At 38.9% G+C, this 288,358-nt stretch overlaps 1 protein-coding gene, 1 non-coding gene and 1 pseudogene across 3 annotated transcripts; 2 read left to right on the top strand and 1 right to left on the bottom strand.

Moving 5' to 3' along the window:
• The first annotated feature begins 4,273 nt into the window (after positions 1-4,273).
• LOC103290828 (60S ribosomal protein L29-like) lies at positions 4,274-4,802 on the top strand (annotated as a pseudogene).
• A 42,026-nt stretch (positions 4,803-46,828) lies between these two features.
• On the bottom strand, positions 46,829-283,861 carry RAPGEF2 (Rap guanine nucleotide exchange factor 2). 2 transcript variants are annotated; one of them, XM_028152315.2, is made up of 31 exons: positions 283,782-283,861; positions 211,689-211,759; positions 206,521-206,577; positions 187,943-188,026; positions 159,087-159,162; positions 156,834-157,001; positions 154,439-154,456; positions 94,866-94,997; positions 86,952-87,129; positions 80,619-80,755; positions 79,603-79,761; positions 75,949-76,101; positions 75,530-75,694; positions 73,274-73,381; positions 72,981-73,184; positions 72,771-72,879; positions 71,816-72,062; positions 67,566-67,723; positions 66,741-66,981; positions 63,936-64,319; positions 61,979-62,190; positions 61,501-61,624; positions 60,870-60,893; positions 59,621-59,844; positions 57,929-58,126; positions 56,147-56,299; positions 55,210-55,284; positions 53,739-53,964; positions 52,618-53,177; positions 49,812-50,117; positions 46,829-48,931 (listed from the first exon to the last, which is right to left on the bottom strand). In XM_028152315.2, exons 1-31 carry the CDS (start codon positions 283,848-283,850, stop codon positions 48,906-48,908), a joined length of 5,046 nt encoding a protein of 1,681 aa, XP_028008116.2. In that variant the 5' UTR covers positions 283,851-283,861; the 3' UTR covers positions 46,829-48,905. The 2 variants fall into 2 exon arrangements, with proteins under 2 accessions (XP_028008116.2, XP_028008118.2); XM_028152317.2 differs by lacking the exon at positions 55,210-55,284.
• Positions 55,470-55,593, top strand: LOC114233454 (small nucleolar RNA SNORA40). Its single transcript, XR_003619594.2, has one exon. It is a non-coding gene; the product is annotated as a small nucleolar RNA SNORA40 (small nucleolar RNA).
• Positions 283,862-288,358: the final 4,497 nt, after the last annotated feature.

The following is a 288,358-nucleotide window of genomic DNA, read 5'->3' as shown; positions in this document are numbered from 1 at the left end:
ATTTCAAAAAGGGATGTGTTGCTCTCACTTGCTTTTGCAATTACTTCAGTCTTAGGGCCAATTCGGCTGTTTTTCCTTGAAAGCGGATGTTCTGAAACATAAATTTGAGCATCTACAACAAGCAACACACAACCCCTCAAAAAATTAAAAATGGACCTGCCTTATGACCCAGCCATTCGCTTCTGGGAACCCGAAGAAAACCAAAACACTAGTTTGAAGGAATAAAGGCTATGTTCACTGCAGCATTATTTACAATAGCCGAGATTTGGAAGCAGCCCAAGGGCCCATCAGTAGGAAAGTGGATAACAATGCTGTGGTAAATTTAGACAATGGAATACTACTTGGCTGTAGAAAAGAAGGAAATCTTACCTTTTGCAACAGCATGGATGGACCTGGAAAGTGTTACGGTAAGTGAAATAAGTCACGCAAAGACAAGTGCCATATGATTTCACTTACGTGTGGAATCTAATGAACAAAATAAACTAACAAAGTGGAGACAGATTTATAGATATAGAAAAGAGATTGACAGCTGTCAGGGGGGAAGGGAGAGGGAGCTGGGTGAAAAAGGTGAAGGGATTAAGGAAAGAACCTAACAGACAACAGTATGGTGATTACCTGAGGGAAAGTGGGATGGGGGAAGGTAGGAGAGGGTAAAGGGAGAATAAATGGTGATGGAAGGAAACTTGACTTGGGGGGGGGTAAACACACAATACAATATACAGATGGTGTGCTATAGAATTGTACCCCTGAGACCTATATAATGTTATTAACCAGTATTGCCCCAATAAAGGCAATAAAATTAAATTTTAAAAAAGAGTTTTGTGCAGTGCCTGGCATGGAGTAAACATCCCATACACAGCACCTGCATGCTCTAGATGCTGTGGGTCCCCACATTCTGCATGCAGAGCTGTACGGGAAGGTGGTGTATTCTGTGGTCAGCTTCTCAGGTGCAGACACCCTCAAATGAGAGGCCACAAGGTAGGTGCCTAACCCCTGCAACCTGGTTATGTCCCAGTAACCTTCCTCTCCACCTGCTGACTCCCCAAGTAGAAATGCCATGTAATGAGTCCTCACCCCCATGTCCCACCCACTCCCTGCTGATCCTGTTCCCACCACCAGTGGAGGCCTCTTTTCACCTCACACCATTAAGCAGCTTCCTGTAGGTTGGAGCCTGCGCAGAGTTCTCTGTTACATGGGTTCCCAACTCCAGAGTCCATGATCCTCCTCTGCCTCTCAAGGACAGTCCTGGAAACTTGGCCTAGAAGATACGAGACCAAGCCACACACCAGCTTTATTGAAGGCAATTCAGGCCCTGCTATGCTGCAGTGGGCAAGGCACTTTCTCCTGTTGAACACTAGAGGGTGCTCTGTGCATGTGTATAGGAAGGCTGAGCCCATACGTTTGAGGTACTCACCTGAAATCACTCAAGTATTTGAGACACAGGCAAAGACATATGCATGTGCATACCTGCATTCGGGTATGGACAAGCACCCACCCATTATGACATACATAACACACACTTCCATAGCTTAGATAGACATACATATACCCACCAGCACAAGTGTACACAAACATACTCATGAGCAGTCACATGTCCATAAAAACTCACACAGACACAGTGAACCTATCTACAGACACAAAAGATACATTCGGATACACACATATAGATCCACATGGATCCACTGACAACAGACACAGGGATGGACAAACACCTGGCCAAAGACACACGCAGCAGACAGCCTACAGATGCCTTCACACCCAGGGCCTCACACTAGGTGGGGATCACATTTACATGTTACAGATGTGGAGCAGAGGCTGAGAGAGTCCCAGTGTTTTACCCGCCATCACACAGTGACAGATGGCAGAGTTGAGATTAGGTTCTAAGTAAGTCCTCCAGCGAAGAGAAGCCTTATTTCAAAAAGAGGTAAGTTGCTCTCCTATTTGTTTTTGCAATTACTTCCGTCTTAGGGCCAATTCAGCTGTTTTTCCTTGAAAGCTGTTGCTCTGAAAGTTCTACCTTTACATACACAGGTCATTGAACCGATCGTCTTTCACCAACTGAAAATAGCTCCTTGCTCCTTTTACTCCGACCGGGAGGGATATGGAGAGCAAACGGTCAAACCATTCTGTCATTGCAACAGCCTCACAACATCCAGGATGAGGGAGTGTAGTCGTGGAAACACGGTTGCTGTCTTGCTCACCAGTCGGAAAAGCCAGGAAGGAGGAGGAAAATGATCTTCGATTCGGTTCTGCCTTTCAAATCTAACACAAGTACATCTAACTCACATCCAGAATGTCAGCCGCATCGTCGTTTGGAGGATGTAGATATTAGCCTCCACTATCCAGCTAGAAGGAGGGCGGAATGACTTTTGAACAAGTTGCTCCATAGCATCTACCATAGCAACTTACTCAAGGTTGCACAGCTAGTAACTAACGGGTGGAGCCAGGATTCAAAGCCAGTGTGGACCCTGAGACCTTCTCTTACTTACTCGGTCATCTTATATGGTCTCAGACAAACGATGTTATAAGATGATCAAATTAATGATGATGGTTTGTTTTTATTTGTTTGCTTTTCAACAGGTGGAAATGAGGAATGTCTTAACGGGGTTCTCCAGAAAGCAGAGCCTGAAGCAGGAAGTCCCTGAGCATGGCCCTACCAGGCTGTGGGCTTTGTCCAGGGCACCACACCTGTGCTGCAGGCACTCAACGGAGCTGCCTTCAGACCAGAAGTGCCTCTCCTCAGGGGTCTGCCCCTGTTCCCCTTCCAGGCTCAGCCCTCCAACCCTGCCATGCTGCCTACCATGATTGTGCTCCTGGCAGAGGCAGGTGTGCAGCTGCTGTCCTACCAGACCTCAGTGGTGTCCGATGGGGAGACCTGGCACATCATGGGCATCTCCTTGCTGCCCAGCCTGGACACCTGGAAGCAGCATGTGACTGAGGCCTTTCAGTTTCATTTCTGACCTTGGAGCTCACCAGGATCAGCCTTGGGGGCTTTGTGATCAACATTGACAGGTCACATTCCTGGGGCTGACACCACTTATGTGGTCTGACCACTGTAATAACCACTTAATAAACAGCCCCCCCTCCCCCCCCCCCCCACCCCGCCAAAAAAAAAAAATCTGGGTCAACTGTGAGGAGCCAATGGCTGCCTAGGAGGTGGAGCTTTTGTTGCTGACTAGCATAGAAACCGACCATTCAGAACCAAATTGGCCAGCAGAGGAGGGCAGTTGGGAGCAAGATCAGGCTGGCAGGGAGGGCCATTGGGGGAGAGATCAGGCCAGCAAGGGAGGGCAGTTAGGGGCAATCAGGCAGGCAGGCAGAGGCAGTAGGGGTGATCAGGCAGTCAGGCAGGTGAGCAGTTAGGAGCCAGCAGTCCCACAGGGATCAGGCCTAAACCGGCAGTCAGACATCCCCCAAGGGGTCCCCTATTGGAAAAGGTGCAATCTGGGCTGAGGGAACCCCCCCACTCTGTGCACAAATTTCGTGCACCAGGCCACTAGTTCCTATATAATAAACCCCAGAATGTCACATTCATAATTCATAAAAATTGCATAATAAACAGTAAATAGTCACTGAATACTCTGACAAGTGCTAGGAACATAAAGATTTTAAAAAATACTGCCTCTGCCCAGCCAGCATGGCTCAGTGGTTGAGCATTGACCTATGAACCAGGAGGTCACGGTTCGATTCCCGGTCAGGACACATGCCCAGATTGCGGGCTCGATCCCTAGTGGGGGGTGAGTAGGAGTCAGCCGATTAATGATTCTCTCTCATCATTGATGTTCTCTCTCTCTCTCTCTTCCTCTCTGAAGTCAATAAAAATATATATTAACAAAATACTGCCCTCAAGAACCTTAAAAGTAGAAAGGGAGATATCTGAATATCATAATTCCTTTCCAGCAGTGGCTTTGAGGCAGTTGGTTTGATCTTGTCATCCCACATGTTTAAAGCTGCCTATCAGTGAACACCGTTCCCCAACCCCCACCCCTGCTTCTTAGGAGGGCAAGTCTGTGTAGTGGTGTGGGGAGATTTGTTTATAGTAACTCTCTCAATGCATGGCCAGAAATTCAAACCAGGAAAGCATGCCCTTGAGCACCACAATAATTGGTGAGGAGTTTAGCATTTTGCCAAGACCTACAAGAACAAAACAAGAACGCCAAAGCACAAGACATTACATTTCAAGCCAGTGGGGACTGGCTTGGAAAATGTTAATGAACACACATTACACATAAAACAAAATCTATATCCTCAGCAGATCATCAAGCCAACAGCAATGTTTCCTGTTCATTTAAAGAGGATGCTTCTGGCTCTTTCTCTTCTGGTCCCAGGCGCTTCGAGAGCTGCAGGCTTCGCTGCAGATATGGCCAAATCCACACCACACATCACCAGCATCAAGAAACCCCGATCACAAAGATACGAATCTCTTAAAGGGGGTAGACGCCAAGTTCCCAAGAAACACGCACTTTGCCAAGAAGCACAAGAAGAAGGGCCTGAAGAAGATGCAGGCCAACAACACCAAGGCCATGAGCGCACACACCGAGGCTATCATGGCCCTCGTGAAGCCCAAGGAGGTCAAGACCAAGATCCTAAAGGATGGAAACTGCAAGCTCTGTCGACTTGCCTACATCGCTCACTCCAAGCTTGGAAAACGTGCTTGTGCCCACATCGCCAAGGATCTCAGGCTCTGCCAGCCAAAGTCCAAGGCCAAGGCTCAAACCAAGCTTCAGGCTGCATCTGTGACTGTGGCTACAGCTCCGGTGCAGGCTCAGGCTCAGGCTCCCAAAGGTGCCGTGCCCCTATGAAGGCTCCATAGTAGAGGTCTCTGTCTGCCAATGTGAGAATGGAAGGACTGGTGTGACCCCTGGGCTGCTGTGTACATGGAGCTGGTGCCCTCCTGTGCTATTTGTACAAATAAATATGAGGCAGGATCTGTAAAAAAAATAATTTAAAAAAATGATTCTGGAACAGATTGTTATGCTGATGAAACAGTTTTCTTAAATTTTTTATTTATTGTGACTTTAACAAAAAAAAAAAAAACTTTTTTAGCCCTAGCCTGTATGGTTCAGTGGACAGAGCGTCAGCCCATGGACCAAATAGTCCCATGTTTGATTCCAGTCAAGGGCATGTACCTCAGTTGCAGTCCTGATCCCAGCCTGTTCAGAGCAGGTGCAGGAGACAACCAATCGATGTGTCTCTCTCACATTGATGTTTTTCTCTCTGTGTCTCCCCACTTCCTTTCCACTGTCTCTAAACATTGATGGAAAAATATCCTCGGGTGATGATTAACAAAACAAAATTTTTTAAATTCAGATATAATTGACATTTAAAAAACTATTTTAATGCTATTTTAATTGTTTCCATGTAACCCTCTATTTTCTAATAGACCTTATTCTTGTCAGATAAAAATTTACTGGAGACTCTTCTTCTTAGAAATACAAGGTCTATACCGGTTAAGAAAAGGTAGCTTACGGTATACTCCCAACCACAATTTTTTAAAATTTTATTGACAATTATATTTTCACTCTCTTGATAAAGAGCCTAGATAAAAAAATTCCTATAGCCAGAACTACCTCAATAATTTAAGACAGAATTTTGAGTGTTCAAATTTATTGTTTTCTTCTTTTTAAAAAATACAAATCATCAGAAACTACTTCATCCTAAAATGATTCTTGTTTACATTTGAGTCAAATACTGTGAATCAAGTGATGCCTCTAAGTACTCGAAATAACCAGAATTATTCCTAATTGAGGAGACTCTATTTTCTGACACTGGCCAACAATATGTCCAAACATAGGCCAAGATAATCTCTGCTGTTACTGAATTAAATCTCCAGAAAGTGTACTGTGCCTTCAAGGATCCTCTGACTTCTTTGGCTCTGGGGCTTTAAGATTGATTCAACTCTTTTTGTGTGTAAAAATAAAAATTCTGAAATAATGAAATGTCAGTACTCAAGCTATAAAAAGCCAGAGACTGTTCAGTGAAGCTTACTTTATGCTTCACATAAATGATCTAAATGGTTACATTATTTGCTCTCAACACATTTATTGATGGTCTGCTATAAGCAAAGAACTATATGTGACAAGTACTATGGAGAATGAAATGATGAAGAGGACACAGACCCAGTTGTTATGATTCAGTTATCGAGAGGGATGTACACAAATATTTAGAATATGCAGCACCCAGAATTTGCATTGCAGCAGAAGAGCAGTGGCATTGGAAATTGGAATGGCCCCAGCTATAGCAGTAACAGTGAACATAATTCAGTGATTCTCTGTAACATAGTCCCCTAACATGTAAAATGAGGTGTTGTATGGGCTGGTCCAGTGGTCTCTAAATATGTTGGATTGTATACATACATCAATAAAATTTGTTATATCACACCTCCAATATTTATTTATAATGATATGCATGTGACTTATTGCATATATTATCTATACTAATAAAAGGGTAATATGCTAATTAGACTGGACATCTTCCAGACAACCTGCTGGACGTCCTTCCAGACAAAGCCATAGTGGCAGGGCCGAGGCAATCAGGTCAGCAGGGGAGAGCAGTTTGGGGGATCAGGCCAGCAGTTAGGGGGATCAGGCTGGCAAGGGAGAGCAGTTAGAGGGATCAGGCTGGCAGGGGAGAGCAGTTAGGGGGATCAGGCTGGCATGGGAGAGCAGTTAGGGGGATCAGGCTGGCAGGGGAGATCAGTTAGGACAATCAGGCAGGCAGGCAGAGGTGGTTAGGGGAGATCAGACTGACAAGCAGAGGTGGTTAGGGGCAATCGGGCAGGTGGGGGAACAGTTAGGGGCATCAGGCAAGCAGGCAGAGTGATTAGGGGTGATCAGGCAGGCAGGCAGGCAGGTGAGCGGTTAGGAGACAGCAGTCCCAGATTGCGAGAGGGATGTCCCTGAAGGATCGGGCCTAAACCAGCAGTTGAACATCCCCAAGGGGTCCTGGATTGGAAAGGGTGCAGGGCGGACTAAGAGACACTGCCTCCCTCGTGCATGAATTTTGTGCACCGGGCCTCTAGTAATACAATAATTAGCTTGAGAGGCTTTTAAAAAATACAAAGGCCAGGATCCCCACCAAACCAATTATATAAAGCTATTTGGGAGAGGCGCATACTCATGGATATATTCTTTTTAATCCTCACCTGAGAATATTTTTCCATTGATATTTAGAAAATGGAAGAGAGAGGGATAGACAGAGAAATATCAGTGTGAGAGAAACACATCAATTGGTTGCCTCCTGCACAAGCCCTGACAAGGGCCTGGGCCAGGGAGAAGCTTGAAACCAAGGTACGTGCCCTTGACTAGAATTGAACCCAGGACCCTTCGATCCACAGGCCGACGCTCTATCCACTGAGCAAAACTGGCTAGGGCCTCATGGATATTTTTTAAAGTACCCAATGCTAGAAGACAACACAGATGAACAAGAAATAAAATTAGTATATACTTTCACATTTGTCATATTTGCTATGGAGAAATTTGATAGAATTACTGAAAATAAAATGGAAATACTTACTTAGATAAAATGGAGGCACTTACTTAGATTACCACAATCAGAGAAGGCTTCTCCAAGAAGGTGACATTTGCTGATGAGGAGCTGAACTGTGTGAGTGGTGGGTATGAAGGGCAAGGGCGTTGGACAGTAAGAATATGCAAAACAGAGAGAAAAGCAGGAGACCTACATTCAGAAAAATAAATGAATGGGATCAAACATGACTGAGTCCAGAGAAACAGTAGCATGCGATGAAGCTAGAGAATTCAACACAGGCTGGTCCTACAGGGCCCTATAATTTGAAGCACAGTTTATTCAAACTATCAAAGAAACAGCCAGTGAGGGTTTCAACAGGTGAGTCATTTGGTCTGATATTCATTTAAAGAAAATACTCTAGCCCTAACCGGTGTGGCTCAGTGGATAGAGTGTCAGCCTGTGCTCTGAAGGGTCCCAGGTTCGATTCCAGTCAAGGGCATGTACCTTGGTTGCGGGCACATCCCCAGTAGGGGGTGTGCAGGAGGCAGCTGATCGATGTTTCTCTCTCATCAATGTTCCTAACTCTCTATCCCTCTCCCTCCCTCTCTGTAAGAAATCAATAAAATATATATAAAAAAGAAAAGAAAAAGAAAATACTCTATATACACTGAGCCTGAATATAAGTATACCTCATAACCCATCAGTTTCACTCCTAGGTATATGACCTTTTTCTCTCTCTATTTTGAGGTACCTGTTGAAAGAAGATTAAAAAAAGGAAAAATCACACAGACCAATGAATATTATATTATGGGCCTGTTGACAAGACTATATTATGGAGATGGACTTTTCAAGTTACCTGGAAATTCCCCCAAGTACTCTTTTAATTAAAAAGAGGCTTCCGCCCTAACTGATTTGGCTCAGTGGATAGAGCGTCAGCCTGCGGACTCAAGGGTCCCATGTTCGATTCCGGTCAAGGGCATGTACCTTGGTTGCGGGCACATACCCTGTAGGGAGTGTGCAGGAGGCAGCTGATCGATGTTTCTAACTTTCTATCCCTCTCCCTTTCTCTCTGTAAAAAAAAAATCAATAAAATATATATTTTTTTAAAAAGAGGCTTCCAAGAATCCAGTTTTAGGAAGGGAACAGACATAGATATTCTGCCATTTCTCCCATTGTGTGTTACATTTCTTTAATGGACAATCTAAATTTATACTTCAGTCTTTGTAATCCAAGTAAATATCAGACTTTCCCTTAGAAAATGTCCTTCTGTGGGCTTGCAAATTAGGATTCTTGAGAGCTTGCTGGAGGTTCTAGCAGGGGAGTGCAGCTATTGGTATGCCTTTGACCAAAGACTGGGCCTCTCCTCTGGGGAGAAGGTGCAGCTTCGGGAGGGACGCACACGGACCAGTGAGGGAGGAGGGGGACACCTGCCTAGGCAGCCATCTTCCCCACCTCCTCCAATCAACCCTGGTGATCAAAGGGGTGGCAGATGTGGCAGCCAGATCACCCGCACATCTGCAAATTAGGATTTTTTTTTTTTTAACAATGAACAAACTTTATTTTTACTTCTTTTTTGTTAACCCTCACCCAAGGATATTTTTCCATTGATTTCAGAGAAAGTGGAAGGGATGGGGAGAGACAGAGAGAGAGAGAAACATTGGGATAAGTTTGCAGCTGAGGTATGTGACCTTGACTGTAATTGAGCCCAGATCCCTTCAGTCCTCGGGCCAAGGCTCTATACACTAAGCCAGTGGTCGGCAAACTCATTAGTCAACAGAGCCAAATATCAACAGTACAACGATGGAAATTTCTTTTGAGAGCCAAATTTTTTAAACTTAAACTTCTTCTAATGCCACTCCTTCAAAATAGACTCGCCCAGGCCGTGGTATTTTGTGGAAGAGCCACACTCAAGGGGCCAAAGAGCCGCATGTGGCTTGCGAACCGCAGTTTGCCGACCACGGCACTAAGCCAAACCAGCTAGGGTGCAAATTAGGATTGTTAATTCACAAGGTAGGGGGAAACTCTGGACTGTGGCGAGTCTACCTTGGTGAACCTATGCTTTCCTCAAATCTAGACATCACTCATTGCAAGGGTGATACCCTTGCTTTAATAATGGGGTGGAGTAGGGGCTGGGAGGATAAGCAGGGGAGAGAAGAAAACACCACCACCACACTGAATGGACCTAGCAACTGTAAGCCATGCCTCGACATCTGCACTATGGAATTATTTTCAAAAGGCCATCTTAGAGTCAGGACCACAAATTCCTTTCAAACTTCTTCCTGTTTCTTTGTCTGATGACCTCCCATTGTTCCGGCTTCCCTTTCACCTGGTGCTGCACACTGATCTCTCTCAGGGTCTCTTCATCTTTTTAAAAGATTAAATGAGACGACTTCCCTGAGCAGTGACCTTTCCACTTGCAATGTTTACGCTGATACACACTCCTTTGGAGTGCCCACAGCTGCAGCTGAATGCTGCTATGGGCATCTACCCCACCCAGAGCTATTCAGGGGCACCGCACACAGCCCCGCAGAGGAAATGCCATGCGGGTCATCTGTAGTTGGAGGGGGAGCAGCAATAATACAAAGACTGGCTAACAAAACCTTACTGCGGCTCTGGCCTCCTGGGAAGCAGGCAAGCAGGCAGACTAACCTGGGTGGAGTCACAAGAAAATGGAACAGCTATTTTTAGCACAAGTGCCTGGCATTAAAGGAACTGCCAACAAAGCCTTAAGGGAAAAAAAAGAAAAAGAAAGAAAGAAAGAAAAGGACTGTGGCTACATTGTGAGCCATGTTAGACAGGTATGCAGTGAGAAAATAACCACTTCCCACATATAGCACTCATACTTAGGGGAGTCAGCTAACGGTTGCCCTATTAAATCAATGCTTTTTAACCACTGCATTGAGATCATAATCCAATTGTTTAGTGATTAGCCAGGATTGCAACTGAGAAAATGCTCAGTTTTCATTGAAGGAGTGGACAGAAAGGCTAGCAAAAGAGACTGCTATGTAGCTTTGCCACAAGGGCAAAATATCACAAACGGTAGAGTGAAAAGTTTCAGATAGTCAAGAGGGTCGAGAACTCTAAAGTAGCACCAAATATGAGTTCTGAGGTATTGAACTTGGAAATTAAGAGATTATTGTTTATAGTAGGAGGCTGGGACTAAGTAAAGAGCGCCAAGGAGAAGTCACTATGAGAGTCCTGGGCAAGGGACATTAGAGAAAAAGAATCTAACATTCTGTTTAAACCACATGCTGTGCTAATCCTTTAGTATGAAGTTACACTCTGCCAGGGTTCCCATATCTCCTTCAGTGAAATGCTAATAAACTCAAGTTCCTTGTATGAAAGGCATATGACAGTCTAGGGTGGAAAGTAATCTTTTTCTCTCTACCCTTTAGTTCTTCGGATTGGGGTGCTATAAATTAGACTGGTCGAGGACAGATTAATGAGAGAGAAACAAGACTCATGGGAGCACTGAAAAATGAGTGGATAGAATTTGGGCTTACATAGCATCTTAACAAAAGAAAAATAACTTTGTTAGGGAAGTGACAAGACAAAGGAAAATGACTTTGAGATTCTTGGGTGACAAATTATGGAGACGTAGGTATATAAACTAATGGAAGACAAGGCTAGTTTTAGACAAGTTTGCTATATAGATTCCTCTGATGCCCATCTCTGGGCTGATAAGGGTCTAGAATCATCTCCAGTGATTAATTAACTTGTGTGCTTCCTGGTGGTGATAGTGGAGGGGAGTGAAGGGGTAGCAACTTGACAAATTTATTTCCTGCTTTTAGGCAAATTGGGGAAAGAAGGAGAGCTTTTCTTAGATCTGCTTCTCTATTGCCTTCAACTCCAAAGAATTCTTATGTCAAAGTGGCATGTTCTGGGTTGGCATATTCTGCTACCCTGCAGGGGGAATAAAATAAAGAGGCTGTTTTTGTGGGTGCGAGAGCTAAGCTGCTCTAACAAAGAATCCAATAGTGCATTGGCTTAAAGCGAACTAAGTTCATTTATTTTCTCATGTAATGGCCCCAATGTGAGCAGTCCAGTTTGGGGAGAATTCTTTAGCGACTTGGTTTTTTCAATCTTGTTGCTCTATCATCCCTTAGGTCACTGTCATCATCTGCATAGTCAAAGCTGAACCAACCTTCAGCTAGATGCCAGCAAATGGCAAAGAGAAACAGAGCATAGAGGAGGTCCTGACCAAAACCGCTCACATTCCTTTGGTCATTGTTAACTGAAAGGAAGGCTGGGAAATGTGATCTAACAGGCCAGCCGTGAGTTCTATCACACCTGTCATTAGCCTGAAAATAAAAAGTCAAGGTGAGAGGATGCAAGCATTTATTTGAAGAGAAAAAAAAAAAAAAAGAATCATAATGCAAGGGCATAGATTCAGACAGAAACCCAAATTATGTCCTGATTATGAGGTGATAGCAAGGGGTTTTCATGAGAAAAGGTCGAGAAGTGATTATACGAATAGAAGAAAGGAATTACTATCAGTGCTAGGTTACTCTTTAGCAATATACAAGGCTGGTTACTGATTCTAAGTAATTTCCATAATCATCAGTATTGTGGTCAGGATGTCAGCTTCCCTGTTAGCTTTACAAATAGTTGTTTGTAAGATAATGTTGGTTTGGCCCAGTCCAAAGGTTATTTGGCCCAGTTCAAACATTTCAAAATTTCAAGGAATAAGACATTCAAGGCAGTTCCTCTGGGATGGCTGCTCCGGCTCTACTTGAAAATGGCTCCACTTAGGTTAACTTTTCACACTATGGAGAAATGGATCATTGATGTTGGCTGACAGATGGTAGTCTCTGACAGAGCTCACCTCCATGTGCAACTTCATTCCAAGAAATAGAACACAGCCTTTTCTCAAAGAAGAAACACAAAGTCCCATCCAGTTACTGAATCCAGCTCAAAGTCATTTTCAACTTAGGAACTATAGGTCATGTTTCTAAGGGACCTTTTTAGTGTAGGTCAGTGATGGGCAACCTTTTGAGCTTGGTGTGTCAAACTTCGCCAAAAAACTGAGCATAACTCGGGTAGTGTGTCACTTTGAGGAAAAAACATTATTTCGCAATATTTATAGTTTAAATAACATAAATGTATAATTGTTATATATAATTGTATTTAATAAACCAAAAACTAAATATTTAACTTACCTGCTTAGTGACTTCTTTGTTCATCCATCATTTGGTTTCTTTTGTTGGTCTTGATATTATTTAGCTTGTGTGGGGTGCCGTGAACTAAGATAAGTGAGGGGGAGGGGGAATTCTTTAACTGACCTGCCTATTAGTGACTTTTTTGTTGCTGAATTTCATTGGCTAAATCTTCACTTGAAGGTTGGTATTTTGTACACTTCAGGCCCAAGCAAGCGCTACTAACTTCATCTGTCAATCTGTTTCTTTTGTTGGTTTTGATATTATTTAATGCTGAGAATGTATGTAGAGGGAAAAATTGTGAGTAAAGCCATTGCTATATTTTTCAGGGTGCTAAAAGTGTCTGGTAGTCAGTTCCAGGCACTCCAAATTTCCTGTTCATAGTGGCACTCCTCTTGATTTTCCAAGCGACACCTTTCCAGATTCTCAAGCTTTGACCTCAAGTTGACAAACACCTGAGCCCAGATACTGTCTTGAAATTCTGCAAGTTGCATCTCCAAATCATCAATTTGCATCCATTGGAAACCATTTAATTCCAAACTACTGTAGACTACTACATCAGAATACTTAATTATTTTCATGATCTGTTCTAGACTTCTAAATTGACTAAATCTATCACTAAACTGGTCAAGTAACGAGTCTAAAACATGCTGGTACTTCATATGCAAGAGTTCCATTTCATTTTGTACAGCTGCACTGGCCTTCTCAAAGTACTTTGTTACTCGAGGAAAATACTTACAAGTTTTAGTTTCTACATCTCGCTTGAAATTTTTAACTTTACTTTCAAAAGCTTTTATGTATCCAAACATAACATCAATACTTTTGCCAAAACCTTGTAACTTTAAGTTCACTTCATTAATATGAACAGAGAGGTCTGTAAAAAACATCAGGGTGTTGACCCACTTATCATCATTAAGCTGAGGAAAGTTTCCCAGATCCTTATCGTCAAGAAATACCTTAATTTCTTCAAAGCACTCCACAAAGCGCTCAAGAACTTTGCCTCGGCTCAGCCATCTTACATTATTGTACATCAGCAGTCCACTGTAGGTGGAATCAACCTCCAGTAAAAGTGCCGAAAATTCTCACTTATGAAGGGGGCGAGCAGCTATTAAATTAACTATTTTTGTAATAACTGACATTAAGTCGTTTAAGTCGGTGAATCCTGCCTTGGCATATAAAGCCTCCTGATGGATAATACAATGAAAAGGCACAATCGGATGTCCAATAGCTTCTGTAAACAATTTGACAAATCCGACTTTTTTCCCCATATTTGGTGCCCCATCTGTCGTCACTGACACAACTTTAGAGATATCAATGCTTAGGTCACGAAATGTTTGTATAACAACCTTACATATTTCGCTTCCTGATTTACTTGTTGACACTGATACTAACTTTATCAACTCTTCTCTCATTGTGAGACCATCAGAATATCGACCAATAATGGCCAACTGAGCATGTGATGTGACATCAGTAGTTTCATCAAGAGAGATCGAAAAATATTTACACTTCCTTATGTCTCTCTTTAATTGATGTTGTACGTTTGTGTTCAGTCTCATTATTCGGTCTTTTATAATATTTCTACTGAGTGGTAACTCAGATATTCTCTTAATAATTGCATCTTTATTCTGCATATCGTGAAATAGAAGTGGTGCACATCTTAGGAGAGTTTCTTTAATAAATTCTCCCTCAGTGAGCTCTTTTCCATGCTGAGCTATAGGGTGAGCAATGCTCACACTTGCAGATGTTAAATTTGTAGAGCCTTTCATAAATTTAAGGATGGAATTAGATTGGCTCTTATAAAGGTATAGCTGCCTGGAAATTTATTCCTTCCTTTCATCCTCACTTTTTTCCAAGAGCTGGGAATGATTAGTTTCAAAATGTCTATTTATATTCCACATTCTGCTTACTACCGTTTCAGTACATAGAATACAAAATGATCTGCCATTTTTTTCTATAAAGCCATACATCTCAGTCCATGTCTCTTGAAAGGGTCAGTCACTGCTACTACCACTTCCTTTACTTAACCTTAGTTTTTTATTTTTTGGGTTCTCCATCAGGGGGGCAATGACAGAAGATAGAATTATAGATAGCTTGTTAGGCCTGCAGGCAATTAGGGGTTAACTAGCCTAACTAACCATAAAATGGTGCATATAACTGTCTTTTAGGAAAGGGCAGGGTTAATAAGCAGAAATAGGGGTTAATAAGGCTGCACAACAGTAATAGTGGTGAAATGGAGTCTGCACTATGGAGCAAGATGGTGTTCCTTATGTGAATTAAAATGGCTGCCGCTATTTCTAATGGCAGGAAACAGCACCCATAGCACGCCACATACCCTCACCTCTCCCAGCCTCCCCATCACTTATCTTAGTAATGATGGATTAGAAATCCATGACACCCCAGAACAGTATATAATGGTTGCTATGGTTAACTGTTATTTGGTTACTGGTAATGGCAGGGCCCCCAGAGATGCGTCCCCCGCTGCGTTCCGCTGCTCCCTGCTCTGCCGGCGGAAGTGAGGGCAAAGACCCCGGCTTAACCGGAAGTCCCAGAACTAGACGCTCTGTGCCGGACTTCTGTTATTTTGGCTTACAGACCTCCGGCACAGAGTGTCTAATAGGGGAGGATGAAACATTTGCGACTAGAGTCTTGGAGTTCCAAGACTCTAGTCGCAAATGTTTCATCCTCAGGAGCAGCAAATGTTTCATCCTCGGCATGCGGCCGCCTCAGCAGCCGCGTGTCATCAGAAATGGCTACGCGTGTCAGTGCTGACACGCGTGTCATAGGTTCGCCATCACTGGTGTAGGTACTCATAAACCAAATATTTTTTTTCAGGGGAGGGGAGTAATAAGCATGTTCTTTTATTATTTTTAATTAAATTATTTATTGTTGAAAGTATTGCGTATGTCTCCTTTTTCCCCTATTGACCTCTCCCAGTCTGCTCCCGCCCTCCAAAAGATTTTTTCAATATGACCAATCTTTCTGACCTACCACTCTTACATCCAATATGAAATGATAAGCAGAAACAAGATAACCATGGTAAAATTCCCACTTGGGAAAAGAAAGAATAGGAAGCACACAGAAGTCACGAGTGCACAGAAATTATCAAATCTTGTTGGGCAGAAAAATCATAAAACCTTACCTTAGTAGTGAAGTAAGTTGTCTAGTTCGCCCAATTTTCTCTCTAGAAATAACTCCAAAGTTCTCCATGGACTCAACTTTGCATTACAGGAGGCTCTTTCTTGTCTGTTACCATAAGAGTTAAATCTGAAGTAGGTGTTAGAAAGTATACCCTACTTAGGAAGTGGTTTGGGGTTGAACAATAACAAGATTTTACAAGCGAGGCATGTCATTTCTGTGGCACTGCAATTCCCTCAAAGTCTTAGTAGGTTTCGGGTGTATTTTTAATAGTGTGTTCCATGTGCCAGTATCCACATCCAACATTCTTCTCCAGACATGTTTCTTTAACCTGCTTTACTTCTTAACCTCTGAGCTCAGCCCTGGCCTCTTTTCTTCATTTTAATGAAGGTGACCCTGAGGCCACCTGAAACAATAGGTTTGGGTAGGAAAGCCACACCCTAATCTAGTCTTTGCCGCAGACTTGCCTACCTTTGTTTTACAGAAAAATATTAATAGGTTTCAAGAAAAACTTTAAGGAGTTCAAAATAAGTTGGCCTTTCTAACTTTAAAAGGCGCCAAATAGATGGACTCTTTCTATTCTTTTACATCTGTGATTACAAACTAGTTCATTCTTGCCTGAACTCATTATTGAGTTTCCAAGAGAATCTAACACATGGATAGAAGAAAGGAATTGCTATCAGTGCTAGGCTACTCTAAAACAGGGGTCCTCAAACTTTTTAAACAGGGGGCCAGTTCACTGTCCCTCAGACCTTTGGAGGGCCGGACTATAGTTTAAAAAAAACTATGAACAAATTCCTATGCACACTGCACATATCTTATTTTGAAGTAAAAAAACAAAATGGCAAAAACACCCACATGTGGCCCACAGGCCATAGTTTGAGGACGCCTGCTCTAAAACATACTCATATTTTGTTATTTCCAACCACTTCCCTTAGAGTAGATAGTGCATCTTCCAGGTAGAAGTTTTAGCAATATTGGGCCAAGATGTAAACAAATACTACATCTTCAGCCTGCACTATCTAGTGTCTCACGATCTCAGTGTTGTCAAACAATGTATAATTAACTGGCATGGAGGCACCATTGTCTTAAGAGAGACCCAAAAGTATGGTGAGCTGAAGAACAATGAACGTTATTTCCCTGCCAGGTAATAGTACCAGTTAAGCAGGGCACCCTCTTCTAGATGGCTACTCATGGGCCCAAGTTCCTTTAATCTTGTTGTTCCGTATGGCTTTGTTGTCACCTGTTTGATCAAAATTGAGTGGTGGCCATAACCTGGTTCCAAAATCTGGTGGGAAGGGGAAATAACAAGCCCAATATCCTAAGACCTATGCCAGCAAGTGTGAAACACAATTTCCACTCATATTCCATCAACAAAACCTTAGTCATATTACAAGCATTTTCTGTTATACACTGAGTGGACAGATTATCATGATCTCTGAACACATAATAACCTGGCCACTCAGTGTATATATATTAGAGGCCCGGTGCGTGAATTCGTGCATGGGTGGGGTCCAGCCAGCCTGGCCAGGGGGAGGGGACATGGGTGGTTGGCCGGCCTGCCTGCTGGTCAAACTCCTGGTTGAGGGGACAATTTGCACATTAGCCTTTTATTATATAGGATATACACTGAGTGGCCAGATTATTGTGCGTTCAGAGATCATAATAATCTGGCCACTCAGTGTATGTGGGTAGAGCAAGAGGTACTGAAAAAATGCAAAATTCTCATTACTTCACAATGCTTTTCCCCAAATTGCAGACCAAATATCTTCTACTCATAAGATTAGGATTGCCCAAATTGATTCCTGCAGCTGGCCTCAGAGAGGGAGTTGGCTTCCAGCAATAGCCCTGTGATGAAGGCAATCAATTTTCACCAATAACACACTTGAACCCCAGCCTCTCAACCATGCCAGCATAGAGCAGGTGTTCCTCCAACCATAAAAGCCAATGTGGCAAATCCTGCTGCAGTCTGATCACATTATACAGTTGTAATTGCAAGTCTTGAACTACAAGGCTCTTGGCCATACCAGAGCAAAGGCTAGTGCCTCCCCAGTCATAAACACTGAGTGCTCGGGATAGGGCTGGCCCTAAGATTCTGGCTCATTAGATTGCTACTATATGAGTGCCCTGGTCACAACAGGGTAGGGGCTGGTGCTTCCCTAATCATGCAGCTTCATAAGCTTGAGTCCAAAGGATGAGGCCCCTTTCCCATCCTGACTTGCTAGATCTCCTTGCATTGCCCTAGATTACAATGAGCAATGATGGACATTGCACTGCTCCTGCCTCCTTGATTCTTGCCCAATGCATGCTGTTCTACCAGCTGACGTGGGTATGCTTCTTCGCTATGTGTCCCCTGTCAAGCTCCCATGTGAGTTTTGTCTCTAGAAGAAGACTCACGATCTTTTTATTTAAGTACTGCAGGAAAAGGTAATTCACAGAAGCTTGGAGGACTAGAGAAACACGGGATGCTGATATTTGTTATTCCAAATATCAAGCACAACTAGGTGATTTTTTCCAAAAACCTAGTGATGAAGAAATTAAACCTTTCATAATAATAAGACACGGCATGCAGTAAAGTTGAAATTACAGTGAGATATCATTACACGTTGCTATTTACCAAAAACAAAAACAACCTGTCATATCTTTCAAATAGCCATTACTAATAACTCTCCCAAATAGACTTCTTGAAATCTGTTAACTCAGATTTGTAAGTTCACGTTCCCCTGGAATGCTAAGTTTCACAAGGCATCTCTTCTACCGATGCATTAAGAGGCCCCTTCACCCTATTGATGACAAGACATTTCTCAGAGTGGGTCTCAGGTTGTACCTGAATATAAAGGAAAGCCCGTCATTTTGATGTGTGAAGAAACTGGGATGTGATGTTCACCCAGCTACTGACTAGCAAGCAACCCTTTCTTTCTTCCCTGCAGTGCAATTCTTAGTAAATGACAAATTCTTATTTTAAATTCTGAATTCATTTTCTTAATTTCTGCCAAACCAGTGATTACTAATTATGTCTCTTTGCAAAGCTTTCTGGCCAATACAGACATAAGACTCCCATAATCCCCTTAGTATTGAATTCTGTGAGCCACCTGAGCTACTTATTCCAGACCATCTGCACAAATTCAGTTCTGGAAACTGAGTAAATGAAAGAAGACTAATGTTTGCTTAGAAGATGGGATATGGATATGGACTTGGCATAGCAATTAAAAACATTTGTTGTAGAGAATGAATGAGAGAAATCACATTAGAAATCTAGAGAATCAGCAGATTAGAAAGTAGGAGAAATGAAAGAGAAGGGGCAGATGTAGTCATGTTTTGCTTGTCTATTGACTTGTACCCCATGTCATTTTAAAAATGATTTTGAACCACAAGTGCATTTCCTGCAAAGAAATTAAGCATTATAAGCTTTGGTTTAACTATGAATAATTAATGAAGTACTGTATATTAATAGCTATATATAACAATGGTTCACTAAAATTATGCTTTTAAAAAAAATCATCAATAACCATAGGCTTCCACCTCATTAGAAATCTCAAGAAATTAGTTAATTGGTTAACAGTTGCTTACAAATTAACACTTTGTATCTAAGTCTCAATAGTCACCTAAATGTTATTAAGATTTAAAAATATAACTAATAGGCAGCCCACCATTATGATCTCTAGATTTGTATTATGTTTAAAAGACTAATAGTAAGAAGGAAGCAAGAATATCACCTTTGATATACCTGATTTAAATAAATATTTTGTAAACTTTACGAAAGCAGGAAACTTGTCTGCTTGCCCCCGCAACCCCCCAAGTCTAGTGCCTTGGCACAAGGTAGACACTCAGTGAGTATTTGTGGATTTGATGAATAAATAATGTCTTAAAATATCAGCCCTTGTCTATTCAGAGCTTTTGCCATCAATTCAATCTCAGCCCAGATCTTCCTGATCAAGACCAAGTTCTTGCCTTTGTGGTTTAGAAATGCATCATGTCTGTGTGCATAGTACTCGGTTTTCATCTGTCATGATCACAGGGACCAGATGTCTACGTCCTCTATAGCACTTGCGTCCCAAAGAAGACAGCATGACAGAATATGAAACTGGCAGCAACAGATATGAGGTCTTCATAGTTCTGCAATGAAGGCCTCCCATTCATTCTTTTTTTTTTTTTTTGAGCATGTGCACTCTAAATATGGCCCATAAGACGAACATTTATATAACCCTAGGACTTTTGAGACAGAGAAAATTCTCCAAATTTCCCATTGGTGTTTAAAGATATCCCCAAAGGGCTATCATTGCTAATGGATACTTAATACACAGTTAAGTATCCATTTCTCTACCCGCGGACACCCCGGCCCATCAAGAAAGGAAGCTTCAGCTCCTGCCTTATTGAAGATGAGAATACAGAGGTAGGCTGTATTTTCCCCACTTGACAAACAGTATGCATGTGCTCAGCTGCAAAAGGAAGTGAGTGAAATGAAGCCAGGGGTATTCAGTGCATGCACGCCATCCACCGCAGCTCATTCAGTAGCAGGTATCTCATCCGTGAACGCAGAAACACTGTGTCGGGAGAGGCAGTTCAAACCTGATTTATTACTGGTGGGTTCAGAATCCCTACCTTCTTGCAAAGGATTGCATCCATTTAGGTCAATCTCAAGACTGGAGACAGAATGTGATTTCAGCATTTTACCATGTCTGTCTCCAAAGTGCACTGGCTGGATCTTTATTTGGTGTGCATCCCCAGACAGGCCCTGTGTGGCCGCTCAGTGTTGCTGTGTGGAGGCTGTGAAGAGCCTTCTGGTTTTTAGATAGTATGTGTGTCTGTGTCCTGTGGGGGTCCACCTTCAGCTCCTTGGTTTTGTTTTTTTTTCCAGTGATGCTGGAAACTGCTGTGACTTGCAGGTAAAACTGAAAAGCCAATTTTACCTCTGCTCAGAGTGAGTCACAATAACTTAGTGATTTGGGGTCCCAGCTACTTTGAACCAAATACAAATTTGAGGTCCTTCTGGAGAGTAACTGTGTGTGTAAGGAAGTTCAGGGGAAGTGACTTACATTTGTCAAAATAACCAGAACAAATTTTTAACAAATGGTGGCTTATGCTCTCTGTCAGTGTGATGGAATACAACAAGCTTACGAAACAAAAGCAAATCAAAGAAAAGAGCCGTAAAATAAACAATGAAGGGTGGGGGAAATGCAGGCTGCATCATGAGATCTTTGCTAATAGTAAAAGCAAACTGAATACAATGATGTAGTCCATTTCTTGAGCCCCTGTAGTGAAATTGAAATTCCAGCACAAACACATTAAGAGCTGTTCATTTTGGTCAAATTAAGTTTTTGTTCTTTTTTCTATTTTGTTTTTCAGTTATTATCTCCATTTAATTATCCATGGGTTTATGATGGATGGATGGATGAACAGACAGAAAGGGATAGACAGTTTTAATGCATTTTAAATCAGTGAAAATTGAGTAAAATGCAAATGAGGATATGTATATGTGTGTCTATATAAATATATACATATATTTGTACATACACATGTATATACATAATCTCTGTTCTGTATCTGTTACTTAGATAATTTACAGGTCTCCTGCAAAATCAGTATTTCCCCTCACCTGAAGTTTAGCTCTGGATCATTTAAAATGGTACTGTAGCCCGAGACAGTTTTGCTCAGTGACTAGAGCATAGGTCCACGGACTGAAGGGTCATGGGTTTGATTCTGGTCAAGGGCACATACCTCGGTTTCAGGCTCAATCCCTGGCCCTGGGTCGAGGCACATGCGGGAAACACCCAATCAAGGTGTCTCTCTTACATAGATGTTTCTCTCTCTGTGTCTCTCCCTCTCCCTTAAAAAAAATACCAATGGGAAAAATATCCTTGTGTGAGGATTAACAGCAACAACAACAAAAATTTAAATGGCACTGTAGAACTGAACAGCAGTGAAAATAGACAAAGAATAAAGGCCTTCAATACAATAGCCCAATGTCTAGCCTTGGTTAATACAACCTGAAATCAGCACAGCCTTCACCTACAGGTCCTTCACCTACAGGGAAATAAAATAAGTATGATTTTATTCATTAGTCATTAAAATAGCTATATTAAGCTCCTTCTTTATTCCAGACACATATTAGTAACAGCAAACATTTCCCCACTGCTTTAAACTTTTTCAAACAATTTTCCCTACAGGTAATGCTAGGCGATTATCCTAATATCCTTGTGAAGTAGATACTATTGTTTATAGATACTATTCCATTTTTAAAGATAAGAAAATGAATCTGAGAGATGATTAGTAACTGGCCGAGGTCATATGGCATTTGAGCAGCAGATCCAAGACTCAGGTCCATGGTCACAATTGGCAGAGCCCATGACTTTCCACAACACAACATGGTGACCAATGATCCAAAGTAAAAATAAGTAAGTTGTTATGAGGAAAACTCTGGGAAATCTTCCTTGAGCACAATTACGTTTTAGGGATGGTAACAGCTCAGAGTTAGAGCCAGGAGGTGAAGGAAATGTTCACAGATAAGATAAAGATAGGTAAGTTACTGGTGACAGACTCTGAGTTCAGAGGGTTGTGGAATGGCTGGAGGGTCAGCAGGGGATGGGAGCACGAGTCACATGAGAGAATGTCTGGAACTTTACGGGAATAAGAGTCAGACTATAAAGGATGACCTTGAAGATGTGGACTGTTGGAAGTGACTGAGGCAAGCAGGAGCAGAAATGGCGGGAAGATTTGTCCCTGTGGTCTCCTGTGGGGATGTGGATAATCAGTTCTCATTATAGCCTCCTTTGGGGATGGTCTCCTAAGCAATCTATCATGAAGACAAAGCAAGGGGGAAGAATGAGGGGAGGAGTGGTGGGTTATGAAGGACCTGTAGGTGAAGGCTGTGCTGATTTCAGGTTGTATTAACCAAGGCTAGACATTGGGCTATTGTATTGAAGGCCTTGGATCATTGTGGTGCTCCCTTAAGTCCTGCTGGCGCTGGGGTCAGGCTGTGGGGTCAGAGACCCTCCACATTCCTGCCCTGGCCTGTTGCCCGCTCTAAAGCGTGAAAACAGAGGCAACATGGCAGTGTCAGGGGACTGAGCAGGATTTGTTCCTTTGAACAAAGCAGTATTTTACCTGAGAAAAACAGCACAGAATAGTAAAATTGATGCCCCTTAACTAAAAAATGTTTCTATCTCTCTTTCTCTCTCTTTCCCCCTTCCTCTCTGAAATCAATAAAAATACATTAAAAATAATAAAAATAAAGGATATGACAATAAAAATTTAAAAAGACAACAATATCAACAGAGCAGACAAAAGAAGGAGTGGGGAGAAGGCAAGACAAGGAAGAGGGTAGGACGGGAAGAGGAGGGTGGAGGGAGTCAGAGGGATGGGTGAGGGACAGGAAGGTTCAGACGCTCCTTGTCCCCTTTGTGTTTACAGACTCTAAATCCACCTGTGCTCTGTGGACTGGGGGCCCCTTCCTGCAGCCCCTTTCACGGTGACTGTCAGACCCCGAGAGCTGAACGCCCCCCAAGTGCTCTGCCGCCCCCAGCACGGTGCCCTGCTCGGCACACACCTATCTGACCCAGTGACCTCTCCTCAGGCTGACACACCAGGCCATTGGTATCCCAGTTGGGTCTCCCTAGCTTTCACCAGAGAATCATGTGCATAAAAGCCTTGTTTCCTGTGTCCTCATATGAGAAAATAAGTCCCCCCACAGCATCACTTTTTCCATTCATGTTCTCTCAAAGGACTGGGCTGCTCCTAGCCTCCAGATAGCACTTGGATAAGTGCTAAGCTAGCTTGTCATCTAAGGGATGACTTGGCTGCCATGCAAAGTCACATCCAGGGTCCTAACAACTCAGTGACACCTCCAAAGGCTTCATTTTACTCCAAGCTATTTTGCAGAAGTTTAGAAGGATAGAGGATCCAGATTCTCAAAGGGAAGGTGAAACCAGTGTCCAGCTCCAGTTCTTCTTCTCCTTTTTTAAAAAAATACATTTTTATTGATTTCAGAGAGGAAGGGAGAGACAAACATCAATGATGAGAGAGAGTCATTGATCAGCTGACTTCTGCGCACCCTACACTGGGGATCGAGCCCACAGCCTGGGCATGTGCCCTGATTGGGAATCTAACCGTGACCTCCTGGTTCACAGGTTGACGCTCAACCACTGAGCCACTCTAGCTGGGCAGCTCCAGTTATGAAGGATATGAGGCCAAGAGGGCGAGCAGTCAGATAGCCACACTCATAGGAACCTCCTCCAGGGCACACATCCCTTGTGCCGAGAACCAATTCCAGCACGTAATAATTACAAGAGTTCCGTCAAAAGGTTGATGGGACTTGGGAGGCTCAACAAGGGTGAGCCACATATGTACTTTACCTGTTGGAAATGGCTAAGGCACTTCCCCCAAACCTGAATAGGATTATTGTTAGCTGCCAGACAGCTCAGGGCATTTTATTGCCTCCTGTTGGCCAAACACCTGAACAGCTGTAGGCTATTCCCCAAACTGATAATGCTTCTGTACTCTACCCTTTGATACCTTGCCCTTTGAAGTGTGTATTTCCACCTTGCCTTAGGATAAATCGTGTGAATAAAAGCAGGGTCCTTGGTCAAGGAAGAGTCTTCAGCTCCCTTAGCTGAAGCTCCTCTGACCCCCAATGCCTCTCAAAAATACCTTTCGTCCTCGGACTCTTTAATCATCTACATGCAGCCCCGTTCTCCAGAATGCTGAACCCTTTGTAAGGTGGGGAAAAGAACCCCGGCATTTGGTGCCCTAACGAGGGACACCAACACCCTTGGGCAGGTCCCCACGCTGTGCAAGAGGCATTCACTCCTTAGGGCAAATCACCCTGTGATTAAAAAAAGAAATCTGGGCCTAACTGGTTTGGCTCAGTGGATAGAGTGTCGGACTACAGACTGAAGGGTCCCAGGTTTGATTCCAGTCAAAGGCTGGATTCCATGTACCTTGGTTGCGGACACATCCCGCAGGGGTTGTGCAGGAGGCAGCTGATTGATGTTTCTAACTCTCTATCCCTCTCCCTTCCTCTCTGTAAAAAATCAATAAAATGTATTTTAAAAAAAAAATCTGCCTCATCCAATCTCCTCTTCATGTGAAACATTGCCTCAATCTTATCTTTTTTAAAGCCTGTGAGAGGGTTTCACTAGTGAGTCTAAGCTCAGAATAGCATTTGACACAGTCCAGAGGGAAAACAACTGACACTTGCCAAATTAATTCAAGTTGGTTTGACTGCAGACAAAACCACAATCCCCAGCCCAGGAAGTCAAACTACCCCCCCTCTGGCAGAAAGGGACCAGAATCTCCTGAGAGTTAGCCTCAGGGACATGTCCCATCTCCAGCATCTTCCCCCTCAGTATCCCCCCAGCACACACTCCCTCACACCTGCGCTGGCAGGACAGACTCCACGTCCAGGGAGCGGGCTGCCCAAGCAGGGGCTGAGTCACCGTGGCCCGCCTCCACCTTTCATTCAAGGAAGCTCATGCCCAGAGAAGGGAATATGTCTCAGCAAGCAGACTGCCTTTTGCTTGGAGGCATCATTATCTGTGTTTGCGTGGCGCCTTTTATTCCTCTCCCATTCTTCTCCTTGTGGCTTGAGAGCCTGAGTGAAATCCTGGTTCCCTGCCCACTGGCTGGGTGCATTTAGATTCCCCATGCATCCAATTTTCCATCTGGGAAGTGGAAAAAACAATAGTATGGAGTTGCTGTGGGGGCTACAATGTGTAAAGCATGACTGTCTCTGCTTCAGAGTAAGCACCCAGGAACTATTCGCTATTTCTATGGAGAAATCTTTATTGTTTGCTGTTTTTTGAGGGTCTAAGAATAGCTTCAAGCTATTCCTGGTTTATTCCTTGCAACTGCTTAGCTTTTCAACTCAGTTCATCTTTCAGTATAAGGTGATCCTCTCTGAACCCTTCATCCCTAGATCTACCATCATTGCCCAACCTTGAGGAACCCAAGTCAGAAAGAAAAAAAAAAAATCTTCCAGTGACACCAGAAAGTTAAATACCTAAAACCATTATGCTCCTCCAATATATTTAATCCATGAATAAAGTTGGTTCACTTGGACTTCCCACCTCCAGGCAAGTATCTGCTCCTTCTGGTGGTTCATAGCTTGTGAGGTTAAGAAAAGAATCTTCCTTTCTTTTTAAAATATATCTTTGTTGATTTCAGAGAGGAAGGGAGAGGGAGAGAGAGATAGAAACATCAATGATGAGAGAGAATCATCGATCGCCTGCCTCCTGCACGCTGCCTGCTGAGGATTGAGCCCACAACCTGAGCGTGTGCCCTGACTGGGAATCAAACTGTGACCCCCCTGGTTCATAGGTTGTTGATGCTCAACCACTGAGCCACGCCGGCCTGGAAAGGAAAGAATCTTGTCTCTAAATTTGATCAAGAGTTATTGTGCTAAGGCTAACTCTAGGTATCAGTTCAGCTAGTCCTTGTCTCTCCAGAAGAGCTTAAATCAAAGAGTAGCCTGCATCAAGGTCGCCAACAGGCCTAAATTCTCATGGTGAGCCCGTCTGGGTCTCCAGCTGTGTATTCAGGATCTGTTTCTTTAAACAAAATGGCACTTAACCAACACAGGACATGGTATCTAAGTTAAAGTTGAGGTGAACGTATATGTTATCCTCTTTGTGGGAAGGTTTCAGGTGAACTCACCCACTACACAAACGTGCAAGAGACACACGGCCTGCCTTGGTGGGAGCACAGGCTGGAGGCGCTCAGCAGTCTCGACTCCCTTCCTCCCTCTCAGAGCTGATCTCAAAGCAGCGATAGGCAACGCTCGCTCCTTGCAGAGGCCACTTGGTACATCTTTAATTGTCCTTAGGTCTGTTTTCCCCAGAGGCAAGTCCAAGAACATTTCAAAAAGTCAAAGTAAATAAACAGAAGAAGTCATTCTCCGTGGCTCACCAGTTGATTTTCCCAAGTTTTTCCCAGCTATAAAAAGATATTTCAACCGACAGGAAATAGTATCCTGCCTGACACACTGTCTCCCGAGGGAAAGTTTAACTTCTTGTCTCCCCACGTTTCAAGTTGGCAGAGAATCACCCCAGCTTCCTTGGGCCTCTCACACGCTCTCTTGGGTAATTCGGTGTTGGAGTCCTGAGCACCGTGATATAATCTGACCCTGATGATCCTTCTAAGTAACCCAATTTACTGGGAAATCCCCATCTTTATCCCTAATTAAAAACTTTCTTTTTTTAATTAGCTCAGAGAATGAGGTCCAGGTATATTAGGCGATCTTTTTCTCTCTTACAGCTGCCAGTAGTTTGAGGCAAAATATTTTTCAATACGTGTGGTCCATTTCAAAAAAAATCCATTTAATTTGTCATGTATATTAGTTCCCTAATGCTGCTGTAACCAATTAAGACAACACAAATTTATTCTATTGATACCAATGTAATAACCTGGTCATTATTTAACAGGAAAGGAGGAAAGGGAAGAGTAGATAACATAGGCATGCTGCTTACACAGCTTTGCCAAAAAGCTGCATTTAACACTCTCCAAGCCTGTTCCCCACTGATAGATGGGGAAAGGGACTGACTGGACAAAGGCACTTTAGACACATGCCCTGTGAGGTCTGAGTAACAGGAAGTTGCCTACCTGTCTGCCAGTTACACCTGGAAACAAATTAGTGGTCAGGATGGGCGTGGCCACTGTAAGCACCCAAAACCACCTGAATATTTAAACTTCCAAACAAAGGAGTCTTTCTGCTCTCTCTCCCTCTCTCTCTCTCTCACTCTCTCACTGGGGTGCAGGGTTCCTGTGTCTCCTGTTAGGGGGGATGCGCTCCCCTGCACCCATGCAGCTCTTGGTCACGTGGGACTCCACACGATGGACTAATGGACTTTTTAAAAATATATATTTTATTGATTTTTTACAGAGAGGAAGGGAGAGGGATAGAGAGTTAGGAACATTGATCAGCCTCCTCCTGCACACCTCCACTGGGGATGTGCCCGCAACCAAGGTACATGCCCTTGACCGGAATCAAACCTGGGACCCTTCAGTCCACTGGCTGACGCTCTATCCACTGAGCCAAACCGGTTAGGGCGGACTAATGAACTTTAACCCGAGTGCTGAACGACACCGGCTGCACACGGAGCGGAAGCTCTGGACACTGGCCTTGCTTTTGTCTCCACTGGAACTCCAGCTGCACCTCTTTCAGGACTGGCTCAAGGCGGGTGGGACTTTGGAGCCCAAAAAATGTAAACTCCACACAAATAAAGCCTTTTTCCACACCTCATTCTCCTGAGTGGGCTTCTGAAAATTCTTATTTCAGCGGCACCCCAGGAACCTCGCTCCTACGAGCGACAGAAGTTTGATTCCCCAGTAACACTGTTACAGGCCGGGAGGTCAGAAGTGTGAAGCCCATCTCACATGGACAGGCTGGCTCCTCGGGAGGGCCCGGGGGGAAATGTGCCCCTTGCCTCTTCCTGCTCCTCGGGGTTGCCTTGGCATTCCTTGGTGCATAGCCATCACTCCACACTCTGCTTCTGTCTTCACATCGTCTTTCTCCTCCTTGGACTTTCTAGTATCCCTCTTATAAGGACCCGTGTGATTACATTTGAACCCATCCAGATAATCCGGTATAATCTCCCCTTCTCAAACTGTTAATGTAATCCCTCTGTGAAGTCCCTTTTGTTATATAAAGTAACATTCACAGGTTCTGGGGGTGAGGGAGTAAATATCTTTTTATTCATTTTTTTAAAAATATGTTTTTATTTTTTAGAGAAAGAGGAAGGGAGAGGGAGAGAGAGATAGAAACACCAATGTTGAGAGAGAATCATTGATTGGCTGCCTCCTGCATGCCCCCTACTTGATCCCACTGGGGATCAAGCCTGAAACCTGGGCATGTGCCCTGACCGGGAATCGAACTGGTGACCTCTTGGTTCATGGGTCGATGCTCAACCACTGAGCCATACCGGCCAGGCTGACTTTTATTCATTTTGAACAATGTAGACCAACCTGCACTATTTTTTTTTAAGAAAAACAGTGTCTTATTTTATACATCACAATATGATTCAATTGAGTTTTCTCTGTCCGGCAGCCTGCACTAATTTAATAGCTAATTTGAAATTCTGACTTTTATTCTGATTTTTTCAGCTACTGTCCTCTAGGACCACAAGACCTCCTAACAACATGTCATTCCTTGTCATGGCCAATAGTTCTAATTCACAGAAAACTAATTGTGATATTCAGAACTCTTTCAGTTGCCAGTGTAACTCAGCTTAAACTAGCTTAAATTTAAATCCTATATAGTAAAACCTTAATATGCAAATTGACCCAATGGTGGAATGCTGGTCCCTGGGGGCAGATGCGCACTGACCAGTCGGAAGCAACTCCTGCATTGAGCATCAGCCCCCCTCCCCCGAGAGGGAGTCAACTGGCAGCGGGCGATTGGGGGGTGGGGCCAGCCAGTGGGCAGCACCAGGCCGCCAGCCAAGGCGGGTGCCAGCGGGGGGCTCCCCCAATCACCCTGCCCACCAGTTGCCCCACAGATGGCCCTGATCGCTGGCCAGGTCTAGGGACCCTACCCTATATATTGGGAACATCTCTTAGATTTAAAAATTAAAACCTGGCAAGGCTACTCTAACACTGAAAAAACAGGATGATGCAGCGATGACATGCATGGACTCTGGCTTGCACATTTTGTGGTCAGCCCTGATTCTGACACTTATAACTGTGTGACAAAGCCAATTACTTAACTTCTCTCTGCTTCAGTTTTTCCACCCATATGATGGGGAAAATGGTACTACTGCCTTAGAAGGATCATGTTACGTACTACTTTTTATAATCAGGGCAAAGAAATGTAGCTGCCCACACAACAGCAAGATGCCTTTCACCTGTATGAAAAGTATGGTCACTGGTGCATGCAGCATCCTGGATTGCAAGAGGGATGTCTGACTGTCAGTTTAGGTCCCATAACCCCCTAGGGGTCCTGGATTGCAAGAGGATGCAAGCCGGGCTGAGAGACCCCCCTTCCTGGTGCATGAATTTTGTGCACCAGGCCTCTAGTAATAATAATAATGTATTGGCTCATATAACTAACAAGGGGGTATGAATGGGCTCAGGCACAGTGGGGCGAGTACTCAATTACATCTTCAGGCATTTTTACTTGCTTCATCTCTTTGATTTGCTTTCTTCTGGGTCAGCTTTTTCTCAGGCAAAAACTAATGCTTCTAAGTATTTGCAAAAACCAAAAAGTGCCCGGCTTCCAATCTATCAAGTTGGCAACTCTTGCCGAAGAAAGCACTGCCTCTTTCCCGAAAGTTCCAGCAAAAGTCTCAGACAGGATTCTCCTTGACCCAAGCGAGGACACGAGTACATCACTGGCCCAGTTCCTGTCACTAATGGGATCTGGTGCTCTGGCCAGGCTGAGTCAGACGCTCTCCTTGAAGCCTAGGGTGAGCCTATGATCCAGGCCACAGAGCAGAGAAGGAGGGACTCCCTCATGCAAATAAAGATGCAATTAATAGACGATGGAGAAATGGATAAGGCCAAACAAAATTAACATGTTCACTACACCTGTGTCGAACCCAAGTAGTGATTTTTACCCGGAGCTTCTAATGGTATATCCAGACAAAGTCTCTAAAGTAAGGTGACCAGACGTCCCGCTTTTGGCGGGACAGTCCCGATTTTTAACAATTTGTCCCGCATCCCACGGCGTTTTAAAAAAGTCCTGATTTTTGGAAAGAATGCACGACAAGCTAGGTAATGGCGGGAGAACGGGAAGGGAATATACGGTTTTCGCGGCCATGTGGCTATTTAGCCAGGATATGAGTTTTATATTATTTTTTTAATTTTATAATGTTAAACTTTAATAATAACAAATAATTTGAGAACTGATTATCGAAAACTGCTTATCAAAGTTCACATTGTTGATCAGTTGTTAGAATTCGGCCACCATTGTTTGGATTTAATGAACAATGGCATTTTTTGGGATTGGCAACGACGAAAACATTTTGTAACTGTCTCTCAGACGATACACATCGTACTGCGTGCTAGTAAGCTAGTTAAACAAGTGATGTCATTACAAATCAGCTATTCAGATAATTTAGGTAAGTAATTTATTTATTTATTTCATAAATACATAAATTTTCTTGAATTTAGCAGACAGTACTCATATTACTTATATTTTATAGTGGCGGCAAAAAGTCTAGTGCCGGCCTTGAAAGTGACACTTACGACTTACATTACGGCAAATTCATGACCTTTTAAACAACGACAGAAATCTACTAAAAAAATTCACTCAAATGAGAAATATGCCAAAGAATAAAATAATACTATACGTAATTTTTTATTTATTATATTTGTAAGTTGTACTTATGTTGAAATTTAAAAAAATATATTACAATACTATTTTTGCATTCTATGAAAATTTTTGTTGCTCCATATAGACCAAATTTTTAATCAAGAACCACCCCCACCCCCCGCCCCTGGTCAATGGTGTCCCGCTTTACCAATGTTAAAATCTGGTCACCTTACTCTAAAGACAAAATTACCATTGCTTTTTTAAAAAATATGTTTTTATTAATTTGAGAGAGAGAGGGAGAGAGAAAGGTTGAACGGCTGCCTCCTGAACACTGAGATGATGCTCAACCAACTGAGCCACACTGGCCAGGGCAAAATTACCATTGCTTTTTAAAAGCTCTGTCCTTGAGCTACAGTGTGAATGGGTTGTTTGTGGAGTCTCAGGTAACACTAGATTCAGGGGAGAAATGATCTTTTCTCGTGCTCAGGGCTGAATCATGAAAGGATTATTTTCCTGTAAAAATGACTAAATATCTAGGATCACAAAAATACCACACCACAAAAATGTGAACCCACAGTCAGATCTGTTACCCCTGTGGAAATTTAAAGGAGACAAGTAATTCAATTGTTCAAAAGGTTAAATGATGACAATAAAAACATGATGTTTAGAGCACTATATTCTCATTTCCAGTAAAACACGGAATGATAAGAGTAACTGAACTAAAGTTTCTTGATTTTCAAAACTAAAAAGAGACCAATAAAGCTTTCAATTTCATAAATTTTAAATCCTTTTAAAGTTTATTTTCACAATCTAGTCCTTGGATGCTTGAAGTAAAAAACTTATTTTTTAGAAAAGGTATTCTTTCTTTATCCAAGAGTATACATATATTCTTAGTTTGATTTTAATTTTTCTTATTTGGATAAGATGACCTAGAACCGTGGTCGGCAAACTACAGCTCATGAGCCACATGCGGCTCTTTGGCCCCTTGAGTGTGGCTCTTCCACAAAATACCACGGCCTGGGCGAGTCTCTTTTGAAGAAGTGGCATTAGAAGAAGTCTAAGTTTAAAAAATTTGGCTCTCAAAAGAAATTTCAATCGTTGTTCTGTTGGTATTTGGCTCTGTTGACTAATGAGTTTGCTGACCACTGACCTAGAGAAATAGGGAATAAATGATTTCATGGATAAAGGAATCTGAAAAATCACAATTTACACGCATTTCAAATTGCTATTTTAATTTATATTTTAAAATTATAATCTTATTTTCTCACTTTCTTTGTAACAAGTGGTATAATCAGTGAAGTATATGCTGAATTAAGGAACCAGCCTGCAGGGGGTACTGCTTACCTGATTTTTCTATATAGAGTGTTGAAATTTCATTGCAACTTTTATTTTTTATTTATTATTATAATTTATATTTTTTCTTATATAAAGGAGAGGAAGGGAGAGGAAGAGAGAGCTAGAAACATCAATGATGAGAGAGAATCATTGATTGACTGCCTCCTGCAAGCCCCACACGGAATCCAGCCCAAAACCTGGCAAGTGCCCTGACCTTGATTTCCTGATTCATAGGCTGACTCTCAACCACTGAGCCATGCCGGCCTGGCTTATTGCGACTTTTAGTAGGGATCCAATTTGCCCAGTGGGAATAATTGTGAGAATAACAAAAGAGGTTATTTAAATCAGGACATTGTTGAACAACTGAAAAGTTAACAAAATTTCTAGACCTACATCATGAGATGCAATTAACTCCACCACATGGGACGAACAATAAATAATAAACTGAGATTTTGATATTACAATTTCTCTGAGGAGCTGGTCAATTCATAACACAATTAAAAGTATTTTACTCTTTTCTGATTAAAGATATTTTCTTTCTTGTTTTGGGGGTTCTTCTGGTTCTTTCTAATTTTAGAAGCCTCTACTTTTTACCTTACACTTGCATCAAGTTGAAATTTTAAATGCAAGGTATTTATTCTGTTTATCATCTAAATTTTTAAAAGTTTTTTTCCTTGAAAACATTCTGTAAAATGTCTGCAACTACTGGTCTGCCTTTGGGGTTGGTTCTTCTCCATCAAAGTGTGTGAAACCATGAACACACAAGGGACCTATGTAGTTCAGAGTTGCATTCACAGACAACCCATCTAGGAAGCAAAATAATTTTTAAAATATATTTTATTGATTTTTTACAGAGAGGAAGGGAGAGGGAGAGAGAGTCAGAAACATTGATGAGAGAGAAACATCGATCAGCTGCCTCCTGCACACCCCCACTGGGGATGTGCCCGCAACCAAGGTACATGCCCTTGACCAGAATGAAACCTGGGACCCTTGAGTCTGCAGGCCGACACTCTATCCACTGAGCCAAACCAGTCAGGGCGAAGCAAAATAATTTTTAAAAGGGATTCCAATTTTTCTGAAGTATATTGAGTAATATTGAAGGATATCCCAGTTTATATTCATAGCCAGAGGGAAGGGGATGGGAGTTGGGGGAGAGAAAAGGGTCCTAATATATGGTGACAGGAGAAGATTTAACTTTGGGTGGTGAGCACACAGTGCAATATACTAGTACAGATCTTGTAACATAGAAACCCACCCCTGAAACCTATATGTTCATGTTGACCAATGTCACCCCAATAAATTTAAAGGAAAAGAAAAAATAAATTCATAGAAACAGCCTGGCCTGTGTAGCTCACTGGTTGAGCTTCGACCCAGGAACCAAGAGGTCGCTGGTTTGATTCCTGGTCAGGGCACATGCCCAGGTTTTGGGCTTGATCCCCAGTGGGGGCATGCAGAAAGCAGCCAATCGATGATGTTTCTCTCACCATTTATGTTTCTATCTATCTTTCTCCTTTCCTCTCTCTCTAAAAAAAATCAATAAAAACGTATTAAAAATATTTTTTTAAAAAGAAACACCTCTCTCTCTCTCTCTCTCTCTCTCTCTCTCTTCTCTCTCTCTCCCCCTAACTTTTCTCCCTCTGTTAACTGCTCAGATCCCCTCCTTCTCCCAGCCTCTGTTTATATGAAGAGGTTTAGCTTCTCTGAATCAGTTGTTACCATTCCTCCTACTGCTCGTCAGTCCAGTTCCACTGACCACAACACTCAAGATGGGGAAACCCAGACAGCCAACTTAAAACAATCCCAAAAGGGTAAGGAATGGCAGAGAAAAACAAAATATTCAGAAGCTTGGGAGAGGTGAGGAAGGGGACAAGGATATTCCACAGCACAGATGCCCATCCCGTTTCTACAACTACCAGCCCTTGTGGTCCAGCCCTCTCTGCTGCTCCCTCTGGGCAAAACCTGTGGGCTCACAGTAGAGGGGGGTTTATAGTCATCTGCTTCTTATAAGGAAAAACAACTTCCAAACTGAGTCTCAACTTTAAGACTTCACTGTTGCCCAGAAATCATGGATGCCAAGGCAATTTCAAGGAAAACCATTCATGTAACCTTCCTGCACACCACAATTCAAGCGCTCACTGTCTAATCATGCCCAGAGCGGTGATTCAGAGCACAGCCTCTGGAGCTGGCCTGGCTGGGTTCACTGTTCAGCTCTGCAGCTTTCTAACTGCAACAGCAGCAAGTGGCTTACCTCCCTGTGCCTCAACTTACTTATCTGAAGAATGCTGAGAATAATATTTTCTACCTTATAGGGTTGGGACAAAACCTATCACTAAATAAGGCATGCTTAGGCCAGTGCCTAGCACACAGAAAAGGCTCAATATACACCCACTCTCATGTAGGCTATGTAGACACATTGATTCTGGATTTAAGATACTGTTTAAATGTACTAAAAGCACTTTTAGTACATTCATGGCGTAGAAAGATTTCTATGGGCTGCAATACACATAATGCTGTGCAGTTCTGGTTGACAAAAGGTGTTATTTAGTTAGACTAGAAAATCAAAGTAACTTTCAGAGTCTACAGCAAGCAAAAGACTGCCTCTGCTGAGAGAGAAACTCCTGTACAATAGATGTTGTGTCCCTAAATCTCCAGGGTGAACTTTTTGTTGTTGTTGTTAATCCTCACCAGAGGATATTTTTGACATTGATTTTTCTAGAGAGAGTGGAAGTAAGGGGGAAAGACAGAGACAGACAGACAGAGAGAGAGAGAGAGAGAGAGAGAGAGAGAGACATCAAAGTGAGACACATCGATTGGTTGCTGCCTGCGTGAGCCCCAACCGGAGGCCAGGGATTGAGCCTGCAGCCCAGGTATGTACCCTTGACCAGAATCGAACCCATGACCCTTCAGTATGCAGGTCAACACTCTAACCACCGAGCAAAAATGGCCAGGGCCAGGGTGAACTTTTTGAGCAAATTTACCATTTGACAGATGGTCTGCTATTTCTAGAGGGAAGCTGTGACAGTCTGGGCTCTGGGCAAATAGGATTTGGTGCCTACGTTCTAGTCTGGCCTGGATCATTCTAGAGCTGTGTTGGGTCAAGAATCAAAGGATCTGCCCAGCCGGAGTGGCTCAGTGGTTGAGCATCGACCCATGCACCAGGAGGTCGCTGGTTCCATTCCTGGTCAGGCACATGCCTGGGTTTTGGGATTGTCCCCCAGTAGGGGGTGGGCAGGAGGCAGCAAATCAATGCTTCTCTTTCACCAATGTTTCAATCTCTCTCCTATTACCTTCCTCTCTATAAAATAAACAAAAACATCCTATATAATAAAGAGGTAATATGCAAATTAACCCTCACACCATCACAAGATGGCTGCGCCCACAGCAGGGGCGGGGTTCCCATAACAAACGACCATCAGGGACCTGAGGCTGCGTGGCACCGGAGAAGAGGACCTCAGGCCGCTCCCCACGCCCGGTGGGGTTTGACGGGGGATCTCAGGCCGCGCCCCTGCCCCAGCGCCAGGCCGGGGGACCTGAGGCTGCGCCAGGGACCTGAGGCTACACTCCCCGCCTGACGTGTGCTGGGGGACCTGAGGCTGCGCCCCCCCCCCCCCCGGCCGCCTGGCGGGGCTTGATGGGGGTGGGGCCAGCCGGGTTTGGATCTTGCCCAATGCGGGTGGGGCCAGCTGGGTCTGGGTCTTGTGCAATTTTGAGGCATATGTGGGTGGACGGGGACTTGACTCTGGGTCCTGCAGCATGCCCCAGACTCTGAGAGGAGGAAGATTTTCATATACATTTTACTAATTTTCTTTCATCTTTGACACTTCTATTATAGAGAAAGGGCAAATAGCAATATTAAAATATTTCCTCTAATTAATTCCCTTTTAATGTGCATGAATTTTGTGCACCAGGCCACTAGTGTTAAAAATAAAAAAAGAATCAAAGGTTCCATGATCATGAGGGCCCAGAATGCCTCCTCAAACTGCTTCATGTTACCAGACTTAGGGCCTCATTCAACTCTTGCCACAGATGCATTTTGTGAACTCCAATTTGCTGGTTCTGAAGCTGGCTATATTTCTGGACTTCAATGCTCTTATTGCTCTTGGAAGCCTCTTTAGTTACTCCCCTTATTTTCTGCTCCTAATTTGGACTTAGCCTTGTCCCTCTGTTCTAAGTCTTTCATCCCAGGTTACAGCCTCATGATTATCTCTTATCTCCAATAGAAAGTAACAGATATGATGATTTAGTGTTCTTAATTTCTATGAGAAATTATAGTTGTAGGAGTCTTGCAGAGGTCCCAGCTCTATTAAAAATTATGGGTAGGTCAGTCCACATTTTGAAATACAGTTTTTTAATTGGATGGGGTAGAATTTGAGGTTCCCACTCGACCTTCATTGACATTGGAGGGGAGGGACTACTCAGCACTGTTAGATGGAATGGGAGTTCCTGCTCGGTGGTCAGCCATCACTGCTACCTCCTGGGCGGGGAGCGGCAGAGGGGCCTTGTTCCAACTTCCCTCATGGCCTCCACTGACATCACGGGGAAGGATTTGTGTCGTCACTGCTGAGCAGGTGTGGAAAGCAACCTGGTCTCCAATGATACTGCCCGGGGGGGACGAAGTCCCAGCTCCCTCCTCAGCTCTCTCTAGCCCAATGGAGATTGTTAACATGAAAAACATTCAAATCTGTAAAAAATTTTTGTGAGTGTATTTGAGCCAAACTGTCAACAATTGCTGGGAAGCAGAACCTCAATGGATTGAGATAATGCTCCGGAGAATGGCGGGTTTTCCTCTATTTTTATACATTGCAATCAAAGGAGGGGATGTAGGTGGGTTACATGAAATCCATTGGTGATAGATTAGAGAGGTGGGAGAAAGCAAAGTGGGGAAACCCCTGGGATTGGATAAAAAGTAAAATGATAGACACATACTTAGGTGGGTGCAGGAACAATGAAGGAATTTGTGGTCTCTGTCCTGGAGCCCAGGCACAATAGGTTGTGCCCTAAGGCAGTGATGGCGAACCTATGACACGTGTGTCAGCACTGACACGTGTAGCCATTTTTGATGCCACGCGGCCGCATGCCGAGGATGAAACATTTGCTGCTCCTGAGGATGAAACATTTGCGAAATAATGTTTTTTTCCTCAAAGTGACACACTACCCGAGTTATGCTCAGTTTTTTGGCGACGTTTGACACACCAAGCTCAAAAGGTTGCCCATCACTGCCCTAAGGGGTCCCGAAAAAGGGAAGTTACAAGTTACTCAGACATTTCAAGGATATGTTATCATAGGTGCAAAAATAAAGGTAGGCTCAGTTAAGGTAAAGGTTGACCTTGTCTGTGAAGATACCAGCCTAGGAGGTGACCACTCACCACAACTGCTTTTAGTTAAAGTTCAATTTCAGACCATCCTTTGTGGTTACTTTAGGTCTCTGAGTTTGCAAGACTGCCATGCAGGCCTCCCCTGAGCTTGTCAGGTGAGCATGTGGCCCCTTTTGTCCACAAGGTTTTTGAGGGGAAGTTGGTGTCACCACCATTACAGCCTGGGAATCTAGGCTTCCCAACGCAGCGTTTGCTGGCCTGGGTAGGCGGTGCTACACCGTTTTCTGGGGTGTTTCACTAGAGCAGAGCAGTTAGTGTCTAACAGTTTCTGTGTTGCTAGCTGCCCATTTCTTGGTTCTCGGCTAGGGAGCAGGTTTGCTTGGCTTGGTCCACATTCCCTGGCATTTCTGGCTTGTCAGCTTTTTTAGCTCCAAGTCTGGGATTTGTGAGGCAAAAACAAAACAAACAAAACCCCCAGGGAACAGCACCTGTAGTCCTGAGGTCCCTAACCAGCCTGCCTTCTCTCTACCTTTCAAAGTCGTCTTGTATTTGTTTTACATGTACTGTCAGGGGTTTTAGTTGTACTTAGAAGAAATACGTGTTTTTTAGATGAAGCTGCAGTAAGCTACTGCAAACACTAGAGGTCTCCTCTAATATATATTTTTTACTTTTTAACTGAAGAAAGTCTAATTTTCAGCATTATCAAACATAATGCTGAAGGATTAACTTGCCTTTTAATTTATTTTCAGTTCCTAAATATCCAAATTTTCTTAAATTGTATCTTTTAAAAAAGCAGCTGTACCTAATTATTTCCTCAAGATTATGCTATTCAATGGGAGAGGCTGTAGGCCTGACTACACGACGGTATTGTTATCATCATCCTCCCGGATCAGTTTACTTTTGACATGTTATATTCATTAAACTGCGTGGGAAATACATCACTGCCTTCGGAAACATTGTGATGTGGAACATTACGAAGTAAAACAAAATAAGGTTTCAGAAATTTGAAATTAGTTTTATCCTGTAGCTTTCATTAAAATTTTTAATTGTTCCCGAAACCTGAAGAAAAGCAGTTTACAATAGAAATCTTTCCCATTTTAACCAATCTTGGTAGCTGGAGTAGGACAGTAGACACATGAACTTTTAAATTTTTGTTGACCAAATGTCAACAAAAATTAGTTAAATATTGCATCTGGAAAAATAAAGAGAATTCTTGGGGCTATTCTAGTTGATTGGCAGCTCCCACTGGCAGTGCTGCCTGCTCATAACCTCTCACCCACATTCTTTCATCTTCTTCCAGAATAGAGTGATCAATCTTTCCAAATGTCACCACAGAAATTCAAATTGGAACCCTTAGTGCCTTTGGAAATGTAGATCACCTTTTCAGCTCAAGTTTAGATAAAGGTCATAAACTGCTTCTCTAACTCTGATCTCTGAAAACCTTGGCCATCTCATAACTTAAAACTAGGTTTTTTTGTTTTGTTTTGTTTTGTTTTACATTCAGATAGAGGCATTCCCATGACCTCTAATTGGACCAACAGGATTTTACTATTAAATCACTTCTGTATTTAGAAATCAAAAATTACCATAACAAAACAGGGATGCTATTTTATACCAAGTTTCCCTAAACTTTTGACCTGGGTGCATTTGTGAGTGAAGAAGGTGAGAAAAAAAAAAATACAACTAACTTTCTTCCAGCAGAAAACTTTTTAGTTGTCTATTATTCAGAATTAGTGGTCCTGACAGCTTAAAAAAAGAAGGGTCAAAAGTCTGCATAGTGAAAGACATCCCCTGCTGTGAACTCTGAAAGTGATGTATATGAAATAAAGGCAAATGTACTTGCTGCAGGACCCCAGGCATCCTTTCTATAGAATACAACCTGAATGGCGCCTGCTGGAGTTTTCCAATGCCTTCTCCTATTTCTACCACCACTGGCTGCTGCCTCTACTCAGTATACTCATCCATAGAAACCAATACCCGCGCCGTATGTACTTCATAAAGATTTTTGAGGAACAAATGATAAGAAATACGGGCAGAATATTGAAAGTCCAAACTTGTATTTGTTATCTTTGTGAACAAAATTTAGTCATTTTATTCTATAAGCTTTTTTTCTTTTCCCAAAAGTGAAATTACTGAAGCTTCACAGTAGGTTAGAGTTTGTTGGCAGCATGGGGGAAGGATTTTGGAAAAAATAGAACAACGTATAAAATAATTCACAGCTGTCTAAAATAATTCAGAGCATTGAAAAAAAAAAAAAAAAGACAAATAGCCTGGCCAGTGTGGCTCAGTGGTTGAGCATGGACCCATTAACCAAAAGGTCATTGTTTCGATTCCCAGTCAAGGGCACATGTCTGGGTTGCGGGCTCAATCCCTAGTAGGGCACGAGGCAGCCGATTGATGTTTTTCTCTCATCAATGTTTCCATCTTTCTATCCCTCTTTCTTCCTCTCTCTCTAAAATCAATAAAAACATGTTTAAAAAAGAAAAAAAAAAGACAAATAGTGTTTGTGTAGACAGAGTAAGAGGAGAGATTGAAGAAACAGACAAGATTAAGATCTTGAGCATGGTACCAGACCAAAGAGGTCCGTTTGCCTGCGTGTATGAAAACCCAATCAAACAAGAACAGGAGTTTGCAGCCAAGAAAGTAGAGGTTTATTAATTGAGAAAATGGTGTCAAGCCTGAAGTCATTAGGTGAGCTAATGCTCAAAGACCTGGCTCCCCAATGGCTTCCAGGGGATGGGTTAGTTATATAGGGGAAAATATTATTCACGATGGCTAAAGGAGTTGGGGTATGGGCTCCCTGATTGCTTGGAGCCAGGGGATGGAGTAGTTGATCATTGTATCAGGTTCTGATGTCAGCCATGGCATTGTTCTGTCTGGTTTCATGAGGGTGTGGTCTATAGGGTTCTTCAGCTTTATTGGGTCTGGGACTGAAGCAAGATGTTATCTTTAGCTTGACTGAAACTCTGTTTCTGTGATCAACAGATCTGAGGCTTTCCTTTCCTTTCCTTTTATTTTATTTTATTTATTGGTTTGTTTATTAAATATGTTTTCATTGAATTTTTTAGAGAGACAGGGAGAGGGATAGATAGAAACATCAGTGAGAGAACATTGATCGGCTGCCTCCTGCATGCACCTAGTGGAATGGAGCCCACAATCTGGGCATGTGCCCTGACTAGGAATTCATCTGGTGACTTCCTGGTTCATGGGTCAATACTCAACCATTGAGCCACATTGGCCAGGCCAGCTCCATTTCTTTTTCTTTTTTTTTTTTAAATATTTTATTGATTTTTTACAGAGAGGAAGGGAGAGGGATAGAGAGTTAGAAACATCGATGAGAGAGAAACATCGATCAGCTGCCTCCTGCACACCCCCTACTGGGGATGTGCCCGCAACCAAGGTACATGCCCTGGACCGGAATCGAACCCGGGACCCTTCAGTCCACAGGCCAACGCTCTATCCACTGAGCCAAACCGGTTTCGGCCCAGCTCCATTTCTTTAAGTGACCCTTTGTCCTTTCAGTCTTCTTGACTCATACTGGCCTTGTCCAGTCTACTGGCACCATGATTCACTTGCCTCCTTTCTTTCCTTCACCTTTGAAGCCCTTAGGACAAGCATGTCAAACTCAAAGGCTAACACGGGCCAAATAAATGAGGCATGAGGCCTATGGGCCACGAGTTTGACATGCTTGCCTTAAGACATCAGGTTCTGGTCAGCATCAAACTTACTTAAAAAAAAAAAAAGCCTTAGATCTGTTGATCAAAGGATCAGAATTTTGGTCAAATTAATGATAACATCTTGACTTCAGTTGTGTTTCAGCCCCAGGCCCATGAAGCAGAAGGACCCTACAGACCACACCCTCATGAAACTGCCAGAAGCTAATTCCAGCATGTCATAATTGCAAGAGTTTCATCAAAAGGTTGATGGAACTTGGGGACTCAATAAGGGCTGAGTCACATATGTTGTCACCTGTTGGAATGGCTAAAGGCATTTGCCCCAAACCTGAATAAGATGATTGTTTGCTGCCAGACAGCTCAGGGCATCTTAATCTACATGTTTTTGCCTCCTACTGGCCAAACACCTGAACAGCCATAGGCTATTCCCCAATCTGACAATGCTTCTGTATGAAACCCTACCCTTTGAAGTGTATCTCCACCTTGCCTTAGGACAATTTGTGTTAATAAAAAGCAAGGGTGCTGAGACAAGAAGAACTTCGCTCCTTCAGCCAGGCTCCTCTGACCCCCAATGCCTTTCAAAATTATCTTTCATCTTTGGACTCCTACTTAATCTATGCACAGCCTTTCTCCAGATTGCTGAACCCTTCTTAATGCTGGAACAAGAACCCCGGCATGAAACTAGATAGAATGATGCCATGGCTGACATCAGTGGCATAGCATAGGAAATCCATGAACAAGTGGAGTAGGGAAGGCAATGGTGAAAAGAAGGAACTATTTTACAGTAGAAATAAATTAATAAAATATTCAAAGGAGGGGAAAAAAACTCCACAATTGATATTATTGATTTCTATCCTAATTTGTCCCCCAAACACATTTAAAATGTGGTGGTTTGAAAATCACTCAAAGTTCATGGAAGTTTGGAAGCTTCAAGCTTTACACTCACCAAATGCCTTCGTGTGGCTGTCACCACGGGTGGAGTCTTCCTGTCTGGGTGGACCAAGCTTGATTTATAGACACAGCCAAGCCTTCCCAGCATTTAGAGGCTGGAGGGCAGTGGCATTCCACAGTGATGAGAGAATTAGTTCCTCAAAGAATCAGCTGCTCTAACGTGACCTCCAACTGGAGTCCTTGATCACTGTAAAGAGGGAAAAGGGCCAGCTTCCGGTAGCGCCACAAGGAAGGAAGGGGAGTCTCAGAGTAACTGGTCAGATTAAATCAAAAGTTCAAGGCGGATACTGTGTAAGGCTGATAAATTCTGGGTCCCTTTCTGGGTCTAGAGAAGAAGAAGAAAAAATTAAGCATTTATTAATATTTTATCTCTTAATAGAGATATTTATGTAAATCCATGGGTAATTTGTTTCCCCCTGAACAAAGGAAATTTCAAGTGAAGTGAGCTTGTTGAACTTATTCCACTATTCCAATAAAGATCCTCTCATTTGGCAGAACTCTGAGGATCTCATACGCTATGGGAGTAAAAGAAAACATTTCAATTTCTTAGGTACAATCATACTTGACTGACCTTAAAAGACACTTGAAATCAAAGAGGTAAACCACTCTGAGCACAAACCAGATAAACTCTGGATTCAGCTATCATGTGCAAAATTATGTACTTTAATCTTCAAAAATTATGTACTTATTGTTAAATAAGCTTATCTGGTAACTACCAAAATCAGAGAAAAGAGACAATCTTTTGCTGTTATCATAAGTATTCAATACATGGGACACATTATCTGTTATGAATGGGAAAAATCTCAATGCCATTCCTACAATTCCAAAGGAGTGGGGTTTTTCTGTTTCCCAAGGGCTCTGTTCTAACCATATATGTCAGCATTTTAATTTAAAAAAAAAATGTTTGCCATATACTCAAATCTGAATAATCATAGTTATTCTTTTAGCAAAAAAAAAAAAAAAAGTGAATATAATAGAGTCCTTTTTATTTTTTTCTACTAAATGCCAGGAAATATAACAAAAAGACATTTCTTTTATTGATTTTTCTCTTATTATAGTGATAATTATATTGTCAATAAAGCTAATGAAGTCTCACCAGTACTGGGCAGTTATAGATGTCCTTCAACAAATGCATGTTGGCTGATTTTGATTGTCCAATTTATCTTGTAATTTGGGCCCTCTAGGGTACTTGATAAGCTATTCATTTATGTAAACCTTTATAATATTCCAGGCACTGTTCCAGGTGCTGAGAACAGAGTGGTTATCAAGAGAGAATACACAAAGAACAGAAATGGCTCTCCATCCTGGTTTCAAGAAGAATAAGAAGAGTTCACAGTGAGTTGTTCTGAGACAATTCATTCAAGTACAATAAGGACATCTCATTTGGTTGCTCCCCAAGAAATAGGTGTCTGTTCCACTCAGATTTGAACACTACTCCTACTTTTGATCAATCATTTTCTTGACTTCACAGACCCATGAGTATGCAGAAGTTATGTTCATAACTTCTGCATACTCATGACTTCTACATACTTCATTGAGTACTGCTTCCACTCTTTGCATTTGCACAGAAAATCCCCAGAGGATATGATGAGCTCAATCTATGCACAGCCTTTCTCCAGATTGCTGAACCCTTCTTAATGTTCAATCAAGTTGGTTGAACTTCTCCTAATGCCTCCGTGCTCAGTCTAGGACCCTCTTATAGATTGCTGGCAGGCCTACATTGGCTACTCTTGGGCCAGGCATCTCCTTTGATCCAGCTGTAACCAAGGCTGCTGGATAAGATATATCATCTTAGGGCCACTCAGTAAGTTTTCCCTACATGAGATACTCTGCCAAAAGAAGACTGTAATTTGAAGTTACCTCAGTTCACTTGAGGGTAATCTGTAAATATCCAGCATCTAGAAAAGTGCTTATTCATAGTAAGTGCACAATATGAACGAAATTAGTTATTAAACTACATCTGGAAGTATTAGACATATTTTCATCATAATGTTACACTTGACACTGTCTTGTGCCTAAATCAATTTTTGTAGTTTTATTTGAAATGTTCCAACCTACGTAAATTTAAACTCAAATATTCTGATATACTGTTACTTCTTTTCTGTTGAATACCCTGGACTAAATTTATTTCATTTTTATCTCTCTTGTATAAAATTGGTGATTTGATTCTAAAATTTACTTCTGATATTATATTCCATGCTTAGGTGATTTCCCCCATAATGAAAATTGTTATGACCTTATTGGTTGCCCATGAAATAAAGCCTTTTCTAAGATTCTTTAACCTTGCATGCAATGTTTTGATCACCTCTATAAATTTTCCTGTTATGTAGCCATGACATTGTAAAAACTAACTGGGTGAGAAGTATAATTTCAAACATAGGCAGACATTTTACTGTGCTTGCCTGCCTTGTATTTGGCTAAAATGTGAATGTTGAAAGAAGTGCACTAACATTATTTTTCAGTTCCATTGAATGTTTGCTCTCACTCTAAACTGGGTAAATTCTCATTCACTTTATGGTCCTTAAAAGTGTCATGTCGCCTCTGTTGCACTCTGCCCTACTCATTTCCATTAAATTATTGCCCTTTTCCAACCTCTGCTTGTTGACATTCTTAGTGAATATTCACAAAATCATTTGCCTCTCTAATCTACAACTTGACTCTTCAGCGGCTGCACTTCCTTTATTCTTTGAATGAACTATTTTTTTAAAGTGTATTTTTATTGATTTCAGAGAGGGAGATAGAAACATCAATGATGAGAATCATTGATTGGCTGCCTCCTGTATGCCCCACACTGGGGATGGAGCCCACAACCTGGGCATGTGGCCTGCGCAACTGGGAATCCAACTGTGACCTCCTGGTTCATAGGTTGACACTCAACCACTGAGCCACACCAGCCGGGCCTGAATAATATTATGGACTCAAGGACTCAGAGAGCTGCCTATGTTTCTTTGGCACATATAAAAGTGTAATAATGCACTGAGAAATACACTAGTACACAGACCTAACAAGTGTGCTAATACACACATTTTCAACAGCTTGCATCATCCAAGAATATTTTGAAAGATATCAGTGAACTGGAGATGAATTATATTAAAGCATAGATGAGCATAAACTCTATACATCTTTATAGAGGGAAAAGGATCACAGTTAAGGAAATATTTGAAGGCCTTTAAACTGTATGTATGAAAACAGACATGGTTTGGTTGGCCTTCTTGATTAAGGAGGAAGCCTCAGATGTTTGCCAATACTTTATACAACATTCCAAAAAAACTTGGCAAAGTTCTGCTATTAACATGACATAGATTAAACTCTGTCACTGCTATTGATTACATCTGATGAGCACATATTTCTTGAAACCCTGAAACAAGACAAGTCCTTTGCTACTTAAAGGTAATCTAAAACCTCAAAGGGGAATTGTAGTAACCATCCCAATTTGTCATTTTCCTGTTTTCAGCACAGAATACAAAAAGTGATGGCAAAGAGGTTATTGTTCAGAACATCAGATTCTTAGTATTTTTCCAAACAGACTTGAGAAAATTAAGCTTTTTGAACAGCAGAAACTTGAATAGGGCATTGCATTCAAGAGCATAGGTTCTTGCTTTGTTAGGCGTGTTCCTGGGTAATGGCTTTTAAGTTGAAAAGATGATAGAGGAGAGCACACAACACATACATACACACAGTACCTGCATTTACACAAAGGTACGGTTGAAGCCACTGGTTTTAATCCTCTAATTGTCTTGATGGCCAGATTTTCAAAATTTACTCACCAAGTCAGCTAGCACAAATGCCTCAGAACGATTTTTAGGTTTGGCCAAGTGGCCACATTAGCATCAGGAGCCAATTCCTGACCCCTTTTTAGACTTCCACCCATTTTCTCCTGTTTGGTGCCTGTGCTCCCGTATGTTCCACTCCGACCTCAGGGGCTTCCCACTGAATGACGGATAGTCCTTTCATTTAGGTCTGCTCGAGGCTAAAAAACGAGTCCTTGACTTCAAAGTGTATTTCAATAGGTTGCTGCTTAACAAACTTTCACTTTTTTAAATATAGGTGCCCTTCTGATAGACTGAAATAGTATTCATACTTACCACCCCTGAGAACTCAGACGGAACAATATTTTATGTGCCCATTAGAAGTCCCAAGTCATTAGCTAAATTGTAGTGTTGGTGGTTATGATCTTGAACTCCTGTTTAAGTTTTCTGAGGTCCTTTCTTAGTATGTATACTGGGGACAAAATATTAGGTCCCACAGCTATTTTTACTGGAAAAGGTAGAGAAGAGACAAATGCTCTGTAGATATATATAGTGATACCATCTGCATTTTTCACTGAATCTCAAGAAAAACTGTAAATTCTAAATATGGCTTGGCCTGTGTTAACATTAATGATATTAATTTCTTTTCTTTTCTAAGAGAACAGGCTATTGGACAGTTTGGGGCTACACAGGCCAGGTCTCCTCAGCTTCCCAAGGATTTGCCCCTACTGTGAGACCCAAGGGCTTTCTTGCACTTTGACAATAAAAAGCATGCACGATTCATTAAGAATATAGACAAGGCTTTATGTTATATTTATTTATTTTCCAGCTTATACAAACTGGATGTAGAAGCATAAACATAGTACATTTCTACCATCTTCAACAAAAATATAACCAATATGTACAATTATTGTATTAAAAATACAAAAGGGATACAGACTCCACCAATGTCTTTCTAAAAGACATACAGGTACAAGTAGTATCAAAAGTATGAGGAAATCACCAGTTAATTGTACATTCTGCACGTGACATCACAGAGCGAACTGAGATTAGCAGTCCTATGTTCTACGCTTACTTAATGCTTAGATAACATTTGTGCAACTTGTGGTAGAGTTAGATTTCTGTCTTTCTATATGCACATGAGGTCCATAGCCTATATAATAAAACTGGCAAAGAATGCATATTACATGTAAAATTACAAATGCTTAATTGACAATGTAATATATAAGCAAGTAGACAAATGCCATGAGACAAGAGAATTATTAAATAAAGCACTGACATTGTTTGATACAGTGAAAAAACACTGCATTTTGACTCTTTTTAAAATTTGAAGCTATTTACGTTTCTCTACTGATCAATATGATCAGCTGAATTTAATGGAAAAAAAAATCCAAGACCAGCAGTTCCTCACATTTGAGTACTACTCGGATTGGCAGCCTTCACTTTTCCGGAGTCTGTGCAAAAACAACACAAAAATAGAGTGGAGGGGTCATTTCAGTCATTATAGGGTTAATAGCAGCTGTGAGCAGGTGGTTGCTACACTTAGGCCTTCTCTATCCGTCGTGCGTCCATTAAGCCACTTCCAGGTTAGTCTCCGGCGACTAACCCCACCCTGGCGAAGGCTGGCATCTCCCACCAAGTTTGGGATCTTTTGATCTTTGATCACGGTCAAGGCTTGTTTAGTCCCTAATGCCAATTCAGTAAAGGGAGGCTGTCTTGAAAGAGCAGTACTAACAGCTGGCATTAGCTCCAACATCCCAAGCTGCTTTCACTGCAATGCTATCCAGTTATAAACATTTCTCTTGAAAAAAACAAACAAACAAACAAAAAATCCCTAAAACTAAATGAACAAAAATCAAAGAAACATAACTTAAAAAAAAAGGGGGGGGGGCAGGGGTTGCCATCCATGTCAATGGAGCAGGACACACCCTCAAACGACACCGTCCTGCACTCCATAAGGCTCAGACACAGGACACAGGCGTCCTATTTCCCTCCCCTGGCCATGTGCAAACAGTTTGACAGGAGAACCCCACCCACTGGGGAAGGAGTGGAGGGGTGTCTTGGTATCTGAGTGATTGGCTAACAGTTTATACTTCTCCAGGATAGGGCACTTCACGGGGGAGGCCTGAAGGACACGGGAAGACAGGGCCCCACGCCAGGTCTTCCCCTCTTCTTGCTGTGGCCACACCCTGTCCGGCATATTTGGTTTTTTGTGTTTTGTTTTTTTAGAAACCCTGGCTGGCAACCCTACTTAAAGGTTCAAAATAATACTGTAATCATTAAGTGGATATAACATTGACTCTCTGAACACAATCTTTAAATTCATTAAAAAAAAAAAAAAAAAAAAAAGGAGGACATTGTAAACAAGTGGACAAGCACTGTCCTCAAAGGATTTCATTGTTTTTCTTTGTCTTCCTTGGTGGGTTAAAGGCCCCGAGAAGTTCGATGGCTAGCTTTTCTCATTATCCCAATGAGACCGAGTGCTAGGACTGGATTGAAATCTAGAAGGAAGATTTAAAAACAATCTTTCCAGGCATTGAGAAGTGCAGCCGGGGTGCATCCTCTTGTGGTGGTGATCTTGGAATGTGGAATGATACTGTGTGACGTGGCAGGCAGCAACAGTGGGGACTTGAAGATTGCTGCACTGTGCATTTCAAGCAACAAAGTCTGAAAAGTGCCAGGGCAATTTCTTCACAGTATTTCACATGCAAAGGGGAAAGGAAGAAGGGGAGAAGAAGCCCCATGCTGCTTTTAAGGCAGGGAAGGAGGCAAACTGGTCCACCATCCTCAGAATGTGAGTTCCAAGGCCCGGATGCTAGGGACGTCTTCTTGTGCTCTCCTTGCGGGTGGCTCACTCTGGATCCAGAAAAGCCTGTGCCTCAAACAGCAGATACTTGTTCGTCTTCTGCAAACACAACCAGGAAAGAGAGAGAAAGTGATGAGCAAGTAAGTCCTGCTGGTGCTGAGAGGAGAGGTTAGCTGATGTGCTTAAGAAAAATACCTTAGCTCTCCTTTTTAGTATACCTCACTTAAAATCCTTGCCTTTTTCTCTAGGTGATGATTATTAATAATAAACACTTTAAAATAAAGTATATATAAAGCCTATTTAAATATGTACACACAGTATAGACAATGAGTCTATTTAATAATGAGTTCATTGACACAAGTTTTAAAACAGCATGTGGCTTTTTAAATAATACACACCTACATAAAAAAAGTCTAGAAGGATATATAACAAAACGTTAACAGGTTATCTGCAAGTGACAGGATTCTAAGTAATTTTCATTTATCCTGTTTTGCTTTTTTTCTATAACGATTATTTGTATACCAAAACATGTTCAAATCAAAACTTAAAAAAAGAAAGGAGATCGAGTGCATGATCTCCCTCCTCCTTCTCAATATAGCTTGAGGAAGGATTGTAGAAGGAAGGCAAAAGAGTTATAGAGAATTGTATTTCTCAGACTGTCATTTGGAACTCATTAAAAGTCCAAGTATAATCTTTCCATAGAACACTGAGAATTAGGAGAAAAACTCAGCCACGTACACACTTTATTCAATTGACCAATTCTGCAATCTCTGGAATTTCTTGAGCCCTTTAGAAAACACACACACACAGAGTGGTCAAAAGCTTAACCCTAAGTTTGGAACTCTTCACTATAAAATGTGCAGGATATGGCTGAAGACACAAGTGATCACAGTGTTAAGAAAGCACAAACGCCTTGGCAAGCTTACAGGCAACACAAGCGAACACATCTAACGTTACGGTTTTAAGAATGAGTATGTACCGTCCTCCTCGGTAGAAAACCCTTGAGACTGATAGGGGGCGAGGCGCGGGTCGCACTCATTGGGTTTATGCCACTGGGGCTTGTTCACGGGCCTGCCAGCCCCGGGATGCGCCTGTGGCTGCGGGGCGGGGGAGGGCCCGGCTGCCTCAGAGGGGCGGGCGACCATCCGAGATCTCTGAAGCGCCACGTTGTAGTCTGGAGGTTTCCTGGTCGGATGGGAATGCCCTTCTGGGAAGTCAGTGATGGGGATCCCGATGTAGCCTGGAGGAGTGGGTGGGGGCTCTCGATACCTGCCCTCCTTCCGCGCTGTAGTGAAGACAAGGCACCAGCCATTAAAAAGTGCTGTGGAAGAATACTTCATGCACCAATGCCCACAAAAACCGATAAAATAATTGTTAAGAGCACACACACACTACAACAGCAAATGTGATTCTGTGTGATATGAGACAGATATAGCGGTGGGGGACATGGGAGGCAGGGGAATGGATGTTGACTAAACCAAATATTCACAGTGGTTATCTCTGTGTGGCCAAATAATGGGTGAGAGAAGCTACTAGGCAGGTTCAGTTCCTTTAACTTTAAATGAACTACTTCAAAACTTGTCTAAACTATAAAAGAATAATAAGATTAACACCTAACACTTGGGTTTACTGTAGAAATGAAGCAAGGAGAGAACATAAAAGGTACCCAGTACTATGCCTGCAACATGTTGGCATACCGTGCCTGGTGCAAGTTCCTTCCTCTCTCCCTACCCCAGGCAAACCCTCTCTGCCGGGCATTTTCCTCCTCAGGCAGAGCATCAATTCCACATTACTTCAGGTCTTGGGCCCACTTTGAAACACAGTGAATTTAAATGCTTTTCTAACTAGAGTCCCATCACGCTTATTTTACACTCATCTAGTTGGTCAGCAGTGGCAGCCAGGAGCTACGGGCACTTAGAAGCATCTCTCAAAGCAAAACCCAGTGTCGCTTGGCAGCTACACTATCTACCTGTTGAACCAGGGCCACTGCTCTCGACAACTGTCAGATCAGCTTCTTCGACTTAGAAATGCTAATGATCAATTAAAAAAAAAAAAGGTTCTTTGCTTTAAAAAAAAAATTGGGAAAGTGGCACCAAAAATGATGCGAATTTAAAAACGCTAAAACTATGTGTAAGGTATGTATTCCTCTTAAAACCCTGTTATTAATATTATTAATGTTCATAACCTGGAACAAGAAATCTGTAAAGGCAAGTAAAATCAAAGTTTTATTTTCCATTGAAAATTTTATTTTTATTGATTTCAAAGAGGAACGAAAAGGGAGCGAGAGACAGAAGCATCAATGATGAGAGAGAATCATTGAACAGCTGCCTCTTGCATGCCACTCACAGGGGATCGAGCCAGCACCCTGGCCAAGTGCCCTAACTGGGAATCCAACTGTGGCCCCCTGGTTCATAGGTCAATGCTCAACCACTGAGCAACACCAGCCAGACAAAGGTTTATTTTCTTGAACTTTCTAGGCTCAACTGTTAGGAACTAAAACATTCTTCTTTCCTTTGCATCAATAAGTCTGAGTATTAATTTATTAAAAGAAAGTGTTTAAAATGTGCAACCTAAGAATAGGTATTAATAGTTATCTCCTCATTCATCTGGAAAGGATATTAAGTTTGACATCTCCTTATGACTATTTACATGATAAATAATTACAATTTCCCAACAAATAAAAATGATGTCTGTAATGATTACACTCCAGAATTTCTCTATATTCTTTTTTTTTAAAAAAAAACATATGTTTTTATTGGTTTCAGAGAGAGGGAAGGAGAGGGATATAGAAACATCAATGACAGAAAAACATCAACTGGCTGCCTCCTGCACACCACCCCTCCACAGGCGATGGAGCCCGCAACCCAGGCATGTGCCCTGACCAGGAGTCGAAATGGCAACCTAGTGGTGCATGGGCCAATGCACAACCACTAAGCAGCAATGGCCGGGCTCTCATTCTATATTCTATAATGTGTTTTTCCACTTCAATTCTATAGACATTAAATATGACACAGAAAAATTCTTCCGGATACAACTTCACAAAAGAAATAGCAATAGCAAAACAACAGCATCTTCCATGCATTTATCAATTACTATCTGGGAGCTGTTCTAGGTGCTTCACAGAGAATTCCTTTAATCCTCACACCAACTGTATTCGTAGAGATTACTAAACTCATTTTACAGATGAGGAAACAGAGAGAGTCCAGTGCGTTGCCCAATGCCACAAAGCTAGAAAAGGAGCAAAACAGTGATTCCAACCCCAATCCGCCTGACTCCTAAGCTCTTCCCTCATTACGTTATCTCTTAGCACCCTTTCCTTGGTTCCATAAAGCACAGGGAGAATTTGTTTAGCACAGAAACCATTTGTCTGCATAACAAAATCAATAGAAGATTTCTAAATATGCAAAGTATAAAGTTTTAATTACAATTCAAGGGAACAAAATAGAATAATAAAATATTTAAAAGCTTCCATTAAATAAAAATTCTTCTTCTACAGAGAATGGCCATCCTTCTTGATAATTTTCAGATAAAAAAGATCAATATGAGACCAGAATATAACCATACGATAACCTACAGATTTTGTTAGCCAAGGACTGATTGTACACTGTGCTAGAAAATACAGATATGTACCCGACCACAGGACCTACGCTCTTAACCACTATTCATTTCAACCCCTATACAGCCATGAGGAAAATAAGGAAAAGAACCACAAACACGACTTTACTTTTAAAATAAGTTAGATTAAAGCCACGATCCAGACCGGACAAGCTCCCCAATAAGCTTACCAATAAGTCCCTTTGCAGTAGTTGGTGTCACAGCTATGTGGGCAGGCATGGGGACAGGCTTGGTTTCTTCCGTGGTCACGGGCGGCATGCTGCTGCTCTCAGCGTCAATGGAGACATCTTTGCCACCCCTCCGCTTTATTGTGCCTGTGTCCCCTTCTGAGTCTTCTCCCCAGTAGCCCGTGGAAGAGGCCCAGCTTGCCCGGGATTGGGCTTGTTCAAGACTCTCTCTACTTTGATTCTGCCGGTTATACTTTGTGCTATGATCAGAAAACATCATTTGGTCCATATGGCTGCTTGAGGCCCAGATACTTGCAGGATCCCCTGAATAATCGAAGTGAGTGTGCCCGAATGGAAGCGTTTCCCAGCTTCTCTGGTGCTGGATGGTCTGGATATTATCATGGGAACCACTTGAGCATGAGGTCCAGCTCCCACGGCCACTGTCGGCAGCATCGAGTGAAGCGCGATCCCCCTGGTCTTGGGAAAGCTCCTCTGTGCTTGGAGAAGAAATTACTGTTGCTGTGGCATATAAGCCCCGACTCTCAGACATTGGTGCGTAGGACCTAAGTGGTCAAAAGACACGAGAAAGCAAAAGCAAGACTGTTAACTGATACATCTATGATAAGACCAAAATACCTTTTCCTAGAAAGGGGCTTTCTTTCATCCCAGGCAGCAGATGAAAGCACCACTGAATTGCTATGCACTATAATGGGGCCATTTCTGCCATGCCCAATTTTCTCACCTTGTCATCACCATCAAATAAATATAGCGGGAAAGAGCAAGTACTTGCTTATAATAAAGAAACATATTCCTCAAAAGGCTCAATATAATCTGATTATATCAAGAGGAAAGCTCATACAAAAGAACTGAGATACATCGGAAAGTCACCCTCTGCCTTCAGCACAGAACCACTATGTTCCAATAAGAATAAAGCTAACTCTGAAAAGCACAAGAGAAATAACATGGTACTTACTAATCCAGATACTGTGAAAATTAGTAACTGGGATGGGAGAAAAGTTCTTAGGCATTATGCAAAACAAATGGAAATACACATCTAGAAAAAGGACTTGTTTTTAAAAGATGAAAGACAGGATGTAAAAGAACACTAAAGAAAAGGCGTCTACCCTAAGCTGTATTGATCGGGCTCAATCATGGTCCTCCTCTCCATCCTGCCCACGCCTAGGTTTGTTTCCACGATGCTGACAGAATGCCTCTGGCGCCTCTCATCATGCAGCGAGACGGGCACTGAGTCAAAGGAAGAATTGCTGACAATACTGGATCGTGAAGAAATCTCACTGTGACCAGAATCTGAGAAATTATCCACAGTACCACTGGGAGCCAGAGTATAGCCTGCAGGGGAAATACAACCACAGTAATTAGACACTATAGGTTTACAGCATAAATCTGAAGTCTTCCAAAGAGAAGCAAATACCAAATGCAGGCCAAAGCTATCACCACTAGAGTGGGGAAAAATGCATTTTACTTGGAGAACAGGTGACTAAGACAAAGTCAATTTAAACTCAAATAAAGCTTGACTTGCTTACTGAAAGTTTAGAGAGGAAAAAAGAAAATACTGCTATACGAGCCAGGAAGTAATGTAGAAATCATGGTGCTGGTCAACTATTCTTAGCTCCCTTAAATACAAATTCAACTATTGTTAGTCTATATAAAAGACCATGAAGAATAACCATGATCAGATTTTAAAGTATATTTTTTGCAAACTGCAAAGTCAGTAATCTTGTTTCCAATTTTTAGAACTTTATGGCATAGAATAATTCAACGGGAAATATTTATAATTTTAAGCTGGTAAATAAGAAAAAGCAATAAAACCTGGAAAAAATCTTTGGGTTTCTGTCATTTGGTTTTTTAAGATTAACAATATATTGGACAAATCGCATAAAAGCCAGTAGTTTTAGAAGATGTAATGTACAAATCTCCATTTTCTCCCTAGACCATCACTTTAAAATGTCTAAACAGATGTCTGTTTTTTGACCTGAACAACCCTTAACTTCCCTTTGTTGCTAAAAATAATTTTGAAAGTCACAAAAAATATCTTGATATTTTTAATAAAAAACAAACAAACCCAAATCTTCTTTCTCAGTACTCCTTTCTTTTACAACATCACTAAGGATCTCATATTACTTAAAATATTGACTTTACATGATCATATGTATGCAATGCCATTTTTCAATGCCACTTACCTGATAAAAAAGTTAAAATCTAGGGCACCTCAATGTTGCTCATTTATTCTCTAAATAGTACTTCCCCATCCTTTGAGTAACTTGTTAATTCCTGATTTATTTTTTAAAGGTTGCACAGGTCTTGATAAGATTTAATGTGTTCATCTAGGAAATGTCTTTTTATAAACCACACTAAAGTGCTGACAGACAAGACCTAAAACCTTCCCTAAACAGTCTGCTTAAAAAAAAAAAAATCTCTAGAAAATAATCCCTCAGATGGAGCGCTTGACATTTAGAGAAATGCTTCCATTTTCCTTTACTGAGATGACTCCTCTTTCCCACCCATCTTTGGTTCTATAAACCCCACCTATCCCATAGGTCCGTGGTGCATTGTTATTCTTGTTACTGTTCTCACTTCCAAGAGAAGAGGAGGAACTGGTTAAGTCCAACTGCCCGGAGCCAAAAGATCTCAGCTGATTGCCACTGCCACCTGACAACGGGACGAGAAAAGAATTCAGAGAGATCCGTTTAACAAGAACAGCAGAGGCTGATGCCCACACAAAATGCACAGATGTCTGAAATATCTATAAAGTAAAGCAGAAGAGGTATTGGTCAATTCAGTGAAATCTCACAATTTATTAATCTTCTTGGTCTCCTTCTAGGGAAAACTCTCTTAGCCATTTACTACTAGTTTATACCCATTCAATGAAAGGGTAGACAGTTGCTAAAAATAGAGCCTCTTTTGCAACCCAGAATTCATTGTTCAGTGTGAGTTTTGATACATACGAGAAGGAAAAAAAAAAAAAAAAGTAGAGAGAAAGTAACCTGGGGGCTTTTGTGGCATATCTATTATTCTAATATAAGAAAGCATCAACGTAAGAGACTGACTGCCTAAAAGCTAATCTTTTTAAAAATAAAAAGAGGTAGCAACAAAGTAGGTAATCAAGACCCGTGTTAATACAATGAAAAAATAAATCAGGAAGGTATTAGTTTTTCTTATGTTTTCAAAGCTTTCTACTCTGTAATTGTTATATAATCATATTTAAGTTAGAACAACTTTTAGTATAAAAAGAATTATTTCCACAATCACAGCCAAGAAAAAATTTAAATTTATTTTCTGAAGGCTTTATGTAGTTACTAGTATAAGTTTAACGCTACTTACTATAAGAGTAAACATACCAAGAAGTCTTCCAAATTTGTAAACTGAGAAGAAAAAACCCATTGGTTGTTATATATTAGATCATTTTAGATGACTCTACAATGTAAAAAATGACCTAATATATAACTCTGAAATCTGTTAGAGGTGAAATGTATAGATTGCTATAAAGGAAATAAGAAGTAATTTAATCTACCTTTCCTTGGAGAACTTTGTGGAGAAGTGGGAGGAGAAGAAAGCTGTGAAGATGCATTTGATATCGTATCTTCTGCTTGTTTCTTGTGTCGTTCCAGACTTCCTTCTTCAGACAAAGAAAGTATTTTCTTTAAAGCTTGTGGAGAGTTTATGCCTTTAAGAGAAAAATCAAACAAACAAATATGTATTTTCAAGACTGAAAAGAAATAACATTAATAACTAAAAAACTTTTTTTGTGTTAAGATTTAATATTACATTTAGATTCAAGCTATTCACAATTTCAATGGTCTTTGTACTCTTCACAATATAGACAGCAAGCTTATAGAAGGCATAAGATAGCCCTCGTTTGATTTCTGATTGACATCTGCCAGAGTCTAGAGATGGACTGTTTTTGGGTCTAAATCTTAATGCAATCACCATCGTTATTCAACAATATGTTACACAACAAAAAAAAAGAATGTTTAATACTAAGAAGTCAGGTGTGAGCTGGAGACAGGTATTTTGATGTTACTGGATATGTCAGAGCTCAGGTGAAGTGGAATGATGGGAGAAAAGTCAAGAGTCAAGAGCTAAAAGGAAGCAGTAAGAAAAGCAAATAAAAGAGCTCTAAGGAATTCCATTCAGTTAATATTTGCTCAAGTAAATAGATGAAAGAGAATGGTGAAGCCGACCCAAAAAAGTAGGTAAAAGACCATAGAGGAAGGCTGACAGACAGTCAGAAGGGAGTGATCTACTGTCAAGTGTGAGCAAGTAAAATGAGGGTTGGTGGGGAAAAAAGGGTAATATATGCCAATATAAGGTGATTTAAAGAAAGGAAAAAATTTAGAAATAGAGTCACATTAAAATGTTTTACGAAGTAAATATTATGAGGCATTCTCAATTACCTTGCTTTGAACAACAAAAAGATATTTGGGAAAGCATTATATACTGAAACTATCTCAGTAAAATGCTAGTTTTGATGTTCTTAACAGAATTCATTAAAAAAGAAGCAATGAAATTTAACAAAGATCTAACCCTTCATTTTAACTCATGTGTTTGATGTTGTTTTAATACAATCTTTTCAAAAATCACCTTGAAAGCAAGATTTTAAAAAATATATATATTTTTATTGAAGGGAGAGGGAGATAGGCATATAAATGATGCAAGAGACTCATTGATCAGCAGCTTCCTGCATGCTGGGTATCAAGCCTGCAACCTGGGCATGTGCCCTGACCAGGAACTGAACTGTGACTGGGTATCAAGCCTGCAACCTGGGCATGTGCCCTGACCAGGAACTGAACTGTGACTTTTTGGTTCTTGGGTCGATACTCAACCGCTGAGCCATACAGGCTGGGTGCTATCCTTTTTTTTGGAAAAAAAAAATTCCTTTTATTAACATTGTTTTCTTTCATTCATATATTTATTCATAAAATAATTTGGCTGTATGGAGATATTTTTGAGCTTGCTGAGTAGACACCATGAGCAAAGGTCACCCTCCTGAGTGAAGAGCACGATTAAATGAGATCCTCTGTAAAATCAGTACCTCCCACTGACTCAAAGTTGAACCTTTTGCACTCGGATGTCGAGTGTGACTCAACACGGTTAGCATTAGAATAAAGGAATCGAGAAAAAAGCAAGCGAGTGCAAAGGGTTAACTTACTAAACACCAATGCTTTATTAAGAGATAATAATCAGGGGGAGACTCAAGAGTATTAGACAAAGTGATCCAAGACAAGCATTTCCCCCTAATCTGAAAAACGTGACAGTGAGTAGCACCGCAAGGGGACATGAGTTTATCACCTACCGAAGGGTGGGAGATCCTTGACGGGCACTTTCTTTCGGGAAGGATAAAGGGACACGGGAACCTGCAGTCCTTGGTTGACTTTATGTGGTGGCTGCGGCTGCTGGGGCTGCGGCTGTGCTTTCTGCTGTGACCCTGCCCTCGGAGCCACTGGGGAGGTCTCAGTTTTGACAGGCTTCTTGTCACCAGGATTCTTAGGCACTGATAATTGTTTGGATTGAAAATAGAACAAGAAATTTAAGAAGTTAATAGCTACATACAAGATAATTTTAGAACTGCATGAGCATTTTCTGCAGGTAGAATACTAAAACGTGTATCTTTTTTTCCTGTTGCCTACACAAAGGACAGAAAGGGGGTAGGGGAAGAACCCTAGTTATAGAAAGTATTAAAGGCATGACAGGGACAAAGGTATTTACCTTAAGAAACTAGCTATCACAAAGGTGATTATACTATTAAAGACAACATTAAAAATAAAAATAGAAAAACATGGATAGCTTAACACATCGTGTGTGTGCATATAAAATAACACAAGTATATCATAGAAACTACGACAGGAAAACTGTTAGAAATATTTTTCTAAAATGGTGTCCGAAAGCCTTTGGCATATATAAGCTTAGTTTTTACTTAATAAATATATCTTCTTACTATCAAATTCTTTCTCCTAAGGGGTAGAGTTATGTCAACTAAGAGCAGCTGATACTGCTTGAGTGTTATACTAAGTGTATAATTCCATAGCAGATAGAAAGCAAACCAATTTATTAGGGCAATTAAATGCTGTATGTATCGTATGTTAATATTAAAACCAACTCAATTACATATGCATACTTCCTGCAATTGTACACATAAGGGAGCTAAGGACTAGGGAGCTCAAGTAGCTTGCCTAAGGTGACCTTGCTGGGCGGAGGAACAGACAGGACGTGAACTCAGACCCATCTGACCTCAGAGGACAAGCGCTTCATCATGACGCACAGAGCTTCTATAATGTTAGGGGTAAAGCTAAGAACGTGAGTTTTCTCAATATAAATATAACATTTATATTCTACAGAAGGTGCTTTCAAACTTGCCCATACAAGATCCAGCCATGTCCTAAATAGAAAATGCCTCTGTCTTACAGATTCAGATGCAAATGAAGAGAAAAGTGGCCCCATTTCTAGCCTGGCCAGGTTTTTAACAGCTGGGATGCCTCACATTAGTCTGAGCTGTGCTTCGTTGTGTAGCAGAATTAGCAGAACTACTGCTTTCCGTGGTAGGGGAACGTAATGCCCAGTTCTGTCTGGGCTGAGGGGACAAAGGGCAGCCAGCATACCTAGTTGGGCCCTGCTCCGACCTGGTGGGGCCCTCACCCCCTCTCAGGTTGTCCTTCACTTTGGAGGTATCTATGTGAGAATATAAGGAATGCAAATGGGAGGCACATCACACACGTGGCCCCTGCCTGCATACTGGCTGTGTTGGGATGAAACCAACACAACAGGCCCCCTAAATAAGTCTCCGGTGTCATCCTCCCCACATTAACCCAGTTGAACACGAGGCCTAGCCTAGGGCAGTGCTGCATGGTATTCAAGAGTAACATTTAAGGTGTCCAGGGCGCTACTCCCTTCAGTGCATTAAGCCCTACTCTGTCACCACCTGGACCATCGCACAGGAAACACGCCTGCATCCCCCCAGATCCCGCAGCCACTTGAAGGGAACACTCACATGTGTTGGTTGCTGGCTCACACTGCAGGGATAACGTCTGAAGACTCTCCTCATCCATTTCCAGCTCCAAATTGGACAGGTACTGCTTCACTTTTCGAGCCATTTGGGCATCTTCGTAAAGCTTTTTGGCATTGAGAAAGGAACTACGACGTACCCGCTTTTTATGCCCACCTGTCTGAGCAACGTCTAGCACCGTTGCGTTTGTACTACCCTGGCTGAGGGACCTGGAAGATGAAAAGGTAGATATGCAGCTCACTCTAGCATGGGATTACTTTACCTCTTTGAAACGTGCCAAGACTTAGAAAAATACTCTATATTCAAAAGGTCACATGCTTTATTCTGGTAAGTAAGCTGTTACAAAGGAATATAGAATAATAGGAATTACATTTTTTTTAAAGTTAAAAAAGAATCCTGCACACATACATATATATGGTTTGGTGACTGTTCTGTGCCAACTAGGAAATTCTACTTTTCATTCAAGGCAGACCTCTCATAGAAGCCAGCAAATAATAATAATATAATTATATGTAAAAGCTCATGCAAGAACACAGCTATAATTGGGACTTACATTAAATTTATTTCTCCTAAAGAGGATGTTTTACATAGATTTTAAAAAATTAGCTAAATGTTTACAATTATTTTCTTACTCCTTGGGTTAAATGTAGTGAGTTTCTAAAGTAATATGGTCAAATTGTTAATAAAATGGTCATGCAAATGTAAACATATGTACAGAAACTAGCACATGAATTGTTAAGAATTATTTTTCAAAAGAGTTGGTTTATAGAATGAAAACAGTAGTTAGTTGAGCTGTAAAAAATTTAGTTTTAACACCTAGGGGCAGCGTTTATATTATATATTTACTTCTCAAGTATCTGTGCAATGGAATTAAAATTGCACAATTTTTCCATCTCACATTCCCTCCACCCCCCTTCCCACTTTAGGCTTTTCCTATTTCAAAACACTGAAATTATATTAATGTAAAATCTTTCTGAAAGCTTCCAAGTATGTCTGACCTACAGTCCCCGGAACAATCATCAATCATTTCACAGCTCTCATGGATCATGACCTCAAAAGCAAAAGCCCCAACAGATTAAACTGGAAATCAGTTTGCCAACTGAAATGCTGCTAGAGCAAGAGGGTTAAGAAAAAAATGCAAAAATGCAAAGCATCAGGAAATACAGCAGGTAAGAAAACAATGCAATGAGCAGAATAAGAACTGGGTGTGGGTATGCAAGTCTCCACCACTTACCCCAGACTCCTCCATTTCTTCTTCCTGTAAGTGAGAGCCATGGAGATTGAAGCATGGGTGTAGAAAGAGAGACAGAAAGATCACAAGCTCAGAAAGAAAGGACTAGACTTCTGAATAAGCAGTATAAGAAGCCCACAAACATTAAACTGCATAATCACCTCACACACACAACTTGACCAGAAATATTTATGTGGCTCAAAAGACACATGTATTTCAATTTTTTGTTTTAAAAGGAGACTGACTCCTGTTCTTTCATGGGATTAATCATCTTTTACTATGCTGACAGCTAAATCCATCGTGTGCATATTGAAACGATGCTGTTTGGGTTATTTACGTATTTTAGTTCATACTACCAATTATGAGTTTTAGCTCTACAAGTAATTGTTCTGAAAAATAAGGAACAAGTAATTGTGCCTCATGTTAGATGAAAAATGTTTGAAGGACAAACTGTTTATACTGTTGATACAGAATAAGATTATTTGTTTCACATTAGAGCTCAGTGGAGATTCTTTGCATGACCTAAGAGAATTTCTGCCAAGCTACAAATATAAATAATTCAAATTTCCCTCATTTATTAGCTAAACTCAACCTTCTCTAATCCCACACGTGCCACTGAAGTGGACATACTCACCGAGTCCTGAACATGAGGGCAGGGTCCATGTTAACCGAAGCCATTCGGCCAACATGACGAATTTCTTTTGCAATCATCCTTAGTTTCTCAAAATTAACCAGTCCATCAACTTTTGAGTCATTTCCTACAATTGGCAAAGGAGAAAAAGGGAATCACTGGCATTTATCCTCTTTTTAAAAAAATTCTATTTCCTAAATTTTATTTTTCAATTACAGTTGACATTCAGTATTATTTTATTATAGTTTCAGGTGTACAGCATGGTGGTTAGACGATTATAGATTTATGAAGTGATCCTCCCGAGAACTTTAGTGCCCACTTGGCACCACAGACATATAGTACCATATTATTGACTACAATCCCTAGGCTGTACTTTATATCCCCTTGGCTATTTTGTAGCCACCAGTTTGTACTTCTTAATCCCTGACATGTATTCTATGCTTCCGCAAGTGAAAGAAGAAATCCTCTACTTTGCATTTACCTTCATGAAGAAACGTGAGATCCTTCTTGATAACTGGGAATAGAGGGATTATGGGAGGTTGCAGGTTTTGACTATTGAGGACATTGCGGTATTTTGCCATGTTTCTGGAAGGATCGAACAGGTCTTGGAGATCCTGAAATAGCTTTTCGTACTTATTGGGAAGTTTTTCCCAGGTGGTTCGCAGTCTTGCTACTGGTGCCAGGTTTAGGCCACTAAGAGGGAAAAAGGAAAAGTGGTAGAAAATGAAATGACTCATCCTTATGAAATGAAGGAAGTGAAACAGTGCATTGTTGATTAGCATATAGCACCTTTGTGTGTATCCTAGATAACAATTTACAGAAAAACTCATAAGAAACTATTACTAACTCCAGGTGATGAGAATGGAAGATGGAAGCGGGATTAGCATCAGGGGATTTTGTGTTACTCTTCTTCCCTTTGTACCCTCCTGATCCGTTTACTATGAGCAAAACCACTAAAATGAAAGTATCATGAGGACAGAATTTTGTTTCCTTGTTTATCTCTATACATAGAGCAGTGCTTGGCACATAACAGACTGGCCAAACATCTTAACAGTAATAAAGTAAAACAAAAGCCATAATAATAATGAGAATATGATCAAACTCCTAGACAGAGAAAATGACTAATTTAATAATCACCATCAACATCAATATAAACTGTTTCAGCTTATAGTTTCCTCCAGCCTCAAATCTAAGCAATTGAAAGGGAAAAATAATGAACATTTCCTGGGCATCTTCACTGTGCTGGCTGATGGGATTCCACATACATTACAGCAGTCCACCCCTTACCCACTGTTTTGCTTTCCATGGTTTCAGTTACCTGTGGCTAACTACAGTACAAAAATACTCAATGAAATAATCCCAGAAATAAACAATTAATAGGTTTTAAATTGCACCCTGTTCTGAGCAGCATAATAAAATCTGATGAATTCTGGCTCTGTCTCTTTGGAATGTGAATCATCCCTTTGTCCAGCCTGCCATGCTGTATACGCCCCTTGCCTGTTAATCACTTAGTAGCCCTCTGGGTTATCAGATCAACTGTTGCAGCATCGAAGAGCTTGTGTTAGGTAACCCTTATTTTACTTATTAATGTCCTCATAGCTATTCAATAACTTTCATTACAGTATCTATATATATAAAAGCCAAGGGACTGGAACGCCGGAACCACTGGAACGACTAGAACAACTGGAACAACCAGTCGCTATGACGTGCACTGTGGCCAGCCAACCGGCCCGATGGGGTGGGGGTGGGGGGGGCGGCCCCTCCCTCTGGTCAGCCCCCCCAAACCCCGATCGGGGGCGGGGTCTGCTGGCCAACCTCCCGCAGTCCCTGCCCCGCCCCAGGCCTTGCCCAAATGGCTCCCATCGGGGCAGGCCGGCCGGACCCCATGCGTGCACGAATTCGTGCACCGGGCCTCTAGCACTGTTATAATTGTCCTATTTTATTATTAGTTATTGTTGTTAACCTCTTACTTTGCCTAATTTATAAATTAAACTTTATCATCGGTATATATGTACAGGAAAAAAAACATATGTAGGGTTTGGAACTAGCTATGGTTTCAGGCATCTACTGGGGGTCTTGGGACGTATTCCCCATGGATAAGGGGGACTACTGTATATCATTTAATCTGCTCCATAACTCTTTAGCAAATTGTTATTTTACAGAGAAATAAACTGATGTTCAGAGAAGTTCAAGTAATTTTCCCAAGGTTACAGAGCTTAAAAAAAAAAAAAAAGTGGATATAAATTTTCTGGGCTCCAAATCAGCATATAGGAGATTTTTAAAATTAAAGATCAGGATCAGGATTCCAAGAAAAAGAATTGTTCAGTATAATTCAATTAAAATGACTACACTTAGACAAATTATATGGTGTTCCTGGTTTGATACATATTTCTAACCTGCAAAGTGAATTGAATCTTAAGACAAATATGTTCTCTTACCTGATGATTGCAAACATTGAGTTAAAATTCTTGCATTCCCTACAGTGGAGTGCTATCTTGATGAAATGCTTAATGATCTTCATCCTCTTCAGCTGGTTTGTCTCTCTCAGAATTTCAGACGCTACCCAAAATGTTTCCTGGTTAATGACTTCTTCAAATTTCTTCAGGTTGGCACAGCTGGTTTTTGATTTCAGTTTAAATAAATCATCTATGTATTCAGTAGGTTCAATGTTGCGGAAGAGTTCAAAATTTCGCATGGAGAGTTGTGTGGCAACTTCCACAGTACTGAGCTGCAGTAGGGAAATTTGACTCTCTCTCAACAACTCCTGAGCATCTTCATCTGAACAAAGGGTTTCTGTTTCCATGTTGTTTTTCAAGTAATATCTATAAAAAAACATAGAATTCAAAGCCTAAGCAACAGTCTCATGATATTCCTTAAAAGAACATTGCTATTTTTTATAGAACATTTGAAAGAACACCGAATCGAATGATGGAAGAATTATTTGACTATAAGAATGTAGCTGCTGCCCTGGCCAGATGGCTCAGTTGGTTGGAGTGTCGTCCTGTACACCAAAAGGGTGTGGGTTTGATTGCTGGTCAGGGTACATACCTAAGTTGTGGGTTTGTTTGCAGCCTGGGCGTATATAGGAGGCAACCAATCGAGGTTTCTCTCACATCAATGTTTCTTTCTCTCTCTCTGAAAATCAATAAAAACATATCCTTGGTGAGGACAAAAAAAAGAATGTAGTTGCTGCCTCAGTCACCAGATCATAGAACCACCTATTCAGAAATCATTGATGAAAATTAACAAATCACATGGACTTTTGTGTGCACCAGTTGTAATTCCTTTTTCTTTCATCCTTCCTTGATTTCTACATTATTTTACTTTTTTTTTTTTTTTTGCTAAAAATGACAGAAAATAATTAAACTAAAATTTTCAGTTTAAATAAAGAAATAGGCTCTAAGGAGGAAGCAGGAAGATCAGACACAGGTCATGGTTCTACTTTCCCAGAGAGAATCTGTGGCTATTGATAGGTTCATATTGAATCAATCCCAGTTTAGTTATTCAAATACCAAAAAAAAAATAAAAAAAATCTATAAGCTATTTCCACCCTATTTGATCCAACGAGTAGAACAAAACTAAACAAGATTTTAACTGTTAAATATCGGATTTTCACAAAAACCCTACCAGTAAGTAGGGCAGACATTACTACTATTTTTCATATGAGGAAACAGAGGCTACCAAAGATCAATGACTAATTAATACCGGTTGCAGAGACAGGAACTCAGAGATAGTGCTCCTTTTGCTTTGTAAGCAACTTGTTGAAAATAGAATCTAGATGTTTGATTTTTTTTTTTAAACAGATGCTTTCCCTAAGTCAAATTTCATAAAAGAAGCAACAGAATGAGTACAGAGGGAGTTCTGCCAAACTGGTCTTTTGCATATTTTGCCAAGCAAACATGGCAAAGATCACATACCTTGGGCCACTGACTTACTGATTTTGGCTACTGATGAAGCCCATGACATCTCTCCATCTCTAACTTTCCTGAATAATGAATGTGAATCATGAATCGTCACCTCAATGGGGATTTGTAGCACTCCATCGTGGTTATAGATATATCAACGTACATTGAAATAATAATGAGAAAAAACCGACCTCCAAATAAAAAAAACTACCTGCTAGTGGCAGGGTTGGCAATGAAGTAAAAGTGCAGAAGAGTAGAAGGTTATAGGTGTTAGCAAGAAAACGAGTTTTGAATGAATCTTTTCAGGGTTTAGATGCATGAAAAATTCAAGTACAAAGAAACACTCCATATGGTGAGTAACATGGAAAAAAATGTGATCTTTGGAACCATGTAATTTTCAGTTAGTGCAGAATCTAGTCATTAAATGAGAGTCAAAACTTAACTATTTTTTCAACTTTTTACTAATCTATGCTTTGAGAATACAAATTACATATATCTATCAATGGAAATACCATTCAAAGGACCGACAAAATCATGTACAATGTTTTCTTGCAAATTGCATGTGTTACATAAGCACTTATTCAGCAGCGGACCAAGCTTGCAGCAACTGAAGTCTGGTGCCAGAGTTAAGAAGTGTTTTTCACAGTATAACATACAATACACAGCATGAGCCAATTACATTGTCATAGATGTCTCCGCCTACATAAATGAACTCCTACAAGAGGCACATAGGCAGGAGCAAATGACAATAGAATGTTATGAGAAAGCATTTTTGTGAACGCGCATTTCCAAGAATAAGTGAGATCTGTGACTCTACATCAGGCTTTCTTTACCATTCTGCCAGCCCAGGGCCCTAAAGAGCGAGCATGAGAAGTTACTGCCTGCACACTGGTGTACAGTTAACAACATGCAGGCCACAGTGCCCTTGCTTTGAACAAGTCCTTCAGAGATCCCTGTGAGGGTCAAACTCTACTATGTGCATTTACTTTGATAAAGCAATTCCCGATGAAGGGGGAAAACTTCTTAATCTGCAGGGATACTTACCCCCCCATTTTTTTAAAAGAAAGGTTTTTTTGAAAAAAGTATGTTTTTATTGATTTCAGAGAGAGGAACAGAAACATCAATGAAGGGAGAGAATCATTGATTGGCTGCGTCCTGCATGCCCCCCGACCGGAATTGAACTGTGACCGCCTTGGTTCATAGGTCAACGGTCAACCACTGAGATGGCTGGGAGGTCCTTACTCATTTTAAAAACCCTTTGCAAGTGTACATCTCTTAGACTTTGATGTGGGTTTGAAGGGGCGGGTAAACAAACCCAAAAAGATAGATATTGAATACCTTCCACTCAGCTGTATTCTATCAGCAAGTTTGGAAAGCTGATCTGGAAGCCTTCTCTGTTTGATGACTCCCTCAGGTGTGACGGAGACCTCACACAGCGAATACTGATCAGGAGTGGCAGTCACAGCGAACTCCCTGATGGCCTGAATGACCACTTCCTTCGCCGTGGTGTCCTTACTGATCATGATGTATCGGCTTTGCTGATCAGCTTTGAAGACCCTTAACACTTGATCTGGCAAGTCTGGGGAAAAGAAAAGCCATATGTAAATAGAAAGGATGTTAATATATGGTAATACAATTAAGTGAAGTAATCTGAAAATAAAAAAAACCCTCTTTATTAAAGAGAATGCTAAAATTTCCCCTCTCGTTTACTATAGCTCTTCTTCAAACATGCAACCAGTCCACATGCTGATAATCTGCAAGGACGCATTTTCCCCTATAGATAAAAACATGATCTACAGACAAATGCAAACTCATCAGTTCATAGCAAAAAGTAAAAAAATTAAATCTAAAATTCATCTGTATTATATATTGAAAAGCTCATTATTAAGCTGACCTAAAATAGGCCTTGTATTCTATTTACTTCATATGACCTAGTAATGCCTGCATGGTATGTATCACCTTCTTTTAGGAAAGAGAAAACAAATTTCAGAGAGATTAACTTGCCCACAGCCATATCAAAGTAGTCTGAAGAACAAAAAAGAGCTGGTTCCAAAAGCATCTGATAAATCCAGTGGCAAACCAAGAGAGATACGTACAGCGCTACCACCAATGCATAAGAAGAGATTGTTGCAATTAAACAAAAGCAGCATGGGCAGTGCTCACCAGGAGTAGTACTGAAGTCTAAAATGCGATGGTGTGACTGCAGTAAGTCAGGGTTGCTGGATGACAAGGTGCCACTGACGGGCAATGCGGTTGGGATATGCTTTGTCTGCCTTAATCCCACGATGCTGTCGTCTTGAGACTGACCAATCCCAATATCACTGAACAAACAGGAAAAATAGAAAACAAGCTGTCAATCAGGTAGAATGTTTAACTCTTCAAGACATAACAGACACAGACCATAAGTAAATCACATCTCATAGAACATGCAGTTAATGTAAAAATATTGATGAATGTGGTTGAGAATTGCAAAAGTAACTACTGCTTAACCCTTTGCCCTCACTTGCTTTTTTCTCGAGCTGCTACCGATGCTAACCGTGTCGAGTCACACTTGACATCCGAATGCAAAAGGTTAAGACTGTATCCAACTCCATTTGTTTTGCTGTTTCTTAAGTGTATAGTGTGTTTCTCTGAAACCTATGTCTTTAAATAAGACGAATCATAACAAATAGTAGTTTCTCAGTACAGAAATACTTTCAAGAAAAGATAAGCTCTGGTTTCTGATGGAAAGAGACTTTTTTATTATTATTATTTTAAGTGTTTTTATTGGTTTTGGAGGGAGAGGAAGGGAGAGGGATGGGGAGAGAGAGAAACATCTCTGTGTGAGAAAAACATCGATTGGTTGCCTCCCGCATGCACTCTGACCTGGGATCAAACCCACAACCCAGGCATGTGCCTTGACCGGGACCCGAACCTGTGGCGACCTTTTGGTGCAAGGGATGATGCTCAACCAACTGAGCCACAACAGGGAGCCACATGGGTCAGGGCGGAAACAGCCTTTTTAAAAAGTACATTAAAAAACATATAAAAAACACACTTAGTTCTCACTCAGCTGACGGCTTCCGCATCAGAATGATAAATTGTTTTATAATCTGATCTTTAAGAACTGAAGAAACTGAGTGAAATGAATAGAGGGGAAAAAATCCAAACTGTCCCAATTTCATTCTTCAGTGTTTCAGAGAAATGAGATCACTACGGAGTCAAATGTAAATGAACCCTGACACAGACATTATTTCTTAATCACACAGAGCATAAGAAAGCAGCGGTGCAGAGTGACATTTCTTGGCATCAAAGAAGAGGCAATGAAAAGCCAGTGACTCACTTTTAATTCTCTACTCAAATTTTCTAGTTACACATTTAAGTTCCCAGAGAAATACTGCTTATGTGTAGCTACAAATTTATTTCCATTTATAAAATACCTGCTACTGTGGACAACTTTAGAAACAAAGATTTGAAACATGATTTAATAAGAGATAAAGAATATTTCTATATTAGAAGAGTCAACTGTTTTTAAAACATCAAAATACAACAATATGCACGCACACACAAAAAACAACTATATCACAAGCAAATGGTTAGAACTCTATCTAGTTTCTATAAATATCTTGAAAGAAGAAAAAAGAAAATTATATTAAGGTTGGAATGTCATAAATAAAATTAAGGCAATTAGCATCAGTTAGGTTTTCAGACATTAAAGATTGACCATAATACCAACTATTTTTAATGGTTCTGCTAAAAAGATACCCCGTAGCATTCCCTCCTTCCCTCCTTCCCTCCCTCCCTGCCCCCCTCTCCCTTGGTAAAATAGACATTATAAAGGTAAATAAGCAAGGACAAGAGCTTTCTGTTGAAAAAAAAAAAATTAAAGATAATTTTAGTGTAAGTTCTTTCAAATTTATAGGTAAGTCCATGCCAAAATTTCTATTTATTAAGCACATAGAGGCATGCACATAAAGACTAAAAGTGTTAATGTTCTGTGAAACATTCGAACTTTTACATTGTTAGTCAATTTTTAATATTCAACCATACAAGCCAATTTTTACTGCCAAAAATATTAGATGTAATACATGAGCTGAGATAACTACTATGGGCTCAGGCCAAAGGTATAGCTGACTGGGCCACCCCTGGCACAAATGGCTGTAAATATTAGTATACTCCAGGCACACCCAGAAGAGATGCCCTCTTAAGAAATGTTTCCTTCAGCATTTTAACACCTAATATGATCTAACTCTCTCCTCTTGCCTGTATCTCTATTATCCACAGACATGGGGATGCTCCAGGATTGAAACTACTTTATATTCAAGACAATTCAGAAATGTCTTTGAACACATCTTCGTATTGTTCAACCATTCCAACTCTGTCACTGTTACTGAAATTGGTTTTTGGCCTTTGTTGATTTTAGATTATTGACTTAATCCTTCTTTTCTCTGGGTTCATCAGTATCTCTCTACTTTCCTGACAAACAGTTCTGAATCCTACAATCCTCTTGCCTCATCCCTTCCTTTCCCCTCTATTTACATCAATCTCATGCCTATCCTTGGCAGTCTGCCATCATTCAGCATCTTAGTTTCCATAATATTTATAATGTTTGAGAGGGGGGGGGGGGAACAAAACAAAATGACATATCTAGAAGATTTCTCTAATTGACTAGTTTAGTGCCTTTGTAAAAAACAAAAAAAAAACTTTGCAAACACATGCTGATTTCTAGGAGAGAAAGGTTTTAGTAGTAACCAGTATTAAATCAAGTATATCAGACCAATATATAGATCCTACATTTTACGGAGTCTTTTTTTTAAATATAATTATTTCTTTCTATTGCATTGCAATATAAATTATAGCAAATAATTTTTTACGTAATAAAATACATACATGATACATACTTTTTTTTTAAAACTGCAAACCAAGATGTTTCCTCAGTGTTCTAAATTCAATACCTCTCATTATTGTCTTTCTTTCCCCTTCTCTAGCTTTTGAGTACCTTTCTGAGTTCACAGAGAACAAAATTATACATAGTATTTTCATACTGTGTACCTTGTTAACATCCTATACTGTGAATGGATTGCATCCCAGTTCTTACATGTCACATTTCTATTAATACTTGCCAGGGTCACACTGACTTTTGATTTTTTTTCAGGTTCATATTTAACTCATGGTCAAAGATTACTCTGAGGTCTTTTATTATTATTGTGCTGCCAATAATTCTACTAACAATGTGAAGGTTTGAATGTTTCACAGAACATTAATACTTTTAGTCTTTATATGCATGCCTTTCTGTGCTTCTGTTTTCTGTAACGCAGACCTAATCCACGGCCACTTGGAAACTTAATATAAATACACTCTCAAGTCTATATATAAAACCATCTTACTCATTGCTTATCCTTAAGACTCTTTTACAGAAGTCTTTTGTAGCTGATACAAAAACATCAATCATCATAATTCAATGGGGACAATACAAGTTTGACACTCAACCTATCAAAAATATATTCTTTATCTTTAATCTGTGGATGAAAATTTTAACTGAAATGGAATTTAAAAATAGAAATGCTTGATATAGTCCTAAATCTCTGTAACTACTGCTCCTTTAATTATAAATGAAAGAAAAGAACATGTTTTTTAAGTTATCTCTTATACCACTATAGTTTGAGGAATATATAATAAATAATTTGGTGCACCAATTATTTAACATTAAAAACTTTTTGACTGATGGTAACAGTTATATAAAACATCCTTAGACTAAGAAGCAAGCTAAAACAAAGAAATAACCAAGCAAACAAGCAAAGCTAAAAAAAAAAAAAAAAAATGTGAAACCAACAACTTTGTCTAGTGTGAGCTCCTGGCATGAATAAACAGCCAAGAAGAGATTTGAGAAATTCAAGATACACCTGACATTCTGATTGTAGAGAACACTGGGAAGAAGAAAAGGATTCTGTGTTTGGTTGGTGATATACTGGCAATGGTTAAATAACTGCAAACAGAAAAGAAAGGAAAGAAGAGAATGGCAAGGATGAATAGCAGCAATGGGAAGAAGCAAAGATTTGATTGGCAAAGAGCAGATGCTGATGATAGAGAAGACACTCAGAAACAAAGAAATGGTAGCAAAAAAAAACCCCATTTCCCAATTATAGAGAATATGGGAGCAAATGCAACATTATATTTTTAAAGACTAAATGAGAAATAAAAAAAATAGTTCAAATGAGGAAGTGCTATAGCTCTCTCTAATGAAGATTGGGATAGGCAAGTAAATGGTAAAAACATTATTAAAACAAACTTGATTGTTCAAGATTTCTTCTAAGATAGCTCAGGCGAAAAAGCTTAAAACCTTTTTTAGACTCGTGCAAATGTTAATTACATCATTACCATTGCATATTATTATAACAAAAAATAATGGACACAAAATTTACACAGACACTTACTTATATGGTTTCTGTGGCAAGATACTGATCCGAGTCTTGTCGAGTATCTTCTTTAGCTTGTTCCTTCCTCCAACGGTATTGGCTTTACTTTTTTTATTTACCTTTTCAAGTCCTATCACCTGTTCCACATCTACAGCAAGATCTGGAATGGAGTAGCGACTGGCCTTTTTGATGTCTCCAATTTTAGGAAGGTGAGGGGCACCATTTCTTTTCTCTTCTGACAATCTTGTCAAAAGTTCTTTAAATACTAAAATGGAAATAAACACCACAGAACACCTATTATAAGAAATTGGAGCAATTCAAAGGCAACTGTAGAACTTGGAAATAGATGAGTAGTATAGACTTCAGCTATCAAAACTGTAATCTTATAGGAAAACTCTACTCCAATGAATGAATGACAACAGGAATCTGCTGTATAATGTTGCTCTATCATTCCCACTCAGGATAAATTAAAATAAAGTAACATTTTTTTTTTAAGATTTTAAAAATTGATTTTGAGAGAGAGAGGAAGGGAGAGGGAAAGAGAGAGAAACATCTATGTGTGGGAGCAACATTGATCACTTGCCTCTTGCACATCCTCTATCAGGGAATCAAGCCTGAAACCCAGGCATGTGCCTTGACTGGGAATTGAACCAGCAACCTTTTGGTACATGGGACAATGCCCAACCAACCGAGCCATACCATCCAGGGCTAAAGTAGTATATTATTTAAATGTGCAGGTATTCAAAACATTTATGAATAAACACATTGATAAAACATAATTTTTATGGTCATCACATCAGTAGATTCTGATTTAGGTCTAATTACATACTTACATAATTAATTATATATCTATGCATCTTACTATAAATGTTTTTATTTCTATAATGTTTAAAATATAACTTATAAACTTAATTTTATGATTAAGTTTATAAAGATCAAAAGGAGAAAAATGAAAGTATGCAAAAATACTTACCAAATAAATTGGTTTTCACAGTGATGGATAAATGTGTGTTATTTCTAAGAATTTCCATGGCTTTTGACAGCTGAATATTTTCAAAGTTTTGACCATTTACTTCTAGTATCTAAACATAAAATTATAAACTTAATTATCAATATCCCAATAAACTGAAGAAAAAAAGACATCAATATTCACCCTTGAAATCTGGATTTAGAAATGTCATACCTGATCCCCTCGTTTCAAGCCGGCTTCAGTTGCTTTGCTACCTGAATCGACACTGTCCACAAAGATCCCAAATCCCTTCTCTGAGCCTCCAAGTAAGATAAAAGGCAAAGGAGCTTCTCGGGATGGTTTTGTTAATGTCATCAATCTCCTTTTTGCTTTAGCTGCACATGCAATATTTAACAGCCTTAGATGTCCACCCATTTTCTGTAAGAGTTCAGAAAGAGTGGTTTCAAAGACAGGCTGAATAAAATGAACTTAAAACCGATGGTTTTTAAAATAATCACAACTATTACCTCTCTTTCCAGATTATTTTCAAATTCTTCTAGAAATCGAGTCATCGCAGGATCTCCTTCAAAGTCATTGAAGTGATTATTTACCCACAATAATACTACCCGTGTAACCTGAAAAATTAATTGTTTTTAATAGGTTTTCAAAAAATTCAGTGCTAAAAATTTGCAATTAAAGTGATTTCAAATTAGACATCCAAACAACCTAGTAATAACAAATAAGAAAATAAACTAAGTATAAAAAGCCTCAGCAATGATTTTATTCATAAGGAAATGACCTTCTAAAAATTTATACTCTGAATATTGACACCAGATTGTTTTGCCAAGAAGGGTCTTGACTCTGTGAAGGATGGTAATAAACTTATATCTTACTCTCAAATATATATTTGCAACAGATTACCATAAAAACAAAGCTACAGTAAAACCAAAATAAATGAATACAAGATAAAGAAGACAGAAATAAAAAAAATAAATAAAGGTAGAGGGCAGAATAGACACAAGGAATGAACAATATTAAGCCTAGAAAGATCTTCAAGGGAACAAGTTATAAAAGGAAAAAGCTAGCTGGGAGTTACAGGGAGTTACATATTACTTGTTAACATTAAGATTTAGAAACCTCTTAACGCCCGTAATTCTTCAGGAAAAATGAACAGCCTTTTCTCACCTTACACATGTGTTTTCACACAGCCCAACAACTTCATACAGGCCAATCTATACACTCTCAGTTATGGATTTTTTTTTGTACCCAGCAAGAACGATGTAATATTCATTAGACTATAAGTTCCATGAGTACAACTTTATGTTATGTTCTAAGGGCATCCTTAATACTTATAACAATGCTTGGCATAAAGTAAATGCTCATTAAAATTTTACTAAATGAAGTGAAGATAATTGCAAACTTTAAATATAAAACCACTTGTTTTCTCTTATATGAGTTTAATTCCTAAATTTGAATAAAAGATGAAATAAATTTTCTATAGAATTATTTTCAAACATTAACCTCTTAAAATGAAAAAAATTAAGCACGCTATTCTACCAGTAAAGAAAAAGAGACGATGGTATATAGTTCATTTTGAACCTTAGTTTAAAATACTATTTATTGTTAATGTACTGTGATAAATTATAGTATAAACCTAATCACTCATGAGTCAAACCTTGATAATTACACTAATTTTATGTCATTTACCATAACTACTGCCCAATTTTTCAAATGTAGGAAACATATAAGATGATTTTCCTTAAAATGATATCTAACTCTTGACTTTCTTATAAAATTATAATTTTGTAGCTGAGAAGCCAACTTGAAAGTCCACTAGCCATATTACACATTAGAAAAACGAGATTCATAAATCATACAGTGAAAACTACCACCAACAGCAAGCAACTTTTAGGATGTGCTGGCTCTGAGCAAGGTACTACATAAAGAACTTTATTTTCTATTACTCATTTTCACAACAGTCCCAAACGGATGTTGATTATTCATTTTACAAGTAAATAAATGAGTGTCAGGAGGGTGAGATGGCATATAAGGTAAATGACAGAGGCAATACTACTCAAATCAAGTTTTTACAGCTGAAGAGACTGGCTGAGATCTAGGCCTGTGGCTCTCAGAATATGAACTGAAAAGCAATACCGTCCAAATGATTTCCCCAAGGCCACACAGCTAGTGAGTAGCGGGACCAGCCCTAGAGCTTGGGCTTTTCTCCTGCTCTGGATTTTCCCACCCTGCCTCTCCCAAGTCTGTCTCATGTAAATCAGACTGCACACGGAAAGGAGAAGTACAGACTATGATTAACTCTCAAACTTCATGCGAGTATGTAGTTTACCATCCAATCTAGCCTTGACACGGCTCGCAAAGAGACGCTGAAGAGGGGCTGTTTAGAATTATATTACTGAGACCTAGCAGCCAGCAATGGTCGTCATGCAATGCTGCTATGGTGCCAATTTAAAAACTGTAACTTTTCTTTTATCTGGTGTACACTGACCCTCTACCTAAATGATACAGATTCCTATGGAACCCAAATGTTTGGGGGTTGTGCTAAAAGAACTAAAACTTAAACATTTGTCAATAATCGACTAACCTTTGCATGAACCTAGCAACCTATAACAAGAACTAACATTTGTATCACTTTTGCTTAAAAAGTACTCTCTTATTCCATTAAAATAATTTGAACGTAATTGGCATGACAAATATACTAAAGTATACTTGTTTATATGTGAATATTTCATACTTAAACATCAAACTAGAATATATTTTCCAACCTTATCCCTGAGGCTCGGGTCATTAAACCACTCCAATAACTTTTTGCCCACTTCCATTGGGCTAGAAAGAAAAGTCCTGTAGGTCAATAGGAAGTCTTCTATGAACGTTGGATCCACCACCGAATGCTCTTCCACCAAATGCATTGTTAATCTTTCTGAGGTGCCCTGTAACAAACGAAAGGCTTAATCACTATTCTGCAGAAACAGCATCTGTCCGGTACCCTGAAATGTTCAAATCTTCAATATAAGACAAACTGGGTAGTGACATATGTAATTAACAAAACTGCTGTTCATCAGGAAATATAAAGACTTTTTACAAGTGATAACTTTTAAGAAAAACTATGCCTAAAAATTGAGTGGAGGAATCTAAAGTTGTCACACCTGATACTGCCAATAAAATAGAACCATATTTGTCTTACCTTGATGACGATGTGTCCCTTTCTTGTTCCAGTTCGATCAAGTTCTCGGTGTTCTTTCACCATAACAATTTCTCCTTCTTCCTCCACTTTTTGCATGTTCTTCTCTACTTGGTTGAGAATACGGCAATAATCTTGCTGGGCTATGCAGACAAACTAGAATAAAATATAAGTCACGTGTTAATGATAAAGTGCTTGCAAGAGACTTAGCGGTACTAATAACTCAGTATTTTAATTATTTAACTCTGACATTTTTCTATGTCTTTCCCATACTTTCTAATGAGTGCAGTAATGAACCTTAATCAGAATTCTCTACTTTTTAATGTAGTTCTTCCTTGTTCAAGAAAAGTTTCATTTTTTAGAATATTTATGTGCAGTTTATATTAAAAACACTAACAATTTAAAAAATCAGATGATAAAATTAGGACTCCTTTCTCATGCCTCTTCTTTGACAATTAAAAAAGCATTAGTGGAGGGGAGTGGAATCTTAAGAGGATAGACATAAAAACATAATCACAATTTAGTGGGCTTTAAAAGTTTGAAAAAATCTTAAAAGCAAGATTTTAAAATAAAGATGGTTTTAATAAAAAGACACTGAAATTCCATACATGGGTATGTGGAATAGATATTAAAAATTTGCTAATTATATTGATAAATCATTTTAGAAAGTCTATTTAAAAAAAAAGGTCCACAAAACAAGCCATATACTTGTTAAGCTTAAATCATTATTCCTTATGACAGGTGTTAAGGGTGATCCCTGCTCTTAAAGAAAAAATTAACAATACACACCAAGCCATTATTCCTGCATGACCCATATATATATATATATAATATATATATATAAAAAATGTCAGGGCTTAGGGCAAAGCACTTACTTACATTTCTTTGCAGTTTTAAGGAAAGTTAAGAACGAATTATAGAAATCACCTATAACACAAATTAACCAAGGCCACAGTTGCATCTGAATTTTGAATGATTTATTCTTATTTAAGAAATCATTTTGGGATTAAAAAAACATGAACATTTCTTTTTCTCTTTTAATGTGAAAAGATGAAAAAAAAAAGGGGGGGATGGTTAAATTATAGCATATATAAGATAAAATATGAAAGCCATCCAAAATCATATTTTCATAGGACATTTAGAGTTATGGCTTAATGTTCATGATACTACATTAAATATTTTTAAGGTGAAAACCAAATATTGTAATATTTATAATGGCATCTTGCTTCTCAGTATTTTGCAGTAACCTTACAGGACTTCCTCAATTTATCCTACAAATCATCCCATAAAGAAGGCACTACGATAATCTCCGTTGTACAGATGAGGACACAACTGTAGCATCGGCTGCTAATTTACCCAAAGTCCCATAATTACATGCTTGCCAATTTAGAAACATTGTATATGTATATCAAGATCTTAGAAGAAAATATAACAAAATGTTAATTATTTGTAAGCAATGCAAATTATAACTGACTTTCATTTTTTAATATACTTTTCTATATTTTCCTTTTTTTTTAAGTTGCAGGAGCAGTTCACATTCGAGAAATAGCGTATTACAAAACTGTTTCTTCCACTGAGTTGGATGATATCACTAATTTTTCTATTAAGACTTTAGAATCAAAAGTTAAAATTCAAAAGATATAGGCTTTCCTTGTAAGTATTATACATAGTTTAATTCATTTTTAAAAATTCCTTTTAAAAAAACATTTCCATTACACTAACCCCATATATGGTGCTTAACCTTTGGTCTCAAAAATATTTTTATTTTTTAAAACTTTTACAAGGAAGAAAAATTATTTCCCCTATCTCCAAATAACCATGTTCTTTCTTATACTTAGTTTTAGAGAACATAATTCTATCATTTTCTCATTCATCTCCTAAAAAAGAAATATATTCCTGAGTTAAAATGACTAAGTAGACAGAGAAAAAAAATGTATTTTGAAGAGAAATGTACTAAAATTAATCTTCATGACTAAGAATTTAAGAAAATTAAAATAAGTTTGATTTAAAATTCTCAATGTCTAGACAGACAGTTTGGGCATTTTTTATTTTTTTGCTTTAGAGATATAAATGACATTCTCCAGTTTATTCCATATGCTTTTGTCTGCAACTATCAGAATATGTGATTCAAGCTTATGCATAAGGATTCACATCTGCATTAAATCCAAAGCTAAGGGTGGGCTTAGCACTGACTGACTCAATGAACCAAATACACGAAGTGGCCAGATTATTATGATCTCTGAACACATAATAATCTGGCCACTCAGTGTATATCCTATATAATAAAAGGCTAATATGCAAATTGTCCCCTTGACCAGGAGTTTGACCAGCAGGCAGGCCGGCCAACCACCCATTGTCCCCTCCCCCTGTCCAGGCTGGCTGGACCCCACCCATGCACGAATTCATGCACCGAGCCTCTAAAATATATACATGTACCGAGTGTCCAGATTATTATGCGTTCAGAGATCATAATAATCTGGCCACTCAGTGTATATTATGAAGGACTCAGGCTCTTTTGGTCTCTCTATCTAAAGTTTGGACTTCAATCTAAAGCAAGTTCCTCATGACTCTAGGATGCATGCCAGTGACAACTGAGCTTCAAGCTTCCTCATTCACATGCAGGAAAGTGAGAGAGAACATTGCTTCTAGTTTGGGCATTTCTTCAGCAAACTAAAATGCCATAAAAATAAAAATAAATCCCAAACTGAATTTCTAATATGGCCATACAGAGCTGGTATCTAAAAAGAAATTTAAGATGAAAACATTTATCTACATTTTTATTAGATTTATTTTTGCTTTAAGAAGTTTACAGATCTAGTGAGAAATTCAGGTAAAATAGAATTTTAACTGGTATAATAAATTCAATTTGTGAATTGTTTTGGTGAGGTTTATACTTTCAGACAGCTGTTGACACATAAAAGTATGCGTTATGATCTTGGCACTATGATATAAAATAAAAACCCAAACAAGATTTTGCTTATAAAAGGCCAATGGCAGTTTATGTTACAGTATTATTTTCTCTTGGGCATATGACATCACAATTTACATTAATCAAATTAATTTTCACATTTGGTCTTAATATTTTCTCTAGTCTTTAATTAAATGTTTTTAAATAATGAATATTAACATAGTCTCAGCACTGACATGTTAGCTATTAAGTATTTTCCTTATGTCAGCAATTAATTTTTACTAGCAAGTCTTTCTACTGAGTCATACTAAGATTAATTTTCACGACTTCTAAATTCCTTATCTTGTTTATATTAAATAAAAACACTGTATAACTGTACCAGATCATCTTTATTAATCTATTTATATAATTTATTTTTAGAATGTGAGTTTTACTCCCATATATTTTGATGAATTCAATTATTAATGGAAAATTTTAAAATATCATCTGTATAGAACATTCTTTTTAAGAGGACATATTTCTAGAACACTTAGTTTTTGTGTAGTTCAAATAACTTTAAGAGAGATTTATTTTTAATTTCCTGGGGCAGGATAACACTAAAAGCACTACAATTATCAGTTCTACTTTAAAATCTTACTTATAAATCTAAAAGCTGACCTATTTATTTAGGCATAAAAGTCTTACCACAACTACAGATATATGTTCTTTATTAAGCATAAAATAAACTTTTAAAAAATGCTATTTTATACCTGGCAGTCATCCACCTTTGTTCTCATTACTCCTTTCATATATTCTTTGTCCATGGTGGGAGAGACACCAAAACTATTTCCCATACATAATATTTCTGCTTTGCCATCTGGGTAAGTCACTTCTACAGAACCATTGAGAATCACTGACCAGGAATCCAGCTAGTTCAAAAAATAAATATAAAACAGAGAATAACATCATGATCATGCAGTTGTAAAAGACAGAATACTCCCTACACATGATTTAGCAGACTTTTCATTCTAAAGATGGAACAAATAAATAAAGTTAACGGTTTAACCAAATTCACAGAACAAGGAACAAAGCATAGCCATGTATGTAGTACATATTTTTATATCTAGAACAGAGTGTATGTCATTCTGGTCTCTCAATATGACTTTGCATATTATTCTCTAAAAAGACATAAGGGGCCCTAGCCGGTTTGGCTCAGTGGATAGAGCGTCTGTCTGTGGGCTGAAAGGTCCCAGGTTCCATTCCGGTCAAGGGCACATGCCCAGGTTGCGGGCTCGATCCCCAGTAGGGGCCGTGCAGGAGGCAGTCAATCAATGATTCTCTCTCATCACTGATGTTTCTATCTCTCTCTCTCTTCCTCTCTGAAATAAATAAAAATATATTAAAAAAAAAAAAAAAGATGCAAGGGGAAAATTTCTTCTGTTCCCCAAAACACATGTAGTAAATAAGAAAAAGTGATCACCACTGCTTGAATAAGAACATTCGTTTCTTCTGACAAAAGGCATATTATAAACATTTAAGTTGTAACATCTGTAAAGTTAACACATAACAGTATCTTTATCAGTATCATTTGAAATATTGTAAATAACTGAAAATAAAACAATGGATTTGGACTACTTTGACATAATAACGAGCATATCATAACTCTTGACTTACTCAAACTTATTTATTGGTTTTTAAGGGGGGAAAAGTAAGAACTGGCTTTTCATTTGCTGTATTGACAGAACCTCAAACAGAAACTTTTTAAGTGGAAGAAATATTTACTAACCTCTTCACCATCATTTAACACTATGGTCCCAGCTCTTTCCACCACTGCAAATACCATCACAGCACAGAGTTCCCGTCTCACTGACATTGTCATATTGGCAAAAGCAGGCAACTGGTGCATAAATTCCAAGAGTTGTTCTGAAAAGGAAAGATACTCAGTGTAAAAATTACATTGTTTTTTTAAAACAAGCAATCAAAAAGAATGCTCTAGGGTTCTTTATTTTTAAATGACCTAAGATTCGACCCACTGAAAAATGTAATTACTTTAAGTATCTTTAGTACAAGTTGGCTTTCTTGCAGGTCTACAAAGATTTCTGTCATTATGAAAATAGTGTCATTTCCTTGTTGTGTCAGGAGCAATAGTATACACTGTAATTCAAATTCTAATGGGAATGAATAAATTAATAGACTTCAAATGAGAAATTTCTATTGAAAACGAGCTGTGATTTTATTAAGGCTTATTAATGGGGTGAAATGATAAGCTGAAATGAAATAGAGCTCTGAGAATTCTCCGAAAGCCACTGAAGTCCATTTCAGTCCACTCCAGTGCCTTTTGGGCAAGTGGATGCCCAAAACAGTGAGCAGAAATAGCTGCCTTCAATCTAAAGATACCAAGGAAGGTGTGTTTTCAATGGATCAGACAAATCTATGAAAACTGGTCAATTAAAATTATTGTAACATGTAAGTGACAATATATCATTCCTTATCCCACAGCTGGACAAAAAAGAAAGACATGTTTGACCACTCAACTGGTGACACTGTGGAAGAGGACTACTACTTTGGTCTAGCTGTTGGTGAGATGGATGACTTCACCGTCTTTCAAGTCCTGTGGTCTCGATTTTTAATTTTCTGTATTATTAGGCAGCTTTACTAATTACTTACTAAATTCTTCCCTTACTCTTCAATATGGCTCTATGAGGTACATGATTGTTGCTGTTTTTGTTATTGTTTTTTAAAATATGTTTTTATTGATTTCAGAGAGAGGAAGGGAGAGGGAGAAGGAAACATCAATGATGAGAGAGAATCCTTAATCGGCTGCCTCCTGCATGCCCCACACTGGGGACCCAGCCTGCAACCAGGGCATGTGCCCTGACCGGGAATCGAACCATAATCTCCTGGTTCATAGGACCACGCTCAACCATTGAGCCATACCAGCCAGGCTTGTGTTTTTTAAAAATCTCACAGGGAGGAAACAGAGACTCAAAGCCATATAATTAGGTGGTGGCAGTAACACGATTCAGGACCATTTGCCTCAAGAGTTCACGCTGGACATCACAGGTAGTGATGAAGAGCAGAAGGTGTGTGTCAGACATCATTTGAATACTTACTAGTTATACTATTTTGGGAAAATTTATGTAATTCCATTAAGGCATATTTCTCTCATTTGTTAAAAAATAATATACATGTCTTTATTGGACACTTGTGAAGATCAAATGCAATAAAGGTGAAGACCTTAACACAGAGTAAATATATAATTATAAAAGGGTAATACGCTAATTAGACTGGATGTCTCCCAGATGTCATTCAGATGTCCTTCCTGACAAAGCCAGGGCAGGAGGGAAGCCTGCCCGGGTCCCGGGTGCCCATGGGTGACCCGAGGGAAGCCCGCCTGGGTCTCGGGTGCCCACGGGCGGCCCAACAGAAGCCGGCCTGGGTCCCGGGTGCCTGCCGGTGGCCAGAGGAGGGAAGCCTGGGTCCCGGCAGCCTGGGTCCCGGGTGCTGGAGGGAAGCTGTGCCAGCAGCTGGGGGATGGAAGGCCTACTCTTGCACGAATTTTCGTGCATCAGGCCTCTAGTATTTAATAAATGAAAACAGCTACTAATGTCTTTATTATAGTCTTATCTTTCAAATTTTTAGCTAAGTAAAATATTTTTTTTTGGCTAAGATATTTTTTTTTGTTTCCCACGTAATGAAATTCTCCCCTTGAATATTCCTTCTATCTTATGACAAATTTTATGTTGTTGTATATAGTTTGTTAATTGCAAAAACAATGTAGAATAGAAAGACATATTCTACATATGAATGTATATTACATTTCCAGAAGGTCAGACTGGGTGATTTTCTCTAGTTCAGTTGGGTAATGTCTGCTCTGATTAGACCCTACGTCATTCCTCCTGTGTAAGCCGTTTCATTACATAGGGTGGCTTTGGTCATCAGGCGCATAATAATCATAGGTGGTACCCAGGGACTCTGTCCAACAGGACAGTGTTCTTCAACTTGACCCAGACTGGCTGATGTGTCAAGAATTTATTTTACTATTGCAAGCGGCTGTTGTTGTTTTTTAAATGAAGGAGAAAGAGCATTAAAGCACATAACTTACAGAAAGGATGAGTAGGTGTGTTTGTGTTATTTATTCCTGGGGACAGCAATAAAGCAATTTTGAAACCACTGTAAGAGATGACCCATATTTATTACATATGCGAGGTAGGAATCATTGTTTTACAAATACACTGACCTTTTGGTTTAAAACATAAAGGCAAATGAACAAGTCGTGGTCCTCTGACTAACACATTACAGCTCTGCTGTTTCCAGCCTGTTTCTTCAGCTCCCACCCCCAACTCCTCATCATAAGGTATGAAAGTATCATCTATAGACCACCCATTTTTTAAAATATATATTTTTATTGATTTCAGAGAGGAAGGGAGAGGGAGAGAGAGACAGAAACATCAATGATGAGAGAAAATCATTGACTGGCTGCCTCCTGCATGCCCCCTACTGGGGATCAAGCCTGCAACCCAGGCATGTGCCCTTGACCAGAATCGAACCCGGGACCCTTCAGCCCTCAGGCTGACGCTCTATCCACTGAGCCAAACTGGCTAGGGCCCATTTTACTCTTTCCTTTCCTTGAGTAAAAGCCAAAGATTCATGGTCTTAAGAAAAATATGAGACTGGAAGTCGCCAGAAGTATTTTCAACTTAATATAATGTTTAGACAATAATAAAAGTCAAATTACCAACACAAGTATGATGGGACAATTTGAAGTATCTGAATATGAAGTATAAAATATAATCACTAATACTTGCTATAATGATTTAAGTGCCTTGCACAGACATTTTTTCTTGCTTTTTGGCAGATTCCTACTCCATTAGTAGATAATAAAATCAATTTGTGATACATGAGTAGTGACTAACATTAAAAAAATACAACATGATGGAAAATATGTGTGCATCACATATACTAAGGATAAATAATAAAGGAGGAAGAAAATATCTAATAATAGAAAATGTCCATAATTCTTCAGGCTCAGTTGAAAAACAAAAAACAAATAAATGGTTAACCCGATGGCATCTAAGAGTTTTTAAGACTATTAAAGATTCATTAATGGAAGGGAATATTGCTGTTTATGAAAAACATTAGCCATTTTAAGAAACTTTTTTCCTAGTAAATGTGACACAGTGGAAAACCAAATAATCAACTTACAAGATCAGAAACTGAAGTCAATTCATAAAATTAGCTTACCTTATTTGCTTTGGCTTAATTTTATGTAAGAAACAATATTAATGGTTGTTTTTTTTTTTAAATCTATGGAGTTTTTGGTAGTACATGATGGGGGGAAAAAAAAATTCTTTGAAAGGGACCAAAGTCCTTTTCTCTACCTTAATGTGTCAAGGCCTCAAAACAAAAGATTAAATTAATAATTATTCAATCATTGGCTACCTACAAATTATGAGTTGGGAGACTAAAAATGAATAAAGTCCCTTCCTTCAAAGTAATGAAACAAAGGTATACCTAAGAATCTCGGGTAACCCAAACAGAAAATTGTAATTCTTGCAGTTTTAAAAATATGATAAAATATTAGCAATTTAATTTGATTCAATACCCCCCCTCCTCCCCAACTAGACACCATTCCTTCTTTTCTTGTGTGGATAGGAAGAGAGGCATTTAGAGAAAATATCAATTATCCAGATTTGTATAATTTTGCAGTTCATATGAAAGATGCTTGTTTTAACTAAATACTGGAAGATGAGCTAGATTTAACAACAGTAACAGAAAATGATAAGGCTAAAGAATTCTCATGTGTGGTTTTATTTTGAGGAGATAGATACAAGATCTAAGATCCCCTGTGGACCAAACAACATTCATTAGGCCTTATCTTTAATGATAATGAAAGTATATTTGATAAGAGCAAGCATCAAAATCATTGCTGCTTGCAAGAAAATTGGTATTCAAGGAAATGTTATTCACTGTAGAGATTATATCAACAAGTACATTATTTTGTAGGAATCAGCCTACTTCTTGCTTTCCAGAAATGCTAGGAGAAAAACCTCAGATATAAAGTAATAACCTTATATTTTTAAGAATGACATGCTACATATATTTTGACACTAGTCATCATTTTCTTCCATAACTATACTAAAACGAACATATTCAAAAAGAGAAGATACATTAGCTCACAAAAGGGTAACTTCCACATCAGTCTGTTCATAAGCAGCCGTTCAATCTAATTTAAAACATGCTATGAGCAAGGATTCTGGAATATAACAGCAAGTTGAACACACTTCAGTTTTATTGTCTCTTTAAAACTACAATAAGGAGATTTTTTTTTTTCTAAATATATTTTATTGATTTTTTACAGAGAGGAAGAGAGAGGGATAGTTAGAAACATCGATGAGAGAGAAACATCGATCAGCTGCCTCCTGCACACCCCCCACTGGGGATGTGCCTGCAACCAAGGTACATGCCCTTGACCGGAATCGAACCTGGGACCCCTGAGTCCGCAGGCCGATGCTCTATCCACTGAGCCAAACCGGTTTCGGCAATAAGGAGATTTTTAAAAAGAAGTTGGCAAAGACAAAGAGAAGAGGGGAGTAAAACATAATTTTGGACCCTGGAAATCATATGAACATGTGGTATCAAAGAAAGCAAAGCCCTATGTTTTCAGGGGGTAAAACAAAACCACTCCATTGTATGCTGCAGGGCCCTCAAAAGACTTAGAAACTACCAGCACCTTTGGAACGAGGAGTGGTGAATGTAGAGAAGGAAATGGGCTAAAATGAGAAGGAACTAGAGGTGTGTATTTGAGAAGCAGTCAAATCCCTTACTCCAGCAAAGATATAGGCGATAATTATCCAGAAAAGGTTAATGCAGAAATCATTTCATATTAGAGGCCACTTTCTTCAATTCTGAGCCCTTTAAATGGAATTACTGGCTCCACCTTCCTAAAACAGGCTCCTGTTCACTATATTCCCCCACCTCCATTACCCCCCGAATTCCACTTTATTCTTCAGACTGCAATGGAGCAAGGACCTCATCCGCCTTCCTACCCACTGATGCCAACACCTAGAAAAATGCTCAGTACATACATAGAAGGTGCTCAATCTAATCCAATGGTTATCACCATATGATATTCATCTAGAAGCAGCTAGCAAGCCCTATAAGTGGCTTTATTATATTTTAATATCTAATCCCAGGTTTTGCTTTTTCATCTTCAACTTCCTAGCCTATGCATACAGTTTGAATGATAAAAACTGTTTTTCAGACATAATGTTTGTCTCCCTCAAACACACATGCAACAAGCCACTCATAGTTACGCCTATACTGTCTTCTAAGCAACCTCAATAGATTCAGTTCCTTGACTTTCTCTTCAAATACGTACTGGCGCAAAATGAGTTGGGGGAGTGATAGAACAGATAATTCGGGCTCAGGTAAGTATGGTTACAGATTCTAGACCTGGGGTGGAGAGAAGACTCCAAGAGAAGTTGCTCTCACTCCCAGTAGGCTGAAGAGAAGTCAAGAGTGCAGAAGGCGCACTCAGAACACTAAACCATTATCACACAATCCACTGTGGCCTGATGGGAAAGGTGGGGAAAGGGTACCTCAAGGAAAGGGAGAGTGGATTTAAACTACTTAGCTTTTTAACCTTAGGGTGTGTTTAAAAAAAGACAACTCCCACAGCTCATATGCTGCAACTTGACATTCTGCTGTCTTCTTCCACTCAGTCATATGGAATCAGAGTAGACAATTTCCCCAAGTGCCACTTGACTAGTGTTTACATACAGAAATCATGAGCTTAATAGGAACAGTGCTCACAAGAAAACTAATAGAACTAATGTTATTTGCAAGACTTTTAATTTTTTTTTGTCATAAAGTAAGCTAAGAAAAGGCTTATGTGGAAAGTTTGTTTTATTTGAAAGTTTTATTTGTAGATTCTTAAAGAAATTGAGCAAAATTGATTACAAAAATATGTTTTCAAGAAATGCTACTGTTTACACAAGGAAACTGATAAAAATTAATGGCTTTTCAAGCCTGCTATTCTTGGGTTCTGTTTTATCGGGTAATTCTACTTCTAAAGACTTTAAATTGCTCTCAGATTCATTTTCTCCTCCAAACTTACCAATGTCATCGTCTGTCCTGTCAATGGGGTCCTTCTCCAGGCAGTCTCGCACAATGTCCCTGCTCATCAGAGGATCCGATGCCCTTTCAATGTCTTCTTCATCGTCGTCATCCTCAGAATCCACTGCTGTTTCTGGCAACCCACTCAGGTCCATATCACCAGCCTCACTTTCTGTGGCCTTAACACAGAGCAAAAGGACAATTTTTTAACTGTTTTAAGTAAATCTTTTGTACCCAAAAGAAACAAGAACAAATCTAGCTTAAAATATTAAAATGTTTATTATATCAATTTTTCTGTAACAAAGTTACATGTATCAACATCAACAAGTAGTTATGTACCCAGCACTATGTAAAATAATTATTTCAACAAAATGAGTGATTTTATTCCCTATTAAATTTTTTGTTGGGATTAATAATTTTCTCTATATTTTTAATTTCTTATCCAAGCTATCATGATATTTAAAACACGGTAAAGAAGAAAAATATAGTTTTATGTTTTCACTCCATTTTTAAAAGAGAGAATGACTTACGCTCATGTTAACATTTTCTAAAGTTTAACAAAAAGAATTTTAATCACATTTTCACTTTGTTAGGTACCATTTCCTGAACTAAAATACATATGTACATTATAAGAAAAACCTAGGGGGAAAATAACTGAAGACAGAATACCTAATGAATATAGGATAATTGAAAATGTCTGCAGGACAACTCTGCAAGCAAGGCCTTAATAAATACCACGTAACAAACACCATCATGAGCAGAGGTGCTCCAGTTGGGAGAGCAATAAGGCCTGTGGCCGAGGCAGAGAGAATCAACTGTGGCACGCTCAGAAACAAATCGCCTAATTTAAATTCAGAATCCACAGAATTGTTTCTAAATTCTAGAATGAAAATGAAGTAGAGCTTGTTGTGATATAGCATGCCAAGGCTGTGAGCAGAGAATCTAAGCCAGCATTGTTGCTATTGGCACCTTTTGTCTGACGTCTAGAAATGTGACAATTTGCTAATGCTTGTTCTGACTACATTTTCACCTGTTTCATCTCTACATTGAAGATGATTACTCATCACCTTATACTTTCAAATTTACAATCAGTCCTCTATATACACATCCTTTAATATTAGCTCAGGGTGAGGAAGGGACACTAATGAAGAAAGAAATAAAAACAGAAACTCTTTTAAATACCATAGTTATATAACAAGGTTTTTCTTTAATTTGTAAACATCTAACATATGATAAGAGATGAAAAATAAATTAATACAATCTCAGAGAAATCTTATTATTTAAATGAATTATATTTGTCTTAAATAGAATAAAAAAAGACTCTCAACTGTGAATTGGATCAATCCCTCCAAAACTGAACCCTCACCCCATTCGTGTTAATGATCATTACTTGTTTTCTGTTATGTGTATCCTATTCTTTAAGAAACTATGTTTAAAATAACATTCACTAAACCTGAAGATGATTTTTTATTTTATTTAAATAAATATCTATTTTATTTTAAAATACTACAGAATTCCCTTTAATAATATGTTTGAAGTTAAATCAATAACTTGCCAGGAACCCACTAATTTCATAATATCACTTTCTCATGAGCAATGAGATGTTTGGAGACAGAGTGAAGTTCAAGTTTAATGAACACTAACTGGTCTACAGAAGGGTACTCAACTTAAGAAGAATGAAAAAAAAAAAGAAAAAAAAAAAGAGGAATGCCTGGAACCTAGTAGTTACTGAATTTTATTTTTTGCTGAATCAATATACAAACTCAGAGTTCAATAGTTCAATCAGTTCTACCATTCACTATGTGACTTTAGCTAAGTCCCTTAGCCTCTATGAAAGCAATTTTATTATCAGCAAACTGGAGTTAGATCTTGCCATTCACATGACTGCTGGATCAAATAGGGAAAAGAAAGCCAATTACATAGGCTACATAAAAAGTTCCTTCTTCATGGGGACATTTTTCATATCAGTAGTTGCATACCTTTACCTCTCCCCATCCCTGCTATGATCCTCGCACAATTTATATTAGCAGAATTCGTAAAAATAAAAGACAAAAAAACAAACAACAAAAAAAAAAACCCCAAAACCCACAAAACTCTGTTAGAACCCTAACCCCTTACATACTGTGAAAAAATTTTTCTCAGGCTAACTGCATCCATTATATTCTGGATCAATGGCTCATAAAATAATGATAAAAACAGTGATTCTATATTGCATGACTACCATGTATCTAGAATATTTGATGTTTTTAATAGAAAATAATTAATCTTCATAGCTATTCAGCAAATTAGATTGCCCCTATTATTTTTAATCCTCACCCAAGGATATGTCTTTTAAAAATTGATGTTAGAGAGAGAGGAAGGCAGAGGGAGGGAGAGAGGGGGAGAGAGAGAGATCGGTTGCCTCAGGGGATCAAAACCACAAACCGGGCATGTGCCCTGACTGGGAATTGAACCTGACACCCTTCAGTACATGCTCCAACCAACCGAGCAACACTGGCCAGGGCAGATTGCTCCTATTTTTTAGATGAAAAAACACTAAGGAAAATTAACTAAACTGTTCAAAATAAATTAAAACAAAATAAATCCAGCAACTGTGCCGGAACTCAAAATCTGGTCTAACCAATACAAACTACTAAATAAATACTTCACACTATAATACTTTGCCCAGTTTTCTCAAAAGAATGTCTTCATAAAGAAAATAAGTTAAAACATAATAAAGCAATAAAACGTTTTCTGCTTTGTTACGTCATAAAACACGAAACGTTTAAAATATATATTTACATTATAAACATAAATCATTTGCTAATTTCTAGTTTCTCTATAATATTACTAAGATTAATACTTGTCGCTAAGGTCTTTTATTCTAAATAATGACATGCAATTCTAAATAATTGCATATATTTAAAAGGTATCTGATTATATTTGTCTCAGGAGCAAGAAGAAAGGCTTATATATTTTAGTTAGGCAAATAACTTCTGTCCTAAATTAATTTATCTTTCAAATATGTAACCTAATATAAATTTAGATGCACATTATAGCTATAGTCATAATCTCAAAAATCTATTAACATTATCAGATCAATACTGAAAGCTCTATGATTTATTTAAATCAAAATATATTGTTATTAAAATATAGTTCTTAAAACCAATTTACCAATTTACTTTGCATTTTTTTAAAGTTGCTTTAGATATTTTTATTTTATTTTTTAAAATATTATTTTTATTGATTTCAGTGAGGAAGGGAGAGGGATATAGAGATAGAAACATCAATGATGAGAATCATTGATTGGCTGCCTCCTACACGCCCTCTACTGGGGGAGATCGAGTCCACAACCCAGGCATGTGCCCTTGGCCAGAATGGAACCTGGGACCCTTTAGTCTGCAGCCCAACACTCTAACCACTGAGCAAAACTGGCTAGGGCTACTTTTCATTTTTAAAGGTTATCAAGAAAAAGAACAAACTGAGGAAATATTACATGCCATAAAGCTCTAGTGAAGTTTAATTTAACTAAAATAAAAATAACTAGTGCCTGGCTGGAGTGGCTCAGTTGGTTGAACATCATCCTATTCATTGAATGGTTGTTGGTTTGATCCCAGTAGGGGAGCTTCCAGAAAGGCAACTGATAGATGTTTCTCTCTCACAACAATGTTCCTCTCTCTCCCAGCATGTACTCTGGTGAGAATTAAAGAAAAATAAAAACTACTATACATGTTTTACATTAAGTACTTAAAAATAATTTATGAAAAAACTTTTTGCTCATTAAATATCCCACACATGGATACCCATGTTTAAGAGGGTTGTTTAATAGAATTCTTGATTTAAATAAATTTTGTGCAGAATTTCAAACATACATATTTAACTCAAACAGTACCTAAATTTAGGCTAGGTATAAATTTAGGCTAGAAAGTTATAGTGAATGCTAGTGCTGATACTAATTTAACTGAGACCAAAGTGAGTAGGAACTGCAGACAAAACCAATACATACAAAGTATGAAAATACATTTCAAAATAAATATAATGCTTGCATTAATCTAGTTTGTGTATCATAATTTATACTGTTCCTAATCTTATACCACCAACATTTTTATTTCAATATAGGGTTTAAAAATATGTATATACCTAAAAGAAAAGAATAATTCTTTAAAGCTCTTAATGTAAATTGTTAGGTTTCTTTACAAAAATTAACAATCCTAATAGGTATAAGAATGTCTATCTGTAAACATTTATTATAAGAAAGTCTGCTAATTTGATAGAAAAAAGTTTCATATTTACATCCTCATATACTCAATTACTAATGTTGGAAGGTATAGATACTTGCGTGTTCTCTTCTGCAAATTACCTACTCTTGCCCTTTGAATATTGTTATATTATGAGCTGAGTATTTTTCTTATTAATTTGTATAAGTGAGTTAGTTATAGTCTCACTTTACAGGTCTCAGTTGATCTTATAATTATTAATTTTTTGACCATTCATTATAACATTAAGAATTTGATAATTCTTGGAATTTAATCTTAATTATGGTATAAAGTGAGATTATAAAATGACCCCACCACCCCAAAGACCACTTATTGAAAAATCCAAAACTTTTTTCATTGATTTGTGAGGTTTCCTCTATTACTACAATTCTTATACACCAATTCCATTTTGCTTGAACTCTCTGTTCTATTGATCTATTTCTGTACAACTATTTCCAGTCCACCTAAGTCATTGCTCTGCTAATCACACCATTTAGCCGGGACCTTATCAAGGCTGGAAACTGTATTGTCTCCTATCACCAACTTAGCCATTTCTGCTTTCTATTACCAACAGCCTCCTACTTGTTTTGCTTCCATCCATCTTCCATCTGCTTCCACCTGCTTTCAAGGTAACCTTTCTTTAAAAAACTGAAGCATGATCTTCAAGACTCTATTACTTCCTATCTCTAGCTCTCACACCTTCAGCTAATATTTCCTAGTTTAATATTTCAATCACATTCATTAAACGCATCTGCACTGCATGGCCATGATTTTCTGGCAGTATACTAGGCTCTAGAGAGAAAACAGAGACAAAACAGAGAAGTCCCGACTTCTTGAGGCTGTCATTCTTGTAGGAAGACAGAAAGTAGTAATACTTTCAATTAAAAATCTAAATAAAAGAACTAGCCAGGAAGGAACCAAAATATAGGACCTACTTTTTAGAGGGGAATTAAATAAAAAAAAAAAAAAAAAAAACCCTGAAAAAATAGTACTTAAAATAGAAGACAAAAAAAAAAAAAAAGATCACGTTAGGAGAAATCATGCCAGTCAGAAGGCAAAAACAAAGCTTTGCATCTAGGAAGAGCCTGGCATGTTGCTCCATCCGTCTTCGTATTACACTCATATAACAAAACGTCAGTCACAAGTGAAGCCAAATCTTTGCTTTCTTTGTGTGGAGAACATTACTTAAAAGGGCAGAGGAAATTCGTTCTGTATTTAAGGGCACCAACTCAATTGAGCTGCACTGCCCTGGTCAATTTGCTTTCCTACTCTCTGAAACTGCTATTTCAAAACTTCTCTCCCCTTAAATCTCTCTATCAGCCAAACCTCTCACCCCAACAAATGAACTCAATTCTTCAAGAGAATAATAGAAGCCATCAGACAGAACCTCTTTCCAAACTTCCCACTCCAAACCCACCATGGTATGTCCCTTTTAAAACAAAAAAGGGTTTCTTTTCTTACAGCTAGTTATTCCACTGTGCTCTTGAATTCTTCTCCTCCCAACCTCTCAGAAAAATTATTCTCCACTTTCCTCTCTTGTACACAGCATTCAATTTCAGCCTCTCTGTGTCCATCTCATGAATATTCATACTCACTTTAACGTGACAGCTTTCTCCTAAGTCAGAATTGTACAAAGATTAAATGGGCTGCCATTAGAGATAGCTGCCCATCCCTGGAATTGTTCAAGAATCAACTGGATGCTTGATTGACAGGAAAGTAGTAGAGAATTCAAATACAAGACTGGTTACTAAGCCAGGTGCATTTGTCAGGTTTCTTCTCAGCTTTAGAATTTCTGACTTAAAGATGATAGATGGGGTCTATTGGGGATCTCTATTCAATGTTTAGTTGTGAATAGCCAATAACTAAATCTAGGTACCTCTATGGATTTATATCCTTATGAAGGATATATAATCTTACAGGCGACATACCTGCCATCAAGTTTGAAATGAATAGCCTTTAAACTCAACTAAAATGAATCAAATACATGGGGATCCTCTTTTCCATTTACACCCCAAGATAAAGTCAGACTGAGGGCTGCAAGCTCCAACCACATCAAGGCAATCTGGAGTTCTCACCCACATTCCGGATACCCAGACCTTCTGGTGGTAGCTCAGTATAGCAGAAGTACCATCAAGATTTTTCTCATGGAATTGCCCCAGCCTACTCAAGGTAAGAGCACATAAAACAAGCATTCCCCTCAAAATATGTCTTGATAAATTATATACACAAGTTACTTCTTTTTTTTTTAATCAATTTAGTTTTGTCTGTATATATTTGAAGAAAGCTGTGGTAACTTCTACAACCTTAAGCTGTTTCCCACTATAGATATTTAAAATGTATAATCATCTCTAAGTTTAGAAGACAATTAATATAAACTAAAGTACAGCTTTTACTTTACAGTATAAGTAAAAGCTGTACTTTAGTGACACTCTTGAATAACTGTTAAAATATATCAACTTCTAAAAATAGGCAATATGGGGTAGGGGTGGGAGGGAGAGTAAATTTACCCTGATCCCCCACCTTTTCCTCCTCTAACATTTGAAAATGGGATTACTTCCTAAAGATTTAAATACAAGCTAACAATTCATTAAAGCAGACATTTGAAAAGTTACTTTGAAGAGCCAGATTAGTTATATTTCTTATTACAAAATAAGAGAAATTCTTAATCAGTCAAGAATCTTCAAATAATTGCATTTGTAAGCTTTCTACAATACCCTTGAATTATAGAAAAGTGTGTACCTAACACATTACCTCCTTAAAAGAATATTAATTTTCTAAGATCTATTCAATTTAGGACTTAAATATGTTTTGCCCTAATGGTATTCTAATTGTTGAGTTACTTTTGGTGTTTTTTTAAAAATAGAGACTTAGCACTGCCTAAATACATCAATGACCCTAAAAACTATGTTTCTTTAAAAAAGTACTTTTATCAGTCTTATATCACAATTCCTAAGAAGCCAAGAACTACACTTTGTAAAGTATGTATTATTTTATTTTTGTTTCAAACAATCCAAAATTCCATATTAGCAATATATAAAGACCCCACCAAAAGGGCTTTTTTTGTATATTTGTCACTTTTCCTAAATTTGCATTTTCTAACTCAATTAATTATTAACAATTAAATAAAATTTAAATTATTTTGCTTTTAAAACATTTTTTAAATTACATAGTTCCAGTTTCTTTTCTATTCATTGGTATCATAAAAATTTATTTTGAACATGTAACTATATCTATAGGTAAGAAAACAATGATCTAATCTTAATAATCTCTTCCTTTTTTGTCATGCCCAATACTTCAATAAGAAAAACTCACTATAAGAGCATAATTATGCAGTCATCCCTTACAATTTTAGTTTAAAAAGTCACAAACCTAATACACCTATACTCAAATTAATATTTAAAGTCAAGAGGAACATTTCCATTGTAAAAATTTCCATTAAAAATTCTGACAACTGGTAATAGCAGAGGCAAATACAATTAGATAGTAGTTCTACTTCTTAAAACAAACTACAACATACTATACTGTATGTCTGTATGAAGCATAAACATTAACACTTTACGTTTGTGGATGCACACAATATGAACACATATAGTTACTTTATAGGTTCTATCAATGGATAATCATAAAGCTCCTTGGAATGCATGAAAATGAAGGAAATGACAAGAAAAACACCTTCTTACCTGGTAGATATCAGAAAGACTGCTGCTTCCAGAATCACTAGTGATACTACATCCTGAGTGGCTAGAAGAAACGTGGGTCACCTGTGGGTGGAGGCTATCAGTAAGGTGTAGTTTTGTGAAATCTGCAGGAAGCTACGGAAGGAGCAGAAAAAACTAGGATTACAATTTGAATCAAGAATTCCAAAAAGACATTTAAAAATGATATTATACTGTATACTATTTAGCCAAATATATTATTAGGAAAGATTCTTCATTTTTTTAAAATTCAGAAATTACTGAAGATTGTCCTATTGACCAAAAATCATAAAAGAAAATTTGAAAGTTCATGGGCAGTCAATGAACCTCAAATAATTCCAAATTCAACGTGCAAATAGGTGGGTGTGGTGATTTAAGATGAAGTCAGGTAAGCATTTAATTTAATGAATTAAAATAAAAATGTCAAATTACACACCAAGAGCAAATTAGTCTACTACTACTACTACTTGTTAGCCATCACAAGTGCAACTTTGTGACAAGAGACAGCTTAAATAAGAAAAAAGACTGAAGGTTTTTTATAGCCTCCAATAATATTTGAAGATTTAAAAAATGAAGCATCTTAGAATTGATGAAGTATATTATTATACAAGTAACTGCTAGTCTCTATGGAGAAGTCAGAAAAGAATGCTCTCAAAGAACTTAGAAGTGAAAAAGTTATGGACAACATTTACTTATCTATACAAATACACATAAATATCAATTTTCTACTTGTTCATGTTAAAACCATAAATAAATGTTGAACAGATTCACTAAGCATCCCTCAAGTGCTTCCACCACTCTCCCATATAACTGAGAAAATGCAATGAAAACAAAAACACTCATACATTTGCCTAATGAGCAAGTATTTACGGAGCATTCTTCCTCTTACTACGTGCTAGTCAGTGAATGAGACAAAGAAAATACTACCCTTAAGTATCTTGTGCTCTTACAAGTTATTACTAATTCTTTTTAAATTAAAAAAAAAAAAGATGCTATCTATGATACCACACTTATAATACTACTGGCCAAGAATACACATGGCATTTAAAAATATATGCTCACTTTAACATCATGCAATCCTAATAACATTCTCTTTCCTGCCTGCATATTGGTCCTATTTAGCTGTTGAATAATAATAAACATACAAACTGTCAAAATAAAATAACAACATTCCCTTCTTTTCCTTTGACCTCATCTCTTCTCCCCCTCAAAAAATATGATGCCATTCCATAGTTTAGAATAAACCACACAAGGGAGGTGATTCAGGTTTACAACAATGAGCAATGGGTTTGACACCTTCAAGTCCCAAACAAAAAGGCAAAATGTATTTACATCCCACAATCATTCAGACACGACCCAATAAGCAGATTAAGATAGTAACAGTTAGTATAGTCTATACAGAGTATTTGTGAACTTCATGAGAGACAAGGTATCCAAAGGAAAGATTTAAATATGAATTTATTTGGGGACATATGATGATATGCCAAGTAAATGGATAAAAACACATTTGTTGGAGAAGCTCAGAGAAGTAAGACATTTATTGAAATGTGTGAAATCATTACAAACATGATGTATATCACTAAGAGTGTTTTTTTTTTTTCTCAAATAAATAAAGATGTTGTAAAATGTCAGATAAAGTTTAGGAAAATAACAATTTTCCTATAAGGAATAGGTAGGCATATACCTCTAAATTAAGAATGTATATGTTTTATTCACAATGTGGGCTAGTGAAATATTTGCAGTATTTCTACAGGAATATTTGAAAATAGAAATTTGCAGAGATGCATTAATGATTATGATTTTACATGTAGCTCAGCAATAAATATCAGATATTAAAACAATGTGTTCAAAACCAGGATAAAAAGCCTTCATCTTTCTACCTACATTTGCATTTAATCCAGTCACTCACTGCAGAAGGCAACTGGGGAACATTACTCCATGGCTCAATGATTTTAAAAGGCATCAATCGATACATGCAATTACGGAACACCAAAATGCTTTCTACTGATTATCTTTTATAGACACGAGTCAGGTAGATATGTGCCACATAGTATAATTTTTAAAAATTAACTTAAAAATATCAAATGAAGATGTAACTAATGAATTTTCAGTCACTAAATAAGTATTTATTCAAGTCTCATAGGACTCTTTTGTTAAGTATCCATCAGCCACTCATCTTTCCTAAGAATTCCCTCCGTGAAAGGCAATAGCAGTTATAAGAGCTCTAAATCTAATAGAGGGACATGGATCCAGCCTTTATATAGACCACAATCTACTTCTCTATGCCTATTTCCAACCACAAATACCAGAATTACATAGCTATGTTAAGCTAAGAACCATAAAGACTGTTTAAAAGAAAAGAAGAAATATTTTCACTGTTAAGATTTCAATTCTAATTTTATAAATACTTACTGAGTACCTGCTATGTCAGACACTTCGTTAAGAACAGGGAATATCAAGGTGAATAAGGCATTCCTAATTCCAAATGTAATTTCTACTATCCAAAAAGTCAGGTTTTATGCATAAGAGAAAAAAAATAAATCCATTTTTCAAACATGGATTTTATTCCCAATACCTCCTGTTCTTTGAAACGATACTATATTAAACTTAGAGTAAGCAGATGCTATGTTTACAAAAACTTAACCTTTTGCACTCGGATGTCGAGTGTAACGGTTATTGAATGTATCAATAATTTGAAATATAAAGAAATCCAAATAAATAAGTTTGTATGAAAAGAAACTCCAGTTTTTTATTCTACTGCCACGCTTTGTAAAATCTAGGGTATTTAAAAAATTAAATCCCAAGTAGAATAAAGGAATCGAGAAAAAAGCAAGCGTGTGCAAAGGGTTAAAAAATTTTCCATAAATTGGAATAATAGTATCATTATTAAATTTTATTGACAGTACACATCAGCCAAGGTTACTGAATGGGGGAAACTTGGAGGTTGTTTCCATTAGGGAAAAGAGCCTGAAATGCACTGACGTGGCCCAGCCACAACACTAATAGAAAAGAGGTGGCATGGAACCCATGCCTAGGGAAAATGGGTCCAAGAGGCAAATGAGCTGCATAGGGACTGGGAGTCAGGGGCAAACGCTAGCACAGGCACCCATGTTTAAACCTGAGGGCAACAGGTAACACAGAACCTAGGGAGGCAGTAACTGATGGTCTGAGTAAAATATACCAAAAAGGGGGGTAGAGGGAGCACAACATGCCAACGACAATGTAACTTAACTATTCCAAACTTTTCTAGGCTTGACCCAGTGCCTATTTAAATTACTAGCAGTATGATATCAAATTTCAGATTAAAATGAGGCCGTGAATTATCTGACTCTAGATACCATTTATAAGAATAAATTTGTTAAAAATTTTTTGAAACTGGTATTATATATATAGCAATTACCTAAATCATCCTATATAATAGAGATAATATGCAAATTGACCATCACACCCTCACAAGATGGCTGCCTACGACAGGCCGGCAGGGGGGTTAGTGAGGGATGAGCAAACGACTGAACAGCAGGCTGCATAGGGCAACCAGGCCAGCAGGGGGGTTAGTGAGGGACGACCAAATGACTGAACAAGCAGGCTGTGTGGGGCGACCAGGCCGGCAGGGTGGTTAGTGAAGGACAACCAAACTACTGAACAGCAGGCTGCGTGGGGCAACCAGGCTGGCGGGGGGACCATGAGGGGCAACCAGGCTGGTCAGGGGGGCAGTTGGGGCGACCAGGCTAGCAGAGGGGCAGTTGGGGGCAACCCAGCCAGTATTGGGGGGGGGGGCAGTTAGAGGCAACTGCCTGGCAGAGGGGGGCAGTTGGGGGTGACCAGGCCGGCTGGGGGGGGGGGCAGTTAGGGATGACCAGGCCAGCAGGGGGTCAGCTGGGGCAACCCAGCCGGTGGGGGGAGCAGTTAGGGGCAACCAGGCCAGCAGAAGGGGGCAGTTGGGGGTGACCAGGCCAGCACATAGAGGCAGTGAGGGGTGATCAGGCCAGCGGGGGGGGGGAGGCAGCAGTTAGAGGCGACCAGGCAGGCAGGCGAGTGATTAGGAGCCAACAGTCCAGAATTGTGAGAGGGATGTCCGACTGCCTGGGGATCGGGCCTAAACTGACAGTCGGACATCTCCTGAGGGGTCCCGGATTGGAGAGGGTGCAGGCTGGGCTGAGGGGACCCCCCTTCCGTGCACAAATTTCGTGCACCGGGCCTCTAGTATTAAATAATAATTAAAGGGAAAATTAAAACATTTTATTTTTTTTAAATATATTTTATTGATTTTTTTACAGAGAGGAAGGGAGAGGGATAGAGAGTTAGAAACATCGATGAGAGAGAAACATCGATCAGCTGCCTCCTGCACACCTCCTACTGGGGATGTGCCTGCAACCAAGGTACATACCCTTGACCGGAATCAAACCTGGGACCCTTCAGTCCACAGGCTGACACTCTATCCACTGAGCCAAACCAGTTAGGGCGAAATTGAAACATTTTTAAAAATTTATGTTTTTATTGACTTCAGAAAGGCAGGAAGAGAAAGAGAGACAGAAACATTAAAGATGAGAAAGAATCATCTATCAGCTGCTTCCTGCATGCCCCCCTATTGGGGATCAAGGTTTCTACATGTGCTGACCAGGAATTGAACTGTGACCTCCTGGTTTATAGGTGGATGGTCAACCACTGAGACACACTGGCTGGGCCATTTTATACATTTTTGTCTTAACATTAATATATTTCACAGCCAAGAGATCTTATATTTTTTACTTAAATATTTTCATTCTAATATTTCATTAAATTTTTCCTGGATAAAGCAACCTAGGTTTGAAAAATACACTACTTATCACAACTATAATAAACTACTGTTAGGCAAATGACTAAATCATAGTTTAACCATAAACACTACTAACTACATAACAAACAACAATAGTAATATTTAAATCAGATTCTTAAATGCATAAAGTTATATAAAACTTAAAATTAATCATAGTTTTGTAAATCTGGGTACTAATTATACAATATTTTGTTTTGCTGTCTTTTTGGGGAGAAACGGGAATGCTACAACAATTAGATTTAAAGAAGTATTACACAAAAGACGTAAGTCTCATATACGAACAGGCATTCGATAATCTTTGATTTATTAATTAATGACTAGCATTTATAAAATTACTAGCTAATCAATAAACTCTATTTTGAACAGAAGTACAATGAGTGTGGATGCCTTGATGTTTCTGATACCACTAAGTAAATACTTTGTTGAACTGGTAGTAGAGACTAGCGTGGCTGCCCTTCTTCCCCCAAAGATTTTATGGTCATGTTTTCAAGCTCAGTGAGGAAGAGTCAGTATGTTATTGGACATGTAATAGAAATGTAAGTTTCATGTTCCATAGTGCATTATTATCACAATGCTGAAAAATGCATTAAAATGCATTAAAAACAAAACAAAAAATACATTAAAAACAAAACAAAAAAATACTGCCACCATCAGTTGAAATTTATTTAACTGAAAATTTTCTCAACTAACCTTAGAATCACTTTATTTAGAGAAATATTTACAACAAAACTCACAAGGTTTGGGGTGATTGTTGGAATCTATGCAATCATCCCTGGCAGTTAACACTGATGAACACTACCTAAGGTAAATTAAATGCCACACTTAGTGACTAAAAACTAAGAATTTACCCAAATGAACATTCTTTTCCCCATATCATCACTGGAGTTTGGTGAGTGCTCTTTATGCTCATGTTTTCTAGCTCTGCAAGAAATTTCCTATTTTTCTTTGAGGTGTTAGTGAAAATAGTCTCCTACATTTTCCATTCACTCATCATTTATTGAAAACCTGTGTTGTGAGGATTAAATGAAAGACTGAGCCTAAGCACTTGGAGTAGGGCCTGGCACACAGGAATCACCACAGAAGTGTGTTAGCTATAAATTATCATTTGCTAGACTCTGTGTAAGACACCGGTCCTTTCCAGCTCTAGAATTCCTGTAGCTGGAATCTAAGACGAGATGCCAGTGGGTTATTGAGGTACTCCCAGAAAGGAGTTTAGGCCAAAGTCACCCAGCCACAGACCCTATTCTCATTCCCATTTCAGAACTCAAGTTATATTTTAAAAGTAGTTCACATTTTCTTTCTGAGAGTATACACATACATACACACACCCACTCACACCACTTTTGCTTTTACTACTGATCTTTGTAGATACTACTAGTTCTGACACTGAGCTGTTCCTACATATAGCTGGAAAAGGCAGGACTTTTATTTAGTAGCTCATTTAAAAAGCCATCTAATCTAATAATAGACAAATATGCAAATTGACCGCACCTTCGCTACACCTAAGCCACGCCCATCAGCCAATCCACGCCCACCAACCAATCAGGACGAGTATGCAAACTACCCCAACAAAGATGGTGGCTAATTTGCATATCAAGACAGCGTCGAAAGAAGCCAAGAGCTGCAGAAGGGAGTAAAGCTTCGAAGAAGCAAGCAAGCCGGGGGGGGAGGAGAAGGGAGGAGCGAAGTCAGGGCCGGGGGTGAAGGGAAAAGCAGGCAGGCTGGCGGAGAAGGCGGGGTGGGCGACAAGGGCGGAGCGGAGGCGGGGCCGGGGGCGAAGGGAAACGCAGGCGGGCTGGAGGAGAAGGCGGGGCGGGCGACAAGGGTGGAGCGGAGGCGGGGTAGAGTGCAGCAGGAAATCCTATTGCAGGATTTTTCCTGCAAAGGGAACGCTAGTTTTATATATATAATACTAGAGGCCTGGTACACAAAATTCGTGCACTTGGCGGGGCTGGGGGTGGGGGGGAAGCCTCAGCCCAGACTACGCCCTCTCGCAGTCTAGGGAGTCCTCGGGGGAATATCCAACTTAGTGTTGCTGTGAAGGCAGGGGAGGCTCCTGCCAGGGCTCGCAACTTCTGGCTGAGCGGCACTCACCCTGTGGGAGCGCACTGACCACCAGGGGGCAGCTCCTGCGTTGCGCATCTGCCCCCTGGTGGTCACTGCACATCATAGCGACCAGTCGTTCTGCCGTTCAGTCGATTTGCATATTAGCCTTTTATTATATAGGATGGTCAACCTTTATTTCTTTAAATCAAAATATTTCTTTAGGAACACCAGACAAAGTAAACATTTGGACTCCTGAATACTATTCATCAGAAATAATGTATGTTTCTCTTATACCTTCTTAAGATATGCTCTAGATCAAATATTCATCCTTGAGGACTGCATTCATCAGTGTTCCATAAAGCAGAGAGAAAGATTTTTGCACTACATACAATTTCTTTTGTGTATAAATATATATAAAGGCAAGAAACAAAGTTTTGCCAAAAGTGCCATGAGATAACTTAATAAACTGAGAAATCTAATAATATTTCTCATTAAAATTCATGTAGACATTTAAAAATGTTGATATGACTAAGCTTTACAGAAATGGTTCTACAAAAGTTTGCTTTATATCTACTAAAGAAACCTGCCAAAAATTAACAATTTTTGTAAGAATTTAACACTTTCCCAGCTTCCTGCCAGCCTCGAAAGACATACGCCTCATTTTGGACATATATGGAGTTATCTTCTGGCCAACTTCCTCCTAAGTCAAATTAACCTTGAACTAGTTAATTAACTTTTTTGCACCTTAGTTTCTTCCATAAAATAAATATAACATAATATAATGACCAAATGATTAATCATTATAACCTACAGAAATGACCTTATAGATGACTCTCTCTTCTTTTTCATTCCCTGTCATTTGTCCAGTCATCTTATGTGAAATGTTTTTCAAATTCAATGGAAAAAAAAACACCTAACTTATTTTATTTATTTACTTATTTTTGTTAATTCTCACCCAAGGATAGTTTTTCCATTGATTTTTAGAGAGAGTAGAAGGGAGGGGAAGAGACAGAGAGAAACACTGATGTGAGAGAGACACATCGATTGGTTACTGGAATAGAACCCGCAACCCTTAGTCCGAGGGCCGACACTCTAACCACTGAGCCAAACCAGCTAGGGCAAAAACTAACTTATTTTTGACACTGTCATTCCTAACACTATACTTATATCAGTTTATTTATATACATCCCTCCCAAAAGTTTATATATTACATTTTAAATAAATCATATATTTATATGGAGGAGCTCATTGCTTAGGAGACTATACTAAATTTCCAAAGTAAACAACCTCGTTGTCCTGATATGCTCAGAATGCAATTCCTTTGGTAAATTTGAAATTTTCATAGCTAAGAATACTCTCAAAGTGGTAACACCTTGGGGAGTTTTGCTTTTGTGTGCACAGTCTTACCATGTTTTACTGCAAAAGCTTCAAAAATAGTCATGTACTAGGCCCAGGCACATGCTGCCAGCCCGATGTGGTTTAACCACAGCTGTTCATTCTAGCCATCCTGGGCACACGTGCTGTTGGAGGACAGTCTGAACAGCAACATCCCTGTGCAGGTGGAAAGTGCAAGTGTGAGCATGCTTCACTTCAAAAATTCCCTGCTACTTTCGTACCTTAAAAATAATCTTTTAGCCCGGCTGGCATGGCTCAGTGGTTGAGCATCAACCTATGAACCAGGAGGTCATGGTTCGATTCCCAGTCTGGGCCTATGCCCAGGTTGCAGGATCAATCCCCAATGTGGGGTGTGCAGGAGGCAGCCGATCAATGATTTTTCCCCTCGATCAATGATTTTTCTCTCATCGTTGATGTTTCTATCTCTCCCTCTCCCTTCCTCTCTGAAATCAATGAAAATATATATTTTTTAAATGTTTTAGATGGAGCTGTAACAGAGATGATTTGATATTAAGATGTAGCTCATCTACATGAATTCTGCACAGGGCTTTCTGTCCATAGTCCTGTATGTGTCAGAAATAGCTACTGAAATGTGGTAGTGACCTAGCCTTCTCCCCACGGCAAAAAGGTCACCCTCATGGTATTTTTTAGGGTTAGTAACAAATAAATAAATCAAACTTTATTGGCTATTAGGTGTGGTTTACGGATATGGTTAGACAAATTATAACGCATCTAAAATTTAATTCCTACATTTACGAAATGGGGACATTTGAATATACATAGAACACCCAAGTCTCCTGTTGAGGAAAATACACAATCAAAACTAATAAATTGATTGAAAGGCTATCAGTTAAAAAAATTGATGTTTTCAAGAAAGTAGTGTTAGAAGGCCTTTTCTATTGGATATTGAAAGAAAGCACTGACTAGAAGGAAATCAACACAAATGTTACTTAAAACAGAAAAGTAGATTCATTTAGTATGATGAGAAAGTGTATGATCTAAGTACCATATATTCCAAAATGTAAGGCTATGACCGATTTTTCTCGAAGAGAAGGACATAAGATCACCTGTGTATGTTACTACGTGCCAGGCCCTGTTCTAAGCACCTGTGGATATATTAGCTCGTTTAATTCTTATAACAATCGTATCAAGTAGGTACTATTATGACCATTTTGGACAGGAGGGAACTAAGACACAGAAAAGTTAAGTGATTTGCACGGAGACCATGCAGCCAAAAGGTGGCAGAGCTAGATTCCAGCCCTGGATGTTTGGCTCCAAAACACACACACACGTAAGCATGCAATTGTAACACATATACAATCTATTCGTTTACTTGAAAAGTCTCATGGGTATTGATGAAATGGTCAAATGGCTGCTTATATCAATGTATTACTATAGCTGCTTACACAAATTTCAAGTACTAATTTACTAAAACAAGTTTATTAAAACTTCATAATCCGCATCACCATCATCAATGTGTTTGACGTCATGAAGCCACTTTTAAGGCATTCAGGTGTGTTGATTCCTTCTCAATTATTAGAGACTAGTAGCCCGTTTGCACGAAGATTCGTGCAATAGACCTTCATTCACCTGGCTGCCTGTACCAGTTTTCTGCCGGCACCGGGGACCCAGGCCTTGGCTGTGGCCACCGCCTTCTGCCTTCTTTCAAGGTCGGGGCTTGGCCCCGGGTGGTGGCCTTGGGCTCGGCCGAACCCAGCGTCCCTGCTACCCGATCGCAGGAGCCGACCCCCAGTGGTTTCCTTCGATCCGTGCAGGCTCCCCGCTGGTGCCCAAGGCCGGGAAAGCCTTGGGCGGCTTTCCCGGCCTTGAGCTCCGCCACACCCCAACGTCCCTGCAACGGTTTCCTGGTGGGCGTGGTTGGTGGGCGTGGCTTGGGCGTAGCGAAGGTGCGGTCAATTTGCATATTTGTCTATTATAAGGTAAGATACATCATTTTTTTGAATTGATATATGATACTGTGTAGCATCAGTAAAGACAATTCTGCACCTGTCTTGCAGATTCTTTACAAAATCACTTACTATTTCCTGTATGAACGAATTCTGAGAAGTTACAGCAATATCCTGTACTGGCAATGTTGGGGTCACATATCCAGGAAGCAGTATTAAATCCGTGGAAACCGTAAAACTTCTTTAACCTCTTTCTACGTGTTCCATCATGTGATCCTATAAGCATTCCAAGCTAGCATTGCTTGAGGTCATTTCTGCTTTATGTTCCTTATCGCAGAGTATTTTTTTTTTTTTGTTAAAACAGAAAGATGAATTATGCACACACATACACGGAGCTAGTTACAATATAAACTAATCAACTAATTTTATCACCCCATGGAGAGACACCTGGCATAGTGAGAGCAGTTTTATAATTAAATATCGGAACCACTGAAAGTTTGTCATCTGAAAAACAGTTGTGTTTTTTTTTCAAAATAAAAATGTTTACGTGGAACCTAAAATAAGACAAACTTTATATAATTTTCCACAGAAATACTGAGGTCACTGATTAATGGTCATGTACACTTGGCCAAATGAAATGCCCTGTTGCCTGTTAAGAAACACAGTTTTATGATGGTTTTCAAGTGACAGCTACTCCATCTCACCCCAAACACACACAGCACATAATCCCTTTTGCCTTTTCAATTTATTTGCGGCCATCAATAACCACTGATCTGAAAAGCACACATTTCTCCAAGGGATTCCAAAAAAAAATTCTGAATCAGTCAGTCCAAGGAACTTTCAATAAAATGCATGGCAACTGTTGGCACTGAGTCAGGTAATTTAAAAATCATCTTCTTGGTAGCATTTCACTTATTTAAATTCTAAATGCTTTCGTGCATTTTCTCTATATGTTAGTAATAATTACTGCCATTATTTGGGGGACAGGTACTATGTAACAAGCAATGTGCTGAACATCTGACATCTGTTTGCTCTACTACTTATAAAGAGCCCAAAAGATGCCCTAACTGCGGAAGAAATGGAAACTCCAACAGCTGGCTCAAAAATCTACCCCCTTTTTACTTTGCACCCTGACTCTAGATATTTATTGTCTGGGGTTATATTCTAACCCAATCTGTGCACATGTCTTCCCCCTTATTTAAACAGTATGCACTGTGAAGAAACATCACACTAATAATAACAGTAGCTTAATTTCCTAATGCAAAAATGGACACCATAAATATATATATTTTTAGCAAAATTTATGATACTAAAATTTGAGTTCTTAGTCTCTTGTTTTCCAGGACCAAGTGAGATTGGTGCTATGATGTAGCTGTCCCTGGGGAGGTAAGGGAGTTGCTGGCAATACCAGAAGATAGTTCTATGACCAATTAGACAACAACTTTGATGAGCTCCAAAGGGACTGTGCTTAGTTATCCCAGCTGTACAAATGCTCAGGGGACTATGGAGTTAGGGAAGTAAGTGGTTAAAGTCAAAGAAAAAAAAAAACTCCTATGGAATCCATGGAGGATCAGAAGGTGTTTTCTTTTTGAACAAAAAATAAACAGTTGGTTTGGGAAGAAAGCCTCACACGGAATTAAAAACATTAACACACAAGTACTTTTGAATTCTTTAGAAATTATAAAAGCTACCTTATGCCCAAAGGCAAATACTAGTATACCTCAGTCTCTACACAATAAAATACCACAAAACAGAGGACAGTGGCTAGCTCTTCACCAATGTCCTCCTCTGCCATGGAACAGGGCTGGACTACATTTCCCAGCCTCCCTTACTGTTACATACTTCCTATATAATAAAAACCTAATATGCAAATCGATCGAATGGCAGAAAAACTGGTCGCTATAATGTGCACTGACCACCAGGGGGCAGACGCTCAACCAAGAGCTGCCCCCAGCCCACAGTCCCCAGGCCCACCAAGGTGAGTGCCAGGGTCCCCCCTCCCCCCATCACCCCGCAGAGGGAGCTAACCGGCGGCAGCGGGGCCAGTGAGCGGGCGGTGCCAGGGTTGCCCCACCAGTTGTCCCACAGATCGGCCCTGATTGCCCACCAGGTGTAGGGACCCTACCCATGCACGAATTTCATGCACCGGGCCTCTAGTGTCAATATAATTGAGCTCAAGGCTTTGGAGTGGGAACACTTAAGTGACATATGCCATTTCCACACTTCATTTATGAAAACCTTCCAACAAGACCCGCTATGACCTATTTCCTATTATTGAGACAGTCTCTGTTGGAAGACAACAAAGATTTGCATTGAATGTTAGGCAGCTGAGCCACAAAATGGAGAGGCCTGGATCCCTGAATCACTGTCCACTAAGTGACCAAGTGCTAGTTTTGGATTTTATGCAAAAAAGATATAAACTTCTATTGTGTTTGAAGAACTATGTATTTTGTGTGTGTTTTTGTTTGCTTATTTGGTACAACAGCTAGCATTATCTTAACTCATACAATTACTGTAATAACTTTTGTGACCTATTTGTGAAAAATCTTCCATAGTGAAATTCTAAATTGCTTAGGGAAAGGTAGGTAGGACTCAGATTAACATCCTGACCTCATGGTACTGTGTGCAATTTGGATAAAATAAGCATTAGAGTTCCTTTACTTATTCAATCAGACATATACTAGTATAGCAGTAAGAGAAACTCCCTGGTCTCATGGATCTTACAACTAGTGGGTGGAGACAAATAATAAAAGGAAAATAAAGAAAAGAGTCAAATAGTGATATGTACTTCATTGGACAAGGATTAAAAAAGACTGTTGTGACCTAAGATGTGATACTGAGATGAGAAAATTGTTTTTATACTCAATTATTTTCTAAAGGGATAGTTCTAATCATACCATATTTACCGGACACACACACATCATATATCATCATATGTGTATATATGCATATGCATATACACACATACTTTACATATAACATATATCACATTTCATATATTTATAAAGCATATTATATTTATATATGTCTGTGTAAAACTGACATTTGTCTAGTATATCACTAAGCCAAAGGAATATAATTACTAAACATTTTATGAACCAAAGTGTAGTATAAAATATATTCAAAGTTGTTCAGTGCCCTGTGAGTTGAAGAGCCCTAATATCCACTCAAATTTCATGATACGAATATTATATGATGAAAATATAAGGCTTCCAAATAATTATTTGTTCTCAAAAAGTACTGCTTAGTAGGTTAAATAGAAAACTAAGTGTAGAAGCCACCTAACTTAGTCAACTGATTTTCTGAGTACGGAAACATTCATTCATTGAACAGACTGACTGCTTGAGAAAACCAAAACCAAAAAACTTCTATTGAAATTTATGCTGTTGTCTTTTAAAAAATATGAATTAATGAAACATAATGTCCCTAGGAAGAAGCTTGCATGTATTAAAATCCTTGATTTCATAAACTTTATGTCTTAGTATTTGTGTGTGACAGTACAAAGTTGGGGCGGGGAGGGGGAAGAGCATTAAACAAATAATAATATGTCACATAGAAATAAGTAATTTGAAAATTAATAAAGTAGAATATGAGATATAGAGGGTCGATAGTCTCACTGCTAAGCTAACATTTGAGTAAAGACTTTAATGGAGTAAATGGCTGAACCCTGCAGATACATAGTGGGGAAATAGGCATTTCATATGCAAGGACATCAAGAGCAAAAGCCAACGATTAGGGGTGGCCTTGGCATGTTTTGGGAATAGCTAGGAGGTCAGCACAAGCTCTGAGAAGACCGGAAGGAATGAGGACAGAGAGATATTCTATGGTGAAATCATGGAGGAAGGCTGTGGTAATGACTTTGGACTTCATTCTGAATGAGATGGGAAGCTATTTGGATGGGTTTGAGCATTAACAATGCATGCATCATGAATTTAAAACATTTTTCTAAAATTTTTAATATGAACATATATTACTTTTTTGATAAACAATTAAGAGTAATTCCACATAACTTAAACAGAAAATGATGTTTATTACAACTTGTATCAAGACACTGTCAACTGGATATCATAGCTTGTCTTGATGGATGTACCATGGTTAGTGACTCAACTGTGAAGCTGTGTCTATTATAAGTTATCATTTATGGGTACATTAGCTATATAGCTTTATTGCTGAAAATCTCACACTAATCCTCTTCTATATCTCGCTCGCGCGTTTACACACACACACACACACACACACACACACACAGGAAACTACCTGAATTCTAAGATATCTCAGATCCCATCTCTAATGGTTCATTTCTATATTTTATTAAAACACTACCACATATCTACTTTTCTCGTGATGAGTATTACAACTTAGACAATAATCTTCAAATCAAAATATAATTACGTTATCCCTCTTAAATTACTAACAAAAATAATAGCTATTAATTTTACGTCTAATGTATCAGTTTTTCCTTTTACTTCAATGATAAAGATATTCATTTTAGCATTTATTTCCAAGGCCTTAAAAGATCAGACATTTAATTTAGCGTTTACTTTCAAGGGCTTTCTTTGTCAACCCTGGCACACCAGATAATTTCATCGCTTTAGCTTGTCTGGAGGGTACTGTGGGAGAACTGACCAAACATTTGTGGTGCATCACTCACGGCCCAGGGCCAGCAGCAAACATACTGCATAAATGGCAAGAAGTCTTATACATTTTTCTTTTTCCTTCATCTTTCCTTTTTGTTTATTTTGTTTAGACTGGTAAACCTTAGACACTGCATCATCAAATGAAAGCTTGAATTACTACGACATAATCAAGCACACATTACCTCATAAGAAGACTCCTTCCTAATACCCTCACTTCTGCCAATGCTCCAGCATTTTTCATGACCTTCTCAGTCATCTGCAAAGATTTATTTACATAATCATTGAGCAACTCTCTTAGAAAGCACATTCTTCCTAAAGTTACACCAATATTTAGTATTCTATCACTCTATTAAGCTTTTACTTTCCTCAAACGCCAACTATTTTTTCTGAACTTTTCCGTTAAGTGCATATGTGTATGCATATTAATTACATAAGTTAAATTGGGGTAATAGAGTAGCATTAATATACACTTAGGGAATCTTATGACTGGTTTAATATAATCTGTTGTGTCACATAGTGTGTGCCTGTGCAAATGTGTGCACACACACATGCACTAATAACTTGAAAATGTCTTTAGATAGAAACAGTTTAAATGCCATAACCTAGAAGTTACATAGCTTCAATTCACCTTTAGCAAAAGCGAGAACTTATAAAATTAACTAAGCTCACATTACAGGTGAGGACACTCTAATATGGGATTGGCAAAGATTATCCCACTTCATTCTTATGCTACTGAACTATCCTTGTCTTGCTTCTGTAAGACTATTATATTTCCAAAATTTAAAAATTCCATCTACCTAAAGTCCCATAAAGGTGATTAGTTATCTGTCACTGATTCCTACAATACTTTAGTAATTAGCTTTGGCCTTCTATGAGTAATGTGTGTGCCTAACCAAATTCCCAAGGAACAAGGGGTCAGATTATACAAATACTCAAGTTATTACAGAGTGGTAATTTATTAAGTATCTTAACAAAATAAATACTTATTTTGACCAAGTACCTAACCACAGATTAGCATTAGGAGGTCAGAGATATAATAAGATAGAAAGAATACATGGCTAGTTCCAAGCTGTGTGAATCAAGAAAATCATTTTAATTTCTTGCAGCTCAATTTCTGGGTTGCGGGCTCGAGCCCGTGGGAGGAGTGCAGGAGGCAGCCAATCAATGATTCTTCTCTCATCATTGATGTTTCTATCTCTCTCTCCCTTCTCCCTTCCTCTCTGAAATCAATAAAATATATTTTAAAAAAGAATGGAGGACAAATGTGAAAGAAATCTAGTAATATAAAGCATTATACAAATGCAAGTTTTTATATAAAAGTACAATGAGATACCTAGAGAGATTTTTAGGAATTCATTCAGCATAATCTCCTCATTTCACAGTTTTAGGAACTTATGTCCAGAAAGGTGAACTAGCTATGGCACTGCTAAAACTAGAATCCAGAATCCTTTATGAAATAGAAAAAAAAAATTAACTTGAATAGCTTCCAAACTTTCTGTAATGTAAATTATAGCATTAATATTTTAAACAACTATTCTGAAAAAAAATATTTAAAGAGAAACTTGGATTTCAATGTAACTTTAAATTATCATTCAGAATTGTTTAGTAATGATTTATTATGTTGTATAAAGCAAAATTAACACAGGATTAATTTTAACCTCAATTTCATGATACATGTACAGTAAGACAATGATTGCTGTTAGAAAAGCATTATCATTCTCAAAATGCTGGATAGTCAAATTCTCATGGAAGGACACACAAGTACCTTTACCTAGTTTATGGCATTTAATTACATTGAAGGATATAAAAAAGATAGTTTGCTCTTCAACATAATCCATATTAATATTCTTTCTAAACAGAATGTCTCAATGTCTAAAACTTTGTATCATCCAAAATTCCAAAGCAGCTCACACCAGAAAGCTTACTGCTTAATAACAGCCATTTCCATATTTTAAATGTTAAGGAATTCCATGACTCATTATAACAAAATTCTGATAGTTAACAATGTTAATCCTAATGTAAATATTCAGTGGTTGATGTCCAAGGCTCCTTACTGCCTTCAGTCTTTATACCATATTCAGTGTCACTGAAGTTTATCTAGCCATGGGGGATAAGAGGGATCTTCCCAAGGTGAAATAATTATTTACTAACTCTGAACTTAATGACATTTGCCTATATCTGTATTTTTAAACTTTTTATTGATTTAGCTCTCACACATTCATGACTTTAACACATCCTAGATATTCCAGATAGAGTACTGAATCTTACATATGACTTCCCTACTGTTCTAGGCCTTACAGTTCAATGGGGAGAGACATATAAATAAGCAGTAAAAACATGAACAACAAGAACAAAAATATAATAGTAAATACTAGGTGGAGAATTTAAATAATAGAACTCCCTGAGTGGCTACTTTGGACTGGCCAACCAGGAAACCTTCCTATCCCTGGGATCTGAGAGTCAAGGAGCCAGCTAGATGAAGATCACAGGAGATTGAGTTTGGTCAAAAGAAACAACTGCAGGAAAGACTTCAGACCTTGGTCTGTTAAATAAACAAAAGGCCAAGGCAGCTGAAGTAGAGCAGATAAGAAGAAAAGTTGTACAAGGTGAGGTAAGAAGAGCAAGTCTGAGCTATTTCACGCATAGCTTTGTAGGGAGTGTAGGTTTTACTCCACGTCAGTGGAGACTTACTGAAGAGTTTTAAAAGCACAGAAATGACATGGTCCAAGTCACATTTTCTAAGATAAGTCAGGCAGGCTGCTTTGTAAAAAAGGGTGTGAAAGGCAAGTTTAGAAATAAGTGGAACACTGGGAGTCAATTGGGATAGTCCAAGTGAGTACATGATGGTAGGCTGGACCAGGGTGGTAATAATGGAGATGGAGAGAAGATCATGAATTCATGATAAAGAGGGTAGAACAAATAAGATTTGCTGAAGAATATGGCGTTTGGGGCAACCTGAAGAACCAAAGATGACTCATAGGTTTTGGGTCTCTTCTGAATAGATGATAATGCCAATTATGATAGGCAAGGAAGATTGGAGAACCATAAGAGTTTGTTGCCTGCTTGGTTGGTTGGGTTTATTTCTTTGGTGGTGACTGGAAGAACACTCAGGAGTTATATTTTGGCCATGTCAAATCTGAAGTGACAATATTCACATCAAGATATGTAGTGGGCAGTGAATAAACATACAGTCTTAAATTTTATTATAATCAACCAATGAATGTCTGGTTTTCAGGGCAAAATTTAGTAAACTGTTCACCTGCTCATTAAGTGTTTACATGCTAATATGTACAAAAATAATAATAAATGATGATCAAGATGATTATGATGGTGAGGAAGAGGATATTTCGAACCACACTGTGATGGGGTGGGAACTCTTAAAATCAATAAACAGATGGGGTAACAAGAGGTAGAAGGCCTCAAGTTTTATCTCCCTTTTGAGCAAAGCCCTTAATATAAGCAAAAAGAAAAAGCCCACAGAAGTGTACAATAGAAATGCATTATACAGTAAAACTTAAAATAAAATTAGATTAAACATCTAGATTTTGCTTATGGACTCTTTTAAACAACATGAGAAGTTGCTAGTGCCTCCTCCAAATGTATAAACCTAATAAAAGTTCAAGTGAGATATGAACTTGGCTATGTGTTTGTCATTTGACTTAATGGCCTTCATAAATAAAGTCTGTTTTTCAATGCTTTCAATTTTATCAACAGAATTAAGATACCTCCTCAGATAAAAATCTCCTTTTCATATCTTATTTCAAAGAACTCACTTAGATTAAAATCAAGAAAAACTAAAGAGCGACCAAGATACCAATAACAAAATACATCAAGCAAATCAGACATAAACTCTGATTTCTTTTATGTATCCTCCAGTGAAAGTCATGGTCTGACACCTGCTATTCTCTGATGTTTATAAACTAGATATCTTCCTATCAAAGTAGATAAACAGGGGTAGGCAAAGGGAGTTTTTACAGTTGTGAGTATGTGAAACAAGAGTTGATTCTTGTATTATTATTTATTAATTATTGAATAATTTTACATATGAACAACTGTAATCCTACTTTTGTCAACCCCTATAGGCATATCTTCAAGACTGAACAGGCTTATTCTAATGTATTCTCTCCCAACTATGGAAAACTGGGGAATAAGAAATGTATTCCAATGGAAAATGGAAAACTGGAGAATAAAAAATGAAACATAATAGGGGTAGAAAATAATCTCTAGTCAATGCAGAGAGAGTAAATTAATACATCTTTAATTCTAAAGCGAGTAATGGACTTACAAATTGAAAGGAGAGAAAAGGTGATAAATTACACAGTTGCCAAGAATTATACATTCCAGTCAATAATGGTTCAAATCTCTGAGATATTTTGAAGTGAACTGAACAACAGCAAAAAGATGCAATGACCTTTAATCAGGAAAAGGGGGTAGGTTATCAATATGAATAAACTCCTAAGAAGTCAGGCACTACATACATATCCCAGGAGGACACTGCTTCGTTTATCTCAATGCAAATGCCTGCCCGGCGCACACATGCGTGAGGGGTGTGTGTGTGTGTGTGTGTGTGTGTGTGTGTGTGTGTGTGTGTGTGTGTGTGTGTGATTTGGGGGAAGGGAAGCAAACATTAACACCACCTTAAATATTTCCACTGGGCATTCTCCAGGCTGGTTAGAATCACCTCATATCTCAGGAAAACTTCTTGAAGCATTCAATTTCACAATAATACCTGAAGACTTCCTCAGGGCTAAGTACGCAAGAAGTTTGCCTGTGTCTCCCTCCAAGTCAGTGGTGAGACAAGAGAACACCTGGCTTACATGATAGCATGCTTATTGAAATGGTTAGTACATTACCAGGTTGGAAAAAGGTAGGTGCCTTTCTCGATTGACTTGAGGGAAACAATTCTGAAACTACAATGGCTATCTGGCGGAGGTGCTGTGAGAAGTAGGGAGCCAATAAAGCCAGATATTTGGAGCGTTTACGCCACTTTAGCCTAAAGTTGGTCACCTTTCTTAAACTGAAATACAGATGATTTCACTGAGAAACAGCCTAACATAAAATATGTTACACTTAGCATATAAGAATTTCAGCACTAACACCTCTTTTGGCACAGATTCTCAACTTTTATTGCATGCAAATTTTGCAAGGAGAGAGGATGAACTCATGGCTTAAGAATCTGGCAACTGCTTGAATTTCACTGTAAAGAAGCATCATTAAGAAGCTAAGAATCTGAGTCACTTAATATTAGGCTTCAGCTAAATTCTTAAATGGTTATATAACACACTAATTTTTAAGAACAAGAAGGTTTTGTTTGTTTTAAAAAAATATCTTTAAGATTTCTTTTGTTTTTCATACTACAAAATGTCCTGTCTCACCCTTCCATACATATGTATATATGTTTATATACATATATATGTAAAACATATTGCTTTTTTGCTTACAGAATGAAAGATGTCCACATCTTCAGAGAGATGCCCATAATTAACCTGACTCTCCGAGATCATGTCTTTCTTTAGGTTAAGTAAGTTACTTCCCTACGATAATGTTATATGTTTACAAAGATAAATTAAAATATGAGGAATGCCACTGCAATAATTAAAATATCACTAAAATTCCAATTGGTTCGCATAATATCAAATAACTGAATTAAAAATTAGAAACCACATGTCACCCTTACAACCGACAAATGAATGATGCACGCATCATTAACAGCACTTAACAGACCAGAAAAAATGGTTCAGGACATTTGAAGTTACCTGCTTAAAGTCATGGATGCTTCACACCATGCAGATAACACATCTGAATGAATAACAGAAGTTTTCACTCAAGCTTCGACATTTTGAGATGAAGTAGATATAAATTTTGAATTTTGGAAAATGAATAAAGAACATGTATTTGAAATTAATTTAAAAAATATTCTGAACTTCTATATGAATAGTTTCCCAAAACGGGCTCTAGTAAAATCAGAAAAACACATGTATAAGTTCTGTGTTTATTTTTAACCAAAGGCATCCTTTTGTGAGAACAAGTGTCACAAACAACTAACATTAATTTGCTTAAGCTTTAAGAGCTTCCCCCCCTCCCCCAGATTTTTAAGAAGTGAACAGAACTAGATAAAAGAAAATATTATCATAACTTTATATGCAACACTGTGTTTAGAGCAACCAGAAAGCAAATAACCATGTTCCTCGTACATGCTCAGCATTAAATTACCTTTCATAAAGCAAAGGCATTTTTTTTGACCGACAAAGCAAGACATACAGTTAAGAGGTATAGAACTCCCACATCCTGGCCTTTAAATTGTTCTACTTAAAAGAAATCAGCATTTATAAACCACATGACTATTTTAAATCCCCTGAATCACATTGCAATAGAAAAACACTGTGTGGCATAATGTATAATGGCATATTTAAATATGACCCAAAATTCCATGCTTCTATAAATCTATATTAAGTTATAAGCAAATACAGGCATTTCTACCTTGATCATTTCTCTAAGCAAAGGTTAACTGGAAAGGCCAGCCTTAGGAAGAAACAGAATACATACCATGATATAGTCTCTTTCGTTAGAAAAGGCAAGAACAGATTTATATTGACTTGCTGTATAAAAGCCGAAAGCATAGAATTTGTATCCACATAATGAACTGATGTCTCCTCTAAAGACGTCAGATTGCTGTTCAGCTAAACTATCTAAAAATACCTCCTTGCAAACACACACACACACTCACACACACACGCGCGCACGCGAAATGACTACAAAGACAGGTCTTACTAAGCAGCTCTGCTCGCACAAAATCACTTAATAAGTGGAGGAAATTTTTAAAGTACTTAGGGAAAATTTAACAGAGATTTTTTATAGCAACTATGATCTTTTATGAGCTATTTTAGAAACCAGTACCAATTTGTAAAAAAGTCACTAATGAAGGACCTTAAAAAGCAAATCACAATTGACCTATGATGTCCCATAGAGAAACATGTTAAAATTAGATAAAGAAAAATAAAGCTCTGAATCAGTGTCAACGTCCTATTTAAAAACCAAGAAAAGGAAAAAAAAAATTTCTAGCTGGAAAAGCAGGAATCGAACTCATGGATGCCACTGTGTGCTGGGCCCTGTGCCAGACATGTAACCCTTATGAAGCACACATGGTTAACTGCACTTGACAATGGAAACAGGACACTGAAGTAGCCCGCTTAATGTCACAGAGCTACAAAAGAAGAGCTAGGATTCCAATCCACATGCCAAGACTCTAGAGCAGCGGTTGCCAACGAGTAGTCCGCAGACCACTGGTGGTCCGTGAGGTCTGAAAGGTTGGCGACCGCTGCTCTAGAGCCTATCATTTCATATCGACAACCGACATTCACCAAGGCTTCACAGTTTGCAAAAAGACTGAAACGTTAACTCTTTATATTTCCTTATTTAAACCTCAAGTTTTTAATCTGTAAAACAGAGAATCTCACACTTCGCTCCTTGTATTGTTTTGATGATTAAAGAAAAATAATATACGTAAAGCACTTAGTAAAATTATTGTAACTACTACTGTAATTATTAATAGTGTTCAAAAGAGTATCGTGAGGAAGATCGGTATTGTATTCATGATCTGGACCTTGAAGTGAGAAAACAGAAACTTCAAGAAGTTACATGATTTGCCTAACAGTTACACAGCTAGTCCAAAGCAAGTTCCTTGTACATAAAGTATTGCATTGTGTTACTACGCAACAAACCTAGTTGGAATAGTTCTTTTTCTATTACTATAGGGAAAGAAATAAAGAGGATTTTGCTTTAAATATCCCTATCAGCATGCTTGAGGATGATATGCAATGAGCACTGCTAAGAAGCTACATCACTGGTTTGCTCTCAGGTTCAGGGTAACATTTCAAAGCCACTCATTAACTTTAGTACAACCAATTGAAGGCAATATCCTTTTCCATAGCATCTTTGAATAACACTTAAAGGCAGGAACAAAATGGTGGGGGGAGGGGGCAGGCGGTGAGTAATGTATACTCCCATGGCTGACAAAGCCAGTACTTGATACAGAGCCTTCAAAGAGGTTCTCTAATCCTGCCTGAGGGAGCCTAGGGCCATTAGCACCACCAAGAAAAGACTTCTTAAGGCATGGACCATGATCATTGAATGTCAGGTCTCTCTGCTGTGGCCAGGTTAAAGTGTATTTTAAAAAGGGATAATTATATTCCATAGTGCTGTTATAGTGCTGAAGGTTAAAGAAATGGTGATAAAGATGGGCCTAATTATTACTCATTTTTCTGTATTTTAAATGGCTAAGACAATGTTGCTAAGTCTGTCTGGGTGACAAAACTCTTTATTTGGCTATGTGCTAATATTAGCCCTTTATAAATTACTTATCTAACGGAAAACAAATTAAGAGAGCTCTTATATCATCCAAACAATAAGTCAGAAACAGGATTCTTTTCTATATTCAAGTCTAGAAACAGGGCAATAAGAAAGACCTCTGGAGAACCACACAGATGGGAAATCTCCGGGAAACATGGTGCCCTCCCCATAACAGGTTCAATTAACAAGAGAAAACTTTCATGTAAAGTGTTAAAGAGTATTACTCGATACAAAACTATATGTTTGCAATTCTGGCCAAGTTTATAAGGGGATAAAATATATTGTTTTTATTTCCTTTCAAGATCAAGGTAAAGTTACTGTCCCTTTTATGATAGAGATAGCAGTTACTACATCACGCAAGTGAAATCCCTTTGAAACTTATACTAAAGAAAATCACCTCTGGATGTAGGGGGCAGAATAACCTGTTCTCAATCTTTTTTTAATGAGAATTGCTAGGTGTACCGGTTAATAATGCGGATTTTTTTCAATAGATGGAGCTGCACATATGTTGATATATATGTGATTTGATATGTATGCTATTTTGTGGTAATGAGAGCAAGCTTCAAAACTTCATATGTCAAATTTTCTGAAGGTGTTAACATCATAGAAATTTTTATACTTAAAAATGTCAAATTTCGTGCCCCCCCCCCCCCCAAAAAAAAAGAACATTTGCGGGAAGTTTTAATTCCTTACTTTATTTTGAAGAAAAGTGCTGCTGAAAGTTATTGTATACTTCAGGAAGCTATGGTGGACATGCTCCATCTCAAGATACTTGTGAACACTGGTTTAAATGCTTTTAAAGTGATGATTTTGATGTGAAAGACAAAGAATGTCCAGGTCAATTTGAACCACACTTTGATCGTAGAACGTCCAGAATGGGCCAGAAGACACGGCAAAGTAATTTTGCTTCATGATGACACACCATCACACACTTCAAAACCAGTTAAAGACACGTTAAAAGATCTTGCCTGGGAAGCATTAACCCACCCGCCGTATTCACCAGACCTTGCTCCTTCAGATGACCACTTGTTCTGATCGATGGCACACGCACTTTTTGAGCAGCACTTCAAAACGTATGAAGAAGTGGAAAATTGGGTCTCTGAATGGTTTGCCTCAAAACAAGAAAGGTTCTATTGGGATGGTATTTACAAATTACCCGAAAGATGGGGAAAATGTGTATCTAGCGATGGACATTACTTTGAATATAGCACTTTTGATGTTTCTCTTGAAATTATCATGTTTTCTTTCATTACAAAATCCTCATTATTAATCAGAACACGTAGTATAATCCATGGGACATATAGAAAACAAGAAATTGGTCCATCAGTGCAACAATGTACTAGGAGCAGTTAAGATACTTCACACAACTTCCAAAAATAGATCTGCATGTGCACACGTGTGTGTGTGTGTGTGTGTGTGTGTGTGTGTGTGTGTGTGTATACACAAGAAAAGACTGCCAGTGGCTCCAGCATGTGTCAGTTGTGTAACTATGGGAAAGTTGCTTTACCTCTCTCTGTCTTGATTGTTTTTTAATGTATAAAAAGAGGACAGCATACTTATATTGTGAGGAGTGAGGATTAAGTGTGTTAATATCTGAAAGAGTTAAACATTGCCTAGATTACAGGACTGGGGCATGTCCAGCCCACAAAATCATTTGGCCTGGCCCTGCCAAGGCATTAGGGGTGAGTTAATTAAACAGTTGACCAAATATAGCAGGCTAATTTTTAGGTTGATAATTTTGTATGGCCCTTGGCAGAAAAAAGGTTCCCCACCCCCGGCCTAGAACATAGGAAGCCAGAATATAAATCCAAGTTCCTGCTCTGGAGCCTCCTGTGACAAACCACTAGGCTACGGTTCCTACTACTACCTTCTATTTAAGTAACTTTCTTCAAAAAGGTTACAAGTGGTCATACAGTTTTCATTATCACATGTACAAACTATTTCCTAAGTTAGGAGATTTTTATAGTTACTAGCAGTAGTTTCTCTTTCTAAGAAAGATCCAATCCCGCCCCCATTCACCACCCCTCACTGAGTTCCTGTGGCTACCTAGGTCATTATTTCAATATATTGTTTTCAATTTCTTTGGGGGCAGGAAAATAACAGCATACAAATTACAATAGTACAGCACTGAAACCAATATAGGAGTAGGGCATCTTCAACTGTATTTCACCCTGGGTTTCTTTAAACCCTATATTCTAGCTCTTCTGGATGACTCTGGTGTGTTGCTTAAAACCTCCAAAGTCCATCTGTCTGAAATGCCCTTGTTCTCTATGTGCACCCATAGCCACCTGGTGGGCCCCAGCTGCCCCTGAACATTCCTCTACTAGACCCCATACATAACACTTCGTGCACCTGTCAGCAGGTCTCGCTCCTGCTACTATTCTGTGAGCAACTCTAAGATACAGGCAGTCTTTTTCACATATAACCTAGACCAAATGTAAAACACATTTTCTTTAAATAAGTAATTCTGTGGTAAGAAAACTGGCAAAACATAGTATATCTAGGTCCATAACTATTTGCACACCACACTACTATTACTGTCACAGACAAATGTCATTGTATTAAACACACAAATATATTAATGTGGCTAACACCACATTTCATTGTTTCTAAGATCCACAATTTCTCTTATAACATCTTTGAAATTGGGATCCATCTGGCAATCAATGAAAGAAAATACTGGGTTATTTAAAGTAAGGTGACTCAATCAATGGTCTTAGATGTAGTGAAAAATGATATTTTCATTAAAATACATAGTTAAGCCGAAACCGGTTTGGCTCAGTGGATAGAGCGTCGGCCTGCGGACTCAAAGGTCCCGGGTTCGATTCCGGTCAAGGGCATGTACCTTGGTTGCGGGCACGTCCCCAGTAGGGGGTGTGCAGGAGGCAGCTGGTCGATGTTTCTCTCTCATCGATGTTTCTAACTCTCTCTCCCTCTCCCTTCCTCTCTGTAAAAAATCAATAAAATATATTTTAAAAAAATAAATAAATAAATAAAATAAAATACATAGTTAAATTTTCAAGAACAATATCCCCAGGAACTCTTGATCCTTCTCACATAATATAGGTAGAAGTGAGAAATGATTCATTCAGCTACTAGTGTGTCCAGATCAAAAGAGATGGTTTGTCTTGACCGGGTGGCTCAGATGGTTGGAGCCTCACACCAAAAAAGGTGTGGGTCCCATCCCTGGTCGGGGTGCTTATGGGAGGCAACTATCAATGTTTTCCTCCCACACTGATGCTTCTCTCTTTTTCTCTCTCTCCCTAAAAATCAATAAACATATCCTCAGGTAAGGATAAGAGAGAGAGAGAGAGAGAGAGAGAGAGAGAGAGAGATGGTGTGACTGGTAGCCACCCTAAATGAAGACCTAAACAAATCCTTGTGCTTCAGAAATCTAACTCATGAACATATGAACATTACAATCCCACAACGGTACCCTGGTCACATCACACTTTTATTTCACTTTATTCTACCATTAATAACTTTCAAATTATTACCTGAATCCACAGTACTAGGTCAAAACTCTTTGACCTAACATTCAAAAGTTCTACAGCCTGACCCCTCTCTCTTCAACCTGTGTTCCTCCAGCTGCCCTCCACCTCAGCCCAGCTGATCTACTCAATGTACATGAACACTTTTAATTCAATGCTTTAGCTCATTCTGTTTGCCTTGCAAAAATTTCTCCCATTTCCTTTTTTCTCCACATCTTGCTGATTTGAGGCACAGCTCAAGCCTTACTTCCTTCTCTGTGGACTAATCAAATTACATGTGACACTCCTGCCTGTGCACTCCTATGTATGTTTTGTCCATACTGCTTACCCAGCATGTAAATATATGCTACTCCAACCAGATGCAAAGTTTTCAAACCTCTTTTATGGAAATCTGAAGAAAACCCTCAAGAAAACAGTCATGATATATGGTTTCGTTATTAATTTTCTCTTCTCAAAAGGCAAATAAGCAGAACACATAATTTCAAAACATAACTTGTCAGATGGAAAAGCACAAGTTATGTAAATAACATTGGTGCCTTTTTTTTTATCCCAAGGTATGGTTCACTTTTTACAATGGTTTGGAAATGCTTCTGCACTAGTTGATGGTGTTCTTATGTAAAAATTTATTTCTTTTAATCCATGTGTTTGGTTTTCTTTGGTATTTTTATTGATTTCAGAGAGAGGAAGGGAGAGGGAGAGAGAGATAGAAACATCAATGATGAGAGAGAATAAGTGATTGGCTGCCTCCTGCATGCTCCCTACTGGGGATCGAGCCCACAACCTGGGCATGTGACCTTGACCAGAATCAAACCCGGGACCCTTCAGTCCGAAGGCTGACGCTCTATCCACTGAGCCAAACCAGCTAGAGGGCTAATCCATGTTTTAATTTAAATACAGATTTGCTTCTTTTCTGACTAGCCAAAAATTTAGTAAGTACTGTTTATTTTCACATTTTATTCAGCTAACACTGAACACACTTTTATTAAATAAGAACTACAACCTTTATAGTCTCCTCTTCTATTCAAAGATAGAGCTTAAGTAGTCTTGCTCTGAGGGGAAAAAACCCCTACAGATATATTTGCGTCATCCATATCTCTTTTTCTAGAGCAAAATGAGCTTTTCATTAATAACACTACTGTCTATCAACTTTTTGTTGTTGTTGCTAATCCTCACCGGAGGATATTTTTTACCATTGGTTTTTAGAGAGAGGAAGAGGGAGGGGGGGGGAGAGGGTTGCATTCTGAACACTCCCCAATTGGGCCAGAATTGAACCTGAATCCCATGTACACGCCCTTGACTGTACCCTTGGAATCGAACTCGAGACCCAACCTTCCCGTGTGCAGACCAACGCTTTAACCCCTGAGGCACACCAGCAAGGACTGTCTGTAAACTTTTGGACATTTGTTGTTCAGCAGACAAGCTTTAAATCTTATCTATATTAGGTTGCTAATGGGGGGGAGGGGGGAGGGCCCAATTAAAAATAGGGTAATGAAAGGTAAAAAAAAATCTGGGAATAGGCACAACTAAAAAGGAATACAAAAGATTTCAGTAATAAAAGACACAATATACAGTGGAAAGAGAATAGAAATGTCAGAGGTGTTTATATTTTCCTTGTCTAAGCTATTCGAAAGTTCATTTCTTTTTCTTTTAACACTTTAATGTTCATTTCTTATATCTTAAAACTTTGCATAAACTTCCAGAAAAGTACAATGAGTGGTATGGATATAGTAAGCTTTACTAAATCACATTGCAGCCCTAACTGGTTTGGCTCAGTGGCTAGAGCGTAGGTCTGTGGACTGAAGGATCCCGGGTCCCATTCTGGTAAGGGCACATGCTCGGGTTGTGGGCTCGATCCCTAGTAGGGGGCGTGCAGGAGACAGCTGATCAATGATTCCCTCTCATCATTAATGCTTCTATCTCTCTCTCCCTTTCCCTTCCTCTCGGAAATCATTAAAAATTAAAAAAAAAAATCACATTGCATTCTTACTATCCCACATTTGGGATGGAATTCTTATACTAGCTGAAGAAGCTCTTACGTATAACTTTTCTCTCAGTATTTACAATACATATATATATCTAATACATACATATTATGCTTTACTTTAAACTTTAAAAGTATAAAGTAGAAATATCAGCTTATGATAGAAGTGTCATAATAGTTACATTTCTCTTAAATCAGTTGTCCATAAATATATCTTCTGCATATATTTTGGCGAATAAAATCTAGAACAATTATCATTACCAGATTTTATATGCATAATATAAACAACATTTCTATAATAAGAGGATATGTACCAATGGTTTTATCTAGGTAGTAAAATTGTGATTATTTTTCTGCCCTTGTCTTTATCTGTTTTCTATCTTTGTTCAATGAACATATAGTTATGCATTTTAAAATTATGAATCATGCACAAAACTGAAAACACCGACAAGCCGTAGACCAAACTGCCACCCAAATAACCATAATACAAACCAAAACAAGCATTGATAATTATTTTAGCTATTCAAAGGCTATCTTCTAAAGAAAATAATTTTAAATTACTTATATTTAGGAATATGTTATCCCTAAAGTATAACATAGTAGGATTTTGACATTTGATTGTTTGCACAAGTGGAATTAATTTCAAAAAGTAGGAAGCCTTATATGTTAATGTAATATAAATGTATTATAAAACATATTCATATTTTTTAATTGCCATTTAAAGTGAAAAAAGTATACTTTTAGAGGGAAATAAATAATTGTAAGATTAATTATCCACGAAGATAAAGTTAATTTCATCCTTCACATTCTCAAACACTGGAATCCTGGGGTGTAAATTGTACTTATCATTCAATTTCTGCTAGCCTTCCCCCACCCCCACCAAACCAACCTCTATTGGCCCAGTGACTATAGAATCCTTCTAATCCTTACTGAAAACTCTAAGCAATCTTCTTTTTCACTAATATTAAAGGTACCATAAAATCCAGAAAAACTACATGTCAAAATACTCCCACTGAATTCCAAATTTTTCTTGATTACTGAGAATAATAAGAGTGCTTTCACTTATTAAAAATACTTTAAAAAGCAACATCTGATTGCACCCATTCTTTTTTCCTAGGAAAATGGAGGCAATCAAAAGGTTACAGTTCTACATTTTTTACAGCTATGTTTCATCATCTTTTTTATTATAAAAGGTGTGAAGTTGTTATGCTAGCACTTAAAATTAGTGAAATGTTGACTTTTTAGAAATAACCCAAATAAGGCACCCCCATCGTAATTTGTATTTTTAAATCTCTAATAGAGAACAGTAAGAAAATACCATTTATCACAAGAGATAGGGCATATGTTCCTGAAAATTAGCCTTTACCAATAATAAACTATGTAAAATGTTAAATTCTAGCTTAATCGCCATACCTAGATTGAAAATGAGATTATGGATTAATTATATTTACACAAATGCACGCATATGCATGGAATGCATGCATAGATACTGGGGTAGAGTATGTTTCATTTCATAATCAAACCAAGTCAATATTATAAACCAATAACATATTTCCCTAGAGTTCACTAAAGGAGAATATACACCTTAGTAACTTAAAGATGTTTTTCAGACTATCAGTCTATCAATCAATAAATGTAAAGTTAATCCATGACTAAGATGTCTCTAAGAACATCCTTTATAATAAACATGTGAAGTAAATTATAAAAGAGGATCTGGTGTACTAATATGGAATGAAAGATTTAAAGAATGATTGAAGTCACTGTAAATATATTAAAGAATATTTATATGGACTTAATGTACAAAATAAACTGATTAAGTTTTAACTGATAAGTTATGCAGACATCACACAGATCATAGACTGCAATTAAATAAGATCAATCATATACATATACTATGTATGTACGTATGTATATATCTATGAGAAAGATAATATAATTAAATAAAATCAATCATTATATGTCATATACACACTATATATGTACACATATTCAGGGTGCCCCCCCCAAAATGTAAACACTCTTTAATAGCTGATAGCTCAATTTTGAAAATGAAGTATATTTTAATAAATGCTGCCTTTATAATTATTCAAAATATGTGTATACATTTTTGGGGACACTCTATATGAGAAAGAGAGAATACGACATAACTACCATAAAAGGTCTATGCCAGAGGTTCAATCAATAAGAAAATGGCAGAGGTTGACAACTGACAAATACCACATTGCAAGGGTGTTTCTGTACCAACAGGAAAGGCAGGGGCAGGAACCAAGGGTTTAAGAGGACTAGCTGTGTAATGCATCTATGGAGGGACATGTTGCTTCTGTGAGTATTGCTTTGCTAGTATAATTTCTTAATGCTCTTTAGAGTATAAATGTATTTATGATCTCTTGTATGTCTTTGTACAAGCGTCTTATCTATGTTCCAAGAACAGGCACTATACTATTTAACTGTTCTGTGTAACACCTACTAGGTGTACTGGTTAATAATGCGGATTTTTTTCACTAGATGGAGTTGCACATATGTTGATATATATGCAATTTGATATGTATGCTATTTTGTTGTATTGTCAGCAAGCTTCAAAACTTCATGTCAAATGTGCTGAAGGTGGTAACATCATAGATATTTTGACACTTAAAAATGTCGAATTTCGTGCCCCCCCAAAAAAAAGAGCATTTGCGGGAAGTTTTAATTCCTTACTTTATATTGAAGAAAAGTGCTGCTGAAAGTTATCGTATACTTCAGGAAGCTTATGGTGAACATGCTCCATCTCAAGATACTTGTGAACGCTGGTTTAAATGCTTTAAAAGTGATGATTTTGATGTGAAAGACAAAGAACATCCAGGTCAACCAAAAAAGTTTGAAGAGCAACAATTACAAGTATTATTGGATGAAGATGCATGTCAAACTCAAAAACAACTAGCAGGAAGTTTGAATGTTGCTCAGCAAACAATTTTCGATCGTTTACAAGCAATGGGAAAGATTTTAAAGGCAGGGAAATGGGTGCCACATCAACTGAACAAAAGACAAATGGGAAACCGAAAAGTCATCAGTAAAATGTTGCTTCAACAGCACAAAAGAAAGTCTTTTTTGCATCAAATTGTGACTGGTGAAAAGTGGATTTATTTTGAGAATCCCAAATGCACAAAATCACAGGTTGATCAGGCCAACTATTAACATCGACTGCAAGGCCAAATCACTTTGGAAAGAAGACAATGCTTTGCATTTGGTGGGATCAGGAAGGTGTGGTGTAGTATGAGCTTCTAAAACCAGGTGAAACCGTTAATACTGATCGCTACCAACAACAAATACTCAATTTGAATCATGCTTTGATCGTGAAATGACCAGAATGGACCAGAAGACACAGCAAAGTAATTTTGCTTTATGATAACGCACCATCACACACTTCAAAACCAGTTAAAGACATGTTAAAAGATCTTGCCTGGGAAGTATTAACCCACCCGCTGTATTCCCCAGACCTTGCTCCTTCAGATGACCACTTGGTTCTGATGGATGGCACACGCACTTTCTGAGCAGCACTTCAAAATGTACAAAGAAGTGGAAAATTGGGTCTCTGAATGGTCTGCCTCAAAACAAGATAAGTTCTATTGGGACGGTATCCACAAATTACCTAAAGATGGGGAAAATGTGTAGCTAGCGATGGACATCACTTTGAATAAAGCACTTCTGATGTTTCTCTTGAAATTATTGTGTTTTCTTTGATTACAAAATCCGCATTGTTAACTGGTATACCTAGTAAGTGTACTAATAGACTTGGCATTTTAATACTGTAAATAGCACTGATCACAAGTATGTGTCAGGACTTCAAAAATAAAGACCACTTCTTAATGATAAAGAAAAATAAGACCTTAAGGATCAGTTACAAACTTTCATTTAAATATCTCTCTCTCTCTCTCTCTCTCTCTCTCTCTCTCTCTCTCTCTCTCTCCCCCCCTCCCTCCCTCCCTCCCACCCTCTCTCTCTCCCATATCTCTATGGATAGCAAAAGCATTAATTTTTATTTTCTTTTTAAAATCTTTTTTTTTAAAAGTTCATAAACAAACCATAATCCAAATAGAATATATGGATGATAAAATGGTCATTTGATCTAAGTAGAAAAAGTTTTCAATAATTTACAAACAAAAACTAATTAAGATTTTAAATTAAATAAAAAAAATTTTTACATGATTATTAAACACAGAAAAATGAAGAAAACTGACCATCACACTGGAAAGATTGCTAAACAGAATACCTGAATAAAATATTTAAGAGTGTGGTCAGGCCTAAAACCAAGGAAATGGACTAGAGTAATTTCAGGTTATATTTCAGGGATAATTACATCAATATGATAACTTTACAGAGTATTTATTTTGGTGCAAATTAAAAGTCAGTATTTCAAACATATAAAATATATTTTAAATGAAAGAAAAATGACTGATGCTCTTATTATAGTTAAACAGCTAAAGGAGAAAACACAATTTGAGTTTCTAATGATGCATTTTAAGCACTCTTTTTTTAAGTTGATCATTCTTTTCTCACTAACCTTATTGATATTATTTTTATACAGTTCTGTTTTAAACAATTACTAAACAATATTTCAAAGCAAAAAATGGGAAGTACACCTCTTCTTTTAACTAAAAGATCTTTTCTTCAATATGTCCTACAATGAGATAGAGCTTTTTTCTATACATATGTGTACACAATACATTAAAAAGTTTCTGAAATGTATTTCTGCCCTTCTAACAGGGTAAAAAGATCTATTATTTGTTGCTAGGGTTTCTTGGCCCAAATCCAAGGCAAGATGACCTTGTCCTTGAATAAAACAACAGGATATTGCTTCCTCTCCGGCCTTTCTGCTAGCTAGCACAGTGGAAAAACTTCCCCAAGAGATAAGTTTATTTCATCTCAGGAAATACATAAGTCATTATAAACAAAATAAAGATCAGATACAAAAAAGGTGGAGTCTTAACCAAAAGAGGAATAACTTAACATCTATAATTAATCTTGGTGCTATTTTCTACATCGCTAAGGAAAATGAATCAATCAAATTATAGTAAAGATTCACTGTACCCAATGTTTACAGACAAGGTCAAATTGTCATGGTAGATAAAAATGTTTTAAAAATTGAGTTTTCTTAAATCCATTCTAGCTAAAGATAGAAAGGGAAGGAAGTAAGAGGGTGGAAGACGAGAGGAGGTTATTACACACCTTTGCTGGATCCCGAAATGTGGAAATTAATTTGTCAGGGAACCTAACACCTTCCTCCCCATCACCTGGATCAACCTGCTCTCCCTAACAAATCATTCCAACAGTGATTAGCTCACTACTTTTTCCTCATGACCTTCTGATTCCTCCTGTCCTTCTACACCTTCCTGCCTTGGACCCTCACCTGCTATTCTTCCATCCTAGAAACTCCTTGTCTGTACGGTATTCTTAAACAGTTGACAAACAGTTTTGAATCCCAATCATATCCTAAATATATAACATGAAGAAGGGGGAGAATTCACTCAAGGTATGATGATTTCTCACCTAACTGCAAAGACCAAACCAATATACAAGCACCAATTAAAAGAACTAAGAAAACTGAGCATTGCATATTAAGTGTCAATAAATCATTATTCAGAGAAAGCAGAATATGAAGAGACAAGGAGCAAGTGAAACTTAAGCAAAGAGCACTGCAAGCTGGAAAACAGGAAAGTGAGCCTAAAGTGCTTGCAATCAGATCGTCTTAAAATAAAAAAATCATAATCGGGGGGGAAATTAATTCAGAAGGGAGAAAATATAGATAATAAGAGGGCCTTTGTGATCAACAGGAATGTTGACATATGGTTAAGCTATATTACATCCTTCTTTATTAAGAGGCTTATGAAATAATGAAATTGATATTTATGGCTACAAATAAGCCATGTGCAGTATGGACTTCAGAAAGGTGGTCATGAATTGGGCTCCAAGAGAGAGGCAGACTTCACTAAAGCAGAAACGGGAGACAAAATATCAAGACTCTGTGCTTCCAATAGAGTACAAGGGACCAAGGTCAGACTGTCAGAAATGACAAAGGCAACAGAGCAAGCTGAGGCATTGAGTTTATATTTAAAGAATTAAGCAGCAAAAATGACAAGGTATATGATAGGGCCAAACACAAAAAAGAAGGAGGAGGAAGGAATTGGGCTGAATGGCATCTATTCCTGATCATGCCAATTCAAGTCTCAAGATATTATCAAAAAAGAAACAGATTGAAATTAATATAAATAACACAGCCCAAGTAAGCAATAAAAAAAAAAAAATGGCAGAACCAACAGACACGTCTCTCCCACTTAGACAAGCTCTTCATCAGTCATATTACAGGATTAAAATCACTGAAGAGTTCTCTATCAGAATGTAAATTAATAAAAAATATGAAAATTATTTTTAAATTTAGTTAAAATAAGGCCTTATCCCACAATCATTAATGATGAACCTTATGCAGTGTCTATTATGACTTGAGATATTAGCTACTAATTGGTATGAAATCTTCATACTTAGCAAGACATTAAAAGAAAAGCATACAGAACTAGAAAGCAAACATCTGCAATGTTTTTTTTACTAGATTTAAAGTTATGGGAAACCCAATTAGGATTTACAAAACTTTACTAAGCTTAAGCTTAATGATAAATATCTGAAAACCTCTTTTTTGTGTGGAGGCAAAACGATTTTTTTAAAATTGTTAATAAAGAAAAATTGTGTTTCTGGAAAAAAAAGGATAGATGCATTATTAATTGTATGTCAATATGTAGTTTTATAAAACTATTTTTATAAGTTTTATAAAATAATTTTGATCATATTATTGCTCTTTTATATTCAATGCTTGGAATGTCACACATGCCAGGAAAAACAGTAGCAGGAGAAAAGTATTTTTTTTTTTTTTTTGCAAACCATGTGTTTCACTGAGAGGTACGAGAGTTAATACCAGCTCTCATAATTCTAAATCAGGGGTGAGGAACATCAGGCCCGAGGGCCGTATAAGGCCCATGAAATCATTTGGCCTGGCCCTGCCAAGGCATTAGAGGTGAGTTAATTAAATAGTTGACCAAACATAGCAGGCTAATTTTTAAGTTGATAATTTTGTATGGCCCTCGAATAATGTTATAAATATCCAAATGGCCCTTGGCAGAAAAAAGGTTTCCCACCCCTGCTAAATCTACACATCTAATTTAGACTAAATTTGTCTATATAATGTGAGATAGAATAGGTTCATGGTTAAAGAAAGGCTGTTAAATCAGACAAACTTAGATTCCAATGATGATGGCTCCACCACTTACCAGTCTTTAAATATATATACTTTTTAAATCTTGCTAAGCCTCAGTTTCATTATCTCCAAAAAGTTGATAAAAAACCTTTCTTTAAAAGGTTGTTGTAACTATTAAGTCAGATAATATGTAATATAGTGCCTGTCATATAATAGGTGCTCAAGAAGTGATAGCTATTGCTATTAATTTCTACATTTAAGTAAGCATTTCCTTATATCAACCGCTTTTAAAGTTTACTATCTAATTATGACTGAGGTTTTATTATAATAAATGTAGCATACTACATAGTTTCTAAAAAAAAAATACAACTAGAAAATAAATGATCAGTTTGATAGTATCAAGTTGATTTATTTTAAATGATTTTTTTTTTTAATTTACAAAGTTTCAAAGTCATCCTCTACTGCAGAATTTTCAAAAGCATGCATAAGGAATGCTATTCCCATTAGATAATCTGAGGCAGGCCAAAAAGAGGAGAGGCAGGTAAAAAACAGAACAGTTGATAAATAGAGCGATAACACCTGTAATGTTATCCCAAAGTTTTCCCCAACTTACTGAGCCTGGAAAACTTTTTTCATGTAACATCTATTAACATTCTTCTTTTGGAAAATGCAGTATTACTTTTTTTTTTCAGTGTTAATAACCTCCTTTTATTTTAAAAATTCACAAAATCACAAGGTTCCTCTGAGGACTAACTGAAGGCACTACATGACTATAAGAATAAAGCCCAGTGCTGGCTGAGTGTTGGGTGACACAACATTCATCTCAGTATTATCAACTGACCAAATAGCATGGGGAGGGGGAGGAGAAATGATAAAATATTTAAAATTTACTACTTTAAAGGGTTAAATGAGACTTCATTAATCCAAAAATCCAATAAAAGAGAAATTCTATTATTATTTATTGTATACCTACCATGTGCCGGCAACTGAGAAATGCACTTAGCCACACAGAAAATGAATAAAGAAGAGAAAGCCCAGAATCTGAAGATTCTAAGTTTACTACTTGTGCCCCAATTTAATGTCTTTCTTTTTCCTTTTCAGTATTTCACTCCCTTCTGTAGTCAAAGAAACAAAGCCACTTAAAAAAAGTCACAAACATTTTGAAGAAGCAAACACGGAAGTACTTGTGAATTTGCTAAATTTTACTCATTCAAAATTAGCTCTGACATTATGTTCATAAAGCCTTATAGGTCAAAAGAGGGCATTTTCTCTCCGTTTTGCTCTACAACTGTTTTCTGAGTCACCTATTATGTGAGAGCCAGAGTAATTATCCTCCTATTCAACTCCTTGCATATAATTAAAATCCTAAAGGTCTCGCATGAAACAGCAAAGTCTAGATAACCAAAGGACTCATCAACAAGTATACAGCAAGATCTTGATATCATAAGCTGCCCACTCTGCTGCATATGATGGTCTGAGGTGGGAAATTCTAGTACTTCAATTTGTAACGAAAGTACACGAGAAACACCACTTATGTGCTTTCCAGAAATTGCTTGATTCGCGGCTATTTTTATGGCTAGGGGCACTTTAGTCACAGCATTTCCCTAAATTTCAGTAAAATACAAACAAACATGCTTATTTAGGATTATCTGTGCCAAGTGCTCGTTTTCACATATCTAGTAATACTTTTTCCTCCCCTACCAGTTTTAACAATTCTTTGTTCGTGAAAATTACAGTGTTATTAATAAATACCCCCTCCCTCCATCTTGAGAAATGATATATGGAAAAAGGTAAAAAAAAAAAAAACCCTGTGATTTAAACTTGCTTCTCAGGGTCCTCAAGTACAGTTTAAGTAATACTTTCACTTCACCCTGAAAAAAACCATGACTACAGAGCAGCGTCACTTCAAAGACCCTCTTAATAAAATCGAACGCTAGTGGAACTTCTCTGTAACAACCTTTCCTATTAGAGGAATTAAGTAGAAGGCTGGTCTTTTTTTGCATTTGATCCGAAGAGATTGAATTAGTGAGGTACCACAGGATCTCACTATGAGGGGGCTGGGCTCTCAGCGCAGCATCATAACACGCTTTCAACACAACCACTGACTTAAGAACATCCCGGGGTTCATCAGAAAAGTGAGATCATGCCAATGGAGTCACTTGCAAATCTCTTGGGTTTAGGTAATCGCTGTGTTCCTAATGATGAACAAGACCAAATTATACACATAAACCCAAGCATCTTATACTCCAAACTCATGGCTTTCTGTCTATAAGTTTCTGAAGCCTCGGCGATTTATCTCCATTTTTGAGTTTAACATTTCACCCTCTTTGGAATACGTAAAAGATCAATCCTATACCCTAACATAATGCCACCTAGATTCTAGGATGTGAAGACAGACATTTCAAAAATACTTAGGCTACTACAATATACTAGTATGCTGCCCAAATTTATGCACTTTCATTTTGGGGATCTAAATATGTACACACATATAAAACATGTGCATGAGCATGATGGCAGGAACTTCCACCATGGACATCAAAGTAGCACCGTGAGAACTCACATTCCTGGAACCGGAGGCTGAGACGTGGTGTCAGCCATAGAAAGTGCTTCTCACCAACAGCAGCAGCTGCCTGTGGGGTTCCAGCATGACAAATGCAGAGCCGCCCCCTGGGATCAATTATACAAAAGCCGTACTTGTGGCGTTAAAAAAAAAAATATTCTGTGTGTTCATCTCCTATTAAAACAGGTTAAGAAGTCAAAGGAGTCCCACCAATCATGTGATTAGCAAATCAATAAGCAAAGCTCTCCCTCCCTCATTCAAACCTCCATGTGAATTCCTTTCGACAGACACCGGTTCCCAATAACCTTTTTCATGATCTCTCATTACATTCAATGAAAAAGAAAAACCTACTCGAGTATTAAGTTAAAGATGAAATGTCAAGCTGTAATTTTTGATCCTAAAAATCAGCTGTCCATATTCCTCAATGTTCCTAATTCTGTTTTAAACAAATAGGTTGGTCTTGTTTAAAAAAATATTTTTTTTAAATCATGACAAAAATTGGAAGAACAAGCCAGTTGTAACTTACCCTCCCGCCTCCAAGCGGACTATCATACCCTCTAAAAAAACCTGTTTTCCCTGAGGAGAAGCAGCAATAATTCCCATTTTAAAGCAGTTCTCTATGACGTGCTCCCGAAGCACAAGCAGCGTTTGCGATACTTACTGAGTGTTTCTCCTGCTGGCCCATAACTCCATGGTTAGCTGGGATTGCTAGTGGTTTCATAATGAAGAAACATATGCTGAACTGCATTTACACATCATGTACCAATCTCTCATGGATGGCAAGTCACCCTCTACAGCATTAAATTAAAAGAAAGGAGAAAAAGAAAAGGAAAAGGAAAAGGAAAAAAAAAAAAAGAGGGGGGAGGAAACCATGCAGCAGCTTAAAGTGTCACTACTGGCAAGCTTAAAAAAAACCCTCACACTTGTAGACCAGAAAAGGAATCTGAGCCACGGTGTTCGTCTCCATTTTTATAACATCGGAACTCTAACCATCTTAGGCTCTGACAAGGCTGAGGAAACCTTAGACAGCTCTCAGTCTTCCCAGAGAAGATCATTTCCGAGACTGAAGAACGAGAGGCAAAAGAAAAGGAGGAAAGAAAAAAAAAAAAAAAGCTAAAATGGCTGACTGCACACAGACTCCCCTCGAAAAGGCTTAATACAGAATTATAGTAGTCAGGGTGGTATGAGAACCGGTCTCTAGCATTCAGCCAAGCATTGTTAATACTCTTGTTTCATTTGCAATCACACAGACGAACCCCTTCAACCAACAAAAAAGGAGAAGAGAAAAAGAGAGAAAGAAAAACCAGGGCAGAGCGTGTGAATCGGGACCTCCTCCCTAGCTGCTAATGATGCTGACAGAGTGGTGACCAGTGATCTCTGTCCCACTCCACTAACCAAGTTTGCACAATTAATCTTAGCAGCATGACACTGATGGACATTTAATTTAATGATGTCTGTCTCTCACAACACAAGCATGACTGCTAGCAAGAGAGTCACTAACACACACACAGCACATGCACACACACACACAATCTCGAGAATCATGAGTCTGAATGCAACACACCAATATAATTACATTATTGTGCTTACTTTGGAGGACCATGGCTGCAGGCAGTTGGCATAGCAACGCACAAGGAAAGCCATTTCCTGGGTAGAGAGAAAGCTTCCTTTCCTAAATAAAAAATTCCTCTTAGGAAACAAACGGCATTGCTGCTTCCTGCAGAAAGCAAGACACTGTAGTCTGTCTCTTAACCTGCAAGGCTCACACTCAATGCAGTTCTAGTGATGTAAGTAGATTTCTCTCTCACCCTCCCTCTCCCTATATACACTGAAATATTCAGCTCAAATGGAACGCACATTCCTTAAGGCTCGCCCCCTCCTCTACTTAACCATTTCACTCATTAAGGTAGCGATGGACAATTCAGATAAAGTAACAAGCTCTTGCCTGTGTTATATCAGCGGCTGTAGGTTAAGCAAAGTCTCAGAGGGATGGAATCCATTGATTGCTGACTCCAAATAATATCACTGAAGACAGGGTGGGAAAACGGAGCAAGGACTTACTTGAACAGCTTTGAACTAAAACATGATTTTGCACCAAGGTGAAGATAAAGGGATGGGAGCGACCTCTTCCCCACCCTAAGGTATCACTGTGCTACAGGAAACAAGTATCTATTAAAAATTTACAAAATGCACATTTAACAAGCTTTATATAAATTTAGAAGATGTGATTTTCACAAACACACACACACACACACACACACACACAGCGCCTTGCAAATAATATCAAAATAAACCCACTTGGGGTTTTTAAAAAAGAGCTCCAATTTAATTTAATTATATCATAAACTCTTCATATCACCTATGTGAGTTACTTGAAAGACATCATCACATGACAAGGAATAAGGACATTTTAACTCTGAAGCATGGGTCACTTTCTTACAGTCAAATCTATAAATGGTATACATAATAGAACATAGGTATGAAAAATCTAGCAACTTTAATAATCAACTTTGGAATTACCAGGATTTGCTAATCTGTGTTTCTTGCCTACCTACTTAACACTGCACCCACCCTAGTCGCTCTGCTTTACCCCTCATATTTAAAGGCAACCATTCCCTCCACACCACTATGTTGGATCTTTCTCCCCATCCATCTCCAACAGACCCCTTTCATAGACTTCTAACATTACCCATCTTCCCTCTTTCTCCACATATATTCAATGTCTCCCCCTTAACTAGAGATGATCTGCACTGGCTTTTAAATATGTTCAGGCATCTCTCAACTCAAAAACAAAACAAAATCCAGAAACCTTCTATGAATCCTACATGCTCCCATGGCTACAGTCTAATCTCTTCCCCACTTCACAACCAAATCTCTCAAGAATTACCTACTTTGACTTCCACCATTTCCTCACTCCACGCACACCGCAGATGAAGGACCATCAGGGTTCTGTTACACAATTTATACATCTAGGCGTTATCCTCACCACCTTTCTCCATGTCCAATCCATCACAATATCCATTAACTAAATTCTCCACCTTGTCTCAAATTTAGATTCCTTTTGACCTCTGCTACCATCCCATGCCAATCATTATTTTTGCCTGGAAAATTCCAAACGTTTCTTTATTGAACTGTCTTGATTGAATTCTAACCCCACTCACCCAACCAGTTTAACAAACTACCTCCTGGGGTCTTTTAAAAACCAAAATATTATCATTTCGATTGAATCCATTAAGACCCTTTTTCAAATTAAAACACATGCTCTCAGTATAGACTAAAACTCTTATTATGGTCTGCAAGATGTATGTTTTCAACACTTACACCACGCTCACAGCCTCTAAGTCACCTGGGCTGCTCAGGCTTCCTTGAATGAGCAAGAGGACCTTTTCACATGTTGATTCCTCTCTGCCTAAAGCTCTCCTTCACCCTCCCTTTCCGGATTGACTCCTACTCCACCCTTAAAAATATACTGGTGAGCTGAAACCTGTTTGGCTCAGTGGATAGAGCGTCGGCCTACAGACTCAAGGGTTCCAGGTTTGATTCCGGTCAAGGGCATGTACCTTGGTTGCGGGCACATCCCCAGTAGGGGGTGTGCAAGAGGCAGCTGATCGATGTTTCTAACTCTCTATCCCTCTCTCTTCCTCTCTGTAAAAAATCAATAAAATATATTATAAAAAATATATATATATACTGGTGAAATGCCCTCAAAGTTATCAAGATATTGCGTATCACTTCCCTATAGGGCTTATTAGAGTTGTGATTTTATATTTAATCATGAAATTATTTAAGAAGTAGTGTCTGCTTTCCCTTCTACACTCTAATCTCCATGATGGTTGGTACTGTGTTTGTGAGCCCCTGTACCTAGCATGGTTTATATCGTAGGCACTCACATTTTCTTGAATGAATAAAATCTCCACTGACTGGGGATGGACATTAGCAAGATCATATCTGATCTTGTAAACTAGTTCCTTTCAAAATTTCAAATACTTTTCTTTAATAGACAAATTATTTCAAAGCAAATGGCACTGATCTTTGACAAAGGAGAAAAGGCAATATAATACAGTAAAGATAGTCTCCTCAACAAATGGTACTGGAACAATTGGACATCAACTAGCAAAAAAAAAAAAAAAAAAGACACAAACCTTATACCTGTCACAAAAATTAACTCAAAATGGATCACAGACCTAAATGTAAAATGCAAAACTATAAAATCCACACAATAACGGGATAGCAGGAGAAAAAAAAACCCCAAAGAACTTGGGTATGGTAATGCCTTTTTAGATACAACAGCAAAGACAGGATCCATGAAAAAAATCATTGATAAGCTAGACCTCATTAAAATTAAAGACATCTGGATCTGTGAAAGATTATTTTAAGAAAATCAGAAGACAAGCCATAGACTAAGAAAAAATATATGCAAAAGACACTTCTGATAAAGGACTCATCAAAAATATAGAAAGAACACTTAAAACTGAACAATAAGACAAAAACAATTAAAAAATGGGCCAAAGACGTTAATAGATATGTCATCGAAGAAAATATATGAATGGTAATTAAGCATATGAAAAGATGCCCAGCATCTTTTCACAGTAATAATGAATCACACTTAATATTACTATGTGTTCATTTATCTATACTTATCGGTAATATCTATAGTGTTTACCCATAGATTTCAATGTGCTCTACAAACATGTAATTAAACATGGTTAAAACAACAATAAGATACCACAATATGACTATTAAAATGGTCAAAATCCAAAACACTGAAACACCAGATGCTGGTGAGGATGTGGAGCAAAAGGAAGTCTCATTCATTGGAAGAGAGGGTGGTGGTTTTTTATAAAACCAAACATAGCAACATATAATCCAGCAATTATACTCCTTGGTATTTACCCAAATGAGTTAAAAGCGTATGTCCACATAAAACCTGCATATGAATATTTATAATTATAATGTTTATATTCATTATTTATATTCATAACTTCATAAACTTTTATTCATAATTGCCAAAACTTGGAAGCTACCAAGAGGTCTTTTGGTAGGTTAATGGATAAACTGTGGTACATCAAGACAATGGAATATTGTTCAGCACTAAAAATAGAGTCATCAAGCCATGAAAAGGCACAGAGAAACCTTATAAATGCGTAACTCTAAGTGAAAAAAGCCAATTGATGGGAGATAAATAGATGGAGCACAGAGGATTTTTAGAGCAGAGAAAATACTCTGTATGATACTATAATGATGCACTTATAGCCATACACATTTGTCCAAACCCACAGAATGTACAACACCAAGAATGAACCGTAAGGTAAAGCAGGGACTTTGAGTGACTATGAAATGTCAATGTAGGTTCTTCCTTGGTTAAAAAAAAAAAAAAAAGTATAATTCTGGTGAGTGATGCTGATATTAGGGGAGGCTATGCATGTGTGGGGGAATATGGAAAGTATCTGTATCTTACCCTCAATTTTGTTATAAACCTAAAACTACTCTAAAAAAAGTTTTTTTAAAAAAAAATAAATGGTGTCAAAAGAGAGAAGCAACCTCATGTCCATCTATGAATGTTTAAACAAAATGTGGTATATCCATAGAATGGAATATTATTCAGTCTTAAAAAGTTATAAAATTCTGTACAAGCTCCATGGATCAACCTTGAAGACACTATGCTGAGTGAAATAATCAAGTCACAAAAGGACAACTACTGTACAATTCCATTTAAATGAAGTACCTAGAGTCATCAAGTGAATAGAGAGAAACAAATGTTGGTTTTGTCAGGGGCTGAGGGTGAGGGGTAAATAATAATGAGAATGAACTTCCAGTTTGAGAGGATGAAAAAAATTCTGAAGATGATGGTGGCAATGGTTGCATCACAATGTGAATGTACTTAATACTACTGAATTGTACACTTAAAAAGTGGTTAAAATGACCAATTTAAACATTACCTATATTTTACCACAATATAAAAAAAAGTAAATGGCAACTCAAGAACTAAATAATCAAGTTCTACAACTTTCACCCATTTAGCCCGTATAACAAAAACTCCTCTCCTCGTTTACATCAAATTACCCCCAAGCTGCGGGTGCCAGGGAAGGTTTCCCATTGCCTGCCTCTCTCTGGAGAAAACGTGCCACTTCTCTCAAGGAGGAAACTAACCGAATGGGAACCTGGCAGATGAAGTCAGGAAATCACACTTCCTCAGGCACGGATGCTTTTCTGTGCTAAGACTAGGTGTGATTTCTCTCACAACCTGGCTTCATGCCTACAACCTACATATCTTAAAACTCATGATTGTAACACTGAAATTTTACTATCCATACTACCTTGTACACTGAAGCACAATTACGCCAGATTATACATAATATGCCACACACTTCTTAAGAAATGAAATATAAACTGAAGATTTAAGAGAATCCCTTATTACAGATTTTACACAAATAATAAATAAATCACGCTTACCTAAAATAGCCTTAATTTGATGAGTTATATTTATCCCATTTGTTAACTACCTAGATTTAGCAAGTAGCATTAAATAGACCCAGCTAGAAAAAAGGGCCATGTAACAACTTTCTGCCCCCGTGTCATGAACAACTAATGACTTCTAGTTATCGGCAACAATGATCCAAAAGATAGAGATTACATAGAGTTTGGGAAACTGCTTAATGCAAAACCTTTCCGTGCTAAATTTAATGCCATTCTATTCACATATTTCATCACCTAAATTATTCCATTTTTAATTACTGTGAACTTGAAAAAAAACGGTCCATTCTTCTCAGTAATGAATCACACTTAATATTAATATGTGTTCATTTATTTATGATATTTATTTGTAATATCTATAGTGTTTACCCATAGATTTTAATGTGCTCTGCAAATATGTAATTAAACATGGTCAAAACCCAAGGGAAGCAATAAAGTAATGTATTCATCTTTCATAGGAAAATTAAGTATATAAGTTTACAGAGTTAGCAATTTAGAAGAATATAAAACAGAACTCCAGGTTGCTAATATAATTTACTTCACTTATCCACTATATATTGATTTCTTCCCTCTTCCCCTTATCCCAAAGGAAAAGCTATAGAGGTTGGAGAAAATCTGTGGGAGAGGCAGAAACAATTTATTCCTTGACATCCAGAAACAAAAATTTTACAATTTTGATTCCTAATGTTTTATTGTTCACCAAAGAAATGACATTAAAAAAATGCTATTTTCTATATGAATACACCAAACCAATTAAGCACTAAGCAAATGCAAAATTAAGTTACTGTATTAGGTTTGGTCGAAAGTTTTAGTTCTCTTTTTCTAAACGAAATATCCCCCCATTAGTATTATAATTTTTTTCTAAAAAAAAAAAAAAGTTGCTTATCTGACAAATTCTTTATATGTGTAATTCAATCCTATATTCACATAATGTATTCCAGCCTTGGGTGCAACTCTGACAGGTCTTCCACACATATCCATCCAAAGCAATCATAGAAGAAATATGGCTAAAGTTTTATTTTTTTTTCTATTTTGACCAAATAAAATGGTAATGCAGGTACATTGTTAAAAATAATTATTAAAAAAAATGAAAGACTGGCACATAATAATTACTGAACAATTATCTGAGTTGAATTAAAACACTGGCTTTAGAAATACTAGCACAGGAAACCTGTTACTTGAATTAGCACTTAGATCTAATTGAGAGTCCAAGAAAGATCACCCAGAAATATTCCAAAAATATGTTCCACAGAAATATTGAAACTATTCTTCTTTAATGCAAGTTTCTAACAAACTGTTTATGTTGTATCTGATTCAGAGTTGGAAAAATAATGCAATAACCTATTCATAATAAATACGCTCGATACAGGGGCAAAGTAGGTTTGTAGTTGCCAGTATGCGAAAAAAGAGTTTATTTTTGTGTTATTATTTATTAATTAATGTATTATTTTTCCATTTGACCAACTGTAATCTACTTTTGCCCCACTCTGTTTTTATATATAATATTAAAAGAGAAAAAAAAATCAAACATTGTATGAGATGAAGATGTGAAGAAAAAAAAAAAAAAAAAGAAGCCTGTAAGTCTGTGAGAAATTCCAACATAAAGAATGGGCCTTTTAAAAATACAATTTTTAAGAACTGAGCAGACTTTAATAGCTCATTTAACAAAGCTTACATCATTTCCTAGGACCTATTTAAGAAAAGAGCAGACCTCATCTTGAAGTGCTCAAGGTTGCAGAGGTGGAGAGAACTTGTACGTGAGTTGCAAATCATACTGCTTTTTCTAGGGACAAGGGCTTCAAAATAGGCTCCTTACCATAGTATTTCATAAGGCAACACTCCAAATGTAAACAGCAATTACTATTTTTATTACTAATTTAGCATGTAACATATCCCCTTATGATTAATATGTTTGCACAAACAATGAATTGCTAATTATGGCTCTATTTTTTATTTATTAATTGATTTGAGAGTGGGGGAGGGAGGGAGGAGAAACATCTATTTGTGCCACTTATTTATGCATCACTGGTTGGTTCTTGTATGTACCCTGACCAGGGATAAATTCCAAAACCTTGGGAGTATCAAGATGATGCTCTATCCAACTGAGCCACCCAGCCAAGGCCAATTATTGCTCTATTTTTATTGAACAAAAAAAAAGGACTATTGAACACAAACTGGAATATAAGCTAGCTGAAGGCAGGGACCATACAACATTTTATTTATCTAATACTGTCAATGGTAAGTTATGCGTATCTCTAGTAATTAACAGACAGTAATGGTTCAAAGAATGAATGCCTAAGTAATTGCACTTAAAACTTTTCAAAACTAACTGGTCAAGTATTACCATACCAGCCTTAGGGTGAGGACACACACATAGGATAACTGTGTAACCATAAATGATGTCCAATTTGTTTACTGACAAAATGAGGAGTTTTGGATAGGGGAAGTGAAACTGGAGGAGCAATTCATGGGGAAAGGTAGATGGGAAGAGTTACCTGTGAAACCGAACTGGCCAAAGTTCCTTATGAGCCAATGCACAATGCTTTAAAACTCTAATGTCATCTGGAGTTACATTATCGGCTAAAATATCCATAGCAAGGAAGACAGGAAGTTCTACTGTAATCTGCACTGTAGGACCTTATGTAAGTTACAGCAACCAGTTCTAGACTTTATTACTCATTATCTCCCCTTGACATCAAGACTTGGGGGGAGATAATCAGTAACTGTAGTATTCAAACAGCAGGAAACCTAAATGATAAGATAAAGTGCTTAGGAAAGCTACAAGAAGTCAGGAAGTGGCTCAATGGTTGAGCATTAACCTATAAACCAGGGGGTTATGGTTCGATTCCCGGCACATGCCTGGGTTGCAAGCTTGATCTCCAGTGGGGGAAAGGGAATGCAGGAAGCAGCCAATTGATGTTTCTCTCTGAAATCAATAAAAATACGTTTGGTTTTTTTTTAAAGGCAGGAATGTTTAATCCAGAGAAAAGGCTTAATGGAGTAGGATCTCTTTAAGTATCTGAAGCATAGTTATATGAAATGTAATATGAATATTCATTCATGTTGCTTTAGAACATATCCAGAACCATGAACTAAAATTACAGAAAGATTTCAGCTAAACATAAGGAAAACTTTCTTCATGATTAGCCTTTTTCTACAATAAATAATAACTGCTATGATTTACTAAACCCTTACTTTGTTCCAGGCAACAAGGTACAATTTTGACATGATATTAAGGACTAGCCTGCAAATATCAGTCCAACTGTAATTTTTCTTTTTTTAATCCTCACCCAACGATATTTTTTTCATTGATATTTAGAGAGAGTGGAAGGGAGAGAGAGAAACACCCATGTGAGAGGGACACATTGATTGGTTGCCTCCTACATGCCCAGGACCAGGGCCAGGAGCCTGCAACCGAGGTATGTGTCCTTGACTGGAATCAAACCTGGGACCCTTCAGTCCCCAGGCTGACGCTCTATCCACTGAGCCAAACCGGCTAGGGCAGTCCAACTGTAATTTAAAAGCAGAGACTGAATGTTAGTGATTATAAGGAAAAAATAAATTTAATTAAATAGTTTGGCTGGGAGATTCCTAAAATCTTTTCAAGTTCTTAAAGTTATCTATCTAACACGGCTGTTACCAAACATTAGCTGCTTGTAAAATGGCAGTAGAAGGAATAATATGATATAGAATTATAGTAAAAGTAAGTTCACATGAATGGAAATTAATCTATCTTGGGGTAAAATTTCCTGGTAGAAATTATCCTTTATGCTGAGACTTTTGTCTTCCTACTTAGGCAGTCAGAGGGTAATATTAAAATGCTCTTACTCTTGAAAAAATTATAGAGACAATTAGACAATAGTTTAGAGGTTTTCTTTTTAACGTCCTTACTTTCCAAATTTGTCAAACTTAAGGTAAGTAAAAAATAATTTTCTTAATGCTACCAATAATTTGAATTATTAAAAATTGTGCATAACTAGGTATTCCATTTTATAGAGAGTTTTTAAAACCTCTTGAAATTATTTAATGCTTTCAATATTCTTAAATATTACCAAAACACTTCCAATATTTTCTGGTGCAGAAGCAAGCAAATTTATGATGGTGGTTTTTCACCTCTGAAAACTATGACTACTTTTAGATATCTGCAAGTAGTTTTGGTTCATTAAAAAGTCATACTTTAGAAAAGATCTTTTAGCGAGATTTGGCTTTTATTACTTATATTAGTGAATCTAACTTTTAAAACACACTAATTTATTATGAAATGGTACTACTTACCAGTGAAAACCTATGTCTGTATAGGAATAAAACTAGAAAGGTTAAAATGAAAAAATTTCTGGGCTTGATTAACGAGAGATACATCGTTCAAAATGGAAAAACACTTAATTGCAACAAAAAAATGATTAATCAAACAAAGCCTACCATAATTGCAAATGAACTCAGTAATTATTCTTCGTATTGGACAGTCTATGCTCTATTCTATTTCTTTTCAAGGTTCTTAAATAGTAGGCATCTAAAATAATTTTATGTATCAGGAATGTGAAAAGACCTATGTCCATGTTTGACTCTACCTGAGTAACCATGAAAATTGAACATGTTAGTTCATCTTTTTGACCTTAGCATTCTTACCTCCTAATAATAGAGATACCATTACCTAGAGTTTAGAACTGCAGAGAAGTTTAATTGACAAAACATATGAGAAAACACCTAGCTGACTGGTATATATCATAAGCATTCAATAAGGATCAATTCTATTCTTCTAAGATACTCTAAAAAGGCAGTTGCATTCAAGGTTTGGGCAAACCATTAGTTAATGTTCTACAGATGTCTGGTATTGATATTCTTGTGCCAATATGCTTGTATAGAACTGTTAATGCAGATGGATCTATAATGCCACTCGTAGAAATATAAACTAATGCCAATTCTGAGAGTTTGATCCAAAGACATCAACATATAATCTAGATACTGCTGAGCATCTATTATATGCTCACAAAATGTATACATTGGCATACAATATACTGTCAGCTTTCAAAGACTCTATTGACTCTTCAGAAATTTAATTTTTAACAAACATGTTTCCATTATTAAAATCTAATACTTAAAAAAAAAAAAAAAACACCTAATGTCTCCAAATAGATATCAAAACATATAAGTTTTCATGATGGTTCAAGAATGTTCATCCTAAAAGAAAATGACAGAATTTATAAATGGAAGCAGCAATCAACGTTCGCCACCAGGAACAGAATTGTGACTGCCCCTCTGATATAATTAAATATTTTCCAGACAGGAAATGCTTCCAAGTAAATTTGCCTGGAATTAGAAGATTGTCTCAAAATAGAAAATATTTTAGATGCCACAGAAATTCTTTAAATGTTCTCTTGAAAAAGAAGCCAGCCTATCAATAGGACCACATGAGCTTAAGATGACAACGTTCAGTCTTCCTTATAAATAAATGAATAAACAAAGCCCAACCCATACATCTAAGTTGTCCCTCTCCTTAAAAGCTGTAAAAAATGCAAACAGAATATTTTACCTATTTATATTTTAATTGCACTTAGAAATTTTTAATTAATACCATGCTGATATTTTAAAAGATACTACTAGAATATTTAATTATATATCCAACAATTACAATTGTTAGAATTGCTCACAAGTGGTCAGATGGGTCATATTCATGGAAGATTATATCTCCTGGTTGTGCCATAAAGTAGCAATTAACAGTATTAACACACAACCATAAGCCTATAATGAAGCACTAAACAGAATAAGGCATTCACTCATTCATTCTACACTTGACCCCAAGACTGAGGTGGATAGTACAGGAAACAAGGAATCAGGGATGAACTTCAGAAACCACCCTGGTGAGTTCAACAGTGTGTATGACATAAGCAAATGTATTGTTCACCATGTGAAATAATTACTAAATGATTACCTCAGGGCAAATGTGTAACAAAATCCATTTTTCTTGATGGCTTGTATTTTGTAGAAAATAAATGTTATTTCAAGGACATAAAGCAAAATAATAATCTGTTAGACCAAAATTTAAAAATATACGGACCATTCAATCCAATGGACTTTTAAGATAAAAGATAAAGACCAAAACTAATAAGATATTAATATCATGTGCAAACAACTAGGAGGCATGGTATTTACAATAGAGGTAAAAATATAGTAGGGGAGAAAATTAGACAATTATTTAACGCAGAAATTTCTCTTAGAAATAATGCAGGAAGCTACAGTGATCACTAACCCCGAAGAATATTCATGTGGACATTTCTCTTTCATCAAGAGAAACACACCATTTCAAATTTGGGGAGCAGGGACATTTCCAGTCTGATAGTAGCATACTTTCATACCAAGCATTTGCATATATAATTTTTAAATATTTTAAAATTCTGCATAATGGCTAATTATCTTAACAGGGAAGGGGAGATAGACAACTTTTTTGGGGGGCGGAGGGGGGGGGGGCCAGAAAGGGACTTGAAAAAGAAAATTCCTGAAGAGAAAAATGCTCTAAATGAGAAATACTAAATCAATTAAGTAAAAACATCTTGGAAGCTCACTACTGTAACTACAACCATGGATTGTTGGTAAGCATCCCATACAATTAATATACTTAAAACACAATTATTTAATGTAAAGCATTTTCAATTTCTTCTGATTCCATCCCAAGTTAGCTTGGGAACTTTCCATTTTCTTCTAGAACCTAAAAGGGAATTAAGCATCAAGAAGAAAATGGAAGTAAGGAGAGAAATAAGACAGGAAAACCAAGTCAAGGCCAATGCCACAGGCCTGTGCTTTATGCAGCCTCACAGAGCCCTGCGCTCAGAAGGACTCCTGTGCTTGTTTTTTCATGGAACACTATTTTTACTCGAAGGAACAAATAATGGACAAATGATGTTATTCAGACTTGGGTATTTGGCAGGTATTTTCTTGAAAATGAACAAGTTGAGCTTGTCACTGCAAGGAAAACAGCTGATAGTACTCTGTCAATGATAAAATTTCAGATTTCAAGTAAAAATTAGACTTTTGGAACACCATGAGCTTGACAGCTTCCCCAAAATTAAGGCCTCTTAATAAGACTGGTAGTGACTTATCAAATGTGATTTTTTTTTTTAATGTTGTATAACATGCCAAAATTTGGAAGACTGCTTAACTCAGTGAGCAATGCATGATATTTCCAAATCATGCATGGAGTAAAGTCATTCAACATGTAAAACCATGATTTTTAATAAAAGAAAGTAAGAAAACTTCACTGACATAGTTATATGTTCCTCATTGCAAGCAGACCTTTAAGAAACTGTGACTTGTCAACTTTTGGTATAGTATATTAGTAATATTACTTGAAAAACTGTTAAAATACTTCTCCTTTTTCCAACTACCTGTGGGCGGCCAGATTTTCTTCATATACCTTACATACTTCAACCAGAAGAGCATATCATAACAGACTGAAGTAGAAGTAGATATGAGAATCCAACTGTCTTCTATTAAGCCAAATATTAAATATACTAGAGGCCTGGTGCATGAAAATTCATGCACTGGAGGGGGGGGGGTCTCTCAGCCCGGCCCACCCCCTCTCACAGTCCAGAAGCCCTCAGGGGTGGGAGGCCACCCAGTGATCAGGGGAAGGAGACGCCCCATCACACCTCTGCTGCTGCCACTGCCAGCAGTGCAAGCCTTGGCCAGCCCTGGTTACCTGAGTCACAGCCTTATTCACTGTGGGCGCCGCCATCTTTGAGGGCAGGGCAGTCAATTAGCATATTCCCTCCTTATTGGCTGTGGGTGTCACCATCTTTGTGACGGCGTGAGGATCAATTAGCATATTCCCTCTTTATTAGATAGGATTTGCAAAGTATAAAACAATACCACTCTTCTTATAATTTTTGTTTTATAAAATAGTCATTTCCATTAAAAACCCTTATATTAATGTATAATGGGTTTATTATTTTTAATTAATATGTATTTTTTATTATTCAGTTTTAATTTCTAATATGGCAAATACTGATATAGATAACTCATATAAACAGAAGTTTGTTGGAGTCCTCAAAAAGTTTTAAGGAGTTCTGAGAGGAAAAAAAAAGTTTGACAACTGGTGTTCTAAGAGATGAACTAGGAAAATAATCAGCCTCTTAGTTCATTTTTTTTAACCCTCACCTGAAGATATGTTTGTTTTTTTATTAAGTTTGAGAGAGAGAGAGAGACAGAGAGAGAGGTGAGAGATAAACATTGATCAGTTGTCTCCCTTACACAGCCCAACTGGGATCAAACCTGCAACCTAGGTATGTGTCCTGACTGGGAATTGAACCCCCAAACTTTTTTGGTGGACAGAACGATGCTCCAACCAACTGAACCACCTGGCCAGGGCTTAGCTCTTTTAAAGAATTCTCAGTTATATTTAGATTCCATTAAGACAAAGTTCTACATTTACATAAAATACTACTTCAGCTGAACCCTCTAAAGACTTAATCCACTTGCAGAATGTTAACTGTTCACACTGTTCCAGTCTAACTAAAGTTAGACTGACCAAAAGTCAGGCAAACATTTGTCCCAAGGAGAAAAAAAGACTGAAGGTATCAAGTGCTCATCAATAATGCCGATTGTCAAGGGCATCAATACCATCAAGAATATCAATGATACCCAAGTATTCCCTACATCCATTTGGCTGAGGATATATATGCTTATTTCACAAATTAGCAAATGGCAACATGATCTTTTTCTAAAAGTTTTCTGAGTATTCCAAAATTCCTGATGATTCAAACAACTTTTATAAGGTTCATAAAAATACATATAAAGAAATGGATGGAAAGTAAAAAGTATACTAATAATTAGTGAAAGAAAAATGTTACAGTTTGAGATTTTAACTTTATTGTCTAACACTCCCAAATGCCTTCTAGGTTACTCCAAAACCACAGGTGACCAAATATTATTGCTAGTCTCATAGACATCTGAGTAAAAAAAAACAAGACAATGTGAATTATTTTCTTTTTCATCCTCAATTTCTTCCCTTCTGACTTACCCTGCCCCCCAAAATTTATCTCAACCAGTAATTCACATTTCAGATCTGGCCCACTCCACTACCACATCATTTCTCCTCCAGACTAGTAGTTCCAAATACCACATTACATTCAACTATCCCTATGATCATTCCACTTAAAAGGGGAAAAGGAAAATTAATTTTTTTTTTAAAAGTCACCTGATCCCATACTAAGTCCATAAGAACTTGCTTTAATATAAGCCATTATTTGGCAAGGCTTTTTGTTTTCCAATAGATTGTACAATTATTTCCCCCCAAAATATCTTAAAGTTATTTTTCAGTCTATGTCTGACCTAAACAATCACATGGGATGCTAGGCATATCTGTGAATCACTGTATTCAAGTCAGTCAAAAGTTTACTACTGATAGTCTTTACAATCCTGAACTGTAAACTTAGAAACAGTTAAGATGGTACATTTAATGCTATATTTTTTACCAAAAATATAAAAAAATAATTGATTATGCACTTTAAATAGCTGAACTGTAACTCAATAAAGCTATTTTTTTTTTTAAGTATGGATTGGTTCCTAATTAGGGTTTTTTTTTTTTAAAAAAAAAAAAGGAAAAATATTTACTACTGAAATATGGATAATGACTAATTTCTTGAGAAAATAAGGGGGAAATTTTATGTACACAAATATGTGTAACATATAGTAGGCATTTTGAAATTATTTTAATTTAAATAATTAAAATTTCCTTTCGCAAGTAATTTAAACCTAACACCTACATACTGAATGAAAGGCTAGAGCTTCTTTCAGAGGCCAACAGTATCTTCTAGTTAACAGAAAAGAATTGCAAGTTAATGTTCTAACACTGGATTCAAAATCAAAAGAGAACATTTCTAGACACTCAGTATTTCAAATAGCGAAAACAGACAACTTTACAACTGATAACTTAAATCATAAAAAAGATCAATTCAGCACTGGCAGCAAGTAGGTCTCAGTATCGAAGTAGATTTTTCCAAAGAAAAGAGACATTTTTCAAATCAGCAAAATCTCATGACCAAACATAAATCACATGATAAGAAATGAAACAGTCGAAGATGAAAAGGATCTTTGCTAAATTTTTAGCCAAGTATATTTAAGACGTATACAGGCACAGAGAGCCACCAGCGCTCATAATTAGAGGCAGCACAACGTGGCAGTGATCTTTCTGACAAATAAATTGCTTGAAATATTGCATGACTTGCTACACAACACCCACCCTTATTACTTTCAATTTCCAAGTGCAACCAAAAGATGGGTCCAATTATGACATCAATACAAGCTTTCTTTCAAAATGGAATGAAAGAACAGTAAATCCCAGTGGGCACGGTAGTTCTGCAGCAGAGATGATGTAATACATAAAAATAGACATCCTCTAACAGAAGCTGAAACTTGGGTAAACAGCACAGTGCATACTATTCTCAACTGCCTTGCATGAATTTGCAATGCATGTTGTTAATAGAGCGAGAGAAATCGTTTTATTCTTTAAACTGTTTCCTGATTTACATTTCAATTTCTATATATCCTCTATATTGTAATTTTCCAATCTGTGTAAATTAAATCAGCATAAATACCTGATTATGATTGCAAGGAAGAGAAACAGCCCCCCCTCCAAAGCCAGGAGATGGAGACCACGGCAGCAGTGTTAACACGCTGCATTTTGCCAGAAATTGCAGCACATATGGCACAGGATTGTTATGTCCACCTATTGTTCAAAGACCTTTCCACAGGGAGCTTTCTGCAGGATTTTAAAATGCAACATGATCTAAGTGAAGAGGAACCAGGAAACCTGCTAATAATGAGCGTGAAAAAGCAAAGGATACTTTGGGCACTCCTCTTTAAAAAAAACTCTCCTATGCAAATAAAACATCAGGCACGAATATGATAAATAGTATCTAACAAAATTTGTGATTTCTTTTTTTTTGGTGTGTGTGAGTGTGTGTATGTCACTCTTCTCTAACACTCTGCACACACACTCCTTTCCATTTTTCATTCCCTGACTCAGTCTGCACATTTCTATTGGGCTTTTTGGATTAAAAATATTTTTCTTTGAGCCAAAATATTAAAGCCATTCAAGCCATGCCTGATTCCTCAAGGCGCCCTGTCTATGTGTCCCTAAGTACCTGGAGTTCCCTGCATCTGATAATGTACTTCCCTATATTCTACTTGTCTGTATTCCCTGTGAGATTATAAAGTCACTAAGAGCAAGATTCTGTGTGTCCTGTCAACCTTTATAGCCCCAGAGACCCTTTATGGCACAGACCTGAAACAAGGTAGGTATTCAATAAATATTTGTTAAATGAACAAAAAATGTAAGTGAAAATACTAACTAAGCTTTCCTCTCTGTAAGAAATAGAATACACAAATTTTCTTTAACTCTATCCTGTTATATTTCGCAAACAGGCATCGATGACAATATTTAAGACAAAGGTTTAGGTTCAATTAAGAAATTGATGAATTTAAAGAAGAATCAAAGTACTGAAATTAATAGACTGTCTCTATAATTGAATAATTTCTGTATATGCATGTAAACAGGTTTTAAAATATCACATGAATAAATTAGTCAGGTGGATATAAATTGATTGTTATAAATTAAAATTCTATGACCTTAATATTCAAGAAATTTAGTAGATATACAAGTCATTGATATATTATGCAAAACACATTCTCTTTCTGTAAGAAGCTAATATTAGATTGAACCAAGACCTCAGTAAAAAATTAAATAAATAATAAGTGGCAAAGCAAAGTCATGACATGAGTATAGTTATTACCTATTTGTAATTCAAAAACAATAGCAAAAGTCAAAAAGTTTAGTTTCAAGTAAAAGTGTATAATTACACTGTAATTTTTCATGTTTCAATAACTAAACAATTTTTTAAACTAATCAAAACTATCAAGAAGTCCTTAACTGAGGATGAAACCAACTTAAATCTACCTCTTAAAAAAAAAAAAAAAAGACGACTTCAAAGATCAATAAGATATAATCTAGGAATAACTATATAAAGACGATAAGAAAAAGGACTTGTCTTAAATTACTATAAAGAATAACCTTATAAAAACTGGGACTTATTTTCATAAGCCTCATATAAGAATCAATCATATTACATGGATTGCCACATTTTATAAATATTGCATTATCACTGACTATAATAAAAAAATGATTCAAATAATATTGTAATATTACATTTAATTCAACTTACATTATATTAATTTTATACAGTATTTTTGTTACTTTTGTACACCTGTACTAAGAACTTTAAACTAAGCCTAATCTACTAAAAGACTCAATACATAATTATTAAACAGTACTCTGAAGTATATATTCATATTGTAGTAAAGGACTACTAATAAAATGTGTGGGACATATCTTTTTATATGATGGCCCAAGGGGTTTTGATTATTTCAAAAATTCTGCACTGATTAAAATTTTGTTACACTGTGTTCAAATCTTCATAGTTCAAATTTGTACACAACAGACAGAGCCTCACTTTTCTGGGGGAGTAGGAGTGGGAATGAAAAGTCAATCATAACTTCCAAGTGTGAAGAGCATTTTAATTATGCAACCAGCCTTAAAAAGGCTGAAAATGTTTGAAATGTCCATTGGTACACATAACCTCCACAGTGTAGCCAGGACAACTTTTCTTCAGCCTTCAGCCTAATATCGCTGTATCATTTTTGCTCTTTCCAAACTCAGAAGATGGTAGAGCTGTTTTTTCATTAAAATAAAGGAAAAATAAAAAAGATGACAGAACAGGCATGTACCGGCTTCTCCATGACTCCAGTCCTTCTTCCCCTTAAGTCCTACCACCTCTCCTGTCCATTTTTACATGGAACTCAGACTTGCCTTTCCACAGAAACTTATAGAATCAATTACCAATGAATGCAGAGAGCGCCTTCATTATGGGCAAAATAAAAAAACTTACCCCCCCCCCCGCCACCCACCCTATTCTAAACCTGGAGACAAGGTAAAGCTGTCCGAAGCCCTGTCAATCTCCAAATCTTCCAGCCTCTTCCAGGAACCTACCTACCACTTGCCTCTACATCTTTACTCACTCCAAGACTGACAATTCATGCCACATCCCATTTTCTGGCTGTCTTAAATACAGCCTCAGATGCACCTTCAAAAAACAGGATCCAATATTTTCAATTATGACCATGTTGTTGCCAAAATTAGTTAAGAATATAATCAAAATGTAAGGAAATGCTAATGAAAGCCATCTCCAATCTTCTCCTCTCACTGCATTTTAAAATATTTTTTCTTTCGGCAAACCTCACACACTTGCCTTGAAAAAAATGTCCTGATAACACTATACATGGACTACATGGGTATTCATGTTTCTGAATCAAATTATTATCATCTGTTTTAAACTACTGCAACAAGTCAAATTTTTTAAAGTGTACGTAAAGTATACATAAAAATTCAGTGCACATTTTAATTCAATTCCTAGTTCTAAATAGGAATTAGACTGATAATTTTTCACATTAAAAAAGGAGGATTAATTACACACTGATATATCTTTTAAAATATTGTTATATATTTTTTAAAGTATACATTTACCATGTAAAAGCTCAAAACACTGGTGTATTTTTAAAATTTTTTATACAAAATTTAAAAATTTTATCAATTTTTTTTGGATTTACCACACATCCTTTTAAAATTAGCAGTGCTTCTAAAATATAATATAGCAATCATGATTCCTGTGGCATTTTAATATGTATGTATTTTTTTGTATGGAACATAAAATAATTGCCTCATTTTAATTTTAAAAATTATATAAATATTTCATGCTATCAGGCAAGGTTATAATAATAGCCAAAGATATTATATTGATGATAGACTTCTAATGTGAATTATATTATTTACAACCTTTTCCCTGTGTAGTAAGAAACCTCAACCACAAAATTTTACTAGTTCCTTAAATCAATTAGTTTCCAGAGATAAACCATTTTTAATTCCTTGATTCCAAATTTCCTGATAAACCCAAAATTTGACCCGTAATTTCAAAAGAGTATCACTGAAAAATCATAAATTAGTCATGTACTGGCATGAAAATGAGCAAAGGTATTATTATAGGCCTCTTGATTAAAATATAGAATGAAATAAAAGCATGAAATCTGGTTAAAAATAAAGTGTAAGTAAGAAAACATAAGCAATTTTTAATTCTTATTTCCCTTTTGACTCAGCCTTTATTCTGTCATTTTACCAGTGGTCTCTCAAAATGCTCTCACATTGAGATTCCCAAAATTTAAAGCTTTCATTTATAACATTTAAAATAAAATTTCTAAGGAAATTTTACCTAAGCTTTCACACAAAAAGCAAATAAACGTCTCTTATGTCTGTCTGTCTTTCTCTCTTCACGTTTTTACTTGTAAAGAGGGTTGGTGAAGAACAGTGCTCCCCTCATTCTTAAAAATAAGTAGGGTGTACTTTTGTTCTTTCTTCAAAGAAAGTGGGCAATTCATCCCCAGATCTGCACAAATAATGCAGCCTGTGCCATCACCTAAGCCACTGATAGTTTCAGATTTTTAAGAGATTTTACTAATTCAGGGGAAAATACAAATGAGACTAAGCAAAACATATCAATATTATAAACTCATTATTTACAGTGCAAATTGACAAATAAAATTAGGTTAGTGTTAGGAGACCACACACAAATTACAATACCTGAGATTTAGTGCATTCCTTTGAGCCAAAATGAAATGAGTGCCATAGAGGAGGAAAGGAAAAGATGAACATTATCAGACATGCTATAGTACATCTGCCAAAATGAAGATAATGTTAATATTAGGTTAAAAATGACCATATAGAATTGGCTATATGTATAACATCCTCTCTGTTCTTCAGCCATGCACTTGAAATGCACTTGCAATCATTTAAAACCACCTGTGAAGTATGATCATGCATCCTTTAAATAAACTTTGCACCCTCAGTCCTACCCTACCAGGCTTCTTTCAGAGAGAAATATTTCTGTTAAGAATAAGTAAATATGACTTAGAGCTAATAAAGAATAATTATTTTTACTTTATTCTTTTTATTTTGTGGTATCATATATACAAAATTGTTTCCTTAAATTAAAATATATTCGGTAAATCAATGAATATTATATAATTAAAACACAATCTGCACACAAACACACACACACAAAAAAAAAAAAAAAAAAACAGGGTCCAATATTTTCAATTAAAGCCATGTTGTGGCCAATCTGAACTCACTTAGTAAAATTAATACCAACATTTCACATGTTAGTAAACAAGTACATGATCCATTAGCAATCAAGTTGAATGTTTCATCCTAGTACGAATTTCCTCTAACAAAAGTACCTGTTGACCAGGTACAACATTTTTTAAATCAAAATAACTTTAAAAAATTAATCTTGTAATAAAAAAACACACAACACTACACATTTTTAAAAATTAGTTGAAAAAAGGGCAGTGATAAAGGGAAAGTGATTGAATCAGGCCCTGCTGGTGTGGCGCAGTGGATTGAGCATCATCCTAAGCACCAAGAGGTCACCAGTTTGATTCTCTGTCTGGGCACATGCCTGGGTTTCCGGCTCTATTCCCAGTAAGGGGCGTGCAGGAGGCAGCTGACCGATGTTTCTTTCTCATCGATGTTTTCTCTCTCTCTCCCTTCCTCTCTCTCTAATCCCTCTAAAATCAATAAAAACATACTTAAAAAATTTTAAACCAATCAGGTTTAACACTAAATTTTAATTAATTGATACTCCCACTAACTATCTTAGTATGGAATCTGATATGGAAAAATAATTCTAAAGCAGAAAGAATAATACTAATATTAGTACATGGCTAAAATATATTATACTATTAATATGTACAACTATTTTTAATCTATATTTCCTTCTTCCATGATGTTCCATCAACACTAAAAATACTACCTTCTTTTATAGACAATGGAAACAAAAAACCTTTCATAATTTTTTTTTAATATACCAAGTCTCTTCAATAAACAAAGCTGTCTTTATGATGAGCAAAAAGCAACCCAAATGAGCTCAATGAAAGGATTCAACTCTAAAATTCATGTTAAATTAAAATAGTACATGGGTAGTGAGAGAAGTAGGAGGGTAGCTGGTGATCAAAAGTGCTTAAATATTCAAATACAAAGAGCTCTCACAAACAGAACATATGAAGTGTGGGTTTAAAATATATCACTTAAAGTTACTAAAAATTAAATACATAATTTTGTCTAAATACATTTTCCCACACCTTTTGCACTTATAGTTTTTTGTAAAAAGAAAGAAAAAGACAGGTTAGAAAAAGGTGAGATGTAATGTTGTCAATTGTCTATTTTTATTTTTTTCATATTCTTATTTTAAAATTAATATAAATGACTATTCATTTAATGGTATTACATATATAGATAACACATCTTTGGCTATATTATGACATATATAAGAATTCAAGCTACTTTCTTTTTGAAAATATAAATCATGAAGTATATTTGCAAATATTTTAGATTGGCTATCAGGAGAAATATGGCATAGTACAGCCAGGCAAAAAAAAATAAAATAAAAAAGGTTCTAAAATTGCCTCTATTGGGGTCTAGTACAAACCACTCATCTGTGTCTTGGTTTTCTCAAACAAAAAATAGCTTCCTTATCAAATATTTATAAATAAATGACAATCAAGCATTTAAAAGGATCTTTGAACCTATTAGAAATACTTCAGACCATCTTTATATAGCTACTTTTTGAATTAAAAAAAGCTATGATAGTGGTCATTAAGATGTGGGATGGCTAAAATTTTAGATTAAGATAAGAACTTAAAATATCCCAGTCACAATTATACATGCTGATCACAAAACTGATCTTCAGAGAACATTTTAAGAAATAAAAAGGCTAAACAATGTCTTTTGATGTCTTATTTCAATGCTCTTTAAAACTATTCATATTATGTGTGTTTCCAGCAAAAACTGCAATTTAAGTATAGAATTATTCATCAAAAATAGGAAGTTTAAATAGAAAATTAAAAGTTTTGTCTTTGTACAAAACTCCAAACAAAAAATGAAAGATAAATAAATATATCATACATGTGTGACTTACCGTATGATAGCCTCTAGGCAACGGTGGTTTGCCCACAGGATAAGGATCCACAGTGTCAATAATTGTTTGCCTTTCACCTTTCTGGTTAATCTTTCTAAATCTCCTTCGAGACTGTCGATGAGAAGCTTGACGCTGAAAATATTCTTCATTTTCATCCATATAGTCCACCTGAAGGAAAAAAAAGCCAAAAAAATTTCATTTCTTCAAACATGATATTCTAAATCAAGATTAAATGTAGAATAAAACGTACAAATAGTCCACATTCATTCATTTTGCAAAGACATTTGTAGCCAAACTATCTAAACAGATTCTTAAGTGTTTTGGAACTTCTCTGGAACGGATTGGTTTTGAGTAACTTTTCTTTTACAAAGAGGCATTTTCAGTTCCACTTAGGGACAACATGGGTAATTCTTGAATTTCCTGTACTTTGAAAAGGAAAGATATTTTCAGTTAGTCTTTGTACTGATCTAGTAGTGAAAGAACCACAGGATATATTACCACACATTATGAAAGCAACTGCCCCATTGTCAACTAAAGCACAAAAACGCTGATGGATATGAGTAAATCTGTAAAAACCCCCAAATCCAAAATGACTGAAATAGAACTGCTAGCAGAATGGCTTTGGTAGATTCCCTAAGGGTTCCTCTTCCTACTCTCATTCTGTGGATTCAGTTTCTTTTTTTTATATAGTGTTGTTTAAAAAAAAAAATCCTCATTTCAAACATTTCAGAAACTCTGGTGAATGGACTAATAGAGAATATGCTACATTAAGTTAATCCTCATCATACTGATATAATAAAATGTGATTACTCAATATACTAGAGGCATATTTCAATGCTAAAACTATTCTCACACTGGCAACCCGGTAGTTTGTATACTATCAGAAAGTATAAAATTCTCAAGGAAATGCTGAAGATCAAAAAGCCTTCAGAGAAACCCCAAAATAGCACTAATGAAGGTCAAAATTTCTAGGAAGTATCTAAAACCTTTTAAAGATCTGTTTCAGCAAGGTTCTATTTATCTGCCTACATTTTTTTCAATCCTAAATCTTTAGTCGCCACCATGCCACTTCCTCACTTAAGAGTAAATTTTGTGAAATTTTACCAAAAGTGTTCGCTAGCTTTGACAAGGAAGTTCTCGTTTCTGATGGAATTTTCCTGCATCGTAGGGGAAAACCCTATTGTTATCTCTAAATAGAGTGGTAGTCTACCAAATACTTTATTAAATGTGAATTAAAAACTTCCAAAATAACCTATATTACCAGGTTTTCCTGGTGAAGGGATGCTGGATGAGGAATAACTGGATTATCACATCAACTGAATGTCTACACTGGGAATTCCTACCATCATTCTATTTTAGTTGCTGATTTTTTTTTAAAAGGGATACATAGTATGCTACTTTACAATCACTTTTATATATTAAGGACGAATGTGGCAGGTGTTTTATAAAGCATCAAAAAATGTTGCTGCCCTGGCCAGCGCAGTTCAGTTGGTTGGGTGTTGTCCCATTCACCACAAGGTTGCTGGTTCGATTCCTGGTCAAGGCACATGCCTGGGTTGCAGGCTCAATCCCTGGTAGGGGGTGTGCGAGAGGCAGCCAATCAATGTTCTGCTCTCACATTGATGTTTCTCCCTCTCCCCCTCTTCCTTGCTCTCTCTAAGAAATCAATAAAAAATATTTTTTAAAAAACATTACTAGTATCTATTTAGCATTATTATTATTATGTATATGACTTATCTAAATATAGTTTTTAAATCACACAGTTCGGCTAATGAGAGATTAAGATTTTGACAGACCGTTTAACCAGCAAACTAGTACCCCATTTTTATTTTTATTAGTTTAAAAAATTGAAGTGATTTTCTTATGGTAATTGTTGTCTGAATACATATCACTGTGATTCATTTTACTGGTAAGTATCTCACTCATTTTGAACAATATTTGGAGAGCTAAAATCCTGTAATTCAAAGAGATTCTCTCCAAATCTTAATTACATGGTATTATCATAGATTGATTTACAAAGTTCAATCAGCAAACATTTAGGCACTTGCGTCCTTTAAATTTTCTATCTTTTTTCATTTAATCGAATCCTGTAAATAATTATGATTATGAACTCAAACTTACAATAAAAGTTATACAATAAATATATCCACACTTATAAAATATGTAATACACTATTATAAGTAGTTTGTGAAAGTAATTTAATTGTATAACTTTTTAAAGGGGAAAAGAATGTCTTCAGAAGAATATTCTTACCACGATCATTTCAGAAGGCTCTAAAACAATGCATTCACAGCCACGCCTAAAGCTTCCTGCAGAACGCTTGCCAAAACTAGAAAATAAAATAAAAAAAAGATTTAAAAATATAAAATTTAAGCCAACCCTCAAGATTAATAAAAACTAGAAACAATACAAGAAATACACATTGGAGAAAGATAAACTATCTTTAATCATTATTTACACAGAATGACAAGGAATAATTCAAATTGTTAAATTTCAGACATATACAGGGTGTCCCAAAAAATGTATTCACACTTTAACAGCGGATAGCTCAATTTTTTAAAAATGACACTTTAAAAAAATATTTATTGCTTTCAGAGAAAAAGGGAAACAAAGATAGAAACAGCAATGAGAGAGAATCATTGGTCAGCTGCCTCCTGCACACCCCCTACTGGGGACTGAGCCCACAACCTGGCCATGTACCCTGACCAGGAATTGAACTGTGACCTCCTGGTTCATAGGTCAGTGCTCAATCACTGAGCCACACTAATCAGACTGATAGCTCAATTTTGAAATTGAAATGTTATTTTAATAAACACTGCCTTACAGAGAAATCAAGATAGTGGCATAATAAACATGGTACTCGCATTCTCCCATAACCACATCAAAATTACAACTAAAATACAGAGCAACCATTATTCAGAACTGCCTGAAATCTGGCTGAATGGAAGCCCTACAACTAGAGCCGTGGTCGGCAAACTGCGGCTTGTGAGCCACATGCGGCTCTTTGGCCCCTTGAGTGTGGCTCTTCCACAAAATACCATGGCCTGGGCGAGTCTATTTTGAAGAAGTGGCGTTAGAAGAAGTTTAAGTTTAAAAAATGTGGCTCTCAAAAGAGATTTCAATCGTTGTACTATTGATATTTGGCTCTGTTGACTAATGAGTTTGCCGACCACTGAACTAGAGAATTAAATAATTAAGACTGGTAGGAGGGGTGGAGGAGTGGAACGGCTGGTCTGACACCCACGTGTGGCATGTTTTTAATCTGGAGGGTTATCTTGGCTGAGAAGGCCTCCCCTGAGGAGCAAGGAAGGTGTCTCTGCCCCATACCAGATCCCTACCTAGCCCAGGCTTCTAGAGCTGGTAAGAGAAGTCCCCCGTAAGTTTGGGCTGGAAAAACCAGCAGGGACTGTAGATGAGTGACAAAGAGGCAGCCAGAGACCCAGGCAGTTCCTCTTAAAGAGCTCATGCACAGACTTAACTTAGATTCACTCCCTCTGAGCTCCAGCACTGGATCCAGGAACATACAGGGAGGAACAAAATTATCTGACATCAGGGTGGAAACAGGGGAGCAACTTTCTTCCAGACAAAAGTGCTGGCAGAGAGGTCACTGTTCCTCTGCTGAGACCCTCCCCCCACTCCCAGAGCTGAGTGGCAGGCACCATATTTGAGTCTCCATCAACCTGGCCCACATTACTTGCAGCCCCACCCAAGCTGTTTGCGGTGTCTTTTCCATATGAATGGCCCATCCTGGATCAGGCTTTAGACTTTCCTAAAAGCTCTCAAACAAGTAGGAGCTGAACTCAGTGTGCCCCATACCTCTAGATAACTGGACCCAGACCTGGCACTTGCAGCAGCTTGCCAAGGTTCACAGCTTGGCCTCTCCTGGGCACCTCCAAGCCCAATACAAGTAAATGCCATCTTAAGATCACTCTGTAGCTCGTGCTGGGTGACCCCTAACAAGGCAAGGCAGTGGCTGACTTTGTACCTCCCAGGAGCAAGTGCACCTGGTTAACAGCTTCATACCATAGCAGATTACAACTCTACCACATACACTAGCAACACACTTAAGGGATGGAATTGGTGAGCACTATAGACCCACTGAAGCAAGTCCTGCTCCATGGGGTCAGCTCCTACACAGTAGCTCTTCCCCTGTAGTTACAGTTGGTCCTCAAAGCCAATTGGCCTGGGGGTCAAGTCCTCCCAGTGACGCTAAAAGCAATCAAGGCTCAATTACAATAAGACAGTGCACATAAGGGCACTCCCAGAATGCCCAGCTCAGGTGACTGGAGAGGCTGAGCCACTGGGCCCTACAGGACACCTACTACATACGGCTACTCTACCAATTTCAGAAGACTTAGCAGCTCTACCTAAAACATAGCAACAAACAAAGGGAAGCAGCCAAAATGTGAAGACAAAGAAACATGTCACAAATGAAAGAACAGAAGAAATCCCCAGAAAAAGCACTAAATGAAATGGGAGCAAGCAAAGTACTAGATACAATGGTTTAGATATAACTAAAACAATGGTTATAAGGATGCTCAAGGAACTTAGTGAGAATTAAGGAAATTAGTGAAAACATCAACAACATAAAAGGACCAGTCAGAAATGAAGGTTACACTAACTGAAATGAAGAATAATTTACAGGGAACCAACAGTAGAGGACACTGAGAATCAAATCAGTGATTTAGAATTTAGGAAGCAAAAAACACCCAATCAGAAGAGCAAAAAGAAAAAGAATCCAAAAATATGAAGACAGTGTAAGGAGCCTCTGGAACAACTTCAAGTGTACCAATATTCACATCATGGCGGTGCTGAAAGGAGAAGAGAGGGAGGAAGAAATTAAAAACATACTTGAAGAAATAATGACAGAAAAGTTCCCCTATCTGGTAAAATAAATAGAATTACAAGTCCAGGAAGTGCAGAGAGTTCCACACAAGAGGAAAGCCAAGAGGCCTACACCAAGACACATCATAATTAAAATGCCAAAGGTTAAAGACAAGAAAGAATCTTAAAAGCAGCAAGAGAAAAGCAGTTAGTTACCTACAAGGGAGTACCCATACATATGTCAGCTGATTTCTCAACAGAAACTATGCAGGCCAGAAGGGAGTGACAAGAAATATTCAAAGTAATGAAAGCCAAGGACCTATAACCAAGAATACTCTACCCAGCAAAGCTATCATTTAGAATTGAAGGTCAGAACTTCACAGACAAGAAAAAGCTAAGGAGTTCATCACCACCAAACCAGTATTACATGAGAACACTGAATTCTAACCACCAGACCACCAGGGAACCTCAAACCAGTATTACATGAATTGTTGAAGGGTCTTCTTCAAGAAGAAGAAGAGAGAAAAAAAGGATAAAAAATATGAACAATAAAATGGCAATAAACACATATCTATTAACAATTGAAACCTAAAAATCAAAATAAAAAAACAAGGAATCTAATGAACAAAATAAACTGAATTGAATAAAAAAATCGAACCAGAGGCATGGAAACACAGAACAGACTGAAGAATCTCAGAGGGAAGAGGTGGTGGGATGGGAAGAAATTAACCAAAGAACTTATATTCATATATGCATTACCCATGGATACAGACAATAGGGTGGTGAAGGGGTCTGGGGTGGGGATCCAGGTGGAGGAAGGCAATGTGGGGAGGGGGCTATGGACATCTGTAATACTCAACAATAAAGATTTTTAAAAATTAGATTAAATTAAAAAATAAACACTGCCTTTAAAATTATTCAGAGTATATGTATACATTTTTTGAGATACCCTATATTTATCTGGAAAATTCCAGCACAATTAATAATGCAAGTAAAAGAGAGTCAGTATAAATATGTTCTAAGTTAGGCTGTTTTAAATCATTCCCAGTTAGGTGAAGCTTTAGAATATTATAATAGGAATGGGAATAGAATCAATGGAAAATTATGAAAAATCCAAAAAAGTATAGAGTGTATGTAATTCTCTTCTATAACTTAAGCGGCTTAGGTTAAAATTTCTTTCACCTAAAAAGTGTATTTACTTCTCTAAAATTTCAAATCAATTCATGCTTAAATTTTAAAGAAAACAGTATTCAACTTAAACTCTTCTTCCTTACTATAGAAGTAATTAAGTGGATATGCATATTAACTGCCCATTCTTCCTGAAAACTTTGCACTAGTGAACTCAGACATAGCACCTTTGTGCTATCTGTGAGAACTCCCATCTTAACACCAGAGCAGGTTGATTCTCTCTGGCCCAGCTTTATGATGACTAAAACCATGAAGAGAAAATCCTGCCAAGCTAGGTAATCCTGACTTGTTCTACTACTGCACCTCCCATCCCTGCCATTCACTACTCCCAAATTCCCCCCTCCCTTCCCTCCAGTCAACACTTTAGTAGCCATTTTTAATAAACTATCTTTGAGAAAAATATAAAAAATATGAGAAAAAATTATTCCAAAGAACTATTTGATCGAGCAATTTTTCCAAGTTAGACATTTTGAGTGATTCCTATGGATATTCTTGTTCTGTTTGCAATCCTCTTTATAATAGTGACATTTAATGCATCAAACTTTATGGTGAAAAAGTCATGTAAGATGAAGAGAAGAGGAGAGTCAATATTTTACTGTATCACTGTGATCTCTAGCAAGCCAATATGTGATCTCACATTCTACATTTTACTCATTATTGAGATTATCAGGTTAGAGTAGGCCCTAACTTAAGTCCTTCCCTGCTCCAAAATTCTGTTTTTATGAAAATCAAAAACAGAATCATACTTAGCATATCTGAAAAATTCTTTTTAAAATATCTATATACAGCTATCCATACTCAAACAAACCTACAAATATCTATATATATCTACCCATACTCAAACATACAAATATTCCTTGGTGCCACTGTCAGAAACAGACAGTTAGTCCCATCAAATGCACTCCTTTCTGTTATTACGTCTTATAAGAAACTACGCAAAGTGATCTAACAGATTCAATGCAATCCCTATTAAAGTTCCAAAAGCCTTTTTTGCACAATGGAAATGCTGATCTCCAGATTCATATGGAACTGCAAGAGGCCCTAATTAGCCAAAGAATTTTGAAAAAGAACAAAGTCACAGGCCTCAACCTTCTTGATTTTGAAACTTACTGCAAAGCTGCAGTAATCAAAACAGTGTGGTACTGGCACAAGGACAGAAAAAATGAAATAAAATTAAAAGTCCACAAATAAACCCATATATCTATGGCCAATGAATTTTGATAAAGGTGTGACGTTCATTCAATGAGGGAAGAAGAGCTTCTTTTCTTTCTTTCTTTTTTTTTTTTTGCTAATCCTCACTTAAGGATACTTTCTCCATTGATTTCCAGAGAGAGAAGAAGGGAGGGGGACAGACACATCAATTCGTTGAGCCCCGACCAGCCTCTGACCAGAATCGAACCCAAGACCTCTCAGTCTGAGGGCCAGTGCTCTAACCACTGAGCAAAACCAACTAAGGCAAAAAAAAAAAAATTCTTCAACTATGTATGGGACAACTGTATTTGCACATAAAGTTGGACTCCTATCTCTCACCATAAACAAAAATTAACTCAAAATGGATCACTTACCTAAACAAGAGTCCAAACCTTAAAACCCTTAGAAAAAAACCATAAGGATAAATACACTGGTGACCTTGGATTTGACAATGGATTCTTAGACATGACACCAAAAGCAAAAAATGAAAATAAACTGAACATCAAACTTAAAAAAACTTCTGTGCATAAAAAGAACATTATCAAGAAACTAAAAGGACAATCTAAAAAAAGAGAGAAAATATTTGCAAATAATATATCTGACGAGGGTTTAATGTCCTGAATATATAAAGAACTCCTAGCACGCAACAACAAAACGACAAACAACCCAATTAAAAAGCAGGCAAAGAACTTGAATAAGACAATATACAACTAGCAAATAGGAATATGAAAAGTTGAGCCCTGGCTATGTGGCTCAGTTGGTTGGAGTGTCATCCCATATACCAAAAGGTGGTGGGTTCAATTTTTTGTCAGGGCACATACCAAGGTTGTGGGTTCAATCTGAGGTAGGGGTGTGTGCAAGAGGCAATATTTCTCTCTCTCTCTCTCTCTCTCTCTCTCTCTCTCTCTCTCTAAAGTCAATAATTTAAAAAAATGAAATGTTGAATAGAAACAGACTTACAGACACAGAGAAGAGACTGATGGTTGTGAGAAGGGAGGGGAATGGGGGGGAGGGTAAAGAGATTAAGAAGTACTAATTGGTACTTAGAAAATAGTCACAGAGATGTAAAGTACAACACAGGAAATATAGTCAATAATACTGTAATAACTATGTGTAGTGCCAGGTGTACTTGAAATATCGGGGGGATCACTTTGTAAAGTATATGACTGTCTAATACAACATATATTTAATGTAAACTGTCATTGAAAAATAAAAATTTTAAGAAAGTACATGAAAATTTCAACATCCTTAGTCATTAAGGAAAAGCAAATCCAAACCACAATGAGATACTATTTCACAACTGACAATAGATGTAAATGAGATAGTAGAACGGCTATCAACTAAAAACTAATAATAACCAGTGATAAAGAGAATGCAAATAAATTGTAACACTTGAACTTTGCTGGTGGGAGTATAAAATGGTGTAGTCACTGTGGAAAACAGTTTGGCACTTCCTCTAAAAGCTGAACCTAGAATTTCCATAAAGATCCCTCAAGTCCACTGCTACATAAATAATAAAACACTGAAAACAGGAACTCAAACAGATATTTGCACACCAATGTTCACTGCAGCATTATTCACAATAGCCAAAAAGTAGAAACAATTCAAGGGTCCATCAACAGATGAATGTATTAACAAAGTGTGATATAAATATACACACACACACACACACACACACACACACACACACACGTACACATACATACACATACATACATATATACAATGGAATATTAGCCACAGAGTGGACTGGAGTTCTGACACATGCTACAACATGGATAAGCCTTGAAAGCATTATGCTATTTGCAATAAGCCAGTCACAAAAGGACAAATACTATATGATTACAGTCATATGAAATATCTAGAATAGACAAGTTCATAAAGAAAGATAGTAGTAGCCTGGCTAGTACGACTCAGTGGGTGAACGCTGACCCATGAACCAGGAAATCACAGTTCGACTCCTGGTCAGGGCCCATACTCAGGTTGCAAGTTCGATCTCTGGTCGTGGAGCGTACAGGAGAAAAACAATCGATATTTCTCTTCTCTCTCTCTCTCTCTCTCTCTCTCAAATCAATAAACATATCCTTGGTGAGGATTAAGAAAGCAACAACACTAAAATCTCCTCCCAAGGGTGGTGATTTTAAAAGACCAACTTATCAAGAGAATTTTTGTTTGTATTAATGGCTCTGGGTTTCTTAGCAAAATTTCAGGACTTGAATAAGAAAAAGTTGAAACTCCACTTTAACCAAAGAACAACAAACCATTAGGGACAGAGGAAGAATGAAGTTTGTGACTGAATTATACCACTGATAAACCTGGGACCAAGCTCTTCTCTACATTAATTAAGCAATGAAGTAATAGTAGCTGTAGTTCAAAAAACTAGGAAGAGATGAGAAAAACTAAACAAATAATACTGAAATATTTTAAACCAGAGTTAGGAAGACAGCCATTTTTCTGTTACCCAGCATTAATCTCATTTTATCCTTGACCATAAATTAGAGGCCACCCTCACCTTTGCCCTATCTCTACATATATGTGGAAACAGAGAGAACATTTTGTTCCTAGTCCTCTTCCAAATAATCACTGGACACATTATACAATCAATATAAACTCTGTAATCAATACAGAGCTTAAAAGAAACTCACTAAATATAGTCCCTATTCTTTTTTTAAAAAAATATATTTTTATGGATTTCAGAGGAAGGAACAGGGAGAGATGAAATATCAATGATGAGAATCATTGATCCGCTGCTCCTGCATGGCCCCTACTGGGGATCGAGCCCGGAACTCGGGTCTGTGCTCTGACCAGGAATCAAACTGTTCCTAGGTGACAGCTGAACCCCTGACACATTGGCTGGGTAGTCCTTACTCTTAAGTAGTTTGTATTCTGTGGAAGATAAGTACATAAGAAGCTCTGATAACAGGCAGAACAGTTAGCATCATGAGTTTAATAAAAACAATGTCATATTTTCTCCTACAATTGTATCATAAAGCCAAAATGAATTTATAGAATTTCAAAACTGAGAAAAAACTTTAAAAATTATATAGTAAAATGTCTTTCCGTATTTTTTCCCTTCAGTTTTACACCTGAAAGTACACCATCATCCAATGTGCTACTCAAAGGTCCTGAAACATTCTGGATTTAGAAAAAGGCCTCCAAGTGATTATAATATGGATCCTATTCTTCCCATGAGAACTGCCCCTCCAGTTCAATTCTCATTTCACAACTGGAGAAACTAAGCCAACCTACCTAAAAGCCTTAGGTTAAAGCAGATGCCCGAAATGCCAGACTCTGTAAGCGCAGGAGTCTGTTATTGGTCTTACCCTTTCTCTTGCTTTCTTCTATAGCCCTTTTCCACATTCAGTAACATAAACTCTAGTCTTTGAAGCTTCACATTTATGAGGAGTAATTCCAGGGCCTCCTCAGGAATACTCCATAGTGACCACATTTACCCAAACAGCACCAACCCAATGACAAGTGCAGGGCTCTGCTGGATGGTGGATTCTCAGAGGTTGGCTAGGCTCACACACTAGCTCGTTGAGTGAGAAACTGTTCCTAGGTCACAGCTGAACCACTGGGGATCGAGCCCGCAACTCAGGCCTGTGCTCTGAGCAGGAATCAGCTTTTGGAATTTAGAAGGCGATTCAAATGCAGCAAAAGTACAAATGACCACCAAGAACCTGAGGGTTACCCTGGACTCGTCAAAGATCTGAATGCCAAATCTATAAAAGCCTAGCCTGTTCGGCAGCTGCTGCCAGAACTTCAACCAGTGGAACATCTGCTTCTTTGAAATGCCACTCATAATACCACATACCAAGATAAACAAAGATATTTTTAAAGTTTAAACTCCTTAATTTTTAAAGTGGCATAGCTTCTTTTTAAATCTTGAATTAAACTATTTTTCAAATTAATCGCAGTCTTCTAGTCATTTCCATCCTTCTACATGTGCATACTTATCTATTGTACAAGACACAAATATGAATACACATATATGAATAATTGTCTTTCAAAAACAAGCAAGATGTAGATAACAGTTACTAATGAGACTTGGCCTATTAGGAAAGTGGTTTGAAAGACTTAGCATAAAAGCCTATGAGCCCTTTCTATACTAGATACCAGCCTTTCATCAGAGGCTATAAAATCAGAGAGTGAGAGAGAGAGAGGGAGAGACAGAGAAGTATGGTATATGTATTTAAGAATGCTGACAGTCTTCTGGTTCTAGACTGCATGAACATTTAATTATTACAGACTACCTTTAAATCCTTCTAAATTGTTCTGTGTAAATACACTGTGAAGCCTGCCTCTCAACTATTTAACCTCAATGTATTTCAGTGTCCTTATAATCTTACATTAAACAACCAAAAGTGACAACTAAAAGTGATATAGATTCACTCTGGTCCAATCTATCGGTTCTCTGAGATATTTAAAAAAATAAAAAAATAAATAAAAACCACCTCACAGCAAATGATTAATGAAAAGACCTCTTGCAGGGTAACAAGCAGAGTATTCCTAAATGCTCAGATTCCCTCAGCACAACTAATTTAGGAACTCTTCCTCAAAAAACAGTTTAACAATCCAGATTTGCATTCCCGTTACATAACTTTTGCTAAACTTTTTGTACAGTACAAATTAAGAATTACAAATTGCTCCTAAAATTGAAATAAGTTCAATATGTTCACAGGTAGAAAAATGAATGACTTTATAATATCAAAAATGTGCAGAAGAAAAAACCGAATAGCCTGGTAAACATTCTTTCAAGTTCAAGGCACACAACAAGAAAGCACAAATGTTTGATAATATAAAGTCTTACCTAGTTTTCATAGATACCCATAGGTAGTGACACACCACACAGGGTGTTGCAGGCTCTTGCTCTGGTCAGGCCATCCTGTTCTAAGTTTCTGTTGCCACATGATCCCCACCCAAGTTGATTCAAGAGCACTTTCTACCAACGTGAGTTTCTACGAAAGGCAGTCGCTGAGCACAGAAGCCTCTTCTATCAGGGTCCCTAAACGCGCCCTTTGTATGGGCCTCCACATTCTTGTTGTGCGTCAGAACTGCCCCGTGGAATGCAATGCCTCAGTACTGGAATGTAAACTTATTCATGCCAGGCTATAACCTGTGGGGGAATACACAGCAACCATACTGAGATTATACTGGCAGGCAATCCTAATGCACAAAATGATTAAAAATGTAGTACTCTAGATATGAATGGTTCATACTTTCATTTCTAGGAAATGATAAGCAGTTACTAAATTTTACTTTCTTCCTTTAAAATCTGATCAAATGACTGTAACGATGCTCCTAAACCAAAATCTATGTATTTATTTTGGACTTACAAACAATATTCATGACATTGTCTTTAGATAGCAGAGGAGCAATTAACTTTAAGAAAAACAATCTAACAGGAAACTGCTGGTGCCATTCATTCCATTCTCAAAAATCAGTAGAATATACAGGAATAAATTTTAATAGAAGTATAAGAGGAAAGTGGTTTGAAAGACAATGTAAAAATGCATTTAATCTTTTTGTAATATTTTATCCTCACTCATTTGTTCAACAACAACAAAAAAGAAAACAACAGCTATTTAAAACAAAAACATATATACACACCAAGCACACATATAAGTTGTGTGTGTAAATTACAAACTGTTTATAAAGCATGGTCTTTAACAGGCTCCTATTTCAGTAGTAACTACTGGGGGAAACTAAGCATACAATTAAGCTTCCCTAAATTTGTCTCAAGGCTCATTTAGAAATATTTTAACAATCATCACCCTGCACAAATTAACGGGGGTTTGTTCCGCTGCTCAGTGAATCTCAACATCTAACCTTTGCTTATGAAAACAGAGCACACGGAAAAAAATCACAAGCGAGGGCCTCATAGCTGTGTTTTCCCCCTCTGTTCAAGCCTGCTGTCTATGTAACCACAGAAGTACTAAACATTTGATATTTATGCTATTAACGTTTTAATTCCTTTAAAAAAAAATCTAACCTGCACTGTCTTCAATGGTATCTTTGAAGCAATGGCACTGCCACCTTCCATGAGCTCTTTTCTCTGCAGCAATGAGCACTCCCCATTTCCCAGTGTATTTTCTCTCAGTGAGTCCACGCGGCGGCTGGAGCTTGAGCAGAGAGCCAACATTCCTTCTGACGGCCAATTTCCTGCTTCGATGACCCACCCACCCCTCCTGGCTGCAGTTATGTGTCACGCATGTTGTATGGGCACTGCTTCCGCATACCAGCCTCATGACCTCAGCGGCTGCCTGACAGACGCTCTTTATCAATTTCTATTAATTCATTATCTACTCTCTTGTAAGTCAAGGGCAAGTAGGAAAATCTGCAATGTCTACTCTCCTATGAGTCTTCAAGGTCAAATCCTTAGATGTGCTCTGCAGTGCAATTTTGTTATTAAAATTTACCCAAGCTGTGCTGCACACATTGCTCTCCACCAAAGCAACGCTGAATTGTATACCTGGCTTGAGGGATTGTCATGGAAAAGACTAGCATAAATTTATATCAAAACAACACGGGAAAAGTTGCAAGAAGCTGCTTTGCCTCTGTCTTTCCATTCAAGAGTAAAAAGGTGGAGCTTACCTCACAGCTGAGCTGGGGTGAAGAGAGCAAGCAGTTTTTCTCCCTTGCCACAATATGAACCAGCAAAGGACAGTGGTGGACGAGGACTACCCTTTGGTAGTGTCCATGTCCTCGTGACCACACTGCGAGAGAACAGCTCAGCTAAATTGATCTGCTGCTATCAGTCTACACAGTGGCACAAGCAGGTCTCTGCTGATCACAGTGCTTTGCACACAGATGGCAGCTGATCAGCTTGTATAAAAGTTATGGTCCATAACAGCTTTCCCCTTCAGCGTGTAGACACACGCCTTTATCCAAAAATGCCTTTGTTAAATGTTCACTTTGCATTGTGCACAGCTCATCGCGTATGTGTTGAAGAGACAAAGAAGCTTAGCTCTAAAATATTATCTAAAAATGACCAAAGAGATCTATGTAACTTGTCAATGAGAAAAATGGTAGATGAATTCAAATGAATTGTTGAGGTCAGCCCTAAATCAGAAGGAACCTGAACTGATCTCAAGAATCAAACAGGATCTCAAGAATGCCAACCAAAAGTCTGATATTCTTTAAAGTCATATGAATGGCACCAAAACTAAGCCACCGGCCTCCCAAAAAACTTGGCATATCTTTCTAAGGGTGAACCTGAATAATTCAGTCTACTTGCAAATACTGCATTAATAAAATTTGAAAGTTAATAAAAGCCACATTTCCAAGAAAGGAAAAGCATACACTCACACACATATATAATTTCTTACAAAGATATCAAGTAACAACTGTCAATTTATTTAAAGCATCTGAATGAAACATGGACATTACTCAGAAGCCATACTTATCTTGTTTCATTTTGTTTTGTAGGGTAATTGTTTTGTAGGTAATTTTTCCTTCTAATTCTACCAATACATAACACTGGCATATTGTTTAACCTCTGCTTCAGCTCTTCCCTTATAGACTGAGGTAATAAAAACCTACTATTTATCATAAAAAATACTTAGGAATAAATTTGATAAAGGGTGTGCATGACTTGTACACTAACAACTACAAAGCAATGCTAATCTGCAAAAGGAAATTATATTAGACAAATTATGAGATATACCAAGTTCATGGTTTGGAGGGCTCAATATTGCTAAAATAGTAAACCTTCCCAAATTGATCTATAAATCCAGTGCAATTCCAATCAAATCCTAACAACATTTGGCAATGATGGGCTGATTTTAAAATGAAAGGCTAAGATATAGAAAAGTTAAAACCATTTTTATAAAGAACAAAGATACGGATGTAACTACAAAATTTCAGAAGTTACTATAAAGTAACACAAATGAAGACAATGTGGTATTAGGTATGACATGTGGAGCAATTTAGAACAGAAGAAAGATTCCAGAAATAGACCTAAACAACTATGGTAAATTGATTTTTAACAAATGTACCCAGGCACATTAATGAATAAATATTATTTTCAATAAATGGTCCTGAAACAACTAAATATCTGTATGTAAAAACATAAACCTTAATCCTTAACTTATATTATACATGAAATTAAATCAAAATGGATCTCATACCTAAATGGAAAAGCTAAAACTATTAAATTTCTAGAAAAACATGAGAAAGCCTTTGACATAAGGTTATGAAAAAATTTCTTAAAGAGGACACCAAAAGTACAAACTATAAAAGAAAACGTTAACATAATGGACCTTCATTAAGATGCAAAGTTTTTACTCTTAAAAGGCATAATTAAGAAAAAGGCAGAGAAGGATTCAAGATGGAGAAGTAGGTGGAAGTTACACTCACCTCCTCCCAGGACCAAACTGTAATTACAACTAAAATATAGAGCAATCAACCTGAATAACCAACTGAAGACTAGGTGGACAGAAATCTTATAACCAAGAATTTAGAGAAGAAGCCACATCAAGATTGGTAAAGCAGGGCAAAGATGAAAAGGGCTGGCCCGCACCCACATGCTGGACTCCCAAGCCCAACGCACCAGAGCTGGAAAGAGGTGTCCACATAACATCTGGCCATGAGAATCAGCGAGTAATCTGTCCATTAGGGAGAGATGGGAGTCTGGTAGAAACCCAGGCGCCCTCTCAAAGGACTCCAGCAGAAGGAGGGCCATGCAGAGCAAACTGAAGTCATGTGAGGAGAGATAATGGAGTGTGTGGCTTGGAGAGAGAACTAAAGGGACAGCCCCCAGACTCCCAGCGCTGAGTCTCCCACACTGCATACAGAAACCGTGTTTCCTGGAACAAGCACTCCCCTCCATGTGGCACCAGCCTGGGGGAATGCAACAGCCCAACTCCCCCTCTCTGTTGCTTCACCCTGCTGAGCTCATGCCCTGCGGAAGAGTCAGCTGCCTGGCCCGTGGAGTAGAGGTCCAAGTGACTCAGCGGGGGGTCAGAAACTGAGTGGTGTTGCTCTGGGGCGAGGGCTATCCCTCCCAGCCTAGTGCCTGACCAGTGCCTCCTGAAGGGAAGATCCACTAGCCCCACCCACCCAATGCCCACCCTGCCAAATTGCACCCTGCAGAACTGTCAGCAGCTGTGGCCAGCTTGGGCCTATGGTATAAACTTTCTAGGAAGGCTATTGAGAAAGTTTGGACAGAATTGGAGAGAAAATGAACTGTTTATCTCTAGGCAAGGTACCATTTTTCCTTCGCTCACCCAAATTGCACCCTGAAACCCTGCCCCACCACAAAGGTTTGCAGTCACTAAGTGGGTGGTGGCTGAAATTGGTGTACCCATAGCATTAGTGATATAGAAGACAAGGTAGCAGCCCAGTTGGTGTGGCTCAGTGGTTGAATGTCAACCTATGAACCAGGAGGTCATGGTTCGATTCCTGGTCAAGGCATATGCCCAGGTTGTGGGCTCGATCCCCAATGTGGGGTGTGCAGGAGGCCGATGATCAATGATTCTTTCTCATTATTGGTGTTTCTCTCTCTCCCTCTCCCTTCCTCGCTGAAATAAATAAAACAATATTTTTTTAAAATGAAAGAAAAAATAGAGAAACATAGTTATAAAGAATAAAATGGCAATAAATACATACTTATCAATAATTACTTTCAGTGTAAATAGAGTAAGTGCTCCAATCAAAAGACATAGGGTAGCTAAATGAATAAGAATACAAGACGTATATGTATACTGTCTACAATAGGCCCATCTCAGAACAAAAGACATACAGAGACTAAAAGTGAGAAGATGGAAACAGATATTTCATGTAATTTAAAAAAAAACAAAACACAACACCACAAAAAACAGCCACAGTGATTCAGTGGTTGAGTGTCAACCTGTGAACCAAAGGTCACGGTTCGATTCCCAGTCAGGGCACATGCCCAGGTTGTGGGCTTGATCCCCTAATCGTGCAGGAGGCAGCCGATCAATGATTCTCTCTCATCACTGAGGTTTCCCTCTCCTTTCCTTCCTTTCTCTCCCCTCCCCTCCCTTCCCTGCCCTCTCCTCCCCTTTCCTTGTCTCTCTCTTTCTCTCTTCCTCTCTGAAATCAATAAAGATGTACTGGGAGGCGAAAAAGGAAAAAGCTGGGGTAGCAAAATATATTTCAGAAAAAATAGACTTTAAAGCAGACTTTGATAAGAGACAAAGAAGGACATTATATAATGATAAAGGAATCAAACAAGAGTATATAACCCTTATAAGCAATTATGAATCTAAATAGGAGGTACCTAAATGTATAAAGCAAATCTTGATGGACATAAAGTGAGAGATTTTAATATTTCATAGATGTTAATGGATATATCTATACAGAAAATCAACAAGGAAACAGCAGTCTTAACACACTAGACAAGATAAATTTAATTGGTATTTTCAGAGCATTTCACCCCAAAGCACCAGAATATACATTCTTTTCAAGTGCACATAGGACATTTTTTAGGATAGACCACATATTAAGACACAAAATAAGTCTCAATAAATTGAAAAAGACTGAAATCATATCAAGCATCTTCTCCAACCACAGTGGTATGAAACTAGAAATCAATTAAGGAAACAAAACAAAACAAACAAACTGAAAAACACACAGACACATGGAGGATAAATAACATTTTACTAAATAATAAATGTGTTAACAATGAGATCAAGGGAAAAATCAAAAGACACCGTGAGACAAATGAAAATGAAAACACAAAACACAAAATCTCTGGGACACAGTGAACGCATTCCTAAGAGGAAAATACATAGCACTACAGGCCTACCTCAAGAAAGAAACAAACAAAAATCTCAAATAAACAATCTCACCTTTCACCTAAAAGAACTAGAAAAAGAAGAACAAAAAAAGCCCAAGTGAGTAGAAGGAAGTAATAAAGATCAGAGTAGAGATAAATGAAATAGTCTAAAGAGATAATACAAAAGATCACTGAAACCAAGAAGTGGTTCTTTGCAAAGATCAACAAGACTGATAAACCTTTAACCAGATTCATCAAAAAACAAAGAGAGAGGCCCCAAATAAATAAAATCAGAAATAAAAGTAACAACGGACACCACAGAAATACAAAGAATTGTAAGAAAATATGAACAACTATATGCCAACAAATTAAACAATCTCAAAGAAATGGATTAATTCTTAGAAATATGCGATCTTCCAAAATTGGATCAAAAAGAAACAGAAATTCTGAACAGACTGATTACAACTAGCAAAACTGAAGTAGTAATTACAAAACTTCCAACAAACCCAAGTCCTGGGCCAGGTGGCTTCATGGGTAAATTTAGCAAACACTCAAAGAATTAGCACCTATCCTTCTCAAACTATTCCAAAATATTCAAGAGGAAAGGACACTGCCAAGCTTCTTCATTAAATGTACTGTATATACCTATACAAATCCTGGAATACATGTGATTTACACTGATGAAATGAAATACTCTCAACTTAAACTTTTCCTATTTGTAAAAACTGAATTAAGTAGAAATATTTAATGATGGTTTTCTAAATTCACTTTAATAAACCAAAACATAATTTTATTTATTTTTACTTTTTATAAAATTTATTGGGTGAAATTGGCTAATAAAATTATATAGGTTTCAGGTATACAATTATCTAATACATCATGTGTATATTATATTGTGTGTTCATCCAAAAAACAATTTAAAAAAATAGAAAAGTATTTGGAAGATTTTGACCAATGCCCTAATATCTACACTAATAAAAGAGAAAGATGCAAATTGACCATACCTTCACGATGCCCACCAGCCAATCAGGAGCAAGTATGCAAATTAACCCAACAAAGATGGCGGGTTAACTTGCATACGCAAGCGCCGAGCAGCTGGGGACGGGATGCTTGCATTGTTGCCATGGCAACGATGCAGGCGTTCCACACCACCCCAGCCGCTCGGGGCCTCTGGGAAGCATGGGAAGGCGGAAAGGCGGCTCCGAGCCAAGCGAAGGCGGTGCCAGCAGCCAGGGGAAGGAAGGCCCATTCTTGCACGAATCTTCGTGCATCGGGCCTCTAGTTTTATTTATATAACAATATTCAATTAAGTAATAAAATCTTTTTATAAGTTCAACTTTTTAAAAATTATACTTTACATTCAATATTATTTTCTATTAGTTTCAGGTGTATAGCATAGTGGTTAGACAACTGTCAAATGATCCCCTTGATATTTCCAGTAGCCCCCCCACCTGGCGCCATACATAGTTATCACAATAATATTAACTATATTTCCTATGCTGTACTTTATATCAATCATCATGAGTATTCTGTAACTATCAATCTGTACTCCTCAATCTCTTCTTCACCTTTTTCACCCAGTCCTACACGCCCCTTACTGGGGATCGAGCCCGCAACCCAGGCATGTGCCCTGACCAGGAATTGAACCATGACCTCCTGGTTCATAGGTCAACCCTGAGCCACGCAGGCCAGGGTATGACAAAGTTATCTTAATGAAACTAACACACTAAGAAGTTTATAGTTTTAAAACATAAAGTAAGCCATCAATAAAAAAATAAAATTAACTGCAAAAACACCTAACCCCTATGAAACCATAAATGTGTGGCAAAAGTGAGAAATATCTAAGGAAACCAGTAACTTTTAATATGTTAGACTTATAGTTCATATTCTAATCAGTAATAAATATTAAGCTGATAGTTTTAAAACCCACATATTTAAATTTTAACACAAGAAATTAATATGCATGTCTAAGCTATTATTTCACATTATTTATTTCAACTATTTTTACTCTTCAAGTACTATTAAGTAATTTTCAGTAATCCAAAAAAGTCAGAAAAATAATATAGAATAAATATATTTTCTTTAACATTCAAATATATAATTTTGTTGGCTTTAACATACATTTAATTTTTTATAAATACATTTATATGATTTTTATTTATGTATGTATGTATATATATATATGTGTGTGTGTATATATATATATATGTATATATAAACTTAATTCATGATAAAAATAAAAAAAGGATCCCTGAACTATGATTAATTTGAAATTTTAGTTTTATAAAGACATTCTGATTTTACCACATATAATTTCCTTCACATATCAATCTTTCTCTTAACAATATCTTTCCTCTTGTTATTTTGTTAGTGTTCTCAGTACTGAAAGTGTGCTCCTTTAAACAAAAACAAATTTAGTTGCTATATATGTAAGAGACTTTGAATTCATAGGGTAAGACAGTAGCTCACACATCCCTCCAATCCACCACCCCCCCTCCAAAATAACTGGCACAAGCAAGGGTAGTGAATTCCTTTACAGCTAACAGCAGATAAGCAATTCAAACACTTTACTGAGAAATACTGTATTTCACTGATACACACATCAGACTTTGAAACCTTTACGAAATACACTGAGTGGCCACATTATTATGTGTTCAGAGATCATAATAATCTGGCCACTCAGTGTATAAAATTTACTTCTGCAAGAGAAACCCAGTATCACTGCAAATAAGGATTCCTAGGGTGAACTCACATACTCATATACACCAAGGATCATCAATGACAAATTCCCTTACCGAAGACCCCTCAAGCATAAGATGACCTGAGATACCACATCGACCACACACACAAAAACAGCAGAGTCCCTCTCTGAAAGGCTACGTACTTACTTTGTTGAGACACTACCAAAGCCAGTATTCCAAGGCATAGGAGAGCTTTGCATTTATACGTACAGCACATCTGTGAAGTTGTAGTTATAGCAACCAAATTCCCAACTTGATCCAGCAATTGAACTCCCTCTCCAGAGAACCGTTTTGCTCTGTGCATCAGGTATCACATCAGAATATGATTTAAAAGGGCAGGGGTGGTCTAAAAAAATGCTTAAAAATCACTTTAGCTTTCCAGGATGAAGGCATTTCAAACTGGAGCAGAAAGTACAACTAATCCCCAAAGGGGGAACATTTTAGTATACTCCACTTTATCATTTACATATTTAACTCTACTCCTTTAATTTACCTATCTTATCTAAAATTTAACACAGACTATATTTATGTAAAGTGGAACTAAACTCTCCCTTTAATACATCAACTCAAGTCAAACCAAGTTCACAGGTTTCATCATTTTATTTGCCTTATTTGGCACTCCCTCCCAGCATATCCTTAAAAATCTTTAATATATATCTTTACCTCATATGTGTCGTGGGAATACCTGGACTTGAGTCAACTTTAGGTAGGACAAGTAGGAATTATGGATGATGCAAGACCTGAAGGAGTGTGGCTAAGCTCATAGAGTGTGAGCCTAGGGCTAAGGAGAAGAATGATCTGGCGATAAAAATTTTAAAAAAGGCAATTAAACGAAGAGAACGTGAGGGGAAAACTTAAAGAGCAAGTGTAACAGAGGCTACTGGTTGTCTATTCTCCTTAGAAGGGTATTTTTATATTACTATTTTTAGTGCAGCACATTGCATCTCGGAATAAAACACTACATATCTTAGGCTCCTGGGTGGCCTGAATTGTACACTACATTCTGGACAATGAGCTATAAAAAGGGATGTTTCAAAGAATCCGATCTGGATGGAAGTTAACTTTTCCTCCTGCTTCTGGCTTCCCCCGCAGACACCATAGCTGGAGGTGGGTAGCCATCCTGCGCTATGAACCCACGACCTGAAGACGGAAGCTATGAGCTGGCGGAAATATGGAAGCCTGTAAAACTTTTCATACTGTGGAGCCACCAGACCATCCTGGACCAACTACCTTCAGGGTTCTTTTACACGAGAGAACAATTAGCTCCTGCTGTGTCTATGCAACCAAAACTAGCTGTAATTGATACAGTAAGCAAAATAACATCCAACAATATGCCAACTGCCCTTCCCCCCTCACTGCACTCCTGCACAGATGGATTAGTCCCAGCTTCTCAGGAACTTGCCCCAGACTCCTTCTTCCATTATGTTGCAGCCTCATTCTTTTCCCTGATTCTTCTTCTCTCCATTAACCTGACATCCAATAAATCATGGACTACCACATAATTATTCCTAAAAGGGAATATGTTAGCATAAGTCATCTGAGCTCATTATACAAGGGATCAACAAGAAAATGTCTGTGCTTTTGAACAATGACATGGTGACACTATGGAGGATTGAAGGCATATGGGGAGCTACTTAAATAAAGCAGGTGACACCTGAACAAAGGCAGTGGAGTGTGGATTGAGGCATTTGATCTGATCCATACTGTCAAGTCTAACTCTGAAGTGTTATTTACTTAAAAAAAAAAAAATGTCAGGGGACAAAAGTGAGGTCAGAACTGAGACTCACAGAAATTTCTACAGTAAGTGACAAGCAGGCTATTAAAGGCATTAGAGATAGGGAAAGCAGGTGGTCAAGCAGAATTGCAGGCGTTTGTTGCATCCCAGATATGGTATCTAGAGTGCAAGGGACCTGGAGCAAATTCACACAGAGATACAAGTGTTCCACATACACCCTTAACTCCTACACCCTCCTCTCCCTTTAGTGTATGCAACAGGCAAAGTACAAACTCCAGCACCACCCAACCACCCACCTTCTCCATCCTTGCCCCTAAACAGCTGGAAGTTGATAGAAAAAAGAAGAAAAAGTAAATAAACCTATGACCACAAATATCAAGTGGGCACTCAGCATTGCCTTTGTTTCACAATTTTTCTCTCTCTCTCTCTTTCAAACTCCTCAATACCCACCACCGAACTCCCACATATACGGACCTACGCCTTTTATCCTAAACCTGTGTGAAAAGGGTGGTGCTCTCCACCTTGTGGGTTTCATCCACACCTGCAATGACCTCCGCTCTTTCCTATCGTATCTATTTACTCTTCTTAAATCTCCGCCAACATACAAATGCGCACTAGCATCTTCTAATTGTAAAGAAACAAATTCCTCTTGATTTCACAGCTCCCAGCCACCACCAGTTTCCCTGATTCTCTTCACAATAAAATTCCTCATTTTGATGAAATTTCTCTTTGGCCAGTTCCTTATCTTCCCATTGTCTCCTCAACCAAAGTGATGTCTCTATTTTCACCTTATTGCATACCCTGCAGCACCAGACAAATGACCCCTCTTCCTTCTCAAAGCAGCACTTTATCTCTTGGCTCTGACACACAAGCTGCATCATATTCTAGGCCAGCACATAAGAGGCACTTAATATTTGTAGGATAAATGAGTAAGACAAGGATCCGCATATAAAGAATTGCAGGTGAGTAATTCAGAAGACAGGTCGGAGAGAGAAGGGCTCATTGATATTAATTAGGCATCAAGTTGATGACTCTCTTGAAAAGACAACTAATAGCCTAAGAAGGTAATGTTTAATTCTAGAAATTAGCTCTAGTCATTTCACTCATCACTTTTGATAATCCTTTTGGTAAACAATTCTCTTAAGATATGAAGTTTTTTAGGATACTATTTCTTAGAAGCACTAATTGTGGTGATTAGGTTTTACACATTAATATTTTAAAAGGACAATACAATTACCATTCATTCTTGATAACTATCTCTAACTTAGTAATTACTTAACCTATGAAGTAGAATACTTTAGCACTCTTGATACAGATTATGTCCGTTTTTTTAAAACTGCGGCTGGAGTAGATGTGGGGGGAAATAACTGTAGAAGACACACACACATCCATATTATTTATATATATGTGTGTGTGTATATATATATATTTCAATCCAACTATATATTGTTATTCATAAACTAGAGGCCCAGTGCATAATTAAATTATGCATGTGTAGGGTCCCCTAGGCCTAACCTGCCCTCAGGGCCATGTCCACCGCCCAGCAAAGCCTCGCACATTCTGTGGACGCTGCCGGCGGCCCGCGATGCTCCAGAAGTCCCGCCCGCCGCGGGACCCATCAATGCACCTCCTGGTGAGTCTGGTAGTTGGTCGTGATACCATGATGGCGTCACGACCACAGGCTTCTTACGATATAGATGTTCATATGTATAAATCAAGTTGAACATTTTTAAGTAAAAATAGAACATTTCTATTTACTGACTCTTGTCATTAGCTGGCCAACTATATACAGGACCCCAAACAACTGCTTCTACAAAATAATGTGATAATGGGTAGTATAAGACAATGCCTGAGATAATGAGTTCTTACACAACTTGTCAGTGCTTACTAATTCTGCCATCATCCACTAACTTTAGGTCATTCCAAATATAAATTTAGCAAGGTCTTACGTTTTCTCTTGGAAGGGAAGGGACACATTTTTCATTTAAAGAAATAAGCAGCTTCTAACAATGCTGGCTATAAAAGAAAACTTCTTAACTTACGCATCACCTCATTTAATCCTGTTTCTTCCCATGGCAGGAGAGAAAGTATATAAGACCAAAACATCATTTGTAAAACTCAATGAGGACAGTTTAAGATGATTTATCATTTTTCTCTTGAGGGTTTTTTTAATCTTATTTTTCCCATTCCTTCTTCAATAACCACTCTTTCCCTTCCATGCTTAATCTGCGCTCCCATTGCTGTGGTTTTGCCAACACCTGAAGGTCAATCTTACCTCTAATATACCATTTTTAGAACTCTGATCTCATTTTTCTTCATACCTTTTGGATAAATTTAATGTCCAGTAAAGTTACCCGCCTTTCCATCACTTAATTCACTAATGAGTTATTTTTAAAATGCCACACTCCCTTCTCCAAAAAGGTGTCACATGACATAACAAATTTATACTCTTTAAAGAGTATGATTTTCTAATCCTACATATCTCTTCACATAAAATAAGAAATACTATGTAATGCGTCTTCAGTCTGTACTGCATACAGAATTATTGGCACATTGTTTCTCTCTTTTTCATTACTATAAAAAACACTAAGTTCTCAGCACAATCAATTAACTTACCATGTAGCACTGGCAAGCATAAAGTAGGCCTGTGCTTTTTAAACTCAAGTAGCTCATTGTTTGTCATGTGAATCATAATGAGAATAGTATTTCAGCCTCTCAGAACTGATTAGTTAAATGTCTTGTTTTCCCACTTATCTTCATGAAAGCTGCCAGCTCTAATTTAAAATATGATCTTGGAGAAGACCATAGCAAAATTTTAATTTTTAAATTGTGGATATATTTGGTCTCAATGAAAGAGAAGCACTAATTGCAAATGGGCACTGTCAATGTAGTACAAATAAATGATGTGCGCATTTCTCAACTTGCTGCCGTTACCTGAGACTTAATTCACCAACAGTCGGCCAAGTTATGCAGCTTTGTAAACTAGACTTCTCATTAATGCCAAAATCACTAATGCCTTCCCAACTATTTTATGCCCTAAAATGCATATCTATTCTAGGTAATTCGATCCTATTCTTGTGCCTTCACTCCGGCTCTCAATCCTATCTCTGTGCCATTACTCATGCTCTTGACTACACTCAGATTTCACCTCCAACCACTGCCCAGCAATCTAAATCATAAAACCTCCTCAAAATTCACTTCCCAAAGTTAAAGCCACCCTTAATTACCACCCACATACATTAAAATACCCCTATCTTTGAAGGGGTTTTGCATACTTAGTAGTCTTGGCCATAACAATGTATACTGTATTATTTAATGAAACCTGGGCAATTTTTTCATGTTTCACATAAAACTGCCTCCTCTCCCCAACCAGAAATTAAGCTACATGACGCCATGGAGTAGACCATCTTGCTTCCTTTGTATACTCCAAAACGTACTGCAGATACCAACAGTAAGGAGGACGTAATACAAGTTTCAATCAATGTTTCAAATAACATGGAAATATGCCTCAAAATTTGAACTCCACCAAATCTATTTTAGAATGAGACAGAAGAATCCATATACATTAAAGGGACCCATGAACCAATCCTAACTTCTGGTGGCATTTCTGCAGTTTCAATGGACAGTGCTGGCCAGATAGAGACATCATTTCTCAGGACATTTGTACCGTCTGCCCCTGACATAACCTGGCAGCTGGACCCTCACGTCATGCACTGGAAGCCCCAGCCCTCTCTAGAGGTGTTTGTCCCTAATCCCTCTGGCTCCCAGGCTTAATTACAACCCTTCTCTTGGTATCTTCCAATTTCCAAGACTTAAGGCCAGCCCGGGCTTATCTTTCCCTTCAACCTTACTGCCCCTATCCTGGCCCCACACTGATAAGAAGTGAAGAGCTTGTTTACCAATTGCTCTATTTGTGAAACACACAGAAAGTTTTTACTGTCAGAGCAATAAAAATATTGTTTATGATTAAATATGGTGTATAAGACAATTTCTATTAAAAGGCCCCTTCTGGGCAGCCTCTATGGTAAAATTGATTCAATTGAGAAAGCCAGGCTCCACGTTTTAATGAGTGATTATTTTCCAGGATTGTGACCAACATATATTCAAAGAAGTATCTGTATAACAATAATGCTTCGTGTCTTTATTTATTTTATTATTTTAATTTTAATCCTCACCCAAGGATATTTTTTCCCCATTGATTTCTAGAGAGAGAGTGGAAGGGAGGTAGGAGGGGAAGAGAGAGAGAGAGAGAGAGAGAGAGAGAGAGAGAGAGAGAGAGAGAGAGAGATCGACATGAGAGAGACACATCAATTGGTTGTCTCCCACAAGCACCCCTACCAGGGCTGGGGAACCTGCACCTACGTGCCCTTGACCAGGAATCGGACCTGTGACCCTTCGGTCCGAGGGATGACGCTCTAATCACTGAGCCAAACAGGCTAAGGCACTTCCTGTCATTAATATCTAGTGTATTGTGCTTTTTGCAAATAGATGTAAAAACCATTTCTATATTAGTAGGAAAAGATCCTAACTCTATGAGTTAATATGCAACCAAGGTAAACGATTCCCTTCTCTAACAAATAATCCAAACACCAAGTTGAAAGTTTAGAAACACAGTCTAAGCCTTAAGCCTATCTTTAATATCTACACTAGAATTCTCAACCTTTCAAAGAAGACAGCGGCCAAAAAGTAACATTAGTCCAAGTTATCATATTGTGACTTTACTATAAAATAGGCTTCAACATTTAAAGAGCCAGGCAGTTTTAGAAGTGAGAAATTTTGAAATATGTAACCATTTCTATTGCAGTGCCTTAAATACACTGATTTAGACCGCAGTAGAGCAATAAACATTATTAATATTTTCCTGCCCTTGTGCAGAACAAACCAAAAGTACATTAAGAAAACCATTTCCAAACCTGCAACTTTCTATAAAATTATTTTCATCTACTGCTTTCCAGCCCCACTGCTATTGCAAATGATGCCTTTGAAAAAAATTACCTTTTCAAGATACTTCACTACTTTCTGCCTGTCACTGTCCTAATATATCAACCTACCCTGACTATGGGTGTGAATAGCATGTCATAGAATCGTGCAGCACACAACTTGCACAACTTAGTGACCGCACTGCTTTGCCTACAGGGAAAGCACAGAGTTCACACCATTTGGATATTCCTCTCTGGCCAATGTCCCCTCTGGCATGTTCCTAAATGAGAATCAGAGCAACCTTTGCCGCATTCCTAACTTACCTTTGCCCACTGTCTTTCTGATCATACGAAGAAACGGAGTTTACTTTTAAGTAAGACTTTAAGAAAATTAGAACTATAAATCATAAACTGCCGCAAGAATAAAAAATCATATTCCAAATAAAGAGTTTAGCTCGATCTTAGAGCGACATAACATGTAACACCATATTATAGCCACTTGTACAAATACCAATGTTTCAAAACTTGATAAATCAATTCGATTTACAAGAAAAATCACAAAAACAACATTTGTATCACTGGAATTGCTTAGAGTGAGGAAGAGTGAGGAAGCTGTCACTGGAAGTCACACAGGAAGTCAGAAGCTCCACAAATGTTATAAACCTCATCAAGGAATAATAATATTCATGCCTGAACAACCAAAGTAAAAATAATCAACCAAAACAACTTTTCTCTTGTTTAAAGAGAAAATGAATAAATTTTTAAATAATAAAAAAACATAAAAGGCTGACTTAAATGGCAATTGAGGAATTCAATACAGCTAACGAAATCTGGAAGCCAAATGACAGATTTTCTGCCATGTGTAACTCCCTTCTCAAGTGATGCTATCGGTCTCAAAGCAATTTCATGAGAAATAGTTAAAAAATATGAAACTGTTGTTCAAAGTACTTTGATTTATAACTAACTAGTAAGGAAGGGTAAGTTACCTGTCAAAATAAGTCAAAATTTAAAGAGAATGATCAAATTACTTATCATATAAACTGATAACCAATTACTAGGCTAACATAAAATCATGGTAAATGTCAAGAATCATCTGTGAATTCGTGATTTTATAAAACCAGCAGACTATTACTAACACCTAAGCCATATTATACTTTAATCAAACCTCAATATTTTCTGGAGAGAGAAATATATATGACCCACTAATGTCAACTTGTAGCAAAGCGCCACGTAGAGACTCTTTCACATTAAAAGAGTCTCCGCACTCTTCCGAAGGCAACATCTCCAAAGGAAACAAACAACTTGGAAAGAGCAAATGTCACCAGGTGCAACATGAGGGAATAACCTATATATAGTCCTAGCTCGTCACTCAGCCTGAAACACCATTCCTTCCCTCATCCCATTAACGTACTGACTTGCAAGCATTTGACATGCAGCCAGGGGAAGAGTGACTTATGTCATCTTTTAAAATAATTAGACATAGAGTCCAAAACATGTGTTCATGAAATAGGTCTGAACTGCAAGTCCTCTCTCCTTTAGAACAACAGCTTTCTGAACATTAGGTTCCCGTTCCACACGTTAGAACGAGCTGTTGCTTGATGAGCTGAGGATGGCTGGTAGTTCAGGGAGACCACCTCAGACTCCTCCAGGGTGCTAGCGCCGTGGGCTGCAGACTGAGTTTGTACAACAGACCTTGCAACAAGATGATGAGGAGCCACTAGCTCTGTTCTCTTTAAGATGCATCAATTTCAAATCACATTCATTAGAGCATAATTTACCCTTCACTAACTTGTGCAAAGTTCAAATAACTGAACCTTAAATAGATATTAAAATGCATAAAGAGTAAGTCTTTGCAGAGTTTTTAATGTTATGAGGCAATGCATATACAAATTAACTGAAATAAAAAAGACATTATTTATAAGGTATGTTCTTTAGCATGTGCAACATGTACATGCAAGACAAGATGGAAAAACACTGAGATATTAAAGGCTGATTATCTTGGATGAGAGATTTGAAGTGACGCTTTTCCTTCTCTTTACCTGTGATAATTTATATTTATATAATTATTATTACATTTTACATTAATTTTTAAAACATGCCAATCCTTAAATATTCTTTTCCTACTCCTTCCTCCAAGTTAGGAACCAAACAGCAGGTCCTGTGTTTGAAGGAGTAGAAAAGTGTTGCTATTCAATTCTCCATTCCTCTGGGAACGAGAATTCTAGAATTACAGGAACTGTTTCAGAGGGTCACTGCAAGCTTCCCAGGCAGAATTCTAGGAATTCCACACTGCCCGAGTTTCTTCAGTCATAAAATGCAGGTAAAAATGGTATTTACCTCAAAGGACAGTTGTGAAATTAAACGATTCAATATATATAAAACATTTAAAATGGTGCCTGGCAAATAGAAAGCACTCCCAAAGACTAAGCTATTTTTCCTTCATCATTTTATTACAACAACTATTGCTTCTTCTAGTACTACTATTGCCACACCAACGCAAATACTATTACGATAACTATTGCTACTATAAGAACAACAAACAGTTGATTGAGCTTCCCTCTCCCATGGGGCCATGTTCCAAAGGGAATAACGCCTGCCAATCTGATCTCCGAGAAGTGGAAGGGCGAACAGGCATCGGGATTGCACCAGAGATTGTGTTTCATGAGACGCAATGTGTCCCTGGCACTGTCTCACGACCATGCTGGCCGCCAACCACCCATCTCCGTGACTTCTCTTACCACATCCAGGACCACATTACCTCTCCCCATCTCACTGACTCTTTTTATAAAAATTGGTTTACATCTTTAAAAATAAATTCTTAACATGTCCTTGACCCATTTATCGAGAACATATTTTAACATTAGGTTAGGTGATAGAAGGTAAGGAGGGAATGCACTCATCTTTAATATATTTAGTCATTTAAATAAAATATTTAATAATTTGACAGATATTTAAGCAGTTAAAATTTTTTAGAGTCTTGGGTCAAAATAAAAATACGTATTTCTGAAAAATACACAATTGGAAAACACAACTACTGAAACTTCGTAGCTGATACCCTCACTCAGGGAACCTGGAAATACACTGCCATGTTTATAACAGATGCGTCCTAACTCTCTTTGGCCATAGCTGATTGGAACGGGAACACATCGGCCCCATGCCAAGCCAATCAGACGGCAGCCTGAAGAATCCAAAGACAAGACACAGGCACTACAGTCAAATGGTGTAAACAGTAGGGACATAAGGTCATAAATCAACAGTTGGCACATACAAGCCAAAGTCACAGGGAGAAAGACATTAATAGCCTTAGAGAGCGGGAAGCTAGTCCACAGACAGATGCAAAATTGAGAGACCATATGGTCCTGAGAGGCAGAAAAGTCAACCACAGTTCCCGGCTTTCCATTTCTAGTCCCATGTGGTCTCAATGAACTTTCTTTTCCTCTCTTTGGATGCTTATGAGATTGCCTGTAATAGAGGCAGATTTTATTCTCTATGAACACACATGTCCTAAATTAGCCTGACATGTTCATGTAACAAATGGACATGTCACCAGCATGTCTTTTGTTCCTGCCCTTTGTTAAAGAGATTGGAACAGTGTTTACAACATAAAACAGTCCTTTCTTAAAGATTTATGCATTTAACACCCCAAGGCACTGACTTGCTTTGTTTCAGAGGAGGAAACAGGAAGAGAAAATAATTCTACAAAAGAACTCAATCCTGCCAGAGGATTTCAAGCTCCATGGATAACCTATTAGCGATTGTCTATACGATACCTGCTTCTTGGAAGAAACATGGATTCCTTAATGAACACGGAACCAGAGAGAAGGATATACCAGCAGGTCCCAATATCATCAGGACTGAAAAGAAAAGAGAATAGAATCAGATGATTATCCATAACAACAAAAAAATCAAAACATACACAGCACAAAGTGTTGTACCCATATTACTTTCAGAATCATAAAGGACAATGAAATAGTATAAAACATGTCCATAAAAATACCATTATTTGACAATTGAAATCATTTTTAAAATTATTTTCTATCACCCAAATAAGCTAAGTATATTGTCAGTATATTTAAATATTTTAAATGTTCCTTTGATGCATAACACTGACCATTCCCAGTTTTATTTTTTTAGTTTAACTTTTTAAACTGAAAATACTTTCTGTTGCTTCATAAAACAAAAAATATAAAGACGTGAACAGTAAAACTTGGTCTTCCCAACCCTTTCCCTGTCTACCAACCTCCCCCATTTCTCCACCACACTTCTTGGATATTCTTTCAGAACTTCTTCATGCATATGCACATCAAAATGGACACCTATTCGTATTCCCTCCACCATCGTTTATTTCCTTTTTACAGAAAAGATAGTATACTCTACAGTGTTCTTTCCTTTGTGCTAAACCTTAGAGGTCTTGGCATCAGATCGCTGTCTTGTGAACACACCATACTTGACATAAGTAACCCCTTACTCAGTCATCTCAGTTGCTTTTAATAGCATGCAATTATTTTCAAAAACATAAAAACCACAATGAGTAATTTTGTATATACAGTAGTAACTGTAACCAGTAACTAGAAGTGCAACTGTTGGGCCAAAGGGTACATACCCTGTCATTCTGATAAATCTTGTTTTAGTGTCCTCCATAGGTGATTAACAATTTATTTGCCTACTTGCTTCACCACAGCCTTACTATTACAGCTTGTTACATTTCACATGTTCTCACTCATTTGTGGAATATAATAAACAACATAAACTGATGAACAAAAACAGATCCAGAGACAGAGAAGCATCGATCAGACCGTCAAACCTCAGTGGGTAGGTAGGGGAGGGTGGGGGTAAAGGGAAGAGATCAACCAAAGGACTTGTATGCATGCATATAAGCCTAACCAATGGACACAGACACCAGGGTGGTGAGGGTATGAGGAGGATATGAAGGAAAGGTGAGGGGACAATGGGGGATAAGGACACATATGTAATACCTTAATCAATCAATCAATAAAAAATTAATAAAATACATTTTTATTTATTTCAGAGAGGAAGGGAGAGGGAGAGAGAGATAGATAAACATCAATGATGAGAGGGAATCATGGATTGGCTGCCTCCTGCACGCCCCCTACTGGGGATTGAGCCCACAACACAGGCATGTGCCTTTGACCGGAATCAAAGCTGGGACCCTTCAGTCCGCAGGCCAGGGCTCTATCCACTGAGCAAAACCTGCTGGGGCAGCTTGTTACATTTTTTAACAGTTTAAAACAACATACATTTATTATCTCTGGAGGATAGATGACTTCCTTTTTTTTCTTTTTTAAATTTTACCTTTCAATTACAGTTTACACTCAGTATTATTTTGTATGGGTTTCAAGTACACAGCGTAGTGGTTAGAAAATCATCTCCTTTATAAAGTGTTCCACCTGATATATCTAGTACCCACCTGGCACCATACATAGTTATTATAATACTAGAGGTCCAGTGCATGAAATTCGTGCACAGGTAGGGTCCCTAGGCCTGACCAGCGATCAGGGCCAATCAGGGCCTTCCAGCTGCTGGCCAGGGCATTCCTTCATTCCGCGCTGGCCCCGGTGATCAGCGTATGTCATAGCAAGCGATCAAACTCCCGGTCTCCCAGTCAAACTCCCAAGGGGACAATTTGCATATTATATATAGAGATTATTGACTATCTTTTCTATTCTGTGTTACATTTATTTAACAAATGTTTAACAATTTTATGATGAGGGCTATACAAGTTGTTTAGAATACTTCAGAGAACAACAACAAAAATGATCCCTGTTTGCATGGAGCTTATATTCTGGTGGAACAATACAGATCATCTATAATAATAAAAGCGTAATATGCTAATTAGACCAGACATCCTTCTGGACGACCTTCCGGATGAAGCCCGGACTGTGAGGGAAGCCCAGGTCCCAGGTGCCAGAGGGAAGCCGGTGCTGGCAGCCGGGGGAAGGAAGGCCTACTCTTGCATGGATTTCGTGCATCGGGCCTCTAGTTAATAATAAAAAATAATAAACTGAAAACATTTTAAGTCAGTGCTCTAGAGGGAAAAATAGCATAGAGTAAGGAAAAGGGGGTGGCGTATTACAGTTTTAGATGGGTGGTCAGGGCAATCTCTGTGAGAAGAGCATTTGAGCAAAGGAGATGCATTAGCCAAGTGGAAGGATCCCGAAGGAACCGGCATTCCAGGCCCAGGACAGGAGGGTCTCCAGTGGAAGGACAGAGGCCACCAGCTCACACTGCCCAGCAGGGAGGCCAGTGCGGTGAGGCTGAAACACAGCGGGCGAGGGCAAGCCTCAGGGCTTTCTACCACAGAGGCTTTCAATTAAACTTTTGGGGTTTTGCCCATCTGCTTGATGAAAATGATATTGAAACCAAGGGTCCTAATAACTTTGATTGGATTTAGCTTTAAATCCTAGCTCTAGACATCATCTCTCTCTCTACATACACATACAGGGTGGGGGAAAAGGAGGCTTATAGTTGTTCATATGGAAAGTAATGCAATAATGCATAAATAACAATACAAGAATCAGCTCTGTTTCGAGTACTCACCACTGTAAACCTATTTTTGTCCCACCCCGGATATACCCCTCAGAGCCCTGGCCTCCCTTCCCCCAGATAATCCCTGAGGCAGCGGGAGACAGTAGCCGGACCTGACTAATTGTCTGGCCCCGGACCTCACTAACAATCACGATCACGCACCCTGGACCTCTGGCAGGCTAAAGATAACGTCTTGCCCTAAGTTATGTTTCAGCTCCTGAGCCCTAAGGTGGAACAATCCCATGAAACCAGACAGAGGGATACTGGAAAGACCTCAGAGCTGTCTCAAGACCTGAAGAAATGCTTTATTATCTGCACCTCACCTCCAACCAATCAGCTCCCGGCCCGACCCCGAGCCCCACACCAACGGTGGTTTGTAATTTTGGCCTCATAATCTATAAGCTACATACCATCAGGGTGTTAGGGCTTTTGAGCATTAGCTTCCCATTCTCCTGGGTGGTGCCATTCATCATAAAACAGCCAATATTTCCCCCACTGCAATCCTCGGCAGTCAGTGTTTGGCTCTGCTGGCGCTGGGTGGACAAACTCTTTCTGTTCGATAACAATATCTTAGTGTAATTTCACTTTTCATTTCTTTTTCTTATTGTTATAAGAGCACCCTTTTTTCTTATTTTGTGAGCCATATCTATTTATTTTCCTGTGAACTCAGTTTGTAACTTCCAGCTGACGTCCTATTAAGGTGTGTTAATTTTTTCTTATCTGGAAACATTTATTAAAACTCAGTAACATCAGCCTTTTGAAAACATGAGTGCCATTTCCCCCAGTGTGTGGCTTATGCTTCGACTTTGTTTGCTGTGCTTTTTGCCATGTGTTATTTTATTTTATAGAGTCAAGTTTATTAACAGGCTCTGCTACTATTAAAACAAAAAGCTAAGCATAGCAAAGGCTTAACCGAGAAGGAAGTTCATTTCTCTCTCACACAGAACAGGCCGAGCACCGCCAGCCCAAGGGGGATACGGTGGCATCCTGGTACAGAGACCCAGGCCCTTTCTACTGTGTGGCTCCCTCATTCCCAACCCGTGGCTTCCATCCCATATGCTGAGGTGGCAGCTCCAAATCTCACCACCATATCCACATTCCAGCAGGAGGAAGGGGTGGAAAGGAAGGGCAAAGCACACCCCATTTCTTTATTTCTTTATTAAAAATTTTTTTCGTTTTCAATTACGTACATATATTTCTCTCAGATCCCAGCGAATCACATGGAAGTACTGCAAAGTCTCTGCCAAGTCCTTTTTTTCCTTTGTAAATAGATCTCAAAAGTTTTCCAAGGACATTCAATTCTATTTACAATTCTAAATACCTAAGTTATTTAAAACACCAATCACTATCACCTAATCATTTTCATTTTGCTATTTGCCTCCAAAGCAAATCAGCAGTTGATCACTGTTTCTCTCAAGTCCACTCTTAACCAATTTCATAACTACTGACGGCCTCAAGAAAACATTTTTAAAAATTGTCAAATAAGAGTGTTGATCCAAGGAAGCCATAAAAGTAAAATGATTTCTCAAATGAAAATGCAAAGTACTTCAAAAACAATTATTTATACCCCTTCTCCTCAGCTTTTAATCATTAGCTTTTGTAATGAACAATCATTTACCTAGTTTGAGGGGTAGAGGAAAATTGTCGTTCTTAACGTAAGATGACAGCATTATTATTAATACTGATTTATGTCAAGTAAAAATGTGTTTTGCCAGTTGCAAGAACAGTTTAAATTTTTTTAAGTAAGTAATGACATTGGAATAAAAAGAAAAAAGGATTTATTTTATAAAGTTATTTTAATCTGCTCTTACAATGGTCATCTTATCACCAAAGGTTGGTCAACAGAAATGAAATAGAGAAAACAAGGAAGTTAAGGCAGATTGCCCTTATCTGTGGGCTTGAGCAAGTTACAGGGAGCTGCTGTAAGGATTAAATGAGCAATGCTCATTAAGTGCAAATAACTATTCTATAGATTTCAATCACATTTAAAAAGTATAATAAATGTCACCAAGGTCTAGATTAAATGTGACATAGAGACTATAACAAACATTCACTACAGTTATTACATAATTTATCCATTTTGAAGGCAAAATTACTAAGGATTTAAAAAATCCTTACAAATCAACTTTCCTGGCACTGATCATAAAATACCTGCCCTGCCTGGCTCAGTGGTTGACCGTCGACCTATGAACCAGGAGGTCATGGTTCGATTGCTAGTTTGATCCCCTGTGTGTGGCGTGCAGCCAGTCAATGATTCTCTCTCCACATTGATATTTCTCTCTCTCATTCTCTCTCTCTCTCTCCCTTCTGCTCTGAAATCAATAAAAATATATTCTAAAAATAAAAACCAACGAGGTAAAAGGCAACCAATGTTTAAAGTGGATAAAGCTCTGTGACAGCAAATATTATGATACCTGAATACTCATTTAATACCTTGTAATTAGGGTTGACTCTTCATATTGTGGTAGGCAGTTAGACAGACATGAGCAGAGCAAGGACGATGGGCCAGGTACAAAAGGTCACCAGGGCGGAAAGCCCTGAGTGCCTAGTAAAGGACAATTGCAGGGTGGGTTCCAGTCCCCAGGCTGACCTTTCCTCCCCTAACATATCACTCATCATTGGGTCAGACGCCCTGATCTTTCCTTTCTAGGGATAACATCTAGGCCTCATTTAGTTGTACTTCAGCTCCAGGCCCAAAAAAGCAGCAAAACCAGATAATCAGGACCAGCTACAATGAATAATGACCCCCTGCCCTGGCAGTGACCAATCAATCAGTGAAGACCTAGACCCTAAAAGGCCAGACCTGGAAAACTGCTGAATATTCTATAGATATTCCCCTGCCCTCCCCTAAAATTTCACCCTCAGGACAGAGGACCCAGCAGGCTCTCCCTCCCGGGAGCACATCCACGCCTTTCCCTTCCTCCTCCCCCTACCCCCACATGCCTCACCTAGACCTTCCTCACTTCTAAGCTCCAAGGGCTTTCCTTTGCCTCTATAACTTGTTTCCTAAGCCCATTTCTTCTAGGAATTACTTCTTCTACCTCTGTGATTTTCTAAATAAATGTTCTCTTATAGCTTGAGTCTTGGATCTGAATTCTCTCCTAGTCAGAACTCAAGTACCAACTGGCAGGTCCAGTCTGACCCTACTGGTCTAATACGTGGTGTTGTTCCCACCACCCCAACAATATCAGGAAAATCTTGGGAAAGATTGAAGGAAGTCAAGATAAGGAACTGGTCCTCTCAATATCTCCCACGTACTATAATTTTATTTACCTATGAATGATAGTTTCTCTACTTTTTCCCCAAAAATTCAAACTTTAACTCATCAGAGCGATAATTGCTTGAGTAGGCATTTGCAGAGAATGACCTCTCCGTCAACAAACATTTATTAAATTCAGTGAGCATTTCCTAGGCCAGATAAGATCATTGTAAATTCCTGTACTACTGTCTTGTCTCTTTTAAAGATTCAAGTTTTACAAAACCAGATTAGAAGACTATAAAAACACTCTTGTTTAAAGATGTTCTGGAATAGCTGTCAACTAGCAAAGTCCTCCTCTCCTCCTACTCATCCCCCACTGAACTCACGCCTGGTTTCTGTCCTGAAAAGTCCTTGCTATGACACGCCACCACGAACTGTCTTACTTATTACTAGTTTTAACTGTCCAGAAAATTCTCTTGGCTTTATTAGCAATCACTGTACTAAGCCCACGCACTTTTTTCTGCTTTCAATTATGCCTCAGGCAGGCAGCATTTCAGTATGGGGTATAACCTACTTCCCTTCAAGGTCCACAAATACTCCCTCCCCGCAGTGCGGCTGTCACCTGAGGGGCTTTAGAGCAACTTTGTATGTGTGAAATGATGATTATTCAGGGTGGGTTTCTTTTTTTGAAAAAAATAAAAGATGAAAAAAAAAGTTCTAAGGACAGTACTTGGCAGCAGCACCAGCATCAAGCTTTTCCACACTCAAAGGGAAAGCAAAATGAATGAGATCCTGCTTGCAAACACTGGCAGTGAATCTAACAAAAGGTTGTAATAATAATTATTATTATTAGTTAATATTATCATCATTATCTGGGACTAATACTGACATTTTATTCTGTCCAGTGGTTCTCAAGCTTCAATGTGCATATGAATTACCTGGGATGAGACTTAAAAATGTATGTTCCTAGGATCTATCCATCCCACCCAACGCCCATGCGGGGCCCCTCCTCCCCAGTTTCTGATCACTAGGTGGGAGAGCCATCACAATACCTCTTAAACCAATATCTCAGTTGACTTTACGTATGGGCTTATCAAGTCTGGAAAACCTTGAGAAAAACTCTCAATATCCAACCTCAAACAAGAACAAATGGCAGAAAAAGAAACTACAATTTTATCATTATCTATGCAATTAGTTGCATGTGTTTAATTCACTAAGGTTACTTCAATTTTTCTCAAATACCTGCTTTATGTTTTAAAATGATGAGCTACAGAGTCCCTTCATTGGCTGCTGAAATGGCAAAAGTTAAATCTTGGAATAACCCTGACTGAGCATTTCCAAACAGCCTTGGTCTTATACCACCAGTAATAGGTAGAAACGAGAAACCTAAAGATTAAGTAAGTACACATAGCAAAGCAGCACTTTGCAAGTCTCTCTGATCAGCAAAAATGGACACAAAGAAAAGACCTACAATTTTTAGACCAAGCTAAGAATTATAATGGACAACTGATTTGATTCTAATACATCCCATGCTACAGTGACAAAATGAAAGTCATAAAAGCTCAGGTGTATGACAAGGCACTCAGAAAGGCTTTTTTTTTTTTTTTAATTGTCATCAACAGGGAGGAATGAGTAAGGCCAAACAAAACAAGCAGACAAAATATAAACAGACCATCACAAAATGCTCAATCCACCTTCTGGCCATAATCGGACAGGACTCTGGAGCGATCACAAGCGAATGATCCCTGTTGTCCATCATTCCAAGTCTACATGACTTGGAATACTTGGAATAATGGGGAAGAGGCAAACAATGCCGCCCCACTCTTTTCCTACATTACTTCCTTCTGCTCCTCAAAATTCAAACCCACCACTGCTGACCTGCTGCTCTCCTGTCTGTTCCTTCCCCAAACTGCCAATCTGCCCAAGATGTTTGTCTCTCTCCACCTCCTACATCACATTATACCTTATGGCAGTGATTTTCAAATGGTGTGCCACAAGATTTTTTAAAACATGCAATAGCTGACTACTTTGTCAGGGGCACTGACCTCTTTTCCCTTAGATTGTCCATTTTTTAAAGAATATATTTTTATTGATTTCAGAAAGGAAGGAAGAGGGAGAGAGAGAATAGAAACATCAATGATGAGAGAGAATCATTGATCAGCTACCTCCTGCACATCCCCTACTACTGAGGATCGAGCCTGCAACCCATGCATGTGCCCTTGACCAGAATCGAACCCGAGATCCTTCCATCTGCAGGCCGACGTTCTATCCACTGAGCCAAACAGGCTAGGGCTAGATTGTCAAATTTTAAAAGAATGAGCCCAGCTAGCGTGGCTAGTGGTTGAGCACTGACCTATGAATCAGGAGATCATGGTTTGATTCCCGATGAGAGCACATGCCCAGGTTTGGGGCTCAATCCCCAGCAGGGGAGATGCAAGAAGCAGCCAATCAATGATTCTCTCCCATTATTGATGTTTCTATCTTTCTCTCCCTCCTTTCTTTTCTTCTCTGAAATCACTAAAAATATGTTATTAAAAAAATTTTTTTAAATGTCAACAGCCAACACAACAATAGCCATTTGGTGTGAACAATCAAAATTATATCTTTTTTTTTTTTTGTCAGAACATCAAAAACTGTGATATATTTTTTTGTGTGCCACAGAATTTTAGTAATTAGTTTATGTGTGCCATGAGATGAAAAAGATTGAAAATCATTACCTCGTGCGAATGGCTCAAGCCCTATTCATTTAATAAAATCTTCTCAATCGCCGTTTTCCAAACTACAAAAGACTTGCCCCATTTAACCCTTTGCACTCGCTTGCTTTTTTCTCGATTCCTTTATTCTACTCGGGATTTAATTGTTTAAATACCCCAGATTTTACAAAGCGCGGCAGTAGAATAAAAAACTGGAGTTTCTTTTCATACAATCTTATTTATTTGGATTTTTTTATATTTCAAATTATTGATACATTCAAAGAGTAATTTTAATCTCTAACTGTGTCGAGTCACACTCGACATCCAAGTGCAAAAGGTTAATCTATTCTATTTTATAATACTGAACATCCTTTTAGGTAGGAAATGTGTGCTACACCTCATAGAAACTGGACACTGTCTCAGTTAGCGTTTACTCAGGTAAGTCCGATCATGACATGCGTTTCCTATGACCCAAGGGTCCTTAATAGGAGACAGTCCAAACCCCTTGCTTAGCATGTAAGGCAAGCAATATGTTGCCATGCAAAGAGCGAAGGTTTGGGAACATATATCCTCTCATACTAGTCATGAATCTTGATGACGTTAAATTCTGAGATGCTAGTTATTCAACTGTAAAATGGGGATATCAATATGTTTGTTCTTCAATATTTTGACTTAATGAAACAATATATATGGATACTTTGCATCAGTTCTCTTCATCTCTTTTCCTCTCGTACAACATTCCCTGAAAGGGCCAACCTACAACTTTACTTTCTGCTCCAAACCCCAACATATCCTATGCCACAAACTTCACCCCATTCAGCTATTCTACACTTTCTTCCTACCTGTGCCTCCGGGCCTTTGAATAAACCCGCTGTTCCAGCTTCTAAATAGTACCCTTTGTCTAATAAACTTATTACTCATCCTTTGAATTCCGGGTTAACTAACACTTTCCCTGAGAAGTGTTTCAGTATCGTCCAAGTAAAGTGAGTCACTTTCCTCGTGGGTCCCCAGCGCACTCTGCACATTCTCTTAAGCAGCTGCCAAGAGTCTCCTAATGATTTATTTTAGGAGCCTTCCCCCATTAGCTTTTAAACTTCTAGTCTAGCTCATCAGTACCCCCAACACATCCACCATAGGAGGCCCGACTGGCATTTAGCTTTTTCTTAACGAAGGAATGAATAATTGAATAGACACCAACTCAGATACAGTGCTAAGAGGTCTGCAAGACAAAGATGTGAGTTTCAATATACCAGTAACTGCAGAAATGAAGCTAAGCTTAAAAAACGTCCATAGTAATATCCTACAAGTCCACAAGGTGGTGTGGTCTCCCCGTGACAGAGCTGTGTGCGCCGCTCCACATTCCCTGTCTGTAAAGCAGGAAGCTAATACAAGTGATCAAGTTTACAAGCTGACAAAGCGGCTGAAAGAATTATAAGTTAATAAATCAAAAGAAAACTGATTAAATCAGCAAAGGCGCTTATTTCAGGTTAAAACTGATTTAACCTGAAAAAGCCACTTCCTTCAGCTGTTACTACAATGAGAAAACTTAAGAGAAGCCCAATCAGCCAAAAAGGCTGCACATGGCATTGAAGGCCAGGGGGCTAAGAAAAGACTAACAAACTGGGAGTGGCATGCTCTTCCTGTAGGTGGCCTCAGGTGACCTCTGAAAATTGTTTGCTACTCACTTGACCCTGAAAAAACACACAAAATCATGCAAAACAAGAGGTTCAGATCTTTGTGTTCATTTTTTTAAAATATATTATTTATTGATTTCAGAGAGGAAGGGAAAGGGAGAGAAACATCAATGATGAGAGAGAATCATTGATTGGCTGCCTCGTGCACGCCCCCCTACTGGATCGAGCTTGCAACCCAGGCATGTGCCCTTGACAGAAATCGAACCCAGAACCCTTCAGTCCACAGCCCGACGCTCTATCCACTGAGCCAAACCAGCTAGGGCTGTGTTCATTTTGAGAACACTCGTGAAACTGCCCAGGCCATCGAGGGTGTGACTATCCGAAAAGCCACCAAGAACCTGAAGGACGTCACTTCGGGAAGCACTGCGTGCCATTCATTGTTACAAGGGTGGAGTTGGTAGGTGTGCCCAGGCCAAAAACAATGGGGCTGGACACAAGATCGGTGGCCCAAAAAGAGTGCTGAATTTTTGCTGCACATGCTTAAAAACACAGAGTAATGCAGAGCTTAAGGGTTTAGATGTAGAGTCTCTGGTCACTGAGCACATCCAGGTGAGCAAAGCTCCCCAAGATGCTGTGCAGAACTTACAGAGCTCATGGGAGCATTAACCCCTACAGGAGCCCCCCCTGCCACATGGAGATGATCCTACTGAAAAGAAGCAGATGGTTCCTAAGCCAGAAGAGGAGGCTGCACAGAAGAAAAAGATATCCCAGAAGAAACCGAAGAAACAACAACGTATGGCCGGGAGTAAATCCGGCATAAAATAAATGCTAATGAAAGCAAAAGCAATGATTATATGCACAGTGTCGGGAGTCGGGGAGATGGCTGTGGGCAGAAGATTCGGAGCTCGCATAATGGGCTTCCTACAAGCCACAAATACATACATCTGAGTGTTTGGGAGTCGGGGGTGGGAAGACAAATAGGAACAGAAAGAATAGTACCCAGGTACAATCCAAACAATTTGGGACCGGGAGTTAGTGCTTTTCTGAGTTTATCCCAACACAGTATGGCAAGAGGAGGGCGTTGGAAGGACAGGATGGGAATCCTCCTCCTTCGGCAGAGCAGGTGCCATATGGCATTAGCACAGGCCAGAGCCACCCAGGAGTGAAGAGGCAACCTGTACGATGCTTGACAGGGGCAACAATAACAAGACCAATAAAACAGAGAAGCACAAAGTCGACAATCACATGATCAATAAGAACGGGTGATAAGACACCAGTGACATGTCCAGACACAATGGTAAGGAAGACCATTCACAGAGAGGGGGTTGATACACAGGTCACAGAGGGGATCAGGTACAACCGAGACTACAGGTAACATCAACACTGATTGTGGGGGGATATTTTAGAAAGAACGGTTGCATTCTGCTACCCAGGATGCCATCTCATATTCAAAGCAAAGAACGCTGCTGGCATCAGGGAGAAATGGAGACAGAATTCATATCACGCTAGGGCTACTGGCCCCACATCTTGAGCTAAAAAAAAAAAAAAAGCCGGAAAGGGAAATAAAATGAAAGACTATCACAATTTCCAAGAACTCAGTGGAGACAGCTAGCAAGGATTCCCAGAGGGTCAGCCACAGTGACCCAAACTTAGAAAAACAGCTGATCCTTTTCTTGTGTACCCTGTCCCAGCAACATCATCCAACCAAAGGGTTAGGGCCAGGAAACAAAGCCCTCCTGAGTTTCTCCCTCTCCCCACAACCTACTATCCCATTCGGTCGGTGCTCCTCAAAGCCTCTCTCATTGAAGCCCTCGCTTTGCTCACCTCTACTGTCATCATACTCTTCAGACTGGCTTAGACGTGTGCTCTCCAATATACGATTATGCCAAAAACCGAAGTGAAAATGACTTTACTCATTTACAACACATTACCCTCTGTCCTTTCAGGAGTCCAGCACTTCAAATCGGAAGTTTCAATGCGCACTTTGCAAGCCCCTCGAGACTTCAGCTGTCCAGCCCTTTTTCCACCATAAGAGAGACTACGCTGAACTGAGTAGGATTTCCTATGAACAAAGTGTTCCATCGTTTAAAAAAAAGAACTTCCACTTTGCAGATGGCTTTTCAGACACTAATGATTTTAATCCTTTTCTCAAATACACTGTCTCTGTTACCAGATTTATCAAAAAGTTTAATAATTATTTGTATCTAACACCACCACCACCACCACCCCACCCCCCCGGCTTTGCTGGGGCAAATGCAGCTGCAGATGAACAAGACTGTGAACAGAAAGTGAATCTGGGACAGAGCTGGTGGGAGGACAAGTGGGAGAGCATGAAGCCCACGGCGCTGGGTTGGTGGGTCTGCGGAGAAGTGATTTGGGAAAAGCTGCTGTGAAACCAGGAAACCAAACCAAACCAGGAAACCAAAGACTGCTAAAGCAATGAGAGTGCAGCTGAGGCGTGAGGTCCTAAACTGCACATTCCGATTTAAATGAAAATGCTTTAAGACTCAATAGGCCTCCAAGCAGCTTTTTCTTTCTAATGCAGGAATAATTTCCTCTCCTGCAATAAACAGACGTAAAGTACTTAACAAACTGCCATGAAAACTCTAGAAAACCAAAGCATTCAGGCAGACACAGTATATGTGGGAAATGGGCATTTAGGTACAGAGTTATACTCATATTTGCAGCATGGGTATACACGTAACATTTTTTAATGGTTGAATTTCTGAACCAAATGTTTTAGCACTTTATTATATATATAAATGTGTTTATTGATTTTTTTAGAGGGAGAGGGAGATAGATAAAAGGAAGGGAAAGGGAGACAGAGAGATAAAAACATCCTGCACATCCCCTACTGGAGATCAAGCCGGTAACCCAGGCATGTGCCTGACCATGAATAGAACCAAAGAACTCTTGGCTCATGGGTTGACACTCAACCAGTGTGCAACACCAGCCCGGGGGGTTGGGGGGGTGGGGGGGTGGTTAACACTTTAAATGTAACTATATATTAAACTGAAACAATGAAGATGGATGGCCATTAAAGAAAAAACTGGCCCTAACCGGCCACTCAGTGGTAAGAACATCAGCCCATGACTATTCCTCAATTGCAGGCTCCATCCCAGCCCTGGTTGGGGCATGTGCAGGAGGCAACCAATCAATGTGTCTCTCTCACAATGATGTTACTCTCTCTCTCCCCCCTCCCTTCCACTCTCTCTAAGAACAATGAAAAAATATCCTCGGGTGAGGATTACCCCCCCCCAAAAAAAAGGGGGGGGACTCATTTCAGATTAAATTATTAAATAAAGAGGTCTTAAAGTCCCTCAGGTTAGGAATTGACATTACCCACCACAGTACTGCCAAGCATGCAAAACAGCTGGCATATAGTAGATAAGTGAAGGAAGAGAGAAATTACTTCATTTTCTTGTCCATTGTGTAAAGTTCCACTAATTTTATATAACTTTCTAGTGCAAACAAATACCACTAGGTTCTAAATGGGCGATTCTAAATTTTTAAAAATCCAATTTTATCGAAACCAATTTAAAGTGGCATTTTTATCATCCTGTTGATTTTTGTTAAAGCACATAACACTATGGGAGTTAGAGCATCACTGCCATAATTCCTTCCTAACAAAAGTTTAAAGCAGTCAAAAAAGCTGAGACCAAAATGTAAATTACCAGAAGGATGACGATGACAACGATGCTGGCAGCTAATGTTTTGTGCACATTCTATGTATGTACTGTTCTAAATACTTCATGCAAAGCATTTCATCTTATCCTCACATCAACACTAAAAGTAGGCACTATTATTATTGTTTCCATTTTATAGATGAGAAAAATGAGGCACAGAGGTAGATCAAAAGGATATTATATTTACCTGGTGAAATTATTAAAACCATAGACTTAGAAGTCACCAGCCCAATAAGGAAAACGAGTAATCATCTCTTGGTCATAAAACCAAAGTCTGACGTCTTTGATATTCACAATGTTCTTTAAGCTCAAGGAGAACAAGAACAGACACGTCGTTTCCCCGTGAGTTAATAACAACAGGTCTCAAAAAGAGGGCTGGTATTAGTTATCACAGATTTATATACACCACAAATACAAGGGTTCTTTCATTTTCAAAACTGCACCTACACAAATCGGTAAGGGCAGAAACGTGTTGGTTCAAGGATCACAGAAAAAAATGATACAATGACCTTTCATCACAAGATTGGCCAAATACTGGGAATCTGATTAAGTCAATCTACAATCAGTCCCTGAATTTTTGGTCTTATGAAGTCATGACCAACTGAACACCCACAGACTTTTCATTGCTTACTAACATGTCACTTAATTCTAACTAGTCAAAAATGAGCAATTGTTACAATCAACTCTCGCCTAACACTCTTGCCTAAGTGCCTTCAATTTAGGATTATCTAAAACATGGCTTTGCATCATCAGCATAGCTCAAATTCACTGTCTAAACTGACTTTAAAGAAAAACACACCTAGGTATATTTAAAGACACAGTAATCTACCTTCAAGTTAAATGGATAATAAATAAAAGCTGCCAGGGAGTCAGGATAATGAAGGCAGAGCTGTTGCTGGGTTTCAGTTGCCCCTCCCCCACTGGGGAGGCTAGCAGTAGGGAAAGATAATGTGCTTATCTCAACAGGTATACAAGAATTGGCTTTTTTTTTTTTAAATATATTTTATTGATTTTTTACAGAGAGGAAGAGAGAGGGATAGAGAGTTAGAAACATCGATGAGAGAGAAACATCGATCAGCTGCCTCTTGCACACCCCCTAATGGGGATGGGCCCACAACCAAGGTACATGCCCTTGACCGGAATCGAACCCGGGACCCTTGAGTCCGCAGGCCGACGCTCTATCCACTGAGCCAAACCGGTTTCGGCAAGAATTGGCTTTTTTTTTTAATTTTCCTATTTTTTAACTAAATTTATTGGGGTGACATCCTATCTAATAAAGAGGGAATATGCTAATTGACCCTCACATCGTCGCAAAGATGGTGGCGCCGACAGCCAATAGGGGGAGATAAGTTAATTGTCTGCCCCACCCTCAAAGATGGCAGTGCCCACAGCCAATAAGGAGGGAATATGCTAATTGACTGCCCGTCCTCAAAGATGGCGGCACCCACAGCCACAAGATGGCGGCGCCCAGGACCCTCAGCCCCCCAGGGCTGGCCCGAGGCACAGGCAAGCCTCGGATGGCGGCTGCCCAGCCACCCAGGGCCAGCCCAAGGCTCAGGTAACCAGGGCCGACCAAGGCTTGTGCTGCCGGCAGTGGCAGCAGCAGAGGTGTGATGGGGCGTCACCTTCTCCTGATCGCCGGGTTGCCTCCAGCCCCTGAAGGCTCCTGGACTGTGAGAGGGGGCAGGCCGGGCTGAGGGACCCCCACTCCAGTGCATGAATTTTCATGCACCGGGCCTCTAGCTGTTTGTTTAATAAGAGGACATAGGTTTCAAGTATAAATGTCTATGACACATGATCTGTATACTGCACTGCATGCCCACCACCCAAAGTCAAATCATCTTCTGTCACCATATGTTACCCCCTTTACCTTTTTCTAACCCTCATCCCCCTTCCCTCTGAACCAGCATACTGTTGTCTGTGCCTATGAGTTTTTGTTTGTTTTTCTTATTTGTTCATTTGTTTCTTTCAGTTTTATATCCCGTATGTGAGTGAAATCATATCGTTCTTAACATTTTCTGTCTGACTTATTTCACTCAGCATGATGTTCTCAAGATCTTCCATCTTGTTTTCTGGTGCCATTTTTATGGTGACATGGAAAAGGCTAGAAAATGCTGGTGAGTGGGGTAACCGCTAAGGCTGCAGAATCACCATGTCTGGGCTCAAAGCCAGGTCCGACTTGGAACAGTGAGACTTTGGGCAAGTTCCTCATCCTCTCAAAGCCTCAGCCCCTTCATGTGTAAAACTGGGGTGATGATATCCACCTCACAAGACAGCTATAAGGAGTGGGTAAATGATCGCACCTAAAGCACTTACTAGAATATGCAGGGCATAGGAAGTGCCTGTAAAATGTTTGTTACTACATCATCATCAATACCACCAAAACCATGTTTCAGAGGGAAGGACAAAAGAACAGAAAGTTGATGCTTACTACCACTAGATTGTTTCAATAAATGTCAATAATACTCATCAGAGATTTCCAACCCTGACATCTGTACACCCCATTCCACTGATAGCTTTTACTAGCTCCTAAAGGAAGCAAATATTCTAAGTTATTTACAGCTTAATTTCTTCAACGTTAAAAAGCATTTGCCCTTGGTGTTAGTCCTCTCATTAATTATGTCTTGGTTATTTACTATTCTTATATATTTGGTGTCTGTTCTTTTAAGCCCTAGAAGGATATTTACAATTTCCTGCTAAAAATCCCCTAGAATGATGGTTAAGTTTCCTAAGTTAGAACCTGTGAATCATCCTAGATGGTATCCACCTGTACATTTTTTTTAATCCACCCTGTCATCCCCATTCCTTCAGTCTTTGAGTCAGTGCAAGCACTTGTGACCTCAGGTTACGTAACTGTCTCCTTACTGACTGCCCTGCCCATCACTCAACTTAATCCACCCTTCCCGTTTTCAAACAGGCACAGATAAGATTGTATCCTTGAGGGGATGAGTGGGGTTGGAAGGTGTTGGGCCTCATTATTTTGCTGCTGGAAAACTGGCCACCAAGCTACAGATTAAGAGAGTCTTTATTAAAGATAAATTTTTAAAAAATAAAATGAGACTTTAAGAAGATATCACAATGGATGGACCTTATTCAGATCTTATTCAAATAAATAAACCATTGAAAAAATTTTCTGAGACAAAGAAATTTGAGTATTTTCATGACATAAAGAATTATTTTTTTAAGCTTGATAATAATATTGTGGTCAAGTTTTTTTAAAGTCTTTATAAAGATATGTATCAAAATAAATATGAATGAATTGCTATGTCTGGATTTTCTTCAAAATAATCCAGTTGTGGGAGAGGGGGAGTAAAAAGATGAAACATAATTGGCTATCAATTGACAACGTTGGACGCTGAGTACATGGGGTTCTGTTATGCTATTGTCTCCAATATTGGGAACATTTGTAACTTCCCACAATAAAATGTTGTAAGAGGGGGGAAAATACTCATTTTCAGTTGCCTAAAGAATCAAGACTCCCCCCCCCCTTTTTTTTAAATTACACATTCACAAGCAAGTATGACTGGGCTGCCTCTTCTCTTGACTCAGATCCTGACCCCACCGAGTGCCAATCATAGTAATCCTGCCACAATGTTCAAAACATCCAGCCAGGCCCTTCTCTTCTCTGTGTGACTGTATATACTGCTTCTTCCGCCAAGAAAGTCTCTCTAGAGCAGTGGCCACACTTTTGAGGTCAGTTCAAAGGGCCACCTCTCTGAGACGCTCCCCATTCCCCGAAGCCTTCCCTTGCACTTCCCTCAGCCCTTCGTACATGCCTGTATCCTCAGTCATCTTGGTTAGTTTCTGTTGTTGTTGCTTCCCTTTTATTCTACTTCTACTTCCCTCAAGAGATTATGGCTTTCTTAATGGCAGAACCTGTGTTTTATTTACTTCAATAAATACTCCCTAAAATAGGCATGGAAAGTAATTATTTAATAACTGCTTTGGAAAACAGGAAGGAAAGTCAACAGAACAACCATCAGTCATGGCAAACATTATTAACAAAGTAAGATGTCTGGTAAGTCACAGTTTACAGACACTAACATAATATTTACCCACTGTATGTTTATCACATTCTTTAAAAAATGAGTTGTGATTATTTTCAAAAAATATGTTACACATCTAGAAAAAAAATCAATATTACTTAAAGAAGAAACTATGCCTAAAGAGATGTGGGCAACTTATTTTTCTGTTTCTGAAAGATTATACGCGAAAATATGATATTTATGCTACCTTTCCATCTCATCTGGTGTAGTTGTAGGAATATGTATTTTGTTCTGTTAAAAAGACTACCATACTTCTTATTTCATAATGATAAAAATATCAAAATACTGCATAATGTGAAAGAATACTTCTGAATCACACGTGAGAGGTACAGCTACAGATGTGAAGTTATCAGAAAAGAACTGTAAACATTTACTTTGTCAGAAAGAGCTGAAATATTTCACATTTCTACACTATGAAAAATAAGTTAATGCAAAAATAAGGTAATGCTGACACAACAAGCTGGTAATACTACTTCTTTGATTCTTTAAGGAAAGTCTTTAGTTATTGCATTATACATTATACAAAGGGAAAGGAAACACCTACTAGTATAAAACTTCATTTGCTTCATGTCTTTCATATCTCACAGTTTCACACATTAACCTGTAAAAGAAATAAAGACATGAGCTCAACATCTGTCATGAAAAATATCACACCAATAGTTTAAAAGCACAAATGAGCCATGTAGCCTAGAAAGGTAAGATTACTTATAGCTTGTCACAGTCACTTACTAGCCTCAAGAAGAGTATTTTTGGTGCCGAGCTTAACAAAATAAAATAAAATAAAATCTGGTAAAGAGATGCTAGGAGAAAAAAACCATTTTGTTAGATGTCAACTCTGTCACATTTATTTTATAGGGAACAAACTTGTATGTGTTTTTTATACTTTGTAAATGACATTTAGACAGATTCGTGTTCTCCAAAGTAAACCGAAAATGAGAAGGAACCTTAGAAAGGAAAACCTAGTAATTTTAAAAGTGATGGCATCATTCACAGCTCAACATTAATGTTACTTTAACAGTATGGCATTTCAGACAAAAGTAGGCTTTTATTAACTCAGTATTTTTATGACTAATGACTAAATGGAGGCTTTACAACTTCTGAAGAACTGTTGTTTCAGCTGATTCATCCCTGAGGAAAAAAATTATGTAAATTATGGAAAACATGAATAAATGTTTAAATGCTCAAAAGTACCTCAAGAGCAGCATCTTCAAAAAGCATCCTATTATATTAAGCCCAAGTAAAATTTCCCAAGAACAGAGAAATGCAAAGGAGAACAGAGTGATGATGTCATGTCATCTTGTGGACGATCTAGTACATAGAAAAGCTGTCTACATAAGTGACTATTTCAACACCTCCTCTGGTCAGTGAGGCTACTAGTCTCCAGTCCATGAAACACTGGGCTCCACCCCCACCCATCTTCCTTTCCTCTGTTTGCTAAATCCAATAAACACTACATGCTCTTGATTTTTCCCTTGAAAACAACTCTCCTGGGCACTGTTTTTCCTTGTTCTTTCTGCTACCATCACCCTATTTTAGAGATCCCCTCAATCCCGTACTCCAAACATTCAAGCTGAATGGCACAACTCCAAGAGGTAGCATCCAGTCTTGAACACACACCATTGAACATGCAGTTTTCTTTCATGGACAGAACCACATGAACTCCTCATAGGAAAGGATGACAGTCACCAGTGATGGGTCTCAAAATAGCTGGTCTTGAATCAAGTAGCAGGCTCTGTCTCGTTTCCTGTGGGAATGAAAGAAGGGCCCTTGCCCCAACCTCTTCACTGGATCTCATCCCTTCTCCTCCGTAAGACCCTGCCCTCCTGAAAGCTCACCTCCTTCTCCTCCATCACCATCTATTTCTCCCTTTCTCCTGAATCACCTCCTTTAACATAGAAACACATCTTAGCATCATCTACTGTGTATGGGAGGGGGACACCTGCCTTGACCCCACATCCTACTCCAGCTATTATCCACATTTTGCTTTCCCCATGACAGAAATTCTCCTTTTGGAGTTGCCTATACACTATCTCCCTTTTCTCATCCTTTTCCCACTCCCCCACCATTTGGTTCCTGAAACTCCAAAGAAAAGGCTCTAAAACGTTATCAGTACCCTCTGTGCTATCTAAATCCTTTCTGTCCTTATCTTAATTCCACTTCTCGGCAGCACCGATGACTCCTTTTTTCTTACAGCAGTATCTTCTCAGTATCTTCTCTAGGCTTCCTGTCCTCAGTCTCCAGGTTTTTCTTATAATTCATTAGTCACTTTTTCTGTCTCCTTTGGATGTGCCCCCCACTCCACCCCTCTACCCGACTTCTAAAGGTTACCTATCACCTCCAGGGCCCTTCAGCCCTCCTCTCCTCTGCACCATGTAATCTCATCCAGGCTGTGATTCCAAATTTAATCTATAAACTGATGACTTTCACAGCAATGCCCCAGACCGAATCTCTCACCAAGATAGGAACTCGGCTGTGTCATGACCATTTCATGTTCAAAATGTCAAAATAGATGTTGAACTTCTTCCCTTAAAATCTGCTTTCTCACAATCCATACCCAATTGTTTAGTCCCAAAACCTGAAGCCCTCATCCTTGACTCGTCTGTTTTCTTCACATCCCATCTTTCTGACAGCATGTGTTTCCAAAATATACCCTCCCACACTGACCAAGTTCACCATCTCCTCTGTGAAAACCTAGCATGAGCCACAATTATCCCACTATTATCTGTTCCCAGGACTACAAATGAAGATTTTTTTTTGCTTCTACTTTTGCAACCTATTGTCCCATTTTCCACATAACTTCCAGACAGATCTTTGCAGATGTTAAGTCAGATCTGCTCAGACCTCTGCTCTTAATTTCCACCACTTTTAGGACAAAATACAAACTCCTAAATCTTGAATACAAGGGCCTATACTTACTGTACTATAATCACTTAGTCGATCTTACTTTGCCACCACACCTGTCTTCTCGTACCTGAAACCTGTTGCCATGACAGAGCATCTGAGACCCATCTACACTGCAGAGACCTTTGCCCATCTGCCCGGCTCAAATGTTACCACCTCCTTTTGGTTACACAGCACCCATTCTTACCAGGCCCAGCACATCTGAACAAAACAACATTGATCCATCCCCTAAATCTTGTCTGCCCCACTAGGAATGTACCAGTAAGCTCTACAAAAGCAGCAGTTTGGCCTACTACATGCTGTACCTCCATGGCCTACATCAGTGTCTAACATACAGGAGGCACACAAGGAATAACGGTTGACTGGATAAATAAATTTAACTGGTTCCATAAAAGAAAAACCATGATAAAATCTTCTACTAAATGAAAGAAGTACCAAAAGTTGTTTTATCTTTAAATATTGTTAGGGAATGTTTTATCAAAAGCATGTTGATCTTTACTAAATTCCTAAAGAATATACTAACCCTAATTTAGTTGTTTTGTGATCATCTAAAAGTTCCCATATAGTATGAATTACACTCCTCCATAACGCTGAAGACTATCTGCATATAGTTCAGCAGGCTCTTGTTTCAGACACTTACTCTGCTTTTTAGAAATTTTGGTCTCCACTCCTAACTATTATATCTTCTTCCCCTTTGGCCAACATGTTGCTTCTAATCCACATGGGTTAAGAGGGTAAATATTTAAAAAATAATCTTGTGTTGAAAAATATATAATTTTTAAGTGACGATCTGAAAACCTTCACATTGCATGGTGTGTGATCGTATAGAAACACAGTCAATCAACTGCTCCGAATCGATTGCTGACATGTGAATGGGCCACAATAGTCCACAAAGCTGAGGCTTTCCAATAAAAGCCTTTGTCGTGTCCCCCCGCCCCCCAGCTGAAGTCTAACATTGTTCTTCTGCCTGTTACTGAATAAACAGACTGAAAATCTTGATTAAGAGCTGCTTTCCCCCCCCCTAAAATTGGAAAACTGTATTATGTAGAAGTCTTAACTGTTCTCTATTTAATCCTAGGGGTAAAACTTTTATTTAAAAAACTCAAAGGAACTTATCTAAATACGATGTATTTTTCCCAGAAATGGTTATTATTATAAAGCAGTTTATCCAAATTACTGAGTTTATGTGAACCTCATTTTTTAATGTTTCATTTGGGTATTCTGCTCTTGCTCTAAAAACGGACTTAAGATAGTTTCCGCTGATGTTTTCCACAAATGAGGGAAACAAATGACTTTTTAACATAAGCAAAATAAGATAAACATCTTAAAGGCTCCTCCTCCCTGTAAATTCATGCCAACAAACAAAACTGTATAGTCTCCAAAACAGACTTTCTAAGCCTAAGGTATAAACAGACTAATCTATACCCTTGAGTTCATCAGTTATTTCTAATCAAAATTTACCTTTGAAATAGCAGGAAATTGATTCTAAAGCTGGTTTTTGTTCTAAAGCTGGTTAATAAGTAGATGGAACTTCACTGTGTTATTACGTCTACTTTTGTAATTTTGAACATTCCTGTAAATATTAAAATTTTTCCTTTTCTATTGCATAGAATTCCTAGTATCTAAATAATTCAATAACTACATGTACTGTACATATAGTATAATCATTACATCTAATTATCCATGTGTGCTTTTATACTCACGAGAACAAATATTTATATTTCCATATTAATTCATTCATCTGCATCTGAAGATCAACTGCCTTTGATTAAATTGACAGTTGGTGCTAATTTTATTTCTTAGAATAGTTGGTATCAAAAAATATGTAATGAAAGTCACACACTTTAAAAATTATTCTTGCTTTAATTTGAGCCATCTTCTAAATTCCCGGTGGTTTTGCCCTTTCTAATAAAACTTGACTGAATTTTTAAACACTTAACCTGCAATCTACTTTAATTTAAACGATTTTCATTAAAATTTTAATTTTAGAAGTAGTCAATCCTCTTGACACATTTTTCAATTAACAACTAAATATGAAATTTACATGCTCACAAATTAATTAGTGTTTAAAGATTAAAGGGGAACTATACAGAAAAAGTACTCCTTTCATAATTAAAAACTGCTGGTTCCACAACCAGCTAAAGGAAACAAAACCTTCCCACTATGTCCTAGATGTGTGTGATCCATCTTCCCAAGGTCCTTTATTTTCTGTTCTGATTATGGAGAAAGAAAAAGAACTCACTGAATTATATAAGATGTTTTAATCTTTTAATATGAAGGCAGGTAACCATCGGTAAGGTAATAGCTGTGCAATAGAAGTGATAAAATATTTATGAGTGGGCCATATAAAAATAACTATGGTATAAGCTATGTTTCCCAGAAAGGGGTATGCCAATTTAATGCAACAAATATAGTACAAAGACCTAAAACATACTAAAATAACAAACCTAACCATTCTTTGAATACTTAAAAACATTCTTGTTTCTTGAGTGCTAAGATGTAGGTTTTTACTTGCCAGGATGGCAAATAATGCTCCTTTTGGTATATTCACCAAGTAGTGTTTATTACTTCAGGTGAGAGGGGGCAGGGAGAAGGGTAGAAGGGAGAGAGGGTATCACTATGGCACAAATGTAAAAAAATTATTATATGCATAAAACTGAATTCAATTTCTAAAATGTATAAAGCTAAGTACAGGGGCTCAAAGAGGCAGGGTTTTCATAAGTAAGTTATCTTTAATCCTACTTCTTAACTATAATAAACGGTCACATAAAATTCTAGCATCCTATTGTAATTAATATTAAAATGACTTACCTAAGTTGGTGTTCCCTCAGGTTTGATAAGGCTTCCATACCATGTAAATAGGAATACACTATTTCCAGATCCTGTTTGAAAAAAAAAGGATAGAAATCATTAGACTTGCCAGGAAAAAAGGCTTCCTAACTAACTCACTATATTTATAGACCAAGTTAAAGACAGGTTTGTTTTTTTAAAAAAAAATACAAGTTTTCTTAGACATTAAAAATAAGCATTATTGCCCTAGCCAGTCTGGCTCAGTGGATGGAGCATCGGTCTGCGGACCTAAAGGTCCTGGGTTCAATTCTGGTTAAGGGCACATGCCCAGGTTGCGGGCTCGATCCCTAGTGGTGGGGGGGGGGGGGGGCATGGAGGTGGCAGCAGAATGTGGAGAATAATGGTGTCTTGCCACCTGTAAATAACTGACATAAGGTCAAGAAGACTCTATTATAAAACTAAGACTGTGAAGGAAAGAGACTGCATCATACCATTACTGCATGGCCAAGTTTGAAAAGTAGTTTTTCCATCTGCATGTCTACAGCTGCATAAATTAAAACAGTCACATCATAATCATGATGTTTGGGGAGTAGGAGTGGATAGGTTTAAACATGGCCACGCAAGCAATACGCAACTAGGGAAATCCCTGCCACTGTTTCATGTGAGGATTTTAGATGTTTAACTAGACATAAACTTGCTACATGGATTTAACAGTTATCTCCGGAGTGTACACTTAAGAGAAACTTGTTTTAAAAGGCCTATGCCACAGAGAGCTTATAAACCAGAGGAGCAGTCACTATTCTACAGGAATCGGTTGCACGGAAGGCAATATTATCTAACTCGAATGAGATGGCTTTACAGGCAGATTCTATCTAAACTTGAGATCTCTTAACTGTAACTAACAGAAGGGATGCTGAGAGATTGGTATCCAGATGGCAGAGAACAAGCACATGAATGTCATGTTTCACTGTGCAGCAGGAACGTGGCCGCCACAGACTTGGGTGAAGCAGGAAGAGCAGAGATGCTATGGGAAAGGCATCAGGAAACCTCTGCTCTGACTCCGGGGAATGAAAGAAATCTGACTGGAGGTGAATAATGAAATGCAAACTACAGGAAGGAGGACTCTGTGGCTAAGCTTTTCGTCCGCACTCAAGAGCCCAGTAGCCAAGTACTAGGTTTACCAAGGATTAGGGATTACGAGTAAGGTAAATAGCAATGGAAGGCAAAAAGGAAGACCAGGTTGCCTCTCCTTTCCCAGGGCCAAGGTGAATTGGGCAACTTCTTGAAACAGGCGAATACAGCCTTTTGAATCTTCTGATTAGTTTTTCTACCCTCTCCCAGGGTGCCCAGCAGCCTCCCATCGCCATAAACCTCGTTCTGGGGCCTCGTGCCCTGGTCTAAAAATTGAAAGAAGACCATCTGAACACCAATGTGGATGTGGGTGGTCAGTGGGGGCCCTTGAATCTCCCATAGAGGAACTATCCACCAGTGTTTGCATTTCCATAGTCCAAATGAAGAGAGAAAAAGAGGGCTAGGTAGGCAGTCAGGGACAGGGACCACATGGAGGCAGGGGAAGAGAAGTCAGACATCGGAGGCAATCAAAAGACCTAGAACTAACTGGGCAGGAACCGGGCGGGGCGGGGTGGGGGAGGGGGAAGACTTGACCCTTGACCCGGCTAGGTGGGAACAGTGATGTTACGTTGGACCTAAAGTGGCAGTCCTCAATCAGGTCCTCCCATAGGCGGGAACTTGAACTTTGATATAATTGGATATGAATATTCCCTAGACCAGTGGTCGGCAAACTCATTAGTCAACAGAGCCAAATACCAACAGTACAACGATTGAAATTTCTTTTGAGAGCCAAATTTTTTAAACTTAAACTTCTTCTAACGCCACTTCTTCAAAATAGACTCCCCCAGGCCGTGGTATTTTGTGGAAGAGCCACACTCAAGGGGCCAAAGAACCGCATGTGGCTCGCGAGCCGCAGTTTGCCGACCACGGCCCTAGACAAAGAGCTTAAGCGGTAACCCATTTGGGGCTGTATATGCCCCCCCCTAAGCTTTGTTTTTCCCCCCAATAAATTTTGTTTTCTTCCCACCGTTTTTGTCCATGAATCCATTCTTCGGTTTTATAAGACAACGATCTCGGACCTGACCCCATTTTGGGTTTCACAAACAAATCTCTAAGGAGTATGAGATGGAAGGCAGCGCAACCAAGATCAGCAGTGCATGGGGGGAGATTGGAGGGCATGAGAGCCCTGCAAGGCGGGGAACTACCCCCACCCCCCCTTTCACACAGATGTCTCAACCCTCGTGGCCCCCAATGGTTGGCCTGTACTGAAGTAATCCACACGCTGGTACAGAACTGCCTCCACCCAGCTAGGAAACAAGCAAAGCGTGAGGCGCCGAGGAAGTCCTGCTCTCCAGAGCCGCCGGAAATGGGTAACCTGCCATGAAAACCAGATAAAACAGAAGAAGAGTTCTCGCTCTTACGCCGAACAAAGAAACGCATGGCCTTCAGGAAGTTATATTCTTGGATCCTGACTTTTCCCTCTGCACCGACCACAGGCATTCGCAGAGTGAAGTTATGTTTCCCCGGTCTTGGCTGTAGAGAGAGAAAAGCCCACTGGAGAGCGACATCACCTCCCGAGTTCCAACTTCCACCTGTCAGGAAACTATGCTGTGCAAACTGAGAACTCTCCAACCTCCCACCGCACCTCCCAAGACAAATGGAGCTCACGTGGCCATTACAATTTTAAATAACCCTTAAAAAATGTGAGCTATGTTCCCCCGAATAATTCTCTAGCCTTCAGTACAAACAGGAACACGTTGCTCTCCTCAGGAAGTGGTGTTTTTTTAGAACAATAAGCCTTTCCTTCTAGCCTAGGAAGGACATCCTTTTTTTTTTCAAAAACAGATGCTACTTGAAAGCAGATTAAAGTTATCAAAAACAATGGAGCCCAGTAGACAAAGATATTGGCAGGCCAAATGCAGTTTTCCATGAAAAAAAAAAAAAAAGACCTGTTTTTGGTCCCAAATGTAAACCATGTATGAAAATCCAAAAGCATCCGTCCCCTCCGTTAGTTAGGAGCGTGATCGCTCACAGCCTAACTAACCCTCCTGCCCAGGTCTGTGCACTCCGCACGCATATACAAGTCGGAGGGAATGTTCTCTGCATCATGAGCTCTTCCTCCCACGCCTAATGTCTCCTCGGAGACTCATTCAGAAGGTAACAGGCCTCATACCAAACTTATAATTCACTTACAACGAGCTTTTAATTTCACTTGTTCACCAGCATCGGGGATTCGCCAACCACAGCACAGTGTATTCTGATGGCTGGAGAGCAGAGAGGAGCTAAGTGTTCCCACAACTGGAACCAGCACACACACACACCCCCACCCTCTCTCTGCGGCCTCGGCAAACAGTGCACTGTACTTGGAGAAAAAAATATACCTAGTTTTTCTGTTTTAGAAATGAAGCTCTGTGCGTAAACTATAATCAGAAGTAAAGTGGACAAAAGGTACAGTGTTCCAGTTACAAGATACATTAAAAAAAAAAGATTCATTCGTTTAAAAAGATTGTATTTCAATCGTCAAAGAGAGTAAGGCCAAGACTGTGGTACAATTAGCAGGCAGAAGGAGATCTAGTGGTAAGTGCCTTTGGGCTTAAACATGAGGAGGAGAAAGATTTTTCTGAAGTACAGCAGTCTCGGGACCAGGAACGGTACCGATGCCAACTGATGCTCTCTTGCAAAGACAAATACACTCATTTATCCCCCTTGACCAAGTATCACCAGCCAGCAACGAAGAGAGCTATGTCTTGAACATTATGTAAAAGGGGGTGAAAAGCTAGAATAGCCAAGACTCAAACTCCTGTCTGCAGCCAATCGGGGGAGGAGGCAGGAGTCTGCAAGCGACGTTGTATCCGCGGAGGTTAAGTTTTATTTGGGAGATCCACGTTTTTCTACACTAAAACATATAAAACAACTATCCTAAGAAGGATAATGGGAAGACTATGAGCTTTGGTGTCGAATGGGGCACAGCTTACACCCTCATCCCCATCCCTGCGGAGAGGTGTGACCTGGTTGTGTTACGGAGACTATACTTGCCAATCACGGTGCGTAATATACTCAGCTAGGCTGCGTGGCTAAAATGATATACAGTTTCATAACAAGACATGGCATATACAGACCCTCGAAAAATGGTAGTTGATCTTATTACTATCTATGAGATATTAATACAAGCACAGAGTAATACCAAGAATATAGACTTAAAACATTCCTGAAATGTATAATCTTTAAATTAATCCATCCTTTTCAGATGTAACTATCTCTATCCAAAGAAGTTAAATGAATTATTTATATAAAACATACAATGGGCCCCTAGATTATCTGCGTTAGCAATCCTGTCAGGTTTGGTGGGCAGTGGGTGCCTACTGCCTCCAGAGCACATTATCTGTCGGCATCGTTTCAAGAATATCACATCCAACTGAGGTCAGGCAGTTAGGCAGGCAGGAGCAGAGCAAGGACGCCGAGCCAGGTGCAGAAGGTCACCAGCGCGGAAAGGCCCCAAAGACTTGCAATGGGAACTGGGAAAACAAGGACTTCGCCCCCGGGGTGACCTTTCCTCCCCTACCCTACGGCTGGTCATGTGGTTTCGATCCTCTGACCTTTCTTCTCACTCGGACCCGCCCCGACCTTCCCTTCCCCCTGGCACGTTGCTCGTCATGTGGTGGACAATCTTGGGGGACGGAAAAGAGGGCCCTCAGGACAATGAGGTTCTGACCTGCATCAAAAACATGGAGGCCTCGGTTCTGTTTCAGCTCCAGGACCAGAAAAGCAGCGAAACCAGACAAGAGACACCAGGGCCGACCTCAGGACCAAGTTGACTAATGACCCTGGCAGTGACCCATCAGTGGAGATCATGACCATGAAAGGACACACCTGGAACGCTGATCAATATCCTATTAACACCCTCCCTTAAAACCCCCACCCATAAAGGCCTTTAGGATCCCAGGAGCACAGCCCTACCCAAGCCTTTCCCCTCCCCCTCTTCCTAACCGCCACCCCCCCCTCGAGGGTCATTACCATTGCCATTACCTTCCTCTCTCCTAAGCTCCAAGGGCCCTTCCTTTGCCTCAGTGACTTGTTTCCTCAGCCCATTTCTTCTACTGCTCACTTCTTCTACCTCTGGGACTTTCTAAATAAGCTTTCTCTTATTGTTTGAGTCTTGGCTCTGAATTCGTTCCTAGCCAGAACTCTCGAATCGAGGTTGCTGAGCCCAGGTCCAGTCTGACCCTACGGTGTGACACCTGGTGCCATTTGCCACCGCCAGCAAAACACCTGCTTCCGAAGCTCCACAGGGAATGCACAGCATGCAAAGAAAGAGAAGGGCAACATTCCCAGGGGTGGTGGTATGCACAAACTTAAAGTAAAAACTCCTGAGAATCACAGGGAAGGAAGGAGAGAGGGAGGGAGGGAGGGAGAGAAAAGGAGGAAATATGTTTTCAATCTTGGTGTTCAGAGCTGTGAGAAGAAACTCACACCTGTACAGGGTAAGACAATTCTGTAAATGGCCACAAGGTGGCAGACCAGGCCAACAGTCCTTTCCTGGGACTAGCAAACTCAAGTCATTGGGTCTCATAGATACATTTTTCCATTATAAATACTTAAGATATCTGGGTCTTTAAATCGTATTCCTTAAGATCGTCTCAGGGAATACAATGAGTCTTCTCTCCTCCTACCCCTAATGAAGGGGGGCAGGAGAGAGCAGACAAGTCCATCAGCTCCCCCATTAAAATTGTTTAATTTCTACCATCCTTGTTTTAAACCAGCCTCCACACCCCACATGTCTTTGTAAAGCTCCAGAGCATTTAAAAGCAAAATGTCAAATCACTACACTGCTGGGGTGTTGTGTGCCATCCCAGTCCCTCATGCCCAGGGGGCTCTTCGCATACATCAGGAAACGTAAGAAAAGAACCCTGGAGGAGTATATGATTTTCAGTAAAACTCTCAAATGTATGATTTCAATCCTAAATCCTATGAAGACTGTTCCGGAGTTTACTAATTTACACCGAAAAAAAAACAAGCCCCAGAGTTGTGATATTCAAAGTCACATGTCAAATCCAGGAAAGCCTGGTGATCCCATTAGTTGTCATCTATGACGCAGCCTGGACACGGTCTTCAGCCTCAGATTCTTACCCACTGCATCTCAGCAAGGCCCATGGATTGGGAATTCCAGAACTGAAAGGTACAGATTCCAGCTATTCTGTTTGCCTGAAATTTCCTCAAATTTTCCACTAGAAAAGGCATTCGTTATCTTTTTTTAAAAAGGGAGTTTTGCCCTGGCCGGTCTTTCCCAGTGGTTAGAGCGAAAGACCAAGCACCCCTGGGTCACAGGTTCGATTCCCCATCAAGGGCATGTACCTGTGTTGCAGGTTCAATCCCTGGCCCGGATCAGGGCCCTGTGCATGAGGCAACCAATCAATGCGTCTCTCTCACATTCGATTTTTTCTCTCTCTCTCTTTCCCTTCCTTCCTCCCTTCCACTGTCTCTAAAAAAACAATCACAACAATGGATTTTTTTTTAATCCTTGGGTGAGGATAAAAAAAAGGGGGGGTGGGGGGATTTGGGACAGTAGTCCCTAAACTTGAGACAAAAGCAATTATAAAGTAATTACCTCTTAAATTAACCATGAAAATTACAAAGTAATTTTGTCCTTTCTAGGTCAAAAGACATCTGCCTTAAACAGCATACTCTGGGCCCATGCCTCCTCCACGTCAAGTTGGTGTTGGGACACCCTGAGAGCAGTCACGTTTCGGGGGACATGGGTTGAAGAAGGTAGAAAGGACTTCATAAATTCTCAAAGACAGATGAAGTGCCTCCTGTAATCCTCATTCGCAAAGAGTTTAGCTCTTACTGAAGAAAACGCACGAGTTAAATGAAGACGGCACAGGGCAGTTCTTAGGATTCCTGAGTGAGCCATGCTGTTTAGCAACTTCGGATGCACCTTACCCCGTATGCCTGGTCATGTCCTGAGGAAAACAATTATCTAAGCAGGTACTTTTTCATTGGTGAAGATAACGGTTTCTCAGAAAAATCAACACGCCAGTTGTAACTAAACACTCACCCTGTGCACAAATAAGAAAAATATCAAGTGTGTAAATCAGCCCCTAATTCCTGTTTTGGAGAGTCAGCATAAGCATGTCCCCTTCAGAACAATGCATGATCCCCAGGCCCCCACCAGCCTCCTTAGAACCCGCACCTCCGAGGAAGCAAGAACCAACTTATCAAAATGTCTTCATTTTAAAATAACGAACTTATCGTCATCGCTCCGATTGGAAACTGTCGCCGAATCTTAATTTCACGTGCAAGGATTAACTCACGAGGAAATGGTGTGCAGGAAATTTAACGCCAGCCTTGTTTTTCCTCTCTATCGAGATGTTAGCAGGCAGTGCGTGGCTACGTTTTAACTTAACCTTTAAACATCTGACTAAGAACACACATACACTGCTCTCATCAAATGATTCTTGAACTATCTTTCATTCCAATTTAAAAAAAAAAAAAAATCAACCCAGTCATATTCCCTCCCCTTTGGCTTGGTATTCAACACATTCCCCACAGCCAGCCTGGCTGCGGCTGAGCCCTGTGCAAGTCTCGCCGAGTCCGGGTGGGCAGACGGGGCTGCCACACTGGCCACTGCACTCAGTCTCCACAACAAGGGGCCCTGGAGTCTACACAAGTCACCCTCAGGATGCCTCACGTTTCAAACGCCGGCCTAATTCCGGGGCTCAGTTAACAGTTTTTATTTCTGAACCATTCACTGCACAAATGTCAGTCCTCCTCCAGGGGTGGAGTGTAGACAGTCCTAACGTAACAAAGGCAACTCGGAGCAGGTCACTGAGGACACGGCTCTTGACTGCCTCAGTAAAAAGGAAGTGATTCTGAATAGAAGCAGGTTTTAAATATAGAACACTTCATTGCTGCCATTTTTCTAGGACAAAAGACCAAAATAATATGACATCTGTTTTTCCCATCCTGAATGTTTTACCAGGGAGTCAACCGCCAATGGTGCTGCTTATTCTCAAACGTTTCTATTTCTCTGGAGGAAGGACCAAATGAAAATATTCTACACGTGTAATTAAAGCCTTCCAACGCTGTTAGTCGGAGAGGAACTAAATGCTGAAGAAATTTTAGGTGCTGCTCAAAATTTCTCTCTTTCCAATCTGTCCATAAGAGGGGGCGTTGAACCATCCAAACAGATACATACTTGGGGGAGGGGGGGCAGTTATAGAGCAAGAAGCGCATCCTTAGACTGTAGAGAAGGATTAGGGGCTACGTATACTATTACAATCAAGTGCTCCATTAGAAAGAATAGCAGGGCAGTTTCTGAAGCATCCCACCTTCCCATCACGTTTTGAACTCTCCTTTGAAGCTGAAATCGAACATCTTTACTTACTTACTTACTTACTGTACCTGTTTTGCCTCCCCTGACTATACAGGATGCACCAGGCATGCATGACAGCTTAAATCAGTGCACGTGTACATGAGATCTATGTGCCGGGGCCCATTACACTCAGAAATAACTACACCTTTGCCCTTCATAACAACAATCCTCTGACATCACTACCACCCCCCACCCCAGAGCCCTCAGCATCACTGATTACCAAGATTCTCCAGAAATCACGAGGATGCAGAGAGCCCTGTGAGATGACCACCCTGGGAAGTCGGCTGCTGTAGAGAGGCCACCACAACCACAGAGGGAGATGAGAAGAACCGTGGGAAGGGGCATCCCACCACCACGATTGCTAAAATACGCGTCCATCCCTTAAAAATGCTTGCTGCTTCAGAGCCAGGGTTACAAAGGGCAGCTGGGTCTGCATCTCAGCGACCACATCCTAGAACTGGAGGAGCCGCACAGGAAGAAGGAAAGGAGCCCGTGGGTGGGATCCCCTTTCCGTGGGAAAGGACAAACTCCAAAGATGACTAGTGAGGGGTTTCCACACGCCGGTCCGTGGGAGACTTTCCACCGGAGTATGGCAAAATGGGAAGCCAAGCCAGTGTGGTAAGAGTTCCTGGTCAGCTACATGTGTGCAACGTAAAGGGCTCTCCTTTACCGGGGGATTAAAACCAGCTGGGGTTTTGTTTGGTTGCTGTTGTTTTTTGCTTGTATGTCATGCTTTGAAATCACATTGTTACTAGATGATAGTCAGGTCACTGTTTTATCTCGAGTCATTAATAGAAAAAAAAAATCTTTTTAAACTGCCCAAATTACGATCATATCTTGGTTTTTGAATGGCGGCAGGGAGGTCAGTAGTCTTACTCGATGAAATCCAAAACATCGGGACACCCACTAAGGCAATCTTATTAATGCAGGAGTGGGAGGGGGGAGGGGGCGGGCGAGGAGGGGGAGAAGGTGATTGCAAGTTTCCAAAATTATTCAGCTCTTCCTTACAGTTCTAGTCTCAAAACTTCCCAGAGAAAAGCATTCCAGGTATTTCGACCCTTCCCAAAAGGGATTTTTCAATACATTTTCATTAAAGAAATCTCTTAACATTAGAAACTTCTGGTGGAATTCTGCGCTCTGGAACGGAATGTAAATTTTACAGAAAATGTGGCAAGATGTTCTGGGCTGGCTAGGTAATCAGCGCCAGCCCTGCCGGGCCCCTCCCCGGTGCAGTATCTGCCTGCCGGCCACTGGCGGGGCGGAGAGTCTGAGGCCAGCGAACCGCACTGCCCGAGCTCCAGCCCGACTCTGCCATTTCCCAGGGCTGCGTCCCTGTCAAGCCACTCAGCTGCCCTGCAGCTGTTTGCTCATCTGCAACAAAATCGCATTTTCGTTTTTCAGTTTTGTTTTCTTACTTAGATAATTTTGGTTTTATAGTAAAATACAATGCTCTAACAGTAGAGGGCCTAAAGAATAAAGAATGGCAGGATTTGAAAAGTAATGAAGAGAAAAAAAGAAATGTAATGAAGAATGTTAAACAGGCCTCCTATTTTTTTTCTATATGTATTACTGTAATTTATTTCTGGTTTTATTTATTTATTTACTTACTTACTTACTTGTTTAAATTTACCCCTCCCCTTTTATTCCCTCTATGCCATCTACAGGCCCCTTATTTTTAATGAAGACTTCTACTCAGTCCTACATTTCAATCCGTTCAGCTGTCATCCCCTCCCTGCACTCCCATGTCACAGGTAAAGCCAACATATTAAATACTTGCTCTGGGCAGAGCCCTGTGCTAGGAGGCCACCCTGGAGACACGAGATTGGAACAACACAATCCCGGTCCTCAGAGAAACCGAGTCTGTTAGGGTAGATAAAACACCCTCACAAAAGGCTACAATGCAAGATAGAAATCCAATTATAAGTCGCAGGGATCAGAAGACAAAAGGCTTCTTATTCCCAAGTTTAACGGGTGCTCTCTACCACTCTGCCATCGCTACCAGTCAACATCAGAACTTCTAAATCACATCACATGTATTCTTCTCCCCTCAGACTACAAATTAAGCAAACTGATTAAACCAGAAATCATAAATACCTATAACCGCACACCTTCATCTGACAAACCGTTCTTCAGTATCTACTCCCCATAAGGAAATGTGATTAGATCCTATACATAGCACCAAATCCTTTTACAGAAATGATATAATCTCCAACGTGTATTTTTATCAAGTTATTTAACTTATTACAGCTCAATAATAAAATATACAGCAATGGCTTCTGATAAAAAGTACAAGTAAACCTGTGTGCCTCTGGGGATGAAAACCCACTTAGCATGAAAACCCTCTGGGGATGAAAACCCACTGTGTGGGACCCGCCCTTCCACGGCCCTGCACCTAGTCTGCTGTCAAAGACAAAAGTTGCCCCAACCTGCATGGCTCAGTGATTGAGCATTGACCCATGAACCAGGAGGTCACGTGACGAGGCAGCAGGCTCGATTTCCAATAGGGAGCATGCTGGAGGCAGCCGATCAATGATTCTCTCAGCACTGATGTTTCTCTCTCCCTCTCCCTTCCTCTCTGAAATCAATAAAAATATACATATATATATATATATATATATATATATATATATATATATTTATTTTTTTTTTTTTTTTTTTAAAGCTAAAAGTCAACTCTGCAATGAACTTGGGGCGGCGGGGGAGGGGGAGATAGACAAAGAGAAAGAAAAAGGGAAGGCAGAGGACATAATCTCTTCCTCTCTATTCACAGGTCATTCACTTATTGTCAGTAATGTTCTCCCTGCTAAATGTAATGCATAAGCTGCTTGCTTTAAGAATATCTGTAAGCACATTCTTTTGAATGTTATCCTTAGTAGTAATTCTGGGAGCTTTGGCTTTTGAAAACATCCAGCACTCACCCAGAACTAAGCCTAATGAACAGAGTTGGTTATTTAAGTTCAATTAGGCTCAAAAATAACATACAATTATAGGAAGTAAAGAGGTAACTTCCTCGTGGTATTCACTAAGCAACTTTGATAATAACACCAAGATACAGTCTTTTTTTTTTTTTTTAATTTCTTTATTGATTAAGGTGTCACATATTTGTCCTCATCCCCCCATTCCCATCCCCCCCCTCCCCACGCATGCCCCAACCCCCTGTTGAACTTAACCGTTGGATAGGCTCATATGCATGCACACAAGTCCTTTGGTTGAACTCTCCCCCTCTCCCCACCCTCCCCTATCCTCCCTCTGAGGCCCGATAGTCCCATCGAAGCCTTCTTGCTTCTGGTTCTGTTCTTGTTCCTCAGTCTATGTTGTTCATCATTTCCCCTAGATGAGCGAGATCATATGTCACTAGATATATACTTATGAGAACTGAATGTGAGACGAGCAATAATAGTTATGTTGACAGGCAGATGGATCAGTCTGTAGTGAGTTTCTTTCTGGACCAACAGTTCTTTTGAGACCCAATTTCAATGTCCACCAGTTCCTTATCTGTACATGTCAGCACTGACCCCTCAGCTCTGGATGGTGGACAAATGGTGGTAACGGAGGTCCGACTCCCTCTGGTTTGGTCTCGGCGAACCCAGGGGCACGGCTTCACCCGGACTAAGGGGCACGTGGCCTCACCCGGATCTAGGGACACATGGTCTCACCCGGACCCAGGGACGCTTGGCCTCTCCCAGCCCCAGGGGCACGTGGCCTCACCCGAAGATACAGTCTTAAAAAGATTTTCGGTGACAGCACCAGAGTTTTTATAGAAAACTGTATTACTTGGAAACGTGACAAATTTTAAGGATAACACTTAGCTAGATTTATAAGCCTTGCCTTGTTTTAAACTTCATTTCGTTATAGCTGATCTACATTTTAGTAGGAAAATGTTAGCAAATAAAAATGAAACAACAGATAATTATAGAACTAAATCTACTACATTACACTCTTGTTCCCGTGTCATTTAAACCCTCGAATATATGGCAGACAAATACTACCGTTACACTTTCTGGAACCAAAGCATTGTTTTATGCATGAGAGTCAACATCAGGTGCCATTGAAATGGCCCACATGCAACCTCTGCAAACCCTTGCGTCAGTGAGGATTCCACCCAATACACAGGTATTGCCCAAAGAAACCAATTAACTGCGACTAGAAGATTAAGTGCAAAAACAGACCAGTAAACTCCTCTTCGCAACCTCTCCCCCCAAAAACACATACACTGATTCTGCCTTTAATAGTAGTACCCTAAGCAAAAACTAAATTCTTACAAATAAAAAAAGCACAGGGGGAAAAAAAGAATGAGAACTTTGTTTTTACCTTATCTTTTTGCATGCCTTTTCTGAAATCAGTCTCAAGCCTACAGAAATACATATGAGCTAATAACACACACCCAGATTTTTGAACTACTAACATTGTGTTCTCTGTATCCTTTTCAATTCTCTTCTTAGAAATGGACAAGTCTCCTGCCTTGGAAAATCTTTACTTGACCCTTCCTAAACAGCTGTATTTCTTGGCCAAGGTTCTGGAATGAGAGGTTCGCCCTTTTGGTCCATTTTCCCAACTACCCAGTTATTGTATAACCTTTCGGAATCTGATCTTTGCCCTGATGCACTGGTATACAAAACAGACAAAAATCCCTATTCTCGCAGATATTGCAGTCCAGTGGATATTACATCTAGAGAGACAGAAAGATTGAACAAGTATTTTTAAAAGTTTGTCAATAATAAGCAGGAAGAAGGTACAATAACAAGAAGGGAATGAGAGTACAAAATGTCCAGAAAGGTGGATGACCGATCCCTCCCCTAGGTCCTCAGGCCTCTTCAAGGGCTCAGCGGGCGGCACCAGCTCTCTCCAAGAGGAGCCCAGGACTGCCTTAAGCCTCACTCTTCTTAAGGATCCTTTCCCTGAGAAATCACATCTACTCTCGGCCATTCTTGACCCATGACTCCTAGACCCTGACTTGTCTTCCAAATTCCCGCAATTACCAGCATCGCTTCAAAGGGTAACTAAAATTCACGCTAAATTTCCCCAAAAAAACACTAGTTCTACTTCCAGGTTCCTCTTCTGCTATCACTGGCACTAATGCCCCAGCGATTCCAGTGAAAACCCAGCCATTATCTTCAACTTGTTGTGATAGCAGCTCGTTTCCTCTTTTTACATATGTTTAATTTCATTTTTAAATCCTGTTGAGTATCCTGTCATATTTTTTTTTCATTCTATTTTCAATGGCATGAACAGTTTCAGGGTCTTCTCCCATTTTATCATACCTAACATAAACAAAATAAGGAATCCCGAAGTGTTTAGCCTGTCCCCTTCCGTAGTGAAAAACTTCCATCAATCACCCAATTTCCAGTGCTACAGGCTGAGGTCCCAGGCCAGCCTGCTCCCAGGGTTCCTGGGCTCCAGGCTCCACCCGAAAGGCCTCTGCCTCCCAGCACGCTTCCTCCTGCCTCGCACAGATCCATCCGATGGGCAGCTCCACCGCCATCCTCTGGAAGCCCTTCAGACCACAGACCCCTCCACCAACTCGCCCCTCCTCTGGCCTCCTAGGCATTTATTAATGCATCTTTCATAAGGAACTTATTATACATTCGTTTTTACTGTTGGTATTCTTTAATATGTATGTGAAATATCTGTGGGAACAAGTCAATAAAGGCAATGCTCAATAAAGACCAGATGCTCCCAGAGAGGAACCGTATTTGTACTGACTTTAAAATAACAGTTGCATCGGAAAGAATTAAAACTTGAGACCACATGGCCCGTTTTTAAATGTTCTGTTTGAGGCAACATTACTTTAAACAAGACTCCTTTATAATAAGTTATCATTTAATTAATATCCAAATACCTTGAGAGCCAATAACAGTTCAACAAAACAGCTGGAAATCAAATATCAGATATAATTACACACAGCTGGCTTTATTCAACCGATGTCATATTAAATAAACTTATTCCACAGACCATTTCCCCCCTCTCAACTCCCCAAGAAAAAAAAGTTCCTTCAAGAAACATAAAAGGCTCTTTGTGTTAGATCTTTTTTTAAGTTTGCAGAATATATTCCAATATTAGAGATTTTCAGCAGCAGTACATCATAACAAAGATTTTCAGAGGAGTATATTTTGTTTTTTTGTGCCATACTGTGTGTTTTTGTAATATTTCACAGCCTTGGAGCTTTGTTTTCTTTAAGACAAAAACAAAAATAGCAAACTGGACCAAGTCACAAAATACAATGAACACCTGTATTTTTATGATCTGGTATTCAGTTTATTATTTTGATATTAGATTCTATTTATTATTTTTGTAAAGATGCCATGTCTCAACATCTTAGTAATATAAATTATCAAACAAAAATAGGGCTTTCAAACCTATTGTTTCAAGACATTATTTAAACCATTTTACTGTATTGTATATGTTATATGAAGGAGAACTTACTTTTTATAGTTTTATTTCAGAGAGAGAGAAAGCAAGAGAGAAAGGGAGAGATAGAAACAATGATTTGTTGTCCACTTATTTATGCATTCATTGGTTGCTTCTTATATGCTCATGACCACGGATCAAACCCACAAACCTTGGGGTATACCTGGCCAGGGTTGGAAGGGTAACTTATTTGTAAACAATAACAACTACCTATTATATGCCAGGCACTGTGCTGGATGCTCTACATCTATTATCTTTAATTTCCACAACAATCCCATATGTAATACTTTATCTACCTAATAAAAGAGTAACATGCTAATTGACCGTACCTTCGCCACGCCCACCAGCCAATCAGGAGTGAGTATGCAAATTAACCCAACAAAGCCGGTGGGTTAATTTGCGTACGCAGGTGCCAAGTGGCCGAGGGTGGGGCGGGACGCGCCATTGCAACGACACAGGCGTTCCACACCACCCCAGCCGCTCCGGGCCTCTGGGCAGCATGGGAAGGCAGAAAAACAGCTCCGGTCAGAGCGAAGGCAGTGCCAGCAGCCAGGGGAAGGAAGGCCCATTCTTGCACAAATCTTCGTGCATCGAGCCTTTAGTATCTAATAATTATCAAAAGGAGAGAAATCACAGATAGTTTTTAAATTGCTCCTTCGACCCACCCACACATAAAATCAGACTCCATAATGAGCAAGATTACATATATGCTACAGTAGATCAAATAGGTATTCTCCTCTCCCCTCCCCGTCTCCCTCACCCTTTTCCTCCACTTTAACAAAGAAAAAGTTACTGGTGGTGTACATGCTGTACTTATCTAATCATCAAACTTAAAACTAAAGTCATACTTTATAAAAACTTACAACTAGTCTTGCTATCGTTTCATCGATAACCTTTCAACAATCACCTTTCCAGAAAGCTAAAATTAAGTCCAATCGTAACATATCAATCAAAAACTAATTTGTAATGTATAGGAGACTGCATGCCTTGATACAAAACAACATAAAGTCACTTAACCTGAAAATCAATTCCATTTGAAAAATGGTGAGAAAGCCAATGTCCAACCCATATGGGTGGTTGTGAGGAGTACATGAGACAACGCCAGCAAAACCCATCGGTGCCGTTTTGCTAGTGGGGAGACATCATTTACAGACGTGGGTCAGTTTACAGAGGGCCTCTAGTCCAGGTTCATTCATGTGCGTAACAAACTGAACATTACGTATGAAGATTTGAGCATGCTTCCCTGGAGGTGGAAAGTTATTTTCTAATAACAATTATGACAGTTATCACAGATGAATTTTTTTCAATATACATAAACTCCCAGATTTTTAATAAACACTTAAAAATTTGTTAGAGACAGCATTTAAACGAGCAGAATGGAGGTTTACATTCTGAGGGTCTTCTCCCCAGAAATTTATAATGCATGCTTTAAAAAGATTACACAAATTTAGGACATATCTGTGAGATAATCTAAATTGCCACAGCTCTCAAAAAAAGGTCTTAACTGCCTCTATTAAGCAACCATTAGATTCTTGAAAGGTGTCACCATTCTTAATTTATTCATCAAACCTGAACACACACCAGGGATCAAGTTTAATATGGATGAAGAAAAGCGATTATGTATGGCTAGAATTAACAAACTATCCCAATTGTCATCACAATCTAAATTGTTTCTTTAGCCGAAACCGGTTTGGCTCAGTGGATAGAGCGTTGGCCTGCGGACTGAAGGGTCCCAGGTTCGATTCCGGTCAGGGGCATGTATCTTGGTTGCGGGCACATCCCCAGTGGGGGGTGTGTAGGGGGCAGCTGATCGATGTTTCTCTCTCATCGATGTTTCTAACTCTCTATCCCTCTCCCTTCCTCTCTGTAAAAAATCAATAAAATATATTTTAAAAAATAAATAAAAATAAATAAATTGTTTCTTTAATGCAATGAACATCTTTTACAGAAAGAAAAACTATAGGGGAACTACAAGTTATGTATGATGCTAATTTCTGAAAATATAATTTAACTGTTTTAAAAGAAAACTAATACAGTTCAGATCTCTTTTAACCACCTACTTTCTGAACCCAATATCACAGAAGAAATTCATTTTAAAATTGTTTTAACCCTGGCTGGTGTCGCTCAGTGGTAGAGCATCGGCCCTCACACCAAAGGGTCTCAGGTTCAATTCCCAATTCCCAGTTAAGGGCATGTACCCGAAGTGCAGTTCATTCCCGCCCCTGATAGGGGGGAAGCAACCAATTGATGTGTCTGTCTCACATTAGTGCTTCTCTCTCTCCTTCTCTCCCCACCACCCTTTCTCCCTTCCACTCTCTCTAAAAATCAATGGAAAAAATATCCTCAGGTGCGGACTAACAACAACAAAAATTCCATTTTACTAACAGAATTTTTAAAATTCATACTGAGTAATCAATTTATAAAAACGAATTAACCTATCTATCTCAAAATATTTAGAATGCTACATAGCAATCCACTTTTTCATGATTATATCCTAGATTTTTAAAATTATGTATATTAAAGAATGTCCTCGTTCAAATTGCTATCCTTTTCTTCCCTCTTCTCATGTTTTTTCCCCTCAATGCAATCACATATCTTTGATCAAAAGCTATTATGAATTCAAAACCTAGAGCTTTAAAGAACTTTAAAGAACAATTTCTAATTGGTTCCAAATATGTAATCACAAGGAATATGCAAAAGACTAAAAATGTAGCATAGGACAAATGATAGAAGAAACTGTTATAGTATTTTTACCTTTTAAAGCTCAATATGGATAAGTAAACTCTACATGAATAAGAACTGCCTTGCATTCAAAAAGCATCACTGTGAAAGAGGAGGGAAAATGAGGATTTACTGGATTACTTATATAGAGAGTGCATTACAAATTCACTAAAATCAAGTCCACTTACTTTTGGAGTCATTACTTTAAAGCACAAAAGTACCAGATGTTCACCCATACAGCTTGTTACATATAGAAAAAAATAAATTACATTATCATATTAAGGATATACATCTGACTCTAGTCTAAGCTCTTTGAGCTGTAATGTAATCAACTTTGAAGTAGACTTTCTTTACATGTGTGCAATTGAAACTGAAATAAATGAAACAAACACTTCCAAGCCATAGTTCAAAACTACCAAGAATATTCTTGTGTTATGCGTGGGTCTTTAAAATCAGAGAGAGATTTTGAGGCTTAGTTCTACTATTTACTAGATATGAGACCTTGGGCAATTTCCTTAACTTTCCTCTTCTGTAAAATGAGGATAAACATATGTTCTTCATTGGGTTTGAGAGAGGATTAAACTTGCTAGATATTAGCTATTGTTAACATTTTCTATAGAACAACTATCAGTTATTGACAGGGAAGAAGTATCAATAGGTACAAGATCTATTTCATAAAATAAATAATTTTTTAAAATGATGATACACAGACATGTGTCCATTATATCTGACACAACAAAAGACTTTTTCAAAGCCTTTGCACAGCCAGAATACTAATGGAATGTTGAACAAAGGTAGTTTCTTAATGAAAAAAAAATCCTGCTAAACTAAAAAGTGTAAGTATCCAATTAACATGAAGCCAATGCCACATTTCATACTGAGGTATGAGAGTTCAAATGAATACTCCTTCCTCTTGGATTACTAAAAGCCTGGTTAGAGGGAGATCAATAATACCTATGTCATAATTGTCTCGCATTTTCCCACAGGAGCATTCACCTGATGATGGGAGGACAATACAGCACTGTATGCCTTCTTCCTAAGTTAAGAAAAAGGATGCAGCCGCTTCCACCTATGAATAGGATGCTGTCACACAAACTGAGAAGCTATTGTTCAGACCGTCAATTAAAATTACTTCCACACTGCTAATGAAGAGTTTAAGTTGTAAAAATTTTATGTTATGCTAATTTTCTTAAAAGGAGGAAAACTGTTTGAATCATAAGAAAGTCCATAACAAAAGAGCAAAACAAATCACAGAAATCAATGAATGAGTTGATAAATGGGTGGATCTACCAAGGCCTAGCCAATGTATATATCCTTTTTAAATAACAGACGGTTGATTTTTTTTTTTTTTAATCCTCACCCAAGGATAGGTTTACTGATCTTAGAAAGAGAGGAAGGGAGTGAGAGACACCTTGATCTGTTGCCTCCCATTCACGCCCCAACCAGCAATCAAACCCCCAACCTAAGTATATGCCCTGACCGGGAACCAAACCCACCACCTTTTGGTGTATGTAACGATGCCCCAACCAACTGAGCCAAGGCAGGTAGTTGAAACTTAGAAGACAAGAACATACAATGCCTCAAATTTAGTTTGCCATAATATATTCAGATCATTTTTCAGTGGTCAAACTCGATTCTGAACTATTTTTTTAATTGACTTCTTGGCCAAGACCACTAATGCTCAGTTTTCTTGAAAATACCCATAGCCTGACCCCAGCATGAGACAAAAATCAAAGAAAAGGAAATACTAATTTTGTCTACACAGACTCAGGCAACACATTTTTCCCGATGATAATAATAATAATGCCCTGCCGAATAATCCTACCTAATAAAATAGTAATATGAAAATTGACCGCACCTTCGCTACACCCAAGCCACGCCCACCAGCCGATCAGGGCGAGTATGCAAATTACCCAACAAAGATGGCGGTTAATTTGCATACGCTGAGGGAGGGAGGAGTGAAGACTGAAGACAACTTAGAAGGAAGAGGGAAAAAAAGCGGAAAGCAAGGTGGCTGCCAGAGAGAAAGCCCGGGCGGGGCGGAGCAAGGTGGGGTGGGGCGGGGCGGGGTGGGGCGGAGCAGGGCGGGCGGCAGCAGCGCGGGGGGCAGGTGTGGTGGCTGCAACAGTGGCGGCAGCACACGCGGCCGCAGCGGCCGTTTGCAGGATTCTTCCTGCAAATGGGCTACTAGTAATAATAATAATGCCCTGCCATTTTGCCACAGTGGAATTTGAATTTATACATTTTTGCTTATAAAATGGAAGTAGGATACAAAAGATAAATAGTGGCATGATCCAGAAAGCCAAAGGTTGAAGGAGATACTGCAAATCGTCACTGCAACTGACAGAGGTGGGCCAGGATAATAATTAAGAGGAAGTATTTTGGCAGCAGAACCTAGTTGCCCATTCTGACTTTGCTATTTATTGCTGTGAGACGTGGGACAGTTAACATTTCCAAGTTTAACTGAGGATAATGCCTACACTTTACAATGCTGCTAGCAAGATCAAATTAGATAAGCTATATAAAGCATGTACACAGCAGCTATTATAGAGTTATTGCTATTGTTTCCAATTTAAGGGGGTGGGGGAGAATTAGACTCCATAATGCCAAATAAGACTGAGACTTGAGTAAGGGATTCCAGCAAGGTGGTGGATGACAACTTCTGCTTCCTTCAGGTCCAATATAGAAAGTGCTGCTAGTAAAATTTCATCCTTTTTGATAAGATTGAATGGTACAAAATGAGCAAAAGGCTCAGTTACGTGTGGTTTTCAAGATACTTTGGACGCTCTCCTGAATGACTAGTAAGCTCTACTTTCTTTTCTTTTTTGCCAACCATGAAGGATTGCTATTGGAAATTACTTTCTTCTTCCTCCCCACAAAGAAGAGAGCATTTGCATAACATGTTCAACAAGACACTGTAAATAACAGGCATCTACTACTTAAAAGCAGAGAGATTTAGGTAGGAATCTGTTGAGTGATTTCTGATCATCTTTTAAGTATCCAATATAATAAAGAGGTAATATGCAAATTGACCATCATGCCCTCACACAAGATCGCCGCTCCCATGTGGTCATAAGATGGCCACCACAAGATGGCCAGTAGGGGAGGGCAGTTAGGGGCGACCAGGCCAGCAGGGGAAGGCAGTTAGGGGCGACCAGGCCGGCAAGGGAGGGCAGTTGGGGGTGACCAGGCCTGCAGGGGAGGGCAGTTAGGGGCGACCAGGCCGGCAGGGGAGGCCAGTTGGGGGGACCAGGCCTGCAGGGGAGGACAGTTGGGGGTGACCAGGCCTGCAGGGGAGGGCAGGTAGGGGTGACCAGGCTGGGAGGGGAGGGCAATTGGGGGCAACTGGGAAGGCAGGGGAGGGCAGTTGGGGGCAATCGGGCCAGCAAGGGAGCAGTTAGGTGTCGATCAGGCTGGCAGGGGAGTGGTTAGGGGGTGATCAGGCTGGCAGGCAGAAGCGGTAGGGGCAATCAGGAAGGCAGGCAGGCAAGCAGTTGGGAGCCAGCAGTCCTGGATTGTAAGAGGGATATCCCAGATTGGAGAGGGTGCAGGCTGGGCTGAGGGACACTCCCCTCCAATGCACAAATTTCATGCACTGGGCCTCTAGTCTTCAATAAAGATGGTGGAGGTACCGTCCCCATGGAAGACTGGAGAGTCAAGAAAGAGAACCAAAGGACAGTTACATGCCTTCCTTTGCTTTTTGTTCAAATATAATTTTTTTAATCTATATTTACACCTAAGTAATAATGTTTTCCCAGATAAGAAAAGCAATGAAAGATAAAAGATCACTGAACTGCAATTCCTAGAAGTGACTGTTGGGTTGGGAGGGTGGGGAGAAGCAGCAAAAGTGCAATGCAGCTCTAGCTGGTGTGCTCAGTGGATAGAGCGTCAGCCTGAGGACTGAAGGGTCCCATGTTCGATTCCAGTTGAGGGCACATGCCCAGGTTGCAGGCTCCATCCCCAGTGGGGGGCATGCAGGAGCCAGCCGATCAATGATTCTCTCTCATCATTAATGTTTCTATCTCTCCCTCCCTCTCCCTTCCTCTCTGAAATCAATAAAAAACATTTTTTTAAGAAGTGCAATGCCGACATTTCTAAGAACAAAATTTATTAAAACCTTCCAGTTCCTACTTGCCGCCTTTAAAAAGAAAATATTATCAATTTTCAGTGTAACCCTGAAATGCTGGATAAACAAATTGAGAGAACAACTAATTGGGAAAAATCAGCACTTTTAATGGTACAGCCACAGGGACTACGTGCTAATATTACCACAGACATTTCATTATGCTTTGCTGGCGCTGCCACCTGCCTCATTTCATACCCCAAACTCCAGTTCATTTTAAAGGACAAGGAAAGCCACTGTAATACAAATATTAACATTGTTATCTCTTACGTTTTCCCTTCATCCTAAAGAACGTCCTTAGTGAAGAATTGCTTTTCACCAACAGGTTATAGATACCAAGAGCAACAAAACTTGTAGTCTTGTAAAACCTGTTCTTCTTAAAAAAAAAAAAAAAAAAAAAATGCCGCTTCTTCATCTTGGACAACAGGTATAGTCAAGTTAAGTCAAAGACATGACTTTGAAACCCTAGAAAGCACTTTAAAGGGTCACAGGCTTATAATTCCCAAACTGGAAAGTAAAGAATACAATAAACACATCAGTCAGCAATAACATTTAGGAGTAATGGCAATAACGGATGAGTACAATAAACACATAACTTAGGAGTATCAGTAATAATGAATGAAAACATTAAGGCTCCTACCTCTCCCACAAGCTGTATAATAACCCTGTTGATTTTTTTTTTTTCTTTTATTGCCGCTGATCTGGTCCACCCCCTAGGCCAGCATTTTTATTGCTATCACATCACAGTTTCATTAAGGGTCACTCCTCTACAACCATCTGAGTGAGAGGGATCCTTGCAACAAAGGGCAAAGCTGCAGTCCCAACCGCATGGTTAATAAAGTCTGCGTGTTTACTGACTTTTATAGATCGTGAAGTTCCTTGAAGGTACAATAGGGCATTATCTTTTCCTCACCTTGAATGGACAATGCAAGAATCTTGACCAGCCAAATAATGTGAACAGCCACTGAATCAAGCTACATGGCTAGTGGGGAAACGGTTCTAACTTAAGTGAGCATCAGGATCACAGGATGAGCTTTCTAAAGAATACATATTCCTGAGCCCCTCTCTAGCTGTATTAAATCATTAACTCTGGAGACCTAGGAATCGATCTACACTAATAAAAGAGAAAGATGCAAATTGACCGTACCTCCACGACGCCCACCAGCCAATAAGGAGTATGCAAATTAACCAAAAAAGATGGTGGGTTAATTTGCATACGCAGGCACGGAGCAAAGACTGAAGAGGCTTGGATTCTCTGCCGTAGCTGGAGCAAAGGCCTGGGTCCCGGGTGCTGGAGGAAAACCGGTGCCAACAGCCAGGGGAAGGAAGGCCTATTGCACGAATCTTCGTGCAACGGGCCTCTAGTACGTATTATAAGCAGAATCTATGCCTCCTACGCCCCTAAGTAATTAATATAAACAGATGAGTTTGGGAAACATAGGAAAATAAGGGAACATTTGAGGGAATTATTGGCTTCCTGTCAATCTGCAAAAGCACTTAATTACCACTGTACTTCCTCATCTTATGGTGTTTAGATGGCATAGCGATACTAGAATTTTGCATTCCAGACAGGATATAAAAATCATTGTTTTTATTTACAGCAAGTTAGCTTTATAGCTATCATACAGTAACATAACTAACCAAGGATGCCATAAACCAGTTAAACTGAAAACGTTAACAGAAGACATCTTAATGACTGAATGATTGATTATAGCAAGCTCCTACTTAAATTTCTGTAATAAATGTATGTATTTGTTAGTCCTTTTAGGAAAACAGATACATAAGCATATTGAATAGTGGTGGCCAGATATTTAAAAACTTGGATTAAAGGTGTCTGTCTGAGTTTGATTTATAAAAAGGGGGTAATAATAATTTCATAGTTATACCATTATAATTAAATAAGAAATACTTGTACCATAAATTTTTAAACATGAATGCATTTGAGCACTACCTTATATTAGATACTATTCTAAGCTATTCTAACTATTGTTGTGGGAGTTTTTGTCTTCTTAAAAATTTATCTTTACTGTTGAAAGTATTACAGATGTCCCCTTTTTTTTCTCCCATTGACCCCTTCCACCCCACTCCTGCACCCCCTCCTAACTACTGTTTTTTAATCCACCAATAATTTCTATCAATTTGAATTATTTTTTTGTTTATAATTTCTTTTTCCCAACTTTTCCCAAGATTCTAACCTGAAATGTAGCCATTATCTACATTCGAATATTAGATTCAGTAGTGTCAAACTCATAAAAGCCACCTGTTTGAAAGGGATCATTTTCAATCCTCAGAAAAGTCTTAAGAATCAGATTATTCAGTATCCTCTGTTTTATAGATGAGAAAGTTCAGACAAGTTATAACTTGCCCAAATTCACACAGCTTATAAAAGAAAGCAATAATCTAGCCTTCTTAACATACTATGATAAACAAAGTATCTCCAGAAAAGAACACCCAGAATAAATTTTAGTCCTTTCCTCCAAAGCTCTGCTAATTCAGGATCCTGGCTGGTAAAAACAGATCTTATGTTTTCAGTTAGGTACACACATACTCCTTCCCCAGAACATTAAAAGGAATTGCCTCTTTAAATCATTTATCTATCCCATCTGGTTGGTCAAGGATATCCTGGTGCCTTTTGCCAATGTATATGCTGTGTTTGTTTTTTTTAATTCTATGCATGCCCAAATTTCAAGCTTAGGATGCTTTCTGCCTGAGTTATCTACACTTTATTATTAATAATTATAATTTATATTTACAATAAATACAATCAACATTTCAGCTGGACTTAGTACTCCACTAACTTTATCCATAGAGAGCAGTGATAACCTAAATAAGCAAGCCTACAATTATTCTGCCTACTTTTGCATTTTTATATTACGTTAGAAGACAACAATTTGTATAGGTGGTTTTTATGAGTTTGACATTATTATTATTTTAATTCTCACCTGAGGATATGTTTATTGATTTTAGAGAGGGAGAGCGGGAGGGAGGGAGGAGGAGAAAGTAACATTAATCGGTTGCCTCCTGTATGTACCCCGAACAGGGGATCGAACCCACAATCTAGTTATGTGCCCTGACCAGGAATCGAACCCGCAACCTTTTTGGTGCAGGGGGATGACACTCCAACCAACTGAGCCACCCAGTCAGGACTGAGTTTGACATTATTGAATCCAATAATTGAATTTGAATGATGACTTCATTTGAGGTTAGAATCTTGAGAAAAGTTGAGTAGAGCTGGAAAGGAGACATCATAAACCAAAAAATAATTCAACTTGATGAAATAAATTTTTGACTGCCTGAAAAATCTAAATTTTTTTAATTAAACTTCTTGAAATAATAGGTAACAGTGGTTAATAACCTTATACAAATTTCAGCTATACATTATAATTTGGCATCTGTTGAGTGCTCCCAACCCAAAGTCTAGTTTCCTTCCATTACCATATATTTTACCCCCTTTATCCAATTTTTCTAATTCCCTTCCTCTCTGATAACCACACTGTTCTATTGTCTGTATCTATGGTTTTGCTTTGTTAGTTCATTTGTTATTTTTGTTTTCTATTCCCCATACGAGTGAAAAGATATGGTTTTGTCCTTTCCCATCTGACTTCTTTCACTTCGCATAATACTCTTAAGATCCATCCAATGTGTCGCAAAGGGCAATGAATCTTTATATTTTAATTAAACACTTATCTCAAGAGTTTCAAAGCAAGTATATAAAAGGTGACCATTTTCAAAGTAATTATTTAATGTACGTTGTTTTTCAGATCAATCATGTTGCTCTTTTAAAAATGAGTTCACCTTGAAGCCTAAGGATGTACTTACTAATTAAATGGCACAGATCTGCCAAGAGACAGGGAATGTTGTGTTATTCCTTGAGAAGGAATCAAAAGACACACTTGAGAATTGTCCCATCTTTCGCAATATCACCCACATTAATTCCAGGAGTTCCTCCTGTTCTAAATAGAGTCAATTCAGATAGGAAACAATGAAAAATATGCCCAGTAATGGCCCTACTAGAGAAACAGATAACATCACATATGTTTCATTACATGGAAACTTTTCTCACAAAGACGTCCATTATCTCCTTCTCAAGCCAGAATTATATTATTGAACATTCCCACCTTTGTTTAAGTCCAAAGGGAAGAAGAAATGCCTAAACAGAAATTCGATTTTCTAATCCACTTAGATCTTGTCAAAACACAGAAGAGGAAATTTTTAAAAAATGTGTCAGAGACTATTAAAATGAAAAACTAAAACTGCTCAACTGGAATTCCATATCGGCTTTAAATGCTAAGTTTTTCAACTTTTTCCCACCCATCTACACTTTTGGAAAACTTTAAAATCTCACTGTCTCTCGACCATAGTATAAGGTTGTCCCCTCTCCCCAATTTGAGAATTACTATACCCACACCAGCTAAATGTTTCCCCATGTTAATTTCTGGGGCTTTTATTATGGAAGTTATAGAATTTTCTGAATTCCAAATATCATTACTCAGTGTTTCATCCCTGAAAATCATTGCTTCAAATGAATATGTAAGCTACTCAAAAGCAAAAGTGCTATATATTTCTAATAGGTTATAAAATGATTGGCTTCCTAGGCAAACAGAATTGTACCTATGGTACATGGATTATCCTCATAACAATTACCTATACTATCTCAACAGAACATCTTTCTTCACCCACTCAGTCTAGTATAGAATTCTTACAAAGGCATGTAGTGACATGGAAAGGAAATTACTGAGACCTGGAATCAAATCTTGAGGTTCTGAGCAAGTCACTGATTCCTTCTGCATCTTTGGTTCCAAACGTGTTTTCTAAAAATGATTAAGTCAAGAGTTTCTACATTCTAGAATTTCCTTAGTCAGTCACTAACTCAGCATCCTACCTATTTCCAGAGACAGTTCATTGTACTGATCTTCAAGTACATTAACCTAGCCAAACATCTATCACCAATCGCTTGATCTTTCTTAAATGCTAAATGTAGTCACCAGTCTGTAAGGCAATCTAAATTAAAAACACAGAAAAAAAAAAAAAAAAGGAGAAACAAAGGTAACATGAGTGGAATGAGAGATTACATAAGAGCATGATTGTAACCTGAGTTCAATGATACTAGGAGTATGTATTCTTCAAATTACAGAGCCAACTTTATGAGGGAAAGGATTTCAAAAGACGAAAACACACCTAAGAAAATAATAGTTGTGCAATAATATAATATGCTTTCTTTATTTCTTAGGAGTATTCAAGGAGAGAATAAACCTCTATTAGTGTCCTTTCCAAATCCTATCTACCTAGTAAATTTTCTTGCCATTTCACTAAAGCACTGAATCTCACTTGCTTGTCTAGTTCTAACTCCAGCTCCACAACCTCCTAACTAACCCGCTAAGAGCATACTCTCCCCTCTGGAATTTCAGGAAATAAAATCACTTATTTAAAATTATACTGTCATATTAATGGTTATTGGATCATAAAATACTAGAGCTGGAAAAGTCCTTAGGAAGCATCTGTCCAACTCTTCATTTTATAAGCAAACTAGAGCCTAAAGAAATTAAGCAAGTTAGCTTTTCCACAACGGGTCTACCTCCAGAACACAGGCATCATGAAAACCACCACTAAATCAAAGCGAAAATGGGAAAGGAAAAGACTCATATCAACATCATCATCATTGGACATGTAGATTTCAGCAAGTCTACTACTACTGGCCATCTGATCTACAAAGGTGGTGGGATTGACAAAAGAACCATAGAAAAAAATTGAAAAGGAGGCTGCAGAGATGGGCTTCCTTCTAATGTAAGATTAACTAATTCACAGCTTTACTTTAAAAATCCATTACTCCACTACTCACAAATTTGCATAGTAGCCTTCCTTGAACAGCCTATAAGAATTATATAGAATATAATGAACAACATAAACTGATGAACAAAAGTAAAGCCAGAGAAAAAAATATATTTTAGAATAAAATAGAAGTAACCTGTTATTTGCAGATTTTTAATATCTCCTACAATTTTTGTGATTTTTATACTATGTTAGTACAGTTTGGGTAATATTATTATATTTAAAATATTTTTCTTGAAATATGAATGTTTATTACATGTAACATTATATTTAAAATCATTTTTCTTGCCGAAACCGGTTTGGCTCAGTGGATAGAGCGTCAGCCTGCGGACTGAAAGGTCCCAGGTTCGATTCTGGTCAAGGGCATGTACCTTGGTTGCGGGCACCTCCCCAGTAGGGGGTGTGCAGGAGGCAGCTGATCAATGTTTCTCTCTCATCGATGTCTCTAACTATCTATCTCTCGCCCTTCCTCTCTGTGGAAAATCAATAAAATATATTTTAAAAAATCATTTTTCTTGAAATATTAATGTTGATTGCATGTAAATGGCTAATTATTTTGTATTTACAATAGATTTAATTTGTATACTATAAAAAAATAAGAAGAATGAATTTTGAATTAAAAAAAGAATTAAATATATAACTTCCACAGAGTGGACATTCTCTCAAAGAATCAGCAAAGATCCAATTCAGGAAATTGTTTTTAAAATTGAGGGCTGGGGACACAAGAGAGGCAGAGAAGGACATGCTACATACCCCGGGAAAATCCAGCCACTCCTATGCTGATATGCAAAGTCGGCACCTTAGAAAACCACTGATAGTTCAGTTGAAAGGAGAAAATAGACTTTCATCTTGAGTTACGCTTCTAAATTATTTATACCACCAAAATGCTTTTTAGAGTCTACTACTTTAAGAGCCATGCTGAATGCACCAATTTTGTTAAGATTTTGGATCCTCAAAATAGAAAGTATTTGGTAAGTGTGGGTCTTATTTTATGTTATCCACAGAATGAAGAACTGTAACAGTGGTTTTCAAATTTGACTGCACTTCAGTATAAGCTAGGAAAACTTTTTAAGACGTCCAGTGCCCAGGCCACAATCCAAATCAATTAAATCAGAATCTCTGGGGTGAGACTCCAGCATGAGTAAATTTGTCCAGATGTTTCCAATGTACAATAAAAAAACCCCACTACTGAACCAGATGATCTCTAGGGTCAATCTAGTTCCAAAATCCTCATCTAAGTCAGATCATGTCCACTGAGCCATGCAATTTTAATGCTAATAAAGGCTAGCAATGTAATTGTTAATGGCAGATTATGGAAAGGATATAGTAATTCACCAATGTAAAAGTGTGAATAATCAGAGTGGTATATAGCAAGCATTTGAATATTCACTAACAAACTAGGTATGACATCAAAACCCCAAATTTAAAAGCTAAAAGAAAGACAATTTGAGCCAAGAACACATTTAAACTATATAACACTTATAAAATTATTTATCAACACATGAGGCCATATGGTAATTTCTGTTTCCCTAACTTTCCCTTATTAATAAATCCCTTGCTGTGAGTGTGTGTGTGTGTGTGTGTGTGTGTGTGTGTGTGTCAGGATGGGGCAAAAGTAGGTTGTCAGTTATCAGTATGCAAAACTGAGTTTAATTTTGTATTATTTATTATTATATTATTTCCCATACAAACAACTGTAAACCTCCTTTTGCCCTACCCCAAACATATATGCACTTATTTTTTTAAAATATATTTTATTGATTTTTTACAGACAGGAAGGGAGAGGGATAAAGAGTTAGAAACATCGATGGGAGAGAAACACCGATCAGCCACTTCCTGCACACCCCCTACTGGGAATGTGCCGGCAACCAAGGTACATGCCCTTGACCAGAATCGAACCTGGGACCCTTCACAGTCCGCAGACCAACGCTCTATTCACTGAGCCAAACTGGTCAGGGGAATATATGCACTTATATCCTAGCTCTGTCCAATGAGAGGGCCCAGAAGAGGGAATAACCCTGCAGCAATGAGCACATCCAACAACCTAGATCTTGGTTTCTACTATCATTTTCCAATCAAATACACCAGGGGTGCATAGAGAAATGGCTAATTCTAGAACCGGGGTGAGGAAAACCCAGAGAAAGCTGAAGCAGTTAGTCATATCAGAAAGTAAGAAAGTGTTTAAGGGGGAAAAGAAAGATGGGGCACATCAAGTGGCCACAAGAGCAAACCTGAAAGAGCTCTAATGCCCAAAGATAGAAAAGCCTGAACAATAAAATAACGTCCCATTAAACTATAACCCAAATTATAAAATTGATATGCCTGAACCCATCATGTTATAAATACTTGATTGACTAAATGAGGGAGAACGGGTAATCTTTTTTAGAGAGGAATTCCAAATGATTTATAGAGGAGGTGAGACTTAAATCTCCCCATCCCATCCCTTGAGTGTGGATTGGGTTTAAAGCTGTGCTTCCACAGACTAGAGTCTGCAAGAGGAGGGAGGGGATAACAGAACCTCACACAGAGAAATCTGACAAACACTACCTGAGCAGCGTGACCCAGGTTACACGTGACCCTGTTTATGTAACACTTTGTGGGCTTCCTCCAGAAACTCACACCCACCGTCTCACTATGAGAAAAACATCAAACCCCCATTGAGGAACATTCTACAAAATAACTCATCATTAAGTCTGTTCCTCCCAACCATCAAAGCCATAAAAAAACAAGGGAAGACTGAGTAATACAGGTCAGAAGAGACGGAGGCGTGATGACTGCATGCAACTTGATAGCCTGGACGGGATATTCTGGAACAGAAAGACGTATTCGTGGAAAAACTAGAAGAATACGAATGAAGTCAAGAGTTTACTGAACATTACTGTAGTACTGGTTTCTTTGTTTTTACCAATGAATCATGGTAATGTCAGATGTTAACTGTAGGAGAAACCCAGTGAGAGATATATATGGACTCTCTATACTCTCTTTGCAATGTATATAATCTAAAATCATTCTGAAGTAAAAATTTTATTTTTGAAAAAAAAACAACAACTATATGCATGTGGATAGATCTAAAAAAAAAAAAAGCATCACAGTTAAAAAATAATAACAATGCAAAAGAACTCTAAAGGTTCAGCAATGGCATGCTTCCTCTGAATCTCTAAATTTGGATTCAACCTTGGCAATGATTTAGACTGGAAAGAAGGAACATTCATCATTTCAAAGGACTGAAAGCCTAAACCACCTACTTTCCCCTTTCTTCTTAACCACATCCATGATCGAGACCCTACTCATTCTTGCTCCTTTCCGCTACCACCGTCCAGCATCTATTTTAAGGCTTTCATCCACATGTAGAGGCAGTAATTTGTCTCCCTACCATCAATCTTTTCCTGTCCTATCAATTTCACACAACTGTTATTTTTCCAAAATGAAACACTTAAAAACCTTTGATGACACCATACTTTTAACACAGACAACACACACACACACACACACACACACACACACACACACACACACGTGCGCGCGCGCACACCATAAAGTAATAACTGATATTGGCTTTGACCAACCTCTTACTACCCCTTTCCCAAGCACCGTATTTGCTAATCAAAATAATTTGCTCCCGAAAGCCCACAATAATTTTGCTTTTTGTTTCTTTGTGTTTAATATGTTTCATCTTGTATCAGATTGTGGGCTCCCTAAAACAGGAAACAGCAGGTCTTACTTATTCAGATTCATTCTCCACTGACTAACACAGGACCTTATGCAAAACAGGTGCTTAATACATGTTTGTTAATATCCTGCAAAACTTAGTTCCCAGATAAAATCAATTGGAAGATAAAAAATAATAATTTAAAAAACTCTTTCTTAAAAATCAGTTTAACAAGCTCTGCTCAAAACTGGTCATCTGGCTGATTTAAGTCATCTTTTCAATGTCACACCAATTCAGATGACCAGCGCCAAACTGAACTAGACTCTGAGATAAGCCATTATCTTTGACTGCAGCTGTGAGCAACTGTGAGACCACAAAGGGGAAGAAAAAAGGGCCATTCAACTGGATGGCAGAACTGTAAGTACTTTTAAAAAGTACAATCTGTATGTTACAGACTTGTGTGGCTCTGCTCTGGTCTACCTTTGAAACCAGCATTTATGATCTCCATCATAACGTCCACTATCCCCCAAAGTACAGGGACTAGGAAAGCACAATAGAGATCTCTGATTTATCCAACAATTTGGGGCAAAATTTCTGTAGCTAAGCCCTAAGTTCCATCCACTACTCAGATTTCCTTACTTGATCACATCCTATATTTCTTGTTTACTAGGTCAGCGGCAAAAAGCACATGCCTCACACCGACAGTGAATAACAAGGAGGAAAGGAAGGTGGAACAGTCAACTACACAGGAGCCTGAGTTACCTGAAACCTTCTGGCTCAACACCTGATCCCAAAACAATCCATATTCAGTTGATCATCATTATGTGTGGATTCCGTATTTGTGAATTCACCTACTTGCTAACATTTGTTTGTAACCCCAAAATTCAATACTCAAGGCGCTTACTTCCAAGGTCATCCAGGGACATGCACAGAGTGGTGGAAGAAGTGTCATCCTATAGGCACGGTCTCACCAGCTCCGCCTTGGGGGAACTAGGGCACTGCTCAGCCTTCTTGTTTCAGCTCTTCTGTGTAAACCAGTCCTTCTTGAGGTAGACTTCGTGTCACGTTTTTCAAATTTTTGTACTTCGGATTGGTGATTTCACTGTTTACAAAGGCCCCCCAAGCATAAGTACTGGCTAATGTTCCCAAACACAAGAAAGCTGTAATGTAACTTAGGGAGAAAATGCACCTGTCACTAGAAGATACTCTATGGTTATACTTCAGGTATGGGTTATAGTGCTGTTCATGAGTTCAATGCTAATGAAGCAACAATATACAGGGTGGGCAAAAGTAGGTTTACAGTTGTACAAATTATAAATAAGAATACAATACAAGAATAAACTCTGTTTTGTGTACTCACACCTGTAAACCAACTTTTACCCACCCATGTATATTAAATGGGGTATCTTTACACAGAAAACGAAGTTATATATTGATTTGTTGACAAAATGGTTGTGACCAGAGGTCTGCAGGAACCTAACTTTGTATATGCCCTAGGAGAAATGGCTCATGGTTCACTAATTCAGTGCTCTCCATGACTTAATAGATTATAAGTACCATAAGTAACAAGATAAATTAATACAATGTAATAACAGTAACAACATAACTAATAATCATGTAAATTAATATTACCTGATGAAGCTTCTAGAATTTGCAAATATATATATATTCTAAGTAAAAGATTACAGGGGCAATTTTCTAGATCCAACTTTTTACCTGTGCCCAACCATTTTTTTAGAATAGTGTTAATGCCACAACATTTTATAAAGATTTAAAATTATGTCCTAAGTCACATCTGTTTGTGATAACAACCTGTCCCCTATGAATTTCAGATTATTATTAGTCTAAAACAAACAAGAAGCAAACCTACCCAATCCTAAACAATTTTATGAAATGCTTACGCAAAACTGAACAGTCTAACATTTAATACTTAAAGCGATTTTTGAGCACTCAAAATTACTAATGCACATATAAATTATCTATTTAGGAAAATAAAACAGGTAATTCTCTAGTTCTTTTTCATCATTTACATGAAATAGTCTCTAATTTTAAAAAAGTAGAAGGCGGTATGAATGGGGAACAGGAGGACAAAGAAGAAAAAGAAAAACTAAAAATTTAACTAAATTTGCTATTTTAAAGTGTCCACAGTACAGTTTAGGAGCCAATTTTACTTCTTACTCAGTGGATAGATATTTCAGGCATGATGCAGATTTAAAAATCGAGGCCTCCAAAAATGCTGTAGTAAATAAATCTGTTTAACCCAAGTTTAATTTGGATCCAAAAAAATAATTTCAAGAAACATAGCAATAAACATTTTGTAAAATGTCAACATTTCACAAAATATACTATAGAGAAAATGTGCATAACATAAAGCAACCTATTCTTACAAATTAGGTTTACTTTTGTTTCTTCTGGGCCTGTTTGTCAAAGTCCCACCAGAACACAACAAATAAGCAGAAAGATGTACATTCTCCTCCTGAGAAAATGTAACATGAAATCAAGATTGCCTCCTGCACCCAGTACCTAAGTACAGTCAAACCTGTGAGAATAAACAAATCATCTTTTCTGTCAAAGAACAGTTTAGACAGCCGCCATTTTGGACTGCGTGACTTGGCAGCCGCCATGTTGACCACATGGCTTGCAGCTCCCCTGGGGGCCACCATCTTGAAACAGCAAAGGCCAACCTCTCCCTTTCAATTAGCCAATTGCAAAAGACTGTGCTCCAATCAAGAGCAAGGGACAGGTCATGTGCATCAGGGATTATAAAGCCAAGCAGCCCGCCTGCTCGGTGTGCACGCGCTTCCTGACCATGTGTGTGCTCCCTTCTATGCAGAAGTAAAGATTTTTGCCTTGCTGCCTGGCTCCCGGGTATGTTTTGTATTCTACCAGAACCCCTGACTTGGGGGGTGCTCGCCTTATTTCTAACAAACCTAAGAGTGGTTTATAAGAAAAACCATAAAAAAATCACAGTGAAATTTTATTTTCAATGAAAAGAGTAGGCATTTCATAGGTGGTTAGTAAATATGAACCACCATATGTATTATAAGTACTTCAGAGTATTTAGAGGCAAAATTAAAATAAGAAAAAGTCATTTGAAACAACATTATATGCAACCTCCAAAACCAGCAAATCATCTGATATTTTAACTATCTCTTTATTAAGAGGTCACAACACTGCCTAATTCAAAATAACAGCTTTCCTGAAAATAAATATAAGGAACTAGCATTGACAATTTTCAACATCTATTCTTCTGCACTAAATCTCACCCAACCACCTACCTTAAAGATAGCCCTATAATTCAATAAAATCCATCTGTATAAGTACTATTACATGTAAATGTGATTGAAAGGCTGTTTTTCAACATCAAATAAGTAATTTTCTGAATTTTCCAATTCAATAAGCAATATAATAATTTGTGACATAAAACTTATTACACCTGTTTCATTTTACTTTTTTTTTTTTTTTTTCATTTTTTTTTTTTAATGTGGCTACTAGAAAATTTAAAATTACGTGCATGGCTTGCACTGTATTTCTATCAGATAGCACTGATCTATATACAGCCTGTATTTTGACAATTGTAAACACTGGGCAAATACTGAGTCCTCAGCAGTACTTTCTGGACAGTATTATGATAATAAGAAAATGAAAAATATGAAAGCAAGTTGTGTAATAAGTAAAACCATCAGTGAAACTTGATCAAAAGTATTTGAGAGCTTATAGCTTTGCTTTCTCTATATAAATCCTAGACCCACCAAGATGTGACAAGCAGTTTCTTGCAATCACAATGTTGTTACTTGTAATCTTCTGAAAACTGTATACCTACAACTTGAAAAGATAATCAAGACATCCTGGAACCTGACCAGGCTATAAGTACCTGAGTAATATGTATCACAGTTCAACTCTCCTAGGTTGAATATCTGGAGAGAAGGAATGACTAAAGGATACCTAAAATACTTTTATTATTAACTAGAGGCCCTTTGCAGGAAGATTCCTGCAAGAATAGGGCTTCCTGCGGCAGTCTCCGCCACCCTACCTGCTTCCCTCCCTTCTCCGCCGCCCCGCTTGCTTGCTTTTCCGCAGCTTCGCTCCCTTCTACAGCACTTGGCTTCCTTCTACACTGTCTTCAGTCTTCGCTCTGTGCCTGGATATGCAAATTAACTGCCATCTTAGTTGGGTTAGTTTGCATACTCGCTCCTGATTGGTTGGTGGGTGTGGCTTGTGGGGATAGTGGAGGTACGGTCAATTTGCATGTTTCTCTTTTATTAGATAGGATAAAATGAACTGAGACTACTGGAAAGAATAGGAGAACAAAGTAAAGATAGCTTTTGCCAAATCAAGTATTTGAGTTCCTATACTCAATGACATGGAAAGGATAGGAAGAAATGAAATTGAAGCATTACACAGAAATACAACGAGTAACATTCTAAACATCCATTACTAAGGGACTAGATTAACTGTGATACAAGGGAATGCTATATACCAACTAAAATAAACAAACCCAATATACATCAACATGAAGAGACCTCAAAAAATATGGCTGAGAAAAAGGCAAGTTTCAGAATGACATAAGCAGCATTATAGGATTTAAATGAACTTTTAAAACACAAAACTATGGTTTATGAAGACACATAGAATAAAAGAATAAAAACATATTGCAAGGACATCCACCAAATTCTCAACAGTGATTGGTACTGGGTGAGAGCAAGGAGTATGAGACTAGAGAAGGAAAAAAGGAAAGGTCTTTCTCTATACTGTCCTGTTGTTCCTATGTCAGACACACACACACACACACACACACACACACACACACACACACACACAGGAAAGAATATGAAAAAAGGAGACTGCAAAAAAATAAACAGGCTTCTGGCTACTGTAAAAAAATAAATTCGGTGAACAAACTGACTATACACATCGAGGCTTCACTATGCTGTCACAGCATACACATAGACACAACCCAATGTCATATTCTTGTCTGTTACTGGAAGCTACATTTATAGAACCTAAGGTCTCCATGGCAACAGCATGGTCTGTCAAAAAAGGAGGCCTTTGTTCAGAGTCAGAGAAAATACTTCCCCAAAAAGTACCCTGCCCATCTAAAGAAAAACAAAAAAAGGCCAGAAATACATACTCCATACAACTCACTCCCCATCAAATATCAACTTAAAAGCATGTAACATTTGATAAAAGCTCTTATCTAGAGCATTATATGTATATCCTTGCAGGTGTAAAAAATTTGTAAAACTTAATCCAAGTCCTCAGTCGAGATAAACTATCACATCATATGGTTTTTACAAATCCTTCTTTTATTAATTAATTTGTATGGGCCCAGTGGAATATTTTGTGCACAAAAAATATATTTTCTATGAGTATGGAAGAAGGTGGAGAAAACAAAGATTCCAAGCATGTATTTTTATGTCTCTCACTTTTACAGGTTTCCCTTTACAGTGAGTGTTCTCACATAACCTTTGAGACTCCAACAAGGGAAGATTAAGATAGGAACCAAGAGTAAGAATGTCTCCTTAATCCCTGAAAAGTACCCAAGGAAGATTATTTTTAATGTTTTAAAGTAAACAGGAAATGACATACATTCGTCTTGATTACGTGGATGCAATCTAACACAGTGCTTAAGAGTACAAGTTCCAGAAGCAAAGTCCCTGAATTCCAACACCAGCTCTACCCCTTACCATCGGCATCGGCCCTGACAAGCCACGGCACTTCCAAAGCCTCTTCTGAAAAATGGGATAATATGTTCTTTACATAATGTAGGTGAAATGTTTTACACAGAAAGGATCCAACACATGCTTGATATTAGCTGTGAGTGCTTATAAGCTAGAAGACTTTAAAAATTAACCATTGCTTTCTATAATTTAAAACGTTGAAACACGAAAAGAGGGCTCTTTTTAGAACTCTATGTTTTAAGTGATCTTTTTTACTTCGTAGCAATAAACTTGCTTGGTTTACTCTTTTGTGCCTACATGCATTTCATATTATTTTCTATGTGTGTTTTTTTTTTTTAAATAACATAAAATAAACTATGACGTATTCTGGCAAATCAACCCTTCCTCCATAGCAGCTGTTGTGTGAAACTGACTTATGAAATGTAGGCACAGAAATGAAATATTGGATCATCTGGTGCCATCCACTTGCCAATGTACCCGTAGAATTTTTCCATCCTGTAATTCATGTTCAAATACTGCAAACAAATTGTTTACTGGTTTTGTCAGAAATCAATCTGGATTTATTATATATGAGAAAAATGTTTCTCATTTTGTCGGAGCTATAAATCCATTAACTTCGGATGACAACAATAAAGGGAAAAATGAAACAAAATATTACCATGATTTTTAATGTTCTGAGTATCATTAAGATACCTCTTCTTTTACTTTCACAGTCAAAAAAGAAAAATAAACATGCAAATTAAGTCTTTGTTCCAAGCGTCCTAGATAATAATCTTTGCTATAAAGTTGCTATTCCTATCATCTTAGATGCACACAACATGGAAGGACATCCGGTCATATGTACTCAGAAAGCACTGGGAATTCTTCCGCTCTGGACACATGCCCCACACCACACGGATGCACGAGATGAGCACTTACGTTACCGAGGTGCTGGGCTCTCAGGGTCCCCGCTTTGTGGAGTCTGTCGCCACTTAATATCAAGCATGTCTTGTTGCTAAGTAGGTAAAACTGGCTAAAATACCCTCCAACACTAGCCAGTAAACGTATGAAAATATGTTCAACCTCACCCAGAATCAAAGAATTGTTATCTAAACACAATTTTTCATTTCTCAGATTGGCAAAATTGTAAACGTTTAATGAAAGCTATCACTGGCGTGGATTTTTATACACTGGTGGTGAAAATATAAATTGGCACAACTTTTTCAATGAGCCATTTGCCAATATCTGTCAAAATGTTAAATTTATATATTTATATATATTTATATATAGAGAGAGAGACTTGGTAATTCTACTGCCAGTAATCTAATCTATGTATCTATTCACACACAAAAAAAAATATCCAAAAACACACATACACACACATTTAATGATATTCACCACAGAACTATTTGTAAAGGGACATGGAATCCACAACTACCATGAATGTCCACCCTTAGGGGACAACTGAGATCCATGACGATGAAGCCCAGGAATACTGTGCACCCTCTGGACAGGATGAGGCTGACCTCGGATCCCCACACAGGAATATGTAAAAGGCAAGAACTACATGTACAAAATGACTCCACTTGCTTAATTTTTTTTTAATCTCAATATACTGATAGGATGATAAAACTTTGTTTCCAAGTGTACAAAAATCTTATTAGAGACTTTGGGATGGTGGTATACAAAAGGGAGGCTTTGCTTCACTTGCATTGTTTAAGATTTGGTTCTAAAGTGTTTGTTTTTTTTTTTTAATATGTACTAGTATTTCTAGGGAAAATGAGGTACAAAATAGATTCAACATCACTGCTTGTAAGATCAGACATTAAATTGGCATTATCAGTGTTAAATTCTCTCCTCCCAGCACCCACCTGCTAAATAACATGCTAGTCTCCTTGATTTTGTTTTCTACTCCTTGGTAGACGAGAGAATTATCACCGAAACCCTTTCCTCACATCCATGCCCCATAATTAGAAAAGCCTGAATCCTCTGACACTTATAACACTTAAAGCTGTCACTGCACAACTGGACACTTGGCATTACAAAGGAAACATCCCACAAAATACTTTAAGAAATAATAATGTTATAGAATTAATATATAGCTTCCAAAAACAACTGCTCTAAAAGAGGAAGGTACATTGAGGTTTATTTGCTGTTTACCTGCTGGATTTCTAGAAAGGGGTTGTGCTTTTAAATATAATACCTGGATACATATCTAGTCACTATATTGTACACCTGAAACTAACTTAATATATTGTATGTCAATGATAACTGAAAAAATAAATTTAAAAAAAATTTTTTAAAGAAATAAATATCTGGCATCTTCTCAATTTCTTGAATACACACACACACACACACACACACACACACACGGTAAACACACATGGCTATACCAAAATAGTCTAGGTTATACTAAAACGATCTTTACCTAACATGGAAAAAAAATCCTTAAGAGTATAAAGCACTGAAAACATTGAAGCTAAACACCACGATGGATTAATCTGTGAAAATACAATTAGGTTCACTTTCAAATCTTTAAGCACAACATGCAGTCCTAGTGAAGGTCATTCATCACCCACAGTGGTAATGGAAGGAAAGACCACGGGCATGCTATTAAACCCAACACTCTTAAAAAGGTCCTCATAATGGTGAAATATTCCGCTGACATTCTCAGAGCATGGGCCTCCATTTCCCTTCCCAAAGAAATAGCTCAGCACGCAATTCCTGTTTACTGGATTTCCTTCTTCCTGTTTAATGACTCCACCCCTGGTGTGACAAAAACCAACAAACCTGAAGGAATCTATTTTTAGAACAGACATTTACTTAGGGATTTTCTATTTAATCAGTAGGATGCGAAGTTGTTTGTGCCTTAGCAAAAACAAAGAAAAACAAAAAACAAAAACTGCCTGCTATGTCCACTGTCCACTTGCTAAGATTGAACAAAGAAAAATCTTTTAACAAATCCTAGTTAACAAAAGATTACTTTCAAATAATTTTGAACTTAATATCCCAAATCACCAAAATAGCCTTTAAGAAACAGATTAAAGTGTTCTGTGTACTTCGGGTGTATGTGACAGCACAGGAAGCACTGCTCAAAATGTCTCAGAATCTCCTTTCTTTTATTCTCCGCTTTAAATGCCTGCTTTACACTGTGTAGGATGCTCTGCTCAAAGCCCTAAGAATAATTATAACATGAAATGAGATGAAGAAAGTGTAGAGGAGAGGCTGCTTGGGAACCAACGATCCTTTCAATAGAAACAGCTATGGAGTCTATCATTTGACACCTGCACATTACAGCTCCTTTCACTCTTTTCCACGCCACCTCATCACGCACTTCCACACCGCTGTATGAATGCTCCTCAGACGAGCACCGCCTCACTGGGCTGGCAATTCCCTGCACTGCGTCTTACGCACCTGTGTTCCCCAATGCACCTAGCAGCACAGTGGAGTGCTCAAAATACCTCGCATGTGCCTCCGGGACGCAGGAGCGTGCCTCCTAGCATTTCACACTGTTATGGCCCATGCTGCGATTCCCACATTCACTCAAAATGTTAGCCAGATGCACCAAATTGCCTGAGACCCTATTTCATGGAAAAGTGACTTCTCCGCTATTTCAATTCATTCCTGTCCGGAAATCCCCTTCAGGTGGCAGCTATGTTGGGTGTCCTTTCAGTGGGCATGGACTAACTCTAATCTAGGACCACAGGACTGAAGCCCCGGTCCCGTTATTTTTGGCTCAAAGGGTCTCAGAGATCAATTTTACACTCCAAACAGTGAAACAGCATGTAGTAGACAAAGATATGGTGTACAATTATTACACTGCATTTTCTTGATCCTTTCCATCAGCCAAACTCAAAATATAAATTCAAAATTATCTTGTTTTCATCATTTCAAAAAACAATAGAGCTGGGGAGGGGGAGAATTCCCCCAACACCGTTCCTGCATATAAATCTTTCTATAATACTTCCCAAATCAGCAGTCACCAACTGGTCATCCGCGAGGTCGGAAAGGTTGGCAACTGCTGTCCCAAAAGTCAAGTTAACTAACTCGTCACAGGAAGGAGCGCTGTTAGTGGTATACTGACGTCTGTTCATTTGCACAAAGTGATCTTTTGACAAGGCTTACCCTACATGCTAAAGTTTGAACTGACTTTTACCCATACATGCCTAAATTTCAAAAGCTGAAAGGAGATAAAATTTTATGCAATGTGGCAGTGAAAACTATAACCAAACTATCTGTATCACAGTCTTGGTTATTTTTAGCTGGGTAACATGGAGACACAAAAATATGAATGCTATCCTTTTCTACTTTTTATCAAAAAGAAGGGAATTCTGTATCAATGCTTTTAGATGCGTGTGTATGTGTGTGTCTGTGTGTGTGTGTGTGTGTGAGTGTGTCTGTGTGTGTGTGTGTGTGTGTGTGTGTGTGTGTCTCCATCCATTCCCAATCGCAGGTCCCTTCAGGAGTGTCAGGGTCGGAAGAAGCAGACACCAATGTAGCATCTCTGTGGAGATGCCTCTTAGTCCAATACCTCCCTAGGGAAAGCTCATGAATGATGATGTCTCAGGCCACATTATGTGGTAAAATTAAACCATATTCATTAAGGTTCCACTAATTAGTAATTCAGTCTGTGCAAAAGTCGACTACACCATGAAAACGTTAAGCAAATTAATAATGCAATTAAATCTATATGTGGGCACATTTACCCTACTTAAGAAAAGAATTTAAGAACCCTAGCACATTATTTGAATGCTAATTACAAATGAACAATTTTTTTCATTCACTAAATCATTCCACCAGGATGAAGAGACATTTTTTTACATGTATAATTGTTATTCTTTGTGCTTTGTAGCTAATAAGTCACATGTATTTAAATATTCTACATGAAATGTAGGCATTTCAGAAATTTAAATTACCCTTCTCAGTAAAATTAAATCTTTGTATTATTTTTCCATTTATTTTTCACAAACTCACTTTCATTACCTAGAGTGATTCCTCAGCTATAAATACCTAGAGATGTGTTCTTTCTTAAAGTCACACTCAGTAGAAATGCAAAATAATCCCAGTACTTAAAGATGCTATAAATGGTAAATGCTACAAACAAAACTATTCCTATGGGGAAGCCCTAACCCCCACTGTGGTATGTGAAGATGGAGCCATTAGGAGGCAGTCAAGGTTAGATGAGGTCATGAGGGTAGGGCCTTGGTCCAATGGAATAGGTGTCCTTATAAATGAGGGAGGGACACCAGAGCTCTCTCCCCTTCTCTCTGCATTGGTACAGAGGAAAGCCCTTGTGAGAACAACAGGAAGGCGGCCTTCGGCAAGCCAGGAAGTGAGCCCTCGTCAGAAACTGAGTCAGTCAGAACCTTGATCTTAAACTTCTAGCCTCCAGAACTGTGAGAAAATAAATTCCCATTGCTTAAGCCATTCAGTCTACGTTACCTTGTAATGGCAGCCTGAATAGATGAATACAGTGAGTTTCTTAAACCCAGTCAAGTTAGGCCAGTGGTCAGCAAACTCATTAGTCAACAGAGCCAAATATCAACAGTACAACATTGAAATTTCTTTTGAGAGCCAAATTTTTTAAACTTAAACTTCTTCTAACACCACTTCTTCAAAATAGACTCGCCCAGGCCGTGGTATTTTGTGGAAGAGCCACACTCAAGGGGCCAAAGAGCCGCATGTGGCTCGCGAGCCGCAGTTTGCCGACCACGGAGTTAGGCCAAAGTAAGTTTCAAAAGCACAGGGAAATAATATACTCAAATGGAACTCTAAGCCCACCTAACAGAACCAAATCCAGTTACTACCAACACCCTTTTTCTGATTAAAAATAACCTACAATGCATATAAATGTAACTTCCTATACAGTCTGAGCATTAGGAAGTAATGGCTGTTAATGGCCATTGAAGACAGCAGGTCTGATGATGGTCAGGAACAGAGGTTATGAGGGGCAGTGTCAACTGCTCCAGTTCAGCAGCATGCTCTGCTTCCTAATGTCTACACATTTCCCGAAATTGCTGCTTACAAAGGGTGATCAAACCTCATTACTACTCATAAAGTTACATTTTATTAAAGTTTATTTGATAGAAACTAATACACACATCAAATACCAGAAACTATTAGAGTAAAATATGCCATTACAGAAAACAATATTGAGATTTCCACTTAAGAGATGTCAGGTGTGAATGAAAAAGCATCATAGCCTTAAAACTCTAGCCCCGTGAACTCCAAACTCCTCACTTGATGATAAACAGGCATCGCAAACTCTATTTGTCCTGAAACTGAACTTCTCCTCACTCTCAACCAGCAGCACCACCCAGCCATCCCTGTTTAATGGAGCCCGATCTTCCCGAAGTCCTCTTCTCCAAAACATATCATCCTCATCCTTCCAGAAACCTTGGAGTCATCCCCGAGTCCTCTACCTTTCATACCCATAGCTAACATATCTTGTCTGCTCTACTTTTATGATACATCCAACATGTGACTGTTTTCCCCTCCCACCACCTTCTGTCACAATGAGCTGACTACATTAGCCGCCCTGATCAGTCTCCCTGCTTCTCCCCTCTCCCCTCCACGGACTGTTCTCATCAGAGTGATCTTCCACGCCTCTACGCAAATCCCTCCAATGGTTCCCCAGCACCCTCAGAATAAATGCCCAAGTCCCTCCTTAACTGGGCCTCTCCTGCTAACCCTCTGGTATCAACACCTTCCATCTGCCACTACCTAACTGCTCCAGCCAAGCCCAGACGGACCCACCTAGAAAGTCGGTGACGTTTCCTCCTCTGTTCACCACAAAGCTGGCTCCACTGCTTCATTCAATCCCTCAAGTACCACTTCATTATCCGTGAGCCTTCCAAACGGGGTCTGTCTCAACTTAATATTTTTCTATAATATTTATCAACATCTAACAAGCTATTTGTTTTCTTGTTTGTGTGCCACTCCTCACTAGAATGTAAGCTCCATGGACTAAGCAAGGACTTTGTTGTTCACAGCTGTATCCTCAATGCCTAAAATAGTGAGTGGTACACAGGAGACCCTTGTATATATTTGTCAAATTAATTAAAAATCCTATTATAAGGACTCACAGAAGCAGTGAATGTTTACTGATATCTGGTAAAGTACAAAAATTTCTGCAGTGAGGTTCACTGTAAAAGAAAAAAAAATTAAGAAACCATCTGCTTCAATGCAAAAGGTTCTTGGGCCAGCCTCCTAGACCCTTAAAGGCTTTCTATGTGGCTACATCCAATGTTTGTCAAAAAATGATTCACATCTTGCCAAAACCGGTTTGGCTCAGTGGATAGAGCGTCGGCCTGCAGACTGAAAGGTCCCAGGTTCGATTCCGGTCAAGGGCATGTACCTTGGTTGCGGGCACATCCCCAGTAGGAGGTGTGCAGGAGGCAGCTGATCGATGTCTCTCTCATCGATGTTTCTAACTCTCTATCCCTCTCCCTTCCTCTCTGTAAAAAAATCAATAAAATATATTTTTTTAAAAAATGATTCACATCACATAGGTAATATTTTCTCTGCCCTGGCTGGTGTGGCTCCATTGACTGGAGCATTGTCCTGTGCACCAAAAGAATGTGGGTTCAATTCCAGGTCAGGGCACATACCTAGGTTGGGGGTTCAATCCCCAGTTGGAACAATTACAGGAGGCAACTGATCGAGGTTTCCCTCTCCCTCTCCCTCTCTCTCTTATCAATGAAAAATCATATCTTTGGATAAGGATTAAAAAAGAAAATATTTTTCTGAGAACATATCTACAAATTATAGTGGAATCTGAAAAGAAATACAATTTTTTTTCACAATTCTTAGAACATATCCATTTTTATATAAGTGGGGAAGCTACACACCTCTAATGTTATGTAAATTAAATCAGCATTAAGTATATATATTTGCATTTAGGCAAACATTAGAATAAGTAATGGTTCTGCTACAAATAAAAATTTTATATAGAAACATTCAAGCTACAAAGTGGCATTCAATCAGATAAAGGACTTATGTCCAGAATACATAAAGAACTCTCACAACTGCCCTGACTGGTTTGGCTCAGTGGATAGAGCATCGGCCTGAGGACTGAGAGGTCCCAAGTTCGATTCCGGTCAAGGACATGTACCTTGGTTGCAGGCATATCCCCAGTAGGGGGTGTGCAGGAGGCAGCTGGTCGATGTTTCTCTCTCATCAATATTTCTAACTCTCTATCCCTCTCCCTTCCTCTCTGTAAAATATCAATAAAATATATAAAAAAAAAAAAAAAGAACTCTCACAACTCAAGAAAAAAACAAATTTTTCAAAATGCTACATGCAATGTGGTAACCTGGACTGTATTCTGAGCAGGAAAAAGACATTAATGGAAAAATTGGTAAGATGCAAATAAAGTCTCTAGTTTAGTAAGTGGTATTGTTTTAATATTTACTTCTTAGTGTTGACAAGTATGCCATGGTTGTAAGTGACAGGTACACAAAAGGATGCACACTATATGACTCGATGTGAAAGGACATTCTGGAAAAGGCAAAACTATAAGACCAGAAATCACATCAATGGTTGCCTGAGGCAGGGCTCATCAGAGGGGACAGACTACAAGAAAGGTGATGAAAATGTCTTTGTTTTGATTGGGATGGCAGCTATGACTACACATAGAATTTTACACTTAAAAATCTACTCTGTATAAATATATGACTTTTGAAAAAGTTGCATCCAACTTAATTGCAACTTGATTTTTTTTTTTTTTTAATTCCTAAGACAGTGCTGGTAGTAGTGCAAACTGCTACTACAATAGTTACTGAATTTAGAGATTCAAGCACCCTTTGGCCTAACAGAAATTTACCAGATTACGTATGTAAGGGATATTCACTGTAGCACTGTGAACACTCTGTGATGGTTAAACACACAACACACACACACACACACACACACACACACACACACACACCATCACCACACAAGGGAGCTCTTCATGTACTGTCCTAGAAAGATCCCCAAATTACATCTTATGTTAAATAAATAAGCAAGGGGCAGGTATATAGATATAATTTTGAAAGTGGGGGGATACATTTTCTGTGGGTCTATATATGGATGTTTTTAATCTTTGGAAGAATAAACAAGCAACTAAAATCACCCACTATCATTAGGGGGTTGGGAATTAGGCAGATGTGCACAGAGGAGGAAATAAGACTCTCTGCTCTATACTTTTTTTTATGTGTGAACCATGCAAAAAAAAAACAAAAAAAACCTAAGTAAATAATATTTAAAACACGAACCTTTAAAATACATAGTTGAAGTAAAAATTATGAACATTTTTGGAACACTGGAAACAGTCCAGAGACAAAAGACATGATCACGTACACTTACAATGCCAGTTAACTTTCAATTACCAGGATAAAATGAGCAATCCACATAGGAGACTATGTACTTAACCTTTCTTTCTGACCCCAGGACGCCCAAAAATAGAAGAAAAGGATGAGTATAAGAAATAGAGAACAAAGAATGTTTAGGAATGAAAAGGCATAATTTTTTTGAAAGGAGATGTAAATGAGAAAACTCAGATTGAAAAGCCAAACACGTGTTACACCTTTGAAAGCCCTCCATCTTTCTGTCCTGGCAGGCTGTGCTCTTCCATCTCTCAAGTTCTACTAGGGGCCCAGTGCACGAATTCATGCACCTTGAAAGGAACTGTGGGCTGCAGGCTGCAGTGGGCACAGGGGCGGGTCTTGGCCCATTCTCCCACTGCGGCCCCCGGTCCCGTCTGCGCCCCCAGTCCCGTCTGCCGGCAGCCCCGCTCCCACCCCTGCTGCTCCCACGTGCTGATGGCACCACCCCTGCTCACACCCGCTGATGGTGCAGAGCAATTGGGGCCAGCGCCATCAGCAGGTGCAAGCTGCAGCTGCTGCCCCAATCGCCCCTCAGGAGCAGGGGGAGGTGGAGAAGCTCTCAGTGACGATCTTGGCCAGCAGCCGCCACTTGCACCCGCTGAAGGTGCCGAGCAATCGGGACTGGGGCCAAGCACCAGCAGTGGGTGCAAGCGCTGGGAGGGACTGTGGCACGCAGGAGCAAAGAATTCTCAGTAATCACCAGAGGCTCACCCCAATGACAGCAACCGGCGCCCCGCCTTGGTCTGGCACCCCCTGCTCACCTGCTCCACCATCCTGCCACAGCCAACGCCCGCCATGTTCCGTGCTCTAACACCTGTTGCCAACGCCCGCCATGTTCCATGCACATGCCCCCTGGTGATCAGCACATGTCATAGAGACCGGTTGTTCAGTTGTTCCGCCGTTTGGTCTATTTGTATATTAGCCTTTTATTATATAGGACTAGAGGTCCAGTGCATGAAATTTGTGCAGGAGGGGATGTCCCTCAGCGTGGCCTGTGCACTCTCATAACCCGGGACCCCTCGAAGGATGTCCGACTGCCATTTTAGGCCCTGATCACCCAGGGATCGGGCCTAAACCAACAGTCAGACATCCCTCTTGCAATCTGGTACTGCTGGCTCCTAACCACTTGCCTGCCTGCCTGCCTGCCTAATCACCCCTAACCCCTCTGCCTGCCTTACTGCCTGATCGCCCCTAACTGCTCTGCCTGTCTGCCTCATCACCCCTAACCACTCGCCTGCCTGCCTCATTGCCCCTAACCACTTGCCTGCCTGCCTCATCACCCCTAACCACTCGCCTGCCTGCCTCATCACCCCTAACTGCTCTACCTACCTGCCTCATCACCCCTAACCACTTGCCTGCCTGCCTCATCACCCCTAACTACTCACCTGCCTGCCTGCTCAGTGTGTGTCATAGCAACCGGTCGTTCCACCATTCAGTCGTTTTATATATTACCCTTTTATTATATAGGATGCCTTGTAAGGGCCAAAGAGAAGCAAATAAGACTTCCTGTCACAGACACAAGGTGACACAAGTCCTCTGCAACCTCACAACTCAAAGACATCATTTAAACACAGATGCACACCCAGCACAACCAAAGCATCTGGACGGGTTATTTTAGTATTTCAGAAGCACTTAAGACTCCATAAGATCTCACATTCCAAAATCTAACAATCTGCATTTCATTCTGCAGTTGAGACTGTGAAGTACAATCATAAAATGGTGTCAGAGCTAGCTAGATAACTTAAATAGTAGCTCTGTGCAAGACAGGAATTAACTCTTAGCATAGTTGGATAAATGTTTCTGAAGTCTGGCCAAAGTCTAGTCCAAAGGGCCCCTTGCTGAAGAGTGTGGCCAGACAACAAAGTTCACTGAAAAAGCTGAGGCATCCTCATGGCCACAGTTACAAAAGCAAAAGTGCCAGGAATGCTTTGCCCTCCAACCAGCCAGCTGCCAAAACTATACTATAGCCCATTCAAATCTGGTCCCTGGTAGCAACCTCCCAAACCTGTGCCCTGGCTTTTTCAGTCAGTTCTGAAAACCAAGGTTCTCAGCAGTGTTCCTATACAGAAAGGCTAAGCATTGAAGTAACTCCATGTTGAGGTTTCATGAGCAATGGAAATAAGAGATATAACAATTCTGTGTTTCCTGCAAACCAGCAGATGCCTGGCTGTGCTACGACTGAGAAAAACTGGTTACTTTCCCAAATACAGAACAATTCGAAAGGCATCAAGTTTGTCCATTCCAAAAACCAAACTATTCTAACAGAATTCCTCTTCAACTGGCAAAAATCTTTAATACTGTAGTTGATTATGTTTTTAAACCTACAAAAACAAAAGAAAAAACTACAAATCAAAAACCAATAGCAATTAATAAGATATCCAGATAATATATTTGCATTCTTAACACAGTGTCTAGTTACAAAATCAACAATCCATACATATTAGATGCTATTAAAACCATTATGTAAAGGTATTATTTTCAGATAAACCTGAAGATTAAGACAGGCTACCGAAAAAGTACAGTTAAAATACTAATAGCTAACATTTATTAAAAGTAATCTAGTTGCTAATAAGCACCGGGATCTAACTTATTAACAACAATACAGGTAATTTATACCAATCTTATTGCAGAGGGAGCTCAGAACAGTGGGAAATACATAGACATAAATTAGAGTGCTGTAATTCCTTAAGCAGAGTACTTAACCTCCCTGTCACTCCGTTTCTTCACTGGTAAACTGAAGACAGCACCTCCTGCTTCACTGAGTTGATTAAAAAAACGAACTTAAATAAAAATAGGAGAAACACCTAGTTGACTTTCTGGCACATAACCGTCTTCTGAGTTATGTTCTCCCAAAATACAAAAGGAGCAACAAACAACACAAAGTGTTATGTATTATTACACTGGCAAGCAACCTAAACCAGCTAACATGGCACTTTCAAAAGGGCTGCATTATCAATGTGACTCTTACTGAGGGATGACTAGAGGCACACTATAAAGATTCATTTAATGTTGCATCTTTCAATGTGGAACATTTATTATGAAATTCAAATTCCTCTTCAAATTCTTCAAAAAACATCATGAGGTTTCTATGACATATTCTTATTCCTATTAACACTCGAATGCAAGTTTCTGGGTATATGTCTAGGTTTACATAGCATCCAAATTTAAATGCAAAATTATGACAGGTTTCAATAATCAAAAAAGAAAATAAAACTATACCCATTCATAGCATATAATTATAGAACTTTTATTCTAAAAATATGGATTCTGATAAACACATTAAGTAGAACATACATGTGAAACATATGGAAAGGCTTTGCCACTTTTGAATGTGAGGAATTGGGAGTTCAGCTTTTTTACTTAGTGACTGAAACTCTTTGAAACACATTGGTGTAGATGAGTTTTTACACAATGGTACTTTGAAGTTTGAAAAAGCTTTAAGTAAAGGTCTTTACCAGACTCAACACGAAGCCTATGCTTCTAAAATGATCCAGAAAAGTATTAACCTGGACATCCAAATAAAGAATTAATTTTAAAACATGGCCTTACTGCCTTACACCACAAAGAAACCTACTTCTATAGAGGCTACTAGCCAAGTATAAGTATCTTAGTCTATTATCTTTATAAATGACTCACAATTTCTATTGGCACTAACACTTTAAATGTGTCGATGATAGTAATACCTTACACTAGAGTTCTCCATCCACGATGTACTTTCTCATACATTATGCTCATCTAAGCCTTATAACCACCCTGGAAAACAGGTAAGGCAGACAGTGTGCCCTATTTCACAGACCAGAAAAATAAGGCCCAATGACAGTGGCCAAAGTCACACAGAGAGAGAATAAGGGGTATAACACCAGTCCCTCTCCTCCGGCTACTCTCCCTTATTAGAATCCAAGACCCCAAAATAAATGACATCATTAGCATGACACTGATGCAAAAGAAGTTAAGGCATTATTGGTCTCAATTTTCTTCTTTTTGGATCTTACAAGAGTTGAACCTTCAATTTAAAATATTGCTAACCTAACTTTAAAAAGGTTGCAAGGTAGATGTAGAAAACAAAGAGGTCAGAATCCAGTGAAAGCAAATGTATACATACCCAAATATAATCCAAGGCAACAAATTGAAGTCCAGAGCTTAGGAATTCATAATGCTATGACTAGGATTCAGGTCTTTACTTTCGATCTGCTTCTGTGATTGACCCAAGTCATGGTGACTAAGCAAAGTTTGAATTACTATCACCTAACTAGGTAATTCTAAGCATCAATTTTGGCTCAGTCTTAAAATAATCACAAGCCTAAATTATGTTACAACCAAATAATTTAACTTTTCCTAAGAGTTAAATTTTAAAATTGTATCAAACTGGGTTGTACCCCATCAGTATGGCTTATTGAATTACTACCAGAATGTCTGACAAACACTTTATACATTAAAATATTTACAGAATGCTGACATATTATAACACACCATGGAAACATATATGTCGATAAGACAGTTTCACCTTCCAAGACTTCTGCACTTTAAAATAGGAGCTAAGATATGTACACCTAATAATCCTAATATATAAAAACCCAGGGTCCGTAACATCCAAAACGACCAAAGGCTCGACTGACCGGATGTCGGTCCTGCAGTCAGTGCTGGATTGCCATAGCGACCCAGCACTGACTGCTGCCGCTGTGAGTGCAGCTACCCAGCACTGACTGCCGAGGGGGCTGAGGATCAGGCCTGAAGAGAGGCCTGGAGAGACAAACAGGGTCTGATCCATAGCCTCCGTGGCAGCTGTTGATCAGCCCTTGCCTTTCTCTCTCCGGGCCTGGCCAGTAGCCACGCCTCTCTTTCTCTCCAGGCCTCCGAGGGGCTGCTAATCAGCCCCTCCTCTCTGATCAGGCCTGGAGATAGGCCTGGAGACGCTGACTGGCATAGAAACTGACCAATCAGAACCAAATCTGGGTGAACTGTGAGGAGCCAATGGCTGCCTAGGAGGCAGAGCTTTTGACGCTGACTGGCACAGAAACCAACCAATCAGAACCTAATCTGGGTGAACTGAAAAGGCAGAACCTAAGGTGGGGGCTGAGGAGGGGTTTTAAGGGCAACAGCTGTTTGGTGTAAGGTGTAAGAAAGCAGTTCAAGTTTTTAATGACTGGTTTGGCAGTATAGTGCATATGGCTGGCTATCAGTCCAGATATAGGGATTATGTATTTTTGTCTGCCAAGAGCATCTCCTCCTGATGAAAACGGCTTTCCCTCCATTTAAGCAATCCTATCCTATATAATCTATCTATACTACTAAAAGGGTAATATGCTAATTAGACCGGGTCGACCGGCCATCTTCCGGACATCTGACTTCCTTCCAGACGAAGCCATGGTGGTAGGGGCCAAGGCAGAGGCCGTTAGGGGCAATCAGGCTGGCAGGGGAGGGCAGCTAGGGGCGAGTTCAGACCAGCAGGGGAGGGCAGTTGGGGGCGAGATCAGACCAGCAGGGGAGGGCAGTTGGGGGAGAGATCAGGCAAGCAGGTGAGGGCAGCTGGGGGTGACCAGGCCAGCAAGGGAGAGGAGCTGGGGCAAGATCAGGCCAGCAGGGGAGGGAAGTTAGGGGTGATCAGGCAGGCAGGCAGAGGGGTTAGGGTCATCAGGCAGGCAGGCAGAGGCAGTGAGGGGTGATCAGGCAGGCAGGGAGGTGAGCGGTTAGGAGCCAGCAGTCCCAGATTGCGAGAGGGATGTCCAATTAGAAAGGGTGCAGGCTGGGCTGAGGGAACCCCCCCCCCCCCATGCACAAATTTCATGCACCGGGCCACTAGTTATGAAATAATTACCACAGGAGAAATTCCTTCAAGAGATACACAAGCTAAAAACAGTAAAAAATCCATAAAGAAAAATTCAACCTCCAGCCCAACTGACCAGAAAAGGCTTTATATGAACATTTAAATTAGTACTTCAAAAATGACCAGGATAGGTTGTGAGGGAGAACAGTCAGCATTAAATGAGGAATTACTAGTATGGGTAAAAAGGAAAAAAAGGAAAAGCCTCACTTACTGGACAATGATAAAGCCCCAAGAACGATGTGAGAATAGAAAAAGAGAATAGAAAAAGAAAAATGAACTAATGTTTTCTTTCCCAAACTCTAGGGTTAGCTTTTTATAAAAATCAATTCAAACACAGGACCAGTTTACCAGCAAGATAATGAAAGATGATTGTTCTTTGTGGTTACAAGTATTATTCTTGCCAAATACTACCCACATGAATGGGTTCTACTTGACAAAGAGAAATGAAACCTTAGGTATTTTCCTTTAAAATACTTTCCTAAATCAGTAAGTCCACAACTTTCTCTCCTTGTACTTTTGACCTTATAATCAACTGGGAAAAGTAAAAATGAAGGGAAATTAAGTTAGGATCTACCCTAACAGCAGAGGAGAAAGATAAGCATGGGTTCCTGTAAACATTTTTAATGTAGTTATTCTCACAATCAGGAGAGTGTTTATCCAACACACTAAGAAGAAAATTCTGAGAAAGTCTTTATAATCTTCTGAAAGCTATAATAGAGAGGGATGAGGCTTTTTTTTTTTTAAGTGTTGGGCAAAAGATAAGAATAAATGACATTTTACAATAAATGTAACCTATTTAACTTATATATAAAAAAAACTATAAAATACAAAAGGCCAGGTTTTTTTTAATGGTTTCTTATTATTATTATTACTATTTTAGTGAGACAGAAAGGGATAGAGAGATAGAAACACTGATCAGCTGACTCCTGCACGCCCCCCACCAGGGATTGAGCCTGCAACCCGGGCATGTGCCCTGACCAGGAATCGAACCACCGAACCCTCAGTGCATGGGTCCACACTCAACCACTGAGCCCCAGTAGCCAGGCCAAAAAGGGCAGGTTTTAAGTTATGAGTGAGATGTTGTTTTTCCTAAAAATTTGACCAGTTTAGTGAAAAATATGGATTGCATTCCACCAGACTTTCAGATTTATAGAAGATGCTAGTGTTTTTTTTTTCTCTTTCCTCCATGCTATTTTATATTTTGTTTCAATCAATTTGAAGGTAAATATTGTCTTCCTGAAAATTGATTAAATATGCTTAACATGTACTCCCTTCCTTTAACACACACATACACACACACACACACACACACACACACACACACACACACAAAGTAGAAATGCACAAAATATGTGTTTAAAGTTTTAAATTCATTTTTTACCATTTCCAGTAGAGTACATTAATTAACTGTTTTCATAAATAACTGATGTGACATCTGAAAGTATCTGAAAGTATAAAAACTGATTATCCTCCAAGGATAAGTACCTGAAGGAAACTACACACTAGGACAATTTTCATTTGTGAGTAAGGAGTCCTGATACTATACACATTGTGATATGGTTTTCATTAGCATTTTTCTACAAAGTTTCACTTAATAGTGGAAAGACACTATTGCAAATCTGGAGTGTAGTTGGTGTCTCTCGCCTAAACCATGATGAGGGCAAATACTCTCTTTTAGGTTATTTCACTTCTAACTTCAAAAAGATCATATTGGAATAGTCTCTTTTCTCTACACACACTGATACAATTACTTACTATAGATGCGCAAGTTCTAATATATGAACTAATTACTTAAAAGTTATCTTAGTGATTGCCAAGAAGTAACAGCTTCTGAAGACAACTCCACAGCACACTAAAAGGAGAAAAAGATACTCATGCAAATTTCTATTTGGATATAAGATAAATAACCTTATACAAAGTAAACAGTTTTATCTCTGAATCCAATTTCAAGATTTAGATAATACACCTACAACCATTTTAAGTAAGATAAAGTAGCAGTAAAATAATTCCTGATTGCAAACTACATGGAAATTAGGGTATTTTTTTGGACAACACAAGGTTGAATAATTGAGTAGAGCACCCAGCAACATGCCAGGAACTGGGCCCAGAATATCTGATGGGCTTTTGTTTTTTCATAATGAAAGCCTAATTCAGGAAGAAAACTTTACTAATACTTTTCATCTAACTCTTCAGATTTCTTGAAAACCCAAAAGAAGACCACAGATGCCATGTCAAGAAAGTCAGACTGAAAAACTGAAGACGACAAAGTGGACAAAAATACATCCTTTCTGGAAGCACAACTATATGGCACAGGAGCACCATACTGGATGGACAGGAACAGATCGTCAGGAAGAAACAGTCCACGTTCTACCCTGTGTCTCTCCGATGTTATGTGAACAGTTACACTGATAATGCTCTTCTAGAATACGATTTCTCCTTTCAGAGTGTATTTTCACCAAGAAATACTTTCTGAGAATAACTAAAAGTCCTAGTCCATGTGTGGCTATACCTAGGAAGAAAAAATAATTGAAAGAGCTTTGTTTTTGCTCATTTTAACTAAGAGAAAAACTAGGCTGGGTGAGTCCCTCATCTTCACTCCTCTTTGCCTAAGGATACCTCTTCAGCAAAAACACTACAGGCTTGCAGTTAGAGAAGACATTAGATCTTTGAGCCCTAAAAACAGTTGGAAGTTCTCACTGAGAGCCCAAGAGACAACTCAGGAAAAAGAAAAGTAACTTTATGTGTGAAATGCGTCCCCCCCAAAAGGGGATAAAACAGTAAGAACCTATAATTCCTACCCATACCTCCCTCCTTCAAACTCCTCTTTGATTTTCCTGAGAAAGCAAGTTGCCTCATTTACTTTATCGTCCCAGTCTACAGCCAATGGAAACTAACTGTTAAGACATTATTCTTAACATCCTACTCCTAACGTAAAATAGAAAAATGGTCACGTAACCGGCTCTCACACTGTAACTGATTATTCAGAATAGTTACAATAGACAGAATAATTCAAAGTCATTAACTAGAGACAGTCCTGAACCATCACTGGTTCCTCTTCCTCCAACGTTTGTCTGTTTCAATTCAAAGGAATGCAGAGCTGTTTCTTACCCATCTCTGAGTAACTGCTAGTCCAATGTACCCAGACTAAGCATTCCAAAAGCCTCCACAACCTTCCTGTTCATCCCAAGACTACTCAATTATCTGTCCTCAAGCACTATGCTGACTTTTAATGCCTGTATTCAAAAGCCCCCACTGAACATTAAATAAATTAGAAATTCTTAATCTGGCATGATTAAACTTTTCAAGCCTATAAGCCAATCAGAAAACAGTGAAACACACACATTTTTTTAACCACAGGAGCAGATAGCAAGATACTTCTTATAGAATATTATGGAATACTAGAGGCCCAGTGCACGAAATTCCTGCATGGGGGGAGGGTAGGTCCCTCAGCCCGGCCTGCACCCTCTCCAATCCGGAACCACTGGCTCCTAACCGCTCACCTGCCTGAAGCCCCTAACTGCTCCCCTGCCCGCCTGATCCCCCTAACTGCCTAACTGCTCTCCGCTGCCAGCCTGATCTCTCTAACTGCCTATCTGCGCTCCCCTCCTGGCCTGATCCCCCTAACTGCCTATCTGCTCTCCCTTCCTCTCCACTCCCTTCAGACCCTCAGCACAGGCATGCTGAGAGCTTTCTGCTGCAGCCCCGCCTCCATCCTGATTGGTCGTTACATGACGGCATCCTGGCCGATTTGCATATTCCTCTATTATTAGTATAGATACACAAAATGAGAAAATTCACACTTTCAGTGTAACAAAAGAAAAATACCTAATTAAGCATCCCATCACAAAAGGAGGAACTCTCTTGCTAAGATCAATGAGTAAATTTATCCCACCAAATAACTTTCTAAATATTTAATTTGAATGTTTCCTAAGTTTTTAATGTTATTATTGGCAAAATTAAGGACTAAAATAATTTATTTATCTACAGTTATTTAAGAAGTAGAACATAAAACTCATGGATTAATAGAATTGAAAAATCAATATTTTCATTTCCTATATTATTGAACACATCAATTTAATTCAAGAATACCACAGTGTTTATTTCTAAGGTAATGAATTTGTTTTCTGTGAAACCAAAAAAACAACCTACAACTTTCATCAAGTTATCTGGCCTTGAAATAAATAAGATTAAAGACATGTGCCACATACCAAGAAAATTAATTTACAATGAGGGTTTACACCTCAAAAAACTCCTCAAGTTTTCATTTGTAAGTTGGCTAGTAATAGCAACTATAATATTCCTAATTATAATCACTTCAAGAGTTTAAACAACTTACTTCTGACATTTCCTAAAAATAATTTTACACAGAAATAAGACCAGAGTTAGAATAACACTGAGTGAGAAAGAAAAATAATGGTCGGGTGACTTAATGTTTTGAAAAATATGATATCCATTTTCCATCCCATCTTCTGTCTTTGAAGTTGTCTAAACTGTACAGAGCAAACCATTCAAGAAAGTTAACTAACCAAATCTGTTCAGAACTACATTATAAACAACTCTAAAATAACTCTGCATTTATCTAATACTTGACTGAGAAAACACAACACAAGTTTAAGGAATATTGTTAAAAATATACATTTTTTACTCATGACAACGTTATATTATTAACAGACTCAGTCCCTCAAAATTATAAAATATGCTTTCATAGCAAAGTTGCGTCACTCTCCACTCTTCTGAGGTGTAACTGATAACAGCACTGAATAATCGCCCCACACCCACACTCTCCCAGAGGTACTTGCATTTTTACAGAGACTCGAGTCTAAGGAAAGAACAAACTTTTTCTGGAAAAGAGCTAGACAGCAACTGTTTTGGGCTTTTCAGGCCAGGCTGTCTCTGTCAACTCAATTCAGAGTCTGTCATGTGAAAGCAGCCACCAACAATACGTAAGGCCGAAGGCTGGCTGTGCTCCAATAAAATTTTATACACAAACGACAGGCTGAGGGCCAAGCATGCTCACCTCTGTGTAGGCAGGGGATTAAATTTTCAAGTTTGCTGGCTATGTCTCTGTGTCATGAAGAAATTCACTTCACTACTTTTGGTACTTACTTCCTCTACTCAGGAGTCCAAACTAGATCAGGGATTTTCACCATGTTTTAGTGGTGAATCTCCTTTTGCTAATAAAGATAAAGGTGTGCAGACCAGGCTAGCTGTCCACGCCGCCCTAAAGGGCCCTGGAAACCTTCTGGGGCCAGTTACAGGTCCGTGAAACAATGTGAAATCCACTGGCCAGCTGATCTCCAAGGTCCATTCAATACCAAGAACCAATGTTGCCGTATCTGGCTTCCTCAGCGTCCTACAGGCATCGTGAAAAGGTGAGGGAAGCATTCTATGGATTAGGGGCCTTTGGAAGACTCCAGAAATCACACTGTCTCTCCTTCAATAAAGAAGAGCAGTTAGAAATCAAAATTAAAAAATAAAACAGGTGAAAAGTAGAAGACAATGGACATTTTAATGATGTTGATTCTACCAATCCATGAACATGGTATGTTCTTCCATTTGTTTATGTCTTCCCCTATCTCTTTTTTCAATGTCCTGTAGTTTTCTAAGAATAGGTCTTTTACCTCTTTAGTTAAGTTTATTCCTAGGTATCTTAATATTTTTGGTGTAATGGTAAATGGGATTATTTTTTTTCGTTTCTCTTTCTGTGAGTTCATTATTGGTGTATAAAAAGGCCATAGATTTCTGGGTGTTAATTTTGTATCCTGCTACATTGCCGAGTTACTTTATATATGTACTTAAGATGTTTCCTGCTAAAAAAATCTATTTAAAAAAAAAAAAAAGCTTAAATGTTTTACTACAGCTTACTTTTTTCTAAAGTTTTATATATAATCATTAAATAATATTTCAATAGAGCATATGTAATCTATTTCTGACACCAGCCTTAAAAAGTTAACGTATTTGCGTGTTAATCATTATACAATTAAAAAACAAGTAAGTGGTCATGCCCAGCCAGCATGGCTCAGTGGTTGCACGTCAACCTGTGAACCAGGAGGTCACAGTTCAATTCCCAGTCAGGGCACATAATCAAGTTGCTGGCTTGATTCCTAGTGTGGGGCATTCGGGAGGCAGCTGATCAATGATAATCTCTCATCATTGATGTTTCTATCTCTCTCTCCTCTCTTTTCCTCTCTGAAATCAATGAAAATACATTTTTTAAGAAACAAGTGATATCTACTTAAAATGAGTCAAAGCTAGGACATCTACATAGTAAAAGTTCATCAGCAAGTTAGTTCTAGATTCCAGCATTGAGTTTAATTTTAAAATTTAGTTTGACTTAAATTACTGTCCTTGAAGATAGTCAAAATCTCAAAGTAATAAAAATCTGCAAAATAGAATAAAAATGTTATAGGAGCCCAGAGGAAGATTTTAAATACCAGTGAAATACCATGTACATGACAGCTCAAAATGTAAGCACCAAAGTGATTAAATTTATAGGGAGACAACTGCCTGATACTAAAAATGTTTGTTCCACAAAGTTATGTTTCTATAAAGAAGGACTTATGTGCTGCTGAAACTTAACTCCTTTTCAGCTTTTATTCAATTTGCTATTAATATAAAAGGATATAATTACTTTTGCCCAGTATCTCAGGCTCTCAGGAAAGAAACATCAAGTCATTAATGAACATTTTTAGCTCCTATTCTATGCTAAGGAGTGTCCTAACTTAGGATCCTAACTTAAACTACAAACTCAGGCATGTATTAAATACACCCCCACAAACAACTTATGAAAACAAAGAAATTTTTTAAATGACAAATACCCTCAACTTTTTCCAATAACATTTCTAGCCATTAACTTCTGACAGCAAATTGTTTAACTGACCCCACCACACATTAAGAGCAGTTTATATATATATATATGTATATATATAGCTTGAATGCTATCCTAAAAAGCCAAAACTAAACACAATTGCTCTAAGGCAGAACACAGTACATACTTAAAGTTTTAGTATTACAGCTAATCTTGTATAACATTCAATATGAAAACATTTTTCTTAAAGACATAAGAATGAGTTTATGATATAAATATGAATTCAACGAATTACAGAAAACTATTTAAACAGTTATCTTTTATAAATACTTTATATACAAATATATATTTATTTATAAAAGTGATGATTCATCTTTGGAGAGTGATGACAAATTGAAACTTGAAAATCCTAGAAAAATGACAAAGTATTACTACAAGTAGAAATATGAGAACACACAAATGGAACACATTTTAAAAATGAAATAAAATTTCTAGAATTTTAAACACAGAATAAATCAAAACCAAATGAATTTAGAAAATGTAAGCCTACATTGTATTTTAAATCAATATTTCAATCAATAGTTACCATTTAAAAATAATTTTATTTAAAAATTAGATTCAGTGTTTCATTTACACTTATAATAATGCTCACCCACTGGTATTTTTATCTCTATTTTCGAGTAAGAGACTGCAGTTCAGAAAATAACCATATACTTAATAAATGAACCAAGAAGTTGAATGTATCTATATAACTCCATAATTTAGCTACAGTAATGTAGCTCTACAATCCAGTAAGACTTTCAAAGAGGTCTCCTGAGAATCACTGCATAAACTTATTACAATCATCTATTTTCTATGCAAAGTAAGTTGGACAACTACTATCAGGGCATATCACTCATTAACCTTAATCTCTTTATTTCTTGCCCTTCTGTAATATACAGGCTTACAAGCAAAATACTCAAATTCCCAGCCTCCTTGGTAACTAGAAGTATCCATGTGATATAGTTCCGACTGATAACAAGTACCTAACCTAAGAGGGCTTCCCCTCTGGTAATCACCATACTGTTGTCTGTGTCTATGAGTTTGTTTGTTTTTATTTTTGAGGTATTTTTTGTTTTTGTTTTTGTTTAGCTTAATGCCTTCTTGTTTAAGAAAAATAAGTCCTTAGTTAAGCCTGTTATATGTGCAGTTTTGGGTAACCTGCAGACTAATGCGATCCTAATACAATGTATGCTATGAATCAAGCCTATTGACTTGAATTGTGTTATATATCACTTTGGTAAATTAGTTATAAGATACACTAATGATGTAAAATTATCTAAGGAAACAAATAACAGCAGAGAGCAAATAAATAGCAACTATTAATAATAATAATAGTAACAGCAATATTAATAATATAATAACAAATGGTATACATATTTATGCTAAATAAAAGATAACAGTAATAATAACAAATATTTATTAAACACTCCATGCCAGAGACTGTTAAAGAACTTTAAGGTACATGAATGTATGTAATCTTCAAACCATAGAATGTTGGTAATATCACCATACCCACCCATGGTAAAATTTTCATCAATCCTTGACAAAAACAGAATAATATGGTAAAACATAGCTAAATTTGTTTAGATCATGACCCTTCTATTTTTATGATATTAAAATATCATGAAGTGAGAATAATGAAGAGCAAGTTTACGTTCACTTTAACATGCTTAGTTGGCAAAGTAAATCTGTGACAAATCAATAGCTGAGCCCAGTGTTTTTTGAAATTATAACGGTCCATGGAATCCAGGTTACCTGCTCAGGACCAAAAAGCAGTTTGTTTGACACCAAAGTCCAGGGTCATAAACACGAGGTTACATGAAGGAAATACACTAAATAAACTCAAAAGAACTATTCTGTGAAAACCATTAAAGATATAAATGTGTAACTACAAAGGAAAACAGCCATCCCAGGATATATAAAGTGGGAACAAGGACATGTAATGTAATTTTACCACGTTGCCTCCCATAGAGCTTCTCTGTGTGATGTAGACTTAAACCATACCAGAGCCCGGGGGAGGGGAGGGGATCAAGACAGGAATTCCCACCATTCCAACTTGAGTCTCAGATGATGATTAGGGTTTGGAGATTCTCATTTGGGAATAAAGAACTGCATACATTGTGTCTAAAAAAAGTTTGTGGTATCTCAAATCCAAGGAGCAGAGCAGGCATGAAGATAACATTTGCCCATAAAGCTCGCTCCTCAATTTCTTCCAGCTCTATAAAAGTAGGGGATCAGCCCTGGACCAGTGTGGCTCAGCTGGCTGGAGTGTAACCTCATAAACCAAAAGGTCCCGGGTTTGATTCCCAGGTCATGGCAAATACCTAAATTGTGGGTTCGATTCCCAGTCAAGAGGCAACTGATTAATGGTTCTCTCTCTCCCTCCTTTTCTTTACCTCCCTCTTTCTCTCCCGCTTTCTCTAAAATCAATAAACATATCCTTGATGAGGATTTTTTTAAAAGTAGGGGGATCAGACATGAATAAAGATCGGAAACAAAACTGAAATGCAGGCAAATTCTTCACATTTCATGCCACTGCATTTCAATTTTTTAAACTGTTGTTTGGAAGTGTATGTTTGATCAAGCAGTTTCTTAATGGCTAAAAAATGTAACTCAGCCAAATATTTCTAACAATTTGACCAAGCTTATTCTAATGAATTTGAGTGTGCTTAAAAGAAAACGGAGTTTGCAAGACTACATAATGTAAGGATTATGCACCGGAAGAAAGCAGAAACTTATTGCCTTGAAGGATTCAAATTGTTCCTTATATACAGAACTAGACAAATGTTAAACAGGTTTAGTCTACACCTAACCATTTTCACATTTCTTATTTTATAAGATTTTAGTTGCTTCAAAGCCTGGCCAGGTCTTTTCTTTTTCACTTGTTTCCTCAAACACAATTTATTACTGAAAGCATCAAACAGGAGGGGGACAAATTCTCTTAAAACAAAGAAAAGAAATGGCTTTATATCTTTATAATTGAAAACAGTAAATACCTCCTTGGCTTATAGTTTATTTGTAGTTATCTCAAACATTAGGTCCCACATGCTTTAATCCATCTTCCAGCACCAATTTCAGTTACACCAAAACAGTACAAAGGCCACAAAAACAGAACGCATTCCCCAGTGTTTACCACAAGAGAAGGTGGGTGGCTAACTGGAGGGGGGCTGAGCGGCGGGGGAGGTGCTCCAGGATTGAAATGCTCAAGTATTTACATTGGGGGGGGGGGGGGAACAGGTTTGTGGAAATATTTCTACCTTGAGCTGATTTTAAAAGAAATTGCTTTTTCCCCCCTTTTTGAATCCTAACATAAAAAGACCTTAAAAGTCTAAATGAAAGCACTGAACACACTCCATTTAGACTAGTGTTGTATCATCTACAGCGATAGCTGTGTCTCTGACTAGACGTTTTAAATACGTCTAGTATTTGGCACTCCCTTTCCCCCCTTTCATTCTCACACCTGCAAAAAAAAAAAAAAAAAACAATTTAAAATTTTTTTTAATTCACAGGAAAGGAAAAGGGGGGTGCGGTGGGACCTACAACCCTAATTTCACCTGGATTGACTTCCTTAAGCTGCTACCACAATTTATTTTCCATTTTATTTAATGTACATGAGGTACATTATTTCCTACACATTTTTTTCTTATACCAAATCTTCTAGTTTACTTAAATTTGAAATCATGAAATATTCAAAAGTAGTAAGATATACTCTATCTTGTGAATTTCTACAAAATTCAGGTAGGAATAAAGATGAATAAATAGTTAAGTTATTGTTTTAGTCCTCTTGTCTATTTATTGGTGTGGGGGATGTGTGTGTGTGTGTGTCTCAAATTTCACCACTTGTCCTAATAATTTATTTCTGGTCTCCAGCATCCCACATCTCATTTGGTTATCACGTTTCCTTAAGTCTCTTCCAACCTGTAACAGTTCTTTAGTATTTCCTTTCATACCCTGGACACTTTTGATACTAGACAGTTACTTTATATAATGTCCTTAAATTTGAGTTTGTCTAATGTTTTACAACACCTAGATCAGAGTTTTTTTTAGTAAGAATCCGACCACAGATGTGCCCTTCTCAGTGAATCATGATGTTGTTATGTCTTATTATTGGTGATGTAACCATGATCACCTGGTTAATTTGGTGTCTGCCAGTTTTCTTCACTATAAAAGTATTCACTTCCTTTTATAATTAATTAATCTTGTGGCAAAAATACTTTGAGATTATGCAAGTATTTCAGGTATTTGATAGCATGTTTTTCATCATACTTTCACCCACTAATTTTGGCATCCATCGATGACTCTGGCTTGTAACAATTATGCTATGATGCTTGCCTACGGATAATTTTCTATTTCCATCATACCTTCCACACTTTTAAAAATTGATTTGAGAGAGAAAGGAAGGGAGAGGGAGAGAAACATTCATGTGAGAGAGAAACATTCATGTGAGAGAGAAACATGGTTGCCTCCTGCACACTCCCCAACTGGGGATCGAACGAACCTGAAACCTAGGCATGTGCCCTGTCTGGAACTTGAACCCCAGACCCTTCGGTGCATGGGACGATGCTCCAACCAACTGAGCCACACCAACCAGGGCTCCTTCTGCACTTTTTCTTGGAATTCTACTATAACAAGGAACTTCTCCCCCAACTATTTATTTATTCCCTTATTTACTTATATTAGTATGAGCTCAAGAAATATTTTTTCCCTAGAGGTTATAATTCATTATTTACCTTGTTGCTCAAATTGTCCTCAATTTGGCCACTGGAATGCATTTGTACATGCATCTATTAGATTTCCTTCTGACTTGTAAAAAATGTCACTTCAGTGGGGGAAGGTCAAGTAATTTCTCTGAATGAGGAATCACTGATGGCTAAGATTATTCTTATCACTTCCATTATGGAAAAAAAAATGTACATATTGAAATATCCCAAACAATTGTACTATTATTATACCTCTTGCTTAGCCAAGATTTCATGAACTTTGGTCTTTATTTTATATACATTATTACAGAATTTTCTCACCATTGTCACTATTTAAATCCATCTCATCTTCACACACACCCCCTAACCCACAATCCCCACATATTATTGGTATTTCAGGAACATAAACCCAAACCACTCAGTGACAAAAGCAGAAATTCATTTTAGCCAAAAGGTAATGAGACTTACTTATGCTGAGTGAAAAAAAGCCAATCCTTAAAGGTCAAATACTGTAGGATTCCATTTACATAACATTCTTGAAATGATCAAATTATAACAGTGAAGAACACATTAACCTTTGCCAGAGGCAGGGTGGGGAGTAACTGTGGCTATAAAAGGGCAAGAGACATTCTTGTGGTGATGGAATTGTTGTGTATCCTGACTGTCAATGTCAATATCCTGGTTGTGACACCATACTATATAGTTTTGCAAGATATTCGTAATATCTGCATTCTTTCTTCACACTGCATGTGATTCTACAATTATCTCAACCGAAAAAGTTTATTTTTTAAAGTGAGTAATGAGGTTTTTTTTTGTGTTTGTTTTTTTTTATTGATTTTTTTACAGAGAGGAAAGGAGAGGGATAGAAAGTTAGAAACATTGATCAGCTGCCTCCTGCACACCCCCTACTGGGGATGTGCCCGCAACTGAGGTACATGCCCTTGACCGGAATCGAACCTGGGACCTTTCAGTCCACAGGCCGACGCTCTATCCACTGAGCCAAACCGGTTTCGGCTAAAGTGAGTAATGAGTTTTAACTCTGCAGTGATAATTTTCTATCAGAAGTCAGATAAACAGCACAGTGCCCCAACCCCTAGATCCACTGATTGCTAGTTTAGCTTCTAGGAAAGTTAAAATCAGGCCTCAGCAGAAAAACATCTAATGGCTAATTCTTCTTTAGGGTCTTTTCCTTTCTCAGCTTTTATGTTAGGTAGGAACAAATACTACCAGCTAGAATAGAGAGCAGAAAGGTGCCAAGGGCCAGATGTTATGGTATTTCAATTCATTTAGCTCATATTAAATTTCTGAGAAATTCTAAACCTCCACAATCTATGATTTCCAACTTGCACAAGCAATGAGAAATTACAGCAAGAGGGAGGGTTTTAGTTCCAATGGCGAAACCAAGTTTCCCCTTCAAGTCACTTACATCAATCACACATCTTACGATTAACGAATGTGAAAACACAGAAATGATAGAGCCAAGAGAATTTAAAATGCAAAAGCTAAACTTTCTGCTCCACCAAAACTACCCCACCCACCACAGCCACACTAAAGATAAATCGTTTCACTGACTGAAGAAGAAAAGGAAGTACCTGAATTCAGCAGGAAACACATACTTCATAAGGTTCAGTAAGAAGTGGTTAATTAGCATGTGAGAATAAAGGTGTTTTTATTTTTCCTGAAAAGCTAAAAATCCTATACCAAAATAACGTGGCAATCAGATTATCATTCCCCCCTACAAAGGCTGACATTTTAACAAGATGTATTCAAAAGCTCTAACAAAGCTACAATTATATGTACTCAAACTGCTTCTCCTTCCTAATTTAACATTCATCTATCTAAATAAAGAACAGTGTAGGGGAAGAATAAGGACCTGTTCTCAGACTCACTACAATCATTACATCCCAAGTCAACTGCGAATTGTTATTATAAACTAGAGGCCTGGTGCACGAAATTCATGCAAGTGGGGGGAGGGGTCCCTCAGCCCGGTCTGCACCCTCTCCAATCCTGGACCCCTCGGGGGATGACCGACTGTGGGTTTAGGCCCGATCCTGCTCACAATCCGGGACCACTGGCTCCTAACCACTCACCTCCTGCCTGCCTGATCACCCCTAACTGCCATCCCCTGCCAGCCTGACTGCCCCTAACTTATCTCCCTGCCAACCTGATCGCCCCTAACTGCTCTCTCCTGCTGGCCTGATTGTCCCTAACCACCTCTGCCTCAGCCCCCGCCACCGTGGTTTTGTCCAGAAGGACATCCAGAAGGATGCCTGGAAGACATCCGGTCGAATTAGCATATTACCCTTTTATTAGGATAGACGAATTCACTTTTTCCCTGCTTAAATTCAGACACTCCTCGACTCTTCCCAGGTAGAATGCTTTGGAGTCACGTTATCCTTACAGGTTAAGAAAAAGTCATGTATTTAGCAAGGATATGATAAATCAGACATTTCACATTAGATTCCACACTGAACACATAGAACATACCAAAGTTTAAGGAAAAAACAGTGTTAATTAAAAAACACACACACACACACACACACACACACACACACGAAAATTATATGCAACAACCTGGGGTTTTCCCCCAACAAACTAGGAAATATCCATCACTGTCATCTGCCATGACTGAAACGTACTGGCATAATGTGAGCGAAGTTGGGTGCAATGAGCAGCTGACATATACGTGCACACATTCCGCCAGCCTGTCCAGCAGAGTCTACTGCATATTTCTGGTCCGTCTCCACTGTGCAACTCAGGCGCCCAACCACCGCCAAAGCCTAAAGAACAGACAGACATCTCCTGGGCTCTTCTCACTCGCCTCCAAACCACAAGCTTCTGCGCTCCAGTGGAGTCGCTCCCCACCCCCTACTCACTCACTCCCTTGGCTCCGAGCACGAAGGTCTGCATATATTTTCGTACAATCATGCGTGCTACTTTCATGGCAGTGTGTCGGTCTGGACTCTTCTCCGTGTCTCCTAGTCCACTAGTAGGTGAGTTCCTACTCACCCAAGCCTCAGTCCACCTAACTCACGTAGGAAGACCGCAGCCCCTCCCGTGCTGGCAGAGGACAGCTGTTACAGCACTAATGAATCACATCCTACTTACAGGATACAACAGATGGGTGAATTACTTGCGGGACATAAGTCTCATTTCACCTTTTGAGTTCCCGAGGCTTGGAAAATAATAGGTATTGCATTAAAATGTGCTGCAATATGAAAGGACCATCATTAGACATTGCACTAAATAGTAAATGTACTTTTTTTTTAAATATATATTTTATTGATTTTTTTTTTTTTTTTTACAGAGAGGAATGGAGAGGGAAAGGGATAAAGAGTTAGAAACATCAATGAGAGAGAAACATGGATTCAGCTGCCTCCTACACACTCCCTACTGGGGATGTGCCCGCAACCAAGGTACATGACCTTGACTGGAATCGAACCTGGGACCCTTCAGTCAGCAGGCTGACGCTCTATCCACTGAGCCAAACCGGTTAGGGCAGGACAAAAATGTACTTTCTTTGACTTCATTCACTAAACAACCTCAGGAAGCTATTATCCCCATTTTAGAGATGAGGAAACTGCTACCAAAATGGGGTGAGAAGGAATAGCCCATAAAATGCAGGTATCAAGGAACTATCACCAGTGTCCACACTTCCATATCTCTTTAGTCTAGACCAAAGTTACTTCAGGCAATTACAATTCCTTAAAAAGTAAGTTTTCAAATGACTCAAGAAGCACTGTCTTTCTGTGGTTTTAAAAGTTCTTTATTTCAGAGTTAATTTGTATTTGAGGCATATGCCACGATTACTTTGTCACACTACTTTACTTGAATTTCGAATATCACCAAAGGCAGATCTTACTGTAATCATGTGACTCACGCCCAAAATCCACCCAGATAAAGTTTTTCTTCAAGCCAACAGTAAATTTTAAAAAAGAAAGAAAAAACCCAGTGCATTTTCTTATGAAGCAAAGAAAATCTGACTTCAGAAACTGAGCTTTGAAGTGACAGTGAGTCCTACCTTTCTTATTAAATGGCAATGATAGGAGATTATAGCTGTTTTTGTTTTATGTTTTTCTTATTTAATGTCCTTCCTTTTTTTAAATTTTGATTGATTGACTGATTGATTGGAGAGAGAGAGAAACATAGATCAATTGCCTCCTGCACACACCCCTACTGGGACTGAACCCGAAATCTGGGTATGTGCCCTGACCTTGACTAGAACCTGCCACCTTTTGGTGGGATGTTTCAACCAACTGAGCCACACCGCCAGGGCTCCTTTCTTGCTTTTTAAGTGTTTTGTGAAAGCCCAAGGTCTGGGAAGGACTGCGTTAATCCAGTCTCTCCATACAGCACTGCAGTTGGAGAGATTCATGTTGAACCTCAGCCAAGATATGCAAAGCTAATTATGGAACTGTTAATTACTAAATGCTTAAAAGGTTATTTGAAGGAGACTAATATAGAAGGAAAAAAGTCAATAATTTTTTACCATAAATTTCTCACTTGTTCACAGTCACATGCCAATACAACTTGAAATCAGTATTTCAGTTATAAATATGTAGTTTTTTTAAGCTACAAATTCAAATATCATTGTTATGTAAACTAAATACTTGTGACCAAAAAGGCATAATTTTAGGAGACATGCTTTTCAAAAATTGCTCACAGATCATTTAGTTGTGTTTTATGAACAAAACTGCTTAAGAAGCAAATATATATTACAAGAACCCCAAAATGAGCAAAAAATATAATGAAAGTATAAGTTGTCAAATGAAAATATGAGACTGCTCACAAACAATGATTAAAAAGAAACTCAAACAGAAAATGTGAGTATAACAGACACAATTTTCCCACTAGATTTGAAAGTTAAATATTTACCATAAAAACTCTTTTGTGCAGATTCTCACAATTTAAAGTTCTCTGGGCTAAAGGTATTTTTCAGCCCTCTCATTACAACTTAACATGTATTCTACTGAATGACTCTGCAAGGAATTAAGTCTTTCTTGGACTGTTAGAAACTCTCAGTTCACAAATTCATGCATTAGCAATTAAATCAAAAGGTACAATAGCCAAAACAAAAAATGTTTTTCAATAGGTAAGGACAAAGTAAAATTAACTAGAAGGGGACAAGGTAAAGCCATTTTACATTCACCAATTTTAAAAGTAACTTTTACAGCTAGCTAAAAACACAATAAATTAGGTCTTTAAAGTAAGAGGAAACAATTACACAATAGATGTTTCACCTGAAAAACTGAAAACATTATGTGTTTAAACACTCTACAGAAGCAATTTCAAGGGGTCTGAACTCAACAACTTAATAAAATGGTTTAGAAAAATCACTTTATTGTTTGAAGCCTTGAGGGATAAAGCTGTTTGTAATTTATTTACGTCTTTTACTTCACTAAATTGCTTTGGTGATCACGCTTCCCATTTAAGTGATTAAAGACATAAACCCAAATAGTTTAATAAAGCAATTACTTAAGAGCCCTGTTTTTCAACAGAGGTGCACTGAAAAGTACCAGCAGAACGCTTATAGTGTTCATCATGTACAAGAAGGTTTGTTATTCAGAACACAGCGCCCCATTGACTAGAACTTAGCGAGGTTTCCAGACACACAATATGGGACCCACTTGGATTAGAAAGGCGACTTTTTTCCTCCTCTCAGAGTATCAGGTGAAACAGTGACAGCGACATTCATGATGTCGCTGAAAGGTCAGGTGGCAATTTTTCCATTTCTCCTTACCATTCCTCCTCTCTAATGACATGCCTAAATAAAATGTGTTCCTATGTTCCAGGTGGGCCTGAAAGGCTCCCTAATTGTCCAAGTCCCGTGTTTCCACTGGGGTTCTCACCACGCACAGATTCTCTTCTAGCTAACTACTTAGGTGACACCAGCAACATCACCATGAGTTCTAGGCAACTGATTAACCTAAATACAAAACTATGTATGTCTTCACCAAGTTTTGGAGAGAAACTGGATTGCTGGGGTTTTTTTTTAAAAAAAAAGGAAGAAACCGAATTTAACAAAAATTATTTCTGTATTTTTCTGTATTCTTTTCTTTTGAAGCCCCTTCCTTTCGCCTGTAATGAGAATCATACAAACGCCTTTACCGAGTCTATCCTGAGAAACAGAAGGAAGCATGACAGCAAAACTGTCCCTGTTCATATCCTTCTGTTCGTGATATCAAGCCTTTTTAATGTGTGCTTTTCTTACATCACAAAATTCTCTCAAGCATCCATGAAAAAGACAGTACAGAAAAACTCCCAGCCCTGGCATTAACAAGGCACTCCATAGAAAAAGCACCTTCAACTAAAACTTTCCTTTTTTTTTTTTTTTTTTACCTGAGTCCATTTCAAACGTCAAGCCAGGTGAAGTTGGAAAACATTCACATTCAAACCTACTTTCTCTTTAAAACAACACAGATAAGGGTGAGGGTTTGCATTAGTAATAACCCAATGAACATCAAGGTTAATAGGGCTGACACTTAAGAATGTACAAAAACGCCCTAGCTGGTTTGGCTCAGTGGCTAGAGGGTCGTCCTGCGAACTGAAGGGTCCGGGTTCGATTCCAGTCAAGGGCACATGCCGGGGCTGCAGACTTGGTCCCCAGCAGGGGGTGTGCAGGAGGCAGCCAATCAGTGATTCTCTCTCACCATTGATGTTTCTATCTCTCTCTCCCTCTCCCTTTTCTTTGAAATAAAAGAAAAAAATGGATTTAAAAAAAAAAGGGGGGAATGTACAAAACGTTTTTGGTAGCTTTCCCTCTGTTTACTTTTGTCCATGAAGGTCGGGTGGGGGCAATGTGCTTGCTTTCCGACTGTCGATGAAACTGTCATCCTGTGGTGTCAGTAGCCACTGGCCCACTTCTGACTCAGGCCAAGTTCTATGCCGAGTCCGTCTTTATTCTACACAACTGGCACGGCAACAGGAAAGTTTAACAGTTCATTGACTTGGCACAATCCACATGCTGTCACAGTGAAGGTTCTGTCTCCTACAGTCTTGTTTGGTGAAATACACCCCCCCCCCCCCAAGTAGGTTTCCAATCATTGCTATTCTAATTAATCGACAAAGGCAACACCACTTCCCCATCTCTAATTTCCATGAAAGGCCTCTGACATCATTTTCTGACCTGCCCTGCTAGGTTCTAATATCCCCAGCATGTGTGCTCTCACTTGGCACTTCAAAATGGAATTCTTTCATTGAAATGTGCCTCTTCCACCACACTAACCGGGAACGCGCATTTTCAGAAGACCGATTCGGTGGTCCATTTTAAAGCTAATCGTGGATAAGGAAGGCACACGACACATTTGGAAAATACGTGCCACCTATGATTCCCCCAGGTGTGATGGCTCCGTCAAGGAAAATCAAAAAACGGTACCAGGTGCCATTGCTGGGCCTTGTCCCAAGGCAGCCAATGGAAGATTCTGTTTGACTCCGTTCTCCCCGACATTAAGTAATAATATTCAACGTCAGAGAAGAGCATTTGGATTTGAACAGATGGCATCCAACACTTAACAAGCGCAGCAACTCTTTCAAGAATTAGGTCCTACATGTCTGATGGTCCCAAGGATCAGAAGGGCTTATTTGTCTTAAGAGGGTTGGCAATGAGATATCCTGTAGTCACTATCCTAACGCTTAGGAATATGCGTCATTCTCTAGTCAGCAACTAAGAGAAGAAAAAAAAAAATCAAACCACCACATTTTTATAAAATTTCCCCTCGCTAGTCCAACTTGAAACGACCAAATCCGATGCCAACGGCAATTCCTCCAGTTACAAGGAAGAGGAAAATAAGCCTGAAGGTAAACGAACGCGTAAAGGTTAACAAACTTATCTAATTTTGACGAGGTTGTGCAACACCAAAGGAATCCGCACGGTGCCCTTCCAGGAGGGGTGGGTTTGAAATGCCTGCCCTGCACGAATGTCTGCATTTTAAACTAAAAGCACGAACCTTAGCTGCCCAACTTTTTCCCCCCTTTCATTGGAAAGCTGCATCCCTTTTTCACAAGAGCAAAATAATAAATACACCAACACCTCAATGTTCTACGTTAGAAGAAGGCCAACACATACACGGATAGTCTTTCGCAGACACATACAAGTTTCCTGCAACAAACACCTCTTCAAACACCTCCCACTCCAAAGGCAGAAGGGGCCACAGGCAGGAGAAGGAAGGGGCCCGCGGCCAGAGTGGCCAACCCAGGGGAGGGGACCACCTCCTCTCCCCAGGGCCCCCCCCCCCCCCCCCCAAGATTCACGGGGCCGGGTGTGCGGCTGGGGAGAGGGGACGCTAACTAGACAATTCCCTCCGCTGGGCAAACGTAGGGGGAAGGTCAGGAATGGGGAGGGCAGCGAAAAGGAGGCTGTCCAGGAGGCGGAAAAACAAACCCAGGATGACCAGACTCGGAGACGGGATGTCGCTGGAAGTTGGCGGTCCTATCGGGAGGAGTGGGATGCGCGGGGCGAACCGTGTCGGGAAGGGGGAGGGGGGCGGGGAGGGCGCAGCCTAAGAGGCACCCCACGCGGCCAAGTCCCGACGGGTCTCACCTGGGAGGTCCTCTCCGCGGGGTTCTTCATCACCGCTTGGCGGAAGCTGTTATCCACGTAGGAAGCCATCTCTCCCCGCGGCCCGGGCCGGGGCCGCTCCGCACCCGTGTCGGCCTCCTCCCAGCCCAGCGCAGCCGCTGCCTCCGCCCTGCGCGCTCCGCCCGCCCGCCCGCCCGCGGCTAATGAGCCAAACCGCGGCGGCGGCGGGGCCCGTAGGGGGGCGGCGGCGGCGGGGCCCGGGGGCCCGGAGCGCGGGACGGGCGCGCAGGAGACCTGGCGGGAGAGCGAGGCCGCGCGAGGGGCGCCGGCGGCGCGCAGCTCCCGAGTCCCGCCGCCCGGAGGGGCGCTGCGGCTCGATCGGCGGCCGGATCGGCGGCCGGGAAGTCCCCTTCCTCCTGTTCCTTGCCGCTGGGCCGGGCAAGGCTTTTCCTGGCGCGCCCGGCTCCCTCCGGGCCCTGGCTGGACACGCCTCCCCGGCTCCGTTGGGGGGACAGTGGCGGCTCCTCCTGGCCCCGGGCGAGCCTGAGTTATTTTTAGGGAGGTGCGGGCGACGGTGAGGAGGGGTAGGGCTGCGTGCAGGCGGGGCCTCTTCTCCCCGCCCGCGCGGAGGGTCGCCCCCTCCTCTCAGGGGCTCGCGCCGCCGCCCGGGGGTCCCCGGGAAACGCTCCGATCGCCCGCGCCCCCAGTCCTCGGGCACCGGGGCGCCGCGGGGAAGGCTGGCTCAGGTCCGGGCGCCGCGAAGCCCGATCGCCTCGGCCGCTGTCCCAGCCGCTCCGGGTCGTCTATTGGGCTCGGCCGTCCCTCCCGATTGCTGCTGCATCCCCTCGGGCCGCCGCGCCGCCGCCGCCGCCTCCGTAGCTCCGGCCGCCGCCGCGGGCTCCGCCGCCGCCGCCTCCCCCCATCCGCGCGCCCGGAGCGGAGCTTCCCAGGCGCCCGCGCCGCCGCGGCCAGAGCGCCCGGCCCGGGCTGCAGCCCTCCGGCCCAGTCGCTCTCAGCAACTTTGTTCCAGGTCCGGGCGGGGCTGGGGAGCGGGTGGGGGGGGCCGCGGGCGGCCCAGGTCCGACTCCCGGCGGCGGGCGTCCGAGGGCGGAGAGCCGCGAGCCGCGCACAGCCCCCGCGGAGAGTGTTTGGGAAGCGGCGATTCCCCTCCTCTTCCTCCGCCTCTTCCTCCTCCCGGCGTCTCCTCCGGCCGCCCGAGCCGCTCCTCAGGGAGGAAGCGGCCTCCCGGGCTTGTTGCTTTGTGCTGCAACCATGGTGAGGCGTGAGTGACAGCGAGGCGGCGAGTCGGCGGGCGCTGCATCATCGCGGGGCGGGGCGGGGCGGCCCGTGGCGCCGGGGCCCGCCCCCTCGCGGTTTCGGCGCCCGCCCGCCCGCCGGCCGCGCCCTCGCCCCGCAGCCTCACCTTTGGCTTTGGCTTTGGCTTTGGCCAGGTGAGCCCAGAGCCGGGGCCCGCGCGCGGGCCGCCGCGCCCTCGGAGGAGCTGGTCACAGCCCCGCACAATGGCCCCGAGGAGGGGGCGCGGGTCCCGGTGTCCTGGCCCCCCGCACTGGGCCATCATTTTGAGCCCAGGGGTTGGCGCCTGGCCGCTTCCCGAGACGATAAATCCTCTAAGGATTGATTTTGTTTATTTGTCACTTGCTGCCGGGAAGGCGTTCGTTCTGGCACCAGCAGACACTTTTAACGACCACGAAATTGAGGAGATGGAAACGTGCCAGTATCAACACTAGACCCAACACCACCCCAGACACGAAAACATGCCAGATGGAAAGGTGTTGGTGAGACCTGGAAGGCTGTGTGGCATAATCGGAGACCTGGACCAATCGGGCTTTGCCTTAGGCAGAGCAAACGTCTGGATCTCGCTCCGTAGCAGAGAACGCGGAAACCTAGCCCTTTAAGATGTCACCACTCCTGCCGCTTCGTGTCCCCCTCCCTCCCCCTTCCTGAGCCAGGTCAAGGTGTGTGAGGTCAGCCAAGCACCAGGCACAGCTCTGCTGGTCTGGTCCTGGCGTTTTATTTTTATCTGTCTCCCCACCTCCTCCTTTCCCAACAAGTTCATGTTCCGATGTCTATGTGGAGGCTATACTTAGAGGAGGATTGTTACTCTTATGACCTAGTATATTGAACTTTTCTTGAATTTTCAAACATACCTTTCTAACATCTAGTTTATTTTAAACTCTTGAGCAAACCTTCGGGGGTCCTTAAGTGACCTGTGTGGCATTGAACAAATTGTGTGGCTTCTAATGAGAGAAGGGGCCGTGCAAGCCTGTGAGACTGGATCCAAGTTAAAGTTGTGTCTCTGGACCCTTTTGTATTCCTCTTACTGAAACTGCTTCCCCTCATTTCGTTCACCCCTTGGATGAACCCTAGCATCAAATTCTCCATGATGTGGGCCACCACCTTGAAAGCAAAGAACATGAATAAGTGTCATTCTAGCACTGTCCGGAGAGGAGAAGAAAATCAAATCCAATGAGGTGAAAAAATAATACCCGACACCTCCATCTGATGCCTAATGGACGTCTCGGAATTAACATGTGCAAACCAGGCTCCAGATTGCCTGCCCCAGTGCGCCCTCCCACAGCCTTCCCGTTCCAGTCAATGCCATCTACACCCCTCCACTTGCCCAGCTGAAAAACACTGGAGTCTTCCTTGACTCCTTCCTTTCCCTTACACCCCACAGGGTCAGTAAACCTGCCGGCTCGACCTTCAAAGTACCATATCTGGAATCCAACCCCCACCTACCACCTCTGCTGCCATGACCCTGGTCAGCATCAACTTGTGCCTATACTTTGCAATAACCACCTACCTGATCTCCCTCTTTTGGTGCTTGCCTCCAGCAGTATACTTCGAGTCTTTTCAGTCCAGCTCAAGTCACTCCTCTGCTTAAAAAAAAAGAATAAAAATTTAAAAATCCACTAGCTCCCCTTCTCATTTAAGCGAAAAGCCAGAGTCCTTACTATGGCCTAAATACCTATGGACCCCTTCCCTCTCTGACCATCTCCTACTCCTGTGTCCCTTACTCGTTTTTCCCAGCCCCATTGGGCTCCGTGCTGTTTCTGAAACACAATGAGCAATCTCCCGTCTCATGGCCTTCCCCTTTGCTGGTCCTCTGCCACGGGAATGATCTCCGCACTCCCCCCAACCCACCCAAGACAGAACAAAACCTTGGATGTTGTTTCCTCACCACCTTCACGTCTTTATTCAAGTGTCATTTTCCCTGTAACATCTGTGCCTTAGTTCTCTTCCTTTCCTTGCCAGCATCTTAACATACTATATAATTTTACCTATTTTATTTATTGTTTGTCTTCCTCCACTATAATGTATGCTGCAGAAGTCAATGATTCTTGTTCCTTTTATTCACTGCTATTTCCAAAGACACAGTGTAAATGAATGAATAACTATGGTGTTACATTGTGTGTATGCGATTGTTACATATATTATCTCACTTGTGTCCCTGGCAGTGGTGGGGAGCGGGGGGAGGGGGGACAGGGCTGGGAGAGAAACCCTCCTGAGCCTGTTTTCTGTTCTATAAAAAATGCACAAGAACTGCGTGCCCTGAAGATTTGTAAGATTCTAGTATAATGTATGCAGAGTGTCCCGCATAGTGCTTGAACCATTGTATGCACTCAACAAATGATAGTTATTTTTAAGATCGTTCTCATCATCCTGTTCCTTCGTGGAACAGTTATTATCTTGTTTACAGACGAGGAAACTGAGACTAAAATAGGCGGCCTGACTTGCCCTCGTTCCAGGCCTGCCTCTAACTTTGGAAGGGCCTGGGACAAGCTAACAAATGGAGATCCATATACCCTATCACACATACTTAAAGCTATGCGTTAACCGGGACATGGTGCTGCAGGGAGTACTGGCTTCCGGCCTGAAACTCGCACCCCGTATCCTTCCCATCTCAGCTCCATCCCATACCACAAAAAGGCTCACACCCATGAGGACACCCCAGTCTGCACATTGAAACTCCATCAGACCCCTCCCAAAAGCCACCCCCTGGTGAGTCCTGCAGCCTTGGAAGATCAGGCCTCCAAGTGACAGTAAGTTCCAGGGTTCCAGGTGCTCAGAGAGTTGGGAACTCCTTGAGGCGTGTGGAAGGGTAAAGCTAGGGCAGGGCCCTTCAAAGCGTGGGCAACAGGCAGGAACCCCAGTTCCCACCGCCAGAAAGTTATGAATTGCAGATGCCAACCCAGCTCTTTTCTTCTGAATGCTCTCCTGTGATACTAAATTGCACCAATGACCTCAGGTAAGGCATAATAGTATCTGACCCACCAACAAAATGACTAACTCACCTCTAAGCTATCATTTAACTTCAATTAAAGCTAATTTCCCCCCTATGTATAATCTACTTATCTGCATATGTTAATAATGATAATCACCATTGAACATCTAGGACATCTGATATGGGCATGCATTGCTGTTTTATTACCATTGGAGCACCAACAGGGTGCTTGGTATAACATGGACGACAGAATGAGACACAGAATTTGCCAATTCATCTGAAATAAACTGTCCAGCCATCATCCAGGTAAACCATCTCTTGTGCTGTATCATAAAGGCAGGTTTAAAAATGA

This window comes from Eptesicus fuscus, chromosome 6, assembly GCF_027574615.1.
Source record: "Eptesicus fuscus isolate TK198812 chromosome 6, DD_ASM_mEF_20220401, whole genome shotgun sequence".
Lineage (NCBI taxonomy): Eukaryota > Metazoa > Chordata > Mammalia > Chiroptera > Vespertilionidae > Eptesicus > Eptesicus fuscus.
Note: the sequence above shows the minus strand (reverse complement) of the source record. Positions and strands in the feature narration are given on the sequence as shown.

Coding starts and splice junctions, on each gene's coding strand:
- RAPGEF2 (XM_028152315.2), bottom strand. CDS start 283,850: ATGGCTTCCTACGTGGATAACAGCTTCCGCCAAGCGGTGATGAAGAAC. Junction 87,130..94,865: donor GTCTTTCTGATATCTACCAG/GTAAGAAGGTGT, acceptor CTCTGTGTTAAG/GCCACAGAAAGTGAGGCTGG. Junction 64,320..66,740: donor AGAATACAGCTGAGTGGAAG/GTATTCAATATC, acceptor GTTTTTTTATAG/ATATTACTTGAAAAACAACA.